We start from the raw sequence: 288,358 nt of genomic DNA, 5'->3' as shown, positions 1-288,358 counted from the left end.
ATACTTTGCTTCCTCAGTGATTCGATGATAAAGAAAAGGTTTTAACTTTGAAAATTACTTGGTGTAAAAAAAAACAATAATAAATCTGCACACACAAGTGACACATTGTGTCTGGTGTATTACTGATTTTATCCACAAGAGGGCGAAGTATGAACACCCATGATCTAATGCCAAACTGTGAATGCCATAAATGTAACTTAAAAAGCTCTTTCATAAATTTCTTTTTTTGTTTATTTGCTAATGTCATTATCATTTTTTTGACCGTACTCCTGTAGTGCACTATGTAAAGGGGTCAGCGGTTAGAATGAAATTAAATTTAATTTAGTCAGTCAGTCAGTCATTTTCTACCGCTTATTCCATAGTGGGTCACGGGGTAGCTGGTGCCTATCTCCAGCAGTCTATGGGCGGGAGGCAGGGTACACCCTGGACCGTTCGCCAGTCCATTGCAGGGCAACACAGAGACACACAGAACAAATAACCATGCAGACATTCATTCACACCTAAGGGCAATTTAGGGAGACCAATTAACCTAACAGTCATGTTTTTGGACTGTGGGAGGAAACCGGAGTACCCAGAGAGAACCCACGCATGCATGGGGAGAACATGCAAACTCCATGCGGAAAGACCCCCAGGCTGGTTTATTTTGCTTTTTTTATCTAAATAAATGAAATCAACCTTTGAAAACTCCTTTTCCTTGTTACTCAGGTTCTTCTTGTGTGATATAATCATTATTTCTTTTTGTTTTTGATGATCACATGTTAGTATGACAAAAAAGTAATTATCTGTAAGAGACCAAATACTTTTTCACTGCACTGTAAATATGAGCTGAGGGAATTAGAGTCATTCTCAGAAACTGACAAGACAAATAGGTAAGATAAAAAGCTGCAGCTTTCAGGATAGATAAAGCCTAACAATTGATGTTGATGTTGACACCAACTACCTAAAGACCTACATTACCTTAAATACTTTGCTTCCTCGGTAATTCGATGATAAAGAAAAGGTTTTAACTTTGAAAATTACTTGGTGTAAAAAAAAAACAACAACAAATCTGCACACACAAGTGACACATTGTGTCTGGTGTATTACTGATTTTATCCACAAGAGGGCGTAGTATGAACACCCATGATAAGCCGGGAGTCGAACCCAGGACACCTTCTTTCTGCAAGGCAACAGTGCTACTAACTGCAACACCGTGCAGTCCTCAATTAAATTAAATTAAATTAAATTAAATTAAATTAAATTATCCAACTTGGGTTAATTTGCAAACCAATCCAGGGTCAAATAGGTACGCATCCTACTTTGGGTTCACTGACCACAGCAGGGTGAGGTCATGGGTTCCACCCGGCATGCTCGACTGAGTTTCAATTGAAACAACGGGTTAATGTGAATAATGTCTAATATTAAAGCTACGACATGATTAAAAAGAATAACCATTAGCTGGATAACTAAACTAGTAATATTTGGCATTGGTTTATGTCCAACAGGGTGAGGGTGAATTTAGACTGTCCAGTTAACATAACATACCTGTTTTTGGAGGTAGGAAGCCATTGTATCTGGAGATAAACCAATTAAACACTGGAAGAATATCCAGACGTATTCAAGAATCTTCTGGCAGGCAACGATGCAAACAGCTTCTCCACCATGAAGCCCAAAAGTATTTTTTTTACTTAATTTTTCTCTCTAATCCAAGAAACTGGGCCACGATTTTTGACCTGAAAGGTTGGTTTAAACTAAACTTCCATTTCAACAGAATAAACCCAGCATTTGGGATTAAAGACATAACCCAGCAATTGTGTTATTGCGTGTGGTTTACATAAGTGTTATCAAGTCATTCTTGATCTAAAATGTTAACATGGGTTTATTGTCTGGTGACTCTTTTGTTTTTTGTAGAAAAGACGAGGACCCTTCTCCTCTGCCGATAGTCATCAACAAATATGCAGATGAGCAGCTCAGAAATGTAGCACAAAGGATGCAAGAGAGACTGAATTTATACAAGGAGAAAGTGACTGATCAGTATGCTTCCTCCCCTGACATAACCCCTCCTGTCAGTGAGTACCACAAAATGTATTATCTTTATGCTCACGCTTTGAGCAGCAATGGCACATTCATATTGATAATATTGATCTGTGAGGACAGAATTAGAACTTAATATATAGGTCCTTAATTTGTTGTATTGTCCTTTTAGCTCCACTACTACCTAAAGATGAGTATGCCAGAGCGATGGAGGACAGGGCAAGGCAAGCAGAGGAGGAGAGAATAAAGAAGGAGGAGTCAGATAAGAAGAAGAAAGAAGAACAGGAGAAGAAAAAGAAGGAAGCTGAGCAGAAGAAGAAGGAGGAGGAGGAGAAAAGGAAGGAAGAGGAAAAGAAGGTGAAGGTGCCCTTAAAGACGAGGCTGATCTCAGTTTACTGGTCATCAGTAGACTTTGTTTTGAAGCCGCTGGAGGACCGGATGGATTCTGTGGTGGGGCCCACCATCGACCCCTTCACAGATCGTCGCTACATCACCTGGCTGAGTGTGGTTACTGCAGCCATCAACTACAATATTTGGTTTGTTACTGCCCGAATGTGTTTCCCGTATCACAGTGAAACCTCCATCCCTATCTGGTTCATCATGGATATCCTGGCTGACATCATTTACCTTCTAGATGCCATCTTGTTTCAGCCTCGCAAACAGTTTGTCAAAGGAGGAGACATCATAGTGAGTATGGAATAAAACCCTGGATAGCGACTGTCACAGAAAGTGGCCTTGATTATAACAAGTCAAATTACTTTTTGTCTCTCTTTTAGAAAACCCGTGTCCTGACAACCAAGCACTACAGAGAATCAGAAAGATTACTGGTACTTTAGCTCAAAATTTACACATCTTTGAACTCATAGGGGATCTCAGGAGTGTACACACCCCTGATAAAATGGAACATTTTTGTGACGTGAAAAAATGAGAGGGGGGATGTGATACTCAAAAAGCTACAGTAGCCTCCTTTACATCTTATACCTTTTATATACATGCGCAAACAAATACATAGACTTCAGTCTTCTGTCCCAAGCTGTTGAAAAGGCCTTTACTATGACAGTACATTGAGTTAAAGCAAAGTTTTATTCCAGACAGTGCCCCTGAGATTCTCAAAATGTTATTATAAACTGTTTATTTGGATGCATGTCAATATGTGTCACCCTCAGAGTGACCACCAAACACTCTGAGGCTGACCTTCCTGATCGACCAGTTGTATGTCGAGATATTCCCTTCGACATCCTGGGAACTGAGCCTGCTAAGGTCCAAATTTGGTTAACAGAGTGAAGTGACCCGAGAGTCTGACTTTGAACCTGAAAGCTAGGTCTTCCTTAGCAGCTGATCAAGGTGGCCAGAGTTCATTCCTCTATTTTACTCTTCCAAACCATCCTTGAAGTCAAGTCGGATATTTAGAACACAAAATTATGTGTAAAAACCTTGTTTCCCTCAACATTTCCCCATTTAGTTACATTTTTGTTTCGGTTATGTTTTTGTTTCTTTTCCTAATTATTTGTTAAAATATATTTGAGTAAACGTTAATTAGATGCTTATAAATTGTTTAAGTGGCCTTATTCAATATAATCGTTCATTTTCCGATTAAAGTGTTAATATTGTGATTCTGAGAACAAATGTTTTTTTATAATTGTTCCTCTCATTGCTTTCTATGAAGAATGCAATTAGGACTCCCTGACAAAGAGAACTGATTTTTAGTTTGATTTTCTTTGACTGTGACAAGAGTGATAAGATTTTAACACAAAAATATATTTAAATGTATGTAATTCTACCATTTATGAGATATCATCAGTCCCTACATTTTACTGCGGCTGTCACGCTTTTCTGAAACATTATTTATACCTCTGTATGTCTGTTAGAAGGATGAAGATGAAGGGAGGTTTTTATTTTGAAGCATTGCAAAGAGTCCAAGCACATATCCACATCAACAAATGAATGGCTTCCCAAAAGAAAAATATTAGTTTTAGACAAGCATATCAACAGCTTAGACCTAAATTCAATAAAAAAGTCTTTCGGGTCAACCGAAAAGAGTTTTGGACAATAGATCTAACTGAGAAGTTTTGTATTATAGTCGGCAAATATTACCAAGTCAGTGTCTGAGTTTCAGATTGAGTCTTACCAAAGAAGAATAAATAAAAATCTCTTCATTCCAGTATTAGTATGAGGTTGAACCAGGGTTTTGTATCCTTTTCAAAATAAACCCCCAACAAACTTGTCTGTATTTCAGTTTAATGTTACACGATGCATTAGAAGTGTAAAAAGTTTTAATGTGATTTATTTATTCTTTCTATTTTTTACGTCACAAAAATCTGGCATTTTCATAGAGATGTGTACACTGTTTAGATCCTCTGTAAATCTGATTCAAGTTGTTTTGACCTCACATGTTTCTCGCCAACAGGCAGATGTAGTTTCTCTTCTACCACTCGACTTGTTATACCTACAGTTTGGATTTAAATCTGTTTTCAGACTCAACCGTTTAATAAAGGTAAATTTACCAACATGCTGATTCTGCATCAAGGACAGTAAAACTTACATTTCCCTTTAACTACATTTCCTGTGCTTATTCTCAAGATAGATACATTTTTTGAGTTCAGTGACCGTCTGGAGAGCATCTTAGCTAAGGCGTACATCTGGAGGTGAGTTCCATGTGACGAATTTAGTAAAAATAAAAGGGATCTTGTTGTTAATGTTCAGTTATTGAGTGATCTGACTTTATCACATAAACAAATAGAGAATCCACTCAGAAAACCTGGTGCTTGATCAAAGTATTTTTTTAGGGAAGCCATAAAGATATGCAACAAAAGCTCTACAGATTTCTAGCTACAGATCCGGGGCTCATCACCGTCCTCGGTTTTCATGTTAGATCCACCAAACTAAGATTATTAACTGTCACTATTCCTTTTTAGAGTGATTCGCACCATTGGCTATCTCCTCTTCATGCTCCACCTGAACGCCTGCTTCTACTACGTGGCCTCTGAGTACCAGGGCATTGGTGGGACAAAATGGGTCTACTCCGGCCTAGGCAGCGCGTAAGTACACTACCTTTTATATTACTTCCTATACACAAAACGTCTAATCAAACATAAGCTTCCCATTTGGTGAAGTGTAGTAAAATGTCCTGCTTTTAAGAAAATATGCCACAGATTTTATTGACTGCAATCCCTATATTGTGTTGTTCTACTATATGCGCCAGTAAAAGTGTAATATATTTTAGCAAATTGTTGTGAGATTGTCAATAACTTATGTGCAAGTAGTTAAAAATAAAGGTTTGATTAGAAGAAGGGAAGATTTCATTGGCAAGCCTTTGCTGAAAATTAAATAAGACAATGTAGTTGCCAAAGTCAAACTCTACACCCTCATCCACCAGTAATGTTCTCTTAATCAATTCAGCATCCCAACATTGAAGAAGAAGCCATTTTAAAGATGTCTGCTCTCAGCTGAAGATCATTGCCTTTTATTTGTTAATCTGTACTCAGAATATGCAAAAAACAAAATGTGTTTTAACAGCTGTAAGGACTCTAGAATTATAAAAGTGGTTTTCATGAGTGTATTTCATAGTTGGATGTTAGGTAGATCACAAATGCAGTCTGGTCACAGAGTTTAAAAAAAAATTACTATATATTCAACACCTTCCACACTTATTGGTCCACTCTCTTAAGATGTTTAAAAAACCTTAAAATAAATCAATCTTGAATTGCAGCGGTATTACCTGCATGATAAGCATATTTTAAAGCCGTGTAACAGTGGTTTGGTATGTTTTTAATCCCTGGTTGGGAAACCTAATATGCTCGCTATAATTTGGAAGTTCAATGGAGAGGTTTTTTGCTGTTAAAATCCTCAGGAACGATGATGCAAGAGTCTAGGTGTTTTTTCTCCACATCTGTTATTAGCTCAGTGAGCTGTCGCAAAGTACAAGACCATAGAAACAAGGTTGCCATCAGCAGTGGCATCTTGGATGTATTAAATTCAAGATTTTTCTGCAGTAAATTGTGGTGCAAGACCATGCTACAAAAGATTAAATAATTTTAAAGCTTTTTACACATCTTTACCAGTGGAACCAATGAGACAGCTACTCTGATGGTAAACAAAGCTTAGGGCCATTTTTGTTGGTATGTGACAAAGTGTGTTCCAAAAAATTTGACAGAAAATCCAAATCTGAAAGTCGGCTGTATGTTTGTCCTGCTGCTGCTGTAGTTACCTCAGCTGCTTCTTCTATGCGGAGAAGTCCCTTCTGATGATTGCTGAGTTGCCATTTCCAGACACCATGTTCGGACAAATCTTTCAGATGGTGAACTACCTTTTCGGGGCGTTCTTTATGTCCATCATTCTTGGCCAGGTAGCCATTTTCTTGTAGCATGCATTGTATAATATTTTGCTTTGCATTCTTTATTGTTAAATTGTAAAAAAATAAATGCCCAAAAGAAACTGCAGCAAGACCTCATTGGAATCATATGTGGGAACATAAATCCAACATTCTCCAAAATTATTACAGTACATCTTCTTCCCTAAAATTCTTGTATAATATCCAGATGAGTCATGTAGAGGTCTCTCCTGGGAAACGTTTGGTGTTGTTTGTGAACATCCATCTAACATCGCCTCACCTCTTCCACAGGTACCTGCGCTGTTACTACTTTGCCGTCCGCAGTCTGATCAACATCGGCGGCCTTAACGAGCCTCACACTGTCTTTGAGATTACCTTTCAGATGACTAACTTTTTCATAGGCGTCTTTGTGTTCTCCAGTTTGATTGGACAGGTAACATAGAGACCAAATTGTCCGTAGCCTAGGTGATAGACCCAGCACCTCTTGTCAGTCTGCATCCTAAAATTAGCATCTCCTAATTAACACACTGACATCTCTTTCCACATGTCCTGTTGACATGTCTAAAACATGTTCCATTAGGAGCTATGGTCACTGTCACTAGCCCCCCAAAATCCCTACAATTCTTCCCACTGTTACATTTTTCTGGTTCTCTTTGGAGTCTTGACTGTGTGTGCAGCATTGTGCAAAAGTATATATCTCGATCTTAATCATTTCTGGTATGTTGTATAATATACCAACACAAATTAGTGCATGATTATAGGAACTTTTCACATTGTTTTACAAAAGAAATCAGAAGTGTCTAATGCCTTTGTATTCAGCCTCCAATGAGTAAATACTTCATACAACCACCAATCACAGCTGCACATTTTTGGGGACAGCATCTGTAAACAAGTATTGCCACAGATTCATAAATGGAGTTAGCTCTGTTACGTTGCCCATTCTAACACATGGCTATGCTTTGATCTAAAACATTGTTTCTCAATGCTCAGAACCACATATCCAGCATGTTTTAGGTTTTTCCTCTGTTGCCACATAACTTTCAGGCTTCAGCCCATGATGGCATGCTGAGGAGGTAATGCAATCATTTGGATCAGGTCGGCTGGAGTAGAGGCACATGTAAAACATGTAGGATATTGACCCCTGATGAACAGAATTGAGAACATTCCATTGCAGCTCTGGCTGTATGTTTAAGGTTGTTGTCCTGCTGGAAGGAGAACCTTTACACCAGCCTCTAACAGGGTTGCTTCCAGGTTTGCCCTGTGTTTAGTCCACCTTTCCATCCACTCTGACCAGCTTTCCTGTCCCTGGTGGAAAAAAAAGCTTCTTGATATTGAAAAGAGTTTCTTGATATTCATAATTTTGATAGATCACTAATGTTCTCGGGCAAATCTCTGGGGCCTTCAAGAGACAGCTGGATTTATACAGGGAAAGAAAATCACCACCGGGTGGACTTTTATTAATTAATCTGGTGACTTCTTAAGGCAACTGGTTACATTAGTTTATTTAGGCGTATTACAAAGAGGGGGCTGAATACAGATGCACAACACACATCTTTAGGCTTTCCTTTAAATAAGAACAAAAGCTTTCCTTCCTCTTAAAATGATGTGCTACTTTGTGTTGTTCAGCCATATAAAATTAAATTAAAGTTTGTTGCTGTAACATGACAAAATCTGAAATGTTTGATGGGGTATGAATACTTTTGCATAGTGCTGTAGCTTTTCAACAACAGTAACCCATCATTTATGCACTTTAAGTCACATGAGCAGCTAAATCACGGTTGTTCTCTGTTGATGTAGCTCTTTTTATCATGATACCTCAGATGAGAGATGTCATTGGTGCAGCCACAGCAGGACAGACCTACTTTCGAACCTCCATGGACAACACAGTGGCTTACATGGTGACCAACAACATTCCCTCTTTCGTGCAGAACAGAGTCCGCACCTGGTACACTTACACGTGGGACGCTCAGGGCATGCTAGGTCAGTGAAGCCTGCATGAATAATTTGGAGTTTGAGAGTTGACTTATTAGTCCTAACCTCTCCTGCTTTTTTTCATGGTGATGTCCAGATGAGTCTGAACTGCTGGATAAGATGCCTCTTGTAATGAGAACTGCCATTGCTGTGGACATCAACCTGGCAACGTTTCAAAAGATTGACCTTTTCAAGGTGTAGGCACATAATATCACCCAGGAAACATGGTCAGAAGACTGGTCTGCTAAAACTCTGTGCTCCAACAGGGCTGTGACCAGCAGATGTTGGTGGACATGTTGCTAAGGCTGAAGTCTATCATCTATCTACCAGGAGACTTTGTTGTGAAAAAAGTGAGTTTGTGTCTTTATCCCATAAGTTTCCTGGATATCTAATGTAACATTGTGTTGTTTGTTCTGTATGTTTAATGCCCACCACATCTGTTGGCCCCTCTGATTAAGATGTGTAATAGGCTGAAAATAAATGAATCTTTGACAGCAGTAGCATAACCCTGTGATAAAATGTTAAGGAAAAATCCCAACCTTAAAGTTGACATCATTTACTCAGTAGATGGGAAAAGAGACAGTGCTGTTAATATAGAAGTTATTTCCTGACTTGTGAAGACACACACATATCTACCTTACGTGAAAGTTTTTTGTTTTTTTTTGCAAGAGTGGCTAAGAGAAACTGGCCTTGAAGTGGTTAAACAATGACAACATTAAGTAGACCATCAGTGCAACACAATGGCAAATACCTCACTGATGTCTACGTAATGAGAATGTGAGTCACTTTAACTTAACCTGAAGGTTAAATGTTGTGTGAGACATCCATGAAGAAAATCAACTTAGTCTAAAAGCCAGAGTCTGGATAACAAACAGAATGTCTTGTACTGTCAACGTGTACAAGTTGAAATATTGCATGTGTCTTGCATGATTGATGTCAGAACAATGCAAAGAATTACATCAATTCAGTTATTTGCATCCTTAGATTCTTATAATGCTAAATAAATAAAAAACTGGTCAAGTCTGTTTGAACACCTCCAGGTAAACCACAGTTTAACAGTTACAAATAAAACGGTCCTTTATTTCATGTTTTCTGTCTTAGTATTTCAGGCATACCATATAGAGAAGTTGGTTGCCAGGGCAATTTTGCTCTACAAAAAGGATATCTCAAGTTGGAATAAAACGTTTCTAGACAATGATCAACTCAAAAAGTAAATAAATAAAAGAATATATCAATCACATTATTTTTATAGGATTTTGTTGTCAATAAGTGGGGTAGTGGGCATTCTTTAGCAAGGGTGCTAATCAGTGTGGAGGGCGCTGTACGTGCAGTACAGCGCGTCTTTTGTATAAATAAATGTTTTCTCTCTGCAGGGTGACATCGGTAAAGAGATGTACGTCATCAAAAGTGGAGCGGTGCAAGTGGTGGGGGGACCTGACAACAGTATTGTGTTTGTAACACTGAAGGCAGGCTGCGTGTTTGGAGAAATCAGGTCAGTTCACACAGAAAACAAGGTAGATGTTGTAAATGTACCTGTACATGTGTAATCAGAAGAAGAATACACCACGAAAAAACCACAGCATCTGTATATAATCAAAGATCAACTGTTCTCTGTAGTTTGTTACAGTCTTCTAAGGATGGAGGGAACCGACGAACAGCCAATGTCAAAGCATACGGCTTTGCTAACCTTTTTGTTCTGGAGAAGAAGGACCTGTTTGACATTCTTGTCCACTACCCAGAGTCTCAGAAGGTGTTAGCCAGAAAGGGCAAGTGAGTACAGGACCTGACTGAAGGAAATGTATAAGCTTACAATTTGTTTTTTTGTCTCAACAGTTGAGGTAAAAATATACACATAGTTGATGCATGAATATAATGTTCTTTAAGACATTTAATGATGTTTAGACATCTTATGCCAGGATGAAAAGACCATATTGTACAATGTGCAACTGTAGTCTTTTTTTAACCATGCAATGCCAGTTACATAAAATTCTAATGATAGTGGAATTTCTTTAATCAACACAAGGTTAAAATTAGACATACAGAAAGATACAGTGCTGTGAAAAAGTATTTGCTTAATTTACAAATTCTCTCTGTTTTAGCTTTCTTATCACATTTAAGTATTCCAGATTCAATTTCACTAGCAGGTATAATGACTGCCATACTAGTAGAATCAAAAAGTCATTTAAATAGAACCTGTCTACAACAAGAAGTTGGGTAAAGATCTAGAAAAGTATCACATCAGGCCCTGAACTAAGAAAATTCAAGATCAGATGAGAAGCAAAGAGAGCCATTCTCCACATGGAGAAAACATGGAACAGTGGTGAACCTTCACCTTGTAGCTGGTAGGGTTGAACAAACAGCAAAACCAGAAAAAATCTGTAAGGGGGAAAATACTTTTTCATAACACTTTATATACATACTTTTACCTAAATCTGTTAATAATTAGCAACTTAACAAAACCAAGGCCACTTTACTTCTCATTGGTGGTCAAGATTGAGTACAGTTGGTAGTATCTCATTGCCAAAATAGAGTTTTATGGTTAGATGAGACAGAGGTTGATGTTTTTGGTCAAAGGACAAGTGCCTGGAAACCAGGACACATGCGGGTGTTTAACAAGACAATTATTCTAAAGAAACACTGGGACTATTTTTTGATTAGGCTTCCTAAATTCCCAACCATAACGATATTTAAAGTACGCAGACTATACTAAAAAGCCAAGTCTATGTCAGGAAGCCAACCAGTTTAAACAGACTTCGCCAAATCTACAAACAAAAGATGTTAGATTTTAAGGTCTGAATTGCAAAAGGACATGCAACCAAATATTAGTGGGGCTGTATGTATGTACTCTAGCCTGTATGCATAATTTTGACCTTGTGTGGATTAGAAAAAATCCACACTAAATCCAAACTAGTGAAGCACATTCTTGTTTTCAAAATCATTGAAACTGTACGCCATAATCTTTTACACTGAAAATATAACATTTTAGATTACTGTTTAAAATTTTTACATTAATCAGATATTTTTGCCCATGATGGGTGGATGTAAACTTCAGATCAAAAGTGTGCATTTATTAAAAAGCTCAGTTATGAAAACAACCTTTTTATACCTCTATGACCCTGAATGGCAATGCCCAATAACATAATCTCAATGGTTTTCATTACATGTTTCTTTTTTTTTTTGCATGTTTATTTGTGTGTAGGAAACTAATGAAGGCTAAGGGACCACCAGCAGCAAAAGTAGAGGAAGAGAAGAAGAAAGGACTTGCATTGTTCGGCCCCAAACCGCCAACACCCAAACTGCTGCAAGTTTTCGGAGGAAACTTTAACAAAAAGATGTTTAGCAGACAAAAGGTAAGTCCTCAAGTGTTATAACACACAATATTAGTCATTACAACAGTTTAACACAGTATTTTGCTTTGTTTTTTTTTTTTGCTCACAGAAAGCTGATGACAAGTAAAGACTCAACTGAGCTGTGTATTTATGTGTATTTAATAACTCCATTTTGGGAGTAACGGTAAAGCTTTTTTTCTGGTTTTTTTACATGATTTATATCAAGTGTTTTATTTTTTTTCCCCCAATGTTAAGATTACATGTTATATGGACAGGTTCTGCTTAGCCAGCTTTAAGCCCAGGAACGTACTACCAAGGCTAAATGCATGCTGGAACTGTAATGTGGAAGTAAAACTAATCTAACTACATTAGCAGTGTTAGAAACAGTGATGGTTCTTGATTAAATGGTAACTGTCATACGCACAGTCAAAGTCAGCAGACTTTGTTTTAATGAGCTGTGATCAGTGTATAATAGTCCAGGTTTGAGCTGTCTATATATTGTGGTTTTCAACCTTCTCTCAATCTAATGTGGTCCTTATACCTAATGTTAGTCCTAATTTACTACCAAAAATGAGTCTAGAAACACGGTTCGACCTTCAAATGGTTTAAATGGCAGAAGGCCATATTTCAACACATGCCAGTAAGCAACCGAAACGTAGCTTGACACAGAGGTTTATTTTCTTTTATAGCGCTTCTGCCACCCCTAGATAGAGTGGTGCCCTGGGTGGTGACCCATATGGCCCATATCAAAAACCATCAGGAAACACAGACTGTGACTCTATGATCTAATTCTAATGTTGGTCAATTTAGGACGTATATTGTTTTGTTTTACACTGAATGTGTTTATCTTTTTATTGTTTTATTGTCCAGTTACGCAGGAGTTCTGCACCATAAACTTACCAGATTTTATACTGTTATTTTATCTATTATGTGACTGATTTAATCGTCCATATTTACCTTAATAAATGATTGGCAGATGAAACAGCAGATCAGTTTTGTTTTCTTGAGTCTGTTAATTTATTGTGAGTCCCTCGGCTTCCAGTGTTTACTGCAGAAGCTCTGGTGCAGATCCTGTTTAATCCTGTTAGTCGGATAGCGACATTGTAAAGACTGATTAGCTGCGTGGTCTCTTCCTGAACTCTGCATCCAGAGGGAATTGTAAAAAACTGAGAAGAGTGAAACTTTACACCATTTTCTTTAGCCCAAAATCCACTCTTTCATGGGGGTTAACCTTAAAAACTAACGAAAAGCTGCTTCTGTGTAAAGTTTCATTTCATCTTTAAATTATCCGTTATGTAACTAATATGTAATAATTGCAAGATACTTGAACTGTTTTCATTCAGACTCTTTCCAATACAACATAAAAACCCTTATTCCACCTGGCAGGGACTGGCGGATGTGATAGTTCATCTGGTGCTGGCCCCAACAGAAAGAGGGAGTGCCCAAAGGGAATTACCGATTCTAAGAAATTTAAAAGCCTCAGTGTGTTGTTTAGTCTGAGAGACTGTTCACAGGGTTTTCATCAGCTACCAAGTGGCAAGGAGAAGTGAATGGACTAACCTGCTCGCTGTTGCCCACCGATAATCCCCCCAAAATGTTCAGCTGGTTCAGAAGGTTGTGGGGGGCTCCGGAACCTCCGCCTGCCCAAACAGCCATTCCTCCAACCGCACCAGCTCCACCAGCCAAGGTAAGGTCTGGTTGTACTTTATTTTTTATAGAATTAGAAACAAAAAAACATTAATCTACCTGACACCTGAACAAATTGTTCAGTTCTTTATCTTTCAGTGGCTTATCTTTTAACTATAACTCCAAATAAACCAGATAGTAATCAGTGAAAGCTTTGGAGACAGCTTAGCAGTGATGTGGAGTAGAGCTGCTGTTTTAACCCAGATTCCTGCATGAACCCCCAATTCGTACCTCACTGGCCACAAGGTGGACTTTTCTGCCCACCTTGGACAGTTGAAACCAGATATATTCATACTGTATAGAAAAACATGCAACCTTTTTCTTTCTCAGGAAGAATTGCCCTAAACTCTTGACTTGTGTCAAATGTTTTGACTATTCTTCTACAAGCTCACTCTTCTCACAATAGTTAGCTGCAATTTAGGTCCATTCCTCCTGACAGAACTGCAGTAACTATTGTCATTTAGCTACTTTGGAACTAATGTGGTGGGAAGCGCAGAGTCACAGACAATTTGGCAGACCTGTTTGTGGCCAAGCTCTGACTTACTGGTTGATGTCTTGAGATCTTTCCTAATGATGTCTTCTGTTATGTAAAGTACATCAGTCCCTCCTGCAGCAAAACATGCCCATAGCATGATCTTACCACTCCTGTGCTTCACAGTCGGAATGGTGTTCTCTGACTTGCAAGTTTCACTGTTTTTCCTCCAAAAGTATCAATGTTCACACTTCAGTGATGGTGTCGTTTGACCACAGGACATGTCTTTGTCCCTGAGTGCATTTGCAAGCTGTAATCAAGTTGTGGCTTCTTCCTCTCTGAGTGGCCTTTCTGCCCATGTCAGTGCAGTACTCATTTCACAGAGGATAATGACTGGCTTCCAGCAGCTTTAACCTGCATCTTCACAAGGTATTTGCTTTTGTTCTGGGGTGGATACACACATTTCACACTTAAACACATTCATCTCTGGAATACAGCATCTGACTCTATGTAGAATAGAACAACTGCCCGTTCCCATGTTGTTTATACTTGCACATAATTTGAACAGATGAACTCAATAATGAACCAGACTTGTGGAGGTCCACAATTCTCTTCTTTATAATTTAGCTGATTTCTTAAAAAGAATTGCCATGATGTCACACAAGTAGGCTGTAGGTTTGAGCCTTTGCTTTAAAATACATAAACACAGGTAGGACTCCATCTAACTTAAATGTGTTAAATTAACCTATCAGAAGCTTTCTAAGCTATGACACAAAGCTATCCACTCGTATTGATGCGAGCTCCTCCCAGATGGCTGAGGTCCTCACCCCATCTCTAATGTAGTGCCCGGCCACCCTGTGGAGGAAGCTCATTTCAGCCGCTTTTATCTGGGATCTCCTTCTTTCAGTCTTGATCCAAAGTTCATGCCCATAGGTAAGGGTAGGAAATTAGACTGACTGGTAAATCACGTACTAGAGGCAGGAGCTCCACTCCAACCCCGGAGAGGGCAACCCACCCTTTTCCAATCAAGAACCATGGTCTTGGACTCGGAGGAGGTGATTCTCATCCCCACCACTTCGCGCTCAGCTGTGAACCGCCGTAATGAAAAAACTCTATTTCTCATTTTTCTGGAATTCACAGAAAAACTATTAATTTGCCAAGTTTCGTAAGTTTCAGTAAGAAATACCTAACAACTTTCCCTTGTTTAATTTAATCACAGGAGGAGAAGTTACCAGAAAAGAAAGATCAAAAAGTAGAGGAACCAAAGGCAACAACTGAAAAGACAGAGGAGAAAAATGCAGAGAAAAGCGATGAGCAAATAAAAGACATGAAGGACAATGAGCCCAAGAAGGAAGAACCGACAACAGGTGAGAGGTTGTTTATATTCATGTAAAATCCAGATTTAGTTGTATTTTACTAGATTGCAGGAACAGTTTTGGCCTCACAATTCAAAATGCCCTTCAGATGAATGTGAATTTTAGTTGAGTCATTATCTGGGGAACCAGACCTGCAGTCTTTGATGTTTTGCCAGAGTCTAGTAACACACTTTAGCATTGTCAGAATTGGTGATTTTGGTGTTAAAAATGCATTTTATTCTTCGGTTGGTGAAACTTGTTAGCATGTTCATGTCATGTCATACACCTTGACAGAGATTTAGAATTTGTTTTGAATTTTCCAACTCACACACAGACAGAATAATACATACAGGCTCCATTATATACATGAAGCACTATTAATATTTGATTAAATGTCCCCTTTGTAAGTTGCATACAAAACACAGTTTTGTAACCATGAACGAGGAAACCGCTAGAACTCTGATATCCAATTACCAAGCACAAATGTAGTTATTCAGTCACACTGATAAAAAGTATCTTCAGTATCTGAAGGAGTAAAGGTGAGGCTTTCAAAGAACACGCAACCATGTGTGAAGCATGGTGGTTGTAGCATCATGCTGAGGGTATTTCTTTAGATGCCAGTTTTACTGGTGAGTTGAAAGTGGCTGGAATAACGAGGGGGGAATATTTCCAAATTGTTTAACTTCACCTCAGATTACAAATGTCAAATTGTTAAAACGTGGACATAATTAAATCCCAAACACACAAAAAGAATAGTTTTTGAATCAATAAAGTAGGCTAATATTGAGCTCTATTAACCCTAACATCACCCCTATAAAGTATTTGTGACAAACAGGCTAAACTACAGTCTAGCAATTCCACCAAGAAAATGGGACAAAAACCTGGCCAGAATTATTTTAAAAGTTGTGTTGGTGCCTACAAAACTGTGTGGTTTCTCTGCAAGTTGGAAAGGGATATTTGTCAAAATATGTTTAGGGATTGTGTGTATACTGTATATTTGAAGCTGTGTGCATATTTTTTACCGTGTGTAGATTAGAGAATAGCCAGCATATAGTACATTTGAACCATTTTGTTTTAAAACTCCCAGCTGTTGTATCTTATATGAGGCCACCCTGAAAGAAATGGTTCACATTCATCACTAAGAGCCTAAAGTAAATATGAAAGTCATGCCGATGATGAGTGTATGTAAACCATAGATTATACTTTTTACGCTCTACAGAGTGCAAAACAGTCCGAAATGATTCAAGATGAAGGCCACAGGAGTCCACAGCTCTTTCAGGTCCACTCATCTACTCACAGATCCCAATCTTATGTTCTGAACACAAGTTGCCTGTTTTGTTGCCATTGCAGTTGATCATACCAAACTGATCTGGTCTATATTTGTGTCTTTGAACATCAAAGCAAACACATATTTACAGTATGTAGTATTGTCACTATAAACCAGTGAATCAACATTGTATAGCAGAAGATTCTTGGTCTGTTATCTTTATTCAAATTACATTTAATATTTACATCATTTGCTTATGAAAAAGTCAATATGTTGCCTTTACTGCAGTTAACTATTTCTTCCAGGTCCTGCTCCAGCAGTTCCGGCTCCAGCTCCAGCTTCTGTTGCAGATCCAGCTCCAGATCCTGCTGCCCCTTTAAATCCAGAAGGGGCTCAAGGGTAAGAATGTGGACAAGACGATGCATACTGGGAGCCTCACTTAGTTTGGGTTAGGATCTGCTCAAGAAATAGGATATGACAGATTTACATTTTAGAAGTCATGTGAACTGATTATTCAGATTCAAGGTTGGAGTTGATCCCTTTTCAATCAGTGCATTTTGATAATTACAGTATACAGGTCCTTCTCAAAATATTAGCATATTGTGATAAAGTTCATTATTTTCCATAATGTCATGATGAAAATTTAACATTTATATATTTTAGATTCCTTGCACACTAACTGAAATATTTCAGGTCTTTTATTGTCTTAATACGGATGATTTTGGCATACAGCTCATGAAAACCCAAAATTCCTATCTCACAAAATTAGCATATTTCATCCGACCAATAAAAGAAAAGTGTTTTTAATACAAAAAATGTAAACCTTCAAATAATCATGTATAGTTATGCACTCAATACTTGGTCGGGAATCCTTTTGCAGAAATGACTGCTTCAATGCGGCGTGGCATGGAGGCAATCAGCCTGTGGCACTGCTGAGGTCTTATGGAGGCCCAGGATGCTTCGATAGCGGCCTTTAGCTCATCCAGAGTGTTGGGTCTTGAGTCTCTCAACGTTCTCTTCACAATATCCCACAGATTCTCTATGGGGTTCAGGTCAGGAGAGTTGGCAGGCCAATTGAGCACAGTGATACCATGGTCAGTAAACCATTTACCAGTGGGTTTGGCACTGTGAGCAGGTGCCAGGTCGTGCTGAAAAATGAAATCTTCATCTCCATAAAGCTTTTCAGCAGATGGAAGCATGAAGTGCTCCAAAATCTCTTGATAGCTAGCTGCATTGACCCTGCCCTTGATAAAACACAGTGGACCAACACCAGCAGCTGACACGGCACCCCAGACCATCACTGACTGTGGGTACTTGACACTGGACTTCTGGCATTTTGGCATTTCCTTCTCCCCAGTCTTCCTCCAGACTCTGGCACCTTGATTTCTGAATGACATGCAGAATTTGCTTTCATCCGAAAAAAGTACTTTGGACCACTGAGCAACAGTCCAGTGCTGCTTCTCTGTAGCCCAGGTCAGGCGCTTCAACCGCTGTTTCTGGTTCAAACGTGGCTTGACCTGGGGAATGCGGCACCTGTAGCCCATTTCCTGCACACGCCTGTGCACGGTGGCTCTGGATGTTTCTACTCCAGACTCAGTCCACTGCTTCCGCAGGTCCCCCAAGGTCTGGAATCGGCCCTTCTCCACAATCTTCCTCAGGGTCCGGTCACCTCTTCTCGTTGTGCAGCGTTTTCTGCCACACTTTTTCCTTCCCACAGACTTTCCACTGAGGTGCCTTGAGACAGCACTCTGGGAACAGCCTATCCGTTCAGAAATTTCTTTCTGTGTCTTACCCTCTTGCTTGAGGGTGTCAATAGTGGCCTCCTGGACAACAGTCAGGTCGGCAGTCTTACCCATGATTGGGGTTTTGAGTGATGAACCAGGCTGGGAGTTTTAAAGGCCTCAGGAATCTTTTGCAGGTGTTTAGAGTTAACTCGTTGATTCAGATGATTAGGTTCATAGCTCATTTAGAGACCCTTTTAATGATATGCTAATTTTGTGAGATAGGAATTTTGGGTTTTCATGAGCTGTATGCCAAAATCATCCGTATTAAGACAATAAAAGACCTGAAATATTTCAGTTAGTGTGCAATGAATCTAAAATATATGAATGTTAAATTTTCATCATGACATTATGGAAAATATTGAACTTTATCACAATATGCTAATATTTTGAGAAGGACTTGTACATAAGCATAATTGAAAGAGTGACTGTTATGAAGGCTGGATTCAGGATCCTAAGTATTTGCATGAGTACAAACAAATGCAGTAAATTTATTAGGAAAATTTAATTTTGGAGAAAATCTTTTGTCCACACCAAGGACATAAATACCAATAGAATTAAAGAACACGTCTGAATATATCTGGTAAGACTATTTGCAGAAACATAAAGATCCCAGCATTCCTTTTGGAAGCTTATTTATTCAGATGCGTTGGCACCTCTATGAATAACCATGGGTGAAGTCTAGTAATTTAATTGGACATATTGAGTGTCGGGGCTGAACACAACCTAATGTGTTCAGCCCCGTGTGTCCAATGAGTCTTAAAGGTGCCTTATGCCACACCGCGGTACTCTTTAAGTTTGTCTTAAGGCATGACACTATAATTTTGCTTGTAGATCTAAAGAGTGGCCACAAGGGCCTGACTGAACCAATCATCATCTTTAACAAGCAACAGTATCATGACCGTACATGATCCACTTTCTTACAGTAGCCCTTTGCAGATTGTAATTCCACAACAAACCTGCAACCACAAACTCCACATTATGGTTCACTTTATCTTTTCACATCATACAAGATGATCCATCGTGATTTTAGGCCTGGTGCGCTTCCAGATCATGCAGCCAGTGTTGCCGAACCAAAAGGGTTCAACCTTCAACACGCAACACTCATCAAGCTTAAGATGTGTGGGATTTCCCCTAGGGGAAACCCTATTCACAGCTCTGAGCTGTCTTGCAGTTGATCCTCTTGCAGGCATGTTATCCAGATACATTCAGTGCTGTAAAGAAAAGTTGTTGTGTACCTTCCATGGCATGTTGTTCAAGCAGAAGGGGTGTTGTTGAATAAATACTTAGATCAGACAGACACTGGAGGATATCTTGTCTTCACTGAGTGTAGTAATTAGTAGTAGATAGTAGTTACAGGTCTATTAATACTTACCAAGGTGGATCAGTGGTGTGGCATTTTACAAAACATACCATTCTACAAGTCTGGCTGTTCCACTGCCCATTGAGACATATCTTAAGGAAGCAAAGATTTGTTATAGACAAGTCCAGAAGGTTTCTGCATCATCATAGATGTCTGCTTAATGGTAGGTTTCAAATTCAAACAAGAACTAAAAAAGATAATAAGATCACTACAAGAGGAGCTATCTTACCAGTGTAAAGGCTTGGAAAACTCGCTGAGGATCTCGCTTCCATATGTCCAGTTTCAAATTATGTAATGTAGCAAAGTGTCCTGGAAGAACCAAGCCTTCCATTGCATAATTGTAAGTAGATGGCAGGTATACCTGGCATTTAGAAATCGTATCAGTCCCAGCAAAGCTTGACATGACAGAACTCTACAAAGTCCCTGGATGTAGAAATCCAAAAATAAGCCCAAAGCAACTTGAAGCCTAAGCAAAAAAAAGAAAGCTGAATCCTGTGCTGACTTTCAGACCATACAGCAGTTGCTTGCCAGGTACCTGACCCAGTGATCAGCAGCTATATAAAAGGGCTTGACCAAGTATATCTTTGATCCTGCTTCAGCTATGTCTATTTAAAGACCAAATAACTCCACACATCAGTTTACTACATAAGCTTCAGTACCTCTTCACCTACATTTGTCTACACTATCCTTACAAATAAGAGATGATTCTGCACCCAGACGCTGCAGCATTATTGGGGCCTTTGTGTGCATTATGGAAAAATGCTCAAAAAATGCTCAAAAAGAAACTGTAATTCCAGTCTTCAGGTATGTAGTATTTCTGAGACTGCCCAAGTGCTGTTACATGTTGACACGTGGAAGTGGTTGCTAAAACATTTATTGTTGGGTGATAAAACTGACGTGATTATAACGGAATAAACTGGGTGGATTTTATTTCAGTCTAGAAAGGATTAGTTTCTCTTATATTATTCTTCGAAATGAATTGGATCTGTTTGTCACGTTAAGTGCCTTGAGATGACATTTGTTGTGAATTGTTGCTGTATAAACAAGTTGAACAAAATCGAACCCAGTTTAGTCGCATTTAGTTGTATGAACCCCAAACAGCATTCTGTAACACTACTGCAAAAAAACACCATGATCCATCTGTGACCTGAAGCATCACTTCTAAATCAGGAAAGAAGATTATGCGCTTAGTGTGGTGTTTGGGACAGAGAATGATCCCAGACTGCATTCACATGCAAGCAAGAGTTAATTTGAAACAATCAGCTTTTCTCTCACCAGCAAGGTAGATTTGTTTTTGAATAGGATAATGTATCTGCACAGCAAAATAAATCTGTATTATAAATAACTTAAATAAATGTTTTAAATTCACCAATGTAGTACTGTTTCAAAGTATGCCTTTTTGTTGTCCGATGAGCTAACCCCTCCATCCTACTTCCCTGTTTCTGAGGGGATTGCTCAATCCAGCTCTCCATCCAACGGGTCTGGACTTCCCTAAACCTGGAAGGTCTTACTAAGCAGGTTTACTGGAAAAGCTGTTTAAGCTGGTGTTGGGAAATGACTCGCCTAACCTCTAACAGACTGCATCCAAAAGTCTCGCCCTTCTTCATCTAGTGGTCTGGACGACCAAGTAGCCCACAGCAGTCATCCACTCCTCGATAGTCACTTCTGTTCACGGCTGCTCATTCCCTAGTTTACAACTTGCAATTGATATATGGGTTAGGTTGAGCTTAGTGGCTCGGCACGAGCCCCAAGGGCATTGTTTTAACAAGTTTGGCTTAAGGCAACCTATAAAAACCTCCTAAAATCATTTGGAACCAGGCAACATGACTTTTTACCACCAACGAAAAACCCAAAAATAAGGTGACTCAAATTATTGACTGTCCACAATAAATCTAGAATTGTATTAATTAGTAATGCTTTTGCAGGGGTCACTAACAACTTAAAAATCAGCAAAACGTAATAATTTGAATAACAGAAATAAATAAATCAACTTAACCTATCTTTCCCTAATGCTGAAACTGGTAAGGCTGAAGAGGCTTTGGAGACGGAGGCTCAACATGGATCCGAATGGAATGATTTGTTCAGTAGGCAATGTTGTCTTCTTGAGTGAAAGGCAAATCTTCAGTTTTCTTTCTCTAAGTGGACAAGAGCTGATGCTCGGGGTTTCAATGGTCAAGTTGGGAAAAAATTAAAAATTTTAAAATTTAAAAAACAGAAACTTTGTTGGCATATGTTTCAAAAGTCGGTAGCTTCCAGAGGCTGAATAGTTGAAAGAAATCTTTGAGGTGTAATTGAAGTTAGTTCAGGACTTCCAGAAGCCTGAAACTTAGTGTAATCAGTTGTTCACTGACCAAGTTCACTTCAGTTGTCTTGGTAAAAATGCAACAGATGAAATTCAGATTCTCAATTTTGAGTTGCAGCTCTTCTCAGGGCACACAGGTTGATCCTCTTTATAATGCAGAATTTGTCAGCGGGGCTGCGTCTCCGGTCTTCTGATTCTTGTAGCTTCTTTCTCCGTCCAATCTTGTTCACTGGTTTTCTGCGAGGAAACAACCCCATTTCTTTTTTTGGCACAGTTTTTATAGTGTAGATAGCCTCACTCCTCACCCCCTGTTGCCGGGCCAGCTTTCCCATCATTGAGTTACGTGGTCGCCGTGACTTTTCGGTGCTGTCTCCTAGCCTCCGTAGACAGAGTTGTAAACAGCCTGCAGCTGGCTCCCTGTGTTATGACTTTTGCCTGTTTTTCGAACTTCAGACTGACGAAAAATAGCATGCACCTGGCTTCTCGTTTCTCGCTCCATGCTTGTTATGACTTGAGCTTGCTCGTTGACCTTCCATCAATGCCCAGTTCCCGTGAAGCTGGCCCTCCTCTGCCGCTCCCGTCCTAATATTATGACTCTGCCTCCCCAGTTACAGCTTGAAAAAAAACATCACTTCATTTTTATTCATACATCACAATTGATTAACATTACCCCTCTTCATTACATTTAATAATTGTTGAAAAATAGAAAATCATCATACATTTTTCTTTGATTATACTTGTAGTTTTCTACTTCTGAAAAAGATAAGACAGTCACAGTTAGGGTTGCCAACTCCTTGATAAATAAATAAGGGACACCTCCTGGTAGGGCTATCCAACTCCACTGTCTGCACCTCAAGCGGCCTGGTGATTTTTATTACCCTTTTTCTTTGTGTGAAATGACTTTGGAAACATTGGACTCGAACCCAAGTTTAATTCGATGCATGTTTTTGAGTGATACAAATATCCATGGAAAAACAATTATTCAGCAATTTATAAAATAATTTATTCTTTTTGCAAAATAAAATTACTAGACAAAAACAAATATCCTTCTAAAATAAATAAACCACTATTGAAAAGCCCTCCGTCCTGCTTAACTTAAAACTATATAAAAAAGCATAACAGTATAATGCAAAACATTTTCTTAATAATGCATTTAGTGCAAACAAAAAGTCTGCAGAAAAGTTGTAAACATAAACACTTGTGCCTTAAAGGCCATGACTGTACAGTTGTGGTGAAAAAAATATTGAACTAGTGAACTAAAAAATGCAGTACTGAATTATGTAGAAACAACTTATTTTTTCCATTTATATTTCATTTGAGCTCTTGGCTGCTGCAAGGAGTTGTTTGCTTTTCAGGACTACCGAGTAAAACTCTGAGCAGGACATTTCATTAATTAGACTGACAATTAGCTCACTTCTCATTAATTCTGTAGAACATTTGTTCCTCACATCAGTCCACTTATTTTTCATGATGCTGAGGACAAAGGGTACAATAGCCTGCCTATCTATCTATCTATCTATCTATCTATCTATCTATCTATCTATCTATCTATCTATCTATCTATCTATCTATCTATCTATCTATCTATCTATCTATCTATCTATCTATCTATCTATCTATCTATCTATCTATCTATCTATCTATCTATCTATCTATCTATCTATCTATCTATCTATCTATCTATCTATCTATCTATCTATCTATCTATCTATCTATCTATCTATCTATCTATCTATCTATCTATCTATCTATCTATCTATCTATCTATCTATCTATCTATCTATCTATCTATCTATCTATCTATCTATCTATCTATCTATCTATCTATCTATCTATCTATCTATCTATCTATCTATCTGTCTGTCTGTCTGTCTGTCTGTCTGTCTGTCTGTCTGTCTGTCTGTCTGTCTGTCTGTCTGTCTGTCTGTCTGTCTGTCTGTCTGTCTGCCTGCCTGCCTGCCTGCCTGCCTGCTGAACAAACACGGGCCTTTTTTGTCGCGTAAGCGGCGAGGAGACGCTGGGGAAACCGTATCTGATGGGAAAACGCGAATCGACGTAACACCTGTATCTATCCTTAGCAACGGTACCTGCTGGCCAATGAGATGATCCGAAATATTCTGTCAGCTCATTGGTCACAGAGCAGGATATGGCTGGTAATGAATTTACTGTCATGTTAAATATAAAGCACCCCATCATTTATTAATTCTATTGACATTTTAGTGAAGATTTTTGATCCACCTAATAAAACGGGACTATGTGCGTCCCGTTTCAGCTCAATACGGGACGCGTACTTTTTATTCTAAATACGGGACGATTCCGTTTTTCAAGGGACGGTTGGCAACTCTAGTCACAGTTAATGTGTGACTCCATACAGGCCTCTTCAGTCCTCAGTTCCAGAGTGCGAAGATATACTAATTTTACTATTTCATGACATCTTATCCATGTAACATGATCATTATTTATTTGATACTCTAAAGATTAGGCTCTAATTTCATCATCTCTGATTGTTGTTAAACTCAATCATAGTGATACACTTCTGCAAAAGAAAGACAAATTAAAACATACACCATATGGGCCCCAAAGACTTCATAGCTTTAAAATGTGAACATTTACTGCTGTATATTTCATTGATCTAATTATGAGGGTTTAATTAATTTCCGCATGGATACATGGAAGGATCTCACCTCATTTTGACAGCCTCTTGAACTATTTTACATTTTGACGCGTTAAAATGTGACAGACCAACACAAAGTGGCACCTGATTGTGAAGTGGAAGGAAAACAACACAAGGTTTTCAGATGTTAACAAATAAAAATCTGAATCGTGTGGCTGGCATCTGTATTCAGCCCGCCTACTCAGTTAGCTCTAAATAATTCTGAGCGCTACTGTGCCGGACAGGACACGGTAAAAAAAATAAAGAAAGAAATAAAGAAAAGATAGCTCCAGATAAAATCCATGGAAACGTGCTGCCTTGAGAAATCACATAGTTAGTAAATAGAGTCCACTATGTGTGTAATTTAACCCTAGTATAAATCCAGATGTTCTGTGTAGGTCTCATAGGTTTGTTAGAGAACAATCTAATTAGTGAACAAATGTAATATTTGAACATCTCACCAGGCACAGTTCAGTCCACCATTTGAAAATAGAAAAAGTATTCCACAACTGCAACCCCATCAATAGTTGGCTTCCCACCTTAACCGACAGGGCAAGCAAAGAGAGCATTAATCATTAACAGCCAAGTTCTCCATGATAAATCTGAAGGAGCAGCAGAGATCCATGGCCCAGGTGGGAGGGTCCGTATGGGACAAGCATGTGAAAGAAGATCCTCTGGTCAAATAAGACTAAAATAGAACTTTTTGGCCTCCCTGCAGAATGCTATAAGTATGAAAAACCTAACAATGCTCTTCATCATGAGCACATCATTCCCATGGTGAAACATGGTGGTGGCAGCAAAACTGGTCAGGTTCCAACCCGTTTGCAGTCATGCGCTACTTTGGTTGGTCAGTAACATAAAATTCCTATTAAAATACACTGAAGTTTGTGTTTATAAAGTGTTAAAACGTCACAAAGTGGTTGGAATATTTTTGCAAGGTGCTTTAGCAGGCCCTCATCTTCGGAGGTTATGTAATACCTCTTAACCTGCAGCTTCTGCTTTACCACTCTACACTGTCATTCTTTCATTTCCTGTTTTCAGTGAGGAACCCCCTTCCACACCCCCTGTTGTCTACTCCCGATATGCAGATAATGTCCTTAGAAGTGTCATAAAGCAATTAAGAGAACGAACTGAAATCCTCAAAGAGAAGGCTATAGACCCTTACGCCACATCTCCAGAAATATCCCCACCTGTTAGTAAGTTTTAGATAGATATAATCTGGATTTATTTGATATCACAAGAAATGACTGCAGAAGTATGCTTCCCATCATGATCCTTTGCCTTTTCAGCGCCTGTTTTGAGAAAAGAGGACTATGTCAGACAGAAGGAAAAGGAGCAGATAGCAAAAGAAGAAGAAGACAGAAAGAAGGCAGAGGAAGCAGCCAAAAAGGCAGAGGAGAAAAAGAAAAAAGATGAGGAGAAAAGACTGGAGGCTGAGAAGAAAGCAGAGGAGGAGAGGCTGGCGGAGGAGGCCAGGAGGAAGGCAAAGGTTCTGCCAGACATCAGCTGCTCCTGCTTTGATGTCCTCTTCCATCCAGTCGAGCAGAAGTTGGATACAGTGTTGGGACGCACCATTGATCCTTTCACAGGTACACAATGCTGGTTGCACTACTTCAGTGAATAAACCTATTAATTTTACAGCTTGAATTGTTTCAGATCTCTCTTTATTTCTCTCATCAGATCGTCGGTATATCGCCTGGTTGACAGTTGTAGCTGTTGCTTACAACTACAACGTCTGGCTTTGCCCCGCCCGGCTGGCCTTCCCTTACCACAGTGAAACTGCCAACCCGTTCTGGATATTTTTTGATATCCTTTCTGACGTTGTAAACATCATTGACATTGTGGTTTGGCAGCCTCGACTGCAGTTTGTCAAAGCTGGAGACATTATTGTAAGTCACAAAGCATCTCTGTCATGGAGGTGAACCCAGTGGTTCGGGGCAGTCCATTGCTTCCCAGTGGACAGGTTTAACAGGCTCAGTAGCATGCAGAACCGTGTTCTCTGTGACTGCTTGTCGCTGCCATTTCTCCCTGACTCTGACAGTGTGAAATTAGATGTGCTCCATATGTTTGGGCCACTCTGAGCAAACTGCGGGAATTAAGTTTAATTCTACTTCTCTCGTTTACAGTTTGGTGAGCAAGTCAGGCGGAGTCAATGTTATCAGTGCTAATTCAACCACTTAACCTTCGTTAAGTAATAAACTAATCAGAAGATCTGAGTCTTATGTAGTTTTTGTTTTTTTGCATCACATTTTCACATCCGAACATTAGTTTTTCAAATCTATAAATTGGAACATTAGAGCCTTCATCTAAAGAAGCACTGCAGAAAATAACAAGCAGATTACATGAGGTTTTTTTTTTTTTTTTTTGTTTTGTTCTGCTATTGCAAAATTAAGAAAAGCCCTAAAATTATTGAAAACTCAGATTTTCCAAACAAATCCCAGAACACGCCTATTCTGACTCTCCAGTACATTTTAGCCATGTGCAATTCCAATAAATCCCTTTGTGCTTGCAGAAAGACAGAGCTATGACTAAAGTCCATTATCGGAAATCTAATCGATTTAAGGTAAGAATGTATTTATATGTTCCATATTTAACTGTAAGAATAAGAAAAAGCATATTTTGTTTTTAGACACTGAAACCTAGTTGACAAAATAAATGTGCCTGTCGTGAACAAAGCCTTTTGTTCTCCTTCCTGAACTTTGTCGTAAATCTTCATTGGAAAAACATCCATTTATCTTTCTGACTCTATTAATGTTTCTTAATTTTGTGGAACACTAACGGCGCCCAGGCATGGTTTAAGGATGATTTTTTATTTAGTTCACTTCTACTAACATGTTTTACTTACATGTTACCACCTTGTCTACGTTTTAGATTTTTCCTGTATTTTAGTAATTGTTTGGGATTATTTAGACAACAGACTACAGACACTGTAACTTTGGGGGTGCAAATCTTCCTTTTTATGTTATTTAGACAGACATGTTCAGCATCGTCCCTTTTGACCTTCTCTCTCTACAATTCGGATTTTCCACCATATACAGATTCAACCGCTTCATCAGGGTAGGTGGGGATCACATTATCTTTACTCTGACAGAGAAACTTTGTTTTTTCTCAACACATGTTGGACCCTGAGAGTCCCTCTGTCTCACTCTGTGTTTTAGATAGAGTCTTTTTTTGAGTTCAGTGACCGTCTTGAGAGTATAATGGCCAAAGCTTACATCTGGAGGTAAACGCTCAAGCACATAAAACACAATTACATTTCACTCTAACAGGAAAATAAACCTGGAGCTACAGATTGTGGATATGATTAGGACCCCCCCGGTTTGGTGTACATTTTGAGTTTTCAGTTTTGTTTAAAAATCTGGTGAAATTTGAAGATGACTGCAGTTGTCTCTTCTTTTTGAAATTAGTGCTGTGCACTAAAGCACATGAAAACAATATAATCAACAAAATGACATAAGTATATGCTTATTTTGCTCGTTGAATGCAATCTGTGTCCTGATTTCAACTCAGGGAGTCCATTATTGACCAAAATTTTTGTGATTTTATTTTTTCTCTGCCCTAATGCCCATAAGTGTTTCAGACCACTATTAGAGTTGTTCTCATCTGTTTTTAATACATAGATTTGATTAGCTGAACCTAGTTGACATATATATGCCTAATTCCTGTGAAGCTGTGGGGTTGGACTTAAATTGTCTCTGTCTGCCTGTGTCTCCATTTTGATTTTCTCACAGTTAAATAAATGAGTGTGTTTTATGTATCACTTTGTAAAAAGCAGATATTAATAAGAGAAAGCAAATAAGTTTTACTTTGAAAGCATATATTATGCTGAGTAGATGAATTAAATATGACACATAATGCCAGTTAACACTCTCTGCTCCTGCCTTATCATCCCTGATGCAGAGTGGCCCGTACCACAGGTTACCTGCTTTACATGCTCCATCTCAACGCCTGTGCTTTCTATGTAGCCTCAGTGCACCAGGGTCTGGCAACGACTACATGGGTGTATGATGGAAAAGGCACAGCGTATGTACTTTCTATCTTTGACTTGTTGTTTAAAAAGTTTTGTCTCCTAAAAAAATCAGCTAGGGCTGGAGAATAAAGTGCCAACCCTTCTTTTAGACTCTGTCCATGGTGCTGAAGGTTTGTGAAGTAGCTGAGTATCTATGTTCAGGAGCTGCTCTTATTAAACAGAACATAATATGTCACTTTAAAAAAAAGGAAATTAAATAAATGTACTACCTTCTCGATACCGTCTAAATCATTTTGCCATTCACTGTGAATCATGGCACTCTCTTACCAGCTTCAGTCAACATCTTCACAAGGGCTTTTGTTTCTGTACTGAGGTTGTAACCCTGGAATACCAGACTCCTGGAGGAACCATAATTCATTTCCTGATGTCTTGCAGCATGTTTCATTTGTACCTAAAACTACCCAGCTGTCCTGCCACTTAACTCAAATGTTCCAGAAGCTTACAAAGCCATAACTTAATCATTTGAGTTTTTCTAAATAGTTTTGAAGACACATTGATTTCAGTGCGCATTATTCTGGCATTTAGGAGATACAATTTTTTTTTCTGACTGGAAATGTTTAAACTGATTTCATGTCAGATAATGAGGGAAAAGGGTTAAGTGTATTTTTGTGCAATGTGTTTTCATATATGGTTGCAAATGTAACTAAAATATTATGTTAGTCATATATGTAACAGTCACTTATGACCAAACATTCAACGTACTGAACGAATACAAAAGCAAAGAGAGATAGATTTGACAAATTTTTATTGTTTATTCACTTTTTTATCAAGAACAATGTGATCTACAGAAACTCTAAACAACATTTACAGAAGGATTTTCTTCTTTCACAAAACCTGAACTCCAGATGCATCACTACATTTATCAAGCATGATCAACAATATTATTTTTCTGCTGTTTGTCCCCAGGTACCTGCGCTGTTATTACTTTGCAGTACGCAGCCTCATCAACATTGGGGGCCTTCCAGAACCTGTGACTCTGTTTGAGATCATCTTTCAGATGACCAACTTTTTCATTGGTGTCTTTGTGTTCTCCAGCCTCATTGGACAGGTAAATCTTTTTTTATTCATAAAAACAACTCTTACTTTTCTCCATTACTATTTCTGGTGTTAAAAGTTTTGTTTTCTCTATGTCAGATTACAGAAACAGAGACAATTACAGAGACACAGAGCACTAACTCTACTGACAATTAGACTTCTGGAATGCCCTCCTTGCAGATGTTTTTGATATTTTATTATACATAAAGGTCAATTGCCTGCCTTATTAAATTTGGAGTTAATAGAGATTAGCTGTACACCTGTAGGGTTAATTACAACAACAAATCAGAAACAAAGTCACTGACATCTTTGAATTCGGAAAGGGGTTCAAAGGCAAACACAGTGGTGAACCATCCCGGAGTAGCTGACCTACCAACATCTAAAACACAGCAGGCCTCACTTAAAGTCAAGAGTTTATGATTCAACAACAAGACAGCAACTGAAGATATAGAATCCATTAGAGATTTTTCAAGGCCAAAACCAGTAGACAACTTAATTAAATAACTAATTCTGCTTTCTAACAGGAAAATCCTGATATGCTGCAGCGAGAGTTCTGATGAAAATTAAAAAGAGAGATCATATTTCTCCTATTTTAGCTTCCCTTCATTGGCTCCCTGTTAAATCCAGAATGGAATTTAAAATTCTCCTCCTCACATATAAAGCCCTTCATGATTTAGCTCCATCATACATCAGAGATCTGATTGTTCCATATGTTCCTAACAGAGCAATTCGTTCTCAGACTGCAGGTTTACTGGTGGTTCCTAGAGTCTCTAGAAGTAGAATGGGAGGCAGGGTGCCTTGAGACGACATTGTTGTAAATAAGCGCCATATAAATAAATAAACTGAAACTGAAACTATCTCTGTAGTTATGCTGCTATAGGCTTAGGCTGCTGGAGGACATAACGACCACATTCACCCTCTTTGCTACATTCTCACACTACTCTCCAATTTTGCATTTTTTGCTGTTATTTCAGCTTTTAACTTTATGTTCTCTCTTTTCTCTTCCTAGAAGCTACACCTGGCCTGACTCTGTGTCTACCTGTGACACCTTTCTGGAGAGGGGCATCGTCCAAGCTTCTGCTGGCAACAACTTAATGCTCACCCTCTACCGATGATTTCCATGGCCCTGTCTTTCAGTGTTTAACCCTTTCTCTCTCCTAGACATAGCAATTGACTTGAAAGGAGCTACATCCATTAACATTTACTTTTCCTTCCCATAGAAAGGACTCCTGAATCAGTGCTTCTTTGTTCTCTTTATGTCTCTGCTCTGTTCTCTCAAACCCCCAATCGGTCGTGGCAGATGACCGCTCACACTGAGCCTGGTTCTGCTGGAGGTTTCTTCCAGTTAAAAGGGAGTTTTTCCTCTCTGCTGTCGCTACATGCATGCTCAGTATGAGGGATTGCTGCAAAGTCAACGCCAGTGACTGTCCACTGTCTCTACATGCTCATCCGGGAGGAGGGAATGCTGCAAGTCACTGACTGGATGCAATTTGCTGGGTTTCCAATTTGAATAAATAACTGAATCTGACTGCACTGTTCAATGGTTAGGATTCATTGGAATGTACAGGGGTTGTACAATGAAACTGAAACACCTGTCATTTTAGTGTGGGAGGTTTCATGGCTAAATTGGACCAGCCTGGTAGCCAGTCTTCATTGATTGCACATTGCACCAGTAAGAGCAGAGTGTGAACGTTCAATTAGCAGGGTAAGAGCACAGTTTTGCTCAAAATATTGAAATGCACACAACATTATGGGTGACATACCAGAGTTCAAAAGAGGACAAATTGTTGGTGCACGTCTTGCTGGCGCATCTGTGACCAAGACAGCAAGTCTTTGTGATGTATCAAGAGCCACGGTATCCAGGGTAATGTCAGCATACCACCAAGAAGGACGAACCACATCCAACAGGATTAACTGTGGACACAAGAGGAAGCTGTCTGAAAGGGACGTTCGGGTACTAACCCACATTGTATCCAAAAAACATAAAACCACGGCTGCCCAAATCACTGCAGAATTAAATGTGCACCTCAGCTCTCCTGTTTCCACCAGAACTGTCCATCGGGAGCTCCACAGGGTCAATATACACGGCCGGGCTGCTATAGCCAAACCTTTGGTCACTCATGTCAATGCCAAACATCGGCATCAATGGTGCAAGGAGTGCAAATCTTAGGCTGTGGACAATGTGAAACATGTATTGTTCTCTGATGAGTCCACCTTTACTGTTTTCCCCACATCCGGGAGAGTTACGGTGTGGAGAAGCCCCAAAGAAGCGTACCACCCAGACTGTTGCATGCCCAGAGTGAAGCATGGGGGTGGATCAGTGATGGTTTGGGCTGCCATATCATGGCATTCCCTTGGCCCAATACTTGTGCTAGATGGGCGCGTCACTGCCAAGGACTACCGAACCATTCTTGAGGACCATGTGCATCCAATGGTTCAAACATTGTATCCTGAAGGTGGTGACGTGTATCAGGATGACAATGCACCAATACACACAGCAAGAATGGTGAAAGATTGGTTTGATGAACATGAAAGTGAAGTTGAACATCTCCCATGGCCTGCACAGTCACCAGATCTAAATATTATTGAGCCACTTTGGGATGTTTTGGAGGAGCGAGTCAGGAAACGTTTTCCTCCACCAGTATCACGTAGTGACCTGGCCACTATCCTGCAAGAAGAATGGCTTAAAATCCCTCTGACCACTGTGCAGGACTTGTATATGTCATTCCCAAGACGAATTGACGCTGTATTGGCCGCAAAAGGAGGCCCTACACCATACTAATAAATTATTGTGGTCTAAAACCAGGTGTTTCAGTTTCATTGTCCAACCCCTGTATGTACCTGACTTTTGTGAAGTGCCTTGAGACGACATGTGTTGTGAATTGGTACTATATAAATAAACTGAATTGAAATTGAATTGAAAGAGAATATGAAGTCATTAGATCTTTCTGTTTAATTGGATTGTAATTATTTGATCACTATATGTCTGGATGTCAATTGGACCTGTTTGTCCTTTGAACTGCATTGAAATTGGTATTTGTTGTATATTGTTCCTAAATAAAGAAAATGAAATGGATTGGTTTAGCTACAATTCAAAATGGGAAAAACAAGAAAACATGCAATTCAAGTAACAGATGTGTATTGACCTTCATGAGTCAGGAAATGATTACAAGAATTTAGCTACTCACCTAAACCTGCCTCTAACTGCAGGCAGAGCGATAAACGACACATTTAAAACAGCTGGAACTTGGATAAATAAGACCGGATGAGGACCATAGTTTGTCTCGGCACCACACACTGTGAGCTGGATGGGAAGGAAGGCAGAAACACACTGTAGAGCTGCAATAGAAAGTGACATCTTGACATCCCCAAGCCTCTGTAATCTACATTTTATTTTTAGGCTTTTGTACACCTCTTTACAGGGGCAACCAATAATCATGAAGACTGCGGTAATTTCTGTCTCTTTCAGATGAGAGACGTCATAGGAGCGGCCACTGCGGCTCAGACGTACTTTCGGGCATCAATGGACGGCTGCGTCGCCTACATGAACACCTACACAATCCCAAAGTTGGTTCAGAACAGAGTCCGCACCTGGTACAACTACACCTGGGCTTCTCAGGGAATGCTAGGTGTGAACTAACCTACCCATACAAAAACGTCTACTGAAAAACATAGACTACTTCAACTAGTGAAAGGCTGAAAATAACTGCTAAATGTCGCATCAATCTCAAATCTGTTAGACTCAGAAGATTTTCTTGTGTCCTCTGCAGATGAGTCCGAGCTTGTGGACAAGATGCCTCTGGTGATGCGAATCGCCATTGCTATGGATATAAACCTGGCCACCTTCCAGAAGATCCAGCTCTTCCAGGTGATTCAGCATAAACTCTGTCCTCTGCTTTAGAGCCAGAGCTTGTTTGAAAAGAAAAAAGAAGCAACAGATGAATAAGATGAGAATGTGCTGTTATAAATTTAATGCTGGAATAACTTTAATACTTTAATAATAGAAATTAAAATGTTCAGGTCATGAGTATGAACAAGATCTTTGGTAAACTCAATTAAACCCCACCTAATTACCCTAAAATACAGTGCATCATACCAATAGGACTAACAGGAGTCTGTTTTAGGGCTGTGACCAGCAGATGTTGGTGGACATGTTACTGAGGCTGAAGTCCATTATCTACCTGCCAGGGGACTATGTGGTGATGAAGGTGGGTGAGGTATGCTGATTATGAAATAATCCAAGATTAACACTGAGCTACAATCTGATGTCCTGCATTTTTTTCTTCTGCAGGGTGACATCGGTAAGGAGATGTACATCATCAAAAGTGGAGCGGTGCAGGTGGTGGGAGGACCTGACAACAGCATTGTGTTTGTAACGCTGAAGGCAGGCTGCGTTTTCGGAGAAATTAGGTGAGCAGGCAGCATCCGAGAGGGGTTAACTACCACAGCAGTACATATGAATCAGTCTTTTTACCAGGTTGAAAATATTATACTGCAAACTTCAGAGAAGATTTGAAATCGATGATTTGGTGCCCGAACTTGAAATTATTGTGGATTTTATATAAGCTTGGATCAAAACCATTCGTACATTTTTTATTAAGAGTTAACGTGTGTGTGTGTGTGTGTTTGCCTATAGCTTACTACAATCTGCTAAAGATGGAGGGAACAGACGGACAGCTAACGTGAGAGCATACGGCTTCGCGAACCTGTTTGTTCTGGAAAAGAAAGACCTGTTTGACATCCTCGTCCACTACCCCGAGTCTCAGAAAGTTTTGGCCAAGAAGGGCAGGTGAGTCGCTTACAAGGTAAACAGGCCTGTTATGCAGGTTTATAACCTGGAATCCACTGAGCATTGGTAACATGTGTGTTCTGTCATCTATAAAGGCAACTGATTAAATCCAAAGCTGCAGCAGGGGCTCCAGCCAAAGAGGAAAAACAGAAAGGTCTGGCATTGTTTGGACAAAAACCCCCAACCCCAAAGTTCCTCAAAGCATTTGGCAACCTGCGCAAAGCAGGGCTCCTCGACAAGCTCAAGGTGAGATCTTTAAACTGATGTTTAAGTTGATGGAGAGTCACTCACGATTCTCTATTCAGTCAGATTACCGCCAATCACCACTGACATTAGCTTCATTAGCCTTGGGCTTTATGTGATTTATTTGAACCTTTCTTGTTTTGCAGGGTGAAATCGATACATCAAATTCATTTTCTAAAGAAAAAAACAAAATTAATAGGGTGCAAGAGTGAGAATTTTGAATGTAAAAAGTTAGAAATGTGAATAAACTCATCTAAATGATCTAAATCTAAAGATTATTTCAGGTCTTAATTTGAAAAGATTGTCTGCTTACATTTATTAGTGATCAGAATTGCCTGTGGCAAGTAGTTTCTCTACCCCGGCATAAAACATATTTAACTGTCATTAATTCAAAAAATTATATTGGAGGAGTCGAGGTGAGACACTGAAACCAAACAACACTCCAATAATCAAGCATGGTGGGGGTGGCATCATGGGGTTGTTCTGTTGTCAGTCGTAGAAGTAGAAGTAATTGAGGAAGATGGCCTCCAAATTCTGTAGCTTTGGGTATTTTATTAGGACAATGATTCCAAACACGCATGAAAAAGGTTTTTGGTATGGAACAAGGTGACATTAAGCTCTTAAAATAACCATGACCTCCACCTTATTGAAAATGTTTGGCATGATTAAAGGCCAGGTCCTGACAAGAAAACCTAAATAACTGGATGAACTAAGCTTGTCTAATTTTTACCCTGTGCACCCAATTCTTGTTTTTAGTCTGTTTGCTATATGGTCATTTCACTCTGGAAAAGCATGATTTAGATGCATCATTAAACGTTTGTGCCTACGATGAGTGAATGTAAAACCTTCTGATTAAAATTGCATATGGCTGCTAATGTCTGCCTGTCTTGTTTTTACAGAAAGGTGCAGAGGAGGAGACGTAAGAACAGAATGTTAAGTTAAATGTCATCGTGAACCTTTTTGTATATTCAAACGTTTCGATCACAAATAATGTCACACATTCACAAGTGAGAGCTCCATGTGTTATTTGCCTTCGACATTAAAAACAAACCATTGAAGAAAAAAGGAAACAACTGTATGCGGACTGTAGCAATATTCCTCATATCTTTTTCAAATCCTGAAGAGACATAAATCCATTAAAATAAAACTGTTAAGAGCAAGTAACTAATTAAGTCATATTCTTATAAGTTTTATCTTATAAATTGCATGTCATGGTTTAAATAAAAGTTTTTTTTATTCAAGCTGTGAACTACCTCCAACATGAGGTTAGTTTTTGTATAGTATTCCACTGGAATTCATCTTGACCAGAATCAACCAGATTTAACACAGGTACACTTCAACATGTCTGTGCTATTCCTCACTCACATGTGCACTACCTGCTGCAGGGTACTGCTACATCACATCCACAGATCATTTCTAGAACCCTGGACTATTGAAGCGACAGATTTAAGCCCATGGACTTCATAAGGTGCAGAAATTATGACTAGACAGCTGATAAGTTAAATGCAAAATGTTAGCTTTAATTAGCACTATTTCATTACGGAGGGTATCATATGATGCTATCTACATTAAATGTGATGCTAGGCTTTTTTGTGCATCTTATGTAAAATATTTATAAGACTATTCCAGTTATTTGACTGACTATATATCTGCTCATGCTATTGCTTTAGTATTTTAAGATGCTGTTATTCTACTGGTAAATGGATACGATGCATGAAGGCATTTCACACAAGCGCTTGCTTGTACATGTAAATGTTTCACTCAACATTCATGTTTTTGTTTAATGAGGAATCGATTGAAAGAAACTATAACCTTCTACTTTTAAATAAATGTGCTGAAATTTAAAGCTTTTTTGGTGTATTATTTTGCATGGATGGATGTCTGCGTAAAAACAAAATATTTATGTTCGGAAAGGGGACTGTTAAATTTAATAACCCTCAATTTCCAGATTATTTGCTTGGATGCTTTTCATTGGAATACAGTGCCTTGCGAAAGTACTCGGCCCCCCTTGAACTTTTCTTGCCATATTTCAGGCCTCAAACATAAAAATATAAAATTCTCATTTTTTGTGAAGAATCAACAAGTGGGACAAAATCGTGAAGTGGAATGAAATTTATTGGATGTGTCAAACATTTTTAACAAATAAAAAACTGAAAAGTGGGGCATGTAATATTATTCGGCCCCTTTACTTTCAGTGCAGCAAACTCACTCCAGAAGTTCAGTGAGGATCTCTGAATGATCCAATGTTGTCCCAAATGACTTATGATGATAAATAGAATCCATCTGTGTGTAATCAAGTCTCCGTATAAATGCACCTGCTCTGTGATAGTCTCAGGGTTCTGTTCAAAGCGCAGAGAGCATCATGAAGACCAAGGAACACACCAGGCAGGTCCGAGATACTGTTGTGGAGAAGTTTAAAGCTGGATTTGGATACAAAAAGATTCCCCAAGCTTTAAACATCCCAAGGAGCACTGTGCAAGCAATCATATTGAAATGGAAGGAGTATCAGACAACTGCAAATCTACCAAGACCCGGCCATCCCTCTAAACTTTCATCTCGAACAAGGAGAAGACTGATCAGAGATGCAGCCAAGAGGCCCATGATCACTCTGGATGAACTGCAGAGATCTACAGCTGAGGTGGGAGAGTCTGTCCATAGGACAACAATCAGTCGTACACTGCACAAATCTGGCCTTTATGGAAGAGTGGCAAGAAGAAAGCCATTTCTCAAAGATATCCATAAAAAATATCGTTTAAAGTTTGCCACAAGCCACCTGGGAGACACACCAAACATGTGGAAGAAGGTGCTCTGGTCAGATGAAACCAAAATCTAACTGTTTGGTCACAATGCAAAACGATATGTTTGGCGTAAAAGCAACACAGCTCATCACCCTGAACACACCATCCTCACTGTCAAACATGGTGGTGGCAGCATCATGGTTTGGGCCTGCTTTTCGTCAGGAGGGACAGGGAAGATGGTCAAAATTGATGGGAAGATGGATGGGACCAAATACAGGACCATTCTGGAAGAAAACCTGTTGGAGTCTGCAAGAGACCTGAGACTGGGACGGAGATTTATCTTCCAACAAGACAATGATCCAAAACATAAAGCCAAATCTACAATGGAATAGTTCACAAATAAACGTATCCAGGTGTTGGAATGGCCAAGTCAAAGTCCAGACCTGAATCCAATCGAGAATCTGTGGAAAGAGCTGAAGACTGCCATTCACGAACGCTCTCCATCCAACCTCACTGAGCTCCAGCTCTTTTGCAAGAAAGAATGTGCAAAACTGATAGAGACATACCCCAAGCGACTTGCAGCTGTAATTGCAGCAAAGGGTGGTACTACAAAGTATTAACGCAAGGGGGCCGAATAATATTGCACGCACCACTTTTCAGTTTTTTATTTGTTAAAAAAGTTTGACACATCCAATAATTTTCATTCCACTTCACGATTGTGTCCCACTTGTTGTTGATTCTTCACAAAAAAATAGAATTTTATATCTTTATGTTTGAAGCCTGAAATGTGGCAAGAGGTTGAAAAGTTCAAGGGGGCTGAGTACTTTCACAAGGCGCTGTATTCCCAACATTCCCCAAGTTATCTTCCCATGGATTGCTTCCTGAAATGGTTCTTAGAACATTTAAGATTTAATTAACGTGGGCAGGCCAGCTTCACTTAGAGTTGCAACCTCACCACAGAATATTTTTCCCTCTGTACCATTTTTTGTAAATCATCTTGTACTCTGTTATAGTTATAGCTATGCTACAACCATTTACCCTTTGTTACACATTAATAACCTCTCAGTATGGATGGAGAAGGTAAAATAAAGAAAGTACTCAAAGGTTTTCCTCCTGCTTTTGACCTTTCAGTTGAGCTAAAAAAAAACTGGACAACCACTTTTAAAAGGTAGCTTTGTGTTTCTGTAGCAACACCTAATCAACATCAAGCACTGACAGACACAATGGGTCCACTTCAAAGAATAAAATGCACATAAACCAATGGATTCAGAAACATTATTGTTGATAAAAATATTAACATCCATCTTGTTAGATATACAAACCCCTCTCCTTTGAGTTTACAGCTGTTCCTCTGAATAACAGTACAAAGCAAAAAATAAAAGTCACATACGTATGCATAAAGGACAGGCTAAAAGAATTGAAAATAAGGCGATTACATTGTTTTAGCTTCCTGCTACCAAACACTGCATTGAGACATGTTTGTCTCTAGATTTATATGACGATGACGACTAACGGTACGGTGAGAGAGACGACGGGATTTTATCCTCCACCCAACTTTCTAACATAATGTAAGGGTACGTTCTCAGATCTTCCCAGCTGTGTCACGAGTCTCTGTTCCTTGTCAGGAAGTTGGGTCACATGATCAGGAGGAAACATGGCCTGTGTATTGCACTGGACGTTTTGGTCTCTGTTGCTGCAGAGAGATCTTTAACTCTGCAGCCTCCAGAACATGATCTGTTTGTCCACTCCCCCTGTGATCACAATGCTGCACAGCTCGTTCATCCACATGGCTGTGACAGCACCTGGAAAACAATTAAATTCTTACTACACTGAATTAGCATATTATTTGGAGTAAAATAATGAGACATTTTAAATCAAAAATATAAAATACTATTTTTAAACGGATTCTTTAATAAGACTATATTTTATTTGACAGCAGTGAATCAGGATGGATTGTTTTCTTACTATCCTGTTAAGCTTTAAAGGGGCATGAAGTTCTGATTACACCGGTAAAGATGGGTTGTACCTGTGTGTGCAGGGATTCTGTTGATGACTGTATTGCTGAGCAGGTCCCAAAGAAGAAGGTTACCAGACTGTCCTCCAGACACCACAGAGCTTCCATCCCAGCAGAAACATCTACAAACACACAGAGATCAGAGATGCTGATAAATCCTACAGATAACGACCTTTAACAATAAGGCCGACTGAAAAACAGCTACATAAAATGCAGAGATCTTTTCATGTTTTGTCACCTTACAACCATAACCTTCAATGTCTTTTATTGGGATTTAAGGTGAAAGACCAACACAAAGTAGTACATAACTGTGAAGTCAAAGGCAAATACATGGTTATTAAATGCATACATTTTCTATAGATCTAAAAATCTGAAAAGAGTGTTCTGCTTTAGTACTTAGCTCCCTTGACTGAATACTTTTTCGAACCACCTTTGGCAGCCATTACAGCTTCAGCCTTCTGGATCATGTCTTTACTCGCTCTTTACATCTAGATACCAACATTCTTTGGCCACTCTTCTATGCAAAATAGCTCAAGCTCAGATTCCCAACTGGATTTAGGTGGACTTTGACTGATTTGATATAAAACCTTCCACTGTAGCTCTGGCTGTAAGTTTAGGGTTGTTATCCTGTCAGCATTGATCCTCTGCACCAGTCTCGGGTCTTTTGAGGTCTCCAACAGGTTTTCTTCCAGGATCGCCCTGATTCCATCAACACATACCAGCTTCCCTGTTCTCACAGAAACAAAAATGCATCCCCAAAGCATGATGCTGCCACTACTTTGTTTCACTGTGGCTATAGTTTATGTAGATATGCAGTGTAAATTCTGAAGTGCTTTTTGCACATAGGCCAAAAAGAATTCTGGTCTAATCAGCATCTTCTTCCAAATAATTGCTCTTTTCTATACATTGCTCTTTGCAAAGTTTAGACAAGATTTCTTATAAGTTTTAGAACCCAACCATGGACTCTAGTTACTAATTAGGTCATTTCTAGGGACAACTGGTTGAACTGGATTTTATTTAGGAGTATCATATTTTAATTTGTAAACAATCTTGAAAACCATGCATATTTTTCTTTCCACTACATAATGCGTTGGCCTATCACATAAAATATATTAAAGTTTGTGGATCATGGGTATGAAGATGTTTGCAAGACAATAATGTCAGAAGCATCCTACAACTTTTAAGAAGCTTTAGATACTGTGATGTTATCACCAAAGATTCAGTTTCTTACCTCTGCTCCTCCTCAGCCTTAACAGATGAGATCACCATTCCAGTCTGAACGTCTATAACCTTCATACAGGAGTCGTCACCAACACTGAGAACATGCCTGCTGTCTGAGGAAAGGAACAATCAGAGACTTGTTTGAGTTTGAGATTTCTAGACAATTTTCCTCTTAGATACCCAAATGTTTCAAGATGTTTTTGCACTGCAATAGTGTACAGGTTTAATAAAATCTATTAATTATGTTTAGGTTTAATCATTGCTGCTTTCATTGTACATCATAGAAAGGAACATGTTTTCTTTGCTAGCTTGACACACACCAGGACTGAAGGCTGATTGGTGAATGGTTCCATCATGGCAGTGGACCTGCTGAAGAGTCAGATAGCTGCTGGTGTCCCAGACGGTTACTGTCCCGTCTTTACAGCCAGAAACCAGCAGAGTTCCAGTGGCATTCAGACTGACCGTGTTTACCTGGATGGAAAATATCACACAAGGAAACCAGGTTTGTTTTGTATCAATACGTTTTAGTTAACAATCCTGCATGTGTTCATTCTGACAAGTACAAAACACAGAACATTGTTAAAAAAGCTTGAACAATAAAATATGCATTTAAGTCAATACGTAACAGAAAGGCTCTAAACTAAACGGATGCAGAGATTCTGTAAAACTTTACAGACAATATTTGAACCAACACTGTCAGCATGGGACTCACCCCTGCATCATGTTCCAACTCAGCCAGTAACTCAAACTTGGATCTTTTGTGACTGGATTGGTTGTTAGAGGAATAATGCCATACCTGTAAAATAAACACCACACTAAACTACTGCTCATTAAAACACCATCTGTCAAACACAGTCAGAGAAGAGAAAAAAAAAACAACAAAAAGTAACGTTTGTATAGGAAGAAGAAAATGCAAGATTTCCCTGTTGTAGGGCTTTAAGAAGCAGAAGATAATAAAAATTCTCCGGTCTTTACCAGTGTCTAAAAATATACTTAAATCTAACCTCAAGTGTACAAAAACAACCGATTCCCATTGGCTTTATTTATCAAACAACGTTGGTACCAAAGTTGTGTAAAAACTATTATGTACATCCTTGCTTCTTCCAGAGGAATAAAGGGTTTAAACAGTAGCCAGGTTCTTCCTCTTTTTCCTTTTTTTTTTTGGTAGTTGACAATAAAACACCTTAGTTGAGTAGCTGCATCAGTGGAGTGTTCAACAGTAATTAAGCAGCAAAAAAACAAGAAAAAACAAAACTATATTCTTTGAGCAATCTACTTTCTCCTCAAAACATAATGAAGTTAGAGCTGTTATGAGCTACTTGTAGCAGTTTTATTTGTAGCCAGATGCTGCTCATTAAAGCACTTAATTTATGGATATCAGCAAATTGTTGTTGTGGAAAATGCAACTATGGGTTAACACGATGCCAAAGTGGAAGTACATCAGCAATGTCCTTAGAGAAGCAACTGTTGCTGTCCATCAGTCAATTGTTATTGTTATAATTGGCAATTGTTATAAGTCAATTTGCAAAGTGGAACAGGAAAAAGCACCGTCTCAAAGCCCCCCTACAGCCTGGTAAAGTCACTCACAATAAGAAAGAGTCTGAAAGAGTATGATTTGCTTTTAAGGGTTGCCTGAAGAATGTCTCTTCAGTCTAAAAAAATACTCAGTGTTGCTAAGTTGCATCTAAGTAAACCACACAACTTCTGGAGCAATGCCTTTTGGACGGATGAGACCACAGTAGAGACGTTTGGCCATAATGAAAAGCACCCAAAAAAACCCAAACAGAATATAAGCAGTACACCTCATTCCCACTGTCATGCACGGTAGTGGAGGGGTGATGCGTTGGGCTTGTTTTACAGCCCATGGAGTCATAGAGTCAACATTGAGGTCATGTGTATACCAAAGTATTCTAAAGTCCAATATGAGAAAATCAGACAAACAGCTAAAGCTTGGCTCAAACTGGGTCCACAATGAGACAATTATCCCAAAAACTGAAGCATATCTAACAGCGAACCAAGGTGAGGCAGTAGCTCATTCAAACTCCAGATCCTTAACACAATGGAAATCCTATGATGGGGCCCTAAGACAGCTGGGCAGAGACGTATGTTTGCAATGAACTGGAGCAATCCTGGAAAGAAAAGTAAAAATTCCTCCAGGAAGATGTGAGTCACAGAGTCGTACAGAAAATCCGTCTCAAGCTTGTTCTGCAAATTACTAAACCACTTATTTACATAAATGTTTTCATTCTGGCTTCATCTTTGCTTAATATATATTGAGAGCTAGTTGATACACAACAACCTAAGACTATAGTGCCTTCAATGTAATGCTAACCAGAATTTAGAAAGGTTTTAAAATACTGTATGGCTGATAAAAATACTTTATTTTGTCTCCTTTGAATTTAAAAGTCTAAGAAAACAAAAAAATGGAAACAAATTACAGAATGTACTTATCTTTACCTTAACAGTGGAATCCCAGGATGCTGTATAGAGTCTGTCATCGAACCAAGAGATCTCACTGACTGCATCATCGTGACCCATCAGCGTGTCCTGCCGCCGGCCGTATGGGATGGAGTAGAAATAGCTGCCAAGGAGGCGAGTCAAGGTCAACAAAAAGTCATTAAAAAAAACTCATTAAGTGTGCACTCACACTACTACTTACACATTGTTGTCCCATGAAGAACACACCACAGTTTTACCATCGGCCAGCATCAAGCATGAAGATAATGCCTGAAAAACAGTGTGGAGGTTCACAGAGCTGGACCGTTTTACAGAAAGGAAAACAGACAAAGGAAATCCAGCTAGATACCATGTTAGAGAAGGAGATGCTCCTCTGGAACTCCTTCAGCTCTTTAGAGAACATTTTAAGAGTCGAGTCTGAAATAAAGATGCATATCAAGTTTACACAACAATAACACAACATCTTAAGTTTAACCTAAATGTAGCAAGAAAACTTCCCAGCATTGTTTAAGTGGGGGTTCATTCCCTTATAAACAACATGCTGTACTAAACAGGTGTTTATTTCTGGACCTTGGGATGTAGAGAAGATGGAAGCCCCATCTCTAGTCACAGCAATGCCCGTCACAGCTCTGTACATTTCAAAGACAGAATTAGTTACAGCACACCTGAATGTCTAAAAAAAAAACAAGGCAGGCGACATTAAGTCATGGTGTAGGTGTGCAAACTATATATTAAGGAGACTTATTTCATTATAACAAAATATGCTCCACAGATCAGATCTTTTGATAGACACAAACACTTCCAAAAGACACATTTTCTGTCATGACACAATAATTTTAAGAATTGCACTACCTTATACAGGTCCTTCTCAAAATATTAGCATATTGTGATAAAGTTCATTATTTTCCATAATGTAATGATGAAAATTTAACATTCATATATTTTAGATTCATTGCACACTAACTGAAATATTTCAGGTCTTTTATTGTCTTAATACGGATGATTTTGGCATACAGCTCATGAAAACCCAAAATTCCTATCTCACAAAATTAGCATATCATTAAAAGGGTCTCTAAACGAACTATGAACCTAATCATCTGAATCAACGAGTTAACTCTAAACACCTGCAAAAGATTCCTGAGGCCTTTAAAACTCCCAGCCTGGTTCATAACTCAAAACCCCAATCATGGGTAAGACTGCCGACCTGACTGCTGTCCAGAAGGCCACTGTTGACACCCTCAAGCAAGAGGGTAAGACACAGAAAGAAATTTCTGAACGGATAGGCTGTTCCCAGAGTGCTGTATCAAGGCACCTCAGTGGGAAGTCTGTGGGAAGGAAAAAGTGTGGCAGAAAATGCTGCACAACGAGAAGAGGTGACCGGACCCTGAGGAAGATTGTGGAGAAGGGCCGATTCCAGACCTTGGGGGACCTGCGGAAGCAGTGGACTGAGTCTGGAGTAGAAACATCCAGAGCCACCGTGCACAGGCGTGTGCAGGAAATGGGCTACAGGTGCCGCATTCCCCAGACCTGGGCTACAGAGAAGCAGCACTGGACTGTTGCTCAGTGGTCCAAAGTACTTTTTTCGGATGAAAGCAAATTCTGCATGTCATTCGGAAATCAAGGTGCCAGAGTCTGGAGGAAGACTGGGGAGAAGGAAATGCCAGTGTCAAGTACCCACAGTCAGTGATGGTCTGGGGTGCCGTGTCAGCTGCTGGTGTTGGTCCACTGTGTTTTATCAAGGGCAGGGTCAATGCAGCTAGCTATCAGGAGATTTTGGAGCACTTCATGCTTCCATCTGCTGAAAAGCTTTATGGAGATGAAGATTTCATTTTTCAGCAGGACCTGGCACCTGCTCACAGTGCCAAAACCACTGGTAAATGGTTTACTGACCATGGTATCACTGTGCTCAATTGGCCTGCCAACTCTCCTGACCTGAACCCCATAGAGAATCTGTGGGATATTGTGAAGAGAACGTTGAGAGACTCAAGACCCAACACTCTGGATGAGCTAAAGGCCGCTATCGAAGCATCCTGGGCCTCCATAAGACCTCAGCAGTGCCACAGACTGATTGCCTCCATGCCACGCCGCATTGAAGCAGTCATTTCTGCAAAAGGATTCCCGACCAAGTATTGAGTGCATAACTGTACATGATTATTTGAAGGTTGACATTTTTTGTATTAAAAACACTTTTCTTTTATTGGTCGGATGAAATATGCTAATTTTGTGAGATAGGAATTTTGGGTTTTCATGAGCTGTATGCCAAAATCATCCGTATTAAGACAATAAAAGACCTGAAATATTTCAGTTAGTGTGCAATGAATCTAAAATATATGAATGTTAAATTTTCATCATTACATTATGGAAAATAATTAACTTTATCACAATATGCTAATATTTTGAGAAGGACCTGTATGTGTGCCTTTTTATTACTGCTGCTGAGAAGAGAGATCCCGACTTACTCCTTATGGATTTTGTGGCTGGAGATCCGTTTCAGATTGCCCATGTTTGCCCAGGCCAACTTCCTGCTTTCTTCAGTCAGGTCTTCAAAGGACGAGTCCTCACACAGAGAGACTGAAACAGCACACGGCTTTTTATTGGCTGAATATACAGAGGCCTATACTGCACAATGCTTTCAAAAAGTATTCACATCCCTTCTACCTTCTTACCTTTAATCACATTAAAACTACACCTTTCAATATATTCTATTCAATTTTATGTGATAGACCAGCACAGGGTAGCATATAATTATGAATACCTAGAAACACAGCAGATGGGTTACGGAGAAAGTTGTGTAATAATTTAAAGCATGCAAGGAGCTCCAGAGATCCACAGCTCAGGTGGGGGAATCTGTGGACAGGACAACTCTAAAAACCTGGTCTTTACAGAAGAGTGGTGAGAAGAGACCAAGATTTTGGCCTAGATGGAAAACAGTATATGTGGCGAAAAACTAACACTGAACATCACCCTGAACACACTAAACCAATTGTTAAACACGGAGGTGGCAGCGTCCTGCTGTGGGATTGCTTTTTGTTTAGAAAAATGATGAAGGTAAATCCAGGCCAATGCTGGAAGAAAACCTGATAGAAGCTATAAAAGACTTGAAATTGAGACAGGTTCACCTTCCAGCAGGACAATGTACCGAAACAAACACCCAGAGCTACAATGGAATGGTTTAGATCAGAGGTCTCTCACACCAGTTCTCGAGGGCCGGCGTCCTGCAACAGTTAGATGTGTGACTGGTCAACAGAAATGGATAAACTACCTCACCAAAATGCCATCAGGTTCTACAAAGTCCTGCTAATTATTTAATGATTTACTTATTTGATTAGAGCATGTTGAAGCAGAGACACATCTAAAGGACTGGAGATTAAGACCCCTGGTTTAGATCAAAGTGGGCTCATGTATTGAAATTGTTCTGCCAAAATCCAGACCTAAATCCAGCAGAGAACCCATTTTATAAAATAAGTATATAATTGCTGTTTAAACAGTACTTCATCCTATCTGACTGAGTTTAAACTTTTTTGCAAAGAAGAGTATCAAAGATGGTGGAGATATATCCAATATTCACACTTTCAGATTTCTATTTCTGCTGGAAAATAAACTGAAAGTAATGTTAGTTAGAATTACTAATGCACAGTTAAAACTGAACGTGTCAGTGTGAGCTGCTACTGCATCTTTACCTGGGGACAGCTCACCGACAGCGGAGTTAATGCTGGAGCTCCGTGTGACGTTCTGAACCCCGGGTGTGATCCTATGAGGGTGAGGGCCTATGAAGAGCTGTTTGGGCGTCTGGCCGAACTCCAGGATCTGCGTCAGCATGGCTATTCTCTGATCTGTGTCCTCAATGCTTCCAAGGCAGACGGAGGAGAAAGGTTAGTGATGATCCAGCACAATGACTTGGAATAATTATTTAATTCTGGACTGATTTTCTTCGACACCTGTCACAGTCGATCCCACCTTCATAGGTCAACGGGTGAAAAACTAAAAAGAAAAAGCAAAGAAAAACATAACATTTTCTGCACAGTTTGGCTTTAAAGCGAGTTCAAAACCAGTGGCTCTGTTACCATTATGAGCTTCCACAGCTTCACTGCCCCTCTGTTTGAAGCCAAACACCAAATCAATCCATTCATGGAGGTGCTCTGATACATACTGACTCTCCAGCGCCATCTTGTGCTTTTTAAGAAAATCACTGGCATCTGAATAAAAGACAAAAAAAAAAAAAAAACAGAACTACTTTGCTTGCATTACTTAACGCAGTGGTTCCCAACCTTTTTTTACCCGCTCGGTCAACCATGTAAAATAAAATAGAATGTACAACAACTGATTATTAAATGAAAATCCTTTTATTTAATCCCCTTAACTTGAACATTTTGTTCTAGGGCATTTTATTCTTTTCAGCTCAAATTAATCATAACGATAGCTGTTGTTGTGAAAGTGAATAAGTAATCTAAATAAATACAGAATCAACATATATAATAAACCTGCCTTTGTTACAACAAAAACTCTGGAGCTCTTTCTGATAAGTCCCCAAACAAACATTTAAATAAAAACAATCAGGAACAAAAATAATATTCAGGCTCACTATATCACTTTTACTTTGTTTTCATCATTTAAATAAGCTTTAATGAGACACCCAAACTTGCTTGTGTTTGATGAGCTTTGATAGATCTGAAGGCAGAGTGGAAATAGCTGATACTTCTCTCTCTCTCCCGGTAGTGAAGCGCCGTCCAGGTAAACAGCACTTTTGCTCTTTTGGTTGATAAAAGGCTGGTATATTTTGCATCCCTACTAACTGATGATATTTACCCAATAACAAATGTTTCTGCGTACCCCCTGCATGTGCTCACATGCAGGGGGTACGCATGTGAGCATACCTAGAAATTAATTTCAGGCAAGGCAGTTTTCTGATCAACGACCTTTAAACCTAGTACAATAACAGGATGGAAGACTAGCAAGACTAGCAAGATTTTTTAATATACAGCTTAATTCAGATGTTGACAATCATCTGGCATACGAGTACCCCCGGTTGGGAGTCACAGACACAGGGTTTCCTTCATGTTCCTGTCTAAGTTCCAGATTATTCCAGACTCAAGATTCAGAGTTATAAGTCTTTTTTTATAGCAGTGTTCTGGGATAAATAAAAAATAATTATGTCAGATATGTCTACAGTGATCAGGCTAAACTTGAACAAAACCCAGACTGTAAGAGAGACAAATAAACCTTTTACACAAACGAGATAATATTCTGTTTGCAGTACTTGCTTTACTGTTGGCTCTTGCCCAGGTCGACACTGTAAATGAGAACTAGTCACCTACTTCATTAAAGGTTAAATACATGAAATGAATCATTTCCCCTTACTTAATCAGACCTGGAAAATTCCTACTGCAAATTCAAGGCTTTTCCAGACTGCTTTGTAACCCACATTTTGCCTGGGATACACAGAAAGATGTTCAGAGGAAGCTTACCAGACGCCCACGGAGGAAGAAGAACATCACCAACTAAGGTTCCATTCTGCTTTCTGCCCAAATCAAGATTCAGACTGTTTTCCAGGAAGCTGGAGTCATTTCCATAAAATTCTGGAATCAGCTGCAATACAGGGAACACAAACATGACCACATGTATATAATGCACTCCTCCACAGACGCTGTTACCATGCTTAAATTTTTATCCTCAAGTGTTGAACTCAATGGAGCAAATGTTTCTGAAAACGATTCTCTAAAGTTCTTGTCAGTGGCACAACAAAAAACATTTTGTCTTTCTATTGCGGTGTTACTTATTATTTAGGGTTTCTAAATACCTGGTGTTACATTATATAATAAATGAAAAGATTATGGTACTGATTAAAATGTGCTTGTTTGGATAGTGTTGTGGTACTCGAGACAGGTCTTGGTCTTTGAAAACGAGACCGATCTTAAGACAAAGTCTTGGTCCTGTCTGTTGTGGGACTGGACTTGGTCTCAGGTTAGGTAGTTCTGACTACTTTTGGAGTCAATGTGATGTCTGACAACTCAAGAAAAGCAGAGCTCCAGCATAATTGTTTGTGTATGTTAAACCCAGTGAGATTCAACATGGTCAAACCATGTGTATGGAAAGGTTTGTCTGGAGATCGGATTCAGAGAAGGAAAAAGCGGAATGTCACAAATGTGTTATCCAAGTCGGCTGTCTAGAGTCCCTATTTTTTTATTTTTTTTTAGGTACATTAAACGAAAGGAGAGCACTTCTAACACAGAAAGGGTCTCGTATAGTCTTGCCCTATGGATTATATTCACAGTGCTGGCAGTGATCAGAGGGAGCGATAATGGCAGGGGAAAGGAGCGCAGCATCAATAATAAAAATGATGAGCAACCCGAGCCGCAGAAGCAGAAACTCCCACCCTCAGCAGCTCTTAAACTTGAAGTAGTCAGGATAAGTGTAATTTTCATTTTAGGACATTGATTTTAAAAATTATTTCAGCAGTTAAATTCTAATGTTATAATATCATAATGAATCAGCAACATCTCAAATCATAACTTCAACGTGTCTAAAGTTATAGTAGAGTTTTCAGAAGGATTCACACATCAGGTCATCCAAACAACTTCCTGTTAAAAACCAATGTCTCTCTCTGAATGTGGTGATCTAGACAATAACCTGCACTCTCATTTTAATCAAAACAAACCGTTATTTGACAATGTTGGCTGGCTCTGGGGGAATTTGTGCCTCATTTTGTTACCAGATTAAGTCAACATGGCTACTGATGTCACCATGCTGACCCCCACTGAAGGACACATGTAGGCTCATGCCATTATACAACAGCACCAAGATCAGGTTGATGACGTTTGAAGAGCTATGATGTCTAAAAATAATAATTGTTCTCAAAATAAAAGTCAGCCTGCACCAAGTTTATACCTCTTTAAAGTCTGTTGCTCCCTGTAAGCAGTTTTTCCATGTTTCACTGACACTGTAAGAATTAAAGAATACACGTGTAATTATTTGGAAAATCAGATGAATTGTAGTCAATATAAGAAAACAAATATACAGATATATGTTTGTTGCATTGTAATAGGTTGGAAAAAATCATACCTGTTAAACATGCGGTCTGCATGGTCATAACGGCCATTCTGCAAACACAGCATGTGCTCTGGAGCTAAAGAGATGACAGCTTTAGTTACGTTTCATCAAAACCTATAAATCTGATTTGGTGTTAACCAAAAACGTACAATTAATGGAGCGGTAACTGAAAAGGTTTAGTTTACTGCTGCAACATACCGACTCTGACGAGGTAAAACAGGACGTATCCTGGAGAGGAGTAATGACTTCCATAGATGAACCGTGGCTCAGGCATGCCTCTGTACCGAGCCTGTGAGAACAGAACCATTTAGAGGTCACTGAGAAGAACCTCCGTCCACATACCACATTCGGCTTTAAACGCCTCACCAGCAGTCTGTCGAGCCGCTCTTGATTCAGGGCCCCGATGGGTTTACTTAGGTCTCTAAATGTGGCTGCATTTGTTAAGTCTGGTAAAGAAAGTCTTGAATAAGAACCTCTTACAAAGCTTTAGTTTTTCTCACATTTCCTGCTTGTTTCTCGCCTGTAACAGACAGACTGACCCACCTAACTGTGTGCTGGTGTAGTCTGCTAGGACCCAGGGGAAAACAGGGTACTGAGAGAGGTCATTGAAGCTGCGGTCTGCCAGGTTGTTCAAATGGAGGAGATACTCGTAGTTGCTGAGATGCCCACGCTGCCACTGCAACATGTAACTCTCTGCTGTGTGCTCCTTGATATGGTTCTCTGATCCAAAAAAAGGAAAACAGATTGAGATCTATTACAATTTTACCACAAACTATAAGGGAGCAGTTTGATTTTTGTTTTTATTTAACAGTAAATAATAAATTCTATGAATTTCACCCCTAATGACTAAATGTCCACAGAAACATCACAACAAACAAATCAGTTAGAAGTTTTTTAATTTAAAAAAATGCAATATTTGGTTGTCTAAGTGTTCACCCTTAAAGTAATAGCTGGAGCACGTTTTGATTCAATTTCAGTGCTGATTCTTCTTTGGAAGCAGTCTACCTGCATCCCATATCTTGACTTCTCATTAAAAAGAGAAAACATCTCTAGACCATAGCCCTCTTCAGGTAAATCTGCAGATTTTCTAATGGATTTAGTTCTCTGATATATTTTAGGAAGTGTGACCCATGTTGAAGCTTGGTTTCATCAGATCATAACGCATTGCCCTAGAAGGCTTTTTGAGTGAGTCCGGGGTGTTGTATAAAGAGACCCTACTTCCTAGTCCAGACATATGAAGAATACAGGAGATTGTTGTCACAAATTAAACACAAGTATTAATCAGTGGTTCCTGCTGCTCCTTCATTGTTGCTGTTACATATTTTCTCCAATTATTCATAACAATTTTATTGTGCCATAGTGTGTGTCTGTATATATATATTTGCACATACCCCCTGACTGATACCTTCGTACAATTGATCCTTTGTAACCTTTCCTCAAAATACGGCTTTACCTAAATGAGTAAATGTGAAGAAAGTCCTGTGAACTTATTTTAAACTCCACAGATTCATTATAATTACTAGTAGCTATCGACTCAGGAAAAACAGAAATATTTACATGGCTTTCAGTTTTGCAACCAGGTTTTTGCATCCTTTTAATTCTTTTTATTTTTCTCCTCAACAGACGTCTTCTCAGATAGATTTTGCTAATATATGTGGAAAAAGTTTAGAAATGATTTTTTATGGTCTCACCCTTTAATCATGGACTCATGGTGTTGACCAATTTTACCCACAGTTGCCTAGTTTCAGTTTCTGCTTTCTGATGATGATCACTTTACTCTTCTACAACAAAGCTTTCCTGAGTTTTCTTACCCAGGAATGTAGCGATGTAGTAGTAGATTTCATCTCGTTCGACTGGGTTGTAAAACGTCAGGTAGATGTCTGAGCATAAGTTATTCTCACTACAGAAAACCTCCAGCCCCTAAATAAACACAAAGACACAATCAAATGTAATAATCCTTTAGTAGTTATAGATGCAACAGCAGCTACAGATAAAGTTAAACCCCACTGGGATTAAAAGTACTTTTGAAGCAACCTTCCAGAGTAGCTCACCAAAGGTCTGAGACCACGGCGTCTTTTGTAGATCCTCCTGACTTCGTTCAGTTTGATTTGAATCACATGCAGCTGAAACGACGCAAGGTTACTAGTGGTCGGTTGAAAGTCACTAAAAGACCTGCTGACATCATTTTACCAGCAGCTACTGCATCTGTGGACTCACCGGATGTCCATTAAGAGGCTGGAAGTAAAGGTTTTCATTTGTGATGCAGACATGACCTGGATTGGACACCAGAGGCATCACCATCTCTACAGGACACTCCATGTGTGACTTTTCTGCAACACCCTGAAAACTTTAAAGCAGAGTATTGTTGCACAGTCTTCCACTATTAAACTACAGTAGGAAATAAAATCAGTCTGAAGTGCACATAATGGATCTAACAATACTAATTTTGGATATTTACTTACCAATTCTTATCAAATGATGACCTTGCCAGTCGGGACTGCAGATTAGCTGCAATCTGAAAATGTCCAGATATGTAAGAATAAAAATCTATTGCTGAAAGGCAAATAAGCCACAGGAGTCACTTAGGCTCTTTTTTAATGTTTCATTATCTGACAGACTTAGGGTTAAGTAAAGATCAACCTACCATAGCAGTCTGGTCTCCTAGTTTGTCCAAACAGGAAGCTCTGTGGAGCTACCAGATATAGGAAAATAAAAGACAGAAATATAACAATAAGCCAGAATGAACAGACACAAACAGAAGATTAAACACATTCACCAAATTACAAAATACAACAAAAACTGGCAGGTCATTAGGCCAATTCAGGGATGTTGACCACAGTTACGAGAGGCAGTGTTGCAGTCACCGCTAAGAATTCCCAGCCTACTGGAAACAAAGTGTCCTCAATACATGAATGTGCAGGATGGTCATGGCTTTGTTTTGCCTGCAGGCTCCATGTATTGCAGCTCCATGTTTCCAATGCTTTTACTGTGACTGCCACAACATCAGTAAAGAAGCAAAGGGTGGTTGACATAGATGCGCTGACCACCATTGTGGAAAAAAGAACAAAGATCTTGTGGGCAACATCGCCCAAACAAAACGTCCCTTACAACGTATTTAGTTCTATTAATATTTCATCACTTCATATTTCTGGTGATGTTTTAGAAAGGAATAATGCCTAGGTTTAGGTCCTACCTCTTGAATAGAGGTTGTATCCATTAGTAATAACAATTTAACGCCCTCCTTTGCTGACCCTCCTTCGGGGTGTACTACAAGGCACCATTTTTGGACCTCCCTTTTATTCCATTGTCTCTGCTGCATCTCGCTATTCTTTTCTGGAGACTCAGCTATTTTCTACACTCCTCTGTGAATGACTATCAAATGTATATTTCCATTGAACCTCATAGGTAGGTGTTTGTCCAGCTGTATTTTAACTGTTTTGTTGATATTAGGAGTTAGATGGCGCTGAATTATCTAAACTTAAACACAACAAGATGGAAGTCATGATGTTCAGACCTAATAGCACCAGCAGGACGGGTGTCGCTGGTGTCATAAGAAAACCTTTAACAAAATTGGGAGTGAAGCTGGATTCTACACTGAAACGTCAGTCAAGTTTGCAACATTTGCCAAAAAAAGCATATTCTGTCTAAAAGCAACTTGGAAACAGTAATTAATGCTTTTATAACCTCACACCTTAAATATTGTATGGTGCTTTTGTGAATAAATCCAGCTTCTATCACTCATCTTCAATTTGTGCAAGTTACTGTTTCTCCACTTTTAAATGATACAAGTGATCAAAAGCAGATTTCTCAGACTTCGGCTTCCCTTCGTTGGTTTCCAGTTCATTTCTGAATTTATTTAAAAATTCTTGTTTTTAATTCTCTTAATAATCTTGCTGCTTATACCTGTCTAAGCTGCTGCGTCCATGTGTATCATCTTAATACCATAGATCAGTAGAACAAAATATGCTTTTTCTTAGTCAGTCCAAGAGTCGGCCTTTGCACATCAGGACAGTTCCTTCCCCTCTTGGCTTCAGACCAATGTGACTGATTATTTCTTAATCCTTTGTTTTATTTGTTTTTACTTGTTTTATTCTCAGTATTTTTATTAGCTTATGCTCTGGTCCGGTCCGGTCTGGTCTGCTCCGGTGTAGTATAGTATAAGTATAGTAAAACTTTGGTGATTCATATAATCAGTTTGAATGAACTGATGATTCATTTAAAATGATTACTGTGTTAGGATCATTTTAAAACATCCACATACCTGCAGTAATGTCTGAACCACATCTTCTGTTTTACTCCAAACGTCTAATTCAAAGGTCAAGTTCTTTGATCCCTGCCAAAGTGATAAAGCAAGTTCATTTAATGTTAACATAAACTGTACTGGTTGGTTTTAAGAGTCTTACAACAAGCTGGCCAAACTGTGGTCATGGTACGAGTTGAGCAATAAACACTGCTAATAAAAAGTTACGGATATTCGGCTTTCAGGTGAAATTTCAGGATGAACCTAAAATGCACTATTACCTTTACAGGTGCACTTAATGTAACCTTCCCTAAGCTTTTGGATGCACATGTCCACCTGTTGAATGTTTCAGTACTTTTTGCACAACTTACTGTTCTCTAACAATGAGCTTAATGGCAAAATTCCCAACAGGTGTTTGCTCCATGAATAGACCAATAAATGTCCTAGTTCAATCAGAATTGGTATTTAAACCTCTTCCTCATCATGCTGATCACATTCTGACGCCGTGAGACCAAGACGACACCTAACACTGATCAACAGTATCTCTCCATTACAAGGCTTCAAACAGGATGTTCTCAGACAGAGGTGGCCACTGAGCTCAGATTGTCTCAGACAGTCATCAGCAGGTAGCAACAGAGATACAGAAAGACTACTTTCATTAAATAATATCACTCTAGCCTGAACGTTTTACGTTTTTCATAAATTTCATCTGAAATCTAAATATCCCTAACTTTTTGTAAGCGTATTGTAAGTCTCAAATCTATATCTTACATTACACTGTCAAATATCTAGGCTTTTACCATCAGGTTTTTCCTGTATTGTTTAGTTAAAAGCCTATTTTATAGGCTTTTATTTAATCAGTTGAGACCTTGGCAGTTTTAAGGCTGTTACAGTGAAGCACACAGAGATAAACAGTTTTCCACATGACAAAACTACTGAGGAGTTAATCCTCTTCGGAGCTCCAGCTGACTCACCCTTTCATTTCTGTGCGGAGCTATGACATTGCTTTCTTTGATGAAAATAACCTGAAATGAAAAGTGAAAATCAATCAGGTGCGTTCACTCAGAAGAACACTTAGACTAAATAAAACAGCGCAGCCATTGGTTGGAGGCCATGAGGAATATTTTACCTGTTTACATGAAACTGTGATGACCGGTGGCTTGGGACTAAGGAGGGAAAACCAAAACACAAATCTGATGAGATGTAGCAGATTGGATTTATGTGTTTCATATGCAAAACAGAGCACAAATCAGAGTTGCACAACGTTTGCAAGTAACCAAACCAGTTTGACAAAACAACACATTAAGTGTTGCATTATGTGTAGCTCAGAGTTGAAAGGGCACTCACTCATTAAAAGGATTGTTCTCTTTCTCCACAAACTCAATCTTCTGACAGTCTCGCAGAGGAATCTGCACAAACATTACGGAACGATTAGGATAAACTTTTTTCCTCCCTTGACACGTAAATGTCTTATTTTAATCAATGCATCACATGAAAAAAACAGGGTATTATGAGAACAGCGTTATCAAGTCAGTCTTTATTCAACTTGTTCTACTAGTGAATGTAAACTCACTCCTTGCTTTTTCTTTTAGGAGGTTTTAAGAAACTGCAAACATGTTCAATGTAACTGCAGGTTCATAATCTGCATATATTGCAGGATTAAAGAGAGATGAAATGTACTTTCAATATCAAGACAGACCTTTATAATCGGCTCTGCAAGACCATCAGGATCAAATATGATAGATCTGGAGCAAACCTTGAAGGAACCTCTGATTTTTCTGAAAGAAAAAAACAGCTCTGTTACTACTTTGTATAAACCACACTAGAAACTAAACTAAATTTATCTTACATCTTTCAGTCTCAGAAAGGTCAACAGAATAAATATTTACAAGGATAGGTTTTTCATGTATTAATTTTTGATTTTATTAAAATGAAGCATTTTCTTACCTAAAAACGAAATCATTTAACAAAATACCCCAAATAAATAAAAACATTTTTTGCACATTTCTGAACTGATCTGACTAAAGTCTTTAAAGCTGTCTACATATTATCAAAGCTCCTTGAGTGGGTCACATTACAATAGAGCCTTGCAGGAACCCATTACTTGATTCTGGGTTGGTTTTTAAGGATCAGCTAATTGATTTGCATAATAAGGCCCAACAACAGAAACTCCAGCAAACAGCAACAAGGTTGTCTGTAAAGAGTTAAAACACTTTTGGACAAATAAGTAAACCGAGGAAACCTCTTGGCACTGTGTCATACTGGGTTTACAAACATTACAAACAGAACAACGTGTTCCTGTGGTATTTTGATGTTGTTAGCATTATTAAAGCAAATCTCATTCATCTCAAAGAACAACACAATGTACAGTTAAGCTTTGCTTTCATACAAACTCACCGTGTTTATAATTTGCTTACACTTGATCTTAATCTTCTTTTAGTTTGCTCAACCTTTTATTACAGAATGAAACCATGTTTGAACAAATTCTTAAACAAATCCTTAAACTTTAAACCAACAGATCCATTTGCATGACAAAAGCATGGTAACAGAGGTGATAAATCTGAGACAGTCTTCCATATTTCAGGAAAAACTTTTTAAAAAGTAATTTCATGATGTAAAGCAGATGATAAGATTTAGTTTCATCCTCTCACTTACTTCTCCTTTCTTGAATCGCTTGACACGTGGTAAGCAGTGTGCTGCTCAAAGTAGTATTCCTCCAAGTCCAGCAGCAAGAGAGAAAACCTGTTAAAACACAACAAAACTGTGCATTAGACAACTGAAAACTAGCACATAAAAAATAGACTAAAATATTAAGATTAGTCCAGCATATACAGCAGCACAGCTCCCTGACAATGCCGATTATGTTTTATAGTTTAAACGTAATCGTACAGAGCGAAAAACAGGAATGCTTGATTGGTTATTTACTCTCACAAAAAACGGTTGTTGGAAGGACAACCACCTGCCGTCAACTCCACAAATCTGGCTTTTATGGTGGAGTGACCATAGGAAAGCCATAATAATTAGCAGTTTTCCACAAGCCCTGTAGGGGGCGCAATAAATATGTGGATGAAGGTGCTCCGATGAAATGAGATCAAGAACGTTTTGGCATACATGGAAAATGTGTGGTGGGAAACTAACACTGCACATCACCCTGAACTCACCATACCTATGGTGAAACATGGTGGTGGCAACGTCATGCTGTGGGGATTCCTTATCTTTAGCTGGTCAGATTTGATGTGAAGATGGATGGAGCAAAATACAGGGCAACTGTTAGAGGCTGAAGAAGACAGATGTTCACTTTGAAGCAGGACAACAACCGCAAACATAACTAGAACTGAATGGTTTAAATGAAGGAATAATCATTGTTTCAATTCCCGGTCAAAGACCAGACTTAACACCAACTGACAATCTGTGGTAAGACTTAAAACATGCCGGTCGCAGTCGCTCTCCATCCAATCTGACTGAGTTTAAAGTAACTTGCAAAGATGACCAGCCAAATATCTCAGTTTGGAAAGTACAAAGCTGGTGGAAAAGTACCCCGAAATACTTGCAGCTAAGATGGCAGCAAGTAGGCCACCGAGGAATGATTGGGGAAAACTGAACATATATGCAGGCCACACTGTGGAGATCTGGGTTTGTAAAAACACATTTGAAAATCTACGTATTATTTAACCATATAATTTATGCACCACTTCGCATTGATCTATAAGATCAAATGTAGATCCAATACATTGAAGTTTGTAGCTGCAACAAACAAACTGCAAAAAAAAAATGTATTGTGGGGTGTAAATACTTTTACAAGACACTGTAAATAAAGCGAAAAGCATCTATGGCTCCAGGTGAAGTTAATCATTATTATTATTATTCATTTTCTGACTGGTTTTCTCTGCAGGGATTCTTCACAGATCTATCCCATGTGGGCTGGAACTAATTAGGGAAGCAGTCTGATAAATCTCCACCGCTAACAATAATAATAGTAATAATGTTTGAAGAGCTTTAATGAAAAATATTTATGTTGATGTTAAAAATAAATATATTTAAATGGAGAAATAATCCTCTGCATTTAACCCATAACTTAGGGAGGAGTGGGCTGCCATTGTGCGGCGCCCGTGGAGCACTCAGGGGGCTAAGGGTCTTGCTCAAGGACCCACAGTGGCAGACTGTGGGAATGGAACCAGGGCCTCTGCAGGACGCAAATCCCTGCTCTCTAACCACTACGTTAGAGGTTAGATGGCCAATTGATGTGTTGAACATCAAGCCCCTTTTGGATGAATCTACAATCATTAAACCTGATATTTGGTTGTTGTCTTACCAGAATTAGCAGATGTTTCCCTACAAATAACAGACTAACTTTAGAGAAACAACTGCTGAACATATCAAACCATCCCGGTTCAGAGGTGAAATTATGTAAAGTTTTTTCGTTCTCCAGAACATGTCGACCTTTTTATCAGAAGCTGTTTGTTCAGCGTGGTCACACAAAACAAACAGAGGCTTTACCGTCTAACTCAACTCACATGTTGCATAAAGAGCATAACTTTCAGAAAACAGGTTTCTTTTAAGATGACTGATCTACATACATGCATCATAAAATGGAATTAGCGATAGTAACTACAAAGTACCATTCCATCAGAATGTTTCAAAAAGTCAAAAATATAAATTTAAAAACAGCTTCTAAGCTCAGACTAGACGGAAAATGTCTCTAAAGTGCAATTTTCAATTCTTGCCACAGATTTTCAGTTGGATTTAGGTCTGGACTTTGACTGGGCCATTCTGACTCATACACATGCTTTGATTTAAATCAGAAGTCTCAAACTCAAGTGCTTGAAGGCTGGTGTCCTGCAACGTTTATTTACATCCCTGGTCTACCAAACCTGGCTGACGTGCCTCTTCAGCACACACTAACATCCTAACTTAATGACTTTATTATTTGATTCCGGTGTGTTATAAAATAATCACATCTAAAAGTTGTAGCCCATTGGCCTTTGAGAACTGGAGATTATTAGCCCTGATCTAAACCACTCCACTGTAGCTCTGGCTGCATGTTTATTGTTGTCCTGTCAGAAGGCAAATCTCCGTCACAGTCACTCAGCCTCTAATGGACTTTCTTCCAGGATTGTCCTTTATTTAGCTCCATCTATCTTTCCATCAACTATGGCCAGCCTCTCCCCCCTTTGCTAAAAAAAAACCAAAACATTCCCTCAGCATGATGACGCCACCACCATGTTTTATCTTGAGGATTACGGTTGAACGATATTAGGAAATCTTGCAATGGCAATAATTTTGGTAAATATCGCGATGAAGATATCAGTGGCAATATGTGTCTATTATCTTCTTTCTTCTCTTTCATCACTCTGTGACCTTTAGCATTTTGGGCGATGTCATTAGTGTCCGGTGTGAGGATCAGCTGCCATGAGACTCTCCAAACTGGCTAAATATTACTGTACATTAACATGTAAAATGCAAGTTCATAACACTTGGAATATATTGGCCAACAACTATTGCACTCCAAACCGTTTCAACAGCATCGACGATATATTAGGGGATGACAGCCACACATAACGGAGGCTTTCGTTCCAACTGCCATGGTGCCAAAAGAAAAACGCTTTAGCGAAATCTGTTTTCTTGGAGTCGAGTGAATTCTGTTTGCTTAATTACACATATGACATAAACATTTATTGGAGCCACTGAAGGGTAATCTAACAGCAACATTTTTCAGAAATGTATTTTGAAGCTTTAATTCTGACAGTGAATTAAGAATCTGAGGCCTTTTAAAGTTATGCCAATAGGTGGGTCTAATGCTGTGGAATTGTTTCGGGTAAAGTCCTATTTCCTGTCCACTGACTGGGTTTAGTAGAGCTCCTACTGCCAATAACACTGTGGGTTTAGAAACTGTAATATGCTTTTCTCCTGCAGAGCTCTACACTCACAGCTAACCTCATTGCTTGACATGTTAACCTAAAGAAAACAGGATCTGCTGTTTGTTTATTTGTTTGTTTGTGTTGGGTGGGTTTTTGTTGTGTCTGTCTAGCTTTTGTTAAAGATGCACATAATGGATAATGAAAGGCAATTCCCTTTACAGGTGTGACCACTGATGACCTCAACTTATATTAGAGAGGTCAAGTAGAGCTTGTATGACATGATTGCTAAGATAAATATAGAATACAGTCCAAGTCACTTTGCACCTATTATTTTCCAAGCATGAGACGAAGCATGTGTCATGTGTTTTTCTGCCGTGGCTCAGGCTCAGGTTCAGACCGGGCAGCAGCTTCATGACTTCAATAATGAGAAGCACCCCACAGCTGTCAGAGAAGCTCTCATTAGCTGAGTGGCCCGGTTTGTAAATAAAGTGGCATTCAGCCGCAGTGGGAGCAAACACTCCGCTGTTTTAAATGCGCAGCTGCGGCAAAAAATAAAAATAAAAACCGATTTAAAAGATAATCCACATGCAGACCTCCCCAACGGGAACAGTAACATGCTAACAAAGGGTAAAGCGGCACCAACCTTTCCTTGGTTCGCTCCAGCGTATTAAAAAAAGCCATGACCACACCGCATCCTCCTCAGAAACTCAACACCGAGTGAGCAGCAACGAAGCTCCGTCAACGCGGAAACCTGCCGGGAACCACGTGACCCGCTGTCAGACTAATCAGATGAAAGAGATCGATAGCCAAGAGTCTTCTCTCTGACCATTTTAGTTCATTTTCATTCTTTAGAAGGGCGGCAACGAATCACTCTGTGTTGTAGTTTCTCTTTTAAAAATCAAGTCATGGACGAAACAAGTCGTTTTAAATGTTGAGTTTGTTTTTTGGGTTTTCTTTGTCATTATTATGGTTTGTTCTCAACGGTTCACTGACCGGAATACAAAGGGAAAAACAAGATATACTCAGTGTTGGGTCATCATTACAATAACACTAAACCATAATAATATGAAAAAGAACATTTTTCTGAGTTGGATGGCAGATGTTTTATATTACTGTGTGTTTATAACTGTGCAGCAATAGTTCAATAGACAAAGACAAAAACAAAACATTCCGAATCCCATGTGCTGACCCTATGGTATTAGATGAACTGTATTTTCTTCCCATAGCCCATAAGCAAGTATCAATGCAATAATAACAATAATAATAATTACTATTATTATTAGCAGCGTCGAGATAATAAGAATGCTACTACTAACAACAATAACGTCGACGCTGCAAGCAGGTATCTGGCGAGTGAACAATCTCTCCTCTTATAGACGATCTTTGTGGCTGGACGTCTTGACGTGTCGTCAGTGAGGGAAGTTTCCGAGCTTGAAATCCAGTTCTGTTTGAAAAGACGCTACATTGTATCAAATGTTTGATTTGTCATAGAAATCATGTACCTGCTGCAGCGTGTCTGCGGACCATCATGCCCTGGAGAAGCCACATCTCCGGCCTCGTGTTCAGCGTCGCTTTCGTTGTATCATATTTCACGAATAAGGTGAGTCTTGAAGGGATGATCCCGTCTAGAAGGCTGGTTTTAAGGTAAATAGAGTTGGTTTGTTGTTGAAAATAGTGAGTTGAAACGCAGCCAGGTCAGTTCGTATTGTTCTAGTGTATCCACACCTACATATCGGAGTACTAACCTGATTTTCTTTTGCAGTTTGTCCTGTCAGTGTTGAAATTCACCTATCCAACTTTATTTCAAGGGTGAGTGGCTGAAAAGAAGCACTTAATGAGCATAAACAGCCTGCTTTCATGGACATAAATGAACAAAGATGGTCTTTCCCAGATGGCAGACATTTATTGGAGCCGCCCTGCTTCTGCTGTCTGGAAAGCTGGGATGGGTGGAGATGAATCTCTTCCCCGGGTACTCCTCTGTAACTACATGCTGCATGCTGTATGGTTATGGTTATGTTGGCCTGCTTTACAGACATTTTATAAATGTGAGTTGTCTGTCTGTGCTGCAGATCTGCTGCTCTCTCCTGGCTTCCGGGCTCAGTCCTGTTTGTGGGAAATATATACGCTGGTTCCAGGGCCTTATCACGCATAGTGAGTGGCAGGTTAACATGTTTGGTGTCCACAAGAATGAAAAGTATTTTACTGTGAAAGCAGTTACCACATGCTGCACATATTGTGGTTATTCACTATCCCTCCCCTTTCTGCACAGGACATTCCCTTTTTCTTCACTCTGCAGAACTCCTCTCATGTAGTCAGCTGCATGATCGTCTGCGCCTTTCACAGAGAGGTAAGTGCATCACCGCCTGAGTTCTATGATCAGTTCTGGGCAGCGCCGTTCTATTGGGTTTCCATACAGACTACCTTTTCCAGGTGTGGATAACTGCAGTTCCTTGCAAAAGTATTCATGCCCCGTTTATATTTTGTCTCATTACATCACAAACCTCCATGTATTTTATTGCGATTTTATGATGGACCAACAGTAAGTAGAGGGTAGGCCATTTGTAATTAGGTTCCCTGAATCAGAACTTTGTGGAACCACATTTCAGCTGCATTTATAGCTAATGTATCTACCGGCTTTGCATATCTAGATAGTGCCATTTTTGCCCCTACTTCTTTTTAAAATAACTCAAGCAGGTTGACATTTCTCTTTTTTTAGGCACTACTGGCCTTTATTTTTCTCATTGTTACGAAAGAGAGCTAACGGGAAATGACATGGTGCCCTATGGAGGCATTTTTCAAGTCTCGCCACTGATTCTCAATTGGATTTAAGTGTGGACTTTGACTGGACCATTCTAACACATTCTTTGATGTAAAGCATTCCATCGTAGCTCTGACTGTATATTTAGGGTCATCCTGCTGGAAGGTTAATGTCTACCCCAAGACCAAGCTCTGTAAAGCTTCAAACAGGATTTCTCTGTATTTAGTGTCATCCATCTCCACATCAAATCTAACCAGCGTCCCTGTCCTGGATGAAGAAAATCATCCTCGCATCATAATGCCTTTGCCAACATGTTCCCTCCATGTGCCAAAACATTCAGTTTAGGATCACCAGTCTGTTGTCTTCCTCGGTTTTTATGATTCTGTTTATTCACTAATGTTCTCCAACAACCCTTAGAGGCCTTCACAGAACAGCTGGATTCATGCTGGCATTAAATCAGACAAAGTTCTGAAAACAGTTGTGATAACCATGTATCATTTTACTTCTATTTAATAAGTATGTGCTGGTCTATCACATAAAATCCCAATAAAGTGTATTAAAAATGTGGTTTTGCTGTGAAAACAATATGAAAAGGTTCAAGGGACATGAAGATTTTTGCTGTTTAGGGAAAAACTTTGTTTTCTAGCATATTACTGTGAGTAAAGTAGCTTGGTTACCAGGTGTGTATGAAGGAGAATGAGAGAGTAAAAACCTCACAAGGCATTACACACTTCTAGTTCATATTTAATTTGGAAACTTTATTTATTACACATTAAGGTTTTAACTCTGAGACCTTTCGTGAGATTCAGAAATCATCTTCAGGTGTAGGTCCAGATTCAAATGGCTGGAACCACCGCCGGGTTACATTAAAAAAGACATTCTTTAATTGTTGGAACGTTGTATGTAACATGAGCTTCGTGCTCTCTCTTCTCCAACAGAAGAAACGGTGGCTCAAAGTCATCAGGTAAGCTTTTATTCCCAGTTTCTTGGATTATTATACTATTTAAACTGTTTTGTGAAATGTAATGAAAAAACAATCTGATAAGAAAAAAGTAGGACATCTCTACTTTTATTTCCACTTGAAACGTGGCACAATCAAACACAGGTGTATCACATCGGGACACTTAGCTGTTTGTGCCCCTTTATGTTAAAGTGAGAGTGATCACCATGGTGAAATCTAAAGACCTGACTGAGACCTTCAGAAAGAAAATTACAGCCATGTATGAGTCTGGTAAGGGAATTAAAAAGGTCTCATAGAATTTGAAATCAGAGGCTACACTGTAAGGAAAATAGTCTACAAGTGGAGGACTAAGCAAGCTCACCCTGAGAGCAGACCGCAAGATGGTAAAAGAAGTCCCCCAAAACCCTGTAAAATCAGAAGGACTACATACGTTTGACTTCCGAGGCAGGTGTGCAAGGTTTTTTGCTGTCTAAGAAAAACATGAAGGCCAGACCTCAGTTTGCTAGAGAGAACATAGACAAAGACCAAAACCTCAGGAATACAACTGAACTTTTTGGACACCTGAACCGAAAGAATGTTTAGCTAAACCAAATATAGCACTCCAGAATTAGAACCTAATGCCAACTATGAAGCATAGATGAGGAAGTGCCATGGTTTAGGGATGCACTGCAGTAGGACCTGGCCAACACACCATCATAGAATCTACAATGAGTTCCACAGTGCATCAGAAGGTGCTTGAGAAAAATGTGATACAATCGGTAAAACAAAAAACTAAAGCTGAAGCAGAGCTGAACCATGCAACATCAAAATCACCCAAAACATTTCAAAACCACCAAGGACTGGCTGAGAATTGAGAAACAACAAGTCCTGGGCCAAGCCCAGATCTTGAGATGCTGTGGAGTGACTGGAAACTGGCTGAACATGCAAGAACCCCTCAAGCACCTTCCAACAGAAAGCATCAAATGGACAATACTTTCCTCAGACTGATTCTAGAGACCTGTAGGTGTGTACAAGAAGTTTCTCAATTAAGTTATTGCACCACAGGGGGTAAGATTAGTTATTTGGGGGGTTTTGTTGATATATTAACAAAGTAGGTTAATATTTCAATTTATGTTCATTTTGGTATTCGGGTGCAATTCATCCCTTTCTTCACAGATAAAATGTAAAACGATCAGACATGGATATGTGAACATTTCATTGTGAAAGAACTGGTCATTTATTGTGGTTTCCTATTTTTTCACATAACTGCGGCATCTTAAATTGCGTTGTCATATTTAATTAACCAACAGGAAGAGAACACAGCTTTCCCTGAGATTCTTTGTACCTTTCAGGAACTTAGAGGAAGCTTGAATGTTTTTTTTAAATCATATGTTCAAACTCATGAATATGTTCTTCTCCAATGTCCTCCTCCCTCCTGCAGCATTTGTCTCCTGCTGCTGTCAGCCGTCAACCTTCCCCGGTATGACCCTCAGGTAACAGTTGTCCATAATGAAATGGTGGTTTTATGCCGACACTGCCACATATCTTCTTACTTCCCATGCTTTCTTCACAGTTTGACCACAGTGGTTACCTCTGGGCTCTGTGCCACCTCTCCTGTGTTGGTAGGTTTGGTAGTGCACAGTAGATCCTGACATCGTTGATTAAAGATTTTGCTGAAAGCATTTCCTGACAGTTTTATCTGTTGTTTTCAGGTGCATACAGGGTGTTTCAAGTTCACCACAAGTCCACTAATCTGAGGTTAGTATAACACATTGTATACAATAGAAATTAAATGCCACATAAAAAAAGAATATTTGAATATTTTATTTATTAGAGAAAAAAGTTACCCAAACATACTTGGTTCTCCATGGAAAGTAATTGTCCCCTAGGAATAAAACCACTCCTGCCAGCAACAGCTGCCTTCAAGCATTTATGGGCGCTAGAGTCTTTCACGTCACTGTGGAGGAATCCTGGCCCTCTCTTTGCAGAATTGTCATGATTCTGCCACATTGGTGTGTTTTTAAGAATGCTGAGCCTGTTTAATGTCATGCCCCATCTTCTCCATCAGACTTGAGTCCGGACTTTAACTAGGCCAATCCAAATAATTTTTTTGTTTTCGTTTAGTTCTATCTTTCCATCCATTTAGTGGTGGGCCAGCTGCTGAGCTTTGGATCATTTTCCTGTTGAATAAACCCAAGTGTGCTTGAGCTTAAGGTCACAACCTGATGTCTGGGTGTTCTCCTTCAGCATGTTCTGGTAGAGTTGAGAATTCATGGTTCCATCATTTGCAGCAAGCAGTCCCTTTTAGAGATATTTTAGCCTACTTTGTGTTGTCATACAGGTTGTATTTAGGTGCTCCTTTTATTATTCTACAGGTCTGTTTGTACTCAGGCCAACAAAATGTGGTTAATCGTACTTAATTTGTGTTTCGGGGGACTTCTTTATGTATCTTTTTATTTATTTATTGATGTTTTGATTGCTTTTTTCTCTAAATAAATAAAATCATCAGTTGAATATGACCGTACTTGCTCATATTATCTTTCTACTCTGATCTGAAATATTTAGAACAGAAATCTATAAGGGGGAAAATACTTTCGCTTGGCACCATATGTTTTCACGATGAGATGGTTCAGCCAGATGTCTCTAAATCCAGAAAGTTTGGTTGTCTCTTTTTTTTTTGTTCATCATAAACATCTGCATTTCACATCTGATAATATAATGCCTTTTTGGGTTCACTACACAGCTCTGCTCCAAACTTAATTTTATAATCAGGACCTCAAATCTGGCTTTGTCCCAACTTTCTTTCCAGAACGCTGTTGCTTAAAAATCAAGATTATGAGTAGAAAAAGAAAAACCTTTTGATTAGTAGTGCCTTAAAAGAAAACAAGTAAAACAGTAAATGTATGTTTTCCTTTCCTTTTGATGTAAATGACTTGTCTGAGAGATCAAAAATGCCTTTTTTATTTTAATTTTAGTTACATTGAGCAGCAATGCATCAACTACTTGTTCAGGTAAGAAATACATTTAGATGGTTGTGTTTAAACCAAGAGCCCATGCCTTCATTGCAAATCTTCCCATTTCATGTTTTTATCATTAAATTGTTAGATTTTAGTAAAATGTGGACATCAAAAGACAGATTTACTGCAACTCATATGATCTCATCTCTTGGGTGTATAGTTTTAAGAAGCTGAAGCAGGAGGAACATAGAAGACGAAAGAGTTTAAGTCTCTGGCGTTAATCTCAAAGCAATGTGAGGACGAGCGCAGTGATGGGTGATTTATAACAGGTTAGCCACAAGAGTGAGAAGCAGGGTTAAATACAGTAGGAAGGCCTGACAAAAAGACAGAGCAGGGCTATAAGTAGCAGAAGATTCGTAATAAATGAAGCACTTCTGAATCCTCAATCAAAGCATAATCAGCTTTATTTGAATCGCCAAAAGTCTTTCACACAAATATTGTAATTGGCTCAGAATGAGACATCAGTGGGTAACGTCTGACCCTGTCTTTGAACAACAGTGTGCCGCTGCTGGGTCTTGCTTCTCATCCAACAGGTATGACTGACCCAGTGAAGATGATGAATGTTTCAGTGCAAATGTGTGTTTTTACACAGGAGGTCTTTGTCTCTCTATAGGGGACATCACAGGTGCCTTGGAGTTCCCTTCTCTTCAGTCCCACACCTTTCACTGTGGCTGCTGCGCCAGGTGACTGTTCTCTCCCTGCTGAAGTACTACTTAGTATGTAGTTTACTTAATATGTTGCATGAAATAACGGCGGTCAGGTGTCACTCTGTTCACTCATGGACTTGGATAGTGGCCTTTAATGAGGATAGAAATGTGTACATATCTACTTTGGTCTGTAAGTGATTTTACTCCTCCTTTATTGTAAGAGTTCTTTAAATAAACGAGGCGACCCTTTTTTAATTACAGGTCCTTCTCAAAATATTAGCATATTGTGATAAAGTTCATTATTTTCCATAATGTCATGATGAAAATTTAACATTCATATATTTTAGATTCATTGCACACTAACTGAAATATTTCAGGTCTTTTATTGTCTTAACACGGATGATTTTGGCATACAGCTCATGAAAACCCAAAATTCCTATCTCACAAAATTAGCATATCATTAAAAGGGTCTCTAAACGAGCTATGAACCTAATCATCTGAATCAACGAGTTAACTCTAAACACCTGCAAAAGATTCCTGAGGCCTTTAAAACTCCCAGCCTGGTTCATCACTCAAAACCCCAATCATGGGTAAGACTGCCGACCTGACTGCTGTCCAGAAGGCCACTATTGACACCCTCAAGCAAGAGGGTAAGACACAGAAAGACATTTCTGAACAAATAGGCTGTTCCCAGAGTGCTGTATCAAGGCACCTCAGTGGGAAGTCTGTGGGAAGGAAAAAGTGTGGCAGAAAACGCTGCACAACGAGAAGAGGTGACCGGACCCTGAGGAAGATTGTGGAGAAGGGCCGATTCCAGACCTTGGGGGACCTGCGGAAGCAGTGGACTGAGTCTGGAGTAGAAACATCCAGAGCCACCGTGCACAGGCGTGTGCAGGAAATGGGCTACAGGTGCCGCATTCCCCAGGTCAAGCCACTTTTGACCAGAAACAGCGGCAGAAGCGCCTGACCTGGGCTACAGAGAAGCAGCACTGGACTGTTGCTCAGTGGTCCAAAGTACTTTTTTCGGATGAAAGCAAATTCTGCATGTCATTCGGAAATCAAGGTGCCAGAGTCTGGAGGAAGACTGGGGAGAAGGAAATGCCAAAATGCCAGAAGTCCAGTGTCAAGTACCCACAGTCAGTGATGGTCTGGGGTGCCGTGTCAGCTGCTGGTGTTGGTCCACTGTGTTTTATCAAGGGCAGGGTCAATGCAGCTAGCTATCAGGAGATTATGGAGCACTTCATGCTTCCATCTGCTGAAAAGCTTTATGGAGATGAAGATTTCATTTTTCAGCACGACCTGGCCCCTGATCACAATGCCAAAACCACTGGTAAATGGTTTACTGACCATGGTATCACTGTGCTCAATTGGCCTGCCAACTCTCCTGACCTGAACCCCATAGAGAATCTGTGGGATATTGTGAAGAGAACGTTGAGAGACTCAAGACCCAACACTCTGGATGAGCTAAAGGCCGCTATCGAAGCATCCTGGGCCTCCATAAGACCTCAGCAGTGCCACAGGCTGATTGCCTCCATGCCACGCCGCATTGAAGCAGTCATTTCTGCAAAAGGATTCCCGACCAAGTATTGAGTGCATAACTGTACATGATTATTTGAAAGTTGACGTTTTTTGTATTAAAAACACTTTTCTTTTATTGGTCGGATGAAATATGCTAATTTTGTGAGATAGGAATTTTGGGTTTTCATGAGCTGTATGCCAAAATCATCCGTATTAAGACAATAAAAGACCTGAAATATTTCAGTTAATGTGCAATGAATCTAAAATGTATGAATGTTAAATTTTCATCATGACATTATGGAAAATAATGAACTTTATCACAATATGCTAATATTTTGGGAAGGAGCTGTAGACTCTGAACGCTGTGCTGTGTTTCTGTCTCTGCAGTGCTTTGCTGGGTTTTCTGTTACTGTTGGCCACAGCCAGATTAAAACGGGGGCTGACCCTCGAGTACTTTAGGGTTTGGGTTTTTCTGTCAAAGGTAAACATCCCAAAATGTCAGATAAAAATTGGCAGCAGCTTTAAATAAGGAGTTCATTTAGTTTGTGCCGTTTCCTCCCAGGTCACAGCAGTGGTCCTCTCTCCTTTGGTTTTCTACATGGACTTTAACTCCGAGTCCCTGCTTTGGTAAGAACTTAAAATTTTATGAACTTTTTAGACCTATTTTAATCTTCAAGCATCCCCAATGTATGAACATTTTTTATTTCCATACACTGTGATGTTGTACAATGACAATTAAAATGTAAAACATTGAAATGTTTTCTCGTGGAACAGCGTGATTGTCAGCCATGTTGGAGAAGCACTGCTGTTGTATTCGGACAGAGAATCTCCACCATGAAGACACAGCCTGCACTTCTTAAAGAGATCATATTTTTTACTATTTCACATTTCCTAAACGGTTTTCTGATATTCTGATTGAATAAAACTCTGTACATGTAAGTCCACGTGTTGTTCGATCTTACAGATCTGCAAGAATTACATTCAAGCACTGCCAGTTAATTTTATTCTTCGAATTTATGAAGATCTGAAGCAGTTCCAACATTTTAGACCTCCTAATTTTATTTACATCATTTACAGGAAGCACAAAGTCTTTTCAGTCACACATTCAGCTGGGATGATAACCTGAAAAGGCACGTATTAACAGAGTGTGTCGTCATGCTGCCTGAGACATCTCAACACAGCAACATCTGTAGTGATGAATAGCTTCAGCTCCGCTTCTGGCTCCGCTTCGGGGAGAACAAGGCGTTAAATGGCTGTCGCCTTCGTGAGCGTGCCTGAGGGTTCTTCTCCTCCCTGATGTAACCTAGAGGAGAAAGAAAGCTTCAATCTCTGCTCAAGGTATTTTAGGGTGTTATAATGTTACGGTCGTCCTGTCTTGGTGGTTTTTTAATGAGAAGCCAGTGAGAGAGAGTGGAGTTTCACTAGCTGTACGAACCACAGAGCTTCCCCTCCCACACCTGTTGCTGTGCACTGCAAGAAGGCAACTACATTTTCCCCTCACTTACACAAACTAATTTACTTTGGAAAATATTTACGGTCATGAAAATAAGCACTTGAAACCACAATAAATGTAGCATTAAAATAAAATAAAAAGACTAATAATGTAATGTATTTCTGATTTAAATTTGTTTTCATGTTTTGTCAGCTCTTGCCCATTTGTAGACAAACCTAGTTATAGATGAGGGTAGATGCTCATATTAAAATGAAATCAAAGCGCTCAGATACCTCTTTCAATGCAGGTCTGTGTCGATGGGAATCCAACTTCCCAGAAGTTTTCAGGGGTACAAGGAGGAACATAGAGATACCGATGCCTCGAGCAAGCCGATAGCTTCTTTTGCTTCTCCTCCTCCGGCAGATGAGCGTAATACTGCAGGAAACGGGAATTATTTCAACAGAAACAACGTTTCAAAGCAGACTCAGAATACGCACCACTTCACATTCCTTGCATGTGGTACCCTTCAGCTTTCTCCTCTCGTCCTTCTTGCGAACGACGGCCACATGTGCAAATGTTGGCTGCCTGATGCCATGCGCACAAAGGAAAGCGTTTCAAAGTCATGCGACCCTCAGGTCAGCCAGAACAGTTGTTCAGGGAGCTTTCTTACCGAGCTCTGCTGTGACATCCAGTAGTTTCACGAAGATCTTTATCTAGTTGGAGAAATTACGAGATGGCATTTATTTTTTTAACTTTGCTAAATCATTTCTCTTCTTTCAACCTGAAAGCGTACCGTTAGGGTCTTCCTTAACTTCTTCACAATGCTGACTCTGGTCTAAATGCGAGCAGTTGTATGACTTGTACTCCCCTAAGGATGTTGCATCAAATAACATATCCAAACTGTCATTGGCCTTGTCACCAAGTCCTTGTAAAAATAAACACATCAAATTATTATTAATATTATTGGAAGCCTCCATGACATCACTTCTTTGCCCAACCATTTCAAAGATTCCTATAGATACCAGACTGCATGTCCTGACTGTCCTCTCGCCGACGCTGCAGCAGGCTGTGACTGACCCAGGTGCAGTCGGTATCTCCCAGCTCTTCAGGTCGCAGCTTTTCTTCCACTTCCTAAAACACAGCAGCGACGGTTGGCCGTAAACCTCAAGCTGAGTTTAAAAGACGTGCAGTGCTTTCCAACAAGGCATTCGAGGTGTATGAATATTTCAAGGCACAGTAAAATCTGACTGTTGAACGAAGGTAAAGGATCTCAAGAGGATGAGGGATGCGGTACCTCGTCTTCTCTCTGCTCGCTCTCATACATGGACAGAGCGAGTGCAGGGTCGATGCTCCACATAGGCTCCACTGTCTGCTGTCCTTCAGCTGGGGAAAAAAGACTCAGCAAAATCACAATCAAACAAGCTTGGAGGAGAAATCTGGGCTTTTGCCCAGCAATGATTAAAAAAAGAAAAAGGTCCATCTAATAAAATATCTACACTTTGCTGTAAAGGACTCACAGTCTTTAGGTTGAAGCCGTTTCTGTAAACCATTCCGATCCTGCAGAGATCTTCTCCTCTCGTCTGCTTGCTCTTCAGCTTTACCGAGAGGTTTCTTAAAAGCAGGTTCCTCACAAGAGACAGTCAGCTTCTGGTTGGGAGTTTCACTTTGTCTTGACTGACCCTGTGAAATGGAAAATAATTCCTGTAAAACCCTATTGTGAAAAATAAAAGAGGTAATTCTCAGACTCTGAAACATCTCAGAAATGGAGTTTACCTTGTTGCCCAGCTGCTCTGTTTTAAAGCCAAGATTAGAGACAGATGTGATGGCCTGGCTGATGATCTCAGGTTGTAAGGGTTTGCCTTCCATTTGATTATCCACCCCCACTTCGCCGCCTCCCTGCACCCCTAAATCACATTCCTGCTTCCTCCGTTTGGCCCTGCAGAAGGAGCCTTCCTCTGAAAAGCGTTTTGTACATGGAAGAAGAGACGGCGATCTGTCTGTGGTCAAGTCTGAACTGTGGATCCGTGCCGATGAAGAGGAGAAAGGCCTTAAAGCGTGGAAGATAAAGGATTATTGTAACGGTTATTTGTGGATACAACAGAAGGATCTAATGCTGTCAAATATCGCCTTGCTTGCCTTAAACGAACGTTGTGCTTCCAGGTACTTTTGGTGCTGCTTTGATGATTCTGAGGCAACTCTGTTTTCTAGAGGCAACAGATAAATAAAAACAATAAAACAAAAGGTTTTTATACTGCCATCCACAGTTACTGGGATCAGGAGGTAAATGTGTGAAAAGCCTTGTAATTAAGTAACGTTTTATTCCAGTGGCAAAACTTAACCATGACAAAATGGGAAATTTAGAAAATCCAACCAAATCTGAGTAAATGATTGTTTTTTTTCTACTGGAACCTTTTGCTCCATTGGACTTCTCTCATCCTCTCCTCAGCTCATCCCATCGTTTTTCTATTTAGGTCTAGACTAAGGTGACCTTGGATCATTATTCTGTTAGATGACAGAGTGATGACCCATTCGTGAAGCCATGCCCTCTGACAAGTTACCTAGGTGCCTTAGAAGAAAAACAGGCCCACAGCATCACAGATCCTCCACTACACTTAACACTGGGCATTAGGGGCTTCATCCTTTGTTTCACACCTGATCTACCGGGTGTGTTTGTTCCTGAAAAGCTCAATATTTGGCTCGTCCGACCAAAGCACACGGTCCCCGCTTACGTTTGTGATGGTAGGACACAAAAAGGCATTTTCTTGACGTAGCATTTTTCCTTTGCCTTTTTATTCAGCAGAGTGTCTACAACTGATTATTGTCATATTTACACCAGGCAAGCAGGAAGTGATGGATTAATACTGGACTCTGAGCAACCTAAATAAGTAAAGTGTAAATTAAAGAAAATACTTCAGCAACATTCATTTTGTAGAACTTGTTAGGAGTTGAAATAAATGTGGCATCTCTGATTTTGTTAAAAACAATGATTCCTTAATTCGGGATTTTATTCTCTGAATAAAAATAAAGGAAGAAAAAAATTGATTCATTCCTACTGCATGGTTCACTATTGCAATAAAAAGAGTCATTTATGTTACACATCTTTACCAGCGGCGCCGGCAAGTGTGTGTGATTTAGTCACACACACACACACACACAGCCGTACTTACACGGTGATGATTACCCAGCAGCTCCAGGCCGCAGGTTTCTGCAACCACCTCTTCAGTTTCTTCCTTCGCATCATCTGAAATTAGACAGATATTTTGAAACATCTTAACACTTCTCTGATTGAAATGCATTAGGTCCACAGAGTGGACGAAAAATGTTAAACTGCCAAATTTCACTGAAGGTTCTTCAAAGACAAATATCAGCTGTGAACCAAATAGCTATAAGATGTTCTTTCTCTGCATTGATAAGCCTGTAAATCGGTAGATGTGGTTATACTTGAGCTTTGGGATGTGTCCAGTTCACAAGTGTTCGGCACGAGCACTTCTCTCCCAGAATTCTTTGCACCTCCATCATCAGGCCATTTCTTTAACTCTTTAGTGAAAGCAAAAATTTACAGATCAGAACATCCTTCACCCTCATCAAAGTTGTTGATGCTTTAAAAAAAAAAAAAAAAAAGGACCTGACCATTAAAGAGAGAGCTGCTGCTCTGCGGCAGAGGCGTCTCTGCGTAACGAACATGTTGGCTCTTGTCAGCGGGTTTACGTTTCCTCAGTTTGTTCGCCACGGGCAGCGAGCTCGGCAAGATCGGAGAGTCTGGGATGACGCCTTCCTCCGGCTCGGGCGGTGAGGTCTCCTCGGGTTCTGCACTGATGCAAACGCAACATCTGCTAAAGAGAGGGAAGCGAAACTTTCCTGCTCGTGCCTAACGCCAGAATCTGAAAAGGTTGCTAAAAGTGGAGCAACATGAACATCCTTCAAAAGCATGTGGTGCCAAGTAAAGATTTGTTTTATACCAGAAGTGAAACTGCAACGATAAATGCTCTGGCTTCAGAGGCTACACTGTTCATAAGAGCCGCTTTCAGGCATCACAACTGATCCAGAAAAAATAAAGAAATAAATGTTGAAACTAAACTGCAAAATGTCACAAAGTTATTGATGAAGTACTTATTGAAGCAGGCAGACTTACTGAGAGGTCTTCATCCTCTGCAGTTCAGCTCGTAGCTCTCTGCTTTCATCTTCCAGGTTTTTCTTCTCATTTTCTGGGGCACGATAAAAAATAAATAAATAAAACTGAAACGCTTTCAAATACAAACAAGTTCATTATGCCTGGCTGTGTTTGGTGGTCCGAATACTCAGCAGCTACAGCGTTTACACTGTAGAGCAGTAAATAACGAACAGGCGGGGGGCTGAGGTCAGGGGCGAGTACGACGAAGCAGGATTAGTGGTTCGTCAAGGCAACTTCAGGTTCTGTTCGGCATTTTCAGAATCACAGAGCGGGTTCACTTTTTACCTGAATCTGTCACCATGGTAACTTGTACTGGAAAGCCAGCCTACTCCAAGGCAGCTAACATTTTCAGATATGGCATCAAAACCATGAAAGCATACAACTGTCGACCAATCACAGCCGTATGGAAATAAAGAAACACTGCAACATGGTGTGAACACACCCCTCTTCCCCACTGAGTTACATTTTAGTTCGCCAGAAAAGGTTTGAGAATCTCGCCTCAGTCGATCCTAGTGGACCTAAAACCAAGACTGATCTCTTTAAAGTTGGTTCCTTTTAGAAAATGAAGATTACAAATAAACCCAAATTCATCATTTGTATGAGGTTTTTTTTTTTTTTCAACCAAGCATAACACATGGTCTCCAGCTGCATGATCGAATGATCTTCCATCATTGTGTATCATTTAGTTTGAAGTGAAATTCAAACAACCAGGACTGTTGTTCAGAGACTCAGGTTGAAGTGGCAACACCCGCAGCGTTTAGTACGATAAAATCTGGGTTGATTGACAGTTATTAACTAGTGTCATAGCACTGCTGCGAAACAAAACTCACTCAGTTTGGTGATTACATCCAGATTGTGATCCTGACTGCTTTTCAGCTTCTCCTCCAAGACGGCACAACGATTACACTCTCCTGGACGGACCCTGGAAACAGCCAATGTTCCTCTTAGTCTGGTTTCTATGTTATAGAAATATGCTGCCACTCCACATGTGATTCAAGCTGCAGGCTACCCACTGTGATAAATGAGCGAAGACTACACCAATACAACACTTAAGGAGGCAGGTGCAATCCCAGAATTACCTGCATATGCAGCAGCCCGTCTTTTACTTTGAACATGCAAACACAAGTTCAGCTTGCCACTGGCTCCCTGTACCACAGAGTTAGTTTTTAAATCCTCCTGCTTATGAACGCCTAAATGGTCTTGCTCATCCATTCCTCTCTGATCAGCCGACCAGCTGCTTTTAGTTCTCCCAAACTTGTTCTTTAAATGTGCTTTACAAATAAACTGGGCTTGGAATGTAAGAAAGCTTGTAGCAGCCAAGAAATTTTGAATTACATTTGCTGCTTGCCTCCCTATAGATACAGCCATTAAGTTCATCGTATCTTTTTATTTCCTATTTAAAATATCATTTTATCTTTGAATGACCTTAACTTTGTTATTGGTATTTTGTATTAATTGTTGCTGCTTCCTTAGTTCCATCCAATAGTCTAATTGTAAAAGCCTGTCCACTTTTTTGCTTGATCTGTGCTACAAAGTCAGTAAAGTCAATACCTCACAGAGAAATACAGGTCCTTCTCAAAATATTAGCATATTGTGATAAAGTTAATTATTTTCCATAATGTAATGATGAAAATTTAACATTCATATATTTTAGATTCATTGCACACTAACTGAAATATTTCAGGTCTTTTATTGTCTTAATACGGATGATTTTGGCATACAGCTCATGAAAACCCAAAATTCCTATCTCACAAAATTAGCATATTTCATCCGACCAATAAAAGAAAAGTGTTTTTAATACAAAAGACGTCAACCTTCAAATAATCATGTACAGTTATGCACTCAATACTTGGTCGGGAATCCTTTTGCAGAAATGACTGCTTCAATGCGGCGTGGCATGGAGGCAATCAGCCTGTGGCACTGCTGAGGTCTTATGGAGGCCCAGGATGCTTCGATAGCGGCCTTTAGCTCATCCAGAGTGTTGGGTCTTGAGTCTCTCAACGTTCTCTTCACAATATCTCACAGATTCTCTATGGGGTTCAGGTCAGGAGAGTTGGCAGGCCAATTGAGCACAGTGATACCATGGTCAGTAAACCATTTACCAGTGGTTTTGGCACTGTGAGCAGGTGCCAGGTCGTGCTGAAAAATGAAATCTTCATCTCCATAAAGCTTTTCAGCAGATGGAAGCATGAAGTGCTCCAAAATCTCCTGATAGCTAGCTGCATTGACCCTGCCCTTGATAAAACACAGTGGACCAACACCAGCAGCTGACACGGCACCCCAGACCATCACTGACTGTGGGTACTTGACACTGGACTTCTGGCATTTTGGCATTTCCTTCTTCCCAGTCTTCCTCCAGACTCTGGCACCTTGATTTCCGAATGACATGCAGAATTTGCTTTCATCCGAAAAAAAGTACTTTGGACCACTGAGCAACAGTCCAGTCCTGCTTCTCTGTAGCCCAGGTCAGGCGCTTCTGCTGCTGTTTCTGGTTCAAAAGTGGCTTGACCTGGGGAATGCGGCACCTGTAGCCCATTTCCTGCACACGCCTGTGCACGGTGGCTCTGGATGTTTCTACTCCAGACTCAGTCCACTGCTTCCGCAGGTCCCCCAAGGTCTGGAATCGGCCCTTCTCCACAATCTTCCTCAGGGTCCGGTCACCTCTTCTCGTTGTGCAGCGTTTTCTGCCACACTTTTTCCTTCCCACAGACTTCCCACTGAGGTGCCTTGATACAGCACTCTGGGAACAGCCTATTCGTTCAGAAATGTCTTTCTGTGTCTTACCCTCTTGCTTGAGGGTGTCAATAGTGGCCTTCTGGACAGCAGTCAGGTTGGCAGTCTTACCCATGATTGGGGTTTTGAGTGATGAACCAGGCTGGGAGTTTTAAAGGCCTCAGGAATCTTTTGCAGGTGTTTAGAGTTAACTCGTTGATTCAGATGATTAGGTTCATAGCTCGTTTAGAGACCCTTTTAATGATATGCTAATTTTGTGAGATAGGAATTTTGGGTTTTCATGAGCTGTATGCCAAAATCATCCGTATTAAGACAATAAAAGACCTGAAATATTTCAGTTAGTGTGCAATGAATCTAAAATATATGAATGTTAAATTTTCATCATTACATTATGGAAAATAATGAACTTTATCACAATATGCTAATATTTTGAGAAGGACCTGTATGTCACTTTCCCTGTTTGGAGCAAATCTGCAATGCAGCCAGGTCTACTACACGGTCTGCCTTAGCTGCCAGGACAAGACACAAACCAGAAAGAAAAGAAAGAAAAGCCATGATCGAGAAAAGTATTAGTCTCTGAGGAAGTTACCTTTCTTCCAGCAGACCGATGGTCTCCTGAAGGCTTTGATTTTGCTCCTTGAGCTGCTGGTTGCGATTATAAAACACCTCCAGCCTCTGAGCATCTCTGAAACAAACGATGTTTGGTCACATCTCGCTTCCGCATGACCAGGACACTTAGTTAGTGATCCAGCATACTCACAGACAGCGATCCTTTTTCAGTTTGCTCACTTTTGCCTCAAATTCTAGAAGGAGGCGAAACAATTGCTGATTTTTAATGTCTAAACATCATTTAAACGGTTTAATCTCGACTGTACAACGCAGGTTGGGTCAGTTACCTTGTACTGTGTTTTGGTGGCAGTATTTCAACTGCATCCAAAGGTCTTCAAAGAGGTCAGCGGGTCTGATGGAGCCGCTGCGGTCTCCTGGACTGCTCATCTTTTACCCTGTGAACCCGACCCTGAGAGCAATTCAATTTTAAATATGTGTGTGTGGGTTAGACTCTGAATATATAATAAATAGAGCTGCTGAAATACGGCGAACATCCTAACAAAGGCTTAACTAATAAATTACAACATCAACCCGACAACAAACAGGACATTTAATAATGAATCCTGCTTTTTAGCTCAGACTTGAACAGTCATACGAACAAAATATCACGTCGAAGGAATGACAGGAAAGATACTTACACCAACAGGTCCAAGAAACTGCTACAGTTTGACAAAATCACAAAGATTTAAACTTCTACGTTGAACTGAAAACAAACGCGTCTTTATCATTTTTACGGCAGTGCCTCAAAGTTAGCGCGCCAACTTGCATGATGGGAAATCTTCTTCTGGTCGCTGAACTTCTTAGCCTGCAGCTGTGGCGCCCTCTGCTGTACAACATAAGTCAGACGTTTCCCTAATAATGCCTTGCAAAAGTATTCATATCCCTTGATCTCTCACTTCTTGTCAAATTACAATGATAAACTTTAGTGGATCTTGTTGGGATTTTATAGGATGACAGACGTTGTTTATAACTGGCAAGTACCAGGAAAACGCAATTTACAGACATTTTTTTTTACAACAAAAATGTTTAAAACAGTGGACGTTTCTTCTAGGTCATGCCTAACAAAACCACCTTTCATTGCATTTACAGCTGAATCTTTTTGGGGTATGTCTCTATCAGCTTTTTACTTATTTACAGCCTAAAGTGTTCACCCATTGATCTTTACAAAAAGGCTCAAAGTAGAGAGCATCTATGATTAGAAATTTTAAAATCTTGCAAATAGATTTAGGTCTGGACATTGTCTAGGCCATTCTAACATATAAAAATGGTTTGATCCAAACTATTCCATTGTATCTCTGAGTCTGTGTTCATGGCTGTTCTCCTGCTGGAAGGTGACCCTTCACCTCAGTCTGAAAATCTTTTGCAACCTTTACCAGGGTTTCCTCCATGTTACGCCCCATATTCAGCTCTGAGAAGATTCCCTGTTGCTGCTGAAAAGAAAGCATCCCCACAGCATGATGCTACAACCACCATGTTTGAGCATGGGTATTGTGTGTTTGAAGGCCTAACAGTGTGGCATAAAGACTAGAAAGTTATGTTTTGATCTCTTCGGAGCCTTCTGCGCTTGCTGTGTCCCATTCATGGTTGGTGGAAAACCTGGCTTTTCTCAACTTTTTTTTAACAATGGCTTTCTTCTGTGGAGTGGACAGTTTTCTAATTAACACATTCTCCCACCAGAGTTGTGAATCTCTTCAGCTAGTCCAGATTAACCATAAACCTTTCAGATAATGGAAACCTCTGAGGGCTTCAAAGAAAATCTGGATTTATACTGAGATTAAATTACAGAGAGATGGACTCCTCTTACTAATTAAGGGACTGCTGAAAGTAATCAATTACATTGAATTTATTGAGAGGTTTAAAAGTAAAAAGGGAAGAATAGAGATGTCTAGGACATGGTAAAATTATGAAGGAGTAACAATAGTTCTGCAGGACACTGTACCACATTATATTCGCTTTAGATCACTTTGTGAGTATGATGACCGTCCTGCGGATTCTCTAAGCATCTTCACAATAACAAAATGACTCTTTTCTTTATTTTAAAAGATCACAAATGAAAAGTCACTAACATTTATCTATTGAGTTTCTGAACAGATGCCACCTGTAAATAAACATTTACCTAATGTTTTTTTTTTTTTTTTACAAACGTCAGACTAAAAATAGATTGATGCTTATTGAAAAATAAATGACAACTTAAGCTGTGATGCACCAAACCTGCAGTCTTTGTTACAAAAAAAAGCCTGCCCACAGCATGATGCCACCACCACCGTGTGCTTGTGTTCCAGGTCTGCCTTATTAGTTTTCCACCACGCAGTCGGTTCCATTCAAAAACGCTGTTTCAGTGAATGAGTGTCTCTACTGGAGTCTGAGAAGACCTGGACTGGTCTCTGTTTAAAGGTTTTCGAGAAATGGCAGCTAAATGTTTTTCTTATTCTTATTACTCTAAGATCTATGACTTAAAATCCAAATATAATGATTAGACAAAGAAACCCGTTTCTCTTAAGACATGAGAACATACCATTCAATTAGGCTATATATGTGTTGATGTAATGAAAGAAAAGTTGAAAACATTTGATAAGAGAAAATGAGATACAGTGGTTTTCCCTCATAGTTTGTTTTTATTTTTAGAGTACAAAACATGAACCAAAATCACAAAAATAACATTTACAAAACAGATTATTTAACTGAGGTGACTGAGGCAACATAGAAAAGCATGTCGGAAACAGTGATACTGGTGGGTTTACTTTGAGGTAAGACAGCGAGCAATGTCGTAGGGTTAAAAGGCTTGAATTGTTTTCACTTAGTGCCTTCATTCAGTCGTGCTATTCACAACTGGACTTGAACAACATGTTTTCCTAACATAGCCACAGTTAACAGTGATTTAATGCTGTAGTGCGTCAGAGCAACCCAAAAACAAACTACTGTGACGTGAACATTTAAAGATCGAAGCATGTCGCACTGTATGGCACCGCTTTTTATGTTTTTCTACATTACGACCATTTCCTTATGGGCGCACACACACAAAGCTCATTCGTTCCAATCAAATGGGTGCAAACGATTCCCCCAACTTCCTTGTTCCTTGCTAAAGAACACTTCTGGCCCAAATAAAGATGCCAGTCCTAACAGACCGGAGCTGCTTTAGTCATTTAGAAAGAAACGTTCCTTAAAAACACAGAAGAAGAAAACAACAATGAAACACTCAGGCTGGTTAAGTTGCGGAATGGCTGTCAGTCAGAGGCACAAACTCAAAGATCCCCCAATCTCTTTTCCCTTAAATACAAAAATGGTAAGATGCTGCATCACTAAAAGAAACAAAAACCTTGCGTTACATTTTTAAAGCAGCAAAAATGGTAGACTCTGCGAAGATTACGCAGGCACGTTTTTGCATGAAAAATCTTTCTTTTTTTTTCACATTTATGAGACGGTCACTGGTGATTCGGCATTGCAGATTATTACTTTTTTTTTTAGTTCCTTTGGATGTGTGCCTTTTATTGACTTTGCATCTGTCACAGCAGGTAGATCAAGCTAGCATTACTTCATATATCTATATATATATTTATATACACACACACACATGCATTCAACATCATAAGTATCCTCCAAAAAAAAAAAAAAAAAAGGAAACTCCCTTTTTACAACTTCAGAGTTTAAGCTATAAAAACCTGCATGACAGTCCGCAAAAGGTTCGTCTGGAGGTTTTTGCAGTTTTGATGTTAGATATGCGGCCGGGGCTGCAGAGGTGCTGATGCTGGCAGGGAGTGGAGGAGGGGGGCGTGTAATGCATCCTTGTGGCTATAAGAGGGGGTTTTCATGGGGATGGACCTATTCTTCCATACCCCCTCCCTGGTCGAACAGGCTCTAATCTATGTTAGTTGGGTTTTAGATTCACATTACGCTGGAAGAAGACTAACTGGTTGCAGACGCTGCTAGGGCAGGTTGCCACCAAGAGCAAAAAACACTGGAGTAGAGTGTGAATGCATATCTAAACGTCTTTCCGACCTGCAGGGAGAAGAACATGCACCAGTTTAAAAACAAAACAGTCTGTGTGTACAGGCCCGTGCTAAACTATTCACACACACTTTGAACTTTCTCACATTTTGACACGTTACAACAACAAACGTCAATGTACTTTATTGGGATATTATGATGCAACATGGTTTTCATGTGTTTACACATAAAAATCTGAAAAGCCTGGCACCATCTGTTTTCGGCCACATTTACTCCCTCAAATGAAATCCAGTGAAACCAACGTTCTTGTGTGATTACAGCTAATGAAAAGACGAAAGGAGCCAAGTACAGTGCTTTCCATGAAGAAAATCTGTTAAAACCTGGGGTGGAGGTTCGGGTTCCAGCAGGACAACGACCCTGAACATAGAGAAATGGTTTAGATCAAGGCATATTCGTGTGTTAGAATGGTCCAATTAAAGCCCAGACCTACAAGAAATTAAAAACCTATGGCAAGTGCTGGTAGAGACAAAGTCCAAAAGACATACAGCTGTAATTAAAAGGGGATTCTACAGAGTACTGGCTCAGAGGAGCTGAATATAAATGAATGCCACACTTTTGTATAAGTAAAAACTGTCTTTAAACAATGCATTATTTTTGGTTGGTCTATCACATTGTTGTCCAAAATTATTAAGTTGTAAGCACTTACAGGCCACAGTATTTCCAGCACCCAAGCCGGCTGTGAGTAAAAGTTGCTGGATGATTACTACGAATTGGAGATGAAACCCTGCAAATAATTAGCGTTGTATCTAAAATTTCTTATTTTCAGAAGATTTTACTCATCTGTTAAAAGCGTCCATCTGTACCGACTGTGCTTACAGGCCAGAGTTGCTCCACTCTAGAATTGTGGGCGGGGGGCCATTTGTGGCCCCCAGGCAGCACTTTGGACACCCCCTGGTCTACCACATAAAAGACAATAAAATACATTGACTGTATTTGGCAAAATGTGAAAAAGTTGAAAGGACATGAATCCTTTGGCCTGCACTGAAGATGCTGACAATAATCATACACTGTACTCACGCTTCAGTCTCTTCACCACTGCGGGGGCACATAACTGTAGCTGGGGGTACCAGGGGGCCGATATGTGGGCATCGTAACTGGATGGGGGGCAACAGGTGCTGGTGATGGACTTGAGAACAAAGTTCCTAAAAAGCAGCACAGACATGTCTCCTTTAAGTTCGTTTTGACCTAACCTGGAACTTACTGTTAATGTGTTGGATACAAAGAACCGTTGCAGCTCACCTGCTGACATGGCCATGGTTGTGCCTACCATCCCCATGGTAACGCCATTGGGGCGAGAAGAAGGGATGGGCGGGGCATACATAGCTGCAGGCATCCCATTGGGCTGGACCACCGTCGTGTGGTGGATGACATGAGGAGGAGCAGCGTACAGCGGCTGCGTGTAATAGGTGCCTTGCTGTTGTGAAGGTATTAGTGCCTGAATCAAAGAGGAACATACATCTAATCACTCTAATCAGACATAACAACACAAACCTGTTTCCACTTCCTGAAACTCCAACACAAACTCACTGACCTGTGCGTAAGGGCTCTGTTGGTGATAGGTGCTCCTAACAGGATAAACAGCAGCGTAAGGGTTCGGAGAGGAGGAGTACGGAGGAATGGTCCCCGTGTTGGGAGAGCAGGACATTTTGAAAGCAGTGCCAGTAGCGTAGCCTAGTGAGAGGAAACACTTCATGTTATTGTTTACCGTGTGTTGGAGCAAGATAAGCTCTGGCAGCATAACTCAGTTAAAGGGAAACACACACACACACTCTTGTCTTACTATATGCTGTGAGGACCTTTGACTCTCATTGACTTCCATTGATTTTCAACCCTTTCTATGGCCTAACCATTACCAGTATATACCTAACCCTAAAGTCAATTCACACCTTAGTCCTAAACCTAACCCCCCACTTTTTTTTTTTTAAATCACAAGATATCATAATTTGTGAATTTATTACAAGTCTTATTAAATAAATGTAATGGAGGCATTTGTTGAATTATTAATTAACTTTTTAAAGTCAGTCAGATTGTTTAGGATCTTTAATTTATAATCCTGTGTCAAATATAAGATTGGTCTTTTATCCACTTTTTAACATGCGAAAGACATTTAAAGATAGTATTCCAGTAAGGCAGATGACTGTAGATCTCCATAGGTCAGAAAACATCTACCCACCCCCAACATGCCCTTATCTACAGTCAGAGCAATAACTATGAAACGCTTAAACCACTGGAATGTAACTAACAAAGGTGGACAAAGACCCAGGTTAATCTTGCCACCATGCAGTGAGGACTAATGGTAAGAGAGGCTAAAAGAAAATATGTAAACCTAGATTTTATTTCTTACCACTGGGGAAGCCTGGGTTCGCTCCAGCATAAACACTGGGACTGTATGCCGGTGCAGCCGTTGCGTAGCCGACAGGAAATCCAGCTGCTGTGGCCAAAAAGATAAATTAAAAAAACTTGATTTGGGGAACCTTTCGAAATCTGTGCCATTTTCTGGTATATTTTGCTGCAAAAGGAATTACCTTGATAGCTCAAACCCTTGGTGTTGGGGAAGGGGACCCCTGTTGGTGCAGGGCTGTATACAGGATTCATGGTGTTGGTCTGCTCACAGTCGCTGCGATCAAAATGCATTTAAGGTACAAATTAGGGGAGGCAGTGCAAAGTGAAGGAAGCTAATTTTCATGGATATGATTGAAACAACTACTTATTATATAAATCCCATCAAGCCAAATGAAAATCATCCATTATACAGTTTAGTTTTTGTTTTTCATTTCCAGCTTTTTTTGTCCAACATGTGCATAAAATTTTGAGCATGGCACATTTATTCATTTGCTGTATGTCTAAAATAGGAAATCTGTGGTTTTTAGATCACAACCTTATTTGTTAAACTATCAGGACTGTAGCTCTGCGAAATGGAACAGTGGTTAGTTACCATGTGCACTAAAAATAAATTCCAACATAAAATTAGTATAATAAAAATAACAAAAATGTATCCCACAAACGTGGCCTTCATTTCCACTGTATTATTTGCCAAATTGCCTAATAAAAAGGTTTATGTTTTATTTCCTGGTTTAATAAATACATGTTTTTTTTTTTCTTTACATGCTCAGCTCCTGTTCTGCTATTCTTTGCTGCCCTCTAGGGGTGATGCTTGAAAACACCATTACATCACTCCAAAAACAAAAAAAAAAAGCAAATTCGAATGAAATAATGAGAATTAAAAGAACTTTTATTCAATATTATTACTGTAGCCAAGACGTGTGTAAAAATGAGGGCTGAAAGTCCTGCACTGATCAATGTAAGCATTCAGCACAGAAGCAACAAACAATGATTCATTTTAACAAAAGTATCATTTCTAAAATAAAAAAAACCCGACCACAGACAAAATAGTTTAACAATCTTGGCGGTATTTAAGCCACATTAAATTCGCTTATTTAAAATAATTAACGAGGCAATTTTATTGGATTATTTCGTTTTTCTTTAAAATATTAAGCCTGATTAAGCGCCACTTTCTGTTTTTCTTTAAAACTCCGTCCGCTGCAGGTCCTAGCAACACCAAGGACTTCTGTTAAATGAGACATCAGGTGTTCTCCTTGTACATAAGAAAAGATGGCAGCCTCTCTCAGCGGAGAAATTCCGTAACATCCCGTCGCTTTGTTGTCCTTAAGCTAGCTTAGCTCGCAAGTTTTAAATGATACAGGACCTGCGGCTACCTGAGCGCGCCCGCTCCTTGCATGTTTTGCTCGGATGTCCCATCTCACCCCGCAGATCACCCGTGTGACCGCGCTGAGCCGCGGGACAGTCCCCGGACATCACACAGACGGGACGGGCTTGTCAACAGGCCGCGCTGCTCCGGACAGGAGGGAAGGCAGGCAACCGTGACAGCTGTGCTCTGCGCTAACGGACTGTCCCAACATTAGACACAACTCTCAATTCTTACTGATTTGGTCACAACCCCGGCTGGAACTTACTGTTCACCGTTTCCACCGTGTGTTTGCTCCCTGCTCCGGTCCTCCGCTGTTGAATAAAAACTGAGCTAGCTGGTGTGTTGTTCCCAGATGCTTTGCTTAACTCTTTTGAGCACCGCGCGTCACTTCCGTGTATGCTCTGTCACGTGGTCTTCCTAGCGCAGTAACTTCGCCGCATTAGCTTCGTTGCCCCAGTAGAAGCGATACGTCAGCGCGTCCGCCTTATTGAGAGTGGCAAGTTGAGCATGGGAAGCGTAACTGGGTTTACCAGATGAAATAAATGAACTTTAACTGAATTTGATAAGTATTTTTTAAGCATTAATATTAATTTTAATACAAAATAATAGTGATTTGCGAAAAAAAATTAGCAAGACCTGAAAAACTACATAAGAGACACCGATATGACACACGACGTGCTTAAAATACACTTACGCTTACCTTGAGTCGCCTCTAAAACTGTCCGAAGCTGCAAACTTTAATTTAGTTATATTTACATTAATTAAACGGTATTTCGTTCACCTAATTGAAAACCGCAGGAAGTCAAATGTCTTGCAATGTTTTTCCAACAACAAAAAATGCCACTCACATTATGGCAGCGACGTCAACGTACCTTCCCGACGCCTATTCGGATTTCTTTTCTTTCCCTTTGTTATTTTTCTTTTTATATAGTTTTCCTTGTAATGATTTATTGTAGGCAATAAAGCAATTTCACGCTTTTCAAATCAAGCCATATTTTAAAGACAAGTCTAATAATAGTAAAATTGTCTAAACAGTTCAGACAAGATTACTTTTTTTCGTTGAAAACGAGATATGGTTATGTTTCAGCCATAGGTTTTTTTTGTTGTTTTTTTTTTAAATAATACAACAATGCAGCCTCCAATTTCGTAAATGTTGTAAAAATGTGAGCTCATTATTATGACAGCTATGTGGTCCTTAAAGAGCCCTATAAAAAAATAAACCGATTTTCGCTTCTATTTCCTTAATATGTGGTTCACTTTGGTGTTGTTCATCTTTTTAAGAGTGCCAAATAAACTAATGAATTTCATAATTAAATTCTACATATTTTTCCGACAAGGCTGTAATTGTTGTAATTGTTCTTCCAGGACCTTGACGCATCGCTTCTATTCAGCCATTGAACTGGGAAGAGCAGGCTGTATGCTGATGGTTAAACTGCGACCTGTGTGCGGTTTTACAGTTACAATGACGCTGTTTTGGTTATTTTAGGAGTCGTCCTACAGCACGCGGGGAAACTAGTCGGTTGGCCGGTTTCGTCGGTGAGCAGCAGAGACCCAAATGTCTGTAGCGGCCGCTAGGGGAGGAAGCTCCCCCTGCTTGGGCGCAGCAGCAGCGGCAGCCAGTTGCAGCTCCGCCGGCTCGTCCTACGCTGCCCCGGCGGGGGGAGGCGCAGGGGTGGCCGGGAGGTTGCCAGTTAGAGTGCTGGAGCATATTTTCTCCTATCTGGAGCTATCTGACCTGATGCGCTGCTCGTTGGTCAGCTGGCACTGGAACAACATTCTTGGGGACGAGAACAGCGAGGTGTGGCGCAGCCTCAGCTCTAGGACTCTGAGCGACGAAGCCCTGCGGTCTGATATCTTGTGCAACCTGCCCACTTATAAGGGGAAGGTAGGTTTACACAGACCGTCTTGTTTCGTAGGAATGTGAGGAACGCGATGAGGGACAAGTTTCTGTCAGATATTCTGTCTAGCCATGCTTTTTTTTTTGGCCAAGTAGCAACACTTCCCTCCCATTATGCATCTATTCTATCAAGATTCTCACGACATAAAGCTAATATACGCTTTGTTTTACATATTGAACATCCTTTAATTTGATATCAGGTGTTGTGTTTTTTTCCGAGGAATATTTTGCAGGTCAGACTTAGCAGGCTGGACGACATACTGTTTTGTTTTCATCCTAAGAAGTCTCTTGCTGTTGTTGTTCTGGGTCTTATCCTATATAACTTTATAGATTTGGAATGTTGTGAATGAATAAATTGAACATTCATACTCTTTTTAAATGGAAAAATAATATATAAATCAAGTTAGATTGTTTTAAAATTAAATTCTTCGTCATTTATTGCTTTTATCCTATTTAAAAGTGAGATTGATGTCGCTATATTTCTCTGATTTCTTAGCTGTGTTTAACAACCATCTCGAAATAAAATATGGTGTCTTGAAAATGTGTCTCACACCTCTTTAAACCTCGCATTTTGTCACCTTGCAACCACAAACTCAAGTGTAGTTTAATGGGATTTAATCTAATAGACCAGCATAAAGTGGAAGGAAAAATGATAAATGGTTTTAAAAACTTTTTTTTTAATCAATAAGAATCTGAAACAAATGTGGCATAATGTTTTGGCCTATATGTCTTACAGAAAACCAATTGTCCTGCTTCACATCCCTCAAAATACACCAACTGTTGAACATTTTCCCAAATAAAGAATGGGGGGAGAAATTCAGTCTCTATATGAGTAAATCCCTAAAGATTTGCAGCTGTAACTGTTTAAAAATCGCATTAAAATGGGTGTGAATACTTTTTGAAGTCACTCTAAATAAGGAATTATTCCACAAAATATTTGCACTCCACAGCAGCCACTGATGGATTAAACATTCCCCGTAAGATGGCAATCCATATTGAATAGACAATCTGTGACAACAGACAATGTGACTGAGTCCATGTCTTCCTCCACAGCTCAAGGCCTTCCAACATGCCCTGAGCTCCCATGACTGCTCCCGCAACGTTTACGTGAAAAAGAACGGCTTCACCCTGCACCGCAACCCTATAGCCCAGAGTACGGATGGGGCACGGGGCAAGATTGGCTTCACAGAGGGCCGGCATGCCTGGGAGATCTGGTGGGAAGGCCCCCTCGGCACCGTGGCAGTGATAGGCATTGCCACGAAGCGAGCGGCGATGCAGTGCCAGGGCTATGTAGCCCTGCTGGGCAGCGATGATCAGAGCTGGGGCTGGAACTTGGTCGATAATAACCTGCTTCATAACGGGGAGGTCAACGGAAACTTCCCGCAGTGCAACAATGCACCCAAATATCAGGTAGGTGCAGCAGCCTCGGATGGCTTCAGTTAGGCACGGGCTGGTATGAGGTTCTCACAGCATGATAGTCTTGAGGAAAACATACCACAGATTTACTGTATTTACACAGAAATTAAGAATCAGAGATTCAGAGGATTTAGAAATAAACATTTTCATAAAATAATTATTCAAGTAATTTAGTTTAGAAACTCATTTATCACAGGGTGATCCATTTAACGGGTTATTTCTGTTAATATGGATGATTATGGCTTAGCTAATAAAAAAAACTCCAGTGTCTCAGAAAGTCAGAACATAAAACCGATGCTCTATACAGAAAGGTGAGGTTATGACCTTTACAGTCATGGGCAAGACTCCCGACTTGACAGACGTCCAGCAGACAAGGAGGGTGTGTTACAGAAGGTTATTGCTAAAGAAGCTGGCTGTTCACAAACTGCTGCGTTTATGCATATTGAGGGAATGTTGAGTGAAAGGTGTAAAGGTGCGATGGAAAGGGGTGAACAAGCACCAGTGATAATCACATGTTTACAGGATTGTAAAGTAAACCCTATTTAAAATCCTGTTTCGTCAACTCCAAAGTCAACGCAGCCAACTAGCAGGTACTTCTAGAGCACTTCATCCTTCCCTTCGCTGACAAGCTTTATGGAGATACCAGGTTCATTTTCCAGCAGGACTTGGTGCCCGGCCACACCGCCAAAGGTACCAAGTCCTGCTTTAATAACCATAGCATTACTTTGCTTGATTGATCCCATAGAAAATTTATGAGCTATTATCATGCGGAAGACGAGAGGCAACAGACACAACAATGCAAGCGGGCTGCAACTGTTGCCAAATGAGCCCCGGCAAGATATTGGACAGTTTTTAGTAGGCTGAGGTTTCTGTATTTAAAATCCATTTTTTAAATTAGTCTTTCATTAGCTGTAAGCCATAATCATCAAAATATTTGAAATAAACAAGTGAAGCACTTTTTGAATTGAATAAAAAATCTACTTTACGTTTTCAATGATGTACCTGTAAATGCAAAACATCTAATTGCTTTTATTTAAACACAGAAAGACAACTACACATTGTACTGCTGCGAAACTAATACGCTAACACATTAAAAAAATTTACCCAGACATTATATTTGATGATTTTTTGATGTGGTTTCAAGCTAAAATTTGCAATAAACACCTTCTAACTTGGTACTTTGCACAGAATGTTATTTTTATTGTACTGTTCTTTAAAGAGTAAAACAACCTCATTAATTAGTCAGGCTATCTGTGCAGGTAGCTAGCCTGCAGTCAGCTGCTTAACAGTCATTCGTTCCCTGACAAAAGGACTTTGAAAGCATAGGAAAATACAAAGAGTTTTAAAACCTTAGTATGTCTATTAACTATTCTCAGTTTGTATTTTCTACCTTTTGTCGTTTTTTTAAGTTGATATTTCTTTGCATTTGTGTAATTGAACACTGCAATGTGTTCATTCTTGTTGACAGATTGGGGAGCGAATACGAGTGATTCTAGACATGGACGACAAGACGTTAGCCTTCGAGAGAGGCTTTGAGTTTCTCGGAGTTGCTTTCCGTGGACTGCCGAAAGTCTGCCTGTTTCCTGCCGTCTCCGCAGTGTACGGCAACACTGAAGTCACAATGGTTTATCTGGGAAAACCTCTGGACGGTTAGAGGCACAATAAGCTGTTTCCGCATTAAACGGAGCAGAACTCTTTTTTTTTTTGTCTGGCCAACAGACACTTTCTGTCATGAAGTTCGAACGTGACCGAAGCCGAGACAAAACAGACTAAATAAGGCCGGGCTCTTCTACTACAGCTCAACATGAACACGAAGGAGGCTGCTCACCTCGTGGAAACGGGAAACATACTGACCGTCATAAACACGTTTCTGTATCAACGTGGAAAGATTCCACTTTTACAGTTTGGCTGCTGGACTGTTTTACTCACAGGACAGTAGAGCATAGTTTTATTTCCTATATTTCAGATCAATTGTGCTAAAGAATGAACTAAGACTTTATTACTGCTTGAATGAGGCAGATACTTTAACATTTTAAGTGAAACAGTACTTGTTAAGACAAACCGTTTGGTGTATAAGTTAGTTCAAACAACACTCAGTGGATTAGCCAAATCATCCGTTACATCCATATTTGGATTGCAGTGAGCTGAAACTGAATCACCATGACCTGTTGCTATACTCTGATATAATTAAAAACGGAGGACAAACGGTCAAGTGCATGAATGGCAGACACGATTATTCCCTAAACAGTAACGGTGCAACTATGCCTGTCTCATGACAATATGTGAGCGTTTTAATGTGCTACTGTAGTATTACATGTTATTTATTTTGTGATTTTTATCTCCGGTACTATAGACACTGTATGGTTGTATGGCCTGAAAAATAAAGTCCTCATGGTGCCACCATCAGAACAACGATTTAGTTTTTTTTTCTTCGACATTGATGTGCGAAAGTATTAACCCCGTATCGAATATCATTTGTTTGTACTTTTTTTTGTCTCACCTGAATGTTTTAAATTATTGAACAAATGTTGAAATCAGACCAGGATAACGAGTAAATAAAAAAATGCAGTTTTGTGCAGAGATTTCCCCGTCAGACCTGAGATGAGAGGCAAAGCTGTGGGAGCTGCATTAGGAGAAGTCTAGCTGGTTGAGGTAGACAACAGACCCATGTCGGACCAAATTAAGGTGCTTGTTCTTTCTATAGGGGGGCTGATAGGCGACAGGTCCAGGTTCTTTTGCGTCTTCTGAATTCATTCTCTCTATAAACCCTTTCTCAGATTAAAGTAGAGCCTACACTTAGACCCTAGGCTTTATTCTCCTGAGAGACCGATTTGTTCAGGTTCAACTTCATGTTCTCTCTCTATAGATGATATGAACGGTGTACTCTGCATTTTCACTTAGATTTTACTACTGGCTCTGGGCTGATATGTTTAACTGTGTTTCTCTCATACATAAAACTGCTACTGCTGACATTAACTCTTTGCTTTCTCTTAGATTTACAAAGCGCTCCTGGACCTGTGCTGCTGTAGTTTTTTTGTGCATCTTCTTTGTCTTCCCACACCCCCCGTCAGTTGTGGCAGACGGCAGCATCAGATTCACACTGAGCCCGGTTCTGGTCAAGGTTTCATCCTGTTGAAGGGGAGGTTTTTCTCCATTGTCACCACTTGATGAGGGATTGCTGTAAAGTCTTACACAGAAAACGTTTTACCAGTTGATATAATAAACTGAACTCGACTGAATTGTTTTATAACCAAGATTGATCGGGAATGTATGCTAGCTGAATTTAATTGATCAGTTTAGAAATCTTATTTTAAATGTTCAATTCTCTAGATAAAAAACCTTTTACCAGTAGTTTGTTGAGTAGAATTGGTGCAGAATCTTTTTGTCTTTGTATTCGTTTATTTTACTTTCTTTTAACGTATTGTGGTTGGTTATAAATCTTGTCCTTGAATGCGTTGAGGACTCGTACTGATTTATTTTCTAGAATATTTCCATCATTTTAGCAATGATTCTAAATAGATTTGAATCCTAAGAAATTTGCCATAATTCCTTCTTGCTGTGAGGCAGCAGTGCTTACTAATGCTACACCATGCATCCTCTTGGACCCAGTTTTTGTTTTTCAGTTTACATTTAGGCTCATGATGTTAGTTTGTAAGATGTAAGAGTATCATCATGAGCTTTAAACATAATTGTTCCAAAAACGTTTTTGTCACCTAATCTTCTGCATCTCTGGCAATACAACTACTTGTTTAGAATTTTAAAAAAAACAAGACCACATGGTAAAGGGTTACCCAATAATAATAAATTATGGATGATACCTCACCTCTCACCTATTGACCACTGCGAAGTTAAGCAGGTAGAAAAGATGGATGTACAAAAAGCGTTTTAAAAAAATACCTGCAGTTCTTTATATGACCAGTAGGGGCTGCAAATGCTTTAAAGTTGGAGGACCTTCTCTCCATGCCCCAACACTGCAAGGTCTCTTGTTAGAGGAAAACACTCAGAAACACATGGACACTAAAACACATAATCCTATAGTTCATGTGGATGGTATTCCTTTGCCTTCCTGTACTATTCTTAGTACTTTAGTAGTACTTTGCCTTGAGCCTTTACCTAATCATTTTTTGTAGTTTTCTGAGTGAAAAGGCCTTAATGGGTGGAACCTAAGAGGCATGCTGGACTCTTCCATCTTTTATACCCACTTTGTCCCTGCTGTGTTGCTTTTTTTAATTTATTTTGTATTTATTTTACCTTTTTGTGACCGGCAAGGTCAGTGTAGAACTAATTCTCATTTACAATGATGACCTGGCCAAGAGGCAGCATGCAAGGCAGCCACAAGATAAGAACAGAAAAACAAAATTTACAGATGAATGAAATACAAAATGTATACATACAGATGATGACATGTGTTAAAAGATTTGAAATGGTTAAAAGCAAGTGCAATGATCACAATTGTTTCCTGGTACCCATCTCCAGTAGTCAATGGAAGAGAAGTGGAATAGATTGCCAGTCTATCACAGGGAAACGCAGAGACAACCAACCATTCACCCTTTCACTTATAGCTAGGGGCAATTTAGAGCCACCAGTTAGCCTAACATGTATATTTCTGGTCTGTGAGAGGGATACCTGGAGAGAACCCACACACACATGGGAGAACATGCAAACCCCATGCAGAAAGATCCCTGCTCTGTGTAGAAGCATAACAAGCATATGTGATACACACCCATTCTGTTAATTGTAACAATGTTTCTTAGTGGTCCGTATCATATCTTATGCACCCACTGACAAAAAAGTGAAGCTCTCTGACCAAGTACAAAGGTCATATGATTGGATTGCTATGGTTACTGTAGCAGATAAATGGATAGCAGAGATGGCAGTATAGGTATGCAGGTCCCATGTCAGAATGCTGTAAAACACAGAAGCTGTGTCTTAATTCAGGGCTTGGAAGGACCCAGCCTACTTCCAAGGATGCAGCCCCTGAATTAAGGCACAGCTAGATTGTCCCATGATGTAGTAGCTTGACCCCTCCTTTACTGGACTGCCTCAACCCCTATTAAATCCAGTTAAGTAGTAGTAATGCCATCTAACACATCTACAAGGCCTCCCCTGTTTTTGTTAAAATGCGCTTTATGTCGTAACTGTCAAACCCTTCAGCAGCAGCCTGAGATCAAACAGTCACTCACTACGCCATTTCTTCTGCCTAGATGTGCTATCTCTGTTCAAGTAATATCGTTTACACACCTATCCTGAGGTAGTTATGGTAAGTCTTCAGCAGGTTGGTTCTGGTGATCAACCTCCACAAGTCCTGCTGAACCAGAAGGTTGAGTGTAGGGGAGCAAACAGGTGGGTGAGAAAAATGTAAAATTCAGTCAAATGTCTCCTTCCACTAGATTGAAATAATTGTCCTAGCACATGTTTTGTAAAGATGTAACTTACTTGAGCATCAAATCCAACAAACGTATGATGCATGATTCAAATATAGGTGCTGATGCTGATCGGGAATCAATTAAGAAATTAAAAACAACGCAAAACTTCAGACCATAAGAAAGCCCATTATTTTTGTATTTGCAAATATGTTAAAACCTAAAGTTGTCATTGTTTTTAGAATCTGCCTAGTCATCACCTCAATCATGGGTTTTTGCACTTTCACTCTCACACCTCCTCCTCAGCTACCAAAAATAGAGTTCAGCGTAAACATTGCCACGAATTGGTTATATTGGCTGCAGAATGGCAGAAAATACTATTGTCACCACATCCTTTTGTGAAAGTGATGGTACAGTTAAGCCCAAGATTATTCATATCCCTCTTCAAAATGTATATTTTGACATGAAGTAATATTGTTTTGTAGTGGCCTAGCTAGAGTCCCAACTTGAATCTGATGGACAATCTGTTTGGAGCTAATGATTAGGGTGATGGCAAGTAGGCCTTTCAACCTCAAAGACTTGGAGCTCATCACCAAAGATAAACTGTCAACGCACCAGGGAAAAATGCAAAAACTGGTCAGCAATTATAAGAAGGGATATTTCTGTTATGTCAATAAGGGTTCTTTCATGAGGTACATTTGCATCAGATCATCCTATTTCCAGGATTGGCCTATTTTAAGTGTGGTGATAATAATCAACAACGGTGATGTCAACCTATTGACGATAGCAAAAATGCTGCTATTGGATCAGTTATTGTAGCAAGAGAACAATTCCTTATGCGGGAAGAGTGAATCCATATAAGAAATGTTGTTTCTTTCTCCTCTTGATTCAGTCTTTAGAGAGCCTGTAGGTACCAGTTGGCCAGTACAGTTCCTATAAACTGTCGTATCAAGGTTAGTCTGCTAGTGCTATATCTAAAACCCACCCAACCCTTTTGCAGGCAGGGTGGCATGATTATACAAAAAAAAATAAAAACTTCAATGAATTTTTGGTGAGGAATTGGATGCACAAAACCTTAGCAAGTTGACCACACACCGTTATAATAATCAGGAAGCTTCTGACATAATTCTGGCTAGACTTTGGACCAATCTTCTTGGAAAAATTGGAGAAGTTCATCAAAGGGTTGATTTTCTGGCATGGACACAACTTTAAAGCATAGTTCACAAAACCTCTGTACATTTGAGGTCCAAAATGTTACACAAGTTTCTGCTTTCAACATTCCAAAACCAGTTTTGATGTACATTTAGGGTCATTGTCCTGGTTGAGCACGTAGCTGAGTCCAAATTAAACCATTGCTATGAATTATCATAAGGTAAAGCAGGAGAATTTGGAGCTATTGCTCCTTTTTCACAATTCCATCCACCTTGTGTGATGCTCCAGGTGAAACAGCCCCATAGCATGATGCTACCACCACCATGCTAGTCACTTGGTACAGTGTTTGAAAGCCTCAGGGTGACTCCTCCAAGCATTCTTCTTGTCTTTGTTGCCAAGTAGCTGAGTCTTTGTCTCCTCTGACAATAAAACTTTACTCCAGACAGTATTTGGCTTGTCCATGGCGGAAGCTGCAAATTTTACTCAACTTTGAATGTGTTGATTTTGGAGCATGACCTTCTTTCTTGGTCTGTACCTTCCCAGTCCATGGTTATATAAAACCTGCTCCACTCTGGATAAAGATACCTTCTAGGAATTTCAAATTAAGGTAAGGCTTGAACCTCCTGGATTACTATTGATCATTCTAAACAGTTCATGTTTCAGTTACATGTGAGAGAGTTTACAGTTGGGGGTTCCAGCCCAACAACAATCCCTAACATAAATTATAAACTGATTTTGGAATGGAAAAGTAGTCTAATGTTAAGCATCTCTTTAATGGTCTTTGAAACTGACCTAAACTATACCAAAAAGTTGTGGACTACAGTTAAAACTCAGGTCCGTGGCACGAAAAAACCCATTTTCAATTCACACTGCCAGTTCTGAAAAGAAGAGTGGTCAGATATTCAGACAGAATTATACCAGAATCTTGTTGATAGCTACAAAAAGCTTGTTCTCTGGAATGTGCTAAAGGACTTTAAAGCAAAGTCGTCTTATGGAGCCAGGCAGCCTAGTAAATATGCACATTCAGTAATGTTTTGAAAAACTCATGCTGCCACCTAATTTTACATCAGTCAGAAAGGAGAGCCTGAGATATCCTCTATGAAAACAGGAAGGAATCACTAACAAATGAACCCTCCAAGGACAGAAACAGCACTTCCTGATTCCCAATTCCCTATTCTTGCACCTATTAGCCTTCAAAGGAGCAACAACAGAAGAGCCCCAAACTCTTAAACCTAATAAAGGACGTAAAAAGAACTCAGGCTGATTTTTAACAACAAGACAGAAGCAGTTTGTGGAACTTTGTGGTTGCTGAAAGTAGCCATTTTGTAGTGGTATTAGAGGTCATGTAAAACATTCAATATCCGTTCAAGAGCATGTTACAGGGAGATGGTTTCCATGGATTATAATAGGTTTTCAGCAGTCACCTTAAGACACGTTCATTGCATTTCCTTGTCCAGAAGCAATGCGAACCTTCAACATAATACTTTATACTGAGCATTGAGCACTTCTGCTTGTATGCATGTGTATTTCAGCTTCTATGAGAGGCCGAAAATCAGGCAGGAAGGGCGTGTGTGTGTTGAATGGTTTCCTTTCTAGTAGCTTGACTGATCAGAAGAGCAAAGGGTGTGAAGGGTGTGTTCTCATTGGGTTTTTGTGGTGGCACTTCTGCTGGCAGTACTAGTCGTCTGTGTAGCAACACAACTGTTGTGATGTTGCAAAGAGCAAGAAGAAAAAAAGAACCAAACGTGCACAGTCGTGCTTGTTAACTGTTGAGCCCGCACTCACCTTCCTGTGGCTCTGGTCTTGAGAACCTCAGTGTGATTGCAACTTGTCCATGTGACTTGGTTTCCGTTGCCTGCCTGCTTCCGTGAAGCTTAAAAAAGGGGGCACTAGCGCTCAGTCAGAGAAGGGTTTTGCAGCTGAAAGTCACACACACAAGAGCTCTTTTTACAACAGCAAGTCACTCAGCGATATGGTCAGGGGATCAACCGTCAGTGGCTTGGGAAATCCGCATCTAACCACCAGTGTAAGTAAATGCACTTTGCTCTAATCAGCCACTGCAGTATGTAGTGAAACACATCTTAAAGAAGATAAATTAAGGACGCCGAATGTTTAACCTTTACTGTGTTTAAGCAAGACACAGGAATGATATGATCTTAAGGACTCTGCAAACAGATGTTCCTTGCATTTCTTATATCAGTTAGTTTCAGCATTAAGTGAACACAAAGAAATTAAATGTTAACACAGGGATGGACTTGAACATATATTTGTATAAGGAATTTATATGCTGGGTTAGTCAAAGTGTACGGTATTTTTATCCAACTAATAGTTTTATCACAGACAGACTGTGTTATGTCCAGCAACTGTCTTAGCAAATTTGTTTGCTGAACAATAGTTACTGTATGTGCAACTGTACTGCCGCTGTATGCAAGGGAGTAGTTCCCGTGAATCCTGAAGATTGGTGAGCGATAAACACAGCAGCAAAACATGTTATAACATAAAAATAAAAACATCAGTGTGCGAATCCCATGTTGGTATTAAAAATGCATAGGTTAACAATGCGTGCCAGCAAAAGGGGAACACAAAACCTCCATATTCCAAACGCATGACAGCGGTTTGAGAAGAAATTCTGGAAATTTTAGCAAAGCTGCTGTTCTCATGAAATAATTTACCACTTTTTGCCTTCTGAGATAGTATCTAAATTCTAAAATTCAAAATCTCTGAAATATTGTATGTTGTCATCAGAGTATAGGTTTATGGAAACTTGTTTTGTGCAGCATACAAGAGAAATTTTGGGGTTTCTACCCACCACTAAAAGATTTATGAACCAGACTTTTCAATCATGCATTTTGAAGTGAAAATTATTTCGCTTGGTGCGACAGTTAAGATTTTGGGAAATGTAAAAACTTAAAAACAAAGATTTATGTAATTAACAAATACAAAATATACTACTTCCCTTGCAATATGAACATTTTTATTCCGAATCAGAAACTGAAGCCTAGCTTTGAAAGTTGTAAAAACATCGGCCTTTTAACTTTTCAGTCCACAGTTAAACGTCAAGCAGCTATCTCATTATTTCCCTTTATTTCCGCCCGTTTGATTAAGTGCATGTTTAATGAAGTTACCCTTGAGTGGCTCCAGCAATCTTCTGTGTTTAATAAGTATATGACTGTCAGTTAGAAGAAATTCAGCATTTATTCTATGGTAAACAGAAATTAAACTTATATGGAGTGTCAATCCTTTGTTCTTTTGACATTTTCTGAACAGTGTGGATGATAAAATGCCAGCCCAACATCTTACTCCCATCCTACTTTGCTTGTTGGCCATGTGGAGAATCCAGACACCAGTCTCAAGTCATCCACAATACAACCACTGCCAGCTGGTAAGACACATTGCTTCCACCTAGCTCGACCAAAAAGTAAAAGAACTGAGGAAGAGGTTTAGAACAGGCCGTATTGAAAAGGTCAAGCTGTTTAACCATGATTTTTAATTCTTGCTGGATTTAATTGACACTATTTCACTTCAAGAAGGATTATTTGTGAACTTTGGCATTATACAACAGAAAAAGTGACTTACACTTACTTACTTAAAAAAAAAGAAGTGACTTACTAGCAGCTAACTAGATTTAAAATGTTGAAAATGGATTTATAAAATAATGTATCCATGCACACACAAACTCAAAAAAACTAATTTAATGAGGAGCTAAAAGCAAAGATAATAAAATACTAATAAATAATACAAACAATTATTTAGACAAGAAATTCGACACCATGAAATGCTACTCAGGAAATTGCAAAGATGTGATAAAAGAGGTGTAGCATCGTCTTATTTTAAATGTTATCGAGACTCACAGTTCCGGGATTTTATATGGGGTCCCCCATGGTACAGTGCTGGAACCAGTGTTATTTCTTTTGTCTACCTTTCTTTTTAGGGATTATTAAATACTCACTAAGCATACATGTATTTGTTGTGAAGAGCACAACAATGAAATAACATCTAAACAAGTTAAAAAGAAAAAAGAAATTTATTTATTCAACAAGTTTGGTTGTTACTCAACAGCCAAACTTTTGATATATACCTTATCTATTTCAAAATGAGTATGTGAAATCAAATTTATTTCAGTAATTATAGACAGTAAACTATGTTGTAAGTTAAATACAAATAATATAAAATCAAAAATGCCAACACCAGTAGTATTGAACATTGTATAAAGTGAAAGACATAATAATTGATATATTTTACAATATATATCAATTCTATTATTTATACTTGTCATATATATATATATATATATATATATATATATATATATATATATATATATATATATGGAATTTGAGATTCTTTATATTTATCTTCGCTTTTACTGATCACTCACATCATCACTATTGGATCTTATTTAGTCTGTTTACCTAATAACAACCCGACTAACTAAATAAACAAAGTAAAATATCTGCATGTTAACTTTATTATAGTAAAACATTTACATAAAATAGAATAAATACATTTTAGTAAGTTGCTGTCTATAAAATTGCTAAACATTTTTTTTATTTTGTACTAAACACACAGGTTAGGATGTAAATCACCTTGTTTGCATTATTCCTTGTTATTTTATTTACCTTCCCCAGCTATCCTCTTTACTTATAATAAGGACTGTACATGGTCTGCAAGAATAGAGACATTTGAATAATCACTTGAGGTAAAAATAATAGTAATTCTAGCTAGAAAATGCCCTACTGCACATGAACATTTAAGTGCAAAACGTTTCAGACGGAGTGATAGGAGGAATGTTGAAAAAAATATTTCAGATTTACTGCCTTAACTAAGCCCATTGGAAATTTCTAACCAATTACAAAATAGTTGTCATACACCACATGAGAAAAAAGTGCTGCCCAGATGTATTGAGAGCAAGCTACGAGATCTCCTAAACCAAGGTTTTCTTGCAGCCCAGGGAGAGAGATCAATTTTTTCTGGTTCTTGTGGAGCATGAACGGATTTTCCTTAGAGAGACGAATAGTTTTCTCAATAAATGAGGCCCTGGTCAAATCAGCAATTTAAAGATATCTAACAAGAAGTGCAATATTTTCTTTAAAATAGGTTGATCACTTTGTACCTGAGTAAAATGTGAAGACAGCTTTGTTTCAGGATACAACAGCTGTAGAATCTTTATATAAAGTATTTTCTACTGATGTATACGGCCATGTCAGGTCTAGAAACCTAAGGCTAACTTGTGTAAATGTGCTTACACTGTCTAAGGTATTTTGTATTTTTAATATACACACAAATGATTCAACTTAAAATTTACATTTAATAAAATTTCAACTCATTTCTCAGGACTTAAACCTATGTTGACATTTTTTTGGAAATGCTTTTAGAAATTAACAAAAAGAGTTGACCTAAACTTGAGCCTTAAAGTAAGATGAAGTCTCTCATTGAGGGCATCTCTTTGTAAAAGAACAGTAGTGCTTTGATGTTACTGCTAACATTAGCATGCTAAAATGCACAGTGGTACTGCTACCATGTGAATGATTATATCAATGTGTTCTGTTGTTAAAAAAATCCCTGCATGCAAAGTAATTTAGGAAGCTAACTGAAACAGCACTAATATACAGCTGGTCTTTAACCCAGCACTACGTGATGGATAAGCTGTCAGAGGGCTTCTGATGTTGCTAGAAAACTTAGCTTAATGCTACAGGCTATGATATGTGAAAACATTTACATTTCTAAAACTTTGGTTGTCATTTGAAATAAACCCAGATTTTTAGGATTTGTTTTAGCAATTAGTTCATTCATCTTCACCACTAAATCCACAATGCAAAATTTTACCCCTACGTGCTATGTTATTTTCTTTACAGGTACAAGAAACTGCTGTCTGCAACAGTGCCGAACTCTCATCTGTGCCTGCAAGACTGCCTGAGAACCTAGAAGAGATTCAGCTAAACTACAATCAAATTAAAACACTACATGATAACTCTCTTCTTCGTTACCCATCTCTCATCACCTTAACTTTAGCTTGCAATGGTCTGGAGAGAGTACAATCAAATGTTTTTCAAGATTCAAAATTGTTAGAGAACCTAAACTTTGCAAATAACAATATTAACACTGGCTATGAAGAAACCAGTGTTGCATTAAGAAAGCTACCTGGTCTTAGATTTCTAGATCTTTCTGAGAATAAGCTCAACAATGAAATGGCTTCTACTCTTCTTCATCATTTATCATCCCTGGAGTACCTCAATCTTTCTGGAAACCTCTTGCAGAGATTGGACGAGACCTCGTTCAGGCATCTTCACAACCTCAAAGAACTAGATCTTCAAAGAAACATAATGTTTGAAATTGACAGTGCTTTTGGCAGCAACCCGAAGCTTCAGAGGCTCAACTTGGCCTTCAACTATCTGCCTTGTCTGACAGACTTCAACATGACTCAATTGGTTGTCCTCAATGCCAGCTACAACTTCATCGAGTGGTTTATTTCAAGACAGGATCTCAACGAAACGTTCCAGCTAGAGACGCTCGATCTGTCAAACAATAGACTCCTCTTTTTCCCTTTCTTGCCAAGCCGCAGTAAATTACAGAACCTTTATCTCTCCCACAATATACTAAGGTTCTATGAAAACTTGGTAGACAATAATACGCTCCAAAACTCAACTATGAGCGTTGAGTTCTATAATCTACAAAAGCATATGAAAAATGTAACTGCTCAGCTATGGGATAACAACCTTCATGGTGATATTTCTTCTCTGGACACTTTAGATTTGAGAGGAAACCAGGTGGATTATTTCCCTGATGGATTTATCAAGAAAATGCCCACCCTGTCAAGACTCCGAATGAGCATGAACTGCCTAGAAACGCTCAATCTCTCATCAGAACAGTTCTTTGGCAGCTTGTATGAGCTGGACATTAGCAACAACAGACTAAACCAGATTTCAGCGGATGATAAATTGCTCACCACATTGGGCAATCTGACTTACATTAACCTGAGCCAGAATGATTTAAAGGAGCTACCTTTTGGGTTATTTTCTTCATTGCAAAGAATCCACTCCGTCGATCTGAGCTATAACAACATTGGCATTTGCCTACCTGATAAAACAAACATCAATGTAAACAACATTACAAGTTGCGTTCAATGGAACAACATTGGGTCCCTTAGGCAGCTTTACCTTAAAGGTTGCAACCTTGAAACTGTCCCAACTTCTGCATTTATGGAGTTGTCGTTAACACACCTAGAACTGTCTGATAATCCTGGAATTGATGTCCAAGATTCATTACAAAGCTTAAGCAGAACGTTGCAACATCTGGGCTTGGGAAACACTCAAATACAAGACATTGACCTCTCCCATTTTCAAAGTCTGAAGTCACTTAATCTTTCAAAGAACTCTCTTTTCCATCTTCCCCCTTCACTTCATGATATTGACCTGAACGTCCTGGACATCAGGGACAATAGACTGTCCACCATCCCCTCTGGTCAAGCTCATTCATTGGCCTCAAAACTTCAGACTATTTTCCTCACTGGAAATATGTTCAACTGCTGTCAAACAGAGTGGTTTAGGACATTTGAAACAACAAAGACAGTTAATATGATTGGAAAGTCAGATATTGAATGCCAAGATATCCTAGCGATGACACACAGAGTGCAGGACTCACAAATGTTTCTTTGTTTGGAAGAAGGGGAATCCATCCTGTGGTACATTCTGCTTCTCGTACCTATTTGTCTTTGTTTAACAGGGATCTCTATTGTTGTTTTTCTTGCATACAAGTCCAAAATCCTACAAAAATCAATCAAAAAGAAGTATTTGAAGCCCACCTCCTACTGATACTTTCTAAAGTTCAAACGTTAATGCATTTTGCATGTTATCCAAAAAGGTAGCTGGGTAGATGTTGAAAATAAAATAAAAAGGCCTTTAGGCAAAGGTGTGTTTAACTGTTTCACATTGCCTTGTATTGCTCATTGAACTGTGGTTCAAAACCAGCCCCGAATATTAATACCGTCATGTAAAACTGTGGCTGAATATGTGGGTCTTGGTTTGTCAGTGTGTGTGTGTGTGTGTGTGTGTGTGTGTGTGTGTGTGTGTGAAGATATGCAGAAGTAGTGTGATGCAAGCTGTTGCTATAAGCAGCAGAGGAAACATGAAATTTCCTGTTTTGCTAAGATGTGCAGCAACTGCCCCCTTCTGTATCTCAAAGAGGAGGGGTTTGTGGTTTCCTTCCCATCAGAGAGACAAGAGCGCATTATCGATATAATATTCCAGATCGGTGATACATGTGTTGAGTTACTCTGGACCCCTGTGTTCTGTTTTATAAATAAAACTACTGCACGACCTGTCTCAACACAATTTCTTTTCAAAAATCAATAAAGCTGTAATCATCTTTGCACAGTATGTTGCACAGAAGGAAGCAGCAGAGAGTTTGCCCTCCTTTGCGTGTGATATGTGTCATTGTGCAGTAGCGGGGAGGTTGGTAGATAAGTGTGTCGGTGTATGGAGTGCTGGAGTCAAACCAGAAGGTAACCAAAATACCGCTGTGGTGATGCTCAGGGTCATGGTGGTTGGAACATGAAAAGAGAAACCAGAGTGAAGCCTTCTCCAAGCCTCAAAACTTCATTACTTTAACAAGTCTTTATGCAATATGAGTCACTAATAATCAAAACATGATTTCAGCTTTGGTCATGCTTAAGCTTTTAGAAAAGAAAAAAAAAATGTAGGGGTGCAAACTTCGTCAAAAACAGATGACTGAATACTCAACTGAGGGCAGAAGCTGATAAGAGCAAGAAACAGACTGATGATTTTCAGGTGTTTGAGTATCGGCTATTAATTAAAACAATGGGGTCACAGTGTCGCATGCTGATCATCGTTATGTCGATGGATGTCCTGACACCAGTGAGAGCCTACTGTGAACTACTGTGAACTGGGGGGTTTTCAGCTCTTTAAAGTCAAGTGAAATTACCAAGGACGGAAAACGTTCATTCTGGTCGTCCAAAATTGCAAAATAACAACAAGAAGGCCAATCAAAGCCATTTAAGGAAGGTCCTCTTTGCTGCTGCTTTAGATTTTGGAAAATGAGGAATTTCCTTTGATTACTCAACTACAGAAGACTAATGTCAGCATTATTAAAAACCTTAATGGGCAAGTTATCCATTTCAGAATCTACATTAAGAATACACCAAGTACAGGAAGGTAAGCCCACAGAACATCAGACTGGAAACACATATTTATGTTGTGTATTTCTGTCAAACAGCCAAACTGTGGTTATGTGGAACAAACTAGACACGAGTTACCAAATATACATCTCAAATACACACGTGGCTGTAAATTGTCTTTGCGTGTGTGCTTCTATATGCTTGTGCTGTTTCTCACCGATAAATGCAACTTTAGAGAAGTGAAATTGGATGTGAAATGGTTGAATTAAATGTATTCTGGCAGCACCTTTGCACATGCTATTCAAGCTGTACTTACATACTCTCATCTCTCAATGAAGCAAAAACCAATGTGAAGTCTGATTTGGCCAACTATGATATGGTTGTACAAATTTATGTTGCAGAAATTCGACTTCTTGTGGGCAGCAATTGGTCGGGTGATTGGCACAGTCACTATGCCACAAGTTTAAATCTTGGCTGGGAGCTTTTTGTGCACTTTGCATGTTCTTCCGAAGAGTTTGTGTGCTTTCATCAGGTACTCCAGACTCTCTCCACAGTCTAAAAACACACATCTTGGACTGATGTGCAAGAAGACAACTATTCCATATTTTGTTGGGCTGGTTTAGACTTAAATAAACCATGTATTCAATTGGTCTAATTTACTTTGTATGCATTATTATCTAACCAAAATTGTGTTCTACTTATATTAACGCTGGCAGCATACTGCTTATTGTTGGGTGAATTTAAAGCATGGTGGTTATTAATAGCCATTATCAAAGCAACATCCTAAGCAAAACCAGTTTTTAAAAACCACCGAACACAGTCTACAATAATTAACTCCTAAAATCATTGTCACATAGCAAAAAAAACTGAATGCTTTCCAAAAAATCCCTAGAAGATTTGAAGCAATGACTAAAGGGAGTTTTAAACTTAGACATTAGCTGTACTGCACTGCTAATGACAACTCATACTCTCATACAGTGGAGATTTTTCCTTTGTTCTTTTTATTAATGGTATCTCTACGATAAAGACTGCTTGCTCTCACCATTCTGAAGTGAAACTCAAGCGTTTTCACTATTTGTCATTCTCTGATTTGACCTAGAAAAATCTCACTCCAAACAAGGAAAACTCCCGAATCCAAAGCAAATTACTTTTTTTCCAACACTGCTATTTGTGATTGGTCATTCTAAACAGTTTACTCTGATAACTCTGCAGACAATTGACTTCCACTGAGGTAGCACGACGAAATGCAGTTTAACGATTTAAAGTAAACCACCAAGCTTTGACTTCAAAGCTTATTCACTTATTTTCGTGACAAAATATAAACCAAAACTTATGTTCTAGTTGTTTATTAAAAGTACGTATCCGCTATGGTTTTTGTAGCTTAGCTGCTATTGTAATGTTCCTGTTTAGTTATGTCATGTGTCTTAATCTATGAGGTCCAATTTGTTGATGGACCCGCCGTTGCCAATGCCAGCAATGGCAACTTTAACTATTCTGTAAACATATTCCACAAGGTTTAGGAGTGTGTTCAAAGTTGGAGGAGAGTACCAGAATTGCAGCCTCCACTCTAAATCATCCCAAAGATGTTGAAGAAGGAGCAGGCCAGTCAAGTTTTTCCACACCCAACTTCATAGACCTGCAGCCATGGAAGTGACTCGAACACTAAATATCATTGAAAAGGTTTTTAAGGTCAAATGTAACAAGAGGCTGGCTCTGAAGTTTCACAAATAGTTATATTCTGGAAAATAAAAACATTGTCCCATGTATAATAAGATGTACAGGTCCTTCTCAAAATATTAGCATATTGTGATAAAGTTCATTATTTTCTATAATGTAATGATGAATATTTAACATTCATATATTTTAGATTCATTGCACATTAACTGAAATATTTCTGGTCTTTTATTGTCTTAATACGGATGATTTTGGCATACAGCTCATGAAAACCCAAAATTCCTATCTCACAAAATTAGCATATTTCATCCGACCAATAAAAGAAAAGTTTTTTTAATACAAAAGACGTCAACCTTCAAATAATCATGTACAGTTATGCACTCAATACTTGGTCGGGAATCCTTTTGCAGAAATGACTGCTTCAATGCGGCGTGGCATGGAGGCAATCAGCCTGTGGCACTGCTGAGGTCTTATGGAGGCCCAGGATGCTTCGATAGCGGCCTTTAGCTCAACCAGAGTGTTGGGTCTTGAGTCTCTCAACGTTCTCTTCACAATATCCCACAGATTCTCTATGGGGTTCAGGTCAGGAGAGTTGGCAGGCCAATTGAGCACAGTGATACCATGGTCAGTAAACCATTTACCAGTGGTTTTGGCACTGTGAGCAGGTGCCAGGTCGTGCTGAAAAATGAAATCTTCATCTCCATAAAGCTTTTCAGCAGATGGAAGCATGAAGTGCTCCAAAATCTCCTGATAGCTAGCTGCATTGACCCTGCCCTTGATAAAACACAGTGGACCAACACCAGCAGCTGACACGGCACCCCAGACCATCACTGACTGTGGGTACTTGACACTGGACTTCTGGCATTTTGGCATTTCCTTCTCCCCAGTCTTCCTCCAGACTCTGGCACCTTGATTTCCGAATGACATGCAGAATTTGCTTTCATCCGAAAAAAGTACTTTGGACCACTGAGCAACAGTCCAGTGCTGCTTCTCTGTAGCCCAGGTCAGGCGCTTCTGCCGCTGTTTCTGGTTCAAACGTGGCTTGACCTGGGGAATGCGGCACCTGTAGCCCATTTCCTGCACATGCCTGTGCACGGTGGCTCTGGATGTTTCTACTCCAGACTCAGTCCACTGCTTCCGCAGGTCCCCCAAGGTCTGGAATCGGCCCTTCTCCACAATCTTCCTCAGGATCCGGTCACCTCTTCTCGTTGTGCGTTTTCTGCCACACTTTTTCCTTCCCACAGACTTCCCACTGAGGTGCCTTGATAAAGCACTCTGGGAAAAGCCTATTTGTTCAGAAATGTCTTTCTGTGTCTTACCCTCTTGCTTGAGGGTGTCAATAGTGGCCTTCTGGACAGCAGTCAGGTCGGCAGTCTTACCCATGATTGGGGTTTTGAGTGATGAACCAGGCTGGGAGTTTTAAAGGCCTCAGGAATCTTTTGCAGGTGTTTAGAGTTAACTCGTTGATTCAGATGATTAGGTTCATAGCTCGTTTAGAGACCCTTTTAATGATATGCTAATTTTGTGAGATAGGAATTTTGGGTTTTCATGAGCTGTATGCCAAAATCATCCGTATTAAGACAATAAAAGACCTGAAATATTTCAGTTAGTGTGCAATGAATCTAAAATATATGAATGTTAAATTTTCATCATGACATTATGGAAAATAATGAACTTTATCACAACATGCTAATTTTTTGAGAAGGACCTGTACATGCAGCTTATTAGTCAGCAGGCAGTTTGCAAAGCTCACTTCCTCTTTCCCTTTCTGCTCTTATGACAGGCCCTTCGCACTAAACAGTGCTTAACCAGAAGGAGGTGAAAGAAAACATATCATGCAAAAAACAAAAACATTCAGCATTGGAAGAGAGTATTTGGCCAGTTTTTCATGGTTGTAACACCTAGATGCTCAACTCTGCTGCTCAATTAACAAAATGCATGTTCCTAACAAATGTAGCACCATTTAAGGGGAAATAAACAAGCTCTACAATAGCAATATTCTATAAGAGACAGATCTGCTAAAACTATTACACACTTATATGGGAGGAGCCATGTTGGTTTTTTTTTGTTTGAGATTTTTCTGATTTTCCTCTCATTAAGAACTCTGAAATCCAGACGTGGAACCTCAGGTGGAACAGCTGGGTTGCACGAACACTCTGAAGGTTTCAAAACGATTTCTCCAACGTGCCAAGAACTGATAAAGACGACAAATGACAGAGTTTTCATTATAAAGGCTTGCAGTTGAGTGGGCAGTGAGAGCATGAGTAATATTGGCAAAAACACTGCTTAAGCTGATGGGAACACCAACTCGGAACGATAATTTAAAAATCTCATTTAAAATTAGGACTTATTTTCTTACATAATCTTTATCATCAGGAGAAAAGTCCCAATTAATGTTTTTAATTCACTAGTCGTCAACTGCTGTAGTAGTTAGCCTTAAAAACCAAATCTGGTAACTAATCAACAGAAACATTTGTTTTCTGGTACAGACCCGTCATTTTCTAGAATCTAAATGTCCATTAGTTTAAAAAGCTGCAAATTCTTTGGCCATAATAATGAACTAGTGCAACTAAAAATGCCCATTAGGTCACTAGTATGGCTCGAAATTGCTTACTAGTTGACTATTGACTCTAAATTTAGCCTAATTTTAATAGGTAGCCTGCAATTTGCACTAGTTCACCAGTGCAAATTGTGAACATGAAAAAGTCCACTAGTAAACTAGTTTAACCTTAAATGTTTTCTAAACAAACTAGTTAAACTTTTAGGTCGCAATAGTTGACTAGTGTGCAAAATTAACCCTATTGCCTCAGACCCTTTCCAATCTTGATTCAGGCAAGGTATCGATTGAATCCTATTCCAGGCGAAAAGAACCGGCTGTATATGTTACTAGTAAACCAAGAGTCTGATTCTGTACCAACTAGTCATCTTCTTGATATGTTATGATGGCTTGTCAACTAGTTAGTAGGTAAGAAGCCAAGGGACTTTCATGCATCTACTAGAGCACTTTGGTTGTCTAGATAAACTTCTGCTCCTACTAGCTGGACAACTGTTTTAGTTGGGAAAGTGTTCCTCGTACTCTTGTGTAAAAGTAGACAAAAATGATGGCGGATATCAACAGTATCAAATAATACACAAACAGCTTCCAGTGGGTCCATGAAAGAGCTACTGAGGCTTACAAAGTAACAACTTTTTCAATAAAACCTTGTGCTTGACTTCTGCAGTGTGGATGAAAATATGCTTTTACAGACGTTTGTGGGGATAAAAATGTCTTGGTAGACAGTACTTTTCCAGTACAAGATATTGATTCTGTGAAACCTTCTTTTCAGATGTTTTTGTGTCGATTCTTGCATTATCTGTCATTTTATTTAGTCTATTTTGCTTTTCTTTGACATTTTCACAGCTCGGTTCTTTCAAACCAATGATTTGTCCTCTCCTGCCCTCTAGTGGTTCCATCTGTGAGTACATCTGCCCAATAAGTTTTCATTTAACTGAACAATAATATAGCAAGGCCTACTTTTAATGGTTCATATTTAATATTTACTTTGCAATCACATGCCACTCTATCAGTTACACAAAATACAAAAGCTCAATATACTTAAATGTCCTCAAGTGGAACATTACAGTTCTTATGAGGCTTATATATAACGTTGAAATGCAAGCTTGATGAAATCCCAGATGTTATGTCGAGGAGAAAAAGATCTTTACTGCAGGCATTTTCTTTAGTAAACAACAAAGTGATCAAATACTGAGCTTTTTTTCAGAACAATGCAGAATTTATTATTTTAAGCACAGTCCTTAACTGATTTCTGACTGGCAAGAAAGGTGATAAAATGCTTTCCAATTGGGTTGAAAAATTTGATTTCAATACTTAAAAGACTGAGCTAAAAGGCTCAATACTGATGGCATCGATGCAAATTGCAAAAGGAAGTCAAACAACAATCCAATGGACAGGAACCCTAACAGTAATGAGCTCGCTGTCCAGTAAAGCTTCATGCAAATACATGTGGCACAGCACAAACAAATAAAATTCATTTTCAGAACAACCTTAAAAGCTGCTGCTCCGTGAGCTCGTCACTTATAAGACATAAAATAATCAGCATTAAGCTTAACTTCAAACTGAAGTGCTCTTTTCTCAACAGAAATGTGCCCTCCTTACCCCCTCTTACATAAACGTATTAGCAGTGAGGAAATGGAGGGGAAAAAAGGCATTTAGGTTGCCATCTGAGATGCATTTTGTAAACAAAAATCTTAAAAATGTTACGAGGAGATGTTCTGGCACATATTTCAGATTACATGGCATCAAACTCAAAGGCATCAAAGCAGGTTTAAAAAATTTACTGCAAACTAATGAGGAAAATGGTCCACTTGCTTTCCCATAATTCAAATTTATTTATTCCTGCTGGAGTTTGTAGCATCAGAGACCAAATCTTTCTTTCTTTCTTCTTTTTTTTTTTTTTTTAACAAAAGAAACATAAAACAACTGAATGAAATAGAAAGTGAGGCCTGTCCCTGCAGCATGGTATAAATACGGGATCACAGCTGGTTGCACAGGGTGCGAGTAGAGAGAGGATTTGGGCTTCAGTTGAGCAACTCCAGGTAGGTGGTTGGCACTTTGCCCTTCTGGCTGCCTCGCTCCCCCATCAGCCAATCTAAATCCATATCTGGGACACTGCTAACTGTGATCACCTGGGAAAAAAGGAAAGGTTTTCAGAACTACAAAAGCAGTTGACACAGATTTTCACATTTCAAGTCATCAGGGTGGTCTGACAGGGTAATATTACGTCTTTTTTTAATAAAGAGGAAGAAGAAGAAGAAAACTCACATGGAACCAAATTAAGCCTCTTGATTTGTCATTTTCTTAATGCTCTTCCAGATGTAAATGTCTTGATATTGGCAGTGAAATGTGCGCAGATGGAAACTGTTAATGTTAATTCTGAGAATTGCAGGAAAGCTAACCCTTAAATCAAGAGAATGTATTAGGATGGTGGGAAACCTAGAGTTTAATCTCTATACTAAGCAGGGCGGCTGTGACACCTTAATGTAATTGCTGACGCCAACTATGAGCTTTTTTTCCCACATTTTATAAATCGTTTCAAAAAGTTGCAACTACTTCCCTTCCAACTGCTGTGTGTACCTGGCTGCAGTGTGCGGCAGTACGTTTGTGTACGTCAGCCATGTTTGACTCAGTCATTCGTTGGCTTCGTCTCTGCAACTGTTTCGAAGCAATTAAGCCCGGTAGAGCATCCAATTCCTTGTCAAATAATCGGCATTATAAAAGATTTTCCTCATGCAACTGAAACAGGAGTTCCACAGGGAACCACTGTTAATCAGCCATGCATTTGCAGCATAAACGTTCCCCAGAATGGGAGTGGGACATGTTCCATACAGGAGAAGATCTTCTGCAGTCCTGCTACGGGAGACCATGTGGTTTCGACAGCCAGTGCATCAAGTATATATTAAAAACACAAACCAACAAGCAGGAAACAACCTTATTTAGAAAAAATGTGTAACTTAGAGGAGATAACACAGTGTTAATATCCTTAATGGGAGTATGTAAGATTGATTCAGTTGAGCAGTTATTTAGTTTTGTTATTCCATTTTCTATAGTAAGACACTTCCATTTGCCCGTCAATTTGCTGTTGATACAAATAAATTTTACGACTGAGGAACAAATAAAGGATCATTCTAGTTCTGTCTTTCTGGTTATTTCACAGAATATTTTCTTTTGTGGGGTTCCTTGAGACAACATTGTTGTAAATAACTAAACGTTCTGAAATGAAACTATTTCTGTAGTTATGCTGCTATACGCTTAGGCTGCTGGAGGACATAATGACCACTTTCACCATCTTCGCTACATTCTCACACTACTCTCCAATTTTGCATTATTTGCTGTTATTTCAGTTTCTAACTTTGTGTTCTCTCTCTTTTCTCATCCTAGAAACTACACCAAGTTTCAGCTGGCAACAACTTGATGCTCACCCTCTACCGATGATCCACACGGCCCTGTCTTTCAGTGTTTAACCCTTTCTCTCTCCTAGACATGGCAATTTACTGAGCTTTACTGTAACTAACTCTATGTGCTCTCTTTCAGACTCTAACCTTAAAAACTGGCTCAGAGTTTATCTGTTCTTTCTTTCTAGGTGAAACGACTAAAGGAGCTACATCCATTAACATTTACTTTTCCTTCCCATAGAAAGGACTCCTGGATCAGTGCTTCTTTGTGCTTTTTGTGTCTCTGCTCTGTTCTCTCAAACCCCCAGTCGGTCGTGGCAGATGGCCGCTCACACTGAGCCTGGTTCTGCTGGAGGTTTCTTCCAGTTAAAAGGGAGTTTTTCTTCTCCACTGTCGCTACATGCATGCTCAGTATGAGGGGTTGCTGCAAAGTCAACGCCAGTGACTGTCCACTGTCTCTACATGCTCATCCAGGAGGAGGGAATGCTGCAAGTCACTGACTGGATGCAATCTGCTGGGTTTCCTTAGATAGAAAAACTTTTTATCCAATTTGAATAAATAACTAACTCTGACTGCACTGTTCAGTGATTAGGATTAATTGGAATGTATGTAGCTGACTGTTGTGAAGTGCCTTGAAACGACATGTTGTGAATTGGCGCTATATAAATAAAACTGAATTGAATTGAATCGTGATCAACCACAACAGCCGGGTTGGTGTCTACGGGTTCCTACTGCTGTAATAGTCAGCTTTATTCTGGTGCCACTATAACCTGTGTTATCATTAGCCACATTAGCTGCCAATGCATTTACAACTAAATGGAGGAGTAATGGAGGGGGGTTTGTTTTATTGCTCCACTATGTAGCCAACGGAGCTGTCAGCTGATTAACGTTTTCCTGCGTTGATTCGTACCGCATTAGAACAGAGCCTTGCATGGTTCTGAACTTTGCACCCGAGTAGCATATCTTGATGGGAAAGCTCAGACCGACAAATCACCGTCATTAAGCTGATATTTAAACAGATAGGCTCAGCTTATCTCGTCCAGGAGGTTTACTATCTTACTATTGCAGCTTTTTAAGTTGCTCTCAAACATAGCGAAGCTAGCATGTAGCATTTAGTTTTTTCCTGCCCGTCTTGCCTCATAAAGAAAGTACCTCCAAACAACAGGTTTGTGTCTGCTAAAGACATGACCCAGCCCACATATGTTTCTTTCTGACTCTAATCGCCATGCTGGCAGAGTTTAAGCTTCAGGTGAGGCTGCAGGGAGAGGATGGGTTGACTGTCTCTGTTATTTCAGCTCTTCTCTTGAAGGAAGTGCCACATTTTAGGCAAATGTAAATAGGTGAGTTTACACAGATTTTGATGCAAATTAGTATTGCTGAATATTTCATTTTCCAGCATTGATTATATCGAAATATCGAGTATTCTGACAACCCTTGAGCAAAAAGAACACAATCGTAAGAATGACAGTATTTACATGAATATCTTGTAAAACAAAACAAATAAACATAAATAAAACCTGACCTCGTCAGCCAGCAGGGAGAGCTCACTGCTGTTGGCAGCATCGTAGTCATAAAGGACTCTGGCTCTGCCCCTGATGTTGGAGCTCCGCAGCTCGCTGAACCCGCCCGACGCAGCAGAGCTGGTGTGGCCCGCGGAGACGCTGGGCAGAGAGGCAGACACTGGTATGGTGGGTACTGAGATGCCGGCGCCGCCCGACAGGGACGACTGGTTGTTGTTAGAGAATGAGGACGGGAAACTGTTGGGAGGGAGAAGAGATGAGCCTGGAAACTGCTGTGACTTTGAATTCAAAACTGGAGCCTGATTCTCCTACATGCACACAGCCTTTTTAAGTCTTACCTCTTACTACCTGCACTAAAGAAGCTCCGACATCATTTGATCTCTTTGGGATTAGTCACTTCTAATAAAATGATGGGTTTATCTCTCAGCTTCTCGTGACTGAGTTAGCTTAATTCTGATTTTAAGACACACCTGGATAAAAACTATACACACTTTCTGACAGTGAGAGTCACTCATTTTGGAAGAAAGCAAAAAAATAAATAAATAAATGTATGAATGGAACAAAGTAGCAGCTAATGCACCCAAGGCATTAACTAAAAGCCACGTTCTAACAAAACGAATGGAGGATAACAGTTATGTTTCACCTGCCAAGCTGCTTTTGGAGGTCAACCATGTACTGGTAACACTGTGCGTAGTAGGTCGTCTGGGCCTCCACAAAGTCATTCAAACAGTGTAGGTGGTGTGCCTGATGGTGAGTAAGAAAAGAAAGCCAGAAAAAACACATCAGAAATTATTCTGCTTATTTTAATCATTTTAACATTCAAAAGGCCATATACAGGGGTTGGACAATGAAACTGAAACATCTGGTTTTAGACCACAATAATTTATTAGTATGGTATAGGGCCTCCTTTTGCAGCCAATACAGCGTCAATTCATCTTGGGAATGACATATACAAGTCCTGCACAGTGGTCAGAGGGATTTTAAGCCATTCTTCTTGCAGGATAGTGGCCAGGTCACTACGTGATACTGGTGGAGGAAAACGTTTCCTGACTCGCTCCTCCAAAACACCCCAAAGTGGCTCAATAACATTTAGATCTGGTGACTGTGCAGGCCATGGGAGATGTTCAACTTCACTTTCATGTTCATCAAACCAATCTTTCACCAGTCTTGCTGTGTGTTTTGGTGCATTGTCATCCTGATACATGGCACCACCTTCAGGATACAATGTTTGAACCATTGGATGCACATGGTCTTCAAGAATGGTTCGGTAGTCCTTGGCAGTGACGCGCCCATCTAGCACAAGTATTGGGCCAAGGGAATGCCATGATATGGCAGCCCAAACCATCACTGATCCACCCCCATGCTTCACTCTGGGCATGCAACAGTCTGGGTGGTACGCTTCTTTGGGGCTTCTCCACACCGTAACTCTCCCGGATGTGGGGAAAACAGTAAAGGTGGACTCATCAGAGAACAATACATGTTTCACATTGTCCACAGCCCAAGATTTGCGCTCCTTGCACCATTGAAACTGACGTTTGGCATTGGCATGAGTGACCAAAGGTTTGGCTATAGCAGCCCGGCCGTGTATATTAACCCTGTGGAGCTCCCGACGGACAGTTCTGGTGGAAACAGGAGAGTTGTGGTGCACATTTAATTCTGCCGTGATTTGGGCAGCCGTGGTTTTATGTTTTTTGGATACAATCCAGGTTAGCACCCGAACATCCCTTTCAGACAGCTTCCTCTTGCGTCCACAATTAATCCTGTTGGATGTGGTTCGTCCTTCTTGGTGGTATGCTGACATTACCCTGGATACCGTGGTTCTTGATACATCACAAAGACTTGCTGTCTTGGTCACAGATGCGCCAGCAAGACGTGCACCAACAATTTGTCCTCTTTTGAACTCTGGTATGTCACCCATAATGTTGTGTGCATTTCAATATTTTGAGCAAAACTGTGCTCTTACCCTGCTAATTGAACCTTCACACTCTGTTCACACAACCCCTGTGTGTGTGTGTGTGTGTGTGTTTGATATATATATATATATATATATATATATATATATGGAAATGTACGTTTCCAGGAGGTCACATACATGGGTGCTGCTGACGCCCTCTAGCAGGAGACGCGTGATCTCGGCTTGTCGGTCAAACTCACTTTGGGTCATCCTCAGCTCCTGCTCTGCCTGAGGAGGAAGAAACATTGTTGTTTGAATTTTCTCAGCTTGTTTTAGGGTGTATTCACACTTGCCACTTTTGGTCCACTTTAAACGGACCAGAGTTCGTTTCCCCCCTTGGTCCGGACCTTTTGTGCAGGCGTGAATACACTCAAGCGAACCCTAGTACGGACCAAACAACCGGACCGAGACCCACTTTTTGAGGTGGTCTCGGTCCGCTTCCAAATGGACTCTGGTGCGGTTCGCTTATGGTCTGAATACAAACCGGCCCCGATCAGAACCAACTACAAAAGGCGTACGTCTCTTTGGACATAAAAACCCACCGTAGCCGGTAGCAAAGGTGTGTGTTGTAAGGTATTCATACCTGATAAGCTATGTGTTGCTTAGCAACGCTACTGGCTTGTTGTGGGACAGGGCACGAGAACGTCAGCGTTCAGCACGCATTCTCCGACAGGGTTGCAACATTATAAATGGAACGTCTCAAAGTCTGTGTTGAATGAGCTGCTCTTCACTTTTACATTAATATTGCAGCTTTAGTAACGACACAAATATGCAGAACAGAGGTCCTGCACGCAGCACGTCTACAGATGTTTTCCTCAATTTCCGGGTCTGTGTTCGGTCCCGCCCCCATCATTTCTGTCCAATGGGAACAATGATCGTGACCCGCGTGGCTTTGTTTACAAATAATAGTTCACTTGCAAAAAGTACAATGTGAAAACAAACAGCACCAAATGAAAAATATAACGTTTTGTTTTGGTCCGGACCAAACAAGCGGACCAAAGGACTTTCCTGGTGTGAATACACCCTTAGAGAATAACGACTGCTCCGTTTGTTGTGTTTACACAGCTGACAGATACTTAGATGTGACATGCAAAGACGAGATGGTATGTTTAACTCTCTTTAACACCAAAACTTTAAACAAACTCCACACCTGACATTGTTTAACACGTTTCACCTGAAAATGATCTGTACAGTGCCTTGGTAAAGCATTAATACCCATTGAACTTCTCCATATGCTTTATTATGTACGAATTCAAAAGCATACCACAACTTTTTCTTTTAGCTTAACGATCATCTTCTACTCTGTTGGTCTGGCACACTAAATCACAACAGAATATATGGAATTTGTGATCAAAACACTACAAAACAGGAAAAAGTGAAAGGTTTAACATGTTTGCGAGGGGGCTGTAAGTGTCATGGCGGAGATGCAGATAGATAGCAGCTGTTGACAAAGATGCCATGGGGCTTGGTGTGTCTGTGTGTTCAAATCAAACAAGGCTCCAACATTCCACTCACCTTTGTCACTTCCTCTGCTCACATCTGCGGCTTTGCGTTAAAAAAAAAAAAAAAAAAAAAAAAAAGTGACAGTAGTTAGAGCTACAGCTGCTGCACGGCCGCAGCCAACGCAGCATATCCTTACTCTGTGTTTGCATGGTAGGCGAGACAACAAGAGCGCTTTGACAAAAACCACACTCTGTAGGAGGCAGCAGGACTGTGATGACGCGGCCCGTTAAATATTTCTCATCGGTTGGTCTTCATGCAGCTAAACTGACACTAAACGGTGCAGTCACTGAATGTGAAAAACAACAGGCGCTGGTGTTAACCCACAGAAACTAACATTTACAGCGCAGGTTTCAGTCGCTTCCCTGCTCCCATGAATTGACATGTTTATTTTTCAACTTAATTGTAGAGATCTGAAACATTATCAAGGCACGTTTAACACAGAAAAAAAAACTGCCAGTACCCAATTAAATCTGTCAGGAAGGGAAAGAACTGAGACCCTAATCAGATTTACAGTCTTTTCTTCAATCAGCAGTTTCACTTGGACAGATGTGTTCATTTGGAATTGTTATGAAGTTTAATAAAACGACATCTGCTTTCTTGAAATGACTTGCTGCTGATGAGTCAAGCTATGAGACAAGCTGAGGAACCGACATCCATCTTGGACAATCTGATCACACCTAGACGGCACTAAATACATAAAAATATCTCAGCTAGGCCACCTTCAGAGATGGTTCGGGGCACTCTATGAAAATGAAATATGCTTATTTTGTGTCACAATTGTCTTTATAACGTCTAATCCTAAAATCATGTCAATTACTGCCCAATTTTTCAATATGTAGATGTTTTCTTGGGATGTGTGCATTTGTGAGGAATGCGTGTCACAGACACTTTAAGAGCCATCGTGATAATCAGGGCATGTCAGAAGGGGGAGATTGGGTCAAAAATCGTCAGAAATCCTACCAGACTCATTACAAAATGTCAATAAAAAAATATTAACTAGCAAATTATATGTTTCGCCACTATTGAAAACAAATAAGTACCTGGTATAAGAAATTTCTTTTTCCAGAATGTCTATACAATCAGTGCATGATATTAAGATGTATATCTTTGGTGAATGTCAAGTTTATATGATAAATAAACAATTAGTTCATATCTGCCTGCTTTGGGTTCCTTGCCTGGACCCCAGAGAGTGGACAGCGCACAAAAAACTTTTGGAAATAAAATCATTTACTATTATTATTAAAGTTGCTTATTTCCATCTCAAAAGCATCAGACTACATCAGCTGTTTTGGCAATAAAATAACTTCGTCGTAGTTTCAGAACATCTCGATGTTCTACCGAAACACCTTCCGCTGCATTAGGACTCACCACACATTATGGGTATATAGAACCTGAATGCATAATACTTTAATAATCACCTAGTACCAGTTATACCAGACATTTTTTAACATTTCCAACTCTTTGCAAAGGTCGATAAGTTAGGTCTCAAAGCCAGATGTTCACTACAAAAACCTAATAATGATGTGACCTTTAACATATCAGATATTATGACACAAAGGAAGACTACCGAGGCAAATGAAAACTGAGGAAAACTGCTGTTAAAAGTTTTAAGCCCAACACTACAGAGTGCAGAACTTGAAAATGAATAAAAGCTGGACGTGACCGTGAGAAACCAACCGTCCAGAAAAAGGGAACTTGAAAGTTCCCGTTCTTGCTGAGAAGATGGTTTGCACGTCACAGGAACGAAGGTGGAGAAGCTCAGGTTGTGTAACTCTGTGCATCAGTCAGAATCTGTGTTGCTTCAGAGGGTAAAACACACCCTGAGGCCTTTTAATCCGTGACGGGATGTTTGTGAGAGAGGAGTCACTAAAACTGGTCATTAATGTGAATTAAGATCATTGTGAATAAAAGTGATTTTTAATGCATTCACTTACAGCAGCTCTAGCATCAGGCATCCTGGCTTTCTTTAGCCTGGTTTTGGCTGCGTCCAGATCCAAACGTTTGACCTGCAGAAGCTTTCGTTCTTTCTAAAGGAAAAAACAGAACAAAATAAAACCATCAGTGATAGAATCCTGCTTTCTGATCTCCCCTCTTATAAGGGTGAGGCTGCTCTAAGTTAGATAAAGGAAACAGTAACTGAGGAAATGAAGTTTAAAAATACGGCATAAAAATAATCCAGACTGACCAAATATGATTAATGCTGGGTCTTCACTTATCCTGGAACTTTTGTAAGTTTACAAATTTGTTACAGAATTAGCACTCATATGACAGAGGTACACAATTCTTTAAGACTGAACTATGAAGCCCAGAATCCCTTGCTGTGCGACTTCGGGCAAAGTCGCCGATGAAATATTTGTCTAAACTCCCACAAAACGGGACGATGGGGGTTAGTTCTAGTAAAAAAGACGTTCCAGTGAAGCAAGTGGTACAAAACTATTAGCTGCCTGCAACCCAACTCACCAGGATGGTTTTAAAGTCGCCCTCTAGAAAATTTCGAAATGGCGTCAGGAAGTTGATGGCAGAACTCTGGATGAACTCCCGTTCGGCACCGCCAACCTGCTTCTGCGTCTCGCCACATTTTATCAAAGCGTTTCCTGATACATTTAGCAGCAGAAACAAAAGTTGTCAAAATGAAGCCTGAACATGGCCAATATCAGAAGCTGCTTTCAGAAATGTTCACACATGCAGATCCTTCCTGTTTCTGCTTAGAGTCAAGTAAAAAATGCATTAAACAAAGATGACGGCACAAAAATAACCCTCCAAATGGATGTTATTACTGGTTTTGAAAACCCAGAACAACCAAATAAAGTGTATTTACAGAGAGGTTTATACAGCGCCTTGTGAAAGTATTTGGCCCCCTTGAACTTTTCAACCTCTTGCCACATTTCAGGCTTCAAATATAAAGATATAAAATTCTAATTTTTTGTGAAGAATCAACAACAAGTGGGACACAATCATGAAGTGGAATGAAATTTATTGGATGTGTCAAACATTTTTAACAAATAAAAAACTGAAAAGTGGGGCGTGCAATATTATTCGGCCCCCTTGCGTTAATACTTTGTAGCTCCACCCTTTGCTACAATTACATCTGCAAGTCTCTTGGGGTTTGTCTCTATCAGTTTTGCACATCGAGAGACTGAAATTCTTGCTCATTCTTCCTTGCAAAAGAGCTGGAGCTCAGTGAGGTTGGATGGAGAGCGTTCATGAACAGCAGTCTTCAGCTCTTTCCACAGATTCTCGATTGGATTCAGGTCTGGACTTTGACTTGGCCATTCCAACACCTGGATACGTTTATTTGTGAACCATTCCATTGTAGATTTGGCTTTATGTTTTGGATCATTGTCTTGTTGGAAGATAAATCTCTGTCCCAGTCTCAGGTCTCTTGCAGACTCAAACAGGTTTTCTTCCAGAATGGTCCTGTATTTGGCCCCATCCATCTTCCCATCAATTTTGATCATCTTCCCTGTCCCTGCTGACGAAAAGCAGGCCCTAACCATGATGCTGCCACCACCATGTTTGACAGTGGGGATGGTGTGTTCAGGGTGATGAGCTGTGTTGCTTTTACGCCAAACATATCGTTTTGCATTGTGGCCAAACAGTTCGATTTTGGTTTCATCTGACCAGAGCACCTTCTTCCACATGTTTGGTGTATCTCCCAGGTGGCTTGTGGCAAACTTTAAACGAGACTTTTTATGGATATATTTGAGAAATGGCTTTCTTCTTGCCACTCTTCCATAAAGGACAGATTTGTGAAGTGTACGACTGATCGTTGTCCTATGGACAGACTCTCCCACCTCAGCTGTAGATCTCTGCAGTTCATCCAGAGTGATCATGGGCCTCTTGGCTGCATCTCTGATCAGTCTTCTCCTTGTTCGAGATGAAAGTTTAGAGGGACGGCCGGGTCTTGGTAGATTTGCAGTGGTCTGATACTCCTTCCATTTCAATATGATTGCTTGCACAGTGCTCCTTGGGATGTTTAAAGCTTGGGGAATCTTTTTGTATCCAAATCCAGCTTTAAACTTCTCCACAACAATATCTCGGACCTGCCTGGTGTGTTCCTTGGTCTTCATGATGCTCTCTGCGCTTTGAACAGAACCCTGAGACTATCACAGAGCAGGTGCATTTATACGGAGACTTGATTACACACAGGTGGATTCTATTTATCATCATAAGTCATTTGGGACAACATTGGATCATTCAGAGATCCTCACTGAACTTCTGGAGTGAGTTTGCTGCACTGAAAGTAAAGGGGCCGAATAATATTACATGCCCCACTTTTCAGTTTTTTATTTATTAAAAATGTTTGACACATCCAATAAATTTCATTCCACTTCATGATTGTGTCCCACTTGTTGTTGATTCTTCACAAAAAATGAGAATTTTATATCTTTATGTTTGAAGCCTGAAATATGGTAAGAAAAGTTGAAAAGTTCAAGGGGGGCCGAGTACTTTCGCAAGGCACTGTAGATGTCTGACAGCAGAGATGTGATGTTTTAGCAACTAAAACCAGATTTTTTTGTTTCTTTTTTTCTGTTTTACTTCTCTCTGAATAAGAAAGGCTGCTAGTTATCAGGCAGCATTGATAATTTGCAAATGTACTATCTGTATGAAATGTTTGTATGACATGTAAATGTACATATCCAGATATCTAAATTTGAAACAATAAAGACGGTTTCATTCTGGGCAAAGGTCTCATTGTTTAGATTTGGCTTTCAGGGAAAGGCAGTGATCTTCATCATCACGTCAAGGTGCTTTTCTTTGGACTGCAGCTGCTTTTTTATTTTTCTCCAATTCAGTACTTCCTGTCTGAGGAACATATTTTGCTGGTTAGCCACCTAAAGCAATGAATCATTCAAACATAAAAAAAAGCCTTAAACTCATAGAATAAGATAGCACAGTCTGATAAAGATAGTAGTTTATTCTCAAGAAGGGGACTTCCTGAAGAGAAATTAGCTGAAAAGTTAGCACACTGTAGACAATCTGCTGAAAGATGATGCATCTCTTAGGTCCTCCGTCACTTCTTTATGGGATTTTTGCCTTTTCTTAAACATGGAGGTTTTAGACACTAATCATCTCCTGAAAACTGTGTTTTTTTAAGACCTTACTCTTTTTTTGTTGTCCTCAACTGCCCACATTATGAATTTCCAAAAGCATAAAAACAAAATATGCTATTATGGTCTGGTAGAGGAACAGGGCATGTTTGAAAATGAAGCCCAAGTTTAAACAACTTTTAAAACCTAACAGCACTGATCTGATCTAAGATGCTGCACAGTTTAAAATGTTGACACTGAAAAACCCAGTTTTAAAGCAACTATTCTCTCACTCACACAATATGATGTTGCCTTTGCTACAGGGAAGAGGTGGAGCGGCTGACAGCGTGGTGCACAGAGAACAACTTGATGCTCAACATCTCCAAGACCAAGAAGATAATAGTGGACTGCAGGAAAATAAAAAGGAAAAAAAAAAAAAAAAAGAGGACGGACATTTCACCGCTGATCATTAGCAGGGACTGTGTGGAGAGGGTGCCTGATTTCCGCTTCCTAGGAATCCACATCAAGGAGAAACTGACCTGGAGTGTTAACACCTCTGAGCTGCTGAAAAAGCCCCAGCAGAGACTGCACCTCCTGAGGGTTCTTAGGAAACGTAACATCACAGAGAGGCTGCTGGTGTCCTTTTATTGTCGCTCTATTGAGAGCATAATGACCTACTGCTTCTGTGTGTGGTACACCAGCTATACAGTGGTTCAGAGGAAAGCGCTCCAGAGGGTCATTAACGGGGCCCAAAAGATGGTCGGCTGCCCTCTCCCCACACTTGAAGAACTTCACAGTTCCCACCGTCTCCAAGAAGCCCAGAACATTATAAAGGACACTTCTCGTCTGGGTCACGCTCCGTTTGATCTGCTGTCGTCAGGCAGCCGCTACAGATCAATTAAAGCAAGGACAAGCAGATTCAACAACTGTTTGTAACCAACGGCGACAGCTAGACTAAGCACTGCCAGAATGTAAAAAGGAGATGCAATAATGGGAATATATAATCAGTATGAATGTGTGTACGTCTATTTTTATTTGATCTTTTTAACAACTGCTTCTATTTTACATCAATTCTTTTGTGCTCATGCACTAGATGGCTTTTTGTTTTCGATGACAATTAAAGATGTTCTGATTCTCCGATATTCTAATAATATAAATATTGAGAACTCAAGGTAAGAAGACTTGAAAATATTAGTCTGAATGCTTTTCCTAAATCTTCTTATAATAAGAGACTGATAGAGAAATTGTTATCAGCAGGTCAGAGCTTCTCAAAAACCAAAAATCTTCCACAAAAATCGGATCTGCATGACTGATGCTAAGCTTCGAGACAACCAACCTAGGCTATGACAGATGCTTGTGATGATTTATATCATACCAGATGACTTTTTTCTTTTAAAGGTCACCTTTGGCTCATTTTACAAGTGCAAAGGAACTATTTTATGCTTCCGCGCCTTTAGACTAAACCTTAATGCACTCTGACGCTTTCAGCCCTTTTATTTGTTGCATAAACAGGAGCCTGATGTTTGCCAAGATGCTTCCAAGTCTTCCAGGATCAGAACTTCATGTCATATCTCAGCAACTGTTTTTTCCCCAGACATGATTTCAGTAGATTAAACAAAAGGGAAGCTCATCCATGTCATCAGGTGTCATCTGTGGTGTTACATTTCACAGTGCTGCACCTACTCACCGTAGGCCGTCCCAGGACCAAAGTCGTTTCCAGCATCAATCAAGGACTGACCCAGCAAGTCATGGTTGTTCATCCGTGTGGGGGCTTTTTTCTCCAGCTTCTCATACACAAACTCCTCCAGTCGGACATCTAAAAGATCGCAACAGGATAACTCAATTAAAAAGTCATAAGACATCCGTGAGGGAGCCACATGCAGGGAGTGTTCTCACTGAGCTGGTTTCAGCCTGACTTCAGTTATCTCAAATAAAAAGCTGAATTAATGTCAAGCAGGACAAGTCAGATGCATCAGATGCGTTTAAGGCTTCAACATCACCCAAAGGAACAGTAACAATCACCGCCAGCTCATCTGTGGCGTGTTTTCCTTTGACACAGAAAATGTAGAGCACACATCACAAATCTTTAACCACCAGATGGTCGGTGTGTTTGTTGTGCCTATGCTGTGGTCGGGCTGCAGAGATATGGCATCATGGCGTGAACTGTGGAGGTTGCACAGCTGAGCTCACACACTTGTCAGACACCCCACCAGACGATGGGTTTCAAAAAACACCATCTCGGGGATGTTAGGCACTTTCCTAAGTGAGCTTTAAGAGGACATTTATACAGAACAAAATCCATGTATGCATTCATTTTTTAGATTCTGCAGGTTGCAAAAATACATCTAAAAAACTGTGATGCAGGAGACGAATCAATCAGCCAGTTTTTCTGTGGTTGGCAGGTCAAAAACTGAAGACAAAAAACGATCTAATTCTTTAAAATACATTAAATACATCAAAACTAAAACATCCCACCATTTTTGGGCTTTAGATGAAAAATTGTTTAATTTAAGACAAAGGTTATGGTAGTATTATTTATGCTTATAACCTTTAGTTGATGTTGGATTTATAACTATTACCTCAATCAAAGAACATGCAGTACATTATTTTCTCTTATTTGCTACATTTGTTGTTGTTGTTGTTGTTGTTGTTGGGGGGTGGGGAGATTTGTATTGGCCCGGAAAAGCTTGATCAGTGTATCTCTAGATAAATTAGAATTTGTTCATTTTCAAAGTGAAGTGAATACAAATGTGATCGTTTTTTGTGGTAAACAAACAAAATACACAGAAGTGATGTCAGGTACTTTTCTTAGATAACATTCTTACTTGGATTAGGCTGTAGTAGAACCTCCGTCTGCTTCATGATCTTCTCCGTCCATTGCTTGGTGTTCTCAGCTCTGACCAAGAGGTTCTCCAGATGGGCATCCAGCTCAGTCTTCTCAGCCTGCCCAAGTTTCTCTTCTGTAAACTGACAAGCAAAAAATGGTTCGTATCACTCGTTTCATCGAAGAGCGATTGAGATGAAGACCGAGGTGTCAAGTAGCCATCTGCTCAGCTACGTCAGATACAGTTCTGTTTAGGCCTGCGTTTAGTAGGTTTAAAGAACACCATGAAAACGAAGAATATGCACCACCTAAAACACCACCTAAAAGTACCAGGCAACGTTGGGCAACAAAGCCTTTCTCTCGGGTGATAACAGGCTATTTAGCTACACAGTAACAGTAACTACCTCGCAGCTGAGCTAACTAGCAGCTACGTGAGTTAGCATCAACTTCCACCTTCCTCCCGACTGTCTTACTTACTTGTACCGCGCGGCTCAAGAAGGTACCGGCGTCTGCGGCTAAGCGCTTAACGTTAAAATCCATGGCGCAGAGGTGAAGATACACAACGACGGGCTTATCTCACGCTTAGGCTGGCATCCCTGCAGGAAATGTCATAGAAGCAACTTTTTTTTTTTTTTTTCTCGGAGGTCCACCCAGCTGTTGAGCGAGACAAAGATAACATGATACTAGAAGATAGTTCACGGCTTCACCTTCTCAGACAACGGTCTTGCGCATGCGCACAAGCCGCACGCCGGCCAGGAGAAGTACGGGAAAAAAAATGTTTAATGAAATAATATGAAACATTCTGAATTAAGCAACATTTGGGTCTCGTATTTTATAATCAAATTGCATTTTTTCATTTTATTCGACACAGTCCAGTGATTCCGTTTGACGTTCTTCGATGAAACGACCAAATGTGGTGGTGTAGGCTATCTCTCTTGGTTGCATGGTTCAACTCTCGTCCATAGTTGCGTTCATGTCATTCGGGTATGGCAAGCCGTTTTTGTAAATATTGAATGTCCAATTTGACTAAGCACTACTTTACAAGTTCCAACTAGTGGACGTTTTGACTCACAGGTTATCAACTAGAGCAGACTAGTAGATGACTGCGTCAATACAATTAACAAATTAACATAAAACCCTAACATGTTAACTACTCAACACAAATTTTGCAAACTAATTTACAAGTTACTCTTATAATTGCACACTAGTTGATTAGTGTGCTTTAGATGTGAATGTAGATGAAAAATTATGGCTGATGTCAAGGAGGTTCATTATTTATGCAAAGGCTAACCTTATACAGTAATGCCAGGGACATGTCTAAAAAAACATGTTTTTTTTTTTCAAAATAATGATAAAAGTCATAAACATGTTTTACTTTTTTGAGAGTACCTATAGTATAGCGTAACCTAATTTTAAACCAAGACTTCGGGGAACTGGAAGAGACAACAATGGTACCACACAAGTCTGTCCAGAGGGTTTCTAGTTCACCAACTGAGCCGGCCAAAGCCAAAAGCGGACTTTGCCACTGCTAAGGAGGCCCCTGCTTGCCTGGGAAGCCCTATAGCATTTGTACTCACAAATAGTAAGGAACATTTTTGTAATATTTTGACAGAGTAATGTCTTAATGCAAATGTAGTAATTTCATGCTCAATGTATAATGCGGTCAAAAAGCATTTGTCTCCTTACATATTATTCTGTTTTTACTTAAAAATTTCAAATTATTAAACAAGTATTTATGTTAAAAATAACTGAGTAAATACAAAATTCAATTAAAAAAATACTTTATTAATCCCAAAGGGAAACTAAAGGCTGTTGTAGCTCATATTATAAAGGTTTCTTCAAAGAGTTGATGTAGATGCTGATGGTTGTGGGCAGGAAGAATTTCCTGTAGCAGTCTGTCTTACAGCAGATCTGAAGAAGCCTCTGACTGAAGACTCTGTTGTTGTCTTCATTTTATGAAGAACTCTTCTTTGCACATTTATCTCCAGATGTTCTACAGGAGTCCCCAGAACACAGTCAGGCTTCTTTATTAACTTGTTGAGCTTTTTAAAGTCACATGCTCTGGTGCTGCTACCCGAACAGATGATGAGTCCTCTGGATTTTCTGACAAAGCAAATCAGGTTGAATTGTGGTAAATGCACTGGATAAATCAAAAAACATGATCTGCTTTGTCCAGATGACAGTGGGTTTGTTGAAGCACCTGGATGATGATTTCAGCACTTTCTGGTTTGGTTGAAGAAAAACATGTAGAAACGGAAGGGTCCATGGCTGAGGTGGAAGATTTAACATTTGAGGTGTGACAGGAAAGCTTAGGGTCAAAGGAGGGTGGGATGTCTGTTTGGCTGTGGACAGGAGAGGAGGATGCTGAGCGTGTTCCTAAACTGAATCTATTGAAGAATTTGTTTAGGTAATTGGCTCTGTCCAAACGTTTATCTGTCTAATCCTCCTTCTGCTCGAATCCTCTGACCAAACATCTTTAAAATTGTTTTGCTAGAGCTTGCTCCCCAGCTTCTTCCTGTAAACCTTCTTGCTTTCTCTTATCTTGACTTTAAGTTGCTTCTGCATACTCCTTAATATTTCCTAGTCCTCCTCTCTGAAGGCTCCTTTTTTCTTGTTCAGCAGTTTATTCAGGTATCATGTGATTGAGGGTTTGCTATTTGGGAAGAATATCACTAGATGGGGGTGTGTGTTATCCACACAGAGGTTAATATAATTGCTCACAACTAAATACATTTCAAATGGTGGCATTTAAAAAAAGAACATTACACTGACAGTCAAACATAGTGGTGGTAATGTGATGGCCTGGGGCTTGCTGCCTGGGAACCTGGACGATTTAAAGTATTCTATGAAATTAATACTTCTGATCTCTCTCATGAAATCCGGCAGGAGAATATCCAACCATTAGTTTGTTACCACTGATCCAAAGCACGCAATCAAGTTCATTGATAATGGCTCAAAAAACTAGTGACTAGAGTGGCCTAGTCAAAGTCTGAACTAAAATCTGATTCAAATGCGGTGACATGACCTTAAACAGGCTGTTCTGGTCTGACAATTATCTAGTGTAGGTAAACTAAAACAATTCTGCCAAGACGAGAGGCCAAAAATTCATTTTATTGTGTGTTTTCCTTCAACCGTCCATTCCCTCTATCTAAAACAGCAGAAGGATCAGAAGAAACATTCATCTGCTCAGTGGCTGTATTGTTTTTTATATTTTGATGAAAAGTTAACACCATTAGTGTTAGAGTGATGTGACACTTTGCTCTGAGTGGGACTGAATGCACACTCAAAAGAAAACATTTAACAAGCCTCTTCTTGTGCTAAACTATCAACAGGAAGTAGAATTTGGCAGATTATTTTTGGAAAGGACTGAAATGCTCCTTATGTCTGGATGTAATTATTTCAGAATGAGCACGCTGCCTGCGGTTTGGGAGGAAGACAGGCACAGAGAGGAATGTTTCTGCTGGTCACAACCTTTGCACCCTCCTAAATATTGGCTCCCAGATTCAACCTTTTGCTCCTTTCATGCTGGCTATAACCACACCATTGTAACTGCAACTGTGTTTTCTTCTTGTTATGCAAAGTTCAAATTTTTTGCATTAAATATAGCATGCATTTAAATAAAGATAGCAATATACAATGTGAGGCATTAATCATTTTAGAGTTTAAATATTAAACTACTTTCCATTTATCATTTTTAAAAAGTGGGCTGTAAAGGCAACTAAGTAGCCTACACACCACATTTTTATACCCACACCAAGTTAAAGACATTAAGTTTCTGGCATTGCCTTGTACTTGGCTAACTTTCAGGAGTGTTGGGGTGGATGCTTTAAACATGTGAATATTGAAGTCAGCACTTTCATAAAGGCAAAGAAGCTCCTCTGAGAGAGGAGTAGGTTGCAATCTCTGCTCGTTCCAGAAGTAAATCTGTCCGATGCTGCTCTTTCACTTCAAAATAACAGAACGTACTCGGAGGAAGAAGAAGATAGAAATGCTGCTGAAGCTTGACTGCAGCAGATGACTTTCTCATCAGACACGTTTCCTAAGATTAAGCAGCAAAGAAGATCACAGACCCATACAGGTACCGTAGTTAACAAAAATTTTTTATTTTGAGCACACACAAGTTACACACACTTCTACATACACTCTCTCTCCTTTTTTACAAAATGAAGCTTTGACAAAGCAAATATTTTTCAAGTTACACTCAGCATAAGACTTTAGAATGCAACTACCATGAACTGCTATGTCAAAGCACATCTGTAACATGAGAAAGTCTGCGCTTGGTAGAAAAGGTCGTATTTGGGCAATAATGGATGTTAAGCTATAATTGCTTCTGTTTGCTAACCACATTTTCAGCAAGCTCCAACAGCAGAGGGTATCTGAACGTCCTCTTCCTCCATGATTCTGGGATTCCCTGGAGACCGGTCTGCAAATACAATAAGATGACAAATGAATGCCGAGCTCTTGGAATACCTGAGCTCACTGTCAAACTAGAAAGAGTTTCACAACTATAAATAAGAATGAATGCAAAATATATTTCAAGGATTGTTTCTGATTAAGCCATGCAGAAAGCAGGGATTGGTTCAGGCTTTTGTTGACAGCACCAGTGTTGGACAGTATCCGCTAGGCTTACTGGAAATGATCTATAAAATAAAAGCCTACTTTTATTGCAGAAGCATAATCTCAACCTGGAAATTTTAGAAAAATGCACCCTTTAATTTAAGGATATTTAGTTGGTGGGAAATAAAAAAAAAATTCTCTCTGTGTCTTTTTTAAACAAAATGATTGCCACCATTACTGTGAATACGCTGTGCTCTTTATACCATTCCAGAAGGTAAGAGCATACAGAGAGAATGATCTTTGATATGATTATTTATTGCACCATCTCTCTAGGAGTCCAGAATCCGGGTTTCTCTTGTACACATTTGTTGCCCTAAGGACTGAGATGGCCATGGAAGAAGTTTGATTATGTGTTTGCTGAACCTTTCTTGCGTTGATCTGGTCAATGTCAACCTATGTTCTGGATTTCTGGCAGAGTCCCCCAAATTCTTCACAAATGATTTTTTAGTGTTCCCAAGAGTTGACCATTCACTCCCCAAACCCCCAGGGCCTTCGGACGAGAAACAGAACAGAACCCCAGCATTACATATCCTCCACCATGTTTATTCCTCATATTTACATAATAATTTTCAGTTCGCTGTTATGCTACTGCAATAAAAAAATGAATTCAATTTTTGGCTTTTTATACATCTTTACTGTTACATAGTCCTACAATATGTTGCATGATACTCAAGTCAGGTAAAGCTACAAGACAAAACAATTTTCTTTTTCTGCTTCTAATCATGTCAGTGACTGACATCCCCATTCCTACTGTACCTGGGCCCCGAAACAGGCTCCAATGAAGGAGGCTCTGCTGGCGGTGCATCCCCCGCGGCGAATTGTGTCCCTCACTGCCTCATCCAGCTGATTCAGAGACAGGACTCCATGCAGCGCTCCCTGGAATGCACCGGGCAAAGCTGGACACAGACAGTCACAGGGAAGCTTTTAATTATCTACAAAGCACTGTCATTTGCTGTACTATTTAGACACCATTAGTAAGGATGTGAACGGATCTAGCAAGGAGAACTTTAAAAGCTTTTTAAAACCTGAAACAGTCGACTCAGCAGGCCAAAATAAAAAATGAGGGAGGAGGGAGACCATTAGAGATCAAAGGCAAGAGGGCCTAATGATGAATCTACTTTCAGGAAGGGCGTGCAGGCAATGCCAAGTCAACAGACCTGAGTCCTGCTGCTATCTACTGGCTTACCTCATGTGTTAGTGAACACAGCAGGTATGAGCTGATGGGATGCTTTGGCTACGTTCTCCTTCACCTGGCTGATATGCGCTTCAGTCGAGACAGAGAAGAAGAGAAACAAGATTCAGCGGTTATTTTTAATCATAACAGAGAAACTGTAGTCTTACATAAAGATAACTTATGTTCTGCATATAAGACTTTTTTCTGTCCGTTTTTATTTAAAGGCTGAGTGAAATCACTTTCCTCTGTACAATATCAAGACAAACATTGGCATGTACAGCTTTTCTTGTAGAAAACCTCTAGGAAATGCTTAAAGCTGCTGCAGGTCTTTTCATTAACAGTGTCTTTGCTCGGTGGAATTAAATTTGAGAGGCATCCTGACTGAATTGAGGTTATGGCTCATTTCACATACTACTCAAGATTTCATTCCACCAGTTTCTTGTTTACTCTATCCCCTTGAAGCTATACTTTACAAACCCCAATTTCACAGTTTTAATTTCTAAGGTAAATACAACCAAATACTATATATATATATATATATATAAAAACCCTGCACGGTGGTGCAGTTGGTAGCACTGTTGCCTTGCAGCAAGAAGGTCCTGGGTTCAATTCCCAGCCTGGGGTCTTCAGGCATGGAGTTTGCATGTTCTCTCCGTGCATGTGTGGGTTCTCACCGGGTACACCGGCTTCCTCCCACAGTCCAAAGACATGCTTGTTAGGTTAATTGGTAACTCTAAATTGCCCTTAGGTGTATGAATGAGTGTTTGTGTGTTGACCTGTGATGGACTGGCGACCTGTCCAGGGTGTACCCTGCTTCTTGCCCATAGACTGCTGGAGATGGGCACCAGCTCCCCTGTGACCCACTATGGAATAAGCAGTAGAAAATGACTGACTGATATATAAACCCTTACCAATGACAGCCCTGTCCAGCTCCTGAGGGTTCTTCCTGTTCAGGTCATTCAGCTGAGCCAGAACTGAATCCAGTGCATTAGGATCTGGGCCTTTCAGAATGAAGTGTTCCAAAAACCTGATTTCACAGACCGACACACCAAGATTCAAGATTTCACTTTGTTTGAGACTGCACACATCATTGCCCCCACCTACCCCTCACCTTGCAGCAGCCAGAGTCACAGCCACACACATGTCATTGTTTTGGGTGACACGTATGGCACTCTCCACTTTCTCCAGCATCTCAGGTCTCCCAGCGAACATGGCGACAACTGGAGCAAGCTTGGTGACACTGTCTATTTGGCAGTCCACGTCGCAGCCTTAAAAACATACAACAGGATAAAAACTTTGAACATTATATATCAGGTGCCAGCTGGTAGGAGTGTGAGTCTAAATTATTTTACCTGATTCTTCTTTTCCAGCATCAACATTTCTTAAGAAAGCCTTCAAGCTCCCGTTTCTCCACGGACCATCAATGGGAAGAATGGCTTTGGGACCTAACCAGTAAAACAATGAGCGGTTTTATGGAGGTAAGATCACTAGATAAATTTCAATATCACACAAGGATATCATGAGTATTTGCGGAATGTAGTTTCGATGGTGATGATTTCATATATTAAAGGAATAACTCTATTCCAACCAGCCTAGCCCTTATAATATTTTAGCTCATTTTGTAAAATCAGGAATAAATTCTGTTTAACCACCTCTTTCTGCATTATTTCACTATCCAAATCAAGACCTGATCACTGCCAGACCTTTAGAATCAAGAAAATCACCTAACTAGAAACTGTCTGACACCATGAAGTAGATTAAAGGATCCTAAAAAGCAACATATTATCCCCAAACAAAAAAAAACTAAAAATCAAGAACAGAAAATAAATGAGTTACTGACTATCTATCTGCCTGAAAACTGCTACACACAATTTCAAAGGTTTTAGGACTCCTGCAAAGTACTGTGAGGGTGATGATCCACTCCATGTTTAGGATTCATGGTGGAAGTCGTGCTTCAAATTTTCTCCAGATGGGAGAAACATGAAACAGTGGTGACCCTTGCCAGGAGTGGCTGGCCAATGGGCATGACTCTAAGAATGCAACAAAAACTAATTCGGAAAATTTTCTGGATTATTTTCTGTGGATTGTTGAGACCAAAGGGAAACTTTTTGGAGGATCAGCTTTTTTGTTTTTTATTATATTTTGTTATATCTGGTGTCAGACTTTCACAGAGTTTAAAAACATACAGTCAAACATCATGGTGGGGCTCTGGGGCTCCTTTGCTACGCCAGGAACTGGATAATTTGTGGTGATTGGTGGAACTAAAAATTCTGCTCTGTACCAGAAAATCCTAAAGGAGAATGTCTGACCTTCAGTTAGTAACCCTAAGCTCTGCCTTATTTGGGTTAGGCAGCAGGACAATGATCCAAAGCACATCAGCAACAAAAACACAGGTTTTGCAGTGTCCAAGTCAAAGTCCAGAATTATTGCCAGTTATCAAAACTTCTTGATGGCAGTTGTTGTCACCAAGGGTGACACAACAGATCATTGCATTTAAATTGTAAATGCACTGAAACTATTTAGTGCTTTTTCATTTATTTGAACCGCTCAAAGTGCTTTACGCTAGCGCCACACTCACCGTCAATTCTTACACCAATAAGCAGATCGGTAGGCAACTTGGGGTTAGGTGCCTTGCCCAGGGGGACAAGGACATGCAATGGGAGGAAGCTGGAATCAAACTTAGAAGTTTCAGATTGCACGATGACTACTCTTCCCACAAAGAAAAACTCACCCCACAGTTGTTTGGGAAGTAATTACTATTCCTCACAGGACCAAGTCCGTTTGGATAGCTTTTCCCCTTAATAAATCAATTCATGATTCAGAAACTGTTTTTGTATTAATTCAGGTTATCTTTGTCTGATATTAAAACTGCTTGGTTATCTGAAACATTAAGAGTGACAAAAACAGAAAAAATCTGAAAATAGCGGAATAGTTTTTCATAGCACTTCAGATGTGAAATGCAGTAGGCAATAACATTTCCTCATACTTTCTTGAGTTTAGGTTTCTGTAGGTGGAGTTTTATGTTCAGTTATGATGAAAACAACTCCAAACAATGATGATGTAATCAATTCAAGACATACAGCTGTGTGCAGTTTAGTGGACCCAAAGGTGTACTGTGCTGCTATGGTAATTTACTGCAGAACTGTATTTTACATGTCATCCTAGCGGTAAAACAAGGCAGCAAACATTTACAGTGCAACAGAGAGTGCAACCAAGAATAGGAAAGTTGTGCCTCCTGCCACATTTATATGGACAGGTACTGTCCCTTCATCAAAAAGAAACATACAGAAGGTTTTAACAGATTGTAACATCCTTTCTAACCAGTAAAGTTGGTCATTAACACATATGGAAATGAACAGAAAACAGAAATTCTTTGAAGAGCAGAGCAGTCACAGTACCTCCTTTTTTCCTGTAAGGATCATTGAGGGGCAGATCGTACACTGTTCCTGGCCCAAAGAACTCGTAGAAGCGCTTGGTCAGGTGTTTCACATCGACATCTATCAAAACATGGGTACATTTTGCAAATAATAATAAGTTAGAGCTCTGAAAATATCTTGTTGGTGCAGGCCACACTTCTTGCTGCCAGTTTGGGTGAAGTCCAGTACCTCCACACTGACTCAGTGACTCCAGCAGGACGTACGCCTGGTCTCCATAGCAGGTCTGCTCGCCCGTTGTCCTACGGTAAAAAGGATTTGCTGACTGAGGCCGAAACTCTGGACAGGGTTCCAGATCAGAGAGAACTTCTTTCAGCCTGTCTGAGTTGTAAATCCAGTGCATTGGCTGGGCTGTAGGGGTTAACAGAACCAGAGGACGTGAAAGATAGCAGAACATTGAAAAATACTTTTTTTTTCTGCTTTCCTAGAGTGTTTTACCTGCTGTTGATGGTCTGTCTGTAACACGAGATACAGCGCCTTGTAAAAGTATTCACACCCTTTAACTTTCTTCACATTTTGTAAAGTTCCAGTTACAAACTATAATGTATTTTACCTGGATTTTAGCTTATAGATCCACACAAGGTAGTGCAAAATTGGAAAGTAGAGTTAAAAGAATGTATGGTTTAAACGATAAAAATAAAAAAATGAAATCTGAAAAGTTTGGGGTGCATTTGGATTCATCCCTCTTTATTCTGATACCCCTAGGCTGCATATAGAGAGTATTAATTAGGGAGGCAGCCAGGAGGCCCATGGTGACTCTGGGGGAACTGCACAGATCCACAGCTCAGATGGGAGACTCTATATACAGGACAACTATTAGTTATGCACTCCCTAAATTTTACATTTATGGAAACGTGGCAAGAAAAAAATCATAAAAAGTCCAGGTTGGAGTTTGCTATAGCCATGTTGGGGACACAGAAATATGTGGTAGAAATATATATGTTTTATTTAGTCTGGATAGGGAATCTAGTCAGACTCAAAGGTTGTTGGAGCTAAAGACAGGGCAGTCCTGAAAACAAAACTGTCAATAAAGACTTCAGATTGGGGCGGAGCTTCACCTTGCAATGAAACAACAACCCTAAATGTTCATCCAGAGCTTTAATAGAATGGTTTAGATCAGACCACATTCATGTTTTAGAATGACCCAATCAAAGTCTAGACCTAAATTCAACTAAGAATTTGTGCCGAGCCTTAAAAACTGATGTGCACAGACTCACCCCATCCAGTCTGGTTCAGCCTGAGCTATATTTCAAATAAGATATGGCAAAAATGTGCTCTTTAAATGTGCAAAGCTGTTAGGGACATTACCCAAAAGGTCATTCTACATATGAACTTTTCAGATTTTTCTTGTTGTTAAAAAGCTTGAGAACTGTGTTTCTCCATTAATTATGTTAGATTTTAGAGTATATTAAAACTAACATGGTAGGAAGAAAGAATGCAGTTGTTGTTTTAGATTTGTTTATCCCTCTAGCTTTTATGGAGACATATGTAATCAACATGGCTCAGAAATGAAGGTACCTCCCTCGAGCCATATCAGCATGTCCAGATGTTTCTAACAGATAATGCGTCTTTGCACTAAAACACTTAAGAAAGCAACAACATTTGGTTTTTAAATATTCTGAGCTTTTAAAGAAAACTGCAAATGTATTGATTTTTATAACAAACCTATAAGTAAATGGGCCAAATAGAACTGCATGAGGAATATTTAAATTTTTGTATTATCTGTAGGTGGTGTAATTCTTACCTGCTGCATCAGCCACCGCTGCCCCCATAATGGCCCCAATGGCTCTGTCGGCCACGCTCAAAGCCATCTGCTTCTGTTAAACCACACACAAGACAAACATGATAAGGGTTTCATATGACTTTAAAACATCTAGTACTAAAAAACAACTACTGCTTGAAAAGAAAGTCTGCGAATTTCATTAGAGAAGTAGAAATATATCTCACTACCGTTGTTGGGAAACAGTCTAATGTAGCTTGCGGCTAAAAATACTTGATGGATGCAGAGCAGAGAATCCATATGCAGAAGTAATTGTGTTCAATTCTCATTGGGGTATAAGCTTGTTTCCTGACATGTTGATATCAGGTTGGCCTGTTAAGTTATACAACACAGCTATAACTATAATATATCAACAGACTGTAAAAACATCATCACTAAAATAACATTTTTGTTTGTGAATTAATGTGTAATTGAATATTTATCTGCACATTTTTAGATTATCATTGTAAAATCTCTCAAAACATTAGATTCTGCTACAAAAATGATCAGTTGCATACACAAACACATGTTTTTGATTCCTACCTCAAAGTCCAACCTTGTCCTGAGAGGCTATGCCTTTAAGTGCTGCTTCAGTCAGTTTTCTGGAAGGGGCCAAATGAGCAATCAGCCAAGTGATAAGAACAGCCAATCACATGCAGCCCATGGGATATTGTTATTCAACACAACCAATAGAGCCCCATTATTGAACACTCTGGGATATCCTGATTTTGGGTTCCACCTGTGTTCCTGGGGGACAAAAAAAATGCTCTTTTGAAGATTGCCTTAATAATATTATGTATAAAAATATATTTGCCAATTTCTTTTTAATGCCCTTTCTAATTTCAGTCCTGAGGAAACATAAATATTCACAATTTTTTAAGAACGTTCCGCTCCCTAAATACCAGTTTTAGCAAATAAAGTCCTTTTTTCATAAATGAAAGAAAAGAGAGAATTGATTTATTAGCATTAACCAAGCCTTGCAGTGTGAAAAATCGGCAAAAAGTGATAAAAAATCCAAATTTAAATTTTCTTCTTCATCCCATTCCTGCAAAATGGTAAATTTACAGTACATGAAAAATATCTTTGACGAGTAAAAGGATAAAATTGTAAAATAAATTCCATCACAAGGAAATAAAAGAATAAATAAAAAAACAGAAACAAATTGCAATGACAATGTGTTAAAAATTGGCTTACATAAAAATAGCTGTTAGGAAACTGGATTGCTCTATTTAGTTTAAAAGCCGTATTGAAGACAATAAAAAATTAAAATTCCCCCCGAAATACACAACTTAGCAAAATATTATGCAATTTGCATAAATCAGCCAAATATACAGTTAAAAAAACAATAAACTCAAGAACATTAGGAAACTCAAAGCCTTTTCTATGAGGAGCTGACTGAGATTGTTCAGGAACACTGCAAGAAGCCGGAGACTGCCCATGATCCACGTTTGCAGCAGGTTGCAGCAGTTTTCATTTATTGTTCCACAAAACAGAATCCCAAAACCTCCTTGGTTTATTCATATAACTGGGAGCAAATACAAATTTTCTTGCAGATTTTTCTTGAGCTTTTCGATCAGTAGTGGTGTAGGTCTTAGAGTTCAGACGTGGAGATCTTCAGCATTTAGTATGTGCCTTACTGTGGAAGCTGATACCTCAGTCCCTATCAACAGTCCAGGTATTTGAGGTGTTCTATCTCAACCACAAATAATACAACTAAAGAAGCCCTTGATTGGTTGCAAATTTGTGCTCTTATGAGAAGATCTTTTCAGAACAGTTGAATACATGTAAGAATACAGTAGACATCAACAATGGGGTTTGGTTTTGAATTTGAATAATAAACCTTGCAATATTAGTTATATTTGAACAGTTTTGCATAAAATGTTTATTGCCATTTCTGATAACCTGACACCAGGGAGTGAATTACTTTTAAAGACTTTGTGTGTCATTTTGATTTGACACACTCGTTTTCTTCCTCTATCTTTCAGTCCTTTGCTCCCATCTTGTCCGTATCCAGCTGACCCCCCAGTGTTACCGCTACAATGAGCCCCTGTTAATCCAGTCCTGTCGCCACTTATCCCAGGCCTCTCATGGGTATTCCAGCCCACTAATTTCTCTCCTGACCCCCTAAAACAACAAAAATAGAGCACCGAGGGTACAGTCAGGCAATCAATAGCTGTAATTAGATAACAATGAACAAAAGCTGCTGTGGTCCCCTTCTGTGTGACCCCACTCTGGTCTTCATGCTGAGTTACTTCCTGCTACACTATACTGCTTTTAAGTGCAGAAAAGTGCAAGAGTAAATGTATTAAATGAGATTTCATGCTTAGAACTGAATTAGATTGGTATTATAGATGACAGTGATTAATTTAGGCTCTAATAAAGATCTAATGTGTTCAGATTTATAAGAAAATGCTAAGTCACCAGTACAGCTGAGATGAATCTTGAAATGGTTAATCTGCGGTATACATAAGAGCTTTTGCTGTCTCTGCCTGGGAGATAACATGCCCTTCACAGAGAGATGAAAGAGATGCACAAATAGATCAGCTGCCATCACCAGATCAAATGACACAATGAGCAGGAGGAGTCTCTATAAATTACACTCCTAACAGAAATGCAAGATGATATGAGGATTTGATGAGGAGTGGAGGGATGGCTCTGTGCTGCTTGATGGCTAAGCCTTCAAATGGATGCTCTCATGGCTTTCTTTAACTCCCTGTGTGGTTCTCAGTCTTCTTTTTTCAGGTTCAATATGAGTGTTATGGCTACAATAAGCAAAATAAAAGAACAAGGATGTGCTTAAGCAAAAATAGTGCTTTGAGCTCAACCAGCAACAAAATGTCCACAGAACACATTAAACAAAGCTGAATATTATGTTGCATAAAGACATTTAATTATACCATGCCTCTGTTATGTCAACATTTAGTGCAAATTCGCTTTCCATTGCTAATTTCTGTGGGAATACAAACATTTCCTGGGTTGGTCAAATGAAATCATGTCTGTTTGCTGCATTGCTTTCTTATTCAGTCTATGCTAACTGTCTCATTACAGCAGGGTGCCTCACACCTCACCCCTCTTACTGATTCAACACGACTCAGATCATCTGTTATCACCACATTTATGTCAAGCAGGTGGCCACAGGCGGCTCTCTCATTGATCGGTCCAGATTTCCACTTGAGCGCTCCTCTTTAGGCCCCAGAGACTTCACTTTAATAAAAGCACATTGATTGATTATTATGATTTGTGTTTATGGTCTGACAGCAATCATTACTGTTTCTGTTTCCCATACACTGTAGTACATTATTTTCTACTCAAATGTCACGCCGCTCAGCAGTTCTTTGGTTTCCTCCTTTTCATCCCATCCCAGAATAAAAAAAAAAATGGGAGCATGTACCACTAATGTCTTACTGTTCGGACCCCAACCATGGACTACAACATAGTAGATTATGGACTCTGAACTATACATGATCAAAGGCCAGTATTAACTTTTCTACACTTTTCGGTGTCACACTAACTTGCGTCTAACCCAGCCCACGAAGAGGAGGACTCATAGCTGACTCCCCTGTGATGTCACTGTTTGAACAAAAATGCTGTGTTCCAACATGGCGGCCTCTACCACACAGATTTCCAGCAGGAGAACTGGACGGAGAGACACAATGCATTAATGTCTCCTTGCCAGCGAGCAAACATAACTCTTTAATTTCGATCCAAAAGTGACTACGATCACGCCGATCATATGCAACAAAATTAAGTGGTGAATTGCTGTTCGAGTACCCAGTATTCATTCATAAAAAAGTTGTCATAAGACAATCATGGCTTGACTTTTCTTCTGAGGCCTCTAGAAGCAGCTCTAATTGAAGCGGATTTCCCCCCAAGGCCTAGAGAATAAGGCATCGGGACTACAGCATCGCACGCATAAGTTAGTTTCAAAACTAACTTAACCTCATTTCCAGATTCCTCCAGATAATCATTGGTTCTCAAACATAAATGACATTGAATGAAATTGTTGCATCATTTTATTAGTCATGGCGTTTAACCATCTTTGATTAATTTGTTCATATTGAATATAGAGTTCATTGGTCTTCCTTATTCTTTCATTTTGTTTGGTAGTTTAGTTTGATTGTATAGTATAGTGAAGAGTTTGTTGATTGAAATATGTTTGACTTTGAGTTGACTTATTTTTATTAATAAATTCTTGTGTTTTAAGAAATTGTGTGAATTTATTCCATGTGTGTGCAGAGTTTTGCTGTTCAGTGATGTCAGAGCTTGTTTCACCCCTTTCACTATTATCCTAATACCTCCACCTGATAGGGCTGGTATTCACCGGACAACACTTAACAGACCGAATTATTATTTAATAAAATATTAAAATAATAATATTAAATAAAAAAATAATATATTCATAATAATAATCACAACATTACAAACAAAACACGGGGGTTTTGGTTTTGGAGCAGTAACAGGTCCGCCCGCACACAGAGAAATTCTGCTGGCGTTAGATCAATTATATAAGACGACAGATGTGAACACAGTCATCATGATAACACCATCTTGAATCTGTTTGTCAGCTCATCTGAGAGCATGAATGTGGCATTGAGTCATTGCTACCTTTGGTTTTCAGAAGTGATGAACATATATTTTAAATATATATAGTTTTTGTTTTTATTTAGCTTTTAAATTAAAGTTGAAACCTGAATTTTTATAAAAAAATATTTTACCATATGTTTTCATGAGACAACACTTAAGATATTACACTTTGACACAATGTAAAGTAGTGTACAGCTTGTATATCAGTGTAAATTTGCTGTCCCCTCAACACAGCCATTCGTTTCGAAGCCACTGGCCACAAAAGTGAGTACACCCCTAAGTGAAAATGTCCAAATTGGCCATGTTCCCTCCACAGTGTGATGTGACTCGTTAGTGTTACAAAGTGTCAATAGGGAGCAGGTGTGTTATATCTGGTGTCATTGCTCTCACACGTCACAGAGTCCAACATGGGACCTCATGGCATAAAGTTCTTTGAGGATCTGAAAAAAAGAACTGTTGCCCAACATAAAGATGGCCTAGGCCATGAAACGATTGCCAACGCCCTGAAATTGAGCTGCAGCACGGTGGCCAAGACCATACAGTGGATTAACAGGACAGGTTCCAATCAGAACAAGCCTCCCCATGGTCGACCAAAGAAGCTGAGTGCTCAGCACCATAGCCAGGGGTTGTCTTTTGCATATAGACATATGAGTGCTGCCAGCATTGCTGCAGAGGTTGAAAGGGTGGGAGTGGGATCAGCCTGTCAGCGCCCAGACCATATGCTGCACACTGCATCAGCTTGGTCTGCATGGCTGTTGTTCCAGACGGAAGCTCTTTCTAAAGATGATGCACAAGAAAGCACCCAAACATTTTGCTGAAGACAAGCAGACTAAGGACATGGATTACTGGAACTATGTCCTGGGGTCTGATGAGAGCAAGATAAACTTATTTGTCATGACACTCCCACCACCATTATACTCCCACAGTCAAGCATGGTGGTGAGGGTGTCATGGTGTGGGGCTGGATGAGTGCAGGACAGAACATTGACTTTGTTGTCCTTAAGCCAATTTGTTTCTAATCGGGTGGTATGCCTAGGGTCATTGTTCATTTGGAAGACCCATTTGTGCCTCAGCTTCACCTTTCTGGCTAATATCTTAAAGGGGATATATCGTGCTTTTAAATCCTTCCTTTTCAGCCTTAAATCATTCAGTTGTGGTCTATATCACGTGGAACTGCAATGCTTTGGTCTGAACTCCTTGTTATCGTAGCTCCAGAGGCTCCTCTTTTACCCCTGTCCTGAGGTGCGTCTGAGAGCAACTCGATTTGGTGCCCTCTATTTAAATGCTACTGAGGCACTTTACACCAGGGCCCCCTCCAGGTCAAAGAGTGCTCTACTCCACACCTTTCTGCCTTTTTTGTAATTTATTAACAGAGATACAACAATATACTGGCACAGAAACATGATAAAAAAAAAAAAAAAAAAGCAAGACTGTTTATGTAATAATACTATTCAAAACATGCACTATGGTTCTGTCCTCAAGGAGCTAAAAGGGGCACACAGCTCTAACATAAGCAGAAGGCAGGATGCTACTGCTATCAGAACAATGTCCAGGAAGGTCATATCAACACACCATAACTTCATGTCTAAAATAAGTTTGTTGTCATATTAGCATTATTTACAGCTTACCGCTTTGCTGTGTCCATCGTTTCAATAGACAGAAGGAACTGACCCCTTAATCAGATTAAGTCTTACAGCAAACCTTTCTTTAACTGGTGGAGATTGCTGAAGCCCTCATCATTGAAGTGCTTTGTGAAAACAAAGAGGAATTTCCAGACTGATGTGGGAACATTTCGATGAAATAAAAGAATTTAACCAGGCACTTCAAAGAGGATCCGATGCTGAGGGAATTTGTAATGTATTTTATGAGTTAATACACCCGACAACGGAACATTTAGACTTATCCTCTTGTAGCTTCAGCATATCTGAGATTGGGCTACAAAATCTCAGCGAGAAAAAAAAAAAGGCGGATACGCAAAGTTACTATTAGATATCTACGCAGCACCTGGAGAGAAAATTAAACTTTTCTGCACTCCTACAGACTCGAATACACAACAAAATATAAAAGGGCTTAAAAAGTGGATTTTGCATGACATTTCCCCTTTAAGATATTGCTTAAATATTGTCACGTAATGTTCCTTTCTCATGACGTCATCTGTTTTGAGAAGTGCATCAGTTCCACCTGCAGCAAAACATTATGATAACATGATGCCCCCGTAACTTTGCAATGAGGATAGTGTATTCAGACTTGTAAGCTTTCCCAAATTTGGGCTCCAAATGTAACAAAGGTCACTTTGACCAAACACTTAAATCTTGGTTGCATTAGAGCACAGAACATGTCTCCAAACTTAAGACCTTTGTTCCTGAGTTAATTTCTTAACCACATTCTAGTTTTTATCGTGCATTTGGAGTAATGGCTTCTTCCTCTAAATGTAACTTTGTAGCCCATGTTAATACAGGATTCAGTTTCATTGGGGATAATGACACTCTCCCACCAGCTTCAACTAGCATCTTTAAAAGGTCTTTCTCTTTGGTTCCAGGGTTTACTTGCACATTTAACACCAAATACGTTTCTCACGGAACCTGTTTCCTTCCTGGGCAGCATGATAGCTGGGCCTTCCATACTATTTATACCTGCATATAATTATTTGAAAAGCTGAACAGTAACATTGTTACTCGGGAGAGGATTTTCACATCAACATGAGGTTAATGCTCCACAGAGTTGATTACCTTGGGCAAAGCATGCTTCGTGAGTTTTACTTTAAAGATCACCACACCCATAGATGACAAACACTGAAAATAATTCTGAAAATTATTTCACCTTCAAAGATTTAACCATATTTCTTTATGTTTAAGATGAATATTAATTTTAATGATTGATAGGTTTTACAACAAAACCTGCAAACATGTATATTTTTAGCATAATTATCATTATCATAGTTATACAGCATCCTTAATAATTATTGGTTCCCTTGCTAAAGATTTGTAAACAGCAACAACAGAGTGTCTTCAGTCAGAGGCTTCTTCAGATCTGCTGTAAGACAGACCACTACAGGAGATCCTACTACTTACAGCCATCAGAAGCTACAATGTCTCTTTAAAGAAACCTGTATAATATGAGCTCCTTCAATATTTAATATCCCTTTGAGATTAATAAAGTATTTTTGAAATGAATTGAACTGAATTGAATAAAAGCCTCCCTTATTTTATTTGCATAACCTCAATCTAAACTTTTAAGCAATTAACCTTTAATTTCGTGACATGTAATGAATGTAGGAAAAAAAAATCCACGTAAAGAATTAATGTTGTAAAATCACCACAGTTATTAACACAAGACTGCTTGGTGTTTAGACTTTGTTTTTTTTTTGGTTGATCAGAGTATCCATAAACTTTTACTTAGTAATCTATAACTTCCTGTTACCCTGGAAACTAAACATTTTCTACCAAATGAAAAAGAAAAGAGAACACAGCAATCAATTAAGGTAGATAAGTGCACTACATTAAAGTAGTGACTCTTTACGTACCCATATTTACATCCAGTGTAATGATTAAAATGTTAAAAATGACCAGAATATTGACAAAAAAGGCTGGACAAGAACCCACATTTATGATGCCACTAAGAACAGGCAGGAAGATGGCAAATGGAGGTAAAACAAATCTGCAAAATTTACTGTTAGAGAACTGCAGCAAAAAGTGACATCTTCGGGTCACTTAATTGCAATAACAACCCTTTACGTTAAGGATGTAGGGGTGCCAGTAATTGTGAAGAGTGCTATATAGTCACTATGCTATTCTTCCTCACCATTAATTATATGTGTATATACAGTCGCTGCGCACCTTTTTAGGTACACCTTTCTAGTACCAGGTTGGACCTTTCAGTTCTTTGTAGGATAGATTGAGTGTTGGTAATTTTGCTTAATATTTACATGATAACATCTCACAGTTGTTGCAGATTTGTCGGGTGCACATCACATTCCTGATGTTTATCACCTATTCCACCACATCCTATTGATGATCAACCGGACTGGACTGGAGATCTGGTGACCATGGAGGTCACTGGAGTACAGTAAACTCATTGTAATGTTATAGGAACCAGTTTGATGATCCAAGCTTTATGACATGGTGCATTAACCTTCTGTGACCACAAAGGAATGGACAGAGTCAGCAACAATACTCAGGTAGGTACATTTTAGTCTCGGGTTCCTGTTCATAGCTCACAGCAGCTGCACCTTGAGTGGTCTTCTGCTGCTGTTGCCTACCTGCTTTAAGTTTTGATGTGTTGTATGTTCATCGATGGTATTCTGTAAACCTTGGTCGTTAGTGGTTCTTTGAGCTACTGTTGCCTTTCTATCATCTCAAACCAGTCTGCCAATTTGCCTCTGACTTCAACACGCCATTTTCCTCCACATGACTCCCAATCACTGGATATTTTCTCTGTTTTAGAGAATTCTCTGTAAACCTGAGATATGATTGTATGTGAAATTCCCAGCAGGTCAGCAGTTTCAGAAATACTCAGACCAGCCTCTCTGGCACCAACAATCGTGCCACAATCAATGTCCAATTCCTTTCACCTTAAAATGCATTGGTTTCAACTTCAGCAAGTCGTCAACATCATGTCTAGATGGCTAAAAGCATTGAATTGCTGCCGAGGGATTGGCTGATTGGCTTTATGCGTTCACAAGCAATTGAACACATGCTCATAATAAAGTGATCAGTGAGAGTATGTGAATATGATGATAACTGCCTTTATAAATATTTTTTATGTCAGATAGGAACAACCTCTGGTCAGGTCACGTCCATCATGTGTCTTATCATGCCGCTGCTAGGAAGCTCACATGGTTAGTCATTACAAGGTTAGTCAATGCTGTTAATGGAAAATTGAGGATGTTAAAACTATGTGCTGATGCAAATGCATTAAAACTTTACAACCTCTTCGGATGACTAGGTTTTGCTGCCGTGTTTTGCTTAAAAGGCTTTTAAGGTTTACAGGTTCCCAAGTGGCCTAATATTACCATCAGCAATTGATTACTTATTGTGAATTTTAATGGAACAACATTCTGCCTGACAGTGAAAATCACATGTGTTTGAATGTTTGCTAGTAGCCTGTGTGTAACATTAATCACAGTTATGGTGATAACTGCCAGACCGTACAGGCGCCCAGTGTGGAAGAGGAAGTTGAAACAGGAGAAGGGGTGCAGTAAGGTTTGCCAGCATCTGCCTTCAGCAGCCACCTCTTGTGTCATCTGTGCAATGTTAGCCACGGCATCCAGTGTGACTGCTGTGGAAAAGGTGTAAGCTGAACCGCTTGACTGTCTTTAGTCCGGTAAAATATGAAGCAGGTATTCCTAATGACATTCTGCTCCCTTTTACAACCATTTTCTCTTGAATAATGAACAGAGGAAGTGGAGTTGAGGAACCCTACTTTTTTCCCTCATTTATTATCAGCTGTCTACCACGGCATGCTGTTGAAGACTAATCTTCACAGCTCTGTTTGCACAGCCTTTTGTTATTGGATGTAAATCCTCAGAACAGCACTCTTCAGTAAACACTCTTTACAGCCTTATTCTGTTGTCAAGGTTCCTCCTCGTGATATCAGCGGATCCTGTTGAAGATGGAATTAATCTCGGAGGTGCGCGGTTCACCTCTTCCAGTCTTCCATCATTTCTACATACACTCTAAGACTATAAAAGCACACTCTGTGACTGTTAATGTGATTACCAGCACTTTCCTCTTCCAGGTTTGGATTAGTTTTCACATATTGGGTTTCTCCTTCTCTTACAGCCTTGTCTGGTCTATGCAATGTATGCATCCCTTATTTATTACCTCTTTCTGTGGCAGTATGTTCTACTAATAACTGCTGTCAATACTGTTTTATTCCTACTATTTTGCACTGCGTATTTTTTTGTTTTTATGACTTTAAACTCTCGGTCATTAAAACTGATCAGGTATATTTGGATTGCCTTGCTTAACTGCTTGCTTAACTTGCTTAACTTGACAGTGCAATAGATGGGGAAAACATTGTATACATATGTAGAATTAACAGTTTAATTCTATATGTGTATTAATGCTACAGCAAAAGAGTACAAAATGCACATGAAATAGAGTATTATTGATTTTTTTAAAATAATTAATTTCAAAAGGTGAAATTCATGGTATACAGATTCATTACAGTTATGATCATGGGGATGACTGCTGAATCAACAGCTGTCCAGTAGCCCAGTTATTGACATGTCCACAAGAAGGTAAGCCAAAAAAGCTGATTGCTGGCTCTACAAAGAGTGCTGCATCCAAGCATTTTTTTTTTCGTATTTTAATACGGGATGTATTTAGTGGCAACTGTAGCTCAATGCAGAGTGTATTTGTGTATGTGTGTGTCTGTAAACACCCAAATCCAAACACCTGTGGGTGTATGCATGAGTGCACTTATGTATTTAAGGTTTCTCCATAAGAATATTCAATAGCCTGTGTGCTGCCCCCCAGCATTTTAGTCCAAGCATTTCAATGGAAAGTTTGGTGGAAGGAAAAAGTGTGGTAGAAAAGGGTGCACAAGCAACAGCAAGACATACAACCTTGAGAGGATTGTAAAGGAAAAATGTACACAAGAGCTTGAAAGACATTCACATGGCGTAGACTGTGTCTGGTGACAGAACTTCAAAAGTTACCACACACAAATGTGGTGTGATGGTTCTTGTGTTAAGGCACTCCCGAACCAGAGACAATATCAAAAACTAGAAAAAAGAAATAACTATTGTTCACTGGTGCAAAATACTCTTTCGAGATACAAGTCAAACTTGCATTTCATTAGGAAGTCAAGGTCACAGAGTCTGCGGAACAGACTTTAAGTTGTTTGAGGTCAAGTGGGATGATTTAGGGAAATTATTTTGGGGAGCCATGTTATCTGTTCGTGTGGGTCCACTCTGTTTCATTAGGTCCAAATTCAGCACAGCTGTCTACCTGCCAAAAGTACAACCTGATTTATGTTTTACATCATATGGACATACCTTTAATTAGGCTGTCATTTATGTATTAAAAACATTTTCCTGTACAGTTTTTCCTTCCACTCAAATTTCCATTTATATGCTTTGATACAGCCCTCTGTGAATTTTCAGTTTTCATTACTTTTAAGCCAGAGTCCTCCCAATTAGCAGAATTAATTACTCGAAATAAATCCATCTGCCTGTAATGAATCAATATAAAATGTGAGTATCACTTTTTGAATTTAATTACTGAGATAAATTCTACTTTTGAGAATATTCTGAGTTAATTAGATGCACTTGTATGTTTATATGTTTGATTTATTTAATGATTGATTGACAGGTGATTGTGGCTCAGAAGAGTAGTAGTCTTGCAATCAGAAGGTTGTGGGTTCAATCCAGCTTCCTCCTGCCATATGTCGATGTGCCCCTGGGCAAGGCACTTAACCTCAAGTTGCCTACTGATCTGCGTATCGGTGTATGAATGTGTGAGCATTATTGAGTGCAATTGGGTGAATGTGGCTCTAGTGTAAAGTGCTTTGAGCAGTCTGTATGACTGGAAAAGCGCTATATAAGTTCAGTCCATTTACCATTCCATTTACCACAAGTGTCAATAAACTCTCTGTGATCATATCCATCTAAAAATGGATATGATTACTTTTGGGTATTAACTGCAATGCAGTTTAATATAAGATTATGCAGGCTTATTTCAGTTTTTTTTTTTTTTTTTACGATCACACTTTCTGTAATGAATCTGTATATGAGTTTCAGTCTTTGAATTCAATTAGGTAAATAAATAAAGTTTTGTATTATTGTGGTTGCTTAGCCAGCAAAAGTTGCATTACTGAAACCCAAAATAGAATCTATTTATAAAGGAGATGAGAAACACAAGACTCAACAATGCAGATACGTTAAAAGCGTAGCATGATAGTGATCAGCCTGTGGCTATGCTGTGATGTTAAGGAAGCCCAAGCTGATCACTATCATGCCAAGCTCTGCAGATGCATTAAGTCATGCAAAAAAATAGCTATATGCTAAGTCTTTATGCTGTACAGTACATGGGGATACCTTTTGAGTAAGCTTACATGGTTTGTACCAAAAATCTTTTCATTAACATATCTGGATACAGCACTCCCTAAACAATCAGCTTCTTAGTGAAGACTTTTTGTGGCTTTCCCTTCTTGAGGAGGGTATCAGTGTCTCACTGTCTGCTGGACAACTGTTAAGTCAGTAGCCTTTCCGTAATTGTGCAGACCATATGGCCATAGAAAAAACATTTGTTTATAAAAAAAAAGTATTTCTTTTAATTAATCATACATAATATTTAAATTTTATAAGAAACTCAATTTGGCTATTATTAGTTGCGAGGCATAAGCATCCAAGTTGATGGACATATCTCTCCTCGTTTATGATGCATTTATATAAAACATGAGCATCCCTTTTTAAATTGTATCATAAAACATCTTTTTGATAACATTCTAATTGAGATACACTTGTAGAGTGCTTAGATAAGGAACAGTGGGTCTAAGCTTGGTTTATTTAATGATTAATTGGCCAGCACTGTTAATAATTTCTCTGTGTTACTGGAAGATTTACATGCACTTAACATTTTATGTAATTCCTTCGAGGAATTGGCAATAATACAGTGTGATTTAAAATCATCCATGCTGATTTTACCTCACTCTTGGTATTGCAAAGTGTATTTTCTTGTACTGTATCACAGTACTTGCTCAATGAACTCGTGTGGCAAGCGGAAGAGGTGAGGAACTGGGTGAGGGGGAGGGAAGAGAAACAAACACAGAGAGAAAGCAAGTGAGAGAGGAAGGGTGCAGGATGCACTTCATCCACAGTCTCACTTCAACCTCGCCACGCCGGACTGTCATCCGAGGAGCGCCCGCCCGCAAGTCCTGGAGCTCTCTGCCGCGGTTCACTTCTGTTCTCATCAGCTTTACATTTGGACGGTTTCGACATGGGTCCGATCTGTTAAAAGGCGTGAGGTGTTACTGAACCGTTAGCAGTTTGATTCCAGACAGACCTGTAAAAACTCGCTCCAGCTGAAGACAGAATAATGATGGAGTATTGGAGGCAGTGCGCGCTGTGGCTGATTAACTGCAAGGTGCTTCCCGCTAACCACAGGGTGACATGGGAGTCAGCGCAGGTATTTGACTTGGCTCAGACCCTCCGGGATGGAGTCCTCCTGTGCCATCTGCTCAACAACCTGAAGCCTCAGTGCATCAACCTGAAGGAGATCAACCTCCGACCGCAAATGTCACAGGTAAAAGACACGTCCCCCGATGCCCGTTACTCCGCTGGTCGTCAAACTGTACTGTAGCCACGATGATGGCAGCCTGGCCAGACTCCATATGAATTATATTGATTTAGTCATTTTGTCAAGTTTCAGCATTTAGGACAGTAAAACAACAGCGCAACCCGACTTCATGTGTTTTGTGATTTGTTTATAGAATTCGGTTCATTAATTCCAAATAACTGACAATTCTTTCAATTCTAATCACACTTTTACATATTCATTACTGCAGGCAGTCTGTTGCCCGAAAACTGCTGAAAGCAGATGTCTATGAAATATTTAGGATGCTTTTTTTTTATTTATTCCACTGTTTTTGTGTGAAAATCCATAGCCGAAGGAAGGGCAGTCACGTAACCATTATTGCAAGCACGTAGTTCTTGATTTTTCACTTAACTTGCTTACAGTAAGCAGAAAAGCATGAACTTCAATAAAAATTGCATGGAGTACGGTGTGGCATTATCAAACCCAACTTACCCTTTTCTCCAAGTTAGAATACAAGCAAACATGTTAAATACTCGAATTTCTATGACTATGTTTTATGTATGTGGTGTTGAAAGTCACTAGCAGAGAGTTGGTATACTTATATTAAGGGTATTAGTTATTAAGACACCCCCCCCCCCCGCGACCCCCCCTCCCCCCCCCCCCCCCCCCCCCACACACACACACACACACACACTTCCCCACAAATTGCTATGACAAAGAAAACAGAAGTGGACAAACATCCGTGAACTAAAACTTTTATTTTATTATGACCACAGCATAATAAAATGAGCCATGGTGTGGTTTTATTGTGTCACACCAAGGTGGTGTCCCCCCATCTAACGACTCTTTTTAAGACTTAGATAGATAGATAGATAGATAGATAGATAGATAGATAGATAGATAGATAGATAGATAGATAGATAGATAGATAGATAGATAGATAGATAGAGCTGTGGCCACATGGATCCTGTTTGTCAGATACCATCTGTTTCAATATCAGGACAGCCTGAGCCAGGACCTGATTATAATTCACCTTTCTAACAGTGAATCTGTCCGTCTGGCTCGGTGACAGCACACAATGAGGTTGACACTCACCTACTGAGCCTGCAGGCCTGCTGTAAGAGTATTACTCTGTACCAGAAAAACACTCCGATACACTCAGACTACAGTGTATTGCTTTGTAATAGACAAACCAAATTTTATTCAAAACAGCTAATAAAATGAATACAGTGATGCGATATCTCTCACGTTTGGTCAAGAGGCGCATCTGGCTTGTTTCCTGGAAAGAAGCGCTTTGACCTCGGTGGCACAGTGGCACGGTCATTCACAATCAAATTGGGAGCCTGCTTTTTGACTGTAGTGCACCGAGTATGTGGGCAATTTAAGATCACGAAGAGGTTTTAAATGTCACTGGGGGGCAGTGGATGTCTGTGTCCATCTGAGGATGTTTACTCGGAGATTTCAATCAAAACTAGATTGGAGTCTATTAAGCCCATTTTGTGATATTGTAAAAGGTATTACAAATACATTATCTGTGTCAATAAAGAGAAATTCAGTGTTTTGTGTCATAACATCAGGAAATGTAATAGAATTGTCATTGGTTGTGTGGTTTATGAACAAGGCTGAATGCATGGCCTATCTAGGCCCAGAGTGGGTTATTTAAAGGTAGACTTTGTTTCAGACATGACTCGGTGGCATAGACGTAAAGGGATAGTTCAGGATTTTTAAAGGGAGGTTCTGTTAAAACATTATAGGCCATTAATCTCTTACCTGGAGTAGATAACTCTCTTCGTGTCTTCATTTTGTATAAATGCAGATTAGTTGGACCCAGGGGTTGAAGCTAGTCCAAGAGGGGTCAAGATCAAACTGGACTTCTACCATATTAAAACAATCACAATCCTAAAAACAATAATTATTTTACAGGACTTTGAAATAGGAGGTGGTCCTCCACCAGTGGCCTTCCTGAGGGAAACCTGTACGGAGAAAGGAACATAACGCATCTCCAATCTGGACTATTTCTTTGTTGTGACAATACTTCTTGGCAATTAAGATTATTTCACTGGAAAATCTGTTAATGTCCCTTCAAATTGTGCCACATTTGTAAGGCTTTGTGGGTTTAGCAGCAGAGTTGAGTATGTGGGTTGTGCCCATGAAAAACTTGCCAAATCCTTTCTGCCGATTGCAAACAGCTTTTAGTGAATACTGTGATGGTTTGGTATGGCACCTCCCTCATTGGAAAAACAAGACCTCTCATCACTGGAGGCAATCTCAATGTCGAGACATCTCGAGATGAAATTTAGCAACGAGTGGCAATCCCATATCTTGACTCTTATAGACAAACCTTTATTCCCTGAGACGTCGATGCTTATCCTCACAGAGTGACGTTTATCAGAGACTACATCCAGAGTTTAGGACTGGAGAGGATGAAATGGCCTGCTTGCAGTCCTGACCTCAACCCTATTTAGCACTTGTGGGATCAGCCTGGAGCATGCTGTTTGAGCCAGAATGACCAACACCACCACATTGCCTGACTTGCAACAAAGGGTGGTTGAAGAATGTGTTGCCATGCCACAGAAGGTGGTGACCAATCCTTTGTCCAGCATGAGGAGGAGCAGTTATGGTTGTGTACAGTTCTCTCACACACTACAAAGGTAGCTGTTTGATAAACGATTAAACTGTTAAATTGCTAATATGTCTTGTTTCTTCAAACATCATCCATTCCAATAAACAACACCGAACAAGAGTCAGTAGCAGAATAAGCTGTCTGGCATTGATTTCATAGGACACCATTTAAAAGGGAAATAAACAGGTTTTCCAATTTTTACAAGATTTATTCCCAAGATGTATTGTTGCAACAAAGAAATAATCAAACCAAATTTTCTCACTATTTTCAGCACCACAATATTTTTTATATCAGACATTACTTTGACTGGAAACGATTTACACATTTTCAAAACATGTTTCACACAGGAATATCGCTGGTGGCGCACTGCCTCCTACCTCCATTTACAGTGTAAATGATCATTGGTTTCTACCTAAATAACCATTCAATGGAAACGTCACAACAGTTTAAAAGAATATAGGGGTGCAGTATTCAGTGAACAGTGAACAATACCCATGAAACTACACAAACTTGGTGACTATTGTTCACACAAGCAGATGTGACCTGCTGGGCGGGTCTGTCAGTCTGCCGTCTCTCATGGCAGAGCAAAAGGGGACAGTGGTTGATTTTCAGACCTTTGTGAGGGTAGATAAGATTGGTGGATAAGATCGATTTTAGATGTAAGTATCGGCCGATCACCCAAAGTTAGGGAAATCGGGGTCGATCGATCTGTGCACCCCTAATAGACTAGTGTTTGCATAAACTACTGGAGACTGGAGTTTGTTAAGAAGGTAGAAGTATGCTATGGTTTTGGGCACCCCCTGACTAGTGATTAGCAGTCTACTATGGATTTATGCTAAATGAAAACGCCAAGGTGGTTATCTACTGCAGGTAGGATATCAGCTGCTCATGGCCTGTTACAGGAACCCTATATTATCCCTTTATTGAGCCAAGGAAGAAGCAACAGTTAGAGGCATATGGAAAGCAGAAGACCCAAGGATTTTCACATAGATTTAAATACAAGAGATGCTTGTTACCTTGTCAATTTTTTCTAGCTGTAGTCTACAGATCAGACAAAATATAATAGTAATCCCATATAGATTTAACACTTACTTTGGAGGATTTTTTATAAGATTTTATATATATATTTTATAAGTCAGATGTGCATCAGTAGCTCAGTAGCTCATCTTCTTTTACATACAGACACACTTCCTTGATGATGGATACCAACTCCTCCAGTGAGGCGACCATTGTGGGGTGGGGGAGAAAGTGGCAATGAGAACGCCCCCCTTTACAAAATAAGTTAGATTTACATAACTGGGGGAGGAGTTCCTTCCCATTCGTCCTGCATAATGCATGAGGGACGTGGCAGCTACTTTATCATTGGCCGATAATAACACATGGGACGCTACCGTGGCCTCACCCGTGGGACCCATGAGATGGAAAAGACAAAGGCAGTGAAAAAAGCTCTGTCTTGCCCTCCACTGAGGCACCTCAGAGGACATAAAGGGACCTGGAGGGGTTTTTGTGTGCTTCGCTGGGGTGGGCTGCTCAATTAAAGTACAATGCATCAGAAGCCCCAGAGAGTTCACATGCTTCTCATTCTTGCTGTGCTGATTGTGTTTAGAAGGCCTGTATGTTGGTAGAGAAAGGTGAAGTATTATTATTTGAACCTACCAAGGAGACAACCTGATCTGTTCTGCACTGTGCCTTGCAAAAGTATTCAAAACTCAAAACAACAAACCTCAATTTCATGTTTTGGTATTTTATATGATGGACCAACATAAATTAGTGAATAATTGTGAAGTAGAAAGAAAATGGTGCAAGGTGAACTTTCACTGAGGCTCAAACATGTTTTCTGCCAGGATCGCCCTGTATTTAGCTGTAACCATTTACCGATTAGCTTTGACCAACTTCCTTGTCCCTTCAAAAAACAAGCATGCCCACAGCATTATGCGGCCACCATCATGTTTCATCTTGGGGATAGTGTGTTCAAAGTGACACAGAACATGTGTTATGGGGACATGAATACTATCAGAGAGACACTGAATGTGCTGGAGCTCTCCTCTTGGTTGAAGTACATAATATGCTTATTAGTTGCCTACACACCACATTATATTCCTTGTGTTTGTTTTAACACAAAAAATACAATAAAGAGCTTTAGGCGACTGTGGCTCAGTAGGAAGAGTAGTCGTCTTGCAATCAGAAGGTCGTGGGTTCCTCAAGTTGCCTACCGATCTGCGTATCGGTGTATGAATGTGTGAGCGTCAGTGAGTGCGATTGGGTGAATGTGGCTCTAGTGTAAAGTGCTTTGAGTGGTCTGCATGACTGGAAAAGCACTTTATAAGTTCAGTCGATTTAAAGTTCCAGTTTAAGGAGTAAGCGAAATCCTCATTCAGCCTCTTTGATCAGAAGTTTACAATGCTGTTATGAGCCAATTACAAAGTCTAGACAAACCCCGACCACAGTGTGTGCAGGCGCTTGCTTTGCTGCCAGCGAAAAACGCCACATAATCAGTACTTGCTTTTTGTCTCAGCTGAGTTGAAAGCAGGGGTTTAGCTTTAAGAGGAACTGAGGAATGCTTGTCATGGCTCAACTAGTTTTTTTTCTTTTTACTTTTGCTTGTAAATGAGGATTATCTGCATGTGTGGAGGTCAGAAAAATGTACATCGTCCCTGTCAAATAAACCAATTCTTATAAAACAACCTTTAAACACGATTTAATTAAATAAAGCATGAAAAAAAGTTTTCTAGAGGCAAAGGAGGCAAAAAGTGAGCTTTAACTTAGAGCCCTATACCTTCTTAAACCCACCACTACCTAGTTTTTCCATGACACAAGCATAACGGGTGATCACTTGGAGGGGAGCAGCGGCGCAGCGAACCCCCCAGCCCCTTGCACAGGACAGGCGCGACGCTCAACAAGAACAGGAAATCAGGAAATGGAATAAAGGAAGGAAGTGAAACTTAAACATGCCCTCGATTGAATTCAGACCAAAGTGCCGAGATGTCAAGCACAATGAAGAGAAAAAACACACCTCCCTATTCTCAGGCGTCAGAAAAAAACAACCTTTTGCTCTTTGCGCTATCGAGTCAGTCCTAAAGACTTTCTGCATTTTTGGAAAGTGAAAGTGAGACAAAGAATCTCAGACTCAGGCCTCAGACAAACACCTGGCAACAGAATCTGTTCATGATAGCAACAAATGACACATTTATTGTAACTTTGTGCACACATTTCAACACAGATGTGACTTGAACACCTCCAATAAGCACTAAAGCTTTTCATTAGTTCTCTAGATTCCGCTCAATGAATTTGTCAACAGTTCATACATTTTATTGTTTTCCACAGTAGTTTCTGAAACATTTGCTACAAATATTCAGCTGACCACTTATTGACCCATGTATGCCAAAGCAGCTGTTTTAAACACGTTCTGCATTACACAGTCGCATGAACATATTTTGTTGAACTGAGTTTGAGTTTGTGAAAGTAAGAAGAGAAAAGCCAGTTTCACAGAGCAAGCACTCCGTACAGCAAGCTTCAAAGGCTCCCAGGCTCGCTCGTCATTCTCTCATAGACAAGACACAAATGTTAGAGAAAGCGTGGGAGGATGAGAAAGACAAAGAGGAGATGACTTGATTTGCTTTTTGGATTTAGTAGAAGGAAAGTCCTATAGGGTCCAGGAAGCCAGAGTGGGTTCTGCAAACACATTCTGATATCTGCATCAAAAAAAGGGGTCATTATTTGAAAATATAAAAATTAGGGTATTAAAATACATATACGGTACATAATTTTTGGTCGAATTATTATTGTTATAATATTTGCTGAGATATTACAAAAATGTTTTTGTATGGAAGGTGCTTCATTGTGTAATAACAAGTTCTTTGCCACCCAACAGCATTAAGACTGTAGAGCTTCATGCACTCTGGGTTTTGACTCCATGTCTTGTGTTATTGTGCTTTACAAAGCAGTATAGGAACTTTAAAGTTAATGCATTTTGCTTCAAAAACATCATAAAGTCTTAAAACTGTTCCCTGCTGCTGACATTTTCTGCTCTGCTGCTTCCTTTATCTCACTTTTTGTTTTTGCTGGATCAAGAAGGCCTGCTAAGCATTCATGGTCAGACTTCAGTTACCAAACCTCATGCTTATTATTATCCACTACAGTATACTGTGTGCTGCACTACGGGCTGCAGGCAATTGGCATGCTGTAGACACGTATAGGACACGGCTTGTCAGAGCTGCTGTAGCATCGCTGCCCTCTTAAATAATTTTGTAGAAAGGATTGCACCTGTCAGTATGTAAACACCATGTTACCGCACCCATGCATGCCCCACACTGGTGCCTTGCTCCACAGCCTTCCAATTTACAATTCCAGCATGGCATAATGCAGTAACAACACTTAGTACCGCCGTGTCACCTCAGCTTATTTATGAGCAGCTTTTGCATTTAGTGACCATATTGCATCTTAGTGGTTTATGCACATTTGCACGGGGCAAAGTAACCTTTCATTCCATCAAAAAGGTAATAACCCTGAACCACAGCCATTTAGTAAACGCTACATTTCACTGCACATTAAATTATAGATTATACATATGCTGATTTTATTAGGAGATATTAAGAGGTAGAGATTATGCCTTTATTTTGGTGGATACTCAAGTTAAATCACTGCTGAGTGCTCTTGAAATTTTATTTTAGGATTTACAGATTACTGTAAGAAGGGAAGAGAAATGTGAAATGTATTTTATTACATTGTCAAAACAAAAGCAGAAAAAAATATATATTCAAGGAAAAAACTATATTTAAAAAGGTTTTCTCAGGGCCCTTCATCACCAGGCGCATTTGTCTGCAGCTTTTTGTTGTAAGAGTCAGAGTAGCAATAAACCCTGATCAAGGAGTGATGACAAACTAAACCTCATCTGGCTGGAGAGAAGAATTGGGCTGCCTACACTGTACCTTGTGAGTGAATGAGGCCCATATATCTGTGCCTGGACCCAGAATAGACATGGTTAAGGCCCTGTGCAGTTCAGGAGATTATGGAGCTCATGACTTTTCCAGCTGGGTCATTTATTTTGTGAGGTGTCCTGTTCTGAACGAGTCGGCTGCCTGTTTAGAAATGGGAAGGAGCTTCAGTGTGTAATAAGAAAATGTCAAAATCCCTGCAAGGAGTTTGGACCTGATACATGTTTTATACGGCATAAGGAATGAGGACAAGGACATACCTATTTTTGCCTATGTATTGTTTAGGGGTGTAACAGTACACCTAAGAAATGGCTAGGTGTGTACCTTGGTTTTTGGGTCACAGTTTGTAGGTACTGCTATGGTAAAACAGCAAAAAGAAACAAATGGCAATGCTGGGTTTCTTTTACCCACTTTCTAACAGGAAATATCCTCTCATGCAAACCAGAATAGACAACCAAACCACACCTGCTAGGGGCTTTAAAGTAGCAAGCAACTTACATCAGGGCAGAATTCATGTACTGGTATATTCACTTTAAAATTAGAAACATTTAAAAACAATTGTCTGTAGAAGACAGATGTATCACTGTGAGTTTGAAGAAAAGCAAAGAAATTCTCAAAGGCTAACAGCTAGTCAGAGAGGCTCTTTGTTTTGGCTAATTTTGCCTTTTAAAACAACGCTTACTAGAAATGTTTATACCTATGTTGCACAATGCTATATTATCTCTATATCTCTGACAAGAGGGGAGTAAACGTTTAGATTTTGCCAAGGGACCAAGGTCAAAGATGGCACCTTCTTTCGCTATTTCAGGTCTCGTAGTTGATTGGTAAAAACAGATATAAACATTTTCAATTTGTAACACTTTAAATGTTTAAATGGAAGACTTGCCTGAAACAGAGGCTAGCTGTTAGCCTTCAACTGTTTCGAGGGTTTCTTCACTTTCCTACAAGCTTACGGTATTTTGACTTATTACTTTTACAGATGAAGGAATTATAACTGAGGAGTTCACACAACCTCCCTTTAATGAATCCAAGTATTATTAATTTAGGTCCAAAACTGAAAAACACTGAAAACCGATGGAGATCTTTTAGAGAGCAGTTTTAACTGACAGTCTTCCTTAAAAAAAGCAGAATGTTAAGTAGGACACAAAATATTCAACTGTTAATAATCACATTTTTGCTTTCTTTTGAAGTATATAGTAAATAGGACCACAAATATCCAGCGACATAGACCTGCATTTAATTGACTTCTTAAACTTGGCTAAATATAGCAAACGTTTAAATTTTTAAAGGACGAATGAACAAAAAAAACAGCTTTTTTGCTTAAATTAGACATTTGGAAACCCACAAAACCCTTTGTTTGTTTTGAAATTACAATGATTAACAGATTACTTTCCCACCAAAATAGGAATACTTCATTTGTTTCACATGGGCTGCATGGTGGTGCAGTTGGTAGCACCGTTGCCTTGCAGCAAGAAGGTCCTCGGTTCCACTACCAGCCAGGAGCCTTTCTGCATGGAGTTTGGATGTTCTCCCCATGCATGCGGTGGTTCTCACAGGGTACTCCGGCTTCCTACCACAGTCCAAAGACATGCCTGTTCAGTTAATTGTTCTCTCTAAATTGCCCTTAGGTGTGTGACTTAGTGTGTGCATGGTTGTTTGTGTATTGCCCCGTGATTGACTGGCGACCTGTCCAGGGTCTACCCAGCCTCCCGCCCATAGACTGCTGGAGATAGGCACCAGCTTCCCAGCGACCCACAATGGAAGAAGCGGTATAGAAGATGAATGACAGACTGTCTAATTTGTTTCACCAAAATATTGCACATTTAGTTTATAGTTGAGTAGGTAAAAAAAAAAAAAACAAACAAAACATTTTTTTGTTTTTTTATTAATAAAAAAGTAGTTTTGTGGTCTGTGAGCACTTTTGACTTTGGACATCACTGGCCTAGAGCCTCACAAATACAAATATTGCTCTAAAATTACACAAACAGGCTTTTAGTAGTAATGCAACTGTCTTGCTTAGCTGTACCCATCGATTGCATTTAGTGGTTGTTTTTACGGTAGTGGTTATTGATGATATCATAAAACTGATTGCGGAGAAACTAGTTTGAACAGTAAAAGTAACAATCCCACTCAAATTACCAGTTTTACAGGTTTGAAAATAGTATCAGTCAGGGTTTATTTAAATGGTCAAAAAACACATTCTCAGTTATTCTTACTGACCAGTCTTGCATTAATTTGGGGTGGAGTGCTTTAGAAAGTAGCTTAATTGCATATCTGAAAGGGACATCTGTTCTATGAATCTTTGATACAGTTACATGCACTCATCGGCCACGTTATTAGGTACACCTGTCCAACTGCTCGTTAACGCAAAATTCTAATCAGCCAATCACATGGCAGCAACTCAATGCCACCTTCAGTTCAAACTGAGCATCAGAATGGGGAAGAAAGGTGATTTAAGTGACTTTGAACATGGCATTGTTGTTGGTGCTAGACGGGCTGGTCTGAGTTTTTCAGAACTGCTGATCTACTGGGATTTTCATGCACTACCATCTCTAGTTTTTACAGAGAATGGTCCAAAAAAGAGAAAATATCCAGTGAGCGGCAGTTCTGTTGCCGCAAATGCCTTGTTGATGCCAGAGGTCAGAGGAGAATGGCCAGACTGGTTTGAGCTGATAGAAAGGCAACAGTAACTCAAATAACCACTCGTTACAACCAAGGCATGCAGAAGAGCATCTCTGAACGCACAACACGTCGAACCTTAAGGCGGATGGGCTACAGCAGCAGAAGACTCCACCGGGTGCCACTCCTATCAGCTAAGAACAGGAAACTGAGGCTACAATTCGTACAGGCTCACCAAAATTGGACAATAGAAGATTGGAAAAAGCTTGCTTGGTCTGATGAGTCTCGATTTCTGCTGCGACATTCGGATGGTAGGGTCAGAATTTGGTGTCAACAACATGAAAGCATGGATCCATCCTGCCTTGTATCAACGGTTCAGGCTGATGGTGGTGGTGTAATGGTGTGGGGGATATTTTCTTGGCACACTTTGGGCCCCTTAGTACCAACTGAGCATCATGTCAACGCCACAGCCTACCTGAGTATTGTTGATCACCATGTCCATCCCTTTATGACCACAGTGTACCCATCTTCTGATGGTTACTTCCAGCAGGATAACGCGCCATGTTATAAAGCAGTAATCATCTCACACTGGTTTCTTGAACATGACAATGAGTTCACTGGACTCAAATGGCCTCCACAGTCACCAGATCTCAATCCAATAGAGCACCTTTGGGATGTGGTGGAACGGGAGATTCGCATCATGGATGTGCAGCCGACAAATCTGCAGCATCTGTTTGATGCTATCATGTCAATATGGACCAAACTCTCTGAGGAATGTTTCCAGTACCTTGTTGAATCTATGCCACGGATTAAGGCAGTTCTGATTAAGGCAGTTCTGAAGGCAAAACGGAGTCCAACCCAGTACTAGCAAGGTGTACCTAATAAAGTGGCTGGTGAGTGTATATTGTCCACCCTTTGCAGTTTTGTTGAACATTATATAGTTTTATAGAGGAGGAGGACAAAGAAAGGTCATGGTGTCATTAAATATGTTGTATCTTTTATTTATGTTCTTTTACACTTCTAACTCAAAAGCTATCCCCTTCTCAAACCTCAATCTGTCCACTTTAAACAAAAGTGTGTACCCAAACACATAACACACTTACAAAGGTTAGACAGCACTTGACCCCTCTTTGTATTTTAACAGAAGAAAACATCATTCACGCTCCCTTAACACAATTTTTCAAGAGATAGATGATCAGATAGAACAGAAGGAGGAGGAGAGGGAGGATTATGGTGTTCGCTCACAAACCTGGCTGTCTGTCTCTACTATTTCATTGTGATTTTAGAGTTGTTTTTAAGTGATATTCAATTACTCACTTTCTCTCCACACTAATTTCTTCTAATCCTCCCTTTGAACCAGGAACTTACCCACAGTTCAGCCAAACAGCTTGACCTGTGTTGCCATTGCCAGGAGAATTCAAATTTCATGCAGTAATACTAACACAATATCTGTATATAGAGGGGGGGAGGGAGTAAGTTTGTGTATGTATAGGGGGGTCACTCGGGTTAAATTCAAGATGTAATGGAAAAATGGCTCCTGGGACACTTATTAGTGTTGTGGGGGAAGGTACAAGATTTTTGTTTCGTTTTTGCCAGTGTCAGAATATGAGATGCACATGAAGCAAGGGCAGCAAGGGTATGCCTTTGTCCTTCATCTTAAGGGACAAAAGTGTTGCTATGGGAAAGCAAAGCATAAAATGCCAACAGGACATAAGTTGTCATCCTCACTTCTTCCTGTAATTGCTCACTTAAATGTCAGTATAGATGATCATGCAGTCTGGGAACCATTTACCTTATGTGATTTATTGGTTTTATAAATCTTATCAGTATAGTTAGAAATCTTACATAGGTAACATTGCATCTTTAATAATCAGAAATAGACTGATCAGGTATTTTTGGTTGGTACCAATTTCTGGGTTTCTTTCAGGTCTGACTTGTCGATTCCAATTTTTATCAGTTCAGATTATTTTCTTATAACATTAATAAATGTGCTGCAGTTTTCTGATAGAGGTAGTAGTCATTAATCCAGCAGAAAAGCAAGGAATTACAAGTTCAGCATTAGCATATGCCAATTTTTTAAAAGTTAAAACAAGTGTATCACATTTAGTTTATGCATTGGTAAACGGAAAATCGTGGGAGTTTGATGCATTTAATGAATAGGAAAAATGTAATCAAAGCTGATCAGGGAAGATTTGCTGATCTCTGGCCAGTTTTGCAAATGTTAGAGGACATCTAATCTAATGTGTACAAGTCAAACAAAAAGATCTAATTATAAAGGACTTTGTTTACTGTAATTGACTGAGGATGTCTCCTATTAGCTGACTGGAGGATTCAGCATTACCAGCTTGCCAGCTGCAGACACTATTACACCAAACAAACCGATAATATCTTATTAATTATCAATTTAGGTTAGCTGTCAAATCTAATATGCTATTCACTCTGTCATCGTTGTTCAGAGCTGTAGCCACTGCAGGACAAGAGCCCCTTCTCCTTCTTGCTAAATAACACTAAATAACCAGAAAGCTGTGGGACTATTTTCACAATAAAAACAAATAGGTCAGAAAAAAAACTTTAGGAAGGCAAGGCTGCTGGCTGCTAATTAGCAACACTTGGAAAACCTGTTTGACATCTGTCTCCACCAGATGCTTTGGTCCGTTAACATCAACAATCAGGCGGTGCCGATTCCTCATTTTAAGACTATTGTCTGCCTTTTAGTTGAGACCATGTGGAAATTTTTAACATTTAACATTTAACAGCTCAGGATATTTGCGCTCCAGTTTTTAATATTATATCTCAGTCATGTCCATGCTGTCTAAAAAAGATGCCTATTTGCACACTGACGAAGAGTTTCATTGGAAATTTAAGCTACTCTTATATTTGTACATCTGATATAGGTACCATGGCTATAAGCATCTCCTCCAAAATACTTTTTAAAGTCAGGTGGCTACAAAATCCAAATTGTAACACAATTTTCTTAATGTCTCGTTTTTGTTTTTCCTCTTGCATTTTATTTTACCACCTCAGAAATAAACAGCGCTTCTTTTCTTGCAGTTTGTTTGCGTTGTAAACCCTCTATTGTTTGAATGCACATAACAGAATAAGTTCCTTATTTTATTCTGACGTTGATTGGTGTGTGACAAGATCTCCTGGCAAAGGAATAAAACACCACAATACATCCCGCCAAGGACATATCTATCTTGCAAATCATGATCTAGTTGCTGGCGGTGACTTTGTTGTTTCTGTGTTTGAGACTCTTATTTTGACATAAGAAAGGAAGTACTTATTTCGTAGCTTTATTATGTTGACAGAGTTTGCTAATAAAGTCAGCTTGACTGAAAATATCTGTTACAAAATTATGCTAGTTTGTAAAAAAAAAAAACAACATAGAATTTGTGTAGAAAAGCAGATTTTTGCATATTTGTCTTGGTTGAAAAAAAAATACAATCAAGATGCATTTTTCTCATGGAAAAACGTTTTAGTCATCTGTTCTTAATTTTTTGAAAAGAACTGTTATAATACAATGTGTACTTTAGGACCCAATGATATTATGTTATTCTTTTCTGCATATCCACACATTCTTTCACCCAAAAATGTTTCTATAATTATTATAAAGAAAAACTAAAAACATTGAAATAGTTCAATAGGTTAATAATATTATACTATTGTTAAGCTCTTAAAAATCTACCTGTTAGTTATCTAAAAGTATTTTTGTTACAGCAAAAAGTAGCACACATGTGCATTAAGAAGTAAAGAAACAAGCCAAGGAGTAGTCTAGTGCAAGGATATGAACCTATTATTTATTTTCTAAAGAATAATGTCAGTAAATGCACATCTCACTTCTGCTGTGGAAAAAAGTACATTTATAATATTTCAATATTTAAAAAAACCTGAATTAAAGTAGTTAATTGGATCGTTCTTTCTCATAAACCTGTGTAACCCAAGCTAGTTTGGGTTGCGTGGGGTGCACATGAGAATACTTATTTGTTTGGAGATGAATCAACCAATTTTGCGTCTTGTCTGCAGGAAGGTATCCAGTGAGCATTTTCTTTGGACATCCTGAATTGGTTTAGGCTATGCAAGATGGCGTAATGCCAATAAAGATTTATCAGTCATGTGTTGAGAAGGGTATACATACTTTTCGACTTGCCATTTTTAAATAAAATGTAAATGTCCCACATAAACTTCTTGGTTGAATGAAAATAATTAAAATTCTAAATCCTCCAAGGGTGTTAATAATTTGACTTAACTGTACACCTCTTTTCTAAAGCTGCTGATGACCAGAGCATGAAACTCCTAAAAAAAATCGTCACAAGAATTGTGATAAGTTGGAAAAATGTTGTCAGGAACTTTACACAGAAGCAGTGATGAATGAATGGAAAAAGTGACTAAAACATTCAGCTGTTGAGTGTTTTCCAGTCATGTGCTACTGCTGTGCATCAAGTCTGTGTAGGTTTAACTAAGAAGGACGCATGCAATCAGTTACCACAGTATATTTTTGGATTGAAAAGCTGCTTACTGCTGCTTTATATGTCATATTTAAGATAAGTTAGATGACAAGTGTCTTCAGTCAGAGGGGGAAGGGCATCGTTTTCATCGACGTCAGCAGAACATCAATAACCCTCCACCTCCCGTTTCCTGGTTATACGCTTGGAAAAAGCTCTTACATGACATGGAGTTCAGCAGTTCACTTGGACTGCGACATGTCACCCAGTGGTTATGAAGTAAGTCCAGACCATATAGGGTGTTCGCTGATGACATTTAATGTTTCTAGAAAGTAAACATCAAACTTTTAGTATAGCTATTGCACATGTAATAGGGAGGCTCGAAGCCTACCCACATCAAATTTGCTTTCACACCAAACCTTCGGAACGCTTTGTACCATGCCAGAGTCCGGTTTCTGGAGCAGATCAGAGAACCGTACCCTGGCACGGTTGCAACTGCCGGTCTTGGCACGGTTTATCCGGACCATACAATATGATATGACGTAAGAGCTGCGCATTTGGGTCGAACAAGAGGATAAAGAAGAAAGACAAAGTGAAAGCCCCAATCCGAAGACAAAAAAGTCTGAAAATGTCTTGTGGGGCTAGGTGGAGTAGTGAGGTGCAGGCGTACTGCTACATTTGAACACCAAAGTAGCAACAGAAACCCAGATGAGAAAGACTTCCTTCTTCATGCTTTGCACAACTTTGTTTGGTTCGGGCTAAAAATGTCTGGATGAAAGCAAACTGGGCCAGCTGAAGATGTGAATTTTCTCACTTTTACCTATGCCTGGACCAATCCCTGGACCAAACCAGCAGTGTGAGTGCACCTTGAGTCTCAGGCTTTGACTTTTGCATCCATTTCTTTCTTTTAATCAATGCTTAAAAAGGTTTAAGCAGTGAGATGGCCAAACTGTATTGCTGTCTTTCAGAGCACACGGCTCAGAGAGAACAGGATTTCATTATGCCCTGCAACACACAGCATAAACACTTCCAGCTTGTTGCTATGGAGCTTTGACTTGTGTCAAAGAATACATAAGCAGAAACTGGATGCTTATTATGGATATTAGGGATACAGAGCACGACCTTATATCCAACGCAGCAGCGAGATAGCTCTACTTACAGGGCTGTTCCTTTATCGCACATGGTTGGATTTGAAAATGAAATGTGCTGCAGGTGAGATTTTAGGTTCTCCATATGTTGTTCTTATATAAACAATCTCTTCCTTTTCATTGGGTACATCTCAGCATGCGCTCTGACAGACTCCAGCTGTGATGCTGAAGCTATAATCTAAATAAAATTTAAATCATCAGTTCCTCTTTTTATACAAAGACGTTTTTGCCCGGTTGCATCGAAAGGCAAAGAAAGACCCATTCACCCTGTTGGATGTATTTGCATTAGATATTGTACACTTTCAGTTACAATGACTTTTTTTAGATCACCGGCCTATAATTATGGGCAACTTGTTTGAGGTTCACAAGCATGTTTATTCAATATTGCCAGGATGGTTTTTTCCAAAGAGTTTCGGAACCAAAAAAAACAATCAGCTTTGTACTGTGTAGCCGTGTACCGTAAGGCGTCCGTAAAATGGAAAATTTTCCCGTTTTTTTCAACCTCATTATTTTACATTGACTGCGATGGATTGGCGACCTGTCCAGGATGTACCCCGCCTCTCGCCCGTAGACTGCTGGAGATAGACACCAGTTCCCCGTGACCCACTATGGAATAAGTGGTATTTTACATTCACTCAGACCTTTGTCAGGTCTTGATCTCACCTTAATAAGCATAGGCTGCTATAAGTTTTTCACTGTATGTTAACCTTGAACAAAAAGACTATGGGTTCTACGTATTTGCACAAATATTGCAAACAGAAGTGTTTAACATGAAAATCTATGTTTTCCTGCTTCTGCTAAAATACTATAAATAGTTTATTGTTATTTTCTTTTAGAGTAATGTCTATTACACTAATTTATTGCTCGTTTGTTTTTGCAAGAGCGATGGCCGTCAGCCAGTGCCTTGTTTCATAGAAAATGATCGAGCCGGTAAAGATGCATTATGTGCATTCGGTTTTCACTAAATTAACATATTTGCCTGACCATATTTCTAATGAGTCAAAGCATATGTCCCTTTTATTTATCAGATTTTTTATAAACTCCAAAAAAGTGCATCAAAGCCCATGCTGTTGGTTGATATGATTGTAGGCCGCAAATTGTGGAAGTCCTAAGTTTCGACGCACTTAATGATTAAGACAAATATACTATACAGTATACATATGTGTATGTTCACGACCTGTTGATCACCGATCAGAGGCGATCAAGGGAAACTCAAATGATGGCGATAGTGATCGGTCAGGGCCGATCAACAGAAAATCAGCCAGTTCTGGTCACCAACTGATCTCTACTTGAAACAAGCACAACCTGAATTTAATATATTAAAACAATGCCTGTTTGTAATATGTTGAACTAGTAGCTTATGTGACAACCTTAACTATGTTCCAGCTGCTACCAGAATTATATGTTTGATCTGAAAAAGAAGTAGGCTCAAAAAACCTTAAATATTAGATTCCACTTCTTACAGATTTGGTTTGTCCCAACAGTGCTTTCACACACACATATTACTCAGTCAGCCATTCACCTTTTTGAGCCCCAGAGACTCCCTCATGTCAAAGAAAAGCTGCATGTGGAACAGTTAGAGGGTTGCCTCATACTCATATAACATCCCTTTTTAATACAATTCCCCCTCTTCAGTCTTCGGCTCGGTGCAGATGACACGCTGTCTTTCATATGTGCTCTGAGAAGCTGCTTCCCTCAGATAAAACCAGGGTCCTTTGGGACTCTCCAAAGATGCGCTTGTCTGATAAAGGCAAGTGATGTTTACAAGTGTAAACATTCAATAATATCTGCTTGACTTTTGTTTGTTGATTCCCCCTTATCTGGGATCTGCGTGAATGGGGGTTTCTATCATTCTTGTAAAGCCATGTGTAAAAATGTAATTCAATTGTTTTAGGGAGGTATTCTACTTTTAATGCCCAGGCATGCATTTTTCTGTCATTAAAAAACAACAGTCAAACCTAATCAGTTCTCTAAATATGGACACCTTAGCATGAGCACTCGCTTGAGAAACAGGAAATAGCCAATGAAATCTATTTCCTGGAAGCCTTTTTGCTTAAGAAGAAACAGAAGAAGACGAACTGTCATCCGATGGAAGCTAATTGGAGAAAATTACTACTGAGAGAAATTTGCTTAAAAAGGACAATACCAGCTGAGCTCCCTGTCTTGGATTGTTATGATGGCGCAAGAACAGAAAAAGTAGCGGGGCATGGGAGGTGGGGGAAATTTCCTCCAATACTTGCAATAACTATCTAGAAGCCCCTGGACTCTGAAAGTAGCTAATAATTACATGTTGAAACACTTAATTTAGAGCCGTACTGCTTCAACTTAATCCAATATTAAATTAAATAAATGTCTGAAATTAAACAGAAAGAGGGGCACAGAACAATAAGTCCTACCTCAGATATCTCTCTTTTTGTTTATTAAGATATCTTCTAGGTACAGTGGAGAGCCAGAAAAATGAACTGTTCCCTACAGAAGCACACAGCCATTAAACCACAGCTGATAAGCTCTAGGATTCTTCTCTTGTCTCTTTGTTGCTCCACACTATCCTCTGTTTTATTAGAGCAGAGTTTAGAAGGCCAAAAAACATGAGGATGTTGGAGCGAAAGCAGCCTAGCACATTGGTTACACCCAGGGATGAAGTCATCTGTCAAAGGCGATCCAGCAGACAGCGAAAACACGACTCCCTTGAAAGCAAATGTTTCAGCAGAGATACACTTTTGTCTTTTATTTTATGGGAAGTCACAGATGCAGCATGTTGGCTAACTACACAGTGTTGCTACATTCCTATTAACCCTGCCTGCTGTTCTGAACTATTCCTGAACAATGTAAGTTAGCTCAGAAAGCATGGATTTAGGTCTGTGTTTGCTTGGATTTAGAGCTGATACTTTGGCACATGATCTGGTTTAACATGGCCAACTCTCACCCATGTTTATAGTCATGGGTTTAGGTTGCAGAGGGGCCCAAGAAGCATCTTCACTGGGTTGCCTTTTATATGTTAGAGCCAGAAGTTATTTAGATGTTAACAGCTTAGCGTGCACCTTTAGATCTGCTGAACAGCAGAGTACAGATGTACAGATGCACAGGTCGCATTTCTTTGACTGATTCAGATGTTTAGTTTTTATCAACTATGTCCTGCCACATTTGATTATAACATGATTCCAGTTTCCTTTTCTCAAAAATCGGATTACATTTATAATAAAACTGTACAATAAGGCACGTGTACGACAAACAATCAGACTGAAAAAAGACTACATTGCATTTCCTGTACACCCAGACTTTAGCATTTAGTACTTTTGTCACTACATATAGCCGGAGCCCTCTAAACACCAATACTAGTCTAAAGATAAAGCTTATTATTACAGCCTACCTTATTACATCAGTTGTTCTACTAAACAGCTCAAACAATTACATTCTAGGAAATGTTAAAAAGTGTCAGAAAAAAATTATTGTTTTGGAAGAATCTTTCTCAACATTTTTAGTGAAAATGCTTATAGGCGACGGCAGTGGCATCCTGTTGGGCAGCTAGCCAGAGGGGAGTAATCTGAGCTGCCTTGGCGATGCTAAAGATGTGCGTTCCCCTGTCACCAAGCAACGCTCAGGCTCTTTCGAATTCTGGTGCTGTTAATGTTTTTATAAAAACAGAAGAAATATCCAAATTCATGTAGGCAAAACTTTGTAAATAACTTTTGCATTTATTATTTAATTTATTATAGGATGTGTATTCGCTGCTTTGCCTGTGGTGCATTTGCAGACTTTTTGAGTGTCAGATTGACTGGTTTTTGATCATGCCAAGTCAATCTAAAAAATTTTCAGTCTTAGTTACCTGCTAAACAATCAATGCATCACTGATTGGAAACTTTACATTAATTTATTAAAGCCAATAAAAGTATTTCCTTTTATGAAAAATAGCCAGTGACACATTAAGTAGTCATTACAGGATGCAAGCACTCATTGTTTTGAATGTGTTATGTTGTGCTTTACCACATGAAATTGGGTTTCTGTGTAAAACATTTCATATTTAGACTCATCATATTTAGACCCTGCTTATAATAACACACCACTTCAGTGCAATGGTATAACAATCAATCCTGTTTTAATTAAATAAAATGCTCATTTTGCACATAAACATTAATGTAAAAGGCTTTAGAGGCAGTATCCTCCAGTGTCTTCAGCTACATTGTCTAATTAGTCCGTTAGAGTGAAGCTTACTGGCAAACTAGCAAACCCGCTGCACCGCATGTGAATACCCTTTAGAGAAGAGAGTTAGATATAATAGAATAATAATGGGCTAGATCATTTATTAATGGAACGCAACTCCTATTTTGATCGTGAGCCACTTACAGAATAATCATTTTTGTCGTCCAAATGCAGTTCCTGTGTCTGAAGAATATCCGGACCTTCCTGGTGGCGTGCAGCAACTCATTCGGAATGAAGAAGAGCGAACTGTTTGACGCATTTGACCTTTTTGATGTCAGGAACTTTGGCAAGGTAAGAAAGGCACTTGCCGCCAGTCATACAGTGACATTTTGGCTTGGTTTTTGGTAAATAAAGGTTGCAACCTTCCCCACCGTGCATGCCAGCTGTCCCCAAAGATGTACTGAATAAGACAAATGAGCCTTTTTGTGGACCCTCGCTCTTATGTGGAAGCTGAACAGCAGATTTAATATTATTGATAGGTGAAAGAGCCTCTTTATTCTGTAATTTCAGATTTAAAATTACATGAAGTGTTAAAATATATGCCTGTTTCACAAATGCATTTCTAAATCTTCCTATAATGCTATAGTGTCATATATATGCATTAGTAACATTAAGTGGTTCTTACTTCTACCAGTAAAAGTCAACTGAGATCCTATTACAGGGTTCTTTCCACACCTGAACTCTTATCTGAACACTAAGAAAGCAACAGCATGACCCAGCAGTTCTATCGGTTCCTCTCATTAAAGTGAAAATGCCACAGCATACTGGCTTTACAAGGGTTTGAAGGTGGGGCCTTTGGTTCATTATTTGTAAAGGGTTCTTATCCTTGGTTTAAGGAGTTGCAAACGTGTCTGTGGTTCTCTGACAGCACTGATGCTAGCCACAAGAAATTCCCGAGAGGTTTAATTAGAAATTGAAGCCTTCAGCTGAGATAACATGCCTCCGGCTCCTCCGATCCAGATGGTTGGACACAACAGTGTATCTAGGGCTTTAAATATCTATATACATGTAAAAGGGAAACAAACTCTTCTGGCGTTAAAAATGTCACAAGCTGGTGACTGATTTGGAGCTTCTAATTGGTAGAGCAATTTCACAGTTTTTAAGGAATCTGGACTGCAGCTGTGTACCTCTTGTTTAAAATCTAAACTACTTAGAGTAGCCAAAAACCTGATAATTCTGTATTGTAGAGGGAAAACTTCTACAAGCTCTTTAAAACAATTAATCCTTAAAACCTCTGTTCATGAAAACCAGAAAGAAAAAAATTGATTCTCAGTTTTCCCTAAAATGTTGTTAAAATCTCAACCCTTGAACAAATATCATATGTCGTCATTTCTCATGAGCTCGATGTATTATCACACCCCTAGTAAGATTGCAAAACTGTAAACATTATCTCAAACCATTACATATGTGACTGGCCATGGCAAAACCAGGAACAAGTTTACCCGGGGTTGTTTTGAGGTATTTACAGATCCTGAAAGAGTGGAGTCTAAGCTTTCCAATGATGTCAAACTTGTGGAAATCAAAAAAGAATTGAAGAAGATGTGACCATCTGAATGTCTGCACTCGTCAGACTACTTTTCTGAGAAATCAGCCCTGAAAGATTTCTTGTTTTCTCTCCCTGAAAGCAGGGCTGTGACAAATGCTGCTAATTTGAATAACTTTGAATAGCCAACCTCCCCCAACTGTTTGTCAACAGAAGCTCCAACGGACTGAAACAGACTTCTGTCACTTAACTCATAGTATTTTTCTATGTAAAGATAATTTACAGCACTGCATTACAATTTATTATTAAATTATTTATGTCTATAAATTGCATCATGACTACAACCTAATGTCTGCATCCTGGTGACTGGTTTGGTTTTCTCTTGTTTTTAGATACGTCTCACTTAAAGTTCCAGTCTATTAAATGTTCTGCCTCAGGCAGAGTTTGAAATCCTATCTCACAGCAATTAGCAAAATATCAGTAATATGGATGTGTTCTTAATATGTAATATGAAATGTCCAAAGATTATTGTAGCATGCAGAAATATTGTTTATCAGTCTTCATTTTATGTGTGCAGGTATGAATAGAGCTATGGGCTAATATGTTACACCTTTTGAATACGGGTTAATCTAGAAGAGGCTGGTGCAGCAGCTACTTAATCTGTACCCATCAAATTTTATGTCTGCAAACCTCTTGACGTTAATGGACCAAGGAAGAGAAATGGGCAATAACTTGACTTTGATCATGTCACAAATGTGATTTTTATTTACAACTCTATACACATTACAAATTGCCAAAACGCCAATGTCACAGTGTCACACCATCATCCTCTTCTGTGTGCTATTCTGTGTTGTGTTTTGTGGTGCTGTTCCTTCGCTTCCTCGGAACAGAACGGCTTCATCTTGGAATAAAGATAAGTCTGTCTGTCCGTGGCCAGTCCAGGTTCAGGCAGGGCAGGAACACAGGAAGACGACAGGGGGTAGAACTCCCGGGTCACACAGCAGCTGAAAGCTAACAGGCTCTGCGTCGCTGTGAGTCCTAGCTAGGACCACACCAGGTCCAGTCCGACCAGCTGTGGGATGTTGAGGCGACTTTCAGGAGAGCTGTTTTCCCCTACCTGTACACAGACGAGTGTTGACAACATTGGTATGACAATACACTACGTTTTTTCTGCACATAGGTATGTTTGTAGAAATAAACATCTAACACAAAACATAAAAATAGGTATTTGTTTTTTAATTTTTTTTCAACCTCAAACCTAGATTAGAAATACTACCCCTCCCCCACTCAAGTCGATTTTCACATTGTGAATGGGATACAGTGGTTGCTAACTTGTGTAGCTACACTAGACAAAAAAAAACTCTTGTTGTGACCACAACACACAAAACACAACCTCCGGCTTAGATTAAAAATACAAACACAAACCCCACTCAAGTCGATTTTAATATTTGACTGGTCAGGTTTGTGTGATTTGTCCGCTTCAGTACATGATTTATTTACAATATGATGCACCAAAATAGTTTTAAAAAAATTATCAAACTCACCCCATGAGAAACTGAAAGGTATTCCGGCAGACTTCGATGCCTCCGATGGAATAAGTTGTCCTGGCGTGTTTTCTTTTCCTTGGTGTCTTCTTGGTGGATGTGGTTGTTGCTGAAGTTTCTACTGTATGCTGGTTTGCTTCAAGATGTCCAATTATTCTCATGTCCTGCCACTCCCTTTCTGCTGCTAATGAATCCATCCGTATGCTGTACATGGGCTCTGGAATTTATAAAAATGTAACCTCCGAAACTGTCATTTAAAGAACTTCAACTTTCACATTTTGCAATAAAACGAAAATCACAAGAAATTGATGGTTTTTCTTCATTTCCTCCGTTCTGCCAACTTGTTCCGGCTTTTCCTGTGGCGCATCACATATGTGCCTTTCTTTTAAATAGCTGAGAAAGAGATGATTCAGTAGGAAAACTCACATTACTAACACTATAGGATGCATGATTTGTTCCCCAAATAAGTCCAGCTGCCCTGGAGTATTTTGGACATGCCGAAAAATGATGCCGCATGAGTGCCGCCAATCCACAAACCATGTATGCTGCACATGAGCGGCACTGCTAGAGAATTGATGCGACTCAAATAACACCTGAGATCTAAAAATAATTACTTAATCTCATACAACTCTGTGTTTCCTGCGCAGATGAAGATTAACTGACCTCTGCATCCCTGATGCTTGAGACTAAAAGTGACACTGATGGCTTGCCCTGCTTTTTCAGTTAATTAAGCTAATAATTATCTTCATAGAGTACTTAAATTGAATTCTTGGGTAGTAAGTTGATGCTTGAGCATGAAAAAAAAAATTAAACGGTAACATAACAGCTAAAGTAACAAACCCTTTTCTGATGGACTTAAACACTTTGAACTTTTAATTACACATCCTTGATCACAATATACATGCACTATTGAGAAGAGCACATGAAGAGCCGTACGAGTTTCCCCACTGAATGACATCCATGTATGACCTGTGCCTTTATGTGATTGAAAGATTATCCTTGCTATTTCAAACATACACTATAAACTGATGATATTAAGCAAGTGCCACCTGAGAAAAGGGCTGAAGCAAAAAATTTTTCTTGTGAATAGAAATATTTAGCGGCTGCATGACTTGCAATTGCATTAGTTACGTTTGTGGCACTGAACTTCCTTTTTATGGCCAATGTGCAAGTCAGGTGGTAACAGTGTTCCAGTGAAACGTTTATGAAAGACAACAGCTTGCGTAAAGCAGCCCTGTTGCACTGTTTCAATGTCAGTAACAGCACTCATTGGCCAACATTGTGAAACATTGTCCGCTTTTCAATTTTTCAGCTTATCGGTTGAAACATGATGAACCATGTGTCCTCAGTGTGGACGACTCTCACTGTTTAACTAAAAATGTACCATGACAAATTAGCCCATGTCTGGCCAATAAACAAAACTTTTGGTTGATATGATTACCAACTATTGATAATGTAATATGAATAGATTGTTAAAGAATACAACCTTGGAAGGAATAAAGAAGTGAAGGGCGATAAACCATCGCAGCACATTTTTACCACCAATGGCACCCTTGGTTGAATAAGCAGCTGAGAGAATTAAGACATCTTTTCATTAAGTCATTTATAATTAAAACACTTTGGCACCTCTGGCAAGTTTCTTTTTTTATTCTAGGAAATATTTTCTCTGACTGTGTTGCTGAGTGAGAATATGCATATACGGATCTTTAATTTTGATCTTGGGGCAAAGTAAAAACATAATGTTGCTTTTTATTGCTTTACAGTTTTTACTAATTGGAATTGTTTAGTCTTTCCATGTTTCTCTATTGAACATCCTGCCCAAGTTTGGTGCTTTGTTTTAGACAAAGCAATTTCTTATCTCATGTTTTTAATGCTTAATTTGAACAGAAAAATAGAAGCTTGCTAGTTTAGCGTAGCCTGAGTACAATGGATTGAGCTTTTCAGTGAATGATTCACCTTCACAAGGGTTTCGTGGCAGAAGTGTTTTTATTTAGTTCAATAATAACATTTTTTATTTAAGCTGCAAACCCATCGAGACATGGCCGTCCGCCCAAAATGACAGGCTGTGCAAGGAGAGCATTAATCAGAGCCAAGAGGAACATTGCATCTCTCGGGGAGCTTCAGAGATTCACAGTTCAGGTGGGAGAATCTGTTGACAGGACACCTATTTGTTAATCTGGTCTTAACGGAAGAACGGTAAGAAGAAAGCCATTGTTGAAAAAAAGCCATACAAAGTCCTCTTTGCCCCCATCCATGTCTTAAGAAGGTGCTTTAATCAAAAGAGATCAGAACTAAACTTTTTGGCCTATTAAGGAAAACACTGTGGTTCAGAAGATTAATACTGCACATCACCCTACGCACACCATCCACATGGTGAAAAAATAATGGTGGCGGCATCATGCTGTGGGAATGCTTTAGCAGGGACAGGGTAGCTGGTCAGGGTTGGCGGGAGAATGGATTGGAGCTAAAAACAGAGCCATCCTAAAACAAATTTTTTCACATCTATATTCCAAATAAACCATGTGAAACAATACATTTTGAGTTTTGTGTTTATAGTAATTTCACTTGGCTATTGTGGAGCACTTTGATGATTTGAAGTCGTCATGTTGCCCAGAGTGAATGTAACATACTGAAATCATAGTGCACGCCTGTTGGTAATCCTCGCTCGGCTGGTTCCACACAGGCTAATGGAGAGAGGAGAGGAGCGAATGAGCAAAGCTGCCGTTCACCGTCAGTCCCACTGCCATTCAACGCTTTTTCCTCTGCTTCTTGTTTTAAAAATAGCTGCTGGACTGCTCTTGAATAAAATATAAGCAGCGCCTGTTTGTCATAGTGTTTGTTGGAAAATTTCTGTTGGCTTCTGTTTAATTTTGCAGTTTTGACTTCTCCACTTTAGCCGCTAGAGATGAAGAACAAAGGAAGCGCTTATAGCCTATTTATGATTAGGCTCAAAAATGGAGCTTGTGGTAAAAAGTCATGATGTCACTAATGCATCTGCGTAACAGCCTCGGAGGGTTCTTCAGTGAAACTGTGGCTGCCTAACTCTTTATTAGAACACAAAGACAATCGATCTTGTCTGCCTGTAAACAGTTACTTCAGTACAAAAACATCAGGCTTGCACATCTGTCTCTTATGTATGTGAGGGTCTTTAGGAAGAAGGGTGAATTGATTTCAGAGGCCATGCAAACATAGACCCATACTAATTCACACCTGGCAGAAAGAGGATGTGTGGGAGGACATCACACATGTGGCGTAAACTATTTCGATCCAATAAAAAGCCACATTGTGTTATTGTTATCAATAGATTTCTTACATTTGTGAAGTATCCGGTGTTCAGTACAAGTAATCCAGAAACTATACATATTTTCCATATTAAAAGTGATTTTCTGTCCAAGTTTTCATATTTATACCCTCATTGTTAGGAAGAGGCTGCTGGGAATTTTTCCTTCTTCTCTTCTCTTTTGTACTTTTGGAGTTTTGGTTGTATCATAGCTGATTCTTCTAGTTGTTTCGGATCGACCATGCATCAGTTCGTAACCACCCGGGGGAGATCTTGTACCCTGCTTTGAAAACCAAATTCTTTTTTTTTTGTAATGATATTTGGAGGTATTTTAGTTTGATCAGTGATCATTTTTATATTTCAAACAGCTTGATTGTTGCAAAGGGGGATGACAACAGCAACCACTAGAAACAGGGTCTAATATAAAGTCTTTAGAAAATAATATTTAATATAATTAAATTATCTAATGATAATAATACATTTATTTGTATAGCGCTTTACTAAAAACAGACACTTTACAAGAATCAAGCAAAATTACAAAAAGAGCAGTTAAGAACATCATACAAACATATATGTGATATTTGACTGTTTCTATGACACTATATCTCCATGATTCATGGAAATACTCAACTACAAAAAATAAACTCATAAACGGTGGTTCAGGTACAGTAAAGGTTTGTTTAATGGTATGAAATCGAAGGTTAAAGGGATGAAATGCATAAGTCAGTCAGTCATTTTCTACCGCTCATTCCATAGTGGGTCGCGGGGGAGCCGGTGCCCATCTCCAGCAGTCCATGGGCGAGAGGCAGGGTACACCCTGGACAGGTCGCCAGTCCATCGCAGGGCAACACACATACAACCATGCACACACTCATTCATACACCTAAGGGCAATTTAGAGTGACCAATTAACCTAACAGGCATGTCTTTGGACTGTGGGAGGAAGCCGGAGTACCCGGTGAGAACCCACGCATGCACGGGGAGAACATGCAAACTCCATGCAGAAAGACCCCAGGCTGGGAATCGAACCCAGGATCTTCTTGCTGCAAGTCAACAGTGCTACCAACTTTGCCACCGTGCAGCCTAAAAAATGCATAAGTATGAAAATAAAAACTGGGGTAACGAGTTAACATGGAGCCGATTCAGGGACATTACACTTTAAACAAACTTAATTAAGGTAAATGGATATAAAGCTTATTGATGCAGTCTGGGACAGTTCTTGATATGTCCTAATCTCAGAATCTTTTTTTTTTCATTCTTACGAATATACATATATTTATATGAATATGTCATTTGTTTAAGAAACTGTTTCTTTAGGTAAAGTACTTTGTACACACGACAAAGTTGCATTCAGTAGCTTTTTTAGCCATATATTTAATAATAAATGGACCAACTGAGGTGAGTGAAGTATGATAGGATAATTTAAAAAAAGGTAGAAGTTTAAATTTCTTTGCTTATTTATGCTTTCGAATGGGGTATAACAAGGTAGTAAAATGCCACAATGCTTTTCGTCAAAGTGGAATCTGTGTCACCAACAGTTGCTAACAAAAGCAACAACGACGAAGCCTCCGCCACTTTTAAACTACTATTTGTACAAGCTAACCTCGCTAACCTGACTGGCTAACCGTTAGCCGCTAGTTCAGAGCATTCTCTCTGTGCTAATTCTGCCTTGTTCCAAATTTGAAAGTCTACACTAAACATTCTTCTTTTTTATTTGTGAAAAGTCTAATTGGAAGTGTTTTCCCTGCACTCGTACTTATCGTCTTCCGCTTATCCGGGACCGGGTCGCGAGGGCAGCAGACTCAGCAGAGACACCCAGACACCTCCTCCAGCTCCTCCGGGGGGAGCCCAAGGCGTTCCCAGGCCAGTCAAGAGACATAGTCCCTCCAGCGTGTCCTGGGCCGTCCCCTGGGCCTCCTCCCGGTGGCCATAGGTGAGGGTAGGAACGTAGACCGACCGGTAAATCAAGAGCTTTGCTTTTCGGCTCAGCTCTCTCTTCGCCACAATGGACCGGCACAGCGCCCCCATTACTGCAGCAGCCGCACCGATCCGAACAGGTCCGACTTAGTGCCGGCAATGGGAACCAAACTCCTGCTCCGCTTGTACCTCTGGGGGGTGCTCCAGGAGTATGGAGCCGGGGGCCCTTTATTAGGGGCCATCCGCTCTCTGTACAAGCGGAGCAGGAGTTTGGTTCGCATTGCCGGCACTACGTCGGACCTGTTCATGGTGCATGTTGGACTGCAGAAGGGCTGCCCTTTGTCACCGGTCCTGTTTTCCATGCAGTTTTTTTATATTAGGGTCACACTAGGTTTGACCAGCGTTGAAACCCCCATATTGACATTTAGCCTAGACTGTATTATTCTCCACTGTTTACAGATTCCTCAAAATAAACCCTGTGATTATTAAAAAGAGGCGGATTCTTAGGTCTACATTTTTGGGCCATTTTAGCAAACCCAATATTTTTTACAGTACTGTCTCATTTTCTGGACGTATTATTACATCCTTAGTATAGAAACATGGGACAAATGTTTTTTTTATATATAGTTTACGCATGTTTGATTTGTTAAATATTCAGACAGTAATTTAGTCTGTGCATTCATGTGAGGCTGAAATAGTAAACCTTTTTTTATTGTGTCTTGATGTATAAAGAAGAATTTGTGGAACAAAAAATGTTCTGCTCCAACGACACACACAGACTTATCATCAAAACCTTGAATGGACCTCATGAGAAAAATAAAATGCATACGTGGTTGTGACATCCGGTAAAATATCCACTGCAGTCACAGTTTCTGACAGTGAGTGACTAAGTGTCTCAATTCCACTTTTCCCTGCAAAGTCCAGCTTGTTTTAAAATAGAACCAAAGTGCTGACGTGAGCTGTCCATTCTCACAGTCATGTGATTGACATTTTTCCTGTGGTTAAGAAAAATGACCTGTCATCGTCAGATTTAAAGGTGAGCCAAACAGGATGACAACTTAAGCATAAGGAGTGCTTTTATTTTTGCATCAATCTGGACAAAATTATGCTATTTCTTGTTTTTTTATTTATTTATTTTTGTTAAATAAGAATTACAAATATTGGCAATTCCATCACATAGTTTTATTATCTTAAAATTGCCTTGCCAGCAGTATATTAATTCACTAGACCAGCTCAACATGTAAAACACATGCAAGTAGGAAACATTTTACAGGCACAGGACTAGTTTATCTTTGGTAAAGTGACTTTGATTCATCTAATACTCAGCCAATGCAGACAATGCAAATTCTTTTATGTCACAGCTTCCTTTAACTGGTCCAAAATATGTCACCTGTGTGTTTTTCAAAGTGTTTTATGTGAATAAACTACTGATAAGAATTCAGTGTGGTATGTTGTTTTGGCAAGAGCAGCCAACTCATTTACTTGTATCTGAATCACCAGTTGTAGATAGTAAGTGGGAGTTTATTTAGTTAGATATCTGCAGCCATGACCCCACATCTGGCTATGCCTACTTGAAATATACATTTTACTGTACATGTTTGCAGAGGTTACAATACCACAAAATAGGACTGGATTTATAAAGTTTAAAGTGAGTTATAATTCATTTTTGCTTTCTTTATGAAGTGGTGTTTAAAGGAAAGCAGAAGTGAGAGGAGTTATTGATAGGTGCCTTTTTCCTCAGTCAGCTGTGATAGATTTAAGTGGAAACCCACTAAAGGCTGATTCATCTCCTGACCATCCCCCTATTATTTCAATCCCCACCCTCTCTTTCCATTGTCCTTCAGCAGTGCTCTCTGCAGCAGATCTGTTTGGTCAGATATCATGTGTCTGCTATTTTCTACTGGATACTCATGAGTTTATCTTCACACTGTAGAGCTGAACTGCAGGAACAGTGTTCCACTCTGACTTTAAAAGAACCTTTTGCAAGCTGAATTTAGTATTACATGTCCATATTGGGTGTTTTTAGCCTTTTATTTACAAAGATAAGTAATAATCTCAACTGTGATAGATGCCTCCCAAATCATTACATCATTGGAGTAGATAACTAGATGATCTTTTACAGCTTAGTGTGGGAGGTTTCACTATCACAGTTTGTAGGTGTCTGTCTCTTAAACTTACAATTAAATTGCCAGACTTGGAGCTGTAACCCGCCAACTGTCTTAATTAGAAGGGCTTTTAAAGCAATGTGTTACTTTTCTGATCTTATGGTTTTACATGCAAAGACTACATCAGATTTTGTTATGAATCCCTACAGCCAATTAGCTTTTAGTTGCAGAAATACATTAAAGTGTATTTTCCAATTAACTACAAATTGACTGATGAAATGTGCAAGTCCACTATTGTAGCGATTAAAAATATTGAAATGTGAACTCAAGTCTGTGACTTAGAGTCAAGTCGCAAAACAAAGGCTTGAGAGTTTCAGTGCTCTCTAAAGACTTTAGATCTGACTCAGACTCAAGGTCTAGAACTGGAATCTTCTGAAAAATCATCATCTAGGTTCACAATAATGATCACCGTTACGTTTCTAAAACAGAACTGATTATCAAAACAAAATGTAACTTGCCTTCGACATCTCATTTTTTAATCGCTAAGCTAGCGGCATTAGAAAGAAGGCCGCTAGCACATCTGTATACTTTAGGACTCCTCTGACTTTGCAAACCCTGTGAAGAAATTGTCCGATAATAAAGAAGGAAAAAAGTCCCTGAACCAATTATTTTGCACTATACAGTAAATGCGTACACATTTTGTGCACAGGTATTAACAGGAGTTTGCTGCATCAGTACAAAGACACAAATGATAATCCAAAATATAAGCAGTTACATATGGGGCTGCATGGTGGCGCAGTTGGTAGCACTGTTGCCTTGGAGCAAGAACGTCCTGTTTTTTCTGTCAAGGCGTCTCAACAGCCTGCTTGCTCTTGAATTGTTTTGACTGGAATAGCACAGCAATCGTTATATGTTCTTAATTTTTTTCTTTGTCTGACTGTTCTCTGATGTTTCGCTTAACCTCTACTTCAATTTGCTTTAAATTCAATTCAAAATTGTTTGTTGGAACCTGCACCAAAGCTGCTGTGTTGAAAGCTCTGTGGATAATTCATGGCCTTCCTGCCTTCACTAGAAACACACTTAGGTTTGTCCATATGTGAAGCTTTATCGCACATACACACTGACCATGCGCAATCATAGTATGCCTACTATCACTAGGGGCACTGGGCTTCCTGGGTTTGCTGGCCACAGAAATGGGTTATCGCACAGTTTATTTTATGATAGGGAAGAAAAAATATATTTTTGTGAGCGCATTTAAAGTTTAGTGCTGCCAAACTTTACCTTGCTGTCTTTAGATGAACACGCTTTTAACCAAAGAATTTACATTGACTTGTTAAGGCAGTAGGTGGATTTAGTTGTGAATGCGTTCAGCAGAAAATACAGTAAAACAAACCCATTAAATTGGCATATTCTCTGTTGATAGTAGTACACACCAGGCTTTTGTTTGGCAACACTATGCAGTAGTTGTTCTGTAGTTTATTCTGCTTTAGAACTCTTCAATGATGGAAGTGCTCAGTAATTCCTCTCCTTGAAGAAGTTTCACTGCATCTTTCTTCTGTTGTAGGTATAAATATGAGCCAGTTCCCTTTTATCGGTTTGCAAAAACCCATTGGTGAATTGAATGTGGAAGTGCAAAACTTTCAAAACTTGGAGAACAAATGTATCTGGTAACAGCTACCATGATCAAACCTCACAGATCAGTCAGCTTAATGAACCACTACCAGCAAAACTACTACACACTTTCTGCTAATTGAAAACCCTCTGAAAGAAAAACAAATATTTTCAATTTATGTAAACCTTTTCCTAACCTTTTTTTTCCTAATGTCTTTTAATAAAAAATGCCCTTCATTTTTTAGCTACTGAATATATTTACATTAAATCTTTCACCCCTGTATTCTTTGAGTACATTTCTGTATATTAGCGGATGGTCAATAAGACCATGCCTTCGCAACAGATTTGTGTCTTGCAAGATAAATTTCAATGAACTGTGGGTTTCTTAGACAGCAGTTTAGTTAAAATTAACTCTTCTTAAGACTCAACAGCGGTCACGGTTCATAAACATTCAAATAACTTCCTCAAGATCTTAACAGGTATAAAGGCAGTGGTGTGAAAGAAGTAAAGGAGGGGTTGGAAAAACAGAGATAATCCCCCATTTTCCTACATAAAATTCTAAGACAAAGGTGAAAAAAATCCCCTTCTGGCAGCATATTTTGGGAAACTTAAAATGCATTATGCATCTCTTTAGCACAAACATTGACATAAGAGATTTTAATATGTTTGTGCTGTGTTTTCTGCTGCATTTGCATGCTAGATAGACTCTCATAGGGACTGACTCATCTCCAGATTCAGCAGCAGGAAACAGGAAGAGGAAACTGTCACATCAACAGCACACCAGCTGTAAAAAATTCAAACTTAATTTAATGTGTAACAGGAGTATAAATGGTGCATTTATGTTTTATGCTATTAGAAAGTAAACTGTATTCCTAGTGGGTCTGTACTATTATACACAGAGCCAAAACGTCTGGCTTTACCTATATTTTGTGCAGATATTTTGTAAGGCATCTTTGGCAGCTGTAAACAATTGAACTTCCTTACTTTCCTCCTTGTTCCTGTAACTGACCACAGGCCCCTGAATATCTATGTGTGAATGTGTCAAAGTTTAAGACACAGAAAAAAGGTTAACAATAGCCTGTTCCGACTGGAAAATCGGACAAAGGGAAGTTTTTAGTTTTATGTTCCATCCTTGCCCCATACCAACTCAAAAGCAGCCTCCCAATTAGTTTGAAAATAAATGCACAAACGCCAAATCCAAAAAAGTGTCATACCTGCTTGTGTTTTTGTTATATTACCTGGTCTAATCCTTTGTATTCTGTCTCCCTGCACCCCAAGCCCACACCTGTTCTGTGTTTTCCCCTGATTGTCTTGTCACGTTTGTCATTGGTTCCCCCTGCTGTTCAGTTTTTGTATTTAAGTCCATTTGTTTCCTTTGTTCCCCGCTGGTTCCTGATGTTATGTGTACGTGCGATCTCTTGTGTTGGCTACCCTGTCTGTGTCCTACCATGGATAATAAAGACTCATCTTACCTGAAAACCTCGAGCTTCAGGAGTTCTTCCCTGCATTTTGGTCCAACAAAAACCCACTTTATGACAGAAGGAACCAGCCAACGGGACCAAGCGGGAGGAATGGAGAGGAATTCAAGAGGGGTGAGATTCTGGTCAAATTATTTCCCCACCTTGCTACCTCTCCCAGGTCCCCATGGAGGAGGCTGGAGATAGCTGGCAGCCTCCAAGACTGGCTCGAGGCAAAAAGGATTTTTTTCCTGATCCTCGCATTCACCACATCATTGAGGCAGAGCGACAAGGGCCCTGGGAGAAATCGCCGCTTCAATGAGGAGGCCTCCTGCCCCCTCCTCTGCTCACCTCTCCACTGAATCTGGAGGCGGCTTTATGGCTCATAGTTCAGCTCCTGATCAGCCATTGCCGCTGCTTCCGACTCCTAATCCTGTTTCTGGTCCCGTTCCGTAGGGGTTCATGGATGAACCGCCTCCACACCCTGATCCTGTTCTTGGTTCTGTTCCAGAGGGGTTCATGGATGAACCGCCTCCATATCCCAATCCTGTTTCTGGTCCTGTTCCGGAGGGGTTCTTGGGATGAACCGCCTCCACACCCCGATCCTGTTTCTGGTCCTGTTCCGCAGGGTTTCTTGGATGAATCACCTCCACTCCCTGCTCCTGCTCCTGTTCCCAGTCCTGTCCTGGAGACCTCCGAGGACAAACTGCCTCCATCCCTGGTTCCTGTTCTGGAGGAGTTTGTGGAGGACCTGTCTGCACTTCCTGTTCCTGTCCCTGAGGAGTGCGAGGACGTACCCTGTCTGCATGCTATGCCTCGGCGGCTCCGCCGCAGATCTCCACGGCCTCGCCAAAGGTCTCAGCGGTCTCTGCACCCATCGCCTGGGTTCCAGCGTGGGTTCTTCTGGTCCCGCCGCCGGCCGTCAGATCACCAGCTCCTACGTTGCCGGCCGTCTGATCGTCTTCTACGTCGCTGGCCTGCTGATAGCCTGCCCCTACGTTGCCGGCCTGCTGATCGCCGGATCTGCCCAGGACGGCCTCCGGGACGGCCACCTGAACTCTGGGTCTGCCGGAGACGGCCTCCGGGCCGTCTGCCTGAACGCTTGTCCAACTGCTCGTTGTATACTCTTATTAGGTACACCTGTCCAACTGCTCGTTAATGCAAATTTCTAATCAGCCAATCAGATGGCAGCAACTCAATGCACTTAGGCATGTAAACATGGTCAAGACAATCTGCTGCAGTTCAAACTGAGCATCAGAATGGGGACGGAAGGTGATTTAAGTGACTTTGAATGTGGCATGGTTGTTGGTGCTAGACGGGCTGGTCTGAGTATTTCAGAAACTGCTGATCTACTGGGAGTATGGTCCGAAAAAGAGAAAATATCCAGTGGGCGGCAGTCCTATGGGCGCAAATGCCTTGTTGATGTCAGAGGTCAAAGGAGAATGGCCAGACTGGTTCAAGCTGAATGAAAGGCAACAGTAACTCAAATAAGCACTCGTTACAACCAAGGCATGCAGAACAGCATCTCTGAATGCACAACACGTTGAGCCTTGAGGCGGATGGACTACAGCAGCAGAAGACCACACCGGGTGTCATTCCTTTCAGCTAAGAACAGGAAACTGAGGCTACAATTCATACAAGCTCACCAAAATTGGACAATAGAAGATTGGAAAAACATTGCCTGGTCTGATGGGTCTCGATTTCTGCTGCAACATTCCGATGGTAGGGTCAGAATTTGGCGTCAACAACATAAAAGCATGGATCCATCTTGCCTTGTATCAACGGTTCAGGCTGGTGGTGGTGGTTTTGTAATGGTGTGGGGGATATTTTCTTGGCACACTTTGGGCCCCTTAGTACCAATTGAGCATTGTGTCAACGCCACAGCCTACCTGAGTATTGTTGCTGACCATGTCCATCCCTTTATGACCACAGTGTACCCATCTTCTGATGGTTACTTCCAGCAGGAGAACGCACCATGTCTTAAAGCATGAATCATCTCAGACTGGTTTCTTGAACATGACAATGACAATGAGTTCACTGTACTCAAATGGCCTCCACAATCACCAGATCTCAATCCAATAGAGCACCTTTGGGATCTGGTGGAACGGGCGATTCGCATCATGGATGTGCAGCCGCCGACAAATCTGCAGCATCTGTGTGATGCTATCATGTCAATATGGACCAAACTCTGAGGAATGTTTCCAGTACCTTGTTGAATCTATGCCACGAAAGATTGAAGCAGTTCTGAAGGCAAGATGGGGTCCAACCCAGTACTAGCAAGGTGTACTTAATAAAGTGGCTGGTGAGTGTACATTTATGCTTTAAGTCTTTCTTTTAATGTTGCAATAACATCTGTATTGAAACTCAAACAGATCCCAGCTGTCACCAGGCAAAGTCTGGATCAATGGAAGGCGGTCTATAAATCTAAAATATGTTTTTGAAATGTGGCAGAACTCCTCACAAAATGGCCAGAGAAGACAAAACTCTATTTGTCAACCATCTTTCAGAGAGGTACACATAAAGTATGAGCATAAATACGTTTTTTTTTAGCATCTTAAATGTTTCAGTTAGTATATAAAAATGTAGGTGTATATCGGTACATAGAGCGTTTTCTTACAAATCATAGCCCTCAATGCCCAATGCTGATGTAGAATGTTGTGACGGCGTTCCTGAAGGTCAATGTGTGGTGAAGACATTGTGTTGTCAAAGAAGAATCAGGAAAATAGGAGCTAATTGCAACCATTCACACTGCTGGTCCAGTCCATGGATTGATGCAGGGATCGGTGAAATCAGAGTCAGAATCAACTTTATTGACCAAGTTTGTGTGCACAAAAAAGGAATTTGACTTAGATTTCCATCCCTCACATTGTATATCAACGTCATTCCAAACAACAGCCACAGTGTGTAAAATACAAATAAATAAGGACAAGAAACAGTACGTTCAAGTGTGTGTTTTTAATGTACATAAAGGATGGAAGCCAGGTTGGGATGTGTGCAAATATGCCTCTTTTGTTTCTAACAGAGTAGCTGATTACTCTGGCTGTGAGGTGTTGTTCAACAGAGAGATTCCCTGGGGGAAGAAACTGTCTCTGTTGTGGCTGTTTTTTGCCATTAGGGCTCTATAGTGCCAACCCGATGGTAAAAGTCCAAACAGTTTGTGTCCACGATGTGTGGGGTCTGCAGAGATGTTAGCTGCCATTTTCCTGTAAACTCAGGGTCCGAGTTTGGCGTGACTGTAAAGTGCCTTGTCGTGACATACGTTGTGAACTGGCGCTATATAAAAAAAATTATTTAATTGACAAGGTGCATGCCAGTTATTTCTTGATAAAAAGGCCTACCACTGAGGAAGGCTTCACTACTCTTCAGATATTATGATAAACCTTTTCATATGAAAATAAGCAAAGCTTAATGCTAGTGGCGTATGTTAAAATCAAATGTCAAATAGAAGACACAATAAGAAAAAATGTATGCATCTTTCTCTCATTGTAGCCTTCTGAGTTGATTTTCAATGTTAACTATTTAACAGGCTAACAACAATAAGAATAACAAGCAGGGATCTGGTCCTAGCCAAGATACCTGCCATGTCTTCTTCTACCTGAGGTCGCTATTGTATGTCAGCAGAGGAGGGCCGGCTTGTAGGTCCTGATTGAGATGCCATCACACCAGTAGAGCATTCAGGGATTTGTAATATTAGTGCTGGATGTGCTGTCTACATGTCCAGCTTTAGTCGACATTTAGAATTGTCTTGTGAGCCAAATATAATTACGCTGCCGGCCAAATTTGGCCCACAGGCCTGGGTTTGGGTTTGACACCTATGCACTATAATATAACAGATGTTCCTATTATCGTGCCACCCTACGTCCAACTATTCTAGTGAACTTGGTAGTCCTTCATTCTCATACAACTTAACATTGAAGCACTTCATGTTTATTATAGGTATCAACTTCCTGAATTCTAGTTCTTGTCTTGATAACATGTTGAGTTTACTTATCAAATTATCTAGGAAGTTGTTAATCCTCAACAGTTAGCTTTATGGGATATAAATAAAAACCGAACAGACTGCCAAGCATTGGGTGACCTGGCTGTAGATCCATTCAGTGGATTTAAATGGCAATGGTGAGTATGAGCCAGAGAGCTTATAAATAACCGTGGTCAAGATCAAAGAAGAGAAAGACTGATGTGCAAGTCTTCTAACCACCCATCCAATACTCACTGCCCTACTTTCTGACAGCTTTTATGCTCCCCCCATCTCCAGCAGCTTTAACAGTGACTGTATGAATGTGGAGCTATGGGGGAAGACCGCATGTCCTGTAGATACATGAAAACACAGTGATGTACTGTAGTTGCTCTGCCTTTTTTCTAAGTGATCTGGTTTAACCAGCACTTTAATAGTAAGCTAAGACATATGCTGTATGATTTCGATAAAAGACACTGAGTTATCTGAACTGCTGCATATGCAAGCCCATTCACCTGTGCTGATTAAACAAGGGAATGTCTGTGTGCGGACACTGACGTTGGCTTGTTTTGGGCCTGAGGTGCTGGATCGTTTCTGTACCAGAAATTTAAGCTTTTGTTGTATGGAAAAATGATCAGCAAAACCAGTGGTTATCTTTCTTTTCTTTTTTTTCCCCCGCACACATCATGCAGCCAGCGTCTGGGTAACCCCATTAAATGACATGTGCAAACAGATTTTGTGCTACTCCTCTCACTCCTCTCCTGTCTGCTACTGACTAAGCAGAACAGAAGGAGGGGGAAGTGGGCCTCTGGCAGTGGACCAAGGCCTTCCTTCCTCTGGCTCCGCTGGTGACTGCTTCTCCAGAAGATCACTCAGATTGCAGAGGGATCTAAAAGGCTCCTAAATTTAGTTTTAAACAGTGAGGTCCACTGTAGAATGTTTACTGCTTTGTGTTAAGAGGGATATAGCTCGAGGGAAGCAAGAAATTCTTATTTTAGTTGGTCAAACAGCTAAGCTGCGCCCCTGGTGCTGAGTCTATATGAAGCTGTTTATTTTACAGGCATAAATGCCAACTCTTATTCCTTGCTACTCAAGAAATGTCTGAACAGGAACCTTTATTCATTTGTTACAAGTAGAAAAGTTCTGGGGAATTATCTGCCTTCATACACAACTGACTGACAGCTAGCTGCAACAGGTTGGGGATGTTACTTTATAGTCCATTGCCGGGAGACTCTCAGGCATTTCACTGAAAAGTTTGAACAGCAGGAGATTAAAGTGGCAAAATTTTAGAGGTGTTAAAACTGTGACCATGATAACCATCGTACAGCTTGAGACCTGAACCTGGCCTATGCTTAGCGCATATTGCCTTTATGTACTAGTTTGCAGCGAACCTTTCCAGACAACAGTATTACATTTAAATTAAATCCCCTTCAGTTAATTTATAATATACCTTATGAACATATTTTATTAAATAATTTGTTTTTTACGGTCAGGGTTTCTGTGAAGTCCTAATAAGTAGTTAAGGTAGAAAGCAGTCAGCAAGCCATTGGTTTGGAGAATAGTCTTACCTTAGTGAGCAAACATGCCAGTGATCATGGATGAGTGCACCTCAACCTTTAAAAAGGTGTTTAAGAGAAAAGGCAGATTTTCAGTATTAGTTTTGCATCAGATTTTGTAGCAGCTTGTTGAAAAATGAATATGCTTCACAAACCCAGGACCTTTTAATTTAGATAGCTTTCCATGGGCAACCTATTTATTTTCTCTTCTTAGGTTGAAAAAAAAATTCTCTCTACTATCAGTGCTTAGAAATGTTCTCCTGGCTCATTTCTATGGTTTAAACATCAGATCCAAGCTATAACGCTTTGATCCTGCTTATGTATGACTCTGAAAGGTGAATTTTTTCAAGAACATGAATCGCCCGTGGTTAGCTTTCTCTTCCAGATGGGCAACCATGCGCTCAGATGAAGTTATGTGTAGCTTCTGTGTGTGTAGTCAGTCTTCTCTCTCCCCTGTTTCCCTTAGGCACCTGCTGTTTTGATCTGGAGAAAATCTAATGAGTGACTTTTTTATTTTCAACAAGTCTAATTCCTGTCTGATGCGTTTTAAGAAAAAGTTCTAGTAAAATCTTTGATGAGGTGCCCCGAGGTCCCTGAGTTAAGCAGCAGTGTATATGGGATTTCACAGGGACAGAAATGATCTTCTGATCTGCCTGAGATTTGTTTCTATAATGCAAGCCTCCTGCAGAGGCCTAGTGGAGTACCATGTGTATATATAAGTCAACAATGCCTCTTCCAGATGCTCAAGGCGAGGGGGTTGGGATTTGTATTGCTCTCTAAAGATGGAGGTGGAGTGGGCGGTTGTGCCGCTATTCATTGTGGGGGGCTAATGTACATCCTCCACACTCAGAAAATCCATGCACACCTCAGAATAAAGCAGCTTCTCAGAGTTACATAACATCCCAAAATATGCAGTTTTTGGGGGGTTGAAATTCATCCAATCAATGAAATAATACATGGAGTCAGCCTTGTAATGCATCTTACATGAAAAGCCAAAGTTGGGTTTTTAGTCCTCTGTAAGAGTGAGGGAAACTTTGTGAAGGGGAAAACAGTAATACATCATTTATGACCTTGCAGTTACTTAATGAGAACTATCCACAGTGACTATTGAATATTCTAATAGGAGAAAGAGTCAAAACGAGGAGCATCAGAGTTTTAGGTTACTCTTTCTGATGTCGGCAGTGTGATCATTTCACTTTCACGGCAATCATACAGCTAGGAAATAATTTATAAAAATAAAATTCTGATTAAATGAGACCTATTACATTAGATATGCTTTTGCTCTGATGGGGGTTGTATGTTTGGGTGTCTGAAGGCATTACCAGCACTCAAAATACAAACCAGGTCCTTTGTTAAGGGCCACCTTGACATAAATAAAGAAAATATCTAGTGAGATCTAGTGAGAATATTGTTTCATGGGTCCTAGTAAAATATGCAGCCTCTATATCTTTATTTCCATTCAATTTTAGCTTCAAATTATATTATATTAATTGTATTGCAGACGTTGGAAACTTTCTGTTCTCTCTTTGTGCAAAACAGCTAATTTTTATCGGTACTATCGGTTTCCTTAAAGAAATGGGCTAATATTGTAAACCAGGAGCACCATATGCAGAGGCTACAGTCCTCGGCTATTTGATGCATGTCTTTCCCTTATCTCTGCCCTCCTGTCCAGCTACTAATGAATAAAGGCCACTAGTGCCATAAAACCTTTAAAAATAAGGGGTTATGTTTTACCATTACATTCTTTATTACTTTGGCCAGCAGTAAACACAGAATCTTTTCAATTTCTGAAACAATTAGATTTTATTATGTTAAAACTTAAACCTGTGGAAAGTATAGAACAGACTGGAGATTTGGTTTGATTTTTTTCAATAAATAAAGTAGTATAAGCAGGCTTAGCCAGTGCCAGGATAGATAGATTACACAGCAATATCACCACTTGAAAACTATCAAGTGCCCATTTTGAGAATACACCATGTTTGTATCACTTTGGAGTTGTTTTGATACATAGACAACCTAGTGTCCCAGCTGTACCTGAATGCAGCATGCACAGTTTTTGGGAAAATCCTCTCTCATCAACAGGGATTCCTCCGATTTGCATCTCATACATGTATGGAGTTTGGGCTGGTTGGATGCTACAGGTAGCCGTATGGAAATGAGCTGATTCTTTTTCCAGTGCCAGTGATGTTTCCATTTAGCTTGAGATATTTTCCTTATTGCTGTTGAAAAATGCAAGACGCTGACAAAGTTTTGGTTCAGTCCACCATTCTTTCTCCCCTGTAGCTGCATGATAAACCTTAATGTTCTCAAAGAGCAGTGTTTAGTGATAGCTAGGAGTCGGTTGTGTATCGAACCGACAGCACTGTACCAGATATTTTCAGTACGAATTCATGTAGCGTTACACTCCTAGATTAAGCTCAGAGTTTAATTAAAAATCATGAAGTCATCAAGTTTTCTTGGTTCCTTCTTTGTTGAGGAAGCTGGGGAAGTTGTTCTGATTTAGCACTTTATTGGTCACCCTTTTTTTTTTTTACCGGGGAACCAATGTGTTATACTACCTTTACATATTGAGAGTATTTGTTATGGTAAACTAGGATTCCTTACATAAAATTCAACTACAACAGCAAACTAAGTACATAAAATGCTGTGATTCACTCACTGTGTTGTGCAAGTCTTAGGACACATGGAGCATTTTTGTCTTTGACTGTGTTCTGTGTTGTCATGACAAAAACAACATTAAGTGTTTAAGTTAAAGTGTTCTGGATCAAAAAATATCTGTATCAGCAGATATTCAGATACTGGGGTTGGATCGAAACCCAAAAATCCTGGACTGGATCATTTGTAAGGTAATTTACTAGGATTATTACCTTCATCTTTCAAACGAATACCGGTCCAAAACTAAAATCTTGACATTGTTTTCATAATGCCAGGATGTCAGGAATTTTTTATAGTTTTAAGATAGAAAATATTTTCTATTTTTAAACTCATTTGTGGAAATTACCATCCTCATAAATATTTTTTCAGTTTATCCAAACAGGTGTGATTGTGTTTATGCCAACTGTGGGCTGAATGTGAACATAAAGCATCTAGTCTAAGGTGATGCAAGATTAAGTCAGTAATGGCATTCCATTGAAAGTGTGATGCATCAACACACAAAATGGTCTACATCATTCAAATAAAGACAACATACAAAATGTAAGATACAAAGTAATGTAACTGGAATCAAAAAGGCTTAAGCATATACATCTGTAAATATGCTCGTCTTGTCTTAAGTTCCTCCAAGCCTTTGTTTTGTATAAGCAAGTACCATATTTTACTTTGTGGTATTCAATTATTCACGTGAAAGTCCCTGAGAAACAACTCCGACTGCACATTGCTGCATGACTAATGTGTAGAAACTACCCTCCAAAATTGAAACATTGAGTATTTAAGTGCTCATGATTACAATGGGGAGTCCTCACGGTATACTAATTGATGCTAACCCACTTATGCCATATGGATTTAACAAGCTGGTTATTTGTGGCGGGAGCTTGAACATCTTCAATCCAGAAGTGAATTTGTTGCTTTAAGGAGGAATTTATCTGTGTTTCCTTTGTCTTTTGCTTGTCTGCTGCTCTCTCAGAACCAGCTTGGGATTTCATCTCCTGGTTTGATGTGTCATGTTATCAACATCAAAAGGATCTCTCACATTACCATAACTTACATCAGAATTTACCAACCCTGAGTGGGCGAGCGTCTCTGCTGCAGCTCGACTTTTGGGATTTGGATTGGTTAGATTTGTTGCTTTTCGCATTATTGTCTTGTCTGTTGCATTGTCCGAGGTCCAGGCTACATGGCAGAACGAGCAGAACAGGCAATAAAGATGTCAATAGTAGACCTAAAAGCAGCACACTAGATAGACTGTCTGCATTTACTGGATTGGAAAATGGGAATTCTTTATTAACCTTCCAGGTATTTTCTGTCTTGACATTTGATCACATTTTCCACTTTATTAGCTGTTGTTATTACCAGTATAAGACTTATTTTTTGTAAGACATGCACAAAAACTGAACTTTCTTTTCAGAAGTGCTTCTCAGTTTTACCTCAGCACCACAGAGTTGTGGGCTTGTCTGACTTTCCCGCAACTTGCTAACACCCATCAGTACATCAGTTCCTAAGAGGAAGCTGTTAAGGTAGTTATTGTTGACCGGACATTTTACAGTCACAGACCTTCTCTTTTGTGTTTATGATCCAACTGATGGTAACCCAAACCATTTAACATAATGCATACCTCTGATAAAAACATATATGAAACACATACTGATGAATGTGTGCCTAGAAAAGTAAAAAAAAAGTAACCATGCCCTCCAAAAGCATTTATACCTATTTAACCTTTTTCATTTCGATGTTATAACCACAAATGTCAATTATGTGATAGACCAACACATACATCGACATTTTGAAGTGGGATGAAAATGTAACATTCAGTATTCACCATATAAGTATTACCATATTATTGGCCTTTTCCACCTAAACGGACAGGTCAGGCAGAAAGTGCATTATTCAGAGAAGCAACCAAAAGGCCCATGATAACTCTGGGGGAGCTGCAGAGATGCACTGTGGAAATCTGGCCTTCATACATTAAGAAAAACAGTAATGCAGTTTTTAGTTTGCCACAAGACAAGTAGGAGACACTGTAAACAGCCAGAAGAAGGTACTGTCAGCAGGTGAGACCAAAAATGAACTCCTTTTGCCTATACATAGATCCTGTGTATGACAGACAGACAGCACTACATATAACCCTAACCCTTCCCAGCAGCACAGCAACCCTACACTTACAGTCAGGGCTAATAATGCTGTAAAGAAGAAATCTACTTAGCCTGTTCCAACCCTAGCCTGGTCCCTTTCCAATCATAAGGTTCTGTCAAGTAAGACGATGCGTACTGACACATAACTGGGGAAAAAAAAAGCTACTTCAAAAATACAACTTCCCAAGTAATGTTTATAAGGATTTACATTGCTTCGGGACATTGTAAGAGAGCAGGCTGCCTACTTTGGTCTTGCTTTAAAATATTGATGTTGTTAGGTCTTCAAAATGAAAAACCTATGTTGATTTTGATCTATATGTATATATCTCTATACCATTACTGCCTGTTACATCACCTCTGGTTTTAGCTGAATTTGAATCAGCTTTATTGGGCAAGTTTGTGCACACAAACAGGAAGTTTGTCTTTGGTTCCACTTGCTTTCAATGAGGAAATTTTTTTTCCTGAAATATAAAGGGAAACATATTTCTTGTAAATGTGTATACTGTATATACAAAAAGAACATGATTGAATTGTGCAAATATGCGTGGTATTGATCTGGGCACTCTGACTGTTAAGTGTTCATCAGAGAGACAACCTGAGGAAAGAAACAATCCCTGTGGCAGCTGTAGAAAGGTAAAAGTCTAAACTGTTCGTTTGCAGGATGTGTGCAGTCTCCAGAGATGTTAGTTTCCCTTTTTCTGACCTTAGACTTGTACATGTCTAGAAAGGAAGGAAAGGTCAGCCCTGATGATTTTTTCTGCAGACCTAATTGTTGGTTGTAGTTTGAACCTGTATTGTTTTGTGGATGAGCCAAACCATACAGAGATGGACGAACACAGGACAGACTGGATAATGGCAGAAGATTACCAGCAGCTCCTGTGAAAGGTTGTACTTCTTAAGTTGATACAGGAAGTACAGTCTGGGCCTTCATCCAAACATTGCCTATGTGTGGGGATGTCAGGTCCTCACACATAGGCAAGAAAGGGTGATTTCTGGGAACCAGAGGTGAGCCACAGCAGACAGAGTATTTTTAAGGATGGTGAGGAGAGTCTACCATCATCTCAAGTACAAAAAGGATCCTGGCGTACGTCCCTGGGTGGTCAAGGTGGTGCAGGATGTAGTCCCAGATTGACTGCATCATCTAGTGTCCTATTTGCCCGGTAAACAAACCACAGGGGGTCCAGCAGGGGGATTGCTATGTCCTTCAGATGCTTCAACACCAGAAGCTCAAAGGATTTCATGACCACAGATGTCAGGGCAATAAATGTAGTCATTTAACCCCTGCTGGTGTGTTTCTTGGGGACCGGAATGATGGTGGAGTGTTTGAAGCATGTGGGAATCTCACACAGCTCAAGAGACTTGTTTAAGAAATGAGTTAAGTTGGGGACCATTTGGTCAGCACAAGCTCTCAGCCATGATGGGAAGACATTGTCAGGTCCCGGAGCTTTCTTGATGTTTTGACGCTGAAAAAGCCTATTTACATCTTCCTCAGAGATCTTCAATCCAGGCAGGGGTTCTAATGAGAGGTGGGTGGTTGGTGCACGTGCAGCTTTTTTATTTGTATTCATAGGGTTTTTACATCCCTTTTTAGTAACTTCCGAAGACTTTCCTAGCAACTTTTTCTATGACATTATTTGTCATATTTTTTGTATTCTTTGTTACTTCGACTGTTGAGTTACTGGAAAGGGTTTTGCTAGTACGAATAGCTGATTGAGCTTAACAATGCCCCCAAAAAATTATAGAATAAGATGTGACTTCAAGACCAGTTGATATAGGGGAACTCGTTGATATAAAGCAGGGGCATTGTTTTCAGTAGCAAATCAATAGTCCCAAAAAGCACAAAGCAAGAATATCTACAACACAGTAATGTTTGTTTTGGAACTATTGCCACAACTAATTCCAGACTCCAGCATCTTCTAAGTCTGCCTTTCCCACTCATCAGTAGCGGTTGTTCTCCTGCCAAGAATGAGAATCCCTGCACCAGAGATACTAAACCTCTGGCTGTGAGCCTTTTTCAATTTTGTCTATTGACAAGGACATTGTGTATTACCACAAATTGAATGTGATGTCATCAGCTCAGTTGTTGCCAATATACCCCTGTTTTCCACAAGTTTGTCACCTGTGCTGTTTTATTATGTGCTAGGTTAATTATGTGTGAAGTTTTCTTTTTCTTGGCACCTCCTGAAAGTGTATAGTCCTTTTCTTATTTAAAATAACAAGAAAACGTTTATTAAATCACAATGCTATTTGTAGTGTTTGTGAAAGTGTCAACATTTTCTGTTTACTCCCCCTAAATGGGTAGACTTGTCTCTACATTTTGCTTTATTTTGCCCCTTTTGTTTTCTTTAACATAATATTCTATATCTAAGGAAACTGCGTTGTCAAGGCAACATGAACAAACCAAAAGGATTCTGTTTTAGAGTGATTTGAGAAAGATGAGGTCTTCAGTGTGGCTGCCACGGGGAATCAATGAGCTAACTGCAGCTCTAACAATCCCAGGGTATTATGTGTATGGCACTTTATGCATGTAAGTAAAAGTAAACGTATAAAAATGTCATTTAAAAACTGCAAAAAAATTAGAATGAATTTTAAAACGTCATTTTGGTAATAACATCATATATGGTACACCTACCTTAAGAGCTGAAAGGATCTTTCCTTATACCTAGAGCAGTATTATTTTCCACCATCATGTCACACAGAATTATGCGATTTATTAGTCTAGATAGCGGGTTGTGTGCATGTGTGTGTCAGTTAAGAGTGTCTTACTGATTCAGACACTGTGGATTGACAATTTGGCTGATTGAATGTGTTTGCCGCAGCATAAGTGTGTTCATTGTGTATGTGCATGTGAAAACCACATAAATGTGTGATCATACTAGCAACAGTCTGGCCTAATAAATTGAACTTAAACCACACAGGAACGGTCAGAGTGGAGGATATTGAAGAGCTGGTAGCGAGGGCGTGAATCCATGTGTGAGCAAGTATGAGCGTGGGTCCTGCAGGGCTCCTGTCCTAGCTTGATGTGATTTACCTGGACAGCAAGCATGACCTCGCTTCTGACCCTACCCTGTTGAGATGGAGTTATTAGGCAGGGTGGAAATAAGAAAAATACTCTAAGCTTTTTTTTTGCCCCTCTTGTGACTATCTTAAACACTGGACAGTGTTTAAGCTTTGAAAAGTAGGTGGTAAGTGTGTTTGGCCTGCAACAGACTTTACTACTAGAATATACATGTTTAACGCAAAGTGATTTCACCTAAAAAATTTACATGGACATGAAATGTTTTAGCTACTTTTAGCCATGCATGGGCTGGTTTCAATGTGTGCCACAGTTTTACTTAATTGTACACAAAATTAATTGTACACAAAAAAAATTGTACACCGATTACAATCAGTGGACAGCAATAGTTAAACGCTTTAGGTCATTTGCCTCAGACATTTAGAAAAACAAGCTGGTGTTGAATCTGATTACTATTTCAGAGAGCGGTTATAGATTTTTTAAATAAACCACATTATGGAAATCAGCAGACACTAAAAAGGAAAAACATTTTATTACCTGAGAAACTTCATGTTCACAAACGACACCTGCTTCAGGTTCTTTTTGTTTCAAAAAATGGGTATTTATCTGTTTATTTACCAATTGTAAGAACATATGAGATTAATTTATGTTTCTCACTTTGGAGATTGTTAGGTTTTCTCACTCTAATTTACAGTATGATTAAATTTGCTGTTTAAATTCGGCTTTGGTGACCAGACTTTTTCTTGGTTAAAACATACGCTTTCTGGAGCAAGAGCAGTCATTCTCGAACCCTGATTTTAAGCAGCAGAAGCAATAATTGTTGCATTTCTTTATCATAATAAAATAAATGTGATCAAGTTGGAATTTTACTTGTGTTTTTAATTCAGTCTAATTGAATCCTTGCTTTAACATGTTTCTTCCTGTTGCAGTTTGTTCAGACCACAGTCTAAATCTATAGATGCATGTCTGAAATGTTTTGATAAAATAATGTCTTATATGAACTTGTGTGTGACATAAACGTGATTAAAGACTGAATGCAAAGAGATTTTTAAATACGAGGGTGGCGAACAAAGTGATGCACGCATCGAAGGACAAATGGCAGTGACTTTGGCACCATTGTAATCAGCTGTATATGTGCATATCCAAACACCCTAATTATGCATCATAGGCCTTAATGAGGGATGGCACTGCTTGTCAAACAATAACTCATCTCCCTCTGAGCCAATCAACTTTTTATTGACTCTATGTGGGTTGAATTTAATGCACCGGCTGCTTCTGTAAGACATCAGTGCTTTGAAACACAGACAAGCAAACACACTCATCCATTTACGGACACCTAGCAATCAATTTCATGAGCAAAGCATTACAAAAAACCATGAATGTTTTATCAAGTAACGTCAAACACAGAGACACTGTCGATATAACTCCAGTGTGAGGGGTTTTGGGGGATCACTTACCTCAAATGGAATTGATAGGACCTGCTAATATGTATAGAGGGAGCAGGTATTGTTTCAAAGAGCCCAGCAGTGTTGCTGAACTGCTGTAACCTTGAACAAAGAAACTACTGTTTGGTTTTAACACCAGCTGTGGTTTGTTGTGCATTTGAGTGTCAGGTGCGGGTTTTTCTGTTGTTGCAGTCTACCTTCTACTTTATGCATGCTGTTTCTTTAAAAGGTTTAGAGAAATTCAACAAAAGGTTGTTGTTTTTCCTGCGTCCTGCGTGACGGTTCAACCTTGTTTAGTGCATCTAAAGATTCAAGATTCCTTTATTGTCATTTTACATTATATGGTAAAATTTACACCAGGTATAAAGCAGCTCTCACCACACAGAGATAAATCAGTTAATGTTATAAATTCACCTTCTTAGAAGCATCTGTTGGTCCTCATGCAAAGGAAAAACAGCTCCGAACACAGAGTGCTGCAAATCAGACACTTGACAAAGTATTACAGTTGTTGCTATAACCGTGATTGTGGACTGAATGCAATGTACCACAATGAAGACAACCTCATGCTTATTGGGTCAAGTTTACAGCGGGGTGTCAGTTTTTCTTTCTCTGAATGTGTGGAGGAGACAAAACCATAAAAGAGATGTTTGCTAAAAAAACTTATAACTGTTCAGTCAGACTTATGTTGTCACTTGCAGATTATTCAAATACTCTCATCAAACCATTGCGTGTCAGCTTTTTATTTCAGTGGTGTAGGAAGATATGCTATATGAAAATAATGCTTCTTTATTGCCTACCATGCATTTAACAGTCTAGCATACACAATTTGATCACCATATCAGGCTACTACAGATATTTTGACATGTAGAAAAATTACTTTGCATGATCACTGCGGCTCTCAACCACCATGTCTATCACACACTGCACCACTGCTACAAAATACACGAACACAACTATTGCCGTAATGACCCAATAATAACATTAGTTAATACCTATTTTTGTTAACCACCTGCTCTACTCACTGCAACATGCCAAACGCTTGAAACTTAAAGTGAATATGATGGCTTTTTTTATGGCATGGCTTACTTTATGATTAATTTGGCTCATAATTATCTGACCACTTGAGGGCACTAATAAAGCTTCAAAATGTCTTTCTCAGACCTTCAGTTGATTCTTAAGAAAAGAAGAACAAAGAAAAAAGGTAGTGGTGTAACAATAAAAAGTATCCTCTCTCTCTTTTATGAGCCAAACTCTGTGAATTCCACACTATTGACTATTAAAGGATTGCATCAAAAGTGATAAATACTTCATTGACATGACAGTATTGGTGTTCTACAAATCTGCTTTATTGACACATGTTGACCCAATAACATGTTTTTTAATACATTAGAATAAATGGCAAAACAAAAAAATGTTTAACAGCAGCTTAACAAATGTCTTCTACAGACATGAGTTTTTAATGATGCGTGAATAATAAATTGACTTAATGCCAGTCATGTGGGACACTATGCCTTAGTTGGGTAAAGAATATCTCTAGTATGTTTTTTGACCTTTGTTCCTAAGGGCATTATGGATTTCTGTTAATGAATCTGTGACATTAAGGGATTTACCATTTTCAGCCACCAAAGCTGAGAACATAATACATCTCAATGGTTTTAATAGAATTTGACTAACAATATAAGCAACTCCACAAGCATGCTGTAAGAAACTAAACAACCAGCTTCCACATGTACATTTCTTTGGTGTTTCAGGTTAATCCACTTTTAAATGCCACACATTTCTTAATGAGCTGTTGAATAGTCAATGAGGAAGGTTTTCCAATGTACAGAATCAAAAAGAGACATGGAAAATGGCCATTTAAAACAAGCCTTCGCTCTGTTAACGAAAGATGATTCAATGTGTCCTCTCTTTTCACACTTGTATACCCCATAGTGTTTGAGCCTTAGTGAGTAGGTTTCGTTTATGAGGATATAAGGTGAGTGAGTCTATTTTCCCTATTTATAGCTGTTTTATCAACGTTCCTTGTGAGCTAAAATCTGTTTTTATGGGAAAATTGTTCCCAGACTTTTTTCCTATTCTACCAGACCATTTTCTAAAGGTTCAACTGTATATATGTTGAACCCTCCATCCATCCATCCATCCATCCATCCATCCATCTTTGGAAAGTTTGGTCAAATCTGGAATTTTTATCTATTTGACGGTTTTTCGTTTTCCAACATTTTGGTTTTTTTACAAACCTTAAATACAATCAGGTGTATTTATTTTGGCAGAGATCCTAACTGGACTCTATTTTTAGCTGGTATTTACTAATTTAGACAGAACATAGAGGACAGAAAATAAAAGGAATCATAAAATGGAATAATAAAAGCTGAGAGCAGAAAACTGGGACAGCAAGCTGGGTAGTTTCTGAAACCAATAAGACTGTAGTTGTGCTACACATTCAAAATGATGTGCCTGTTTTTCTGGAGGTGCCCTCTATATTTAGATAGGAGTGAAGGATTTTTAAGAAGAAATAAAGAGGATATGATTAGCTGCTACCAATTTCTGAAGTCACTCATGCATGTTGTGGCTTCCTTTTAAGACCACTGTCAGCTTGATATGATCAACAAGGAGTAAAAAAAATGAACATGTAAACCGTATACGGTATATAAACGATCTTTAGTGTTGCTTTTCAATTCTATTATGTAATTCCAGTTTGATGTTAAGCAGCTGTGCAGCCTCAAATAGACATTATCACACATCCACATGTGTTCCTGTTTCAGTTTCTGCTGTGCAGACACATCCTGCTTTAATTGGACTGTAGTGATGGGTTGATCCAGAGCAGCAGCCGTTGCCAGCCAGGGCAGGTTTATTAGCTTCCATCAAAGGGGCCCTGTCATCCTTGATCATCTGGGGTTACATGGCGTACATGACTCCTGCTGAGCGTTTCACCTCTGATCTGTGTGCACATGGTGGACACTACAACCTCATACAGGACTTTTTCTTTTTTGATTTATTTATTTATAGCTCACCCATCGCTTTTATAGCCTGTATGATTCACCATATGTCTTGCTGCGAACTGCACTTACAATAATTATACTTTGTGTTTCTGCTTTCCTGACCAAAACTGATCCCTAAACTTATCTAAAACTGAAATGTTCTTCACAGAATAGAAGAGCAGAGAAGTGGTATGGTGGATAGACGCTATAATCGTAACAGGGAAAAGTATTCACTGTTAACTTTTTCTAGATTTTGTCCCATTACAGCGACAAACTTCAACGTCTTTTGGGGGGATTTATAGATAGATATATGATAATATATGATACAATGATAACTAAACAAATTAGCAGGCAATTATGAAGTGGGGGAAAAGGAGACAGGGTTTTCAAAGATTTTTACAAATAAAAACAAATACAAATTCTCAAATGGGTTTGGAATTTCACATGGTAGCATATATGCTTTCATCTAAAGCTCTGCATTGTAAATCTGGTTGTCTGTTAAGGGTCAGTCAGATCTGACTAGCATACCTGTCCCTGCTGCACAAAGGGTTCCCCACAGCATGATGCTGCCACCACATTTCCTCATGGGGATGTTTGGTTCAGGGTGATGTATTTTGTTTGCCTTCTGGCGCACATAGTGTTTTGCATGTAGGATGTCAGGTTTAATTTTGGTCTCAGAGACCTGAGAACAGTCTTCCATATGTTTTTGCGGTGCCCCCTACATGGCCTGTGGAAAACTACAGACTGGACTTCTAATGGCTTACTTTCAGTAATTGTTTTCTTTTTGCCACTTGTCCTTTAAAAGGCCAGATGATGCTAGTTTTGGAGTAATGTTCTCGAACGTATGTTTGAGGCCTTCAGAGAGCAACTGTATTTTTACTGAGATTAAATTACACACAGATGGACACCATTACTAATCAGGTGACTCTGAAGGCTCAGATTCTACAGGTTTTTATTTACGGGTGTCAGAGTGAAGCGGGCTGAATACAAATTGGCTCCACACTTTTCGGATTTTTATTTCTAGAAACTATTGAAAACCATGTGTAATTTCCTTTGGCCTTACATTTATCTGCCAGTTTGTATTCTATTCTATTTTATAAATGACAAAATGGGAATAAGACGAATGTGAATGAATACTTTTGCAAGGTAGTTTAAGTCTTCCTAATTTGGGTTAGTAAATGTGTGACTAATAAAGTCGGCGAAGCAAAAAAACATCCGCTTGACTGCTTGTCCCTAAAGATCTCCCGGAAGCAGCAACTGGAAAGCCTCCCGATCTATGTCAGTGGTCCCTCTGCTTCTGAACATGCTGTACCTTGAAACTGTATTATGGATTGTTTGGATATTTTTGAATACAAAAGGTGCTGATCATAAAAGACTGTGAAAACACTGCACCAAAATGTTTTCTATTCTCATTACAAATTCATGGGACACCAGCACTGACATAAGCTGCATTTGCCCGGAAGGTGAATGACCAGAGCTGCATGTGAAATGATTGACTTTGTTCCTTAAAATAGACTCTAGTATGTATGTGTCAGTTTTGGTTCATGTTGTTGATTTTAGTATACAAAAAACACAGTCTTGCACACATTTCAATTCAGGTTATATATATTGTGCAACAAATCTTGCTACAAGGCAAATTTCAGGACAAACTGGTCCTATTATTGCCCAATATCATAAAATCCAGTTTTGTCCATATTAAAATCAAATAAACTCAATTCTTTGCAATATAACCCAATCACATTGTCAGATTCAGATCAAATTGCATGCAATACAATTCAGGCCAAATATACAGGCCTTTCAAATTTAATGATCAGCCTATCTACCTGTGGGAGCCCAGGCAGTCGGATCAAGTTACTGACTTTACAGCACTCCGTCATTCTGAGCAAGCATGTGGTGACAGTGGAAAGGAACTGCTCCCTTTTCAATAGAAAGAAACCTTCAATCAAACTTGTAATGAACAGCCACCGGAGAGTTGAGAGGACAGGAAGGGACATAGGAAAACACAGAAGACTTTCTATTGTCTTTATTTACAACAGTTAAAACCTGCCTTTAGACAGATTGATTGGCAGAGAATTGATTTTTTTATACAAAGAATGGAACAACATGGGAGCACAGAACAGTGCAGAGCATATCACTTCCATCCCTAATGCCAGTTTTCAAACAACACTTTCTTCAAACAATTGTGCAAGACGAAGTCTACAGACATTAGCTGGAACACATCTCAGATCAGCATGCTGGACACCACTGTTAATGATCTTTGACCTAGGCAACGCTGTATGCTTTCTTTCCTGATTTATAAGGGCTAATCTCCCATATAACCTGTAGGAATCTGAAGCTCCCATATCCTGAGCTTCCTGCTATGAGTGTTGACAAATCTAACTTATGTAAGTCTGCAAAATAGCTCTCTGGTTAGATACAGATGGTCATTTGAGTTTGTGAATGTGTGACTAATAAAGTCAGTGAAGCCAGAAATCATAGCACCTCACAGCTTGTCCCCTAGGGTCTCGTGAAAGCTACAACTGGAAATCCTCCAGATATCCTCAGCTTCTGAACATGCTGTACCTGCAAACCGGCAACCAGATCTCATACACTTTCTTCATTAGTGGAGAGATCAGTATTCATAATGACTGCGTATCAAGGAGTTAGTGAAAGAAGCAAAGAACCTCTGACCCATAAATGCGTCATTCACATGTTTTAGTTTGCAGCACTGACATTGATGAAGTAGGACTGTACATCTTCTGTGTTTGAGCTGATTTTTACTTTGTCATCTATAATCAAATCACACAATAAAAATACATATGTATGCATATGTTTTACAGACCGTTTTAAACTATGATGTAAAATGAAGTTAATTGTTCAATATTAGATGGAAATGGCTAATAAACACAAATGGGAATGCAGTGTACCATTGTTTGCATAACTTCAGAAAGATATCCCAGTCTCAAATAGCTTGTATGCAACTACTGCTAATACTGATGTCAATCTTCCTGCAGTGAGAAATCAGGTATTTACTTTAGGAGCAGAGGCGATGTCACACTGTGTGTTTGAGAGAGCAGTCTGTATAAAGAGATTTTATTAATAGAAAAAAGATAGAATGAGTTCACATTTTAAACTGTATTTAGCATCTTTTTGCATGATTAGCATGGTTAGCATTACTAACTGCAAACAGTGGTCTCTTCCCAAGAGAATGTGGAGCCTTACCATAACTCTGGGATTTCCAAAAGGTTGTCAATATTTTCAAAACATCTATGCTTTGGGATAGATTGGGATGGAAAGCTTTAAATAATCCAACCTTCCTGTTATCCCCTGAAGTCTCGTTCTCTCAGTGGTTTCTGTTAAAGGCCAGTTTAAAACGCATCTTTTTAAATCTACTTTTGTTAAATTTCATCTTATGTATTTCTTTTTTGTTCAAGCACTTTGTGATTTTTATCTTGTAAGGTGTTGTATAAATAAAGTTTTACTTACTTACCTACTTACTTGCTCTGTCTTGTCTGAATAACCTTATTAATCTCTGTAGAAAATACAATCCTTTAAATACCTTGTCACTCCTCTTGTGCTTCCTCTGACTTTGTTTTAAAGCACCTCACTGATAATGAAAATAATTACCTCAGACTATTTTGGACAGTAACACTATCTGCACCGAAGGCTAATATTATCAGTGCTACTTGTTAGAGCTTAGGTACAGTATGTCACATTTACTGATAAAATAATCTGAGTAGTGAGTGTCATACTGGTTGATAATTAGTCATGACCGATCAAGCCTGAAACTGCTCACCAGATTCTTTCTGGGTTTATCTCTGTACTTAATATTGTTGCTATATATTCATTATTATCTCATATTAAGTTTTTATAAATTGTTATACTTTTATACAGCATTTTGCTTCCAAATTCACATGAATTGTACTTGATCAATTAATCTGCAGGCTTTTCTGAAGGATTTCCATATTTCTCCTTTCAACAATGACTGCTTCTTTTTGCTCATTTCCTGTATGTCTTTTTTTCCTAACTCATTTTACACAGTACTGTATATATATCAATTCCTTATAAATTCCCTACAGGGTTAAATTACCTCATTCACTTCAGTTTAATTTGAAATGACTGTGAGCTTTGTATTCACTCAACAGATAAAGAACTTCTAAGGAACACAATCTACTTAGTAATTGTACAGGCAGTGTATGCCTTGGCATCCAAGGCAATAGGATTAAGATGAATTCAAGAGCGTTAAATGCTCCTTTTTTACCCTGGAATTTGTCTCTCAGGCTAGAAGCTGCAGAACGTGGGGGTTTAAAAGAATGTATGTAGAGCACTTCCATATGCAATGCATAGATATGTTACAGTTCTGTTTTTGCTGAATTCATTTTTCATTAGAGTTTAAAGTCAGAACTTTACAAGTTAATTCATGTTCTCCTGATGATGTGTAGTTGCCCACTGCAGAGCTGCATACAGTCACAACCACACTGCATCCTCCCACCGTTCAGCTGCCCCCTACTGACATTTCCCTTTGATCATGAGCTGCAGCTAACAAACTCTGCTCTGATTCACGTACCTGGGCGTGCCTTGTGAGAACGCTGTTTCCAACGGTAGGAAAACATGTTGGAAATGTTTTGGGAACATTGTGGATATGACAGATTGATGAAGCCTGAAATGTCAGTCACCTTCATCACCCACCTCTGAAATGATGGATGTGGTTCACGTGTAGTGCAACAGCAGTTAGCTTACCTAATAGGTTTTCTAATAGTGAAAACCATGGATACTGATTCAAAAAACAGCTTCCAGAGCTCTGTTAGTCTGGAGCTCGGAGGATGTTGGCTGGAACAACATGATCCTGTGTCCGTCCTCGGTGTGCCACTGTTTAGTCCATTTACTGGACAGAGGGGACGGGGGGGAGGGAAGGGCAAGTTGTGTGATCAGTATTGATTGTGGTGAGCTCGCTGCGGGGCAGATTTATCCACATTACATCTGTGATGTATCTGGTGTGGATTAAAGTGTGCAGCCATGACCTATGAATAGAAGTGTGATATCGAAGGGCTGCTGGGCAAGTAGCAAAGCCTGAATGACTGATATTAAAGCTTTGTTTAAAAGGTGAGTTCAGGGGGGATTTGTCAAACTGACGTCCACATGTGCGTAGTAAGGGTCAAGGGTGGGGGTATGCCTGAGCACAGCAGCGTGAAATTATTGACCAAACTATCAGTAATCATGCAAACCCGTGATCAGTTACTCTTGAGGTTAGGTAATGTTTTCTTTCTGTGTTTGTAGCTATGCTCCCACTCTTGTTTCCACTTCAAATATCTGGATATTGTCCAAACTTAGGAGTGTTGTGTTACGATTTTATGAGAAAGACCAACACAAAGCAGTGTGGTTTTAGGAAATTAAACAAAACTAATGCGTTGTTTTATAAAAATCAAAATAAGTGTGTTGTGCATCCCCACTTACTCTGATAACTTTGAATAAAGCAACTGCCCCACCTAATTAGTAAATATCAGTAAAGCTAAAAATGGAAACAACATGACAATATCTAAACAAGGGCACAAATATAATTAGAGTAGCAACTCAGAGGACCATGGGAAGGTGTGAGGGAGATGCAGAGATCCATTATTCGGGGGGAGAATCTGTTAACAGGAGATTTTATGGACTCGCCATTTTTGAAAGAAAGCCATAAGAAGTCCTGTTTGAATGCTGTGGGGACGTTTTTGTTTAGCGGGGGTCAGAGAGATTGGTCAAACGACTGGCCAATCCAAGTGACTTGAAAGACTTGACTGACTCAGCTTTAGCTAGATTGTACAGAAGACTGGGCAAAAATTGAAGTCTCTAGATGGTTAAAGCTGGTTTAGCCGTATCTCAAAATATGAATACAGAAGAGCTGTAAACAAATGCTGCACACAATGTATTTGTCTGTCAGTCATTTTCTACCACTTTTTCCATAGTGGGTCATAGGGAAGCTGGTGCCTATCTCCAGCAGTCTATGGGCGGGAGGCGGGGTGCACCCTGGACAAGTTGCCAGTCCATCGCAGGGCAGCACAGACACACACTGTAAACATGGAATGTTGTGGCTAAAATATGAAACAATTTGGGAAATGAAGGTGTATGGCTACTATTGCAAGGGACTCTATAACATGCACAAGATTTGTCCTTTAGTCATTCTTAGCTTAATCAAACTAGATTAATCTTCCTCTACCTACATTTACTGGAATAAGTTTAAATGTTTTGAACTCCAACAATATGTTTGTTTTAAAAAAAGAAAAGAACACAGCTCAGTTTTATCAGAAGACTTAGAAAATGCTGCCCTCTTGTGTCCCCACTTATAATTGACGTTATACAGGTCCTTCTCAAAATATTAGCATATTGTGATAAAGTTCATTATTTTCCATAATGTTATGATGAAAATTTAACATTCATATATTTTAGATTCATTGCACACTAACTGAAATATTTCAGGTCTTTTATTGTCTTAATACGGATGATTGTGGCATACAGCTCATGAAAACCCAAAATTCCTATCTCACAAAATTAGCATATTTCATCCAACCAATAAAAGAAAAGTGTTTTTAATACAAAAAACGTCAACCTTCAAATAATCATGTACAGTTATGCACTCAATACTTGGTTGGGAATCCTTTTGCAGAAATGACTGCTTCAATGCGGCGTGGCATGGAGGCAATCAGCCTGTGGCACTGCTGAGGTCTTATGGAGGCCCAGGATGCTTCGATAGCGGCCTTTAGCTCATCCAGAGTGTTGGGTCTTGAGTCTCTCAACGTTCTCTTCACAATATCCCACAGATTCTCTATGGGGTTCAGGTCAGGAGAGTTGGCAGGCCAATTGAGCACAGTGATACCATGGTCAGTAAACCATTTACCAGTGGTTTTGGCACTGTGAGCAGGTGCCAGGTCGTGCTGAAAAATGAAATCTTCATCTCCATAAAGCTTTTCAGCAGATGGAAGCATGAAGTGCTCCAAAATCTCCTGATAGCTAGCTGCATTGACCCTGCCCTTGATAAAACACAGTGGACCAACACCAGCAGCTGACACGGCACCCCAGACCATCACTGACTGTGGGTACTTGACACTGGACTTCTGGCATTTTGGCATTTCCTTCTCCCCAGTCTTCCTCCAGACTCTGGCACCTTGATTTCCGAATGACATGCAGAATTTGCTTTCATCCGAAAAAAGTACTTTGGACCACTGAGCAACAGACCAGTGCTGCTTCTCTGTAGCCCAGGTCAGGCGCTTCTGCCGCTGTTTCTGGTTCAAAAGTGGCTTGACCTGGGGAATGCGGCACCTGTAGCCCATTTCCTGCACACGCCTGTGCACGGTGGCTCTGGATGTTTCTACTCCAGACTCAGTCCACTGCTTCCGCAGGTCCCCCAAGGTCTGGAATCGGCCCTTCTCCACAATCTTCCTCAGGGTCCGGTCACCTCTTCTCGTTGTGCAGCGTTTTCTGCCACACTTTTTCCTTCCCACAGACTTCCCACTGAGGTGCCTTGATACAGCACTCTGGGAACAGCCTATTCGTTCAGAAATGTCTTTCTGTGTCTTACCCTCTTGCTTGAGGGTGTCAATAGTGGCCTTCTGGACAGCAGTCAGGTCGGCAGTCTTACTCATGATTGGGGTTTTGAGTGATGAACCAGGTTGGGAGTTTTAAAGGCCTCAGGAATCTTTTGCAGGTGTTTAGAGTTAACTCGTTGATTCAGATGATTAGGTTCATAGCTCGTTTAGAGACCCTTTTAATGATATGCTAATTTTGTGAGATAGGAATTTTGGGTTTTCCTGAGCTGTATGCCAAAATCATCCGTATTAAGACAATAAAAGACCTGAAATATTTCAGTTAGTGTGCAATGAATCTAAAATATATGAATGTTACATTTTCATCATGACATTATGGAAAATAATGAACTTTATCACAATATGCTAATATTTTGAGAAGGACCTGTACAAACGTTTCAGTTTTTATTCTTTCGTGTTAAGTTCTTTTATAATGGAAATAGCGGTAATAAAAATAATGTCTCTTTTTTGTCCCAGGTTATGGACACGCTGTCCAAACTTTCTCACACTGGCATTGCACAGCAAACAGGAATCAGGTATGTTATATTTGAAAATATATGAGAAAATTGTTGCTCATACGTAAAAATACGGCATTTGATTAGTTCATAAAAACCTGTTTTACCTTTCACAGACCTTTTCCTACAGAGGAGAGTGTAGAAGATGAGGACATCTACAACCACCTGGAGGACCTAATGGAGTAGGTTTCCTCCAGTAATGCAAGCATCACAGACCTGAAATACTTCCTTCTGTTGTTCGATTTGACATTTACTTTTGTTAATTTAGTTTCTACGTTTCCTGTGTCTTAAAACAAACTTAACGTTGCTGATTTAGAAGAGCATTTGTTCCCTGGGTATCGGCTGGAAGGCAGCCACCTCCGCCCCTGCCCTCACTGTGTGCTCAGCTCCCCCACAGCTTTTGTCAGTTTACCAGAAGTTGTGTGGGACTGTGCTTTCATGATTTGTTATTCACACCCTATTTAGCACAAACTTATGAGCTTTTACAGCTTTTTGTTGAATAACAGATTTTTTGGTTTCAAACAATATAAGTGATGCTACCCAGATCAGCCAGAAATGAGTTTTTCTAATGAGATTTGAGACCCAGGACCACAAAGAATAAAAGATCAAAACAATCAAATCATTAGATTTTTATTTACCATAACTTTGTCAAAGCACGTCGTGAGATTTCTGAGCTTCTGGGATTAAAAAAAAAATAGTCACATAGTATTACATAATCTACACTAACTGCAAATAGGTCAGCTGGTCCAGTTCCACTGCAGCTGGACCTCAATCTAAACACAGTGCAGTGAAATAACACAGTGGCCCTTTTATTATTGATTTTCTTCTGATGTAGCTGAGAATATTTTGGAACGAATGTGCCAGCTGTCTGGTCATGCCTGTTTGTTTTTGCGAGTTTTTGTGTGTTTTCAATCTCAACACTGCCTTTGTTTTTGGCTGTAATGGATGCAGCTCCATCTCTACGATGCCAATGCATCCCACTGTAGGGAGATACAGTGTCATGCAAAAGTATTCAACTTTTTTTTACATTTGTCACTTGTCATTTACAGCTGCAGACTTGTATGTATTTAATTGGGGTTTTATGTGATAAACCAATGCAAAATGGCCCATGATTGTGAAGTTCAAGCAAAAACGACACAAATTTGACAGGTTTTACAAAAAAAATCTGAAAAGTGTGGCGTGCATTTGTATACAGCCCCCCCTGAGTCAATGCTTGCATCACATATAGAGTATAATTTTTTAAGTCCTGTCACAAATTCTCAGTTGGATCGGAGTTTGAAGTTTTACTTGGCTATTTTAACACATGAATATTCTTCAATCCACACCATCCCATTGTAGCTCTGGCTGTAGGTATAGTGTTATTCTGCTGGAAGGTGAAACTCTGTCCCAGTCTCAAGTTTTCTGTGGCCTCTAACAGCTCGTCTTCCAGGATTGTCCTGTATTTAGCTCCATCCATCTTCCCATTAATTCTGACTGTTGTTGATGTACCAGCTGAAAAAAAGGCATGCCCACAGCATGATGCTACCAATACTATGTGTGGTAGCAATACTTTTTAAATCCAATTATGATCTACTTTGTGTTGTTCCATCACATAAAATCCCCATAAAATACACACGGGTCTTTCAACAAGATAATGATATATAAAAATATGGCCAAATCAACACAGTAATGGTTCCTCAGACACAGAATCAGCCTTCTTCTATGCTCCTCTCCGTCCCCAGACCTTATCCAATAGGAAAACTGAGGATGATCTAGCGGTCGTGTGCTAAGACGAATGCTCAAAGATCGCTCCAGCGTGTTACAGCAGAAGAAGTGCTGCCCTCTTGGCAAAATAAGGTTGCACAAAGCATTAACAGCAGGTGTACCAATAATTCAGCTGTTTATGATTTTGTTAAAAAATACTTTTCTTTAACATTGGGGTTTTTTCCTCACTGAATAAATACACAGTTGGATTCTTCATATCTTTACAGTGTGAGATTTTGCTACTACAATAAAAGAAGAACTGATCTTTAACCTTTTGACTCAATTTTGACAGTGGTCCTATGAAATATGTACCACACTTTACTTGTGGACTTTCCTTCCTTTCATAAAGAACATGCCTTCTCAATACATAGTCATAGCTTTCCTGCCGACGTACATTTCTGAACTCAGATGTGAACATTAAAAAAAGACATCTAGATTGTTACTGAACCCCTTTCATGTTCCTGGATGAAGCAGTGTCCTGTGCGGAGAGGATTTATAGCACAGTATTACAGGCAAAAGCGATTTTCCATGCAACGTGGGGATCAAACACCAGTGTGATGTCATGCAGTCCAGCTCACATGCTTTGTCCTGTGTGCCCGCAGTGAGAACGGCGTGGAGGACGAGGAGGATCTGTATGCCTGTGTGTATGACGATGAGGAAGGTGGGGAGATCTATGAGGACCTGATGAAGACAGAAGCCGTCCCTCCTCCGGTTTGTGTTCCATCTGTAGCTTCGATCGCAGATCCAGATGGTGAAACAGTTTTTAAAGCGGCAACATAATCTCACAAACTTTCATTTGTCCATCCTCCCATTTTTATTGACAAATTAATGAGATTCATTATGTTGACCTGGGCCTCCACTACTTCTTTTTCCTCCTTCTTTAGTAGATCAGACTATTAGATTTAAGCTAAATGTCTCCATTTCCTTCTAATTAGTCTTCAAAATTAAACAAATTAGTTGTTTAAACTGGCAGAAACACAAAATCTAACTTCATGCTTAGTTAATATGCCATACTTTCTCCCATTTGTTTAGCAAATAGGAAAAACAACATGTTCTTTCAGATTTGGCAGACAGTTTAGGGAGCATGTGTAACCCCTGACCTCACTCTGAGACTTGGATCGGCTACATCTGGTTGGACGCTCGACAGTTTGTCAGTCCACAGTGCTGACACATGGTAACTGGCTTCTGTGTGTGCACGCGCGCGTGTGTGTGTGTGTGTGTGTGTGTGTGTGGGTTTGTGTGTAGGCGTTCCAGAAGCAGGCGGAGATCGACATCAGGAGTTGCTGTTTAACAGAGATCAAGCAGACCGAGGAGAAATACACTGAGACCCTGGAGTCTATAGAGAAGGTACGCACAGACTGACAAATGGAAGTCATTACATCGCTTTGAAGTAGCTGTAATGTAAGACTGGTAATCTACATAAGAAACTGGTTCCAAAGAGTTAACGTCTAGGTTTGGGACGATAATGTTTCATGGAAACACATTGAAATGTTTATGTGTGTAATTAAGGAAGATATATTGGATTCCTTACTTTCTGTATGATGTTACCATGTTGGAAGTTCAAAATAAAGGGAGCCAGAGCTTTAAATAATAAGGAAATCACCTTTGAAAATAGTCACTGTAAGAAAAGACCAGGTTCCTCACTTAGAAAATGTATTTTGCTATCAGTCCAACAGGTATTCTTCCCTTCATGCCACTCTAAAGTAAGCTCATTCAATTAGAAGATGAAAGTACTAGCCTGGTACTTTTGATATTTAGTAACAGCTTATGTTTTGAACACTTTAACAAATGCATATACAGTATAGGACATGTATAAATGCAATTTGAATTTGTAGTTGATACTTTCCCTTCCAGCTGTTCACATGTAGGAACTTTTAATTACTTTTCTATGACTTCTTGCTTCCCTGTGTTATAAATATGGCCTGACACTGAGGCCTGTTTCTCGTAGCCACTCTTCAAAATGGGAAAGACAACAAATCATGCCATTCAAATAAGGCAAATTTGTCTAGGTGAAACCATCTCCAAAACTCACTTTTAGAGAAATACAACAAAGAGTTGCATCCTGCTGTCACCAAGCCCCCCTAACGACCATTAGAATCTATCTATAAGCCAGCTAGTGGAGAATAAGGTACACCTGGTAAAAGCATGTAAGCCATAATTGAAAATCAGTGTTTTCCCCTAAATATTGGATTCAGAACTCTTCCTAAGTTAAGTTATTGGTATAGTTTTATTTAATAATGATGATAAAAACTCAGCCGGTTTTCTATTTTGACATTTTTTACACATCAATGCTTAAAATGACCAGATTTTTATTTTCAGTTTAGAAGAAATGTCGACAGTAGTTTGTGACATAAAATATCCATTGTCTATACCCGCTTATTCGTGCAGGGTCACAGGGGGGCTGTTCTCTGTCTCTAGGGGTCAATAGGGGAGAGGTGGGATCCACCCTGGGCAGGTCGGAAGTCTATCACAGGGCAACATATCCATACACACACACTTACTACCTGCTCATATCAGTTAATCTGGTATGCACATTTTTGTGCTGTGGGAGAAAGACCGAGTACCCATTTGTATATTTTAAAAGCTCACTGTTAAACATGGTTATGAGTGGCCACATTTTATTTGCCACTCATAATATAATTCTACTTTAATCAAAGTTAATTTAAGATCACATTCAGCTGGTATAATGGAAAGAAAAGTTAGATAAAAGGAGTTACACTAATGGATGTTTTCTAAAACGATTTCCAAGGCACTGAAAATCAGTAGCATCTCCTTAACCGCTGTAATACTGTATGTGAAACAGAAGCAAGCTCATTGCACAACGGGAAAATGAATTGACGGTCAAAAATATTAGATAAAGAATGTACACGATTTTTTTGAGTTCCAGTATTTTACAATTTAAAATGAACATAAAGAAAGATGAACTTTAAAAAGTAGAGTCTCGAACAATACAGGTTCTTTTACATCCAAAATGTTTAGGAATCCTGGATCAACAGAGTGCCTGAAAAGACCAAAAATTTCCTACAGATGCCTTCCACCTTACTCAGCACTTTCACAGGACTGTGGGAGACCCACCGCTTCCACACCCCCAGCCAAAGCTACTTGTCTTCTTCCTATCATTTATGTTCACGTCCACAAAAGGCCCTCGCTTGATTTCCCAGCGGAGCGGCTCAGTAGATGACTTTAGATATAAAGCTGATGGTAGAATTTAGTTTGTGCTCTCCCACTCCATGGAGATGCAGAATTGACTATATGGTGGGAGTTTTCGGAGAGCGGAAATCATTAAACTGCACACTCTGAAAATGAGATTATTGTTGTGACCCAAACAGCCCTGGTTGTTTCTGCTTACTGCAGCTCTTTGCAGTTTGGCCTCCATAACATAATAGCGTCTCACGCAAAATGACTTTCATTCCCATGCATTCTTTTCTTTCTCTCTTTCTCCTGCAGCACTTTATGATGCCCCTCACCATGTTTTTTTCTGTGATTGAGATGGAGAAGGTGTTTGTGAATATTCCGGTGAGTTATTGTCTTTAAATCCGGTCAACTTGAGGTAAGGTTTATGGTTTAAATTCATGAAATAAGATTTCCCAGCCATAGTATAACATCACTGGTGTGTGCAAATAAAATGAGACCAGCAAACATCCACACTGCAGCATAACCACTGCTAAACATATTTTACAAATTGATTTATTGCCATTCATTTGTTTTTTTTATTTGTTTAATTTTTTTAATTTAATAAATTTTTTAAAGACTCTTTTTTAATATTGTAGATATTTTTGTGGCTTTGACTGGCAGCAGTCCTGCTAGGAGCTAATATGCTCCATGCTAACATGCTAACAGTGACAATGCTAACTTTCTGAGGTCAAGCAGGGGAAAATGCTCTGTGTTGTCTGTTGCTTTGCAAAATAACATCATAGCCATTATTTGTTAGGAGTAAAAAAAATAATAAAAACAAGTTAAACAAATGGAAAAAATAATTTTTACTGGTATACAAATGTTTAGCAGCTTAAAAGTAGCAGCACAGAGAGCTACATACTGAAGACGTGGTGGCTAGTGTTTGTTAAGTGAAAACTTGGTAAAGGTGTGTTCTAAAACTCCAGATGCAATTTGGTATAAGATAACCAATATTTTTGAAATGGGCAGGAATGTAATAGACTTCATGCATGCAATTGTCCAATATATGGTCTGCTGGCGGGATACCTGAGTTTGAATTATTGTGAAATATTAATTATAATTAATTTAATATAATCACACTAGACTTTTTATTCCAGAGCTAACTTTTCATATATGCTGTATATGTGGTCACTTACTGAATAGATTTGGTTCAACTGTAAATATTAAATCCACTATAGATCAGGTTTGTTAACTCTCATATGCAGTCCTTGTAAAAGCAGTATTTTTGCAAACATTAACTAAACGTTTTAGATGATGAGTACATGCCAGCTTATACAGGATGAGAAAAAAAAACCATATAATCTGTAAATAATACCTGAACAGGACCTATAGTTAAGCCCAAAATTATTCATTATTCACCCCCGGCAGATTTAGGTTTAAAATAATCTTTTACTTTTACTAACATGTTTTTTTTTCAGACTGGAAGTAATATTGACATTTTGGAGTCCTGAGTTGAATCCTATAGAGAATCCATGGAGGGAGCTAGAAATAAGGGTGATGGGAAGACTCTGAGCTCATCATCCAAGACAAATCTTTAGAAAACCACCGAAAACATGCGAGAAGCTGATCAGAAAGGTGTGATTGCTGTAATGTTGATAAAGATTTTGACCTGCCACTCGTATTAAAATGTAAATAAAAATCGATACTTTTTTTACAGTGTATTGCAAACTTCTTGGTTGAATTAAAATATTTTTAAAATATGGCAAATCTAAATCTCCCAGCAGAATAATTAATTTTGGGCTTAAATGTAACTACTTAACTGCGATCACAGAGTCTACACTGCCATGGACTGCAGAAGGAGTTTTATAATATATGACTTCAGCTGTGCACAAAATGTCAGCAAGACCCTGACTGTACAAACCTCTCCACTGACAACCAGAACATTTTCATGTCATTGCTCCATGAAATTTATTGATAGATGTTGCTTTTAGTCCAACCATGGGATCTGGGCATTTAACGCCTTCAGGCTTTGCTCTTTGAATTTTTCTGGGGTACAAACAAAGTGAGTCTAAAATGTCAAACTTTAAAGTTCAGTATTCTGAGTCTGAGTAGTCTTGGTTAGGTTGCAAGGATCTCTGTCTCAAATTTTATGATTAAATGTACTTATAACAGGCCAGATCCAAGGCATAATACTGGGAGCCATGTTAGGGTCACCTATGGTTTATCATGATGTGCTAATACTTCTGAGTTGTAGGCCCTAATAATCGTAACAGATGGTTAGCATTAATTGTTTCTGTCTGTTTTCCAGGAACTGGTCAAGGTTCACAAGTGTTTACTGATGGAAATTCAAGATTCAATCCACCATAAAAGTGCCCAGAACCTTTACCAGATCTTCATCACTTTCAAAGAGAGGTACAAAACAACCCTAGGAACATTTCATGTTCTATTGTTTTATTTCTTCTCCTCCTCATTCCATCATTTCTATACATAAATCATGAGAAATCACAGCCTCTCAGAATTTCCTCATTTCATGTCACAATGTACTTAGCTTTCTCTTTTACTGTTTGTTTTCTAGTTTAACAGCAGTGTTGATGAAAATACATAATGTTTGGGATCCGTCCTTCTGCTCTGATCTGATCCAGGTTGTTGATCTACGGGAAATACTGCAGCCATGTGGAGACAGCCATCGTCTCCCTCGATGAAATCTGCAGAAGCAGAGAGGATGTACGCATGAAACTAGAGGTGAGAAGCTACATGGCTGCTTTAAAATGATGATAGTGTCGATAAATAAGTGTCCTTTTAGTGCAGGAGTGACAAGTGTGCAGTTCCTCCATGTGCTCATAGTGGATAGAGGATGCCCTCAAGTGGGCAGATGAAGCATTGCAGGAGATGACGATCATTCATTAAACTGTATAGTTTATTATAAAACTTGTGAAGCATTAGAGACTCAAATTACCAGTACGAATGTTTCAACAAGGTGCACATATTTCTCACTGGAAATCAGCGAAATAGTTTTACCATAGCGACTAATAATGGCTGGCTTCTTTTTAACTTTGTGCAGGAATGTTCAAAGAGAGCCAATTATGGCAAGTTCACTCTGAGAGACCTGCTTGTGGTTCCCATGCAACGGGTGTTGAAGTATCATCTCCTTCTGCAGGTACAGCGCTAGAAACTGTCATGTCCTGTTTCTGTTCAGCTGCCTTCATCTTCCTGGAGGCTTAAGTTGCTGTTAGGTTACTGAACTGGAATGATGCTGTGAATGTTGAAAAACTAGCTAAGGCCGTGTTTTTCTGGGGATCACTGGAAACAAATGTGCAGCACAAATGGTTTTGTGTACTGGGCATCAGTTCATTTCACACATAGTTGTTTATTATGATTAAATTAGAAAGAAGGAGTTCTTGGGTGTCTTCTGTGAGAGAGTAAAGTGATATTAAGTTTTTTGACCACCATTCAGCAAAGCATCTGTAATTAATTTGTCTACATTTATCAATCTGTATGATTTCTACAAACCTCTCAGTGCTCAGATATTATGTCAGTCTTTAGGTTGCACTGTGAATGACGGAGTCTTAACCAACAGTGAACATGACATTCTCAGTAAATATTAGAGTTAAATCAGTAAGTTTCTGATCTAAAAAAAAAACCCTCACATTTTAACAAGATAGCTGTCATGAAACTATTTATCCACCGGAGGCAGCATTGACCGCGTTATACATCCTTCAGCCTGCGTTTGTCCTTCAGGCTCCGCAGCTCATCTTGACTGTTTGTGTATCTACTTCATGACAGTGAGTTTAGAATGACCGCAGTGCAATTGTCATTCGATACAGACGATCGGGGAGGAAGTAGAAAGAAGAAAATAAATAAATTTAACGTAAGGACAGGAGGGGAGGGCAGCAACGAAGACAACTAGAAAGGAGGACAGCGACTGCAAGTGCTTTCTCATCATTTTTCTCTGAAATTGACACTCATCTGCATATTATATAGCAGAATAATTAGAATAATGATATAAAAATAATAATAGAGATTTCTACAATAGTATTTACAAAGAAAATAAGCAAACAAGACTGTTTCAAATCCAGAAAATCAGAAATGAAACTCACAGAGTTGATGTTATGGCCCTGCTAAATTATGTAGAATATCTTTAAATACTTATTGCAGCAAATATTACACATTATTTTTGTTTTATTATCGAGTAACACACGTTTGACAGCTGATATTAGCTGTTACATTAGTTAGATTGCTGTCTGCTTGGGTAGCCTACCTGTTTTCCCTGGTCCATCTTGCCTGCCTTAAATAGATGGGTGATTAACTGGCTTCTGTAGTATTTGATGGCATGCTGAGGAGGTAATGCAGTCATGTGAATCAGGTGTCAAGCACAATTAGCCAACTGTAGTTTAGAAACACCACACCACACCACAACTTTCTGTATTTTTCCTCGCCCTGACGTTTTTCCAAACATTTGTAAGTGGGGGAATAGTGTAGTAGCCTTCTTAAAGCCAGCTGATCAGCAGTGCCAGCTCTGTCTCAGCCTGGTCACTCCTGCGCGCATCAAAACACCTCTTCAACTTGACTATATGACAGAACTTTTTTTGAGATTTATTGATGTCAGTAACTGACCAATGCTTACATGTTAGTAAACAAGTAGTTTAAATAATTTTTTTTTTTTAAAACACAGCAGGATGAATTTGGATTTTTTTATTTAAATGTGCATGGGAAAGTCCAACAGTGCAGGCTGAAATTTTCTGAACTGGAATTGCGGATCAGGTAAAGGTAAGAGACATATAAATACAAATCCCTCAAAAGCCCATTGCAACAACAACAAACCAAGAGCTTATTAAACAGCAGATGGCTTTATTTTTTCAAAATATATTACTCTGGATGTGTTCATTGCTTATACGACCCACTAGTCATATGGTTCTGTAGGTTAAATGCATGGTTACAGCAAAATCTAGGAAGAAAGATCAAAATTGTAGTTTCCCCATGTTTCTTTAGGCATTAACGTGCTTAACAACTCCCAAATTCGGCTATCTGAGGCCTTCTGCTCAGTTCATTTCAGGTTTTTATTATCCAACAAGGAGAAATGTGGTGCACAGCAGCAGTCAAAGACAGTCAAGGCATATTTACAAAAGTCAACATAATTTCCACACTTATTAATAATCAAACATATTGACAAGGATAAAAAAAAAAAAACATAAAATGAATAAACATTCTAAAATGTGCCAAGCTTGGTCAATATTGAGAACTTTAGTTACAGTTGGGACAAAACAATATTTATACCAATTGCACCTTATAGTTGGCAACCTGTACCTTTGACCTGAAAGAAGGAGAACAAACTGCAAAAAAGCAAAAAAATATATTTAAAAAAGGAAAATGATTTTGGCCATTTTCATATACTGTCTGTTCCAGGGTGGCCAAATGGGGGACATTCATAATCTTGGAGCAGCATCAAAATGAAGGTGTCAACATGTTAAGGGGGTGGGGCTAGAAGTAAGCTGTCCCCAAAGAAGGAGGAAATTTGGCATAAGGATGAATATAAATACTGTAAATTCATAAATACTGCGACTCTTTAAAGCTTAGAATCTCTACTCTCAAATTCATATTCATCAAAGAAATTATGCGTTTAAACTGTGACCAGTGAAAGAAAGGGCAGCAAATGTATAGGCATGGGCATGGCCTCCTATGACCCCCCTGTTTGTAGCACCACTGCAAAAAAGTAAAAATGATATTTATAAAAAGGAGAAACGTGTGTAAAAACAAAGTGCATCGGTTGTATCAACATGGGCTTAAATCCCTGTAGAACAGCTGGGTAATAGCTGGATGTGCTGAATAAAGCATCTGCTGGGCAACATCCTCACATGGTGACATCCAGAATCTCTCTAACTAATGTCATGTCACTTCCTCTCGGGTTCACCCACCACCTCTCCTTTTCTTTTTCTTTTTCCACTTTTATTTTGTCATCAGTCTTTTGCTCGGTCTTCCTCGCTGCCCCGCGCTCATCCTTTCTCGTCTCCCTCTCTAAACTGGCAACAATGGGATTCCTTGAAAAAGTCCATCATGTACAGCCCCGCTATCAGCTGGACCGTTCCCATCCTCTGTATCTCTGTGGATGTGTGGAGGTCGGAGCACAGGCTTGATAAATAGGCCTCTGTCGTCTTGCTCGTGATAATAACGCCCAGGTTGAGCTTGACTGACACCGGGGATTTGAGCAATGCCGTTCAGGACACATACACTGTATCTCCCTTAGTGTGGCCTCATGCATGCGCGGCATCTGTCCTTATCCTTCACCACCGAGGTCTAGATGTCTTGTTTACGCTGTGCTGCCGCACTGGCAAGTAATTTTAGATACAAACTGGCATGCATGCATACACCTCCTGTAGATGAGTGCACACACATTCCAATGTATCAGGTTTATTTTAGGACCAGACATCTTCATTTTCATCTTCTTTCCAGAGCAGAAACCTTACATTTACATGCATGTACCGGGTCTTTGCAGCAGGATAACAGTGTTTATCACTGTTTTCCTGCACTCTATCTTTTATTTGCCCTCACTTCTAACATTTTTGTGCTGTGTGTGATTTTGTTTTCTTTGTTGAACAGGAGCTGGTCAAACACACCCATGATGCCTCTGACAAAAGCAACCTACGAACAGCGTTAGATGCAATGAAGGTATTTCCACCCAATCCTATCCCAGCATGCACTGAGAAGAGGTATTAGCATTCCTGCAAAATAGCAGGAGGTCCACTACCGCCATCATCCAAACACTTTGGGCTCCGAACATTTTAAATCAACTGACAAAAATATTTGCTTTCATTTATATTTATTATTTAATTGACAATAGTTTTTGTTTTTTAACTACTGATCAATTATTCATATGCCCACGAAATCATCCGCTGAACAGAAAAGTGAAATCTAATTTAAGAACTAATATTAAACTCAATTTGAATGACACAGTCTGGGTCTGTACATCTTGGTAGAACAGTTCTGCTCTGCTTGTTGTGCTTGTGGCAGGCAGGGCAATTTGCTTAACCTTTTCCTTAAGTTGTTGTCCTTCTTTGCCATCTGAAGTGTTCCTGCCACATCTTCCATGCACTCTTTGATCATTTCCCAGTCAGTGAAAGGATTTTTTTGTTTTCCACTGTACTGACAGTGAACACTCATATGCTCGCTGTTGTGCTGTAAGAGACCTTGTTATCAGCCATGTAGCTCGCTCCCTTCAGTTCATTTATTCTCCTTGCCCTACTGTCGGACCCAGGCGGATAGCTTTGGTTGAAGTTCTAATGTTTGGTTTCATAATGTGTCTTTAGATTTTCACTCTTTATAAGTCCAACTAATTCTGAACATATGAGGCAGACTGGCCTTACACCCTACCGAAGTTAAGAGTAAAGCATATGTTTCTGTCCATTTATCTTTAAATGTCTGATTTTTATAGTCCACGTTATGTATTTTTGGCAAAGCCATCTTCTTTTACTCATCTTTCCACCACCAAGTCATTGTACTGTCAGCACGTGTGAGCTTCTAAGCTCGTAACTTAACAGCTATTAACAGTAATGTTAATATCAGCACAGTCACTATACTGACGGCTGGATTTGGAGCTTCAGGTGCCATAGCACCAGTTGTCAGTGGGTCAGAGGAAACACAACTGGAAACACAACTTTCAACATGCCAAGTATAGAGAGAAGGTGTGGGGCAAAGCCGGGCCACCTAAATGGAGCCAGTGGAAAAGGTGCATTAGCAACCCGTGTTCAAGGACCCTGCATAGCTTCTTCTTCTTTGTCGTTTTCTGGTGGCATACAACGATATGTCTATATCTACATAATAAATGAGAAAATGATTTGCGGTCCGTACAAAACGCTCTCTGGGTTAGAATGTGGACTGGAGTCCGGGGTTTATCCATGATAAGTCTAGGTTGGATAAGGTGTGGGCTTTGACTGGACCATTTTCATACAGAAATATTCTTCAATATAACTCATTCTATTGGTCCTCTTCTTGTATGTTTAGGGTTGTTGTTCTGCTGGAAGGTGAACCTACACCCCAGTTTTAAGTCGTTTGCAGCCTCTAAAAGCTTTTTTTTCCAGGATTGTCCATCTTTCCATCACCCTCCTAGTTGCTTTCCTGTCCCTGCTGAAGAAAAGCATCCCACAGCATGATGCTGCTACAACCATGTGTCACAGGGGTGATGTGTCAGCATGATGTGTTGTGGTAGTTTTCCCATATACACGGCATTTTGCATGTAGACCAAAAGGTTCAATTTTAGCCTTTATCTGAGCCAAGCACCTTCTTACACATGTTTGCTGTGTCCCCTGCATGACTTGTGGCACCTTCACACAGAACCTCCTGAGGCTTTCTTTTAAGAGTGACTTTCTTCTTGCTACTTTTTCTTAAAGGCCACGTTTGTGGAAAGTACGGCTGATAGTTTAGCTGTTGACAGTTTCTTTCTCCTGAGCTGTGGATCTCTGTTGCTCCTCCAGGATTACCATTGGCTCCTCATGCTGTTTTATCTGATTAATGCCCCTCCTCCTTCTGGTCTGTCAGTTCAAGTTTCAGTTTTTACTTTACACTATACAAATATGCAACCTAAAGTTGCTCTGTCACATAAATCCCAGTAAAATACATCACGAGTTTGTGGCTGCAAGATGACAATTTGTAAACAAAGCTGAAAGTATGTGAATACATTTGCAAGGCAATATGAAATCCTTTGCAGAATCCTGTGCCCAAGCTTTTCTCTGTGCAGTAAAGTTAAAATAGACTCTTTGTCTTTTGATGTGTGTGCAGGATTTGGCGCAGTATGTCAACGAAGTCAAAAGGGACAATGAGACGTTGCGAGAAATAGATCAGTATCAGAAATCCATTGAAAACCTGGTAAGTCCAAATAATATGATGGTGTTGATTTAGTTATCCACATTGCCAGGTGAAAGTAATATCTCTTTCTCTTCTTCTCCTTTTCCAGAACCAACCTCTGAAAAACTACGGGAGACCCAAAGGCGATGGGGAGGCACGGGTGGCCTCGGTGGACAAACGAGCTAAACAGGACAGGTAGGATGTCAAGTGAATCCAGACAGAAAGCTAATGACAGAAGGGGGGATGATGTTCCTGGCAACATTACAGAGTATATATAAGCTGAAGACAAAGTGTTGATGAAACCAGACCTGTTATTCTCCACTAAATTGTGTAATTGAGTGAACTGCAACAAAGCAAATGAACGTCATTAAGGTAATTTTCTTCCCACTATAGAATCTCCAGGATACAATCAGCTGTGTGTTTTAGCTGTCAGTATAAGAGATGAACTAAACAGGAAATCGTCATTTCAAAACTCCAGATCAGTCTGGTTCAAGAAAACACACAAAAGCCCACCAGAGAGATGCATTTTCATTGGATTATAACTTAATTTCTTCTGCAGGCATATTTTCCTATTTGATGCTGTGGTGATTGTTTGCAAGCGTCGAGGGGACATCTATGAAATGAAAGAAGTGATCGACCTGCACCTCTTCAAGATTACCAACAACCCAACATCCGACAAGGAGAACAGAAAGGTCTGGGCTCACACAGGCGTTGTTACCTTTATGCACAGGTTGCTTACTAACCACTAGCTGTCTGACCTCACCAAACCAGTTCAGATGATGGATTAGTGAGCTGACTGCCTGATCATCCTGAAGACCCAATATTTCAATCTACTGTCTTAGAACATCATAAAGGTTTGAGAAATGAACGTCAGTCAGAAAAAGCATTAATACTGAGAGTGCATGTTTACATTCTAATATAAAAACATCCTGAATATAATGCACTGCGCGACATTGCAGGGTTTACACCTACTTAACCTGCACACAGAACCTTGCAAAAGTATTCACACCCCTAAAAACATTCCATTTCATCACAATATAACCACAAAGTTTAGTTTATGGTCCAACAAAGTGTAATACATAAATGTGATGTTGGCGTAAAATGATGCGTATTTTAAAATTTTTCTTACTAATGAAATCTTGGTGTGGTGCTCATATGTGCTTGGCACTCTTTATTGAGATACCTCTAAATAAAATCCTGTGCCTTTAAAAGTAACCTACATTATAAAACTCAGAATAAATGCATTTGCTTTGAGAAGGCCTGGAGGGGTTCCTTTCATAATTAATCAGACAAACAGTTAAGGACCCCTGGCATCTCTGGAGGAACTGCGCAGCTCAGATGGGAGAATCCGTTGACAGGACAACCATTAGTAGTGTGCTCCACAGATCTGGCCGTTATGGAAGAGTGGCAAGAACAAAGCTGTTGTTGATAGAAAGCTGTAGGAAGCCACATTTAAAGCTACAAACCATGTAGGGGACACAGAAAACACATGGAAATAGATTCTCTGAACCTTTTGGCCTGCATATAAAACACTGTGTGGTAGAATGTGACACTGCACATAACCTGGTACACACCATCTCCACCGTGAAAAATGGAGGTGCTTTTATTTAGTGTTTCATTTAATTTTTCCAGTGGTATAAAAGTGGCATTTAGATGCCACAGGTCTAGAGCGCCCTCTCGTGGCTGTAGACGGTGCTGTTTATTCCTTGGTTCATGTCAGTCAGTATGAATTAACATTTAAAACCATGTTAAAGACGCAGGACCAGCCAAACTTTGAAAAAAGTGTGACTTACAGTCCAGAAAATACGGTATATAAAATCCTAATAAAAACACATTGAAGTTTGTGGTTGTAGCGTGACAAAATGTGAAAAAGTTCATGTTGAACACATTGCCAAGAGACTTGGCTGTTCGTATAAATTTGCCATGAAACTTCACAGCAGAGAGAAATATAAATCTTTCCACAACTTTCCTTTTAAGAGAGCATTTAAACGCATTTTAAAACTGAAAAATATGAGTTTGAACATGATGATAACATGTACTTTGTATGTGAAAATGTGTGTCTAATCATGATAAAAATGCTTTAGTACACTGGAGTGATTGGTGAACAGTAATATTGAATATAAAAGAACATATGTCTGAGAGATGTTAAATTTTATACTGCAGTCCTTCACTAAGACTGTGTCCCACTTTAACTGTGATTTACTGTTGTTTCAAAACAGCTAAAAGAGCTTTGGTTGGTATTAAATTTCACAAATAGCTGCATGCCATGTAGGCTGTCCCAGCAGGACACAGTAAAATAGGCAGCTTTATAGTTTTGCTGCAAATTCTAGCTTGTAAAATTGATAAAACAATAACTAAATTGCACTATTAACATTCTGTAAAATAAAAAGAACAAAGCAAGCACCACCTAACGAGTCGACTGGTGTAATGAAGGCGAGTTCTGCGACGTCAAGCCCACGATTGCCTCTTTATATCTGAGTCAGCAAAGCTCGGAGACCACGTTGGACTCCTGACAAACCAATTAGAGAGCTATTTCTGCATAATGAACAGCTATAACCATTTGTCAGATGCACTCATGTTCATAAAACTGAATGAAAATTAACTTAACATCCTTCGTTATAGGGTTTTATAAGCACCTGTAATAGTCTCTCCACCCCGCTGCCGCCTTCTGTGCTCTGAATCCCCCAGTGGGCTCCTAAAATGAGCTACACGCAAAATCCTTTCAGGCTCATAACAGGAACAACAAAATAATTAACAGAAAACAGTCCTAAATAATTTGGTACATGCTTGTTCCTGCTCTTGTTTTACATTCTCTTATTCATTTTTTCCTCTGCATCCTTCTGAAACAGTGTCAGACTGGAACAGCCTGCCTCCTCCCAGATGGTGCTATCATTAAACCTCGTTTTGGGCCTGACTACTCTTGTACACACAGTGAATACAAAGTGCCAACTGGGGAAAAATATTGCCAATCATAATGAGGAATGATATCTAAGTCGTGCCAGGAAACATTGATTTGGGTAATAATGATGCAGTAATAGCAGACATTAGTGGGCTTAGAGCCATATGGGCTTACAGGATTATATTTATGAAGGTTGCAGCCGTTTCAGTGTCGTTCACCTCTGACATGAAGAATGTAATGCATTTTCTTTGGTGCTATATTTGTGTTAGCTGTGATGGAGATGATCCGTCTGCTGGAAGGTAGCAAAAATGAGAACCTTCATCATAAAAGCAATGTTTATATGCAGATTATCTGGAGGCAAAACTGCTTTGCATACAGCATTCGGAAACCAAAGGACTTTATAAAAGATCAAAAAACAGTCAACAAGGCATAAACCATCTTTCAATATAAACTATGATTTAACGTCTATTAGCTTAGTGTTTTGTTTTAGTTCACGCATTATTTGTGTCAGTATTTTCAAGATTTATTGCGATTTTTTGCATTAAAAAGCTAAAAATAAACAGACATATACTAAATGTCTGGTAGTTTGCTAACTGAAGAGCAGTGGTGTCCAAACATTTTGCCCAGCGTGCCAAAATCGCTAAACAAAAACAAATCAGGGTCCATATTATTTTTTTCTCAAATTTGTTTAAACTTTTAATTAAATTAAACGTGCAATATTTGAGTGAAATCAAGTAAAAAGAACACGTTTTCTTAACCTTTCTCGGTGAAAGATTTTTTGGTGTAGAAAATGTTTTTAGTCCATTTCCAGAAATAAAAACAAGAACTTCTTGGAAACCCCTTGCTGTATTTAGCCAAGTTTAATGAATGGGCTTGCCCAAGTCTGTGTTTTAGTGTAAAATCGCTGGATGTTTGTGACCCTACTTATTATGATAATAAGCCAAATAAAGAAAGCAAAGCATGGCTAATAAAGAAAAATACTTTGTTGTTTCTAACATTTTTCATTTAAGAATATATGAATTTGTCATTGAAAATCTCATCCTAAAAATGGCAAAAGTGCCTGTCTTTATGAGCTCAATTAGCTGGAGGGCCAAATTTGTACCATTCTTGACTTGCGGTCGGGGCCGCACAAAATTATTCCAAGGATCAAAGATGGCACTGGGGTTGCAGTTTGCTAGCTAAAAATTTCTTTAATAACTCAAATTTTTCTAATTTCTCTAACTAAAAACAAAGAGCTAAATGCTGCCTGCCTGGAAATTTGGTAGTTTGCATGCATGCTAGCAAAACTACAAGCTAAAATGTTTGTACAAGACAAGCAGAGAACTCCAAACTGTTGCTAAATTGTATCTAAGCTAATTTATGTCATGTGAAAAAAGACAGTTTTGGCTTTAATATTCAAAATTAAATAGGTCCACCCTTGGAGAAACAGTAAACGGAAAAATAAAGTTTACATGCACATACGCAATACAGCCGCAAGCTAGCAAGCAAAACATAAATAGAGTCATTGAAAAAACTGGGAACACCCTTGCTGTTGCTGTAGGATTTAAAATGCAAATAGCCAATTTCTCGTATTAAAATAGACTTTAATTGATTATCAGGCATTGTAGGAGTTTTGGCAGTTTGATGCTGTAGAGCAGACACATGTATATTAACACATTGCCATGGAGAAAAGGCTTCATTAATGTCCTTATAGACGCAAATGTCATTGTCCATCGATCTGAGAAGAATTATCAGGTAATTTTCCTTAACTTGTTCAGAATGGTTGTGTTTGGTTAAAACCAAACAGCTTAAATCCATCATTCCACAATTCAAGCACAGTAGTGGAGGGGTGATGATCTGGGCTTGTTTTGCTGCCAAAGGACTTCAGCACCTTGTAGTATGTATTTTGATCTTGAGCTCCTCTGTATACCAAAGTCCAGTATTCGGGCATCTGTCCAAAAGTTAAAGCTTTTGAGATATTCTGTCATGCAGTGAGAGAAAATTACATATTGGCTGAATATGAACATAATCAAGATGTTGCAATGGTCAAGTCGAAGTCCACACTTCAACCTGATTGAAACCCTGTTTTGAAACCTAAAGAGTGCTGAATTGCTAAAAGATTATTTTAGCATTACTGCTAAAATAATCTATTGAATCATGGGGTTACTTAGTGTTTTCATGATTTTATAATGAATGGTAATAGTATTTTTAGTACCAGCATGTGCAAACCTTAAACATAAAACAGCTCTCATAAAAAGAAAAAAAGCATTGTTCGTATTTTCTTTACAAATTGGCAGGAAGATGCTCTCACTACTCAGTGTAGGCCCTGGTGTCCACTGGGAATGTCTGTGTGGAGCAGAGCTATTTCCTTTTCTTTATTCATTCAGTTGAAGAGATGGGCCACTGCTATGTTCTAAGCGCACAGTGAACCCGGCTCAGTTTAACCTTCAATGCTGAATACGAGAGGTTCAAAACCACGACCAGCAGTCATGAAAAGTTCATCCCACAAGCATCTGCTTTGCAATGCCATCTAAAAACACAGATGCCTGAGTCGATACAGACGCTAGTGGGCTGATATTTAGCCTTTAAAGTGGATAATTGTAGCCGATTACAGGCCCACTCACTGCTTGGGTCTATGCATGCTGTCTGAAACCCAGCAATGATTTGCCACAGTTAACACACTCATTTTTCCCTCTCCTTAACACTCTTCCTTTGCATCGCTTCATTCACTCTTTACCCCCTCTGCCTTTGTGCTCGCTCTCTCCAAGGCATCCCTCTTTCATTTTGCATCCCTTTGTCCCCATCTGTCTTTCTGCCTCCTCTCCTCACTGCTCCGTCATTGTATCTGCTCGCCATTGTTTTATCTTCTGTCTCAAATATGTTTTGTATTTTTCTTTTGTAGTGGTCATACGGCTTCTACCTCACTCACAACCAGGGCCAGAACGGCTTTGAGTTTTTCTTCAAGACCAAAGAGCTGAAAAAGAAGTGGCTGGAGCAGTTCGGCATGGCCATGTGAGTGTGATTTCTAACTGCAGGTCTGTATGAGGCCGTGCAAGTGCAACAATGTGAAAATCTCAGCTGCATTTGGGCACAGTGTTAAAGTACAACACATTGCTCATCCTGTTATTCTAGTCTGCTGTAATTAAAGGATGACAGAAACGAAAGTGACAGAAAGGAGAGTTGCCTGGTGGCACGCTCACACTGAACATGATAGATTAATGTTTTACTGCATGTTGTCAAACTGCATAGACCAGTCCTTGTCCTGGACTAGATTCAGAAACTACTAAAGTGACTGATAAACGGCTATCACAAAAGAAGCATTAATCCACACTTCAGTTTTAGAGCCATGACTGATACAATTTACGTCATTGTTCCATTTTACAAAGAAAACCACAATCAAAACTTTTCGAAATGTTATTTTTAATTTTTTACGTTTTTCTCTTTAAAACAAATTCAATGTGAACACTGGAATTAACTTTAAGAGATAACACAACTGCAAACAGGTCAAATCCAACACAATTAGCTACATAAAATGAAATATTTATTCAGAATTTACAATAAATTAAAGAGGTACTTGTGAATTATGGCTGTGCTGGGGACATTACATCCAGCATGGGCAGGTGACATGGGTGGCATGGGTCTGAAAATCCCATTGACAGACACTTGCACGCAGCACTTTATTATTCTAGGTGCAGAGATGCACCTTGTTGGTAACCTTTCGCAGGGTTACACCATCTGTTGTGGACAAGCACTGCAATCCCCCCTTCGTTTTTATTGTCCATGTGGCCGAATGTACAGAAAGGAATAGGACTGGTATTTTTGCAACCCTGTCTGGCTGAAAAGCACTCTGAATGTTTAAGGGGTTATCAGGCATAGATTTTAACTTCCTTTTCTTCACTGTTTGTTTTGCTCTTTTCCTACATCACTAACCATCATTAATAATCACCTCTCCAACTCTTGTTTAGGCTTGGGTAGCTGAATCAGCTGCTCCCATACTTTAAAGGGATAGTAAATACATTTTGAAGTGAGATTTTGTGACGTTCTTCTGCAGCAAGTTTGTAGAAAAGTGAAGAAATCCTCAGAGAGCTGGAAGGCTGCTGAAACCCTTTCTCACTCTTATCTATGATAACGTGCTGCAGTAGCGACTCATTGTTTCATAGTGCCGAAGTCACGTAGCCTTAGCTCGAAGTGACTTTTAGGGACAAACTACATGTGAGAAAACTGTAGACGTATTTGCTGAGCTCATTGGTAGTGGCGGATGTCCCCATCAAAATAGCATTTTACGAACCACAGTTACTGTTGTGCAGTTGAGCCTTCATGAGTTAAACACTGCCCTGAATATGTATCGAAAAGGGAGATTTGTAGCTGCTTCCATTCACTTCGTCTTTGTTTTATTACAACATAAAGTAGGCTGTCCTTGTGCTGGGACACAATGTGTTTTTTTGAGCCGTCTGATAAGGTGACTAAATTTTAAGCACACAAGATGAAAAGAGAAAAAGAAAAGAGGGGAAAGGCAAATGCAAAATACAAACCTACACTTATTCAAGTCTTCGCTAATAATTGAGGCACCTGTTATTAGATTATTTTCTTGCACCTACTGCTTTTGTCAGTAGCAGCATTTATAATTTAAAATAGGTAAAGCAACATAAAAAGTAGTCAGATAACATTTGTTAGAAATAAGCAAAACACCAAGCCCTTACAGTATGTGAAGATGAAGAAGTTAAAGTGTTGATGTGAGACTGAGAATACCAGGCCTATATGATTATCTTGTGATGCCACATTAACAAGCCACAAGAACAGAGAGGTGTTACAGAACAATCACCTTCTCTTTCGCTCTTCATTTCCTAACCCATAACTGTTTGCTGCATTTAGTCCCATATGTGCAAATCTGTTAACGTATCACAAAATACAAAATGTGTAACGTGAAATCAGCATTAGAATATTCCATTCCAGATTCAATTTTTCTGGTCTTGTTTTCAAAAACTGGGTGTGTGCTACACAGTCGCCTTGTATTTTTCTGGCACTCTGTCACCGCTGTCTTTTTCATAGCCATACCAAGTACCCCAAAAATTCTGAACTGAATAATGTCAAGAAAACTTTATTAGTTAACTCTGTCGACGGAGCAGGGCGGCTCGCCCCTTCATATCTGGGTCTTCTGTTGCGTTCTGTTTGGGTCAGGAAGTCAAAGCTTGGAACTTGGGTTGAGCATCGTCCGGTCGCGAGTCAGAAAAACAGGTTGGATTTGCAGATAACAGCCATTAGCAGTACAAGCCGATAACAATGTTTCTCTCCATTTTATGTGTTCAAAATCTACGATAACATGTTCACATGTAGATATTTTAGAGCGCAGGTGTGCCACTGGTTCAGTGACGTACAAACCATCAGAAGTGCTAATGTATAAATGATACCAGCTCCTTTTGCTACGTTTTGGAAGCACAGCTGGCATAGTGTGAACACGGGGGTGCTTGGCGACCTCTAAATTTATCAATCAAAATCCCGACTTCAAGAGGTGTTGTTTTGTACTTGTGACAGGAAACTTGGAATATATGGCTTCTAAGTGCCATTAGAAGAGGTTACAACAGCTTACATGCTGACAGCAACTGGATAGTGCTTGATGAAAAATATCTTGACATTTTATAATTGCCTTTAAAAGATAGTCTTAATGTATTTGGAAAGTTTTTAAGGGGCAGCATTTTTCTGAAGTTAAGTCTGCAGAAGTTGCACCTGTGTCGTCACGCAGCGCAATATAAACCAAGTCGACAGAAAAAAATGGAAGCTCAAGGAACAAGGAAGGTCTTTAAGTCATAAAAACACCATCATTCTGGTTTAAAAACATTTTCCGTCATGGCCACGTTTGACCTATTTTTCACAAAAAAGGTCACTTTGACTAATTAATCCAGCTTCCAGGAAAGCAGCTGCATGTATGTAAATAGTCAGATCATGCCTGTAGACTGTAACTCTAAAACAACTAAAGCAGAACTCTAACGGGTGAAAATCTGTGAAACCTCCGCGTTTTTGTTCTTTCTTTCTCGCCTTCCCTCTGCCTTTGTTTGTCTTTATCCTTTCTACACACACACACACACACACACACACACACACACACACACACACACACAGTTGCTTCCATGTCCCTAGGGGCGGAGGAACCCTCTTGTGTTCACAATCCTCCCCTTCCCACTTCAAAGAAGCGCATCGGTTGAAATGCTGCTGCAGCCGTGGAAGAGTTTGTCTGCCGCAATTAGAAGTAAAACAAAAAAGTGTTGCTCTTTGCCTCTCAAAATTGACATCTTTATCCAGCGACCTGACAGCTTGAGCACTGAAACAAACTGACTTAACAAGCACAAAGTAATATTTGTTCTTTCAGTTAAAAATCCTTTTGCATATTTGGGACTTCGTAAAGCAGATTAGTTTTATTAGAGGTTTAAAGTTTATGTCTTGCTCATTTTTCTTAGATCAAACATCCATCCTGAGAATGCAACCAACAATTTGCATGAGTTTCGGATGAACACCTTCGAAAGAATCACCTCCTGCAACTCATGCCACATGCTGCTGAGGTAAGAGGCCTAACATTCTTCACACACACACGCGCACACACACACACACACACACACACACACACACACACACACACACAAGTAGCCAGAGTGGCAAAAATGTCATCAGACAGGAAGGAGCTTCAAAGTGCTGTCACGACTCCTTTAAAAGGCCTCGGCACTCCCCGTTCCTCTCCAGTGTACCCCAACAATCCAATCGCCTTTTCTCTTTCTCTTCCTTGGCTTCGTTCATACAAAACTCCTTTTGAGGAGGCTGGATGGTATCAGCAACCCAAAGGACTGCGCCTGGTGGTCTCTCACACAGCGGGAACGACTGAGTGGTTTCACCTACAGAAGACAAACAGAAAGAAAAATGTCTGTCACACTCTGGCACTTCTTCAAGGCGATGAATGTGAAATGAGGACAAGATTATTGCTCTGTGACACAAGCCAAGTGAGGAAAAGCGGCTGTTTTCTTTCTTTTTCATTGTACTTGTAGCTTTTCCGTGACATTACTTATTTTCATACTAGTTGGTCAAAAAAAAATCTAAAATAACTGCATGAATTAGTTTAAAGAGATTCAGCTTCTCACTGAAATGGTCAGGTTAGAGAGGCTCATTTATATTTTCAGATATTTATATGCCAAAGGTTATGTCCCATATAAGGTTTGCCACACGCCATGTAAGGGACACAACAAACAAGTAAAATTTGTTGTCCTACATGCAAATACTGTGTGGCAGACAACTAACACCGCACAGCAATCTGAACACAACATCCATATCTTGAAACATGTTGGTGGTGGCAGCATTATGCTGTGGGAATTTGTTTTTGTCAGCCGGGGCAGGGACGACTGGAGGTGAATGAGGATAAATACAGAACAATCCTAGAAGAAACCATGTTAGAGGATTTAAAATACTTGATATTGGTTCAGAGTTTTGTGCCTCCCACACAAGAATCTGTGGAAAAACTTGAAAATGATTCACTGTCGCACTCCTGACAGCTATTTTCCAAAATAAAATGGGTAAACATTTCCGGCACTTTCCCATAAAAAGTACATGAGTACTTTTTAAGGGAAAAGCGCTAAACAGCCTGTACACAGCTATGTACAGAAGTCCTGAGCCTGGAGTACTTTCAATTGGAACAAAAAAAAACAAAAGAGTGTACAAAGTTAATAGGACAGTGGCTCGATCTAGGAAAGATACACAAATAAACACTGCAGCACTGAATTATTAGTGTTTTTTATGAGAAAGAAATACAAAGAGAGTACACAAAGTTATTGGTAGCAATAGCTCCATAAATGCCTCCTTCGAGAAAAGAAGTAAAGCTATACTCAGAAGTACAGGGTCAAGAATTTGGACTTTATACCAAGAAGTATTCATATAAGAAGCTGACATCAATTGTTCAATCAGCTGCTCTACCCAGGACAGAGACACAAGTAAAACCCAAAGAACCTTTCCAGGGTGTACTTTCTATGGTAAAAATAAGGAAACACACAAAATCTAAGGAGCGCCGTCACAAAACCATTGCGCCAACTTTCTATGGGAAAGAATAACAAGGAGGTAGCAAAAAGGAAAAGCTCAGTCGGGGGCTCAGGAAAGAGACTCAGGTAAACACAGACTGCACGTGGTCGGGGGTACTTTCTGTGGAAACAAAAACAAAGGGAAAACCAAAAACTAACAGCAGCAAACAGAAAAGAACAGAAGTAGAGTAGCTGGAGGAAATAGTAGAGCAGGTAAAGTAGTCATTTGGTCCCCCAGCAGTCCAAGCCTGCAGCAGCATGACTAGTGTGATAGCGCTAGCTAACCACAAGCTTCATGGAAAAGGATCCTAGACAGGGACTCGCAGACTGATTTATATATGACATTTATCTATTTGGTGAAGACATACGATGAGTTAGACTCTAAATCATTAAGGCTTTTGATGCTTAAACCTTGCGAGCTCTTACATGAAGCACATTTTTTCAGAAAATACATTTGTTCACCAACTTTCAAGCATCCCTGTCTATGTACTAACTGAACTTTTTCCATGGGGGCCATCAACAGTGCTTAATTAAGGTCGGATAGAGCAAAATATTGTAATTATAAGCACTGTTCTCTCTGTTCCAAAGGAGCAGCAGAAAAATGATACCGTGTCTCTATTTTTACGTTATGCTAGATTCTTTCAGAGAGATTAAACAGATAATTAGGTAGGGAGTAGATTTGACTTTATGCTATTTATTAGGAACTTCAGAAACAAACAAAAACAGTATAGGTCCTGTTTTAATCCAAATTGGGAGGGTTTAAAAGGCTTTGTGGAATCTGATCCCAGTATAAATACAACTGATCCATCAGCGCTCCAGTTCTTGTTAGAGAACATTAGTGAACAAACACCACGTATGCAAAAATATTTCAAGCTTTGCACATCTCGCAGAGCACTGTTCAATGTAGCATTTGACAATGGAAAGAGTACATTGCTGTCCATCTAAAGAAACTGTAACTCTGGAGGTGCTGCTGTAATCTACCACTCAGGTGGAAGGTTCTGTCAACACAACTATTATGCATACACTCCACAAATCTGACCTTTATGCAAGGGTGGTAAGAAGAAGGGTATCGTCGAGAGAAAGCCTGTTTGCAGTTTGCCACAAGCCATGTAGGGGACAAAAAGGACAGTCTTTGACACTGTGTGTGATGGAAAACTAACATTGAACATTAACCAGAAAACATAATCTGCATGGTAAAACAGGGTGGTGGTAGCATCATGCTATGGGGATGATGACTGCTAAAATAATCTATTATTTTAGCATCCTTCCCAAGAGTTCTTCTTGGGAAGGATGTTCATCTCTGCAGTTGCAAAAAATAAGTTGAGAATTTGAGCATCCGTCTGACAGCTCAGCCACAGTCCAGAATTTCAAAGTCACAAGATAGAGCAGTGCTGTAAGCATAAATGTCACATTATATAGCAGTCCTCCTGGTATTGCAAACTGCGCACAACAATGCGTCTCTAAACAAGACAGATGAAGCTTCCAGTCTGTTCCACAATCCATGTTCTTAAACTTGACAGAAAATGCAGCACAGCGCTAAAACTTACATTCAGCATCTTCCTAAGTGTCACTTTTCTCTTGTGCTTTCTGCATAATCATCTGTTGTTGCACCTCTCTCTGCAGGGGGATCTTTTACCAGGGCTACCTGTGCTCCAAGTGTGGTTTAGGCGCCCATAAAGAATGCCTCGGACGATTTGGCTGCTGTGGAAAAACAGGTAAGTCCTTTCATATCTCTTGTCACTGAGCAAAATGTTTCTAGAGGAGCCTTAACTTGAGTTTTATAACACGAAGTCCAGTTTTACTGCAGAACAATATGTGCAACATAAAAATCAAAAAGTGACTTCTTTTTTGGACAAGATAAGAACTTTAAAAATGACCTTCTTTTCTCCATCATAAGGTCATCCAAACATTGGATCAGTGTTTGGTATGCAACATACAAATATTTATTCTGCAGCTTCCCTGCTGCTGTTTGTTTTTTTTTTTTTTGTTATGCCAATGTCTGTCACTGCATATTTCTCCCAAAGCCTAACAGTACTTTTACAGAGGTGTTTTCAAAAATGTTCCAATATGTCCCTGCGTATCTGTCACTCAGCTCCCTGTGCAGGCACAATGACAGCTTTGAGAGAGGTGGAGGGAAAACGTCAGACAAAAACGAAAAAGAAAACAGGCCTTCAGAAACCAGCTTAGCATGTCCGTCGAGTGTGTTTATGTGAGGCGGCATGTCTGTGACAGAGAGAGCGTGAAGAGCTGAAAAAACAGAAACTTATTTTTAGCCATTTAAAGTGCCCGATTGTGTTCTTGCAACCAAATATTTTGATGCTAAGGGCTGAACTCTTACTGCCTACACGCAATGTGCCAGTAATACAGCTGGTCGCACTTTTATCGCCGCATGTTTGCATTCCCAGTGGCAAGCTGCCACCCCCTGTTGGACCTGGCATCCGTCACTGTGCTATCAGGTCACAGAGGCAATAATGCCGCTGCCATGCCCACCTGGGCACCGTGCTTGCCAGAGGAGATTGGGGTGACGCCGGCAGTTGGAGAGCACGGCTCTGTAATAGCTGAGATGCTTGTTTGAATTTGCCCTCTCATTACTCCACATTCGCTTTAGGGGATTGCAGACGGAAAACCTAATCCTGTGCAAGCATTTTAGTATGTTTAAAACTTTTCATGCATCTACAGTGCCTCACAAAAGTATTCGTACTTGTTGAACCTTTTTTACATTTTGTTACATTACAAGCACTCTAATACCCCTACATAAAATTCAGCACCCTTAGTCCCCTAATGGGCAATTAAAGTCCACCTTTGACAGGTTTAGTCTCAGTATATATCCAGCCGTCTGCAAATGCCTCAGATGTTCATTAGAGAATAATATTTCAAGCTTTGAGCATCTTACAGAACCATCATCCATCATCTGAAAATGTAAAAGGTATGGCACAAGTGTAAAATGCAAGGAGAGCATTAACAAAAAAAAAAAGCAGCCAGGAGGCCCATGGTAACTTTGGAGGAGCAGCAAAGATTTACAGCTCACTCGACAACACGATAACTATTAGCCTTACATGTCTTTATGGAAGAGGGGCAAGAAGAAACTCATAGTTGAAAGGAAGCCATAGCAAGTCCTCTTAGTTTGCCTTAAAACGTGTAGCGGAGACATGAAACGCAATCAGACCAAAACGTACATTTCTGGCCTACATACAAAACTCTGTGTTTGCAGATACACACACCATTCACTAACACACTGCGAAAGAGAGTGGTGGCTGCATCATGCTCGGGGCTGGTTATCTTCAGCTGGAACAAGGAAGCTGGTCAGTGTTGATGGGACGATGGATAAACCTAAATACAGGGCAATCCTGGAGGAAAACCTCTTAGAGGCTGCAAAAGTGGTTTGGATCAGAGCATGTCCATGTGTTACAATGGCCCGGTCAAAGTATAGACCTAAATTTAATCAAGAATCTGGCAATAGCTGGAAATTGCTGTTCACAGAGGCTCTTGGTCTGATGTTTTTCTTCCACTTCATAAATCCGCCCTACTTTGTGTTGGTCTGTCATGTAAAAACCCAATAGAATACAAGCAAAGCAGATAGACCGGCATGGGTGGCTACATATTTAATGAAAGTGAAGTAAAGAATGGACAGTATGGCATCACAGAAATAAAGAATGAGCTTTGCATTAAAAGCTTACGTGCGGTTGTTTGTGTGACTGAATGATAAGATTTGTTTACCTGCATTTATCTCTCTTATTAGTTCCAGTGCTGCTTGTCAGCTCGACAGGTCAAGGTTCAGGTTAGGGAACAATAGGCCTGCTGAGGGAGGCGTGCCTGCATGCTGGTACTAAAATTAGTGCACAGATTTGTGGCAGTCTGCCAACTGGCGTGTGTGTGTGCTGCGCAGGTATGCGTGTGTGTTTATGTGATTTTTCTGTTTGCTCAGGTGTGTTCCTGCGTGTGTGTGCCTAGCTGAATCTGGTTGTGTGTGTCTGGGGGGAGGAGGGTTGTAATCCGTCCCTAAGGGAGCCAATGAAAGAAAGCAGTGGAGCAAAAACCACAGGTCTGCTCCACACATCGCTCTCCCCACCCCACCCCACCCGTGTTACCTCCTCCATCCCGGCTGTCAGGTAGTGGCAGCACAGCAAAACAAAGCAAAGCGCGGTCAGACGCGAACGTCCGCCTTTTCCACTAATGAGGGAGTGCTGCCTTGTACCGATGAGTGTGTGCAAGTGTTTGCGTGCACCCACTAACCCGTCATTCACTATGCCTGTTCTCAAACTTCTTTCAGATTCCGGCTCCGTCAGAACTCAGGTAAGCTTTGTGTGTGTCCCTGCTGATGTGTGTGTGTATGTGTCTGTGTCTGCAAAGCTTTGCTGCACTTTGAAGGCTTCTCTCCTTTGCAGCTATTTGCCAAGGAGACTCCAATTGACTTACTCACTGCAGCAATACCTGATGCCAGAAAATGGAGCGTTTTCTGTAGATTTAACCTGAGTCGCTGCTTGTGAAACTACTGTTTGTTTTTACCTTTACAATGTTTTCAACCTGCTCTCTGCTGCAAATAAGACTCAGCTTTCCTGCTGTCAGCTGCTGTGCTAATGAGAAGTGTTTGATTCTCACTTTAACTGCTATGAAACTGGAAAGACTGCACACAAGAAGTATACAAAAATGTGAACTTTGTAGATGTTGGTAGAATAAATAAAGATGCTTTGCTCTTTGCAACTCTTTTCTACAGCAGTTCACTTTGTATAATTGCTGCATTGGCGTCTGGATAAGATCAGGCCAGCTTTAAATATTAATCACATGCGTTCAGCCTATAAACCAAGCTAAAAAGCTACTTGATCCACGTTTGTTGGATGTTGAATGAAAATGTATCTAATATTGTGGTTTATGCTAAATGTTTACAATCAGAATAAACATATTAGCCTGCTTTGTTGTTAGTTCATTTGTGTTTTTGTGTTTTCACAGGGCAAACATCGAGATCCAGGTAAGCAAATTAAAGTGAGATATCCTCCCGCACAGCGTTCTAGTGTATTTTCTCTCTTACTGGCAATGTTTAGAAGCACAGACTGTTCCCTATACAACAAATGATCATGCATCTCTGTACCGCAAAAGTGCTCATTAGCACACAATGTAATAAAAAGGTTCAAACCCATTGCTTTTAAAATGTATCAGATGACTCTGATTAGTTGCCATTAAAATCACTCAATAACTTGAGTAAAATGTCTATTTGTGATCTGAAAAGGGAGGGAAATGGGTCACCAGTCTTTTTCTAAACAGCGAATGCACCAAGCTAAGCACTGTTAGGTTGAGCTGGCAACAACACTCTTCAGTGCAGAGGCTGCTACAGAGTAAAGAAGACTAAATCTTTGCTCTTTTCAGTTTTAGTTATTTTAAAATGAAGTAAGAGGATGCACAAAGATGTAAAATGCTATTTAAAAGAAAACCTTATTTTCTAACACATGTCCAGACATTTCTGCAGTTCATTCAGAGAGAACAAGGATTTGAGCAGATAACAAGAAGGCTGAACGAAGTTCAGTTCTGTTTTCTCCAGTTGAACATTTAATGGCCTTTTGACAGCCTGTTAAAAATTTTATAGTTATGGTAAGGATCTACATTAGTCATATTGCTGTTTTCTAATGCTTGTCCTGCTAATTGCACTAATTCTGCCAATCTGTAATCGAAGATGCTGAACACAGTTTTACATTTCAACTTCTTAATCACTTCTTTGACGTCGATTGCTCTCTCTCAAACAGAGTGATGTCAACTCTGCTCTTTAAATTGAATGGTTTACTGACCAGTCACCTTAGGAAGGCTAGAAAAAAATAGTTTCAATATCTTTCTCAAATATATTTCTGTGAAACGGGAATTGGCAGGTTGTAGCTTTACAAAAAAACTGATCAGAAACCAGCCTCAATAATATGATTTGTGCATCTCTACATACAGATTTTACTTTATAGTGTATATTCAAGCAATTTTTGATAAATAGACAAATGAAACTATTGGGAAATGAGTAAAAATGTTCATTTTAAAAACACAATTAAGTAAATGTAAGAGAATGCAGCAATCCCCACTTTTTCTGCCCAGGATCTCATAATCCTGGACCGCCCTGCTGCTAGAAATGACCTAGTTTTCAGGTGAAACCAATCCTGCAAGTCTCTTGTCAACATATCAAAATTATTTAGTTTTTTAACTGCTTTTAAGTCTAGGTCCCACTCAGTTTTTCATCAATCTTTCTTCAAGAACATGACTAACGTGAGGCATCACTGTGTGCATTGTGTGTGTGTATGGGGGCGTTTTACTCAGAGCCTTTAATCACATATAAACTGGGCTTCGGCACTCATTTTTTCCACCCCTCCATCCATTATGCTGCAGAAAAGGATTTCTGACTGTAGAGGCATTAAAATCAATAGGCATTTGATTGCCCTGGCACCTCGGCGTTTTATGATATTTCGCCGCTTCTCTCTTTGTCTATTTTCAAAGGTGCACTAACATGTGGCATGTCCTTGTGTGGATGGGAATGTAATTCCTGCCCCCAAGACTCAATTCTCCATGGCCCTGTGTCTTTAGAAGTCCTATTCAGGCAGGATGGCACATGTCAGGCTGCCAGCCACAGAGCCTCGGCGCTGGAACAGATGCTGAAAGAGAAGCAAAGCAGATATAGTTGTATTAGCACACAGTACAATGCTGCTGACTTCTCCTTTATCTGCCTTCAGTTTTATATTTTTCATCATGCCATCACTGGTTTAGATTTGCTATATTCTGGCAATGCCACAATATAGCAAGGCAAAATTAACATTTGGAGAATTCGTTGCACTGGCATGTAAGATATGAGGCTGCATTAGTGTGTTTGGCATGAGTGGTGGTTTCATAATGGCAAAATGTAGGTTTTTGGTTTAAAATTTTAATTCAGTGCTTGCTTAAAAAGAAATAGACTGACTAATGCAATTCCAAGTAAAGTAAATCTGCTTTAATAAAGCTTTTTAAATGTCTGAAGTCTCTGAACTTAACATATAAAGGAAAAGGATTTGTACTATGCAATTTTTATCAAGTAAAATAAGAAAAATCTTTATTGCAAATAGAAAAAAACTATCTTTTTATGACTTTATTAGACTTTCTTTCTTATGGCACTGCAAGGAGTTGGGCACATGTTTGCCAGAAAGGAAAGCTCACTCCTGCGTATCCTTTATCGGAAAGCTGAACAGCCAGTCATGCACCATGGTGCACTGTTTCTTATCTTTAATATGCAAACAAATCATAGGTCCAGCTGACTTTTAAGGCCAGCAGATTGAAGAGCAAGGGCGTTACTGTGTTTGTCTGCAGAGGTGCGCTCTCTCTTTCTTTCCTTTATTTACATTTACCCTGGAAATCATGAAGAGTTTAATAAAGCAAACATATCCTATACCTCTGCCACTCTACTTTAAATTAGCTTACTTGTTTGGCATGATGAAATAGACAAAAAGGCAATAACAAATAGGTAGCACATTGCAGAGAGAGGCAGAAACTTAAAGAGCTTATGTAAAGACCCAACCCACATAAAATGACATATATAAAAGATAATAATATTGGTATCAATAATAACAAAGAATACGAAAAACACAAATTTCACAACACACAAATTTCAGCAGTGTACAAAAATATGTGCGTAGTTTAACAAAAACTGTTCGATTTTCAGCTAGGCCAATCTGCAACAAAATATTATAACATGTTGAAAAGTTGCATGGCATCACGTAGTGCCAGGACACAACTGGATTCCTTCTCCTGTATTTTCTAGACCTTTTAGCAATTCTCCAAAAGGTTTCTGTATTGAAAGTTGGAAGTATCGGGGTTGTAAGATGTAATGAGATCATTCACAGTAGTGGTGTCACTAATGGGACGTTGGAAGTCTCTGTCCCTACCCTTGGTTCACTGTTTCGGCCATTGTCACTTTATGGCCTAAATATGTCGTCTAAAGATGCCAACATAAAGTAACTTGCTTTGGTCACATGTCTCAAGGTGTCAATGGCTCAACTGTCACAGCAGCGACTGATTATTCCATTTATTAATCTTAAGCTATGCTATGCAAAGACTGCACTGCTAAAGATACACCTCGGCATGCCAAATGCTTGAAGTGGCTTCAACAACCGGGTAGTCTTATGATTAATTTAGCTGATAATTATTTAAACGCTTTTGGCAGTTATAGACTTTGTGTAGGCCATTAAACTTCCAGCACCAGCTGCTGAGGCGATTATTCTGTTCGAAACAAACCCAAACAAACAAGACAGCGATAAGAAAAACTTGATGGACATAAGTTCTTCAGGTTTAAACCCACATAAAATGTGTTTTAGAAATGCATATGTGACAAAATAAGGAACAAACATGCGATCTTAGGCATGAGTCCGGACACATGCATGTATAAAGACATGCCTCATGGGAAAATTAAGATAATTTAGATCTCTTTCATTCACCTTTAGCTCACACAGTGGATTTAGTATTAGGTAACAAAAAGGATGATTACATTGATTTTAAGTTGTTTAAAGCTAATAAGTAAAATAACCTTAAATGGTCTTTTGTCATTCAGTAAATATCAGACAAAGAGTCAGTTTTCTTTTTAAATTCAGCTTCCATCTACATTGATTAAACTTGACAACAAGACCCCCTTGTCTCTCCTTGCCATTTGAAAATCACACACAGTGGCTAATTCTCTTTGCAGGTCTGCCCAAGATGCTGGTCACTAGGAACTACTTCGGCGTGCCGAGTCCTGCTTCTGGTCCGGCACTCACCATCAACACTGGAGACATCATCGAATTAATATGCGCTGACCTACACAGCCCCTGGTGGCAGGTCAGACGTCTCTCTTATCTCTTAATCGCTCATTTAACAAAGCTGAAATATTCATCTCCTGTCTTTAAAAACCAAATTTTCTCCGCTGTCAGTCCACTCCACCTTCATTCTCAAATAACTTTTAATTCATAGTCTGTACTGTTCTGTAAAGTAGGAATTTATTTGTCAGCATTTTACATCATATGTAATCTGTTCAAGGTATGTTTGCGTGGACTGGAATAAATTAGGCCTTTTATAAAAGTGATGACATTTCCAAATGAATCCCTCTGCTTCCTCTTGCTGAAGAGTTTTGGTGCATTTTGACACTTTCTGCTAACAAGCTGCAAATAAAAGTGATATTCCAAGGCACAGTTGCTGCCCCAGCAGACAATTAAACACACAACACGGCACTTCTCAGTAGGAAGTTAGATTCCCAGACGCGGGATATGCTTGTTTATTGCACACCCTCATTGTTACGTGAAGACAAATGCGGTTTGAACTTCACTACAACTGGAAAGATAAGCTACTTCCTGGTAATTTTCTTGCGTAGCCGTCGCCGACCTATGTGCATTTGCAAATCATAATAACTACACTACCTGATGCCTGGAAATGTAGCTTTTTGACATGGGATTGCATTATATTGTGAAATCCCGACAAATCTCACTACATTTAGCAAAACAAGATTTCAGTTAACTGGGTGTAAAAGCTTCAACTATTTGTTTGTATTCGTTTTTGTTTTGAGGTTTGTGTAATTTTATTTTACTCAGCAACAGTTATGAGTTTATTTTGACACTCCTGGTGACTAAAATCATTCTCAGACTCTCAGCATGCAGAAGACAGCAGAGCCGGGCTGATAAGATGTGCTGAGGTTGCACAGATAAAAAAGGAGGGCAACCAAATTTCTGGAATGTCCCTTAATAAAACATTTATTCCTGTAGTGCATAATATAAGCTGCCTCGGGCACATTACTAAAACCTAGAAATCACTGAAGTGTCTTAATTTAGTTGGGGAAAGAGGTCAGCAGGCAGCTGATACAGCTGCCAACATGCTTATTGCCTTTACAGTAAATAAGAGATATCAGACAATTCAAACAAGCCCAAAATATGTAAAATATATACAAGCAAAGGACAAAGATCACATACTTTATGTCTCTGAGAGGGAAAAAGTCTTTAACATTCCTGCTCCTGAAATAAATGCACCAACAGGGGTTGGACAATGAAACTGAAACACCTGTCATTTTAATGTGGGAGGTTTTATGGCTAAATTGGACCAGCCTGGTACCCAGTCTTCATTGATTGCACATTGCACCAGTAAGAGCAGAGTGTGAAGGTTCAATTAGCAGGGTAAGAGCACAGTTTTGCTCAAAATATTGAAATGCACACAACATTATGGGTGACATACCAGAGTTCAAAAGAGGACAAATTGTTGGTGCACGTCTTGCTGGCGCATCTGTGACCAAGACAGCAAGTCTTTGTGATGTATCAAGAGCCACGGTATCCAGGGTAATGTCAGCATACCACCAAGAAGGACGAACCACATCCAACAGGATTAACTGTGGACGCAAGAGGAAGCTGTCTGAAAGGGATGTTCGGGTGCTAACCCGGATTGTATCCAAAAAACATAAAACCACGGCTGCCCAAATCACGCAGAATTAAATGTGCACCACAACTCTCCTGTTTCCACCAGAACTGTCCGTCGGGAGCTCCACAGGGTCAATATACACGGCCGGGCTGCTATAGCCAAACCTTTGGTCACTCATGCCAATGCCAAACGTCGGTTTCGATGGTGCAAGGAACGCAAATCTAGGGCTGTAGACAATGTGAGACATGTATTGTTCTCTGATGAGTCCACCTTTACTGTTTTCCCCACATCCGGTGTGGAGAAGCCCCAAAGAAGCGTACCACCCAGACTGTTGCATGCCCAGAGTGAAGCATGGGGGTGGATCAGTGATGGTTTGGGCTGCCATATCATGACATTCCCTTGGCCCAATACTTGCGCTAGATGGGCGCGTCACTGCCAAGGACTACCGAACCATTCTTGAGGACCATGTGCATCCAATGGTTCAAACATTGTATCCTGAAGGTGGTGCCGTGTATCAGGATGACAATGCACCAATACACACAGCAAGACTGATGAAAGATTGGTTTGATGAACATGAAAGTGAAGTTGAACATCTCCCATGGCCTGCACAGTCACCAGATCTAAATGTTATTGAGCTACTTTGGGGTGTTTTGGAGGAGCGAGTCAGGAAACGTTTTCCTCCACCAGTATCACGTAGTGACCTGGCCACTATCCTGCAAGAAGAATGGCTTAAAATCCCTCTGACCACTGTGCAGAACTTGTATATGTCATTCCCAAGATGAATTGACGCTGTATTGACTGCAAAAGGAGGGCCTACACTATACTAATAAATTATTGTGGTCTATAACCAGGTGTTTCAGTTTCATTGTCCAACCCCTGTAAATGTGTAGGTTGTATTCAGTGCTGTGCATGAATAGCTTCAGGTCACAGGTCCAATGGGCCAGCTTGGGTTGCAGTTCAAATGATTCAGTGTAACAGAAAATGCTCTGCTGGTATTTTCCAATACCGATCTTTGCAGGTGCATGAATGGTTCGGAAATCAAGACCCACGCAAGAAGATCCGATTGGAGTTTAGAGAGCAAATAGTCATAGCACTGTTGTTTGCACCATGTTGTCTCAGTGCACACTGAGGAACCTTTAGGTCTTGCATGAAACTGAAAGCTCATTTAGGTCTAAAGCTTTAAATTTCCAGACACTTAGGGATTTTATTTCTTTTCCCAAAAAGAAAATTATAAAATTTCATTCCACAAATTATTATTTTACACTCTGAATATAAACTAGAACAGTCAGAGCTTTACATCAACACATCAGCATGAATTGCTAAGAAATCTATACATACACACACACACACTAATTACTGGATAAATGTCCCTTTTGCAATTTGGATGTTTGTTTGAGATTATTATTTTGTTGAAACACAAGTTGTGTCTAAGTATCAAACATTTAGTATCAAACTTATTATTCCACCCACGTGGTAAAACGCGCTAGCACCAATGGCAATGAAACCCTCCCTGAGCATGGTGCTGCCACCCCATGCTTGAGAGCTGGTGCAGCGTTCTTAGGTTTGAAAGCCTCACCTGATCTCTAGAAATGCTGCTGTTGTTGTGGCCAGACCGCTCAATCTTTTTCACATCGGCTGCTTACTTTAGTCTTGGTTGAGAGAGCTGATTGTTTCGATTTTTCCACATTTAACTGGCTTCACTGTGGACTCAGACGCTGTGTTCCTGCATCTTTTAGTTTATCATGGCCTTTGCCCTTGGTGGTTTCTGGGCCATTTATGAATTTCCTTTCATTTGAGTCTGACAGCTTTGGGTCAGATGGTTGAAACTTGGACAACAGACTTCAAAACTGGTTTTGAAATGGACATAGTGGAGTCAGAGTCAAAGTGGACAAAATGTATTTAAATGAACTTTATTATTTCGGCCAAGAAGAGTGGCCAAATATCCAGCCAGATTTATGCCAGGGCCTTTTTAATGGCTATACAAACGTGGGCTGTTGAGGTTTAACCTGCTTTGGGAATGTATGTATTTACGTCTGTGTGCATAATGTTAACCCTGTTTGGATATGAGAAAAGCCACAATGAATTCAGTCTTGTGCATCCATTATTGTTTGTCGGAATAATTCAAGTAGTCTGTTGTATAATCATCACTTCCTGGCAAAAAACATTTTAACTGCATGTAAACCTCTGACGAGAACTTCAATTTCCTGTACTTATAAATATTTCAGTTAACAAAAGAAGAAAACATCAAGCCAAAGTATCCATGGAGCAGATTTCTATAAATAACTATTGTTTCAACAAGATTTGTCTCTCTACACTGTGCATAAATCATGACACTGAAGTTAGGATATCATCACAAAGGGAGGAATGAAAAAAAAACTCATCCTCTTCCTTTCTTCCTGTCACGAGTTATTTAAACAACAGCTAACTGCTTCTGTGTATTGCTGCCTAATTGTTCTTGAGTTATGGAGACACAATCCAGCCAGATGTATGTAACACAATTATCTCTGTGTGGTTTCAGGGCAGAATCCTGTCGACGAAGGAGGCTGGATTCTTTCCGAGCGACGCCGTGCGGCCGTGTCCATGTGTAAGCAGCTTTGGCTTCCAGTCCTGCCAGTAACAGCGATTCACATATTGGCCCACAATCTGCAGAAAGTCAGGGACTGCTGAGATGATGACCATTGGGTTTTTCTGTTTCGAGGACAATGATAGGCATGTTTTACCTGTAACAAAAAATTAGGACACCCTACAACAGCTTGTATGTTTCTCTAACATATTTGCAGATATGGATATTTAATATCTATTTTGCCAATACTGAAAACGTCAAGTAATATAGATTAACTAAAAACACTGAATAAAAGCAAGATAATATACAGTGTAATAAAATATGCTGCTTCTGGTGAGTAATAAATTAGGACACCCCTCACAATTTTTCCCACTTAAAATGTCTGAAATCACACTCAGGCTTATCTTGTTTTGAACATGGTTGCTCCTCATGTTTGTGCATTTTTGTGCATTTTAAACCTCAAACATTAATTTGGTGTGCTCCCGACTGTCAAAGTGAGAATGAGCACCACAGTGAGATCCAAAGAGCCGTCTGAGGCCTTCAAGAAGCACATTGTAGAGGATGATGAGTCGACTGAAGGTTTTAAGGAGGCCTCAAAAGAAAACAGTTATTTAACTGTGCAGGAAATAGTCTAAAAATGGCACAAAAAAAAGCAGGTAGACTGCAAGATGATAAACAAAGTCTCCATTAAAACCTAAAATGTCAACATGAGATGTAAAACATGCTTTTGCTACTGTTGTTATGAAAGGCATGCCTGTACAATCAGAAAGAGACTGTACAAGTTTAACTCTAGAAGGTGTGCAGCTAGAAAATGTTTCTTTGTTTAATGAGTAAAACAAGGTTAATTATTGATGTGTAAGTACAATTAAATCACTTTCTTTCCTGAACAGAAAAGCGCAAGATTAGACATCAGTGCGTGAACATTCCTTAATAAACAAGAGGGGTGTCTGAATTTTTCACACGACTGTAAAATACAAAACTAAGTTTTAAGACCCAATTTTGGTGGATGTAAAATGTTTCTTCTCTTAGATTAATAGCTTACGTTGTAGTTGATTGTTTTGTTTATGCCACTAATGGACTGTCTTTCCATTTGCTAAAATTTAGACTTTCAGACTGCATCAGAAATCTGAGGTCAGCTGTAGATAACAATGTCTTATCACCGTGTCTCAGTGCTGTACAGATAAGAAGAGCGTCATGCAGTTTTACTTGAGGAACAGCATATCAACTTGAAAACAGTGCTGCAGAACTGGTGCCAAGTATATCATTTTATGGCACCAAAGGGGCGTGTGTTGACTCCTCAGGTAAATAACAGACTAATGCCTCTGCTTTTCCTCCTTGCTGCAGGTGCCAAAGCCTGTTGATTACTCCTCACAGCTGTGGTGAGTTCACTGATAGTTGCCATCTTTTGAGTTCATTATATGACTAAAACATAAAGTCTTTATTCATACGTTATGCTACTGACAATAAAGCATGTACAATTGCTTCAATTAGCTTTAGGACATACAAAATGTTTTTTATTTTTTTTTATTTTACACTAGCCATATTAACTTTGCTGTTTTCAACTGAGAGTGCAAATTTACCAGCTATGATATACAGTGCCTTGCAGAAGTAATTCACTTTTTCATATTTCTGCATGTTACATCAACAAACTTCCGTGCATTTTAAAATAATTTTATATGACATATCAACATATAGTGGAGTCTTTTTTTTTCTCTTTTAAATTAGAATCTGAAAAGTGTGGCATGCATTAGCGCTCAGTAGCCTTTACTCTGATGCCCCTGACTAAAGTCTAGCCGATTGGCTTCAGAAGTCACCTAATTAGTTGAGATCCACAGCTCTGTTGAATCTGTTGAAAGGGCAGCTATTAGTTTAGCACACCATGAACCTGGCCTTTATGCAAGAGTGGCAACAAGAAAGTAATTTTTGAACTAAAGCAGTTAGAAATACAGTTTTTTCCTAACAGGACAGTAGAGAACACAACAAACATGTGTCTGAAGGTGCTCTGGTCAGATAAGAATTGAATTGAACTTTTAGCCTACTTGCTAATGCTATGTGTGGCTTAAAACTAACACCCTGAGCATGCCATCCCCATAGTGAAAAATGGTGGTGACAGCATCATGATGTGGGAAAGGTTTTTTTCAGCAGCGACAGAAAAGTGGCTCAAGGTTAATGGGAACATGGATGCTAAAGACTTGAGACTTGGATGGAGGTTCACCTTCAAGCAGAACAACAACAATACATATAGAGCCAGAGCTACAATGCAGTGCTTTAGATCAAAGCAAATTCTTTTGATGGGACGGGTCAGTCAACGTCTGAACTTATATGTAATTGAGAATCTGTGGCTAGACTCAGGGATTGATGTACACAGGCGCTTTCCATCCAATCTGACTGAGCTTAAGCTATTTTCCAAAGGAGGAAATGTGCAAAGCTAGTATACACCCCAGAGGACATGAAAAATCCAAATGACCTACCTTAAAGTTTGTGGTTGTAACATGACAAAATGGAAAGTATATATTGAAACAATATAAATGCTGTCACAAGTCATTAAATGTACGGTGATCAACATTTTTATGAAGATAGTCAGTAACTCCAGTGCTCTTCGCCTACATAATGAGGTTTTGTTTCTGTGTTACTGTTATAGGTTTGCAGGTCCAATGGAGAGGTTTCAGGCGGAAGCAGAGCTCCTCAACAGGGTGAACAGCACCTACCTGGTGCGCCATCGCAGCAAAGAGTTCACAGAGTACGCCATCAGCATAAAGTACGTCAGCATAAGAATCGTGCTTAAAAACATTCTAGCTGCAGATTCGTTTGAGATGTCATTGATGCTTTTATCTATGATCTTTGTTGCTTTTCACTGGGTAAACTGGTACGCTGGTGATGTTACACTTAGTTTAGCCAAGAGTACAGCCAGCCTGTCTTTAAACAAGATTATTAGTGCCTTCCTTTTCTTTTACCCGCTGTTACATGACAGTTTTCCCGTGTCTCCGTGGCTGCAGTTATTTTTTTTGCCAAACCACAGTATTGACCAGATGTAGCTTCCACCTACGCTATAGAACTTGACAGGCTAATTTGTACCTTGTTCGAAGGGCGATGTGCCGATCCCCAGGCCCAGGCTGCGGTTAACTACAAAGAAGGACAGCAGCCTCACTTAGGTCAAATGTAATCATCATGGTTCGACATAAGACCCACTGAACCAGTCTTTGTGGTTTTTAAATGTTCTCGTCTAAGCAGTAATGAACAGAAGGACAGTGCAAAGCAATTTGTCTTCTTGCAGTAGTGTTTTTCTCTGAAACGTCTTCACCAAAGAGAAGTTATCCTTCTCTGAAAATTGGAAATATTTTTTTTAAGTTCACCAAGGTAACAAATTAGACCAGCTGAAGTGATTTCATGGGTCTGTTGAAGTTTTAATTGTATGTGTGCTCATATTGTTAAAGGACTTATTAAGGTTATTCCAGCGGGTAAAACAGAGTTAGAAAAATGTAAATGCCCTCTACTGCAATGCCTGGCGCACGCTTTTCAGTGGTGCTCAAAGAGCCCAAGGCCTCCAGTTCTGGTTCAATAAAGCACTTAAAATCAAAAGCAAATACAGACATAGTTACAGAGGGCAGAGCTTATTTACTTCTGGTACAACGTTGGTGATGTTTTTGCAGCTATTATGCACACCATTGTTGTTCAGGCTTTTAGTTGCTAAGAATTCAATCTTGTTTCTTTTGAGACCTTGTGTGGGTCAATCTAAGAATACATGATATTGGATTTCAGCCTAATTCATGTATCAGCTCGATTAAAGCCTCCGTAAAACATTACGGATTAGAGTACAGTATTTGGTGGCCCACCTCTAATACAGTCCTCCACTGACTGAACCCTCTGGGATAAAACCGGACTGCTGACTGTGGCTTACAAAGCAACACTGTAAATGACAGATGTCCTTTATTTGTGCAAACCCATACCAAAGTTTCTATTCCCCCATGAGCCACGCTGTTAATGCAAACACAAACACGTGAGTCGGAGAAGCTTTTACACACTGGCTCCTCAACACCCATCATTCTCACGATGTCACAAACCTCTGGGACCCTGTTCATTAGAGGAATGGCACAAGCTCTCCACAAGGGCCAGAGGGCGGCCTCCGATCGATGACGGTGATCAGAGAGGGAAATTACACTCATAACTTATTCAATGGCCCACAGGTACAACAACGACGTGAAGCATATAAAGATCCTGACCAAGGAGGGCTGCTACTACATTGCAGAGAACAAGAAGTTCAAGAGCATATTAGTGAGTGTTTTCCTTCTGATTTCCTTTATTTATTTAACCTTACCATACTGTTCATGTAATGAAGTGTCAGTAACTGCTTTTTTTTAACAGTGTGCATATAAGTTGCTCTGGTTGGAGACATCATATACTAACCCGAAGGCTTCTGCATCATACCATATAAAGCTAGCATGTTTTTTTTTATGATGGATTATTTTCTTTCCTCAGAATTCCTATAGGATGGCAATAGAAGTTGTTCTTATTCAGAGTGTAAAATTGTATATGTTTATATGTTACTATCTGTTTCTTCTGTGTAAAGGAGCTGATCGAGTACTACAAACACCACTCATTGAGAGAAGGCTTTAAGAGTCTGGACACCACCCTGCAGTTCCCTTACCGGGAACCGGAGAACGCAGCTGTACACCGCTTCAACCGATCAGGGAGCAACAGTGAGTACAACACACAATTAGGCCATTGTGAGACTCTTATATCACAGGTTTACTGTATTATGCCTTTAAAAAAAAGTATTACAAAAGAAAAATAGATGTAAGGTGCTAAAAAACTACTACTAGTATCACTGGGGCTAAAACAGTTTCAGATATTGCAAAAATAGCTAATATTATAATTTAGTTGCATGAAAACACAAAAGGAGAGTCAGAGAACTCACGTATTTGTGTTGACAGTCACCCATAAGGTGACTTTAGCCAGCTAGTTATTACTTGCTTCAGCTCTTTACCTGCAGTGGGCTGTTATTTTTTTTTAAACCAAACATGCCAACTCTCATGGTATGTTTCAAAACAACATTACTTTAAAACAAGTGATGGCTGGTTTGTCTCTGGTGTCTAAGCCATCTCTATAAACATGCTTTACTAATGAGAAAACGACACAGCCAAAACAGCCAAATGTATATTTTTTAACGAGGGGAAAAGTTTAGTATAGCCATCATATACAGCTGACTGACAGCTCACAGGTGGGTTAGGGAATGTTGTTTTATGTTATGGGGTTATTTGGTCTTGTTGATACCTCAAAACCAGAAACAAGGTCATGGGAACCGACTGTTTATTTTGTAGGCTGTTTATTGTACTGACAGATGTGCTAACTCATAACAAAGGGTTAAATGGGTGCTGCTTCTTTTGTATATAAAACACAACTAGAAGCATTCTGTGCTGCCAGAATTATGTCAAAACAGCCAAATGTATCTTTCCTTTTAGTTTAGCTTGACTATAATACACAGCAGCAAGAGGTGGGGCTGGGGAACGATTTTGTAGTTTGGTCCTTTTAAAACCATAACATGCCTCAAAAGAAAAAAAACTGTTCATGTATACCTTTACCTTCGAAGGTCCATATATTTTTTGTAAGAAAGAATAAATATCAAGGATACCTTTAATAGCCTGGCACCAAAGTCAGAGTCAGCTGATTAAAGGGGAAAGGCCTCTAGGAGAAGCTCAAACATTTACCCATGTGGTAGGTTATCTCCAGGTAGCTCTGACTCTTAAAAGGCGCTTTAATTCAGAGTGGAAACATCTTGGCTGTTTTTAAAGAGCTGCACAGTGATTTGCTGTTACCAGTGGTTCAGCCTCCTGTGATGTTAATCGGCTTTGACTCGCTGTCAAACGGCGGCTGGAGAATTCCCCGAGCATGGTATTAGATTTGATAACAGTCCCTGGCTGATTACCGAAGATCAAATCAATTAGAGTTTCATGGGAGCAGGATAATCTCAATAAATTAACATTCATAACCTGACTTGAAGTGTAAATATCTAATCCAAGTTATGTCATTTGATATATGCAACTATTTAAATCTATCATATTACTTAATTTTAGTTTGGAAATAAATCTAAATCTTTATTGTGCTTTGCAGAAGTATTTATACCTATTGAACTTTTTCAGATTTTGTTACATCACAGCATCACAACCTTTAATGTATATTATTAGTATTTAATGTGATAGACCAACACAGTGTAGTGCACAATTGTGAAGAGGGTGTGTATTTGTTTCCAGAACCTCTACTTTGTTGAATCACGCTTTGTTGCTTTCAGTCAGTTGGAGTAAATCTCTACTAGCTTTACACATCTAGAAACTACATATTTTACTCTCTTTACTTTGCAAAGCAGCTCCAGCTCAGTCACACCAGATGAAGAGTATCGTTTACCAGAAGCTCTGTAGCTCTGGCTGTATGTTCAGGGTTATTGTCCTGCTGGAAGGTTAACCTCCAACCCAGTCTCAAGGTGTAGGGGTTTTCTTCTCTGTTGACACCGTTTTTAGCTCCATCCATCTTCCCATTAACTCTGACCAGTTTCTTTTAATTTCTGAAGAAATAATTCCCACGGACTGATGCTGCCACCACTCTGTTCCACAGTCAGAACTGTGTGCACTGTACATTTCCCCCACATGTAGTGTCTTGCATGTGGGGCAAAAAACGTATATTTGACATTTCATTTTCACTTTTCGTGGCTTTCTTCTTGCCACTTTCCATAAAGTCCAGGTTTGTGGAGTGCATGACTAATAGTTGTCCCATCTAAGCTGTGGATCAATGACGCTCTTCTATCCCAGCACACTGTTTGGGTCCATGGCTATGTCTTCACAGCTCTGCAGTTGTACCATACTGTTTACATTTTTTGGATGATAGATTGAACAATGTTCTGCAAAATTATCAATGCTTGAGATATTGTTTTGTCAACTTAACCGTGCTTTAAAGTTCTCTACAACCTTATCTGTGACCTGTCTGCTGTGTTCTGTTCACTAATGTTCTCTGACAAACCTCTGAGACCTTCACAGAACAGCTGGATTCACACACTAAGATTGTACTAAAGACAGGTGGACATATGGTTTACTGATTAGTGAGGTGATAGTAATTGGTTGCATGGATTTAATTGAAGGGTATCAGACTGGGTTGGGCTGAGAACCAGTGGATGCAACACTATTCAGATTAAACTTCCCAGTTAGCTCATGCACTACTTTGTTGTTGGTCTGTGGTGTAAAATTCCAACAAAATACAGTAAAGTTGTAATCTAATGCAATGTGAATAATCTAATTTTGCATGACTGTATAAAACACTGATCGGGTATTGGTAAAGTTATGAACCAACTGATTTTTCTACAGACACAGTTTTACTCTCAGCATCACTGTCAACTCTGTCAGCATCACTGAGGTTTGTTGTTTTCTGTCTGTCAGTAGCTGAGCTGATGATTTAAGGAGCTGGATCTCCTTTCTTTTCCACCTTTGTAAGAAGGAACTGTTTGTTCTTTTGCACACGAACCCAGCAGCACCTCCAAGTGAAGCGAGCACTTCAGATGCTTCAAACTGTACCAAAACACTGTTGATTATTCATGCATTCAGCTGCCATAACCTGTCAGTACTGCTGTTAACCTGATTTCTTTGAGCGCTGGTTTTTATTTATCGGAGACGCCATTTCTGATGTAGATGTTAACAGGTGTTGGTTGTGTGTGAGCTTGAACGCATCTTTTAACTGAGATCATGTTTGGAAGTGCATACTTTCTCAGACCCTCACCTCAGGAGAGATTATAGGCAAAATGAAAGGAGATTTTGTGACACAGTATCACAGGGTGTGATGTTTTAGGGATGTTTACTTTCTGTCTCATTAGCTTAGATGAATGTTTCTCGGTGGAAAAGCAAAAAAATGCTACCAGTTAACCAAAAAACAGAAAGCAGCCTTATCTGCCCTATCAAAGCATACTGTTTCCATGTTCACCTTACACAAGCTGAGAAATACCATCAAACCCATTGTGTGAGCCGCCCATCAGCTTGTAATGAAAAATCTGACATCACAACGAGTGGTAAATAATATTGCATCTAAAGCTTGCGTGCCGCTGCGCGCTCGCAGCTGATCATGTTTGGGGCATTAGAAATGGGAACAGATTGCACGCGACTGCTGGGTTTCTAGGTAAGCGAGGCCTGTGGTTCAATCTCGGCTTTAGAGCACAAGTCGAGGCAGCTCCGGTCCAAATTTGTTTTGTTCTGCTGAGGTCCTCTGTCTTGCAAGGCAGCCCACTCCTGGAGTGCAGAATTCATTTCCTCTCTTTCAAATTTAAATGACTTGATGTGTCTGATTGCCATCATTCCCAGTACACTGCTGGAGAACTCCTAATTAATGCTCATGTTTTCTCCTCCGCTCTTTGGACAGCTTTTGGCGAATGACAGCTGATTGATAACATGATACCACCAGTGTTAACTGAGAACATAAACATGCAGCCATGGAGCGGTTTCAGCTCCCAGCCTGTGTGGGGACTCTCGGCTTGTGATTGGATTCTTACACTCATCTTCAGTCTTTCACAAAATGATTCACTGCATATGTGTGTGTGTGTGTGTTTGTGTGTGTGTGTGTGCGCGTGCTGAATCTCAGCAGTCACACAAATCAGATTGTTCAAAAATAAAGCATGTGAAATTCAGCTGGCGTCTCGGTGGCTGTGCGATCCCTCTTCATATTGCTCGTATCCCGAAACCATCAGGGCTTGCTGGGCTGTCTTTAAGCTCCTTGATTAGAATTCATTTAAAAGAACACTAGAGCCCTGCTCTCCTTACAGCATATCAATAACTTGGACCAGTTAGCTCGCCTATTAGATTGTTCAGAGTGGAACATTTCTCACAAAGTTAGGACATTTATCTGCCGCAGTGGGAATTACAGTTTGACATGGCTGAAACACTCCCCTTTGGGTAGACTTTAGGTATAACAGGCAGACAGGTGCCATGAAAAATGGGCCCCAAATGGGATTATCTGCAGGATAAACGCCCCATCTTTAAATGGTTGGATGCAGGACAAGTCTTGGGTCTGAACTGGGTCCCAGCTTGGGTCCTACATACAGGCTATGTCATGATCCGCACCTGTTTGTGTTGTTGTGGGCCTGTCTGATTTATCCTTCTGTTAATTCTGGTTCCTAAATTTTCCTTCATACCCCGTAAGTCTTTGTTTGATTAAATATATCCATCTAACACGCGCCTGCCAATGTCCTGCTGCCGCTTTGGTCCTTCTTAACCCCAAACCCTGACAGTACGACCGACCAGAAAAACAACCATGAGAAGCACCAGAGAAGCGTCCAGAAAAAGGACCAAGCAACTGGGGTTGAAGTCATTACTCTGTTCGAGTACTTCAGACACCAGGTGGAGAAGAACATGCGGCGGTCAGAGGATGAGTTGGAGGAGCATTGCCTTTCTGGGGCTCAAGGCTGGCGATCACTCTTCCGGGAACTGGTCTCTGTCAACATGACAGGTTCAATGCCCCTCATTCCTTCGGCGAGGATCGCCCAAGCCCTGTGCCAACACGCAGTGAGCCCACCTCATGCCGCTTGACGGCTCCATCACCTGTTTCACGTAGCCTGCTCCCCGGCTCCAGTGTGGGACTTCGGAGGAGGATCCAGCTTGTTTGGCTGTACACCCATCTCCTCAGCTACATCATGGGCTTTCTGTGATTAATCCTGCCCTTTTTACTGTGCAGCCAGAAACCGAAGCAGACTTTTTCCCTGTTCCAAAGCCTGCTCCTCAGCGGAAGCCACTGTTGCCTCATGCGCCTGCTCCGGATGAGCATTTCTGTGTTCCTGTTTCTGCCGCTCCTTTGTGGGTTCAGGCATGTCTAGCTGCTGCTCAGGTAGGATATTTTGCATCCCAATTTCCATCATCCGTCTCTGCACCTGCTTCTGAGGGTCGGCGCGATGCCTCAGGTCCAGCCCCTGCTTCCACTGAAGGTCAGCTCGACGCTTTAGGTGTAGCTCTTGCTTCCACTCGGGGGGTTGGCTCGACGTCTCAGGTCCAGGTCCTGCTTCCGCTGGGGGTCTTCTCAATGACACAGCTTCTGCTTCTGTAGAGGGATTTGAGGACGAGCTGCTTCTTGCTCCTGAACTTCTTTTAGAATTTCTTTTTGGATTCCTCTCCGAGGAACCTGCTCAAGAGGTTTCCGGTGTTCCTGTTTCTGAGCTCTCCTATGTTCCTGCTCCCGATGTCTCCGGCGTTCCTGCTTCCGAGCCTCCGGCGTTCCTGCTCTGGATGTCTCCAGCACTCCTGCTCCCAAGGTCTCCAGCATTCCTGCTCCAGACAAGGTTTAATGTGGGCTTCTGGTGCACCGCCTCCTGGCGAAGCTTTCCATGGGTTCTACTTGCACCGCTGCCGGCTTCCAAGGTTCTTGCTTCGCCGCCGTTGGACTTCTGAGGTGATTCAGCCGGCATGAACTCTGCGCCCCCACGAGACGACCTCTGGGTGCCCTGTTTGAACTCTGTGCCCGCGCGGGACGAACTCCGGATCGCATGCTTAAACTTTTTGTTGTTTTTGCCTCTCTTTCTGAGGCCCCCTCCGCCCACCCTATTTGGGTTGTTTTGTTTTCTTGGACCTTTTTTCGGGCATCTGGTATCTGCCCCTGACGGAGGGGTAATGTCATGATCTGCACCTGTTTATGTTTGGTTTGATTGCACTCACCTGAGTTTCTGTTGTATTTAAGCCCATGTTTTCTGTTCCTTCATTGTCGGGTCGTCTGTTCATCCTCCTGTTGTGCTGGTCTCATTTATCCTTCTGTTAATCCTGGTTCCTGAGTTTTCCTTCATACCCTGTAAGTTCAGTCTTTGTTTGATTAAATGTATCTATCTACACCCTAAACCCTGACAATATGTGAGATCTTAATTTTTACACAAAAAGATTTATAAATGTGCCCAAATTGGCAAACTTGGTCTTAAATTATGTTTGGTTGAGTTTTAAATGTGAACATTTTATCTTACATTGTCATTGGTTTATTTGGTTTGTTGCTTTTAGAAATGTCCTAGTGGTTTGTAATTTGTAGTTCTACCTGAGGAAATTGAGCTTGATTAACAGAACTACAAGAAAGATTCTTCTCCTGAAACTGCCTTTTGAGTTTTGGTTTTCAAACGGATTTCATTAGTTAGGTAATACCTGCGTCTGTCATTGTTTTATAGTTACAGTGTCAGGGCTGAAGTTTGGTACCCTCGGTGTAAAAGCCATTAACTTAAGTTGACAGATTTATATTTAACTTGCTTAGGTTATTAACTAAGGTATAGGTTTTAGCTTAGTAAGCTATTAAATTAAGTCTGTTTTTATTAGGCATGTAGATGCTAAACGTAAGTCATAAATGCCTCAAAAGTCTTAAGTTTAAATGAGCAGAACTTGCACAATGCCTATTATTAGGTTACAAACAAGACATAGCCTTGGAGACATAAAGAGTTTTACATATATATTTCTTTTACTCAGATTGAACATTTTTTACCATCTTCTGAGTCCTATGATTTCAGAAATATAATCTGGTTAAGGTCACTAGATGAACTACATCAGTAAGAGCTCTGCAGGGAACTTTGGACTTTATTTTACCCCTTGAACACTTGACTTTATTCACTTGGTCTCATTATTCAGTAGCTGTTAGGAAGATGCAGCATGATTTTCTGGTGGAACCAACAAAGTCTCTTATGGTTTTAAGGGTTAAAGTCAGGGATCGGCAACCAAATGTCCGAAAGATTGGAGAAATTATAGAGAAACCTTAAACATACCTAGACGATAATATAACTGTGAGCAATTGGGTCCCTCATATTTCAGTTGAAAATTAGATGACTAATTAAAGTCCCTGCATGGGGCAGAAAGAGTGTAAATACTGTAAAGAGCATAGACTAATTAGGACGTGAACATGAGTGGAAAAGATCCTCTGCTGCTACGCCTCGTCATTTAATTTTTATCAAACAGGAATTCGAAGTAGAAAACTCCAGGTTGGAAATATTTTGAAAACGTGTTTCATTTTTCTCCTGTGCTTCTCTTTCCTTCTGCCACCCCTCACCTCCTCCCCTCCCCCGCATCTCTGCGCCCCTTGCCTGGCCCGCCCCGCCATAGCTCCATTGCTCTGCGGCCTCTCTCTCGTAACTCCTGCCGGCTACAGCTTTGTGCCTCCTTCCTCTGCCCCCTTCTGGTCAGGTACAGGTATAGCTTCACTCCATCTCCTGTTCCTCTTAATGCTGAAGGCTACTTAGCATGCTCACTGTGGCTCGGCACCTTCACATCATCGCACGAATCTCAGCTTTTACACATTTCATCTAGCCTCCCTTTGCACCATTTCGACTCTTACATCGTGGTGTGTGCACGCTTGTCTATCCATCTTATGTGGAGAAAATATACAGTTTCTTTGACTACTGCATGTACAGTTTGTGTGGTATAGAAGTCTATGTATTTGTTTTTGCACATTACATTGCTTTTGAAAGAAGTGGCATGTGAGGCCTTTTTTTTTTAGCTTTATGTAGCTGTGTCTGATGTGTGTGTGCCTGTGGGTCTGTCTGTCAAAGAAAGGGTGGAAGTTTCCAACTACACAGAGCTCCTCTATATTAGATATTCTATCCCCACGGCCAGGTTGTAGAGGTCTGACATTCCATTTCAAGCTGTCAGCTTAGCCTGGGCAGAACGGGCGGTCTGGACAGGAGGAAAGGCGCAGAGTGGGATGGAGCTTTGGTAACTAGCTTCACCTGCTCCACATCTGTCTCTCGCAGTGTTTTCTGCTAAACAGGAGACACTTAATCACTCAAACACACATGTACAGGTCTCAGAGCACTCATTCTGGTCTACTTATATTAAAAAAACTAATTAAAACTCAGATATGGAGTGTTTTGTAAAGTGCGGTATTCATCTCAGATATATCTCAAGTATTGGTGTACCTGGTAACAATGTGTAAATGATCATTTTAATAACTAATAACTGATCACATTAATCAAGTTCTACCAGGCAGGACCCTCCACATTTATTGCACCCAAGTAAAAATGTGCAAAGTGTTAAAATAAGGTAATCTCTAATGCTGTAGTACGATCTCACACTGAACATTTCATCTGAGTACATTTATTCAACTATGGAAAAAAATACCAGGTTAAAAAAATATTTTTTATCAAACTCACTAGTGCCAGAATTACTGGCACCCCTGCTTTCAATACTAAGTTCAACCCCCTTCTGCCCAAAGGACATCACTTGGTGCTTTCCTATAACATTTCAAAAGATTGCAGCATACTGAGTAAAGGATCTGTATCCAGAGACTTGGGTCATCTTCTAAGCTCTCTTCTCTTCAGTTCCACAGGTTTTCTACTGGCATTTGGTCTAGGGACTGAGATGGCCAAAGAAAAAGATGAATTTTGTGTCTGCTGAACCATTTCTGCATTGATTTGGGCTCACTAGTTGTAGTGGATCATTATCTGCTGAACAACCCAGTGACGGCCACAAGATGTTCAAATTGCCCTGGTATTTCATGATGTGATGCACTCTAACAAGGTCCCTTAGGCTTTTGGAAGGGGAACAGGCCCACAGCATCACAGATCCTCCACCATTCTGAACATATTTTTATTTTGCTTCACACCAAAACCCATCTGGAATGGTTGCTGATCCATCCTAGTCTCATCTAATCGAAGCATTAACGGTTCCAGTTAAAGTTTAGCTGATTTCTTGGTTACATTGTGATGTTCTGGCATTACTCCTAAGCAAGCAATTGGCACTTATATATAGTCTTCTGGTTGTTGTTCAGACTTGGAAACCCCAAGATTCCAATTTTGGTTTCAGTTCATTAACGGTGAACCTTGAATGTTGTTTTTTCTCCCTTACCATCCTGATCACTATGTGTGGTGGAGAGATAAACTGGGGTCCCTGTCCAGTCTTGTTTTTCACAGTTTCAGTTGTCTTTAGTTTTTTAATTGGCAATTTATGCTGCGTTTTTCTTCACCTGCAGCCATTCCCTTGCTTATGAACACTAGCACTCTGGTTTTTCCCATTTTGAATTGTGAAAAGAAAAGTTGGCCTCTGTGTCATGCCATATTTATACTGCAGTCAAACAAACAGTAACAGTTTGCTAATTTAAAGCAAACTTTTAAAAGTAAGGTATATATTATAGAACTCATTTTTGTTATATTTAGTAATTGTTAGGGGGTCAATAATTGTGACACAAGCAATTTTGTCACAATCGTCAAATGTACCTAGATTTTACGGTTGGAGTTTTCTAAATGTTTTAGTGTGAGATTATGCTGATTTCATTTAAAGCAATTTACACAGGGGTGGCGGTAAATATGGAGGAAGCTGGAAAACAATTTTTGCAAATCCTTTCACTTTTATAAATTCATCTAAAGTGTTACATGTCTGGTTTGTCTTCCGTTTAGTGTCTACATCAGGGAGGTTGTCTGTATGTGTTTGTTCATACCTCGTGTGTAAATGTCCAAGTGTTTGAGCAGTTATTTTAAAATGCCTTTTTCTCCACCCTCCCCAAGTGCTGACGCCCAAAGTGATCGGTGTGGCCATAGCACGGTACGACTTCAGCTCGCGGGACACCCGGGAGCTGTCGCTGCAGGAAGGAGACGTGGTGAAGATCTACACAAAGTCCGGAGCCGGTGGCTGGTGGCGGGGCGAGGTCAACGGCCGGGTGAGTGTCATCTCAACAAGGCTGAGAGGAACTCAGTGGAAAATGAGTGGAGCTAGCAGGTTCAGGATTATTTTGGTTTAATTCATTGAATTCAGCCCTAAATTCTTTAGCTTTGAATTTAATTTATCTATATAAAATGTTTATAAAATTCACTAAAGAGTTTGCTGTTGGTGATTTCTTTATTCCAGTATTGACTTGAGAAAAGAGTTGTTGAAAACCAGTTTTTCTCTGTGATGTTGCTCAAATCCATAAATGCCAATGCCAACAGTGCTTCCCAGCATAACACCCACATTACTGAGAGACTGTAGGTTCAGAATGTAGAAAACTCCACAATATGTGCTGATTCCCTGTGACGTGCTTCATTTCAGCTTGGAGAGCCTTGAAGAGTGCTGTGTTTATGTTTTATTCCGCTGCTCAGCCAGATGTAAGTGTTTATGGTGCTCCAGTGGAAACCAAACACTGAGGGAAATCTAAAGAGAGATTTTATCTCAATAAAGGCCCTGAAAAACAGCTGGTTTGGCTGTGATAAACAGCTGGATCTAAATTAAACAGATTTAAAATGCATGTGGATTATGTTATTAAGGTGCATCTAATCTTGCCAAAAGGAGAGTATTCATACCCTTTGACGTTGTTCACATTTTGCGTCATTACAGCCACAAATCTCCTGATAAATTTTATTGGCCTTACATGTGAAAGACCAACACAAGGCAGACTGTCATTTTGGAGTGGAAGGAAAATGAAACCTGATAAATGTGAAAAGTCCTTCTACTGAATATGGGATGAGAACCAATTCAAACTTTTGTGCCTCCAAGAAAAACACTATATAGTATCCTGCAGAAAACTCATGGCAGCCGAAACAGACAATTAGGTCTGCAGAGAGGATTTTCAGGGCAGACCTTCCCTTCATCCAGACCTTGAACAGGTCCAGGGTCAGCAAAAGGGCAGGAAATAATGTCTCTGCAGACCCCACACATCCTAGACACAAACTGTTTGGACTTTTACCTTCAGTTTGACGCTACACAGCAGCTACCTGAGTAGTCAGCTACTTTACCTGTGAAACAAAATAAGCATATTTGCACCATTAGAACCTGCCTTTCTTGCTGTGTGTACAGAATCCTAAAAACATTCTTCTGATTCTGGTCCACATCATTCTGAACACACCATTGGTATAGTGACATAAAGTGGTGGAAGCATCATGCTGTGGGGACGATTTTCTTCAGCGGGAACTAGGAGGCTCGTCAGAGCTGATATGAAGATGGATCATGTTTCATTTTCATTGCAGTCCTTAATTACGCACTACAATAAGTCGGTCTGTCACAGACAATTCAAAAATACATTCAACTCTATGGTTGTAACTTCTTAAATGTGAACAACTCAATGGGGTGTGAATACTTTTGCAAGACACTATAAAAGGTGTCATGAAATAATATCATAAGTTACCTTTTAGGTTGTGCACCAGGTATGAAAGCCTGGCATGTGTTGTAAAGGATTCCCTGCTATAAAATAAACAGAAAAAAATGCGAGAGGATCTCTAGAAATAAATTGTTGCTTCTCATCTCAGTTCCGTCATAGAAAAGCAACTTTCAGCTGCTATTAAAGAATGATGTTGTGCATCTTTGTCAGTGGCAGCATTGCTAATATCTTTCCACAAAATGGATTTTTGATCTGTGGATTTTTGCACTTCTGAGATATCTGCATCTTCAACAGCCTCTGTTCCCCGCTGCTGGGTTAGATTTAAATTAACGACACATCAGCGTGTACCTGATAGATATCAGCCTGTTGGCATCCTGGTCTGCTTACTATAGTCACGTTAAAGCTGGATGAAGGGATGAGGATTCTCAATCCAATCATCTCACTCGGGATCCATCACTTATTCTCATTCCTCTCTCCCTCAGGTCGGCTGGTTTCCGTCTACGTACGTGGAGGAGGGTGAGGAGTGAGCGGTCCAAAATGTGAAGACGTGTAGGATTAAAGAAGAGCGGTGGCAGCGGACTGAGTGGCGGGGTCGGTCGACTTTCCTCCCTGACGCCCTGCTGCCTAAAACTGTCCCAGCGGCCTTCAGCTGAGAAGAAGGGCTACAGTAGGCTGCAGACACAAACAAGCCCTATCATTTCTGCTTGACTCAGTGTGGCTAAGCAGCTCCACCGACAAGCAGATTGACTGTCAGCGGGAAACGGGCTCGGCAGACACTCCCTCTCTCCCCTTCTTTGCTTCATCCATCCATCCATCCATAATTCATCCCTCGCTTCCTCTCTGCCCGCTGTCTGCCGCTGTCCCCCCTCCGCTCCCACCTGCTCCCCGCCTGCCAAGCCAGGCGACACCAGAACTGTCACGAGTGAAGACTCAGATGCCACTCCTCCACTCATGCGCTCATCTATCCGTCCTTTCATCCATCAGCTGTCTGAGGAATTATAGCAGGACTCCCCCGTATGTGAAGTTTTGCATTTTTATTTTACTTTCATTTCACTCTGGAGGGATTCCAGGCAGTTATGACTTTGCTTGTGTGTTTGCTCCAAACAAGCAGGTTGTTATCGATGACTCTGTGGCCCAGATTCATTCACACACTCACACCTCCCTCCTCCTTCAGATTGTGATCGCAGCATAGTCTCACTGTTACTGGAGATGAGCAGAGAGCTGCAGAAAGGGGACGGTGTCGGATAGCATCGCCTCATAGCTGCCAGCGATTGATCGCCGTTGTTCCCATTTTCCTCCCACTTATCGCCGTGCTTTATCTCCGACCCCGGCCTCTCATGTTTGTAGTTGTCCCGTCCGTGAACGATCCTCTGCTGTTATCGGTGGCAGCTCTGTCAACAAGAGCCCATCCGCTGAGGGTTTATCTTATTACAGGCATTAGCGGCCTGTCGGGGGAGACAGCCGAGCCACCTGGAAGGCCCTCAGTAAGGAATTGCTTCTTTAGTCTCGACCTTGCATTACAGTGGTTTCTAAAAGTTTTCATACCCCTTGAACTTCTCCACATATTGACACACGTTACAAACAAAATGTGAAAGGGATAGCTCTATTTAGCCCCCTTTTACTCTGACACCCTTAAGTATGATTGGGGTATTAACAGGTCCTCAATAGCTTTACACTGCTAAGGAAAAGTATCTCCACAGCATAATAGCTTTCTTCTTGTTACTCGTCCGTAAAGGCAAGGTTTGTAGATTGCACCACCAGCAGTTGTCCTGTAGACCAAACCATCCACCTAAGCTGTTGATCTCTCCAGCTCCCCCAAAGTTACCAGAGGCATCTTGGCTGCCTTTCAGATGATTGCACATCAGACTTTTTAGAGTTTTATTTGAATGTTCGGGGTTGTTACATGTGGAGAAGTTTAATGGGTGTGAGCACTTTTGCACTTTGTTATGAATTAATTTATACACATTTGCCTAATACTGTCCTGATTTATTTGCTGTATGAAAGCCTGTGGAACCAAATTTGTACATTTTTAAGATAATTTATGATCATCTTGGAGGCCAAGCAGTAGAAAAAAATCCAGAACACTACCTGCTTTTTTGGTACCTTTTCATTGTTTTTACTCCAATTCACAACTTTTCATGACATATTTGGATCTTTTCGTTCTGTCTTTTACCAGCACACCACACTAGAAGCTGTATGTGAAGACATATAAAAGTGTTTGAAGATGACACTACATTTCAGAGCTCAGATGGAAATTTAACCAAGATCAAGGCACCTGTCTTGTTTGAAAATCAACCCGAGGCGATCCTTCATTCCTACGTTCCCACCCATCCCATCACATCTTCATTGTGTCAATGCCAACTTGTATTGTGCCACAGTGTCAGTTAATGGTTTTGTGATCTGATGTTTTGCGGACTTAATGGTCCATTACGTGTGAAAGTCATGAATAATACCCTGCCACATCTGACACTTTCTGCTTTTATCATATGTTTTTCGTTTTTGTTCTCTGTCAAATTGTTTAACCGCATGATGAAGAAATGTGTCAGGAACGCATCACATTAATGAGTTTTTTATGGGTTTCAAATTATCAACAGTCTCACTAAGTGACCACTAGATGGAAGCATCCTAAATGCAGCTCTTCACCCTCAACATGCGAAAGTCTGAAGATGACATCATATGATTAGGAGGTGATGCCATGAGGCTGAAAGACGTAGGGACACTTTAGAGGCAGAAAGGAAGGTTTTAATTGCTAGCTCTCAAAAATACTTCTGTAAATTGTAGTTCACTTTTGGCTTCAGATGTTATTTTGAAATCTCTGCTATTCCAGAAACTTTCTGTGGATTTTAAACCCTGACAACTTTCCTTTTAGAGCTTCTGGAAAGCTTTTGGAAACCTTTGTTGGCACAGATGTGATAGATCATGCCTCCCTCTCCCATCCTTGGGAAAAACAGAGCTGGTTCTCTAATCGCAGACTCCAGTAATCCACTCCGCCTCCTCCTCCTCTTCCTCAGCCTAGTTGAACTCTGACAGTAGGGCCATTTAAAGCTGCGGGCCTTCCTCTCCTTCCCATTGTGCTTCCAGACTTTTTTTTTTTTTCTTTTTGGATCGCAGGAGGGATTGGTGGAAGGCTCAAGGGTATCTGTGATCTAATCATTACACCATCTCCTCACCTCAGTGACCCCGCTGCATTCATCTCCCTGTCGGCTCCCTCCTCTGTCTCTCTGTGTCACCCCTCTATCTTTATTTTCGCCTCCCTTGTTTTGCTTTCTATCTCTCATCCAGTCTTTGTCTTCTCAGCTGTTCAGCTTCTGTATGTTGGTGAGAGATGGGGAAGGGAGACATATCTCTAAACAAAGTGTTAACCAGTTTTATCTGACCTCAAATTAATTTAATGCCAATTATCCCACTGTACAGAGATGATTTCTACATGTGGAAGTTCAGAAAGGACTTTAATATATAGACTCCTGTACTTTCTTTTGCCATCAGGCCTCCATCTTGATGGAAGTTTGCATTTAAAAGTCTGTGTTTATGTGTTTTGTTATGCCAGTAAAGCCAAAGATGTATGCTGTATCTACTGTCTAATAACCACGGTACCCAACCACTGAGGCCTGTCTCTAAAATGGTGCAATCGTGACTGTGTAGTTGAACCCTGTATTGTTGCTGTATCATACTGTAAGTAATGTATATAGAGCAGAATAAAGATATACACTGCTTCTTCTAATGTCTTGATGCATCATTTGCTTCTTTGGAAAGGAAGGAAATAAAAAGCTATTTATTTAGCTTACAGTTTTAAGTGACACTCAGACCTGGTGGTATGTTGGCAACATGTGCAGCAGAAACCTGAATGGATTTCCACCAATCCTACAAGGGATATTTTATTTAAAAATGAGGCCACGATGACACATTTCAAAACTTTTTTGACCTTTGATGTGACATTTATCCTCTACGATTCAACAGAAAATCAAATTGTTTGTGGGGAAACATATGCACTTTTAAAAAAAGTTTAAAACCAGGTTGCATAAATGCGCGATACTAAAACACCTTCTGCTTCAGTTTTGGCATTCTGTCCCCTTCAGTTTATTGTTGTCATCAGTTTTAGTTAATATGATCCTTTGTAGAAAAACTACAAAGAATGTACAATGATATATGCTGCATTTGGTCTTCTGCTGTCACACACAAATGAACTTGAGTGACCGCCCATTCTTAATCCAGAGGGTCTTTTCCTAGGCAGGCCCAATTCTCCGGAGATCTGTGGGGTGATGAAATCGAGCTTAATGTTTAGGATACAATTACTACAGTATTTATGGCACAAAAACAAGATCTTAGCCACAATTAAACATAGTAGTGGCAGCATTATGCTGCAGTATGAATTTAAAGGAAATGGAACTGGTGGAGGAAATTATGGGCCATTCTGAATGCCAGATAATTTAGACCAAAAATCTTTTTTCATTTTTTTGTGTCCTATCCTGGCAACTTAAGCAGTTTGGTGGATTAGGTTCCCTTGCAGGATGTGATATTTTGTCTACAAAAACATATGGAATAGACTTTGGTAGACTTTTTACATCCTCTGTATCAATGTTAAATTGAAAATTACTGGACGTGCTGATATTTCATACAAAATAGTAAAAGGTAAATCAATTTTGTTCAGATTTGCCTCTTCAACAAACATGAGAACAAAACTTCTTAGTAAAGCTAACTTTCAAACATATTTACTAACTAAAAAATGAAAACTGAATTGATACATGATGATACATTTTAATTACTGAACATTTTTAAATACATTTTTTTAAGTAACTGTTGGTGAGATCCTAAAAAACTCCAAGGATAATCCACATTATGACTCAAATTTTGAATGTCCATTAACAGAAAGCAGCTTAAGTAATGCTGGGTTACACACAAAACACGCAGGTCAATCATAAAGAAATAACAAAACAAAAAAGCCTAAGGACTTCATTGTGGTCAGACCCGTCTCCACTGGCGGTTCGTGACCATTAGGGCTGAAATTAGGCCTGAAGCAACAGTGTTGTGAGGCTGGTCCTTCCACAGGACTTATACAACCCACAGCCTTTAGGGAGGCTGTTTCTCACCAGCTTATTGGCCAATAGGTGTGAATAAATGTGGGGATAGACCACATATCTTGTTGCTGCAATCTTGTCAATAATGAACAAAGTAAATCTATTTTCTAAAAATAGTTGATTAATTAAAGTAAAGGTGCTTGTGAACAGAGCTGGGAGTGTGTGAAAACAGGAGGAACATGTGTTGAAGACACGGTTATGATATAAGGTTGTGAGCATATGCCGATTCTTGCTGCATGTTCTCTGTAAAAATGATCCAAATCAGGTCCAGTGTGTTTGTACGTGTGCCCATGTGTGGGTTGTGGTCTCCCCGCCATCTGCTGCCTGAGCCTTGGAAACCTACCGGAGCCGAGCGAAGGGGAGGAGAGACGGTGTTCTAAATGCCCACCAGGTATGCTTTGCCTCGGCCTGGTCAGTGTGAATCACACCAGCACGCTCCCAGCTGAGGCTGGACCACCGGCCTAACAGATGGCTGGATGACATCACCCTTCTTCACTTTTTGGCTCAACTTTCTGGCCCTCCGCAGTCGCTTCTGATATGAGATTCTGCGGATGAGCAAAGATTTTCTGCAGAGCCGACATTGACAGAAGGAGATGCTATGATGACATAAAAGCAGGTGTGGAAGGTGCTGTGGCTCTGATCTTAGGGTTCCAACAATCAAAGCTCATGCTTCGGATTTCTCACAGTGTGTGTTTTCACAGACAGAAATTTGGCAGTGTGGACTTAGTGATTCATGAACACCACCGGTAGCCATGACAGTTTGCCAGGCATGAGATACACTTAGGGTCATATTAGTCTTGTGATGAAATGCCACCTAAAGAAATTACAATATATATACACATACACAAACACACACACATACACACACACACACACACACACACACATATATATATCTGTGGTTATTTTAGTTCTCTAGAACCACCTGAAAGAAGGTTCTAGCACACATTGCCTACAGTGCCTTGCAGTGCCTCTTGAGCTATTCCAACTATTTTGTGTGATAGACCAACACTAAGTAGCCCATAAAAACGGACAAATACATGGTTTTCAATTTCTTTTTTCAAATTAAAATCTGAAAAGAATCTGCGACATCCTCTAGCATTTAGGCCTCTTGTGTGAAGGGCTTCTTACCTCCTACTTTGACTTAGGCCTCAATAGCTCTTCTGTTAAAGTATGGTAAACCTCCCTCTTCTTGTGCTTTCTTCAGGCAGCTATCTTTGTTAATGTGGATGTTTTAGGAAGTTTTGGCCAAAACCATTGCTTTTTAGTTGGAGGAGATGCCTTACATTATTTTTGAGGAAAAGAATTGGTTCCATCAAAGAATGCCATACATTTTCTAACATTTACACTCTTCTTATATTACTTATACCCAACAATCTGATGGTTTACCAAAGATAGTAAGATTATTAGATGTCGTGAAGGCGTTTGATAGAGTGGCCATACCTATTTGCTGTATTGAAAAAAATTGGACTAGGGAACAAATTCTTTAGTTTCTTAACAATTTCAACAGACTGATTTTCCTTTTAGTTTTAATCGCTCAGGATTGAAATACCTTGGTGTTAACGTGATACGTATGTTTTCTGGCCTTTTTTCAGTCAATATTGCTGTACTTAGCAAGTTAAAAACAGATTTCTTAAAATTGAATAGTCTGTCCCTGACCCTAATTGGAAAGATAAATGTTGTTAAAATTATTGTTTTGCCAAAATTTCTGTATTTGTCTCAGACAGTCATTTGAGTTGCAAGTTCCATTCGGGTCTGAAAATCTTTGCTATAAAAATTCAGTGGAGACCCGGCCCTTCCCAATTTCCAGTTTATTATTGGGCTTCTAATATTGAAATAAATCTGGTTTTGGTTGGAATATCCCTGTTTGTCTTGGTGTTTATTGAAAGCTGGATCATGTCACCTGCTCATGTATTTCTGCTCTTGTTTATCCCTCTCTTCCAATCAACATCTCTTTATAAGGTAAAAGTCAAATTCTGCTCAATTCCTTAAAGATTCGGTAACAGTTTAGAAAACACTTTACACTTCTTGAAACATCTCTTCTAGGCCCATTGTGTAACAATCATTTGTGTCCTCCTTTACATCTAGATTTCAGTTTAACAATGTGGTGCAAGCATGGTATATAGTCTCTTCTAAATCTCTATTCAGATGGTATAATTTGTCATTGTCATGCAGTCTACCTTCAAACAATCAGTTTAGGCATTTTCAAGTTGGACACATTGCTAATATTTTCCTGAATTCCCTGTGGTTTCCTCTTGCCAATTGTGGGAGGCATTGCTCACCTTCAATATGCAACATAGAGGAGTTATTTCACAGATTTAAAGTCACATCCTTTACGTTTATAATTCAAATTCCAAAAGCAAAGCTGCGTTGGAACGTGATCTAAACCTTGACCTTTATGATGAATGGTGGGAAGATGTTTTATGTAAGACTAGTAAAATCTCCTCTCGTGTTCACCTCTCACCTGTTCAGTTTAAGGTAGTGCACAGAGTTTATTATTCCAAATCTAGATTGTCTGGTATTTACCCAGAAATAAAAGACAAACATGAAAGTTGTTTATGTTCAGGATGTCATAGAAGTCATTTGTTTTCCACAGCTTCATAATTTCTGAACTGGCTTTTTTTAAGGCAATGTCTTCCATGATGAGATCATGGGAGCCCAGTCCATTGATTTGGGACCCCAGCTGAGTCAACCCAACTAAACTCACCCATAGAGATTGTTGCCTTTACATCTCTGCTGGCCAGATGTCAATAACTTCTCCTGGAGTGTAAGTCCCCAAATCCTCATTCTGTATCAAGTTTGTTAAGAGACAATATATTTTTTCCAAAGTTGGCACAAAGTAAGTACACACTGAAGGGATGCACTGATACAGTGGGTTACATGCGGCCATCAAAAATATTAGGGTTGCACACCAAAATCAAAACCAATGACTGTGATGTTGCTGCTATATAACAAGAACTACAAAAACCCATCATAGAATATATATCTTTTGTTTTGTTATCACAAGTTAATATTTCAGACTCACTAGAAATGAGAATTAAACGTTTCACAGCCTAAAAGTATTTAGTAGTTTTATTCTTTTATAAACAGAATTTGTTTTTGTTTTTACTTAAACAAAAACACAAAATGATTCAAAATGTATATAGTAAATATAATAATCTTTAAGTAAACTATTTGCTGAACTATTGGTAACAATGACAAACTTCAATCACACTGTTAAAATGAATCATTAGTAACTATTGCAGACTTTAGAAGAACTGCTACATGAAAAAAATAAAAGTTGGTTAAAGGAAAAGACAGGTGCGTTCACTGACACATGGACCTTAGCCGCCCACCAAATTCAAGAGGAATAGTATTTGCTCCCCTGGTAAAGATGTGGTGGTACTAAGAGGAAATGCAGTTATCAGGTATTATGATGTAAATTGACTGATCTTTGCTTTATCAGAAACTTCTAAAAAAAATATACAACAGCAGATTTATTTACCTATAAAGCTCAAACTTGGATCTAGGAATAAAAAACTACTTAATTGCATTCCTGTTTCAAATTTAACCCAGACCAGTGATTAGGCTAACTGCAGCCAGCAATATAGGCTAATAACAGGGTAATACTAATGTATATCTGTGAATTTTGTTTTCTTTCAAACACTGTAGCAACATGTACACTAAGGGCCCCCAGTTTTTAATTTAAAACACCCTGATGTTTCCAAAAGTCCATTATGCCGCACTCTTAAGTATTCCCAGGAACTCTGGAAGAGAAACAGGCCCACAGCATCACATATCCTCCACCAGATGCCTCGCAATCTTCATTCTTTGTTTTACGTCAGTCTCATATGGAGTGTTTGTTGCTGAAAAGCTAAATGTTAAGTCTCTTTCATTGTTTTGCAATGAAAATTTTACTCAATTCAAAGGTTGGATTTTTCCAGATTTTTTTGTGAGATTTTGCTAATGCATTCAAATTTTAATTTATTTAAAGGATTTGTACTCACTTTTGTACTTGAGATCTCGGTAAATGTGTAACACTCTAATTTTGTCTGAACTTCTTTCAGTTTCGCCCTGCCTTCATTTTCCTTCTTTCCCTTCTCCTTTTTTCAAATCTATCATAAAATCCATCAGATTTTGAACTCCTTGAGCTGCACTCTTTATATTCCCTTATATTACTCACCCCAACTCGTTTGTGTTTTTCACCGGGTTTATTCCTGTCTTTTAGTGCCACGAGGGAGCCATCACCACCGCCAGACGGTATGGCTGCTGTGTGCAAATATCAAACACTGCTCTTTCCTCCCTGTTTTCCTGGAGACAATCAGCAATGCATAAACACGGTGCTGTCTGTGAAGCATGCTCACACATCTCTTGATTGTCATCGTAAAGAAAAAGGAAAAGATGAGAAAGCCCACATACTGTATGCTGGCCCATTCACAGATGGACTCTCACTCTGCTGTTTCGAGCTTCCTAATCCCCAAGCAGAAATCTAGCACCAAACCGTTCTCTCAAAGTACTTTTGTATTCATGCTGCATTAATTCAAGTGAACATGTGTCTGTTAAGCTGTGCATCCGCACCTGACACTGCAAAGCAAGCAAACAAAAGAAAACTAAATCAATCCAGCTGGCAAAATGCATGAATTTGTTTTTTTTTTGCTTACTTATTTAAAAGTCTAGTTTTCTGCCAAATCCTCTTTTTTCATCCAAACATACAGGCAGGCATAAAACCGGAAGCTATAATGTGTGCACCCCCACCCCCCACCCACACAGAGGCAGCAGATGGTGATGCCACCATTGCCTTCAATAATAATTTGCATTATAAAGCAGTTAACATGGACTATTTAAATTGGCTCACTCTGGCATTTACGTCCCACAGTACATTTACAGTACTTAACACTTTGAGTTCAAGAGAATAAGCACTTTAAGGTGTTGTTGTGAGAAGTCCTGGAAGCGCGTGAATCCAAATGCACCGAAGCACACAGGCTAAACAGAAGTCTCTTCATACCTTATGTAAAGCTAATGTTTACAGGACTTACATTCAGCCTCTGCTGCACATAAATCCCAAGGTGTGATCTTACCTTGAGTGCGTGCATTCATTACATCTGTGACCTATTCTTGCTATTTATTTTTAGCAAGCTTTGTCTGGAAGCAGTAATACATAGAATAAGGTAATATTATGCCAACCCTCAGGTTATTTCAGCTAATACTTTCTTTGCTGAACAGTGTGAACTAAAGTATTCCAGTGTTCAAATCAGTTGTAGGTATAATTCAGGTAAAAAACACTGTTGTTAACTGGTAACAACTGTGAACTGCGAAGCATTTGTGTTAGAGAAATTTATTCTGAACTGTTAATTAATAATGTGTAAAAGGTATAAAGCATAAGGCTTTAAGGGATATCCAAGTTTATTCCGACTGCAACATCTAGCGATAGAGATGGTTGCATTAAACCCATGAGCAGAGGTGGGTAGAGTAGCCAGACATTGTACGCAAGTAAGAGCAATACTACTCCAGTAGATTTTTACTCAAGTAAAATTAAAATATAGTCATCCAAAAAATCACTCAAGTATCAGTAAAAAGGTATGCCATGTAAAGGCTACTTAAGTACTGAGTACTTGAGTAGTACTATTTAATCTCATTTAATTTGTGAAATGATGTAATCAAACAGACAAAATATAAATTTTTCTGCCGATTCTGGTAATCGGAATAATAAAATAATCTGTAAAATATACCATTACAAAATAACAAAATCGGGCAGAAGAAACACATATTTCCAAATCTCGGTTTTTCACAACATAAAACCTTTGAAACCAACAGAGTAGGTAATACATACATGTTAGAACAGTGCAAAGTACTTTCAGTCTCCTGTTTTCTGAGCTCTGAACAATCTTTCTTTAAATTGTGAAGGTTTTCAACAGGTCTCACCAGATGCAGGCTCTCGTACAAAGGTCACACCATGAGGACTTTGGGCAGGAATACAGCCTAGACCCGAACCCCACTGTTGCCAACTCCTCAGTTAGGAAATTGGCAATCCTAAAAGTTGCTACAAGTTGTTAGTTGACGCCATCGCCTAATTTGCATATTTGGTCATGTGAGAGAGAGGAATATCAAAGTTGACAAAACGTGAGTAAAAAACTAGGTTTAGAACTACAAATGAACTTTATGAATCAATTTAATAACTCTAATGCTTTGCCTGAACCCACACTAAATAATCAGTGTTGTTGGGATATGACTAAATAAAATTATATGTACATTAAATTTACATCCCACTTTGTAATCCATTAGCGGCAGCTTTGCACATGAGTGACTCATATGCAATGTGGAACAGAGTGGAGTGGGTCTTCTTTCTACTCTGACTGTAGGCAGTGATTGCTGCACGACAAGAAATAATACACATATATTAACTGAGTCAAAATCAAACTAAATAAAGCTTCAGTCCGCTTCCATCCTCATCTTTAGCCTAATGGTCTGACCCAGTGAGGTGGATGATCAGAGAATTCCCTCTGGGTAAAGTCATTAGGCTGTCCTCATGTGTGCACTACATGAATCTTGTCCACGGGAAGTTGATCTCAAAGAGAGAGAGATTAAAGTTCTTCAAAATAAAAGCATATAACTAAAATGGAATCCCTGTCAGCCAGCACACGTGTGTGCATCACCTTAGTGAGGGAGACGTTTTCCAGCAGCCTCCCACCAACCCCCTAACAGCATCCCCCTCCCCCACCATGAAGGTCATGTTAATTTTACTTCCCATACACCGTATTCCCGGTGGTGCAGCCCTAGAACTGATTATGTTAGCTACTTCCTGTATGATAGTGGCTACTGTTGTAAAGTGGGTTGTTTTGGTATTTAATCAGAAGTTTCAGGTTGCATTTTTAAGTAACTGGTTTGGTGTGTAGCTACATTGTTTTTTGTTCGTTTGTTATGACAACACACACAATCCTTACGCGATTGCTTCAGCTACGACTGACCACCAGGAAACACACATCTGTGCATTACATCCCATCTTTCCGTCCCTGGCCACATTGTCAACCCACAACAAAACAATTACCTCTTAAAAATAGTCAAAACCACAACTTATTTCATCTATTTAAAAACAAAGAAATGCAAACTTAATACCGAATTACTTTATATTTTTGCCTCCTTTCTTTATCCTGTACAGTGGAGCTGACCGAGTAGCCAAATATCTTGGTATGGGTGATCTGAGCCCATTTCTTAAGGTCATCCTTCCAATCTTTGAAAGATGAGGGGATTGGTATGGCAATATTTTATTTAAAATGTAAAAGTTGATATTCTCACATATTTGCTCTGCAAGAGACCATTTCTTGACATATAAAAAGACCACTATGGAAGTTACTGACAGAGTTGATGCAATGCAGCAGCATGGGATTGAGTAAAAAGGTGTCAGTGTTGGTTTTACCGACTCCGAGCATGGGCAACAATTACGGAGGCAGAACAGCAGTTTTAACAGTTTATTTGAAACAAAGAGTGAGACTAAACATGGACTGGATCTGCCGGAGGGATCAGGGTTAGCACTGAGGAGGAGAGGAGAGGGGTTATGGTTTTGTTCAAGAGGCGATATTGCATGTCCTGCAGAACAGCAGTGAGGGTTGCTTACTGTTGGTGGTGGATGATGGCTTGTAGGAGGAGGAAAATTTTCCCACAAAGGCAGAGTTAGGCAGGAGGAGTGGCATGGAGGTTCTTAGTACTGATTCTCTCACTTTGTGATCTTCTGAGCGGCAGTGCTTCAGCTGAGCGTGCAATATTGGAGGGTGGACAGGTAGGTGAGCAAAGGTTGGGTGTTTCCAAAAGATGATCTCTGAGTCGCGGGGCTGGAGACAGGAGAGGAAGGGAGACTCATGGCTGGAGTGGCAGGAAGTAGTTCCAAGAAGATTGTCACAGAGAACAGGAGCATGGAATCCAGGACGTGGTTATCAGAGGGATCCAGATCTGCAAAGGCAGGACAAAGAAACTCGATTAGCACTGGCTCAGTAAGTGCAGGAGAACAGCAGAACACGGTCAAGTTACCATGCTGGTAGAGATAACGAGCTGATGCCATTTACCTGTCTCTGCACGCTTTACCTGTCTCGGCACGCTTTGCCTGTCTCTGCACGCTCTCCTACACATTTTTCACGTGAACAAAACAGTCATCTGTTTGGAAAGTCGTGACATACAAAGTAAAACAGTTTACCCATGACTGTTATAAAGGTAACGGTCTTTGAATCTAAAGTTGCCATTGTGGTTGGCAGGTGACTGCAGGCTAGTCAACTGTGCCATTATAGCTGCAGTAGGTAACTTTTGTAAAAAACATTTTCTACATAAGTGTCACTATATCCTGACAATATAATATGGGGCAGATTATCTGTGAAAAAAAAATCAAGCTCCTCTGGCTACTCCCAGTGGTCCTACTGCCATTTGTAGAAATACACTCTCCCGATCAGAAACAATAAATCAGAGCCAGGAGGAATATTTTAGCAGTGTCAATTACGCTCATGTGCATGCTGCTCACACCCCTCCCCAACAGACCGCATACTGTCTTCCAGCTCCAACCTGCACGTTCACGGCAGGCTCCACTGTGGGTAAGGAGCTGTGGAGGGAGGGCTGCAGCACAGCAGTGAGCAGGGGGGGGGGGGGGGTGGGGGTGCTGTAATGTGTGCTTTTCCAAACTTTCAGGCTAAGTCCATGGTTTTCTCAAAACTTCTTACTGCAGCTTTAAGCTGGCTGATTGACCAGCTAATGTTAGCTTGTTAGACCAGCAGTCTACCTCAAACGACAGAACACCCAGAAGTGACAATATTCTCTGTAATAAGCATGTTAACTTAAACACTTTTTTTTAAATTCAGCATATTTTGTTTCAGTCTTCCACCTCTGTTAAAAGAACAAAATAAGTATTTTAACATTGGTTCTTTCACAGATGTACAGCATTCAGAGAGTTTATACAAACAATTTATCAACATTTGTCAGAAACGTTCTAATGTTTAGCATTTTAGATAAAAGTTACTTTTCACAAGAAATATAATAGAAAAGAAACAAACACCCTTATAGGCTAACTTTTGGTGCCTACTTTTCTAAAACTCTGGAACTTTTATATTTGTTTGCATTTTCCTATTCCTGTAGTAGCAAAGGAAGAAAACACAGTGTGCTAGAAAACATTATTTTCCTCACCATAAATCTGATATGGCCTCGGGGAACCCCGAGGACACACATAAACTACAGTATATGTAATGTTTCTGTTGTATTATCTAACATTGACACAACCCGGGTGTAATATTCAAACAAAGGAAGAAATTGTGAGTGTATTAACCCTATTTTTAACCATCAGCAGGTTTGCATATTAAATAAGGATAGTGAATCCTGTTTTAATGATATTTCATCCCAGCAGAGACAATTCTACATGAGGCAAATTCCCCTCTTTACCTAATATGTGCACAAGCTCTAAATGATCCAGTGAAGAGGAGCTGCTATATGAAACTTGTCACATCCTACTTTATTGCAGGGGGACTGGAAGGTTTTAACAACATAAAATCTGGCGAAATCTGACGACATCTGACCAATTGTGTTTTTTCATTAAGTCTTTCTGACCATAAAACAAAACGTCTTTCCTACATGGAAAAGCACATGAAGGAAAACTAACACTGTATATCACCCTGAACACAGCATTCTTCAGCAGGTAGGTGAAAATGTCAAGAAGAAGAAGGAGTTTTAATACATTTACAAGGCAATGTAATAGTTTTATCAACTGTATTCATCTGTTGCTGCAGTGCTGTTTGTGATGAAGGACTGCATAAAGGACTGTGAAAAAGGACAGCCTCACTTTAGTCTAACCTTCATTTGAAAAGTCACATTGATACACTACATCATATTGTCACGCAGTGTCACAAATTTTGAGGATATCTGGAAGAGGACAATAGCTAAAGAAATTTTTTTTGTCTTGCTACTGTTCACTCGCCGTTTGAATGAAAGAGGTCTGCACACCTCAGGGCAAAGGAACTGGGCATCGTTTTAAAAACGAAAGATTTGGAGATATCTAAACCAATTTGAACGTCTTGATGCACGATAACGTTTCAATGTCATGGTGACTCGGCCTGTTCAAACAGAGAATGAAATCAAAACAAGAGAAACAATGATATCAGGAATAAGAAGATATGTGAACTGTTTTCTCCAAAAAGCTACTTCACTGCTTATTTTCCTGGTCCTTAACCTGTACTCCATTTACTTCTGACCTTTCCATGTTGGACCTTGGAAATTTTGAACCTTGGAACTCGGATCTTAGAATGACGTTCCCGGCATTTTCTGTATTTCAACACTATAGAAACATGTTGACGACTTGAGGTGGGGCAGTATTATAACACGTCACTGATTTAATGAGAGACAGATTATCAGATGAGCAGATAAACAATTAGCTCAGTTATCTGTGACTTACATACAAGTGGCAGCAATGGTGGATTTTGACATGTTTAGAATGGAACCTTCAACTAATTCCAACCTCTGAGGATAATTTATTCGACGTTTCCAACTTGAAACCAGGAGATTCCAACTTATGAGAACAATAGGAGCACACAATTATGTAGTAATTTTTGATTAGAAAAAACGTTTTCCAGTGTTTGTGGGTGAAATTGACAGTTTTTTAAAGATATGGTTGATAATAATAACAAGTTAACAGGTTTAAACCTGACTTGAAACCGTGCCTCCAAAGCAAAAGTCGCATGACTCGCTCCACCTCGTCACACCCAGTCTTTAGCTGCTAATTGAAGCAGGATTTGTGAACAGCATGAGTTATGGGAATTGTGCTCAATCCCCAGAACTCAAGTATCTGAAACCCTTGGAAGACAACACGCTGGACTGCTGGGCCCAGATCCATCTTCTTTTGTCCCAGTTGATCCCATGGTGTGTATTTGCTACACACAAAGGTCAGACTAGAGGTCACATTTCAGCTTTATGAACATTATTTATTATGTATTTAAATATGGATCAGAGTCATAACACATTGTGCTTAATACTGTGGCTCAACTTTGACTTGAGGTAGTAGGTATAAAACATCTCCCAGGTTCTGTACTGTGCATGCAGACCACGACTCCCCCTCATGTGGGAGAGGGATGATGGAGGTGTGGGATGTAGAGCTTCTTTTTTAGGCTTTCTTGATTCTAACTCACTCTGTGCTATGCCTCTCTCTTTGCCTCCTAACCTTAACTGGCAATCGTGCCATTCGCAATGTGCCCGTTCCCCAGTGTCCCCTGAAGCACCTCCAGATGTATTCAGCTCCCATTTGTCATTCTTGGGAATGTTGTGGCATCAGCACTTATGTTCAAACTTCCACCGATGGGCACCACACTGGCAGTGCGAGAAATTTCAGCTCTGCCTGAGGTCACCCTACTCCCTTATTACAGTTTTATATCTACAGTGTGATGGATAATGATTATGCTGCTGCCCTATTTACTCTGCAGTGGCAACTAGGCCCGTTGATTTTACTTATTCGCTGCAGCACAATTCACTGATGTTTGTGCTAAAGAGATGGATTTAGCAGCAGAGATTCTGTCTTATAAGCAATTTTCCATTTCTAATCGGTGCATACAAAAGCATTCAGAGCAGTGTGCAGAAATCAATGGTGGTGCAGTTTTCAGATATCTAAAGTTCAGTGATACATTGCCTGACAATAATGGCAGATGTTTGAAGTACTTGTAAAAATACACTAGTTTCAGAAAGATATGTTATTAGAACAAATTAGCGGCAACTTTCATTTTTTTCCTGTTTCTTTCAATATAGAAACTTAAACGGACCCTAGCATGAGCAGAAAGCAAAATAATAAAAAATAATAAGGAACTTGGAAATAGCTACAATTAAACACACAATAATGCCAAAACTGCTCTTTCTCTTTTCCCAAATAGTTTTGCAAAGTAATTAACCACGGTCAATATATTTCAAAATGTTAGCTCATACTTTTTAACACTGGGCTCGGAACATATATTCATTATAGAATTAGTGAGCAAAAGGAGGCACAAAAATAACTCCAGCCCCTATTTTTTGTACAGTAATGTGGAAAAATTAGGACATCCCATTAAATATTCAGTTCTCTATTAAGAGATGTTCATATATCAAAGTCTAATCTAATGTCTATATCTCTGGAAAGGAAGATTACTTAGTTGAATCTAAAATAAATAACATTATTTTACTCAATTTACAAACAACAAAAAGGAAAAAGAAAGGACATCCTACCCACTAGTAGCTAGCGATACCGTTCCCTTTGGTTTAAATAATTTCAGTTAGACACTTCTACCAGTCTGAGGAAAGCTTTATCCACTCCTCACTTTCAGCCCTGAGATGTTTTAAGGGGGTTTCTTGCATGTGTTGGGACCCCACAGCCATGGGTAAAAAATGAAAGGCCAGTATGAACTTTTCTGGAGCTTTCAAAATAAATCACATTAACCTACTTCATTCATGAACGGGGTAATTAAGGTACAAGCGAGGCTTGACTTTCTCTCTGAAGTCTACAGAAGCAGACTGTGTTTCAGAGAGTTCCCGGCAGACACCATGTCTCTACGACGCAGAGTGGAGCAGTTTTCCAGGTCTGAAGGAAGGACAATGGGATCGCATCACCGTGGTTACAGCAGTAACGTGCAGTTTGGCCGGCCGACAGAGCGAGCCGCCCCACTCCAGAGCTATGGAGGTTAGCTGCAACTAACCATTTGTTCACTGTGGATGCTTTCTTCAAACTTCGTCGCCCAGACAACTTTTCCTCAGCACGGTTCACCTAAGGTCAGGTTTGGGCAGAGAGAAGTAATTTAGAATGAAATAATCTAAACATTTTTCGTTTTATGACATTTGGTTGTTTGTGTTGAAACTCAACTATCTTAGTGCTAGCAGATTAGCTGTAAGCGCATGTGCTCAGTTTGTGAGTTAAGACGAACGTTATTTAAAGGGGGATTTTAAACACAGAAGATAGGCCATAACACGCCGTCCACGCTTATACATTTTAACCCTTTTATTAATGGTATTTTAAGGGTATGTGTTTGATTCTGATGATAGGCTATAAGATTCTTTTGTTAGCTTCAACCGCTAACAGCTAAGAACACAGCTAAAGATCATTTACCCAAAAAGGTTGTTAGTTTTCAATCCAGTAAAATAATATTTCCCTAAATATTATTTTACTAAACTTGATAACTAAGTAACACAATTAGGCCCATTTCTCAAAGATTCGGTTCTTATTCAAAATAATATTTGTTTAAATATTATTTTAATAAATAAAGGCAGATAATTAAACACCATTGAGAATTGGTCATCCTTTCAGCAAATCATTCTTAAAATATTATTTTATCAAAATAATATTTTATCTGATCTTGCATTGTGAATGGTTGTCTAAAGGTATGCTGATTATTGCCTGAGTTAGTTCCAAGACTAACTTAACTTAATTTCCAGATTCTTCAAAATAATCCTTGGTCCTCAAACATAAACATTGTATGGTAATGTTGCATCACTCTTTCAGACATGATTTTCAATAATCTTTGATCAACCTGTTTATATTGTACATAGCCCATTAGTATGCTTTATTCTTTCATTCTGCTTGGTAGTTTAGTTGGATTGTTCTAGCATAGTAAAGAGTTTGTTGATTGAAACATGTTTGACTTGAGTTGACTTATTTCTGTCAATAAATTCTTGTATTTTAAGAAATTGTGTGAATTCATTCCATGTGTGCAGAGTTTTGCTGTTCAATATTGTCAGTGCTTGGCTCATCCCTTTCAATTTTGTCCTAATACCACCACCTTATTGGGCTGGTATTCATAGGACAACCCTAAACAGACCGAATTATTATTTAATAAAATTATAATATAAAAGTATTAATAATAAATAATATATTCATATTCATAATTACAACACGTCACTCCACAGCATCTCAGTGAGATCATGATCAAGCTTTCACTCGGCTGCGGACTTTCTATTTTGTAACTCACCGCCAAATTTGGTGGATTTACTGATTTGCTTTGGGTCATTGTCATGTTGCAGGGCCCAGTTCTGCCTCAGTCTTAATTCTTCTCTTTAGGTCTCACCAAAGTGAGATCAACAGTCAGAGAAGCACAACAAACCAAATGACTAAAAACGAGCCAAATGTTTCTCTAAATGTTGCGCCGCAATGTTCTCATTTAATGTAAGACGCCTGTGGATAATTTCAATCATTGTAAGTGAAGGTTGGTGGCATCTAATAAGTTATTCCTCAACAAAAATTATTTTTTCTTTGGTATTAGACATTATATGGAAGCAAATGTGTCCCAATATTCAAATTAAAATGTATTAATAAAATGCTTTTTCATTTTCAAAATGAAGCTGCATTTTTTGACTCATAAATGAAATTGCTAATAGATAATCATAACAGCATTTTCATTTTCTTCTTCACGACTGCTTATTCTGTTACTTAATTAAAATGATAAATAAAATAACGTTTAACTGTCTGGATCTGCCATTTTGTTCTTTGTGTTTGTTTACTTTTTCTGTTTGGTGTTTTTGTTCCTTTTGGTTTAGTAGTTATGTTTATTTATTCCCGCCAGGTACTTCTTAGTTTTACCCTTTAGTTCTAGTGGTGTGTCCTACCCTTGTCCTTAGATTCCCTTTAGGTATTGTTTACTCAGAGGTTTGTTTTCCTTAATATTAATTAGTTCCCCAGCATTATTTCTAGTATAGTTCTGTGTTAGTTCCTCACTGACTAGGTTCTTGTATTTGGTTTTCCAGCAGGTCAGTGCTACTTAGTTTTTAGTTCCTTTTCCCCAGGTCTTTTGTTTCCTTCTGTTTATTTCTACTTTATACGGTGGCCGTGGGGTGCAAAACACTTACCACAAGTACTACAATTACCGAAACAAATGTACATTTCAGAAAACAAATTTACATTTCAGAAAACACTTTTACATTTCAGAAAACACTTTTACATTTCAGAAAACATTTTTACATTTCAGAAAACAATTTAACAAGATGCGAAACAAATTTACATTTCAGAAAACAAATTTACATTTCAGAAAACAAATGAACATTTTAGAAAACAAATTTACACTTCGGAAAACAAATTTACATTTCGGAAAACACATTTACATTTCAGAAAACACTTTTACATTTCAGAAAACACTTTAACATTTCAGAAAACAATTTTACATTTCAGAAAACATTTTTACATTTCAGAAAACACTTTAACATTTCAGAAAACAATTTTACATTTCAGAAAACATTTTTACATTTCAGAAAACAAATTAACATTTCAGAAAACAAATTTACATTTCGGAAAACAAATTTACATTTCGGAAAACACATTTACATTTCAGAAAACACTTTTACATTTCAGAAAACAAATTTACATTTCAGAAAACAAATTTACATTTCAGAAAACACTTACATTTCAGAAAACACTTTTACATTTCAGAAAACATTTTTACATTTCAGAAAACAATTTAACAAGATGCGAAACAAATTTACATTTCAGAAAACAAATTTACATTTCAGAAAACAAATTTACATTTCAGAAAACACTTTTACATTTCAGAAAACAAATTTACATTTCAGAAAATCAACCGGAAAGGGAATGTACCAACGCCGATTCTGACCCGGAAGTCAGCCTCAGGGCTGCATCCTTTGAAGGCCGTATTTGTAGGCTAATTACGTTACAGCGCGGCGACGAAGGCTGTCCCAATTCATGAATCATTCCGAGCAAATGCTGCTGACAAATGTGTCCTTATTTTGCCCGATTTGAAGGATGCGTTGAGTATCCTTCGCGGCCCATCATTTCCCATCATTCATTGCGGGTCGAAGCGGATTGGTCAAGCAGGGGAAGCCATGGCGGACCATAGCAGCAAAAGCTGTGAGTAAATTGTGGAAAATTACACTTTCTGTGACACAAATTAACTTCTACAATGTTTTTAGTGCAGGAATATAACTATGTAGACGTGAAATATCTGCTTGATTTATCAAGACATCGCTTAATTTCAAACGTGCTCCGATGTGTTCGGAGTTTTCCGTTCCCGGCGTAGTAACCGGCTCGCCTCGCCAGCCCTACCGGCGGTGAGGTGAGATAGCCCGGTAGAGATCTGACCGGACTATCGGCACTAAGCTCCCGCTGGCAGTCATTACAGTGAACGTTTAACACAAGTGATTTCTAACAGTTTATGTTATTATTTTAATTGTTACTGAAAATCGATTTAACATTTCAGGTGGGCAACCAGATGGAGAAGGAAGACAGTGAGCCAGCAGGAAGGGGTCAGAAAAGAAAGAGGGACAGAGATGAGATGATGGAGTTGATCAGGGAGGATATGAGGGCACAGAGAATGGACAGACTGTTTTCCAAAGAATGGCACCAAAATAAGGTGCTATAAAAGAAATAAATAAATGTGTTTTGTTCAGATTGTTTCTTAAAATTTTAAGGTGTTCTAATAAATTTCAAAATTGTTTTTGTCACTAGTTATTTCCATTTGATCTAACAATACATCAACTTCATTTAAAGTTATAAACAGAATGTATTATGAAAAATACAAACAGCACTTTAAACAGAATGGGGGAAGAAAACATTCAAACAGATCAAGATTACAAGAAACAAAAGGCATAAAATAAAACTATGTACAAGTATCTACAATGGTGACAGCAGGATCAACCTGAGTGACCGGTTCCTGGAACACCTCTTCAACAGAACAAAGAGGCAGATGTCTTTCTGAACAGAAAGTCTGGAGGTGTGGCTAAATCTCTCACAAGGTCAGAGACTTGGATGGGATGCTGCAACTGAGATCTGTGGTTTGTCTTTCTGGATGTTGAGCGAAGCATCACACAGGTGGTCTGCAGATGTTTGTGATGCCTCTTTCCGCTGTCCACGGTATCGTCCATCAAGTGGGTTTAAAGGGCTGGCTGAATTGACGGCTGCCACATCATTAAGAGGTAATTGGAAAAATGCAGAATTAGAAGATGGTGCTCACAAAATATTACAATTAGTTATACCCCTCAAACATTAATCACATCTATAATATTATACTTGGCTGACACAGTAGTCATGTTCTGGTGGTACCTCCTCCAGGGCGGACACCTCAGCTGAAAGCTGGTCCCACCAGAGAGCAACGCTGACAGTCTCAGTCCAAACCTCACCCTCATCCTCTTCTACAGCCTCCTCTGGGTCATCCTCTGGGGCCATGACATCCCCAGCACCAAGGCAGATGTTGTGGAGGATGGCGCATGCTGTTATGACCTGAAAACAATTTAAAAGAGGGTGCATATATGTGTATATATTATGTATAATGTATATATAAAATGGATCTAGGTCAAAACTTACGTGAGGTACAAAGGTGTAGTGCACCTCCAGCGCTTGCAGGAAGATGGCCCTGAATCTGGTTTTCATCATTCCAAAAACACGCTCTATTATAGAGCGTGTTTTTGGAATGATGGCTGTTAAAGCGCTGGGCTCCTACATCTTGTCTTGTCCTCTTGTAGGGAGTGATGAGGGGGAGTGGATATTGGAGGCATGGGTACCCTCCATCAGCAAGGATAAAATGCCCTGGAGGAGAATAAACTGTACAGTGGGCTGTGGCGGAGCACCCTAGAATCATGCACTGACCCAGGCCAGCCCACATACGTGTCAATAAAATGGCTCTCAGAAACTGCCAGCAGGATTATGGAAGGGAAGAGTTTCCTGTTCCTGTAGCACTGACCATCAAGGCTGCTTGGACACCTGAAGTGGATATGGCAGCCGTCAATTGCACCCACAGCTTTAAGAAAAACTCTGTGGCGTGCCAGCCCTGCAAACTCACGGGACACTGCCTTAAGTCCTCAGGGGTCTTTAGAAGGTAGATGACCTGGTGAGGAATAACCACGATCTCCTCTGTAACTCTGTGGACGATGCAATGGACAGTAGAGCGAGGCATCCCAAACACTCTGCAGACCACTCTGTAGGATGTGCCACTTGCCACCAAGAAAAGAAAAACCAAGGTCTCAATAGTAGCACCCCATCCATGTTGCCTGTCCTGGTGCAAAAGATTAAGCAGCACTGCCAGAGACTCTCTGCTCAGCTGAAAATCAGGCCTGGTGTCCTCCTGGTTGAAGAAGCGTTTCAGGACTGGGACACTCAGGTTGATCCTGCAGTAAAGGGGTCTGGTCTAGAAAAGGGAAGAATGGAGATGGAAAAACACATTATTTTTAAGGCATGCTTCTGGATATTTTAAGTGATCAAAGCAAGTAGATACTAATACACCACAAACACTGCCTTATTATATAATTATCTAAGACCAGCCAGAGGGATCAAATACTTTATAATTCCCATCTATCTTAAAATTGAAAGTTGTTGTATATAATATATATATATATATATATATATATATATATATATGTCAACATACATTAGCCATAAAGTTGCTATCTCTTTGTTTATTGGCTAGTTAAATCAAACATCTTTTTTACCTGAACATGATTGTCTCTGGATTGTACCTGGAATCAGAAATTATAATGCTAACTGAATTATAAATAAACTTTTAAAACATATAGCACATTTCTTCATTAAAAATTCATATTGTAAAGCTTATTTATTCTCAATCACACTCTCCAGCGATACAGTTGGATTACATAAAACTGTCCATTTATTCTGGTTAACCTTAATATCACCTGAAATATTAAATCGATTTTCAGTAACAATTAAAATAATAACATAAACTGTTAGAAATCACTTGTGTTAAACGTTCACTGTGATGACTGCCAGCGGGAGCTTAGTGCCAATAGTCCGGTCTAGCTCACCTCACCGCCGGTAGGGCTGGCGAGGCGAGCCGGTTACTACGCCGGGAACGGAAAACTCCGAACATGTCGGAGCACGTTTGAAATTAAGCGATGTCTTGATAAATCAAGCAGATATTTCACGTCTACATAGTTATATTCCCGCACTAAAAACATTGTAGAAGTTAATTTGTGTCACAGAAAGTGTAATTTTCCACAATTTACTCACAGCTTTTGCTGCTATGGTCCGCCATGGCTTCCCCTGCTTGACCAATCCGCTTCGACCCGCAATGAATGATGGGAAATGATGGGCCGCGAAGGATATTCACAACGCATCCTTCAAATCGGGCAAAATAAGGACACATTTGTCGGCAGCATTTGCTCGGAATGATTCATGAATTGGGACAGCCTTCGTCGCCGCGCTGTAACGTAATCGGCCTACAAATACGGCCTTCGAAGGATGCAGCCCTGAGACTGACTTCCGGGTCAACCTCGGCGTTGGTACATTCCCTTTCCGGTTGATTTTCTGAAATGTAAAAGTGTTTTCTGAAATGTAAATTTGTTTTCTGAAATGTAAAAGTGTTTTCTGAAATGTAAATTTGTTTTCTGAAATGTAAATTTGTTTTCTGAAATGTAAATTTGTTTCGGTACTTGTAAAAGTGTTTTGCACCCCCCGGCCACCGTAACTTTATATTTAGTTTTTCCCCAGGGTTGTCAATTTAGTAGAGTCCTCTTTTGTTTAGGCTCTCAGGTTTGTTTTCCTTTCTGTCAAGTCAGTAGTTTTGGTCTCAGTCACTTAGTGTTTGTTTATTTACTTTCCCTGTTTGTGTTTTCCTTTATGTCCTCAGACTACTTCGATAGTTCTTACCTTCCTGATTCCTAATCTTTTGTTGGTTATAGTTTCCCTAGATCTGTTCCCTGAGTTTTGTTATTTAGTCTTTGTTTCCCTGTTAATTATTCTCAGATTCATTCCCCCTCAGTTCTCTGCAGCTTATCCTCACACCTGTTCAGCATTCATCTAATTACTTGCCTCCCTTTCTCATTGGTTCCACATTGCACTTCCCCTCATTTAAAAGCTCACTGTTTCTCATTGTCATTTGCTGGTTCCTCCCATTAACTACCCTGCTGTTCCTCTGCTGGCTCTCTGCTCTACCTTGCTGGAAACATGTACGTTTTTGGGAACCCTTTTTCATTAAAAGAAGAACTATATTTCTTATCTTGCTGCTGCCCAGTGTCTATCTGCGTTTTGGTCAAAACCCATCACATACACTGACATTAACATTTCATTTTCAAAACATGTCCCAGCAAAAAGTGATCAAAATTCATTTTGAAATGTCATATTTGAATATTGAAATGTATTAACACAAATGCTTTTTTATTTTAATGTCATAGCTGAATTTTTTGAATCATAAAAGAAATGCTAATAGATCTTTCAAACTGCGTTTTAATTTTCTTCTTCAAGACTGCTCATTGCGTGACACAACTAAAGAGAAAACTAAGAGGAAAATGCTTTTTCGTTTTCATGCCGACGCCCGCAAAAAGTGTTCCATTAATTAATGTGGCTTTGCAATTCCACGCGGCGCAGGAGATTGACGTCAGTGGCAACTCTTTTATGTTAGGGAGCGGTGTGCATTGCTCCGGAGACGAAATGAGAGCGCAAAGATTGTGTTTAGAGACAGTGGGAAATCACCATGTCCAAATCTGTACCAGAGCTGCTAAGGGAAGCCGCAGCTGCCCTGGAACGGCAACAAAATCTAATAGTATGTCTACGCAAACTGGAAACCGCAGTTTCAGTCCTGCACGTTCAGACATGCAGTTCTAGACCGCTGGTTTTTGCAACAATGCCATCTGCTGGATGACTGTAAAACTATCCGCATGTTCA

General features: G+C 39.6%; 10 protein-coding genes and 1 pseudogene across 25 annotated transcripts in view; 6 read left to right on the top strand and 5 right to left on the bottom strand.

The window, feature by feature from the left end:
* LOC124858418 (cyclic nucleotide-gated cation channel beta-3-like) overlaps positions 1-12,630 on the top strand; it is a 19,133-nt gene extending 6,503 nt beyond the window's left edge. For all 3 annotated transcript variants that reach the window (XM_047350456.1, XM_047350455.1, XM_047350457.1), the window contains 14 exons: positions 1,891-2,048; positions 2,186-2,700; positions 2,790-2,840; positions 4,421-4,507; positions 4,594-4,658; positions 4,929-5,051; positions 6,635-6,776; positions 8,164-8,323; positions 8,412-8,509; positions 8,581-8,664; positions 9,688-9,806; positions 9,932-10,084; positions 11,514-11,664; positions 11,753-12,630. In XM_047350456.1, the coding sequence (XP_047206412.1) occupies positions 1,891-2,048; positions 2,186-2,700; positions 2,790-2,840; positions 4,421-4,507; positions 4,594-4,658; positions 4,929-5,051; positions 6,635-6,776; positions 8,164-8,323; positions 8,412-8,509; positions 8,581-8,664; positions 9,688-9,806; positions 9,932-10,084; positions 11,514-11,664; positions 11,753-11,770 (1,924 nt within the window). In that variant the 3' untranslated portion in view covers positions 11,771-12,630. The remainder of the gene's footprint in view (positions 1-1,890; positions 2,049-2,185; positions 2,701-2,789; positions 2,841-4,420; positions 4,508-4,593; positions 4,659-4,928; positions 5,052-6,634; positions 6,777-8,163; positions 8,324-8,411; positions 8,510-8,580; positions 8,665-9,687; positions 9,807-9,931; positions 10,085-11,513; positions 11,665-11,752) is intronic.
* Positions 12,631-12,783: 153 nt separating this feature from the next.
* Positions 12,784-36,465, top strand: cngb3.1 (cyclic nucleotide gated channel subunit beta 3, tandem duplicate 1). 2 transcript variants are annotated; one of them, XM_047350458.1, is made up of 18 exons: positions 12,784-13,330; positions 15,021-15,168; positions 16,729-16,822; positions 25,564-25,718; positions 25,812-26,111; positions 26,203-26,411; positions 27,035-27,085; positions 27,493-27,579; positions 27,681-27,745; positions 28,423-28,545; positions 29,459-29,600; positions 33,057-33,216; positions 33,358-33,455; positions 33,712-33,795; positions 33,879-33,997; positions 34,224-34,376; positions 34,472-34,622; positions 35,519-36,465. In XM_047350458.1, exons 1-18 carry the CDS (start codon positions 13,238-13,240, stop codon positions 35,540-35,542), a joined length of 2,256 nt encoding a protein of 751 aa, XP_047206414.1. In that variant the 5' UTR covers positions 12,784-13,237; the 3' UTR covers positions 35,543-36,465. The 2 variants fall into 2 exon arrangements, with proteins under 2 accessions (XP_047206414.1, XP_047206415.1); XM_047350459.1 differs by lacking the exon at positions 12,784-13,330 and adding an exon at positions 14,077-14,899.
* A 2,153-nt stretch (positions 36,466-38,618) lies between these two features.
* Positions 38,619-60,988, bottom strand: nsmaf (neutral sphingomyelinase (N-SMase) activation associated factor). The gene is made up of 31 exons (XM_047350453.1): positions 60,838-60,988; positions 56,992-57,078; positions 56,036-56,114; positions 55,684-55,745; positions 55,466-55,502; positions 55,311-55,361; positions 54,358-54,429; positions 52,741-52,788; positions 52,559-52,611; positions 52,314-52,443; positions 52,148-52,219; positions 51,908-52,016; positions 50,640-50,816; positions 50,463-50,542; positions 50,295-50,385; positions 50,109-50,172; positions 49,935-49,986; positions 48,515-48,635; positions 47,114-47,245; positions 46,988-47,030; positions 46,730-46,896; positions 45,509-45,620; positions 43,620-43,678; positions 43,399-43,466; positions 43,252-43,319; positions 43,050-43,173; positions 41,305-41,388; positions 40,913-41,063; positions 40,603-40,705; positions 39,384-39,493; positions 38,619-39,159 (listed from the first exon to the last, which is right to left on the bottom strand). Exons 1-31 carry the CDS (start codon positions 60,873-60,875, stop codon positions 39,065-39,067), a joined length of 2,739 nt encoding a protein of 912 aa, XP_047206409.1. The 5' UTR covers positions 60,876-60,988; the 3' UTR covers positions 38,619-39,064.
* A 546-nt stretch (positions 60,989-61,534) lies between these two features.
* Positions 61,535-70,013, top strand: LOC124858421 (transmembrane protein 241). Of its 4 annotated transcripts, none has more exons than XM_047350464.1 (15): positions 61,535-61,794; positions 61,957-62,003; positions 62,086-62,173; positions 62,264-62,345; positions 62,464-62,541; positions 63,891-63,916; positions 65,334-65,372; positions 65,466-65,514; positions 65,605-65,650; positions 66,868-66,903; positions 67,408-67,442; positions 67,523-67,592; positions 69,462-69,555; positions 69,637-69,701; positions 69,849-70,013. In XM_047350464.1, the coding sequence occupies exons 1-15, from the start codon at positions 61,723-61,725 to the stop codon at positions 69,910-69,912; spliced, it is 891 nt and encodes a 296-aa protein (XP_047206420.1). In that variant the 5' UTR covers positions 61,535-61,722; the 3' UTR covers positions 69,913-70,013. The 4 variants fall into 4 exon arrangements, with proteins under 4 accessions (XP_047206420.1, XP_047206422.1, XP_047206421.1 ...); XM_047350466.1 differs by having other exon boundaries at positions 61,538-61,794; positions 62,086-62,163; XM_047350463.1 differs by having other exon boundaries at positions 61,544-61,794; positions 62,086-62,163; positions 65,334-65,385.
* A 97-nt stretch (positions 70,014-70,110) lies between these two features.
* rbbp8 (retinoblastoma binding protein 8) lies at positions 70,111-78,818 on the bottom strand. 3 transcript variants are annotated; one of them, XM_047350460.1, is made up of 19 exons: positions 78,658-78,818; positions 78,307-78,428; positions 78,171-78,213; positions 78,000-78,095; positions 75,508-75,599; positions 74,639-74,711; positions 74,137-74,339; positions 73,948-74,043; positions 73,674-73,747; positions 72,643-72,710; positions 72,280-72,553; positions 72,024-72,186; positions 71,801-71,889; positions 71,529-71,637; positions 71,300-71,431; positions 71,177-71,219; positions 71,004-71,091; positions 70,800-70,941; positions 70,111-70,377 (listed from the first exon to the last, which is right to left on the bottom strand). In XM_047350460.1, the coding sequence occupies exons 2-19, from the start codon at positions 78,404-78,406 to the stop codon at positions 70,280-70,282; spliced, it is 1,983 nt and encodes a 660-aa protein (XP_047206416.1). In that variant the 5' UTR covers positions 78,407-78,428; positions 78,658-78,818; the 3' UTR covers positions 70,111-70,279. The 3 variants fall into 3 exon arrangements, with proteins under 3 accessions (XP_047206416.1, XP_047206417.1, XP_047206418.1); XM_047350461.1 differs by having other exon boundaries at positions 74,137-74,336; XM_047350462.1 differs by having other exon boundaries at positions 74,137-74,318.
* A 1,796-nt stretch (positions 78,819-80,614) lies between these two features.
* fam168b (family with sequence similarity 168 member B) lies at positions 80,615-86,155 on the bottom strand. Of its 5 annotated transcripts, none has more exons than XM_047349861.1 (7): positions 85,999-86,155; positions 84,550-84,641; positions 84,369-84,452; positions 83,556-83,695; positions 83,264-83,459; positions 83,042-83,166; positions 80,615-82,015 (listed from the first exon to the last, which is right to left on the bottom strand). In XM_047349861.1, the coding sequence occupies exons 2-6, from the start codon at positions 84,617-84,619 to the stop codon at positions 83,054-83,056; spliced, it is 603 nt and encodes a 200-aa protein (XP_047205817.1). In that variant the 5' UTR covers positions 84,620-84,641; positions 85,999-86,155; the 3' UTR covers positions 80,615-82,015; positions 83,042-83,053. The 5 variants fall into 5 exon arrangements, with proteins under 5 accessions (XP_047205817.1, XP_047205816.1, XP_047205814.1 ...); XM_047349860.1 differs by having other exon boundaries at positions 84,369-84,455; positions 85,999-86,154; XM_047349858.1 differs by lacking the exon at positions 85,999-86,155 and adding an exon at positions 85,741-85,975.
* A 953-nt stretch (positions 86,156-87,108) lies between these two features.
* Positions 87,109-91,455, top strand: fbxo45 (F-box protein 45). Its single transcript, XM_047349855.1, has 3 exons — positions 87,109-87,618; positions 88,684-89,040; positions 90,515-91,455. Exons 1-3 carry the CDS (start codon positions 87,289-87,291, stop codon positions 90,698-90,700), a joined length of 873 nt encoding a protein of 290 aa, XP_047205811.1. The 5' UTR covers positions 87,109-87,288; the 3' UTR covers positions 90,701-91,455.
* A 5,860-nt stretch (positions 91,456-97,315) lies between these two features.
* Positions 97,316-103,881, top strand: nrros (negative regulator of reactive oxygen species). Its single transcript, XM_047349083.1, has 3 exons — positions 97,316-97,587; positions 98,829-98,943; positions 101,417-103,881. The coding sequence occupies exons 2-3, from the start codon at positions 98,842-98,844 to the stop codon at positions 103,370-103,372; spliced, it is 2,058 nt and encodes a 685-aa protein (XP_047205039.1). The 5' UTR covers positions 97,316-97,587; positions 98,829-98,841; the 3' UTR covers positions 103,373-103,881.
* A 5,998-nt stretch (positions 103,882-109,879) lies between these two features.
* On the bottom strand, positions 109,880-125,818 carry sh3glb1a (SH3-domain GRB2-like endophilin B1a). The gene is made up of 9 exons (XM_047350292.1): positions 125,629-125,818; positions 125,153-125,294; positions 124,015-124,143; positions 119,758-119,891; positions 119,232-119,324; positions 115,933-116,022; positions 114,484-114,584; positions 113,843-114,077; positions 109,880-111,054 (listed from the first exon to the last, which is right to left on the bottom strand). The coding sequence occupies exons 1-9, from the start codon at positions 125,689-125,691 to the stop codon at positions 110,947-110,949; spliced, it is 1,095 nt and encodes a 364-aa protein (XP_047206248.1). The 5' UTR covers positions 125,692-125,818; the 3' UTR covers positions 109,880-110,946.
* A 3,412-nt stretch (positions 125,819-129,230) lies between these two features.
* Positions 129,231-136,739, bottom strand: LOC124857767 (annotated as a pseudogene).
* A 12,528-nt stretch (positions 136,740-149,267) lies between these two features.
* LOC124857923 (guanine nucleotide exchange factor VAV3) lies at positions 149,268-266,438 on the top strand. Of its 4 annotated transcripts, XR_007035715.1 has the most exons (29): positions 149,268-149,966; positions 170,119-170,235; positions 209,093-209,151; positions 209,247-209,312; positions 211,476-211,584; positions 212,119-212,220; positions 214,321-214,389; positions 216,296-216,399; positions 216,630-216,729; positions 217,049-217,144; positions 220,582-220,650; positions 222,757-222,843; positions 222,932-223,017; positions 223,382-223,514; positions 228,603-228,712; positions 232,153-232,254; positions 235,375-235,466; positions 238,022-238,044; positions 238,699-238,717; positions 242,423-242,553; positions 246,632-246,697; positions 248,021-248,055; positions 249,318-249,434; positions 250,861-250,948; positions 251,244-251,373; positions 258,757-258,843; positions 261,153-261,304; positions 263,200-264,201; positions 264,894-266,438. XR_007035715.1 is itself a non-coding variant. In XM_047349510.1 (28 exons), exons 1-28 carry the CDS (start codon positions 149,760-149,762, stop codon positions 263,242-263,244), a joined length of 2,601 nt encoding a protein of 866 aa, XP_047205466.1. In that variant the 5' UTR covers positions 149,268-149,759; the 3' UTR covers positions 263,245-266,438. The 4 variants fall into 4 exon arrangements, 3 of the variants coding, with proteins under 3 accessions (XP_047205466.1, XP_047205467.1, XP_047205468.1); XM_047349510.1 differs by having other exon boundaries at positions 263,200-266,438; XM_047349511.1 differs by having other exon boundaries at positions 149,269-149,966; positions 258,757-258,837; positions 263,200-266,438.
* Positions 266,439-288,358: the final 21,920 nt, after the last annotated feature.

The sequence above is a fragment of the Girardinichthys multiradiatus genome, chromosome 21 (genome assembly GCF_021462225.1).
Source record: "Girardinichthys multiradiatus isolate DD_20200921_A chromosome 21, DD_fGirMul_XY1, whole genome shotgun sequence".
Taxonomy (NCBI): domain Eukaryota; kingdom Metazoa; phylum Chordata; class Actinopteri; order Cyprinodontiformes; family Goodeidae; genus Girardinichthys; species Girardinichthys multiradiatus.
Note: the sequence above shows the minus strand (reverse complement) of the source record. Positions and strands in the feature narration are given on the sequence as shown.

What these genes read in the sequence shown, in the direction of transcription:
- cngb3.1 (XM_047350458.1), top strand. Translation starts at nt 13,238, where the DNA reads ATGTTCAGCTGGTTCAGAAGGTTGTGGGGGGCTCCGGAACCTCCGCCT. An exon ending in AATCCAGAAGGGGCTCAAGG is followed by an intron (nt 16,823 to 25,563) that starts GTAAGAATGTGG and finishes TCCTGTTTTCAG; the next exon opens with TGAGGAACCCCCTTCCACAC. An exon ending in GCCAAAGCTTACATCTGGAG is followed by an intron (nt 27,746 to 28,422) that starts GTAAACGCTCAA and finishes TCCCTGATGCAG; the next exon opens with AGTGGCCCGTACCACAGGTT.
- nsmaf (XM_047350453.1), bottom strand. Translation starts at nt 60,875, where the DNA reads ATGGCTTTTTTTAATACGCTGGAGCGAACCAAGGAAAG. An exon ending in TCACAGTTTCATGTAAACAG is followed by an intron (nt 55,362 to 55,465) that starts GTAAAATATTCC and finishes TTTTCATTTCAG; the next exon opens with GTTATTTTCATCAAAGAAAG. An exon ending in TCTTCATGGGACAACAATGT is followed by an intron (nt 43,174 to 43,251) that starts GTAAGTAGTAGT and finishes CCTCCTTGGCAG; the next exon opens with CTATTTCTACTCCATCCCAT.
- LOC124858421 (XM_047350463.1), top strand. Translation starts at nt 61,723, where the DNA reads ATGCCCTGGAGAAGCCACATCTCCGGCCTCGTGTTCAGCGTCGCTTTC. An exon ending in CCAGGGCCTTATCACGCATA is followed by an intron (nt 62,346 to 62,463) that starts GTGAGTGGCAGG and finishes CTTTCTGCACAG; the next exon opens with GACATTCCCTTTTTCTTCAC. An exon ending in TCTTGCTTCTCATCCAACAG is followed by an intron (nt 67,443 to 67,522) that starts GTATGACTGACC and finishes GTCTCTCTATAG; the next exon opens with GGGACATCACAGGTGCCTTG.
- rbbp8 (XM_047350460.1), bottom strand. Translation starts at nt 78,406, where the DNA reads ATGAGCAGTCCAGGAGACCGCAGCGGCTCCATCAGACCCGCTGACCTC. An exon ending in GGACACATCCCAAAGCTCAA is followed by an intron (nt 73,748 to 73,947) that starts GTATAACCACAT and finishes GTCTAATTTCAG; the next exon opens with ATGATGCGAAGGAAGAAACT. An exon ending in TGCTGGGTAATCATCACCGT is followed by an intron (nt 72,711 to 73,673) that starts GTAAGTACGGCT and finishes TGTTGCCTCTAG; the next exon opens with AAAACAGAGTTGCCTCAGAA.
- fam168b (XM_047349857.1), bottom strand. Translation starts at nt 85,763, where the DNA reads ATGCAAGGAGCGGGCGCGCTCAG. An exon ending in CAAGGGTTTGAGCTATCAAG is followed by an intron (nt 84,456 to 84,549) that starts GTAATTCCTTTT and finishes TTTTGGCCACAG; the next exon opens with CAGCTGGATTTCCTGTCGGC. An exon ending in AACCATGGCCATGTCAGCAG is followed by an intron (nt 83,167 to 83,263) that starts GTGAGCTGCAAC and finishes GCTGCTTTTTAG; the next exon opens with GAACTTTGTTCTCAAGTCCA.
- fbxo45 (XM_047349855.1), top strand. Translation starts at nt 87,289, where the DNA reads ATGTCTGTAGCGGCCGCTAGGGGAGGAAGCTCCCCCTGCTTGGGCGCA. An exon ending in TGCCCACTTATAAGGGGAAG is followed by an intron (nt 87,619 to 88,683) that starts GTAGGTTTACAC and finishes CTTCCTCCACAG; the next exon opens with CTCAAGGCCTTCCAACATGC. An exon ending in ACAATGCACCCAAATATCAG is followed by an intron (nt 89,041 to 90,514) that starts GTAGGTGCAGCA and finishes TCTTGTTGACAG; the next exon opens with ATTGGGGAGCGAATACGAGT.
- nrros (XM_047349083.1), top strand. Translation starts at nt 98,842, where the DNA reads ATGCCAGCCCAACATCTTACTCCCATCCTACTTTGCTTGTTGGCCATG. An exon ending in AATACAACCACTGCCAGCTG is followed by an intron (nt 98,944 to 101,416) that starts GTAAGACACATT and finishes TTTTCTTTACAG; the next exon opens with GTACAAGAAACTGCTGTCTG.
- sh3glb1a (XM_047350292.1), bottom strand. Translation starts at nt 125,691, where the DNA reads ATGGATTTTAACGTTAAGCGCTTAGCCGCAGACGCCGGTACCTTCTTG. An exon ending in CTCCAAAAGCAGCTTGGCAG is followed by an intron (nt 114,078 to 114,483) that starts GTGAAACATAAC and finishes CCCTCCCAACAG; the next exon opens with TTTCCCGTCCTCATTCTCTA. An exon ending in TCTCCCTGCTGGCTGACGAG is followed by an intron (nt 111,055 to 113,842) that starts GTCAGGTTTTAT and finishes CTTTTTTCCCAG; the next exon opens with GTGATCACAGTTAGCAGTGT.
- LOC124857923 (XM_047349510.1), top strand. Translation starts at nt 149,760, where the DNA reads ATGATGGAGTATTGGAGGCAGTGCGCGCTGTGGCTGATTAACTGCAAG. An exon ending in GCACAGCAAACAGGAATCAG is followed by an intron (nt 209,152 to 209,246) that starts GTATGTTATATT and finishes TACCTTTCACAG; the next exon opens with ACCTTTTCCTACAGAGGAGA. An exon ending in GAGTACGCCATCAGCATAAA is followed by an intron (nt 249,435 to 250,860) that starts GTACGTCAGCAT and finishes AATGGCCCACAG; the next exon opens with GTACAACAACGACGTGAAGC.